Genomic DNA, 246,242 nt, shown 5'->3' on the forward strand with positions numbered 1-246,242 from the left:
AACCTGTCAGAACCTGCTGGATTTCACCCCTGGTAGGTAGGTAGGTAGGTAGGTAGGAAGGAAGGAAGGAAGGAAGGAAGGAAAGGTGGAAGAGAAGCAAGGAAGGAGGGAAAGAAGGATATACTAAGGATATTTTTGAACAATTGATTCAGAAGTTAATTTTAATACGTCAATAGTGTCAGCAGAGACATCTGCCTGTATGGAGAGATTGTGTCTAAGACATGTCATGGAAGAGGAACAAGTTCTACCTGACAAAACTGAGACTGAGTTGAAAGTAGATTTACAACTGACTAAAAGAAGGCTACAAGAATGACATGGAAAAAAATGTTACACTGGACATGCAAAAGAAATCAAATTTGATAATTAAAAGAGCTATACAAACAATGAGCTAAAATAATAATCTGGACAATTTTCCTATACTGGATTTACCAAAAAAGCTTATTATAGCTTGAAGAATGTTGTGAGAAGGAACAATGAAAAAATGAAAAGAAATCAAGTTCTATGACATTAGTTGATTGTTAGGAGTAAGGAGGTGATAAGTTACTACATTTTTTATACTTGTGATGAAGATGGGAAGTCACCTCTTTACATATTTATTTTAAAATTCTTTCTTTTCTCTTTTTTTCTTTTCTGCACTTTTATTCTTCAATCTTGTTCAATGTACATTAGTTTTATTGCTATAATTATCTTTATTAAAGTTACTAGTAAAAGAAAAAGAAAAAATTGCAACCACTTACCCAAGAGCTGTTGGAAGCAAGCCAATACAAGCAAAATAATTGCATGTTTACTTTGAATTCTTGATAACACACTTAAAGTATTATCTTCGAAGTAATTCCCTGTTCCTTGGAAACTTGTTTTCAAGTAAAGGCACTTTTGACTGTATCCATTTAATGGACTGAACCTGAAATTTCTAAGAAGGAAGGTGGTTTAATAACAGATTTCCATCCCCTCTCCTTCTTCTTAGCTGCCCATCTTTCCTTCAAAAAGCCTCCTTGAGGGAGGAGCTTCCTTAGACATGTATTGGTAGATAAATTTAGAGGGTTGACAGAATTGTCTATAAGTGGGGAATCTTCTGAATTTGAACTCCTCTCTGGCTACTGCTGAGCAGAAAAAGAAAAATTTGTGCATCCTAATCTGAAATCAGAATCGATCTGGAAAGGACCTTGGAAGTCTTCCAGCCCAACCCTTGCTCAAGTAGGAAACCCAATACCATTTCAGACAAGTGGCTGTCCAGTTTTTTCTTAAAAGCCTCCTGTGAAGAAGCCCCTACAACAGGAGTGTCCAAACTACGGCCCGCGGGCCAACTGTGGCCTGTGGGTCAGTTTTTATTGGCCCGCAGCAAATTCTGAAAGTATAATTGAATATGGCCCTTTTCGGCCGCCTCCCGGCGCTTGCCCGGTGGTTCGCTGCGAGGCTCGCGGCTCCTCCCCATGGGCGGGGAATGATGAAGGGAGGGGGCGGAGGAGGCGGCGAGCGGGAAAGAGGCTGCTGGCCATGCCTGACCCCAACAGTTCTACCCTCGTCTTCCTCGGGCCGCCTGGCGAGGCTCCTCACGCCTCCCCATGTCGGACACGCGTAGCAGCAGTGACAGCCATCGAGAAACAGGTGAGGAGACGGCGAGCGGGAAAGAGGCTGCTGGCCGTGCCCGACCCCAGCAGTTCTACCCTCGCCTTCCTCTGGCCGCCTGGCGAGGCTCCTCGCGCCTCCACCCCTTGGGCAGGGAATAACGAAGGGAGGGGGCGGAGGAGGCAGCGGCGAGCGGGAAAGAGGCTGCTGGCCATGCCCGATCCCAGCAGTTCTACCCTCGCCTTCCTCGGGCCACCTGGCGAGGCTCCTCGCGCCTCCACCCCTTGGGCAGGGAATAATGAAGGGAGTTTCAAGTTCATACCAAAAACAAAACAAAAGCCAAGATCAGGGGTGTCCAAACTTGGTCTCTTTAAGACTTGTGGACTTCAATTCCCGAGTTCCTCAGCCAGCTTTGCTGGCTGAGGGACTCTGGGAGTTGAAGTCCACAAGTCTTAAAGGGACCAAGTTTGACACCCTGGCCAAGATGAATGAATATGAAACATTTTCCCCTTAAATGAAGATGATATCCACATATTGTTGCTTTTAGTAGACTGACTGTATCCATCTGTATTGTAATGTCCCAGGTTTTCAGGCCTCTGATATAGTCCTAAATATTTACCACGAGTCACCAGAAATGGCAGCAATCAAGAAACGCAAGATAGCAAGTGAGTGTAGAAGATTTCAAACACGGTGGGAAAATGAATATTTCTTTAAAGAAATCAACGGAAAGTGTGTCTGTTTGATTTGCAATGAAGATGTTGCCGTGATGAAAGAGTATAATGTCCGTCGGCACTATGAGACCAAGCATCAGAGCTACGCATCGTACACAGGTGCCAAACGAGCACAGAAATTCAAGCAAATGGCAGCTAGCCTGCAAGCTCAACAACAGTTTTTATTTCGTGCTAACAAAATACAGGAAAACGCTACAGCAGCAAGCTATGAAGTCGCAAAACTTATTGCCCAGCATGGCAAACCGTTCTCAGACGGTGATTTCATAAAGCAGTGCCTCATCAAAGTCACAGAAGTAATGTGCCCGGAAAAAGTGCAGGATTTCAACAACGTGACCTTATCCAGAAATACAGTGGTGCGGAGAATCGAGGACTTGTCAGCTAACCTGAAACTTCAGCTGAGAGAGAAAGCTTGTGCTTTTGATTTTTACTCGATAGCATGCGATGAGAGCACAGACGCCACAGACACCGCACAGCTTTTAATTTTTTTGCAGGGAGTCGATGATAATTTTTGCTGTACGGAGGAGCTGCTTGATATGATGAGCCTAAAAGGCACAACGACGGGTGGAAATATTTTTGACGCTGTGTCAGAGGCAGTTGAAAAGATGGGGCTTAAATGGGACAAGCTCTGTGGAGTAACAACGGATGGAGCTCCGGCCATGACGGAATGGCATTCCTCCGGCAAAGGAATGGCATCCATGGTGTGCGTCAAGGTAAAAGAGAGCGGAGGTGAGGCTGTTAGGATGCACTGTATAATCCACCAAGAAGCACTGTGTGCCAAGACTGTGCAGCTGGGCGATGTGATGAACACTGTTGTAAAAACTGTCAACATAATTCGAGCTAGAGGACTGTACCACAGGGAATTTCAAGCTTTCTTATCTGACGTGGATGCTGAATACGGGGATGTATTCTACCACTCTGATGTGCGCTGGCTCAGCCGCGGCTCTGTGCTGCAGCGGTTTTATTCGCTGAGATCAGAAATCGACAATTTTTTGAAAGAGAAGGACCGACCTCTTCATGAACTGAGTGACCCTCTGTGGCTGGCAGACCTGGCATTTTAGTTGATCTTACTCATCATCTGAATACACTGAACAAGAACCTACAAGGCAAAGAACAGCTGGTGTCACACCTGTATGCGCACATGAAAGCCTTCTGTGTAAAGCTCCGCCTGTTTGAGACACAACTATGAAGCTTTAATGCTGCACACTTCCCTGCGCTGTCTGAAATCAAGTCTGCTTTTCCAAAGGCAGACCTTTCTGCTAAAAAGGAGAAATATGTTTCTGTAATTACATCTCTCGTGACAGAATTCAACCAGCGTTTTCAAGATTTTTCTGTCATTGAAAAACAAATCAAGCTGTTCTCGACCCCCTTCCTGGTGGATGCAGAAGAAGTGGAGGAGAGTCTGCAGTTAGAACTGATTGAAATGCAATGTGATGATTCTCTGAAGAGTCAACATCAGCTTCTCTCCTCCTGACTTCTATCAGAGTTTGGATCATGCCAAGTTTCCTCTGATGAGACGCCACACAAAAAGAATGATGAGCCTGTTCGGCTCAACATACATATGTGAACAAACATTTTCTCTGTTAAATCAGAACAAAAGCAGACTGAGATCCAGAATGACTGATAGCCATCTCTGTGAAGTCCTTCGTGTCTCAACCACCAAACTTTCTCCTGACATCCCAGCCATCCTTCAATCCAAAGGACAGCATCACTGCTCCCACTGAGAGCAATGTTCTTCACATTATAGGCGAGTTAGAAATACACACAGTAATCATGTGTCAATATGTCACCTCTTGTGTGTGGCCCGGGCCACACATGAATTTACTAGGCTTATATACTGTTTGTTGTCCAGCCGCATGCCTTTCTGAATAATTATATTTAAAAATATTACATTAAAATCAACATAACACAAACACACACGTAAACAAACATAGAGATACACATGCACATATATATAACTCACACACATATAGTATACTTAAGCCTAAACTGTGCATAGGGACTACCCAGGCGGCTGAAAAAGTGATTTCTGACAGGTTCTCACACTTTTGCCCAGTCCTCACACTTATGACCGGTCATCATTTATGCCTGTTGCAGCATTTTGTGCATAAGGACTACTCAGAGGGCTGAAAAAGTTATTTTTGACCTGTCCTCACACTTTTGACTGGTCCTCACACCTACAACTATCTTTACATTTTGCACCCTATCTTGTAACCGTGGTGAAGAGAAGCAGTTGTGAAATGAGTGATATGGTTGTTAAAAATGCTGCAATGGGCATAAATGTGAGGATGGTCATAAGTGTGAGGACTGGTCAAAAATTACTTTTTTTAGCCCTCTGAGTAGTTTCTATGCCCATAGCCACATCCACTCAGTCACATGAGCAGTTAGCCACGCCCACCAGTCACATGACCACCAAGCCACACCCCAAAATAAGCCACGCCCACATAACTGGTACGAAAAAAATCCCCCCCCGCCCCCCGTTCAATGGTGTGGCCCGGGCCTTTGCTTATTTTTCTGTATTTGGCCCTCACCAAAAAAAACTTTGGACACCCCTGCCCTACAACTTCTGAAGGCAAGCTGTTCCACTGGTTAATTGTTCTCACTGTTCAGAAGTTCCTCCTTAATTATAGGTTGCTTCTCTCCTTGATTAGTTTCCGTTCATTGTTTCTTGTCTTGCCTTCTGGTGGTTTGGAAAATAAGTTGATCTCCTCTTCTTCGTGGCAGCCCCTCTTGTTTAAAAAAGCATGAATAATTTGTTGTAGAAATCCAATGTTACCTAGAAAGGAATGAAAGAATTCTAGAGCAGCACACATAATTTGGCCAAGGTTGGTTTAAAAAATACCCATTTAAAATTAGAGTTCAAATAATTGTTAGTATTTTAATTGTTATACAACCTGAATGTTTATAAAGATATGTGTGCCAATCAAACTAAATGCTATATAGTAAATGGAAAATATTTCCATTATCACTGAATTTGAATGGAACTCAGTGGCAGCTTCCACTAGATGGCAGCCTAACCTTAATATTAAAGCTCTGTTCTTACAGTGTTAACCATTTTATTAACCATGGCTTACACAAAATATTCAATCATAAACTATTCTACCATCTTTTAGCATAGCAACTCCAAGCAGGGCCTCCCCTGCAATTTGATATGGGAGATCTTCAAAATACTTGCTTTTTCTTCCGAGGTTGACTCAGCCTTCCATCCTTCTGAGGTCGGTAAAATGAGGATGATTGTTGGGGGCAATATGCTGACTCTGTAAGCTGCTTAGAGAGGGCTGTAAAGCACTATGAAGCGGTATGTAAGTGTTATTGCTATTTTACTAGGATGTGAGAGGTGTTTGGTAGTGATCCCAATACTGGTGGGAGCAGGGGAGAAGCAGTGCGATATACATCACGCATTCCAGATTAAAGATTAAAGTCCGGAATTAAATAACAAGTGGGGAAAGGAAGGATTTATATTCTTTGCAATCCTCTGGGCCCTTAAGCACTCAAATGCTTCTATTCCTCACCCGTCAATTTAAAACCAAAGAAGTTTCTTGGATGAGAAGCGAATCGTTTTCAAAGAAAAAAACCAAGAAAGTCCAGCTGCCTTTTGGAAAAAGGACCTTTGGGACAATTGTGACCTGGATGATTGAGAATCTCCATAGACAGGAAAACTGACTTTTCAGTAAAGACTTTTCTGCTGATTTTTCTCAGTTGCACATTTTTTTTCCCGGTCATTAATTCAAACTTCCACTGGGTGGCTGTTTTGGCAGGTCCAGTTAGGCTTTGTGTTTACACAGAATGTTTTATCCTATCTGGCACTGCCTTTGTGCCAGAACATAAACTCTCTGGCACCAAATAAACTAAAATTACAGCTGCAGTAGTTAAGGGTGGCTCTTTTTGAAATAAACTTCTGCATTAGGCCAGAAGGTTAAGGAAGAAACTAACTTCATTTCTCTCATCTGCTAGTTCCTTTTTTCACATCCAGGAGAACATACCAAGTAATTTGGACAGTCCTCTTTGGACATGACCTGGGAAGTTAGGCATGACCATATCTGGATATTATATTGATTGGAGACCATCAGGGGACTTCAGGACTATGAAGCTGAAAAACACAATAGAAGAAAATAGCAAATCCATATGTTGCTAGAAATTGGAACAGAGTTACACTGGAAATAGATCCCCCCTCCCTATTTTATGTGCATTAGGCCAGGAGAGAAAACTCATCTAATGGTGACCCTTTGAATCCAGATGCTACAGAAATCCAGGTTAAACAAGACATCCATATAACTAACATGGATAACGTGAGCTCCCTGTTCATTTTAAAATGCCTGAATTCCTTCGCTGGGACAGGATGTTGGTCTACCTTTAACACAGTTAAATGCAGTGGTGGGATTCAGCCAGTTCGCACCACTTCGGAGAACCGGTTGTTAACTTTCTGAGCAGTTTGGCAAACTGGTTGTTGGAATAAATCATTAGAGCAGAGAACCGGTTGTTAAATTACTTGAATCCCACCACTAGTTAAATGTGATATAGATGTAAACAATTCAGGAGGTTAATATCCTCGTGTAGTTCATGATGCAAAGCATTAGCCCTTACAGGTAATAGATATGAGGGGAAAGTTTGACAGGACTTCACTACATGTAAAAAACAAACAAACCTATACAGACACCCAAAATTTTGCAGCAACAAACTAATTTACAGTAAACGGCGAACGAAAAATTGCAACTGTAAACCGTCAACGAGAGAAACGTCCAGCTAAGGCAATATTCCCGACTCTGTACTTAAAAAGATAAACCCTCCACGTTGGTAAAATTGCGACTCAAATATTCTTATAACCCGGGGGATCAGCTGAGTAAATTTCACCATCGTTTATTTGAATCCAGATCTCTGGATTTATACGAACGCTGAACTAACTCACGCGACGGGCTTTGTACGCTCGAACCACAATTAGCCTGTGATGCGAACTCGGTCTCTAAGTAACGCCGAGCAGGCAACGCCTGTGCGCATATCTTGGTTTACAGTGCCAGAAACCTCGCCGTGTTCATCGGGGCGTACTTATCGGTGGGGTTCAAACTGCAGCCTGAAACGCCCGCAATTGCGTAGAGTGCGCAGCCTACTGGCGCGCCGTCAATCCTCCGGTTTGTACTATCCCCCTTGCCCATCGCGACCCCATCGGCCTTTCCAAACGCTCTCCCTTTCCTTTCCTTCCCTTCTCTCCTCCCCGCGCGCTTGCCAAGTGGTACAATCCGCCGGAGAGCGCCTGCGCCGCGGCCTGGAAGGCGGAGCCTATCCGTGTGACTCAGGCGAGAAGGAAAGGTGGCGGCTGCCATTTTGAGAGGGGTTTTTCGCTCCGACTGACGCTTCCTCGTCGCCTCCCGCTTCCTCCGGACCGAGGGGACCTCCTGCGCGCGCTATTCCTTCGCCTGAGAGGGGACAGGAGGGGGGGCTTCGCTCGCTCTCTTGCCTCCTGCCCGTTCCGCTATTGGAGCCTCGTAGCGTAGGGTCTGCCCGGCCCAGCCTGCCTTCGCCTTCTCTACCTCCTCCTCCCTCTCCTCCTCCTCCTCCTCCTTCCTTCGCCGCCGCCACCATTTGCCCTCCCCCGGCGGCTCCGGGGCGCCGAGCTTAGGCTATGGGGACCAGGCTGCTGGGGCTGAGCAGCGGCAGTGCGGGCGGCCCGGTCGTCGTGAACAGCGCAGAGGGGATGGGGGAGCTCGGCGGCTTCTTGGTGGCTTTATCTTGACATGGCTCCTACCCGTGCTGCTAGCAGCGCCGACGCCGCCACCACAGCCTCCACTGCTCCGCCCGCGCCTGCCGGCTGCGGATAGCGAGCCCCGGGCCAGGCCGCCCTCTCCGCTCCGCGCTCTCTCGCCGCCTGCGCCTCCCGCCGAGGTGAACAAAAAAAAAAAAGGAGAGAGAAATTAACTTTTTTCTTTTAAATATATGAGGGAAAGTTGAAAGAGGTGGGGGAGGGTGCTTGGTTTTTTTAGTTTATTTTTTCTAATTTTTTTTTTAAAAAAGGCGAACTCCTGTCAGAACAACTACGAAAGGGACGGGCGGGGTAATCTCCCCCTATCCTCCCTCCCCCTTTTTTTAATGATTTGATTCGATTTAGCCCTCCTCGCCGCAAAAGCCCCAACGGCTATTTTTGCTTCTCTACTACTTTTTTTTTTCTTCCCTTCCCCTTTTGAGAACTTCTGGCCTCCCTCCTCCGTACGTTTCCCTTCTCAAAAAGGAGGAAAATTGGAGCCAACTGAATGAGTCCCGGGACGGTGGGCTGAGTCCCCTGCCCTCCCCCTGCGCTGAGCACAGGCCCTTCTCTTCCTCTTCAGGTCGGTTAAAAGGAAGAGAGAAAGCAACGCCGAGGAGGCGACGTCGCACCAGCCATGCCCAGCCCTAACTAAACAGCGGCCGTTGCGGCGGTGGCGGAGAAAGGAGGATAGTTGATGGGGATAATAGACAGCAATTGGAGTATGTAGGTCTCTTCCCCTGCTTAGGGGACTGCTAGATAGCCTGGAGATCTTTAGGCCGGCTACGTACTCCCTTTTTGGCTTCCCTTTAAGCTTTGATGGCCACCATGATCCCCGTTTTCTCTAAAAGACGCGGCCTCGGGGCGACCGTGTGCCCGATTGTGAGCGTGATGAAGTTAGAAATGACTCTGCTGTTTTCCAAACTTCTTGCTCTTCTGCAAACCAGCACTGTGTTGTCTGCGGTTGATGATTTTGTTAGTAGGGAAACGTCTTGCCTCCCAGAACATCCGCTCTTCTTCTGCACTCTTTCCTTTGCTTTCTCCCAAGTCTAATCATCATTGAAAATTAAGCAGGCAGTATAGCAATAGCAGCAATCTTGGTATTAATAATAATCAGCAGAGTCATGAACCTGGGTGTGATAGAGTACTGTCTTTAATTTCAGGTTTTTGTTTGGGTTTTTTTGGGGGGGGGCCTTGGGGCAAAGAAACAACACCCAAATGGATTGGGTCCATCCCCTTTATTCCTTTTTTTATGCATATAAATTGTGATAAGATTTTTCTCCTATTCTTGCCCCTTTATTCCTGTGGTTTAAACTGTGTATATCAGTGTATTTTCTTCCAAAAAAAATCTTTTTTGGTAATATGTGCAAACCCTTTGTCCAGTAATGGTTGGACAACTACTTACTTTGTTTTATGACCCCTCTAGTAAGACAGTCTTGTAAAACAATTGCCTGAGGTGCACTTTTGGGGTTTGCCTCTGTTTTATTGATTCAGTGGTATAAGCAGGAATAAAATGACTTGTTTCTGTTGCACTTGAGTCTTATGAAAAAAGGGCCCACAGTTTAGTGACAGTTTCCAAAGGCTTTTGTACCATCTGTATTATAAAATGGGGGACCCAAACTCCCGGAAGAAACAAGCTCTGAACAGACTTCGTGCTCAGCTTAAAAAGAAAAAAGAATCTCTAGCTGACCAGTTTGATTTCAAGATGTATATTGCCTTTGTATTCAAAGACAAGGTAACTTATTTCTGTTTGATATTTCAGCATATAAGATGCATATTTAATGATCTTGAAAGTCTTTTAGAATCAAAAGATGGAAAATATATTAAAGGCATAAGCTTTTCTTGGCATAAAAATAAACTGATTATTTGTTTATTCAATAAATTTCTTAATGCACATAACCACCAAGTACCATAACTTAGTGGTGCTATTGTAAAGTTCCATTGTGTTTGTTAGTAAAAATTACAGATGTTCACGTGTGGAAGGATAATACTTAATACTTTATGTTGTGTGTGGTTTGTATGTATGGTATATGAGGAATATAGGTACCCAAAACAATTTAAACCGCCCCCCAGCAAATTTTGTCTTTCAGCCAAAGTCCTCGCATTTAAAGATCCTGATTTTAATAGTAGTATCTTTCATTGAATTAAGGGATGAATTTTGGCTTCGCATACACCCTTTTAAAACTAAGGTTTGAACTTCCTGATAGTTAACTTTCCTAAATTTTATATTTGAACTTCAACATTTATTTCTTAGTAACAAATGTTTCTTAATTTTCTTTAGAGAAAAAAGTCAGCACTCTTTGAAGTGTCTGAAGTGATACCAGTTATGACCAATAATTATGAAGAAAATATCCTGAAAGGTGTCCGAGATTCCAGTTATTCCTTGGAAAGTTCCATTGAGCTTCTTCAAAAGGATATTGTACAGTTACATGCACCCCGCTATCAGTCTATGCGCAGGGTAAAATTATTTTTTTCTTCTATTTTCGACAGTCAAATGTTTTTCTTATAGTCTTTGCTGCAGCTGTGCCTTTGGGTCAAAGATTTACGGTCAAGTACAATTATAAAAGCAGATGGTACTGCTTTTACTAAGAGAAATACTTCTACAAGGAGTTTCCTTTTCTAATACACCTTTAATATTAATATTCAGTATGTCTTTACTGATATGGAATTTATTATGTTATCTAATAGAACTTACTGTATTTCTTTTAAAATCTTTGGGTATATAAAAAGACATGCAGCTTTTTGAGATTATGCTCATGAATAATATTTTATAGTAGAATATATCTATGGTTTGTCCCTAGTGTTAAGTTTCCAAGCCTTAGCTCACCTACCGTACTTGGTTTTCTTATCAGATATAATTTTAATAATGTAAAATCAGTTCATTAAAATATATTATTAAATATTAAATATTAATATTACATATTAAATATTAATAATTCAAGAGTATATCTTAATAAGCTGCTTTCTCTTTAATTTCTCCAAAATTATCTTGTACAATATTCTGAGTTCTTATGTGTGAATAGATTGTGATCAAATGCAGGACTCTGCCATGATGTGACAGCAGTATCATGTAAAAATTGTGATTTGCCTATTTGTGTCAGCATCAGGTCAAAAGTATGTAATTGCAGTTGGGTGATAATGTCACTGTGCACTGTGCATGTATTTCCATTTTGGCATCATCATTTGTTGCCCCTGGATTCTCCTAATGTGAGGGAGATTATTCTCATAGGGTGTCCTTGAGCTATAACCATTATGGAGCATGCCTATCATGGTTGTAACTTGTGATGGTCATAAAATGGATTGGTCATGTGACCAGTCCAATTTTATGACACTTTTTGCAGCAGTTAAGTGAACATCATGGCCGTAAAGCAAATGCCACACTCATAAAGCAAACCTATGGTTTGCTATGGGCACAGTTTTGTTGAAACTGGAAGTAAATGCTGGTGTTCAGCAAAACTGTGGTCACATGACTACAGGATACTGCAAACATATGCAACTGTTACCAAGTGCCTAAAGCATGGTCACATGACGAGATGGGGGAACCTTTGGAACTTTGAATCCAGGTCATAGATGCTTCCAAGTAGACCCTTTGGAACTTCAAACGGTCACTAGACAATTAGTGATAAGTTGAGGGCTACCTATACTATGTCCTTTTTCTTCAGCTTTTCTGAACTCCTTTGGATAATTTTTCAGTCAAAAATTTCTTTAAACAACTTCACAGAGGAGGAGAATCTATAGAAATTATCTTCATTAGCAGGAGATACCTGTAAAAACATTACTCACAAGATGGTCTCCAAAGTAGGAGGTTACTGCTTATTCAAGGTCTAAGCCAAACAGATTAGTCCTGACAGAAAAAAGCCATGACTTAAATTCTGTGAATTATGTATACTGGGTTTTATTAAAGCAGCAAATATTAATACTAAAATTGTTTGTACAAGAGAATTCTGTGGTTCAGAACTGAATTATATGTGATGACTAAGTCTGATGCTTTAATTTGGGTAATTTTGTGCAGAAATTCTTTTAAAATTTCCATGCTTCGATTTAACAATTGGATGGGGTACAGGTAGTCCTCGACTTACAACCACAATTGAGCCCAAAATTTCTGTTAAGTGAGACATTTAAGTGAGTTTTACCTCATTTTACAACTTTTCTTGCCATAGTTGTTAAGTGAGTCACTGCAATTGGTAAGTTAGTAACCCGGTTATTAAGTGAATGTGGCTTCCCCATTGACTTTGCTTGTCAAAAGGTTGCAAAAGGTGATCACATGTCCTTGGGACACAGCAACGATCATAGTCAGTTGCCAGGCTTCTGAATTTTGATCACATGATCATGGGGTTGCTACAAAGGTCATAACTGAAAAATTGACATAAGTCACTTTTATCAGTGCTTTTGTAACTTTGAATGATCATTAAATGAACTGTTGTAAGTCAAGGACTACCTGTATATGTGGGCTATATTTTAAATTTGAAAGGTTTGAGTCAGCTTAAATTTGGAAAAAAATGTACTACTAAGAATTAAAAAATCTTAACTGTGTATAAATTATTACATGTACAATTTTAATGAAGTTACTGATTAATATATATTTACATGCTATGATATTGGATACTATTAAATGATTTTTATCTCTTCAGGATGTGATTGGCTGTACACAGGAGATGGACTTCATACTTTGGCCTCGGAATGATATTGAGAAGATAGTCTGTCTTCTGTTTTCTAGATGGAAGGGATCAGATGATGAGCCCTTTAGGCCTGTTCAGGTATGGCATATGCAGATAAAACTCAAGTAAGCAGATGTTATTTCAGATGAAAACCACTGCCTTTTAATGCTGATCAGATAGGACTTTTGGATTTTTGAAGCTGCAATTAGCAATCTGGTACCTTAATATTACTTTGAATACTACTTCCATGTACTCAAATCAGCCTGGACAATAATTGGCTATTATGAGGTTTGTAATGCAAAGTGGATAGAAACCAGGAGTTGTCTACCTTGACTTAGTGTTGATTGCAGTACAAGATGTGTAATTGTGAGGATGCATGCAAATGGATCTGGATGACCTTGGTATTTGTGATATATTGTAGGTTTAATTCGTAAGGCATTCTGTCATTTTTAAAATATTGCTTTATTTTTTGAACCAATCTCCTAGTTCAATAAGCTAATTTTATTATATAACAAATAATGCAGAAATTGGTTGTGAGGGCCCCAGTAGTTATTGGCATACTGGGTGCCATACAAAAAAAAAATTTGAACAGCACTTGGAAATTTTGTCAATATGCATATTTTCTATCTGTGGATTACAAAAGGCTACAGTGCTTGGATCTGCACATATGCTATGCCAATACATTATGACATCCTAGGTACTTGGGAAAAACCTGATGCATTTGAAGGCCAGTACGAGCTAAAGAACTGGCAGCTGTAATTTCATACCTAAAAGTTCTAATATAATGATTTAACAATAGAAAAAAAACAGTTTTCCCAATTGCTAAATTTGTTAAACTTATATAGAATAATAGCTTGTATATTGGAATTCTTCTTGTGCCATATCTGTCATCAGACGTTGGCAATCATGTTGGCAATCCTATTTTTGTCAACAGCTGCATGAAAAAGTGCTGCTCAGTTTTGTCCAAACCATATTGGAATAGGGGAGGCAAAAGAATTGAATACTTTTCTTCAGACTCGAGGGTGCTCATTTGCTCATAATTCAGTTGGTGGATCTTAGAAGGCAACCCATGTTCCTTTCTTCTTTTTTGTTCCCCTCTGGGTTTAGTTTCTTTGTAATTCTTTTGTCTTGCACTGAGTTTATTTGTTTTTAAGTGGCTTTTTTTGACAATTGTAGGCCACCCAGAGTTACTGAGCATCGGAGAGCATGTAATAGTTCAAAAAATAACTACACTTTTTAAATTTTAAATTAAAATATTTTTTGTTGTTGAATATTTTGAATAGGCCAGGTTTGAATTTCATCATGGTGACTATGAAAAACAGTTTCTGCATGTACTGAGCCGAAAGGACAAGACTGGAATTGTTATCAACAACCCTAACCAGTCAGTGTTTCTTTTCATTGACAGACAGCACTTGCAGGTAAACTTCTTCCAGTATATAATAGTTGCTTCATTTATTATTTAGCATTATTATTTGTCATGACAGAACATTGAAGATAGATAGATAATACGGTGTATACACAGGCATTAAGCATTATATTGTGAGGTATAACAGATTGGTCATTTTTTTGTGTTTTGGTAGTGTAACGAACAATAGGCAGCATCCTTTTAAATTGTAGAATTGAAAAATAGAGATTTGATGCACACAAGCAAATATAAACCTGTGCATCAGTAGTATTCGTTGTTTACCGTAGTACTGAGTCTCTGCTGAACTCCTTTTAAAGTGTAACTTAATCTAGCCTTGGGAAAAACATTTTTCTCTGTGAGAAAAAGTAAAATATAGAAATCTGATAGTTGCATATCTAGTAAAAAATATTATAAAGTGACAGATTTTTAGTTTTTATTTCCCTATGCTTCCTTTCAAGTTCCTAAATTATTTCTGAAAAGTCAAACTGGGAGAAATGTAAAGCTTTTTTTCCATGCACAAAAAGCCCCTATCCTTGGTTCTGAAATTATCTATTTTTTACAGACTCCAAAAAACAAAGCTACAATCTTCAAGTTATGCAGCATCTGCCTGTATCTGCCACAGGAGCAACTCACCCACTGGGCGGTTGGTACTGTAGAGGATCACCTCCGCCCATACATGCCAGAATAGGGTTCTGGCCAGCAAAATGGGGAAAATCACAGATTGCAGGAGTGTAGTTTCCACTTTCCTCGCCATTTATTCTTTCGGAATAGAAGAAAATGGACACATGCTCAGAACACTATCCATCGTGAACCTTGATCATCCTGGATTATTTTCTGTTATCATTTATATCTCAGAACTTTTTTTTAAGATGTTTTCCGCATGGACTTTATGAAAGAGAATGCTCTGCATATTTCTGCATTGCATGAGCATCTTTACCAAAATGTGAAATGAAGGGACTGTTACACACTGAAAGAAATGTTATCTGAGAGCACAAAGTGATCATTTATGGTGGTGTGTCCATTTGTGCTGGTCATGTCCCCTGTTTCAGTATTCATAGGGTGAAAAGTGAATGTAAGGGTGTAAAAGCCTTCTAAGCGTTGCTTTTAACATGATTGTATCAAAGCTGTGTCAGATTCATTCTGATGATGAGTTCTCTGGCTTGCTACAGTAGATGGCTTACTATGGGAAAGAAATCTTTTAAGGAAGAAAAGCATCTCATTCATTGTAGGCATTAATTGCCTCTCTTATTTTGCTTGGCCATGTTTGAGTTTACTAGCATTCTCATTTTTTGGATCTCTTTCCCCAGTTTGCTGTATAACTAAATGTAGAGTGTTCTGTTAAGTTGAATACATTTTACAGACCTGGGGTCTGAAGTAGCCTAAAGCAGCTAAATTTAAAATAGCAGCTGCAGAAACAATGTTGGCAGAGGATTGCTTTTTTTCCCGAGAGTTGACTTGTATAATGGCTGGTGAACTGAGTAGGAAATACTGGTTTCCAAAACATTTCTGACATGGAAAACCCTCTGAGGTTCTTTGGGGTGGGGGGGAGGAATAAGATCAAAAGCATTTGTGGATTTAATTGTAAAATATTGTTTGGAGTGTCAAAGTTGGTTTTGACAGAACATATTTTGTTTAAGATTGTGCAATGAACATAAGAAAGACTACTGTATAGTTTTGGCAAAGAACGCTTTGCTTCTGGGTTGAATAATTTTACTGAAGTAAATCTGTATAAGCCAACTCCCTTTGGGTAAATCTAGTGCTTATCTGTTTAAAATTTGTATTTAGCTTTTGTTTGGAATTGGAACAAATGAAAATAAACAAATTAGTTGAACATTTATCTGCTCTTTTATGTTATGAAGTCCATGCTATTTGTACAGTACATAGGCACTAAATTGATACAGCAACGCAATCCATGACAGTATCAACTGATAATGTAAAGTAATTCTAAAATGTTGAATTGGTATTGGACAGATACAGATTCAGTGAATCTCACTGGTTGATCAGGACAGTCACTTCGTAATTAGTTCAACCTAAGCACCTAGTGATAATTAATAATATACATTTGGAGAATATGCTATATATGCATATGTGTAAATGTGTGTGAAGAGGATGCTAAATCAGAAAACTGGCATTTCTTAGGAACAAATTCTATTTTTAATAAGCTTTTTTTCTATTCAACTCAGAGTTACTTGCTAATTAAAATAACAATTTATTTATTAAAGATTATGCAAAGGGAAAACATTTTTTTAATTTACTTCATTATAAAATACATGTAATGTTTTTTACAGGACTTTACTGAAAGGGGTTAGCAGAAATGACATTCTCCCTGCTAACTTGATGGAAAGAAATTTGTATCTTCAAAATCAGACAGATGAAATAGAATTAACTATTGATTTACAGAGACCACACATATAACAGAATTAATACGTGACATTGAATGTTTAAAAGGAATGGAAGTAGCTGTAAATGAACACTTGAAAAAAAAAACCTATTATCCTTTAACCCATTGAAATACATGTAAAGCATACAGGAAAATTAAGAACCTGTCCCAATAGCTCATTAAATTGAAATTTTCTACAGTTCCTACTCCTAGCAGCTATTAAATTTATTCTTAAAATTCAGTCCTATCAGAGTCTGGCCAAGACCAATTGCTATAAAATTACAGTTCGTGACTTCCTCTGTTTGGGTTTTTCATGCTCTGTAGCAATAAAGATTCTTTGTTGTAACCATATCTAGAAGCTAAAATGGTCTCAAAACCATCTCTGTAATCTAAGAATTCTAGTTGGTATTATGGCACTCTGCATTCATTAATTTGCTTTGTTTTTCATTATGAAGGAAGAGAAATTTATGTGGAATTTAAGGGGTTTTTTAAGGATACAGAAACGTGAATTAAAAATTAGATAATATACCTGTGTTAGTTATATAATGTTCTCACATTACTTTTACTGTTACAAACTAGCTTGAACCAGTCAAGGCCATGCAATACTTGTATAAAAGGCCGTTGGTTTGATCTTATTCCTAAATACATAGACCTTAAGAGTACCTATACTTTGTGTAAACATGTGACATGTCTTGTATAAATATACACACTTTAAAGATCTTTAATCTTTAAAACCCTAACATACATGAAAAATTCAATGTAATTATTTACTTGATCTGTATAAGTGGTCCTTGCTTTATGACTGGTTGCTTACCAATCATTTTAAATTACGGCAGACCCCAAAAAAGGGACTTACAACTTGGCTCTGAAGTTATGACAGTTGCCTCACCTGCAGCCACGTGACTGTACTTTGGGCAATTGGCAACATGGCTGCATTTGTGGCCATTTGCAATTCCCTGTAGTCACATTAACATGTTTTATGATGATTTTGCAAAGCCAATTGTAGAGAACGATGGATTTGCTTAATAACCATGACATTCATTTAACGACTGAAGTTTACTATCAAAGCATTTGCTTAATGACCACTGGAAAAATAGGTCATAAAATTGGGTCAGTTATACAAGTGACACATTTTACGACCATTACTACTGACAACCATAATGTGTAGGTTCTATTATGGACATCACTCTACTATTTGTACAGCTACTTATCTGACTGGTGTGACTAGGTGGCCAAAAACATATAACATGACAGCTTATTAAACCTAGAAAAACATAATAGCACTTTGCAATAGCACTTAGACTTATATACCGCTTCACAGTGCTCTATAGTCCTCTAAGCGGTTTATAGAATCTGCATATTGCACCCAACAATCTGGGTTCCCATTTTATCAACCTAATTCAGGAAAAGGTGTAACTGGCACATGTAACAAAGGTGTGTAAAATCACTTCCTTCCATAGTTGTTACTGGCTCTTTGAATAGGAGCCCATAAATTAAACCCCAAAATTGCACAGTGGTTCTGTTTTAGGCAGTGCTACTCTATCTAGATCTGAAGATGGAAAATGACCTGATGCAGGAAACCCTAAAATCCAAAACTACTCAGTCTTGCTAGGATTAAGTGAAGCCTGTTCTTGTCCATTCAGACTTTCACTGCTTCCAGATACTGAGACAGCACTCAGCTGTTCCAGCTGGGATGGAGATGTAAAGCTGGATATCATATACAGGTAGTCCTCGACTTACGACCACAATTGAGTCCAAAATTTCTGTTGAGATGTTTGTTAAGTGAGTTTTGCCCCATTTTATGACCCTTTCTTGCAACAGTTGTTAAGTGAATCATTGCTTCTGCTAAATTAGTAACCCGGTAACCTGGCTTCCCCATTGAGGTTGCACAAGGTGATCTCATGACCTTGAGACACAGCAACGGTGGTTGTAAGTATGAACCAGCTGCCAAGCATCTGAATTTTGATCGCATGATCATGCGGAGGCTACAAAGGTTGTAACTGTGAAAAATGGTTACAAGTCACTTTTTCAGTGCCATTGTAACTGAACGGTCATTAAATGCACTGTTGCAAGTTGAGGGCTATCTGTACCTCACCTTCTGCTGTTGAATGGTCGACAGCATCATGTGTAGGTTAAACAGGAGAAAAGTGTCCAGCTACGACTTAATTACAATTTCATTAGCTAATGGAATTCTGGCACAGAAACATTTTTTAAAAATACATTATTTTAATCACTGGTCTTTACAAGAGAAAAAAATTAGTTTAGGTTCCCCTTTCTCCAAGAGCAAAGGAGCCAATGTTCTGACAGCTGAATACTGAGTATGAACATTAAATTTCCTTTCTCCTGTAACTTCAAATCTACTTTTCTATCTCCGTAGAAAAGATTTGAAGTGGGTTATCCAGTGCCTATTCTGACACAATGCATTCGTTTCAACTTTGGGGTTTTTACATATTCCATCTTTGTAATGCTGCTTCCCAAATCAGTTATTTTCTATCTTTGTGCAATTCCGTTCCATTTGTTGTTTGACATTTTAACAACTTGATTGGCTTCCCCATAGGATCTCATGTATTGTTTCCCCTCCCGCTCAGAATGAGGACAGGGAATAACCACAGAAGTCGAAACTGGAAGCAATCGAGTAGTTGTTTAAATTGAAAACAGCCCACTCAGGCAATTCCAGTTCTAGAAGATGTTTAACAAGCATGATGGCTTCACTGTAGGGAGCACTAAGGAGCTATTTCATCCCCTGCTATTTTACTGTATGGCTTTATAAGCACTTTGCACCAACTAGGTCAAAAAGTTGCAGCGTAAGGACAGATGATTGCTTGTAGAATATCATAGAAGAGTTCTGTTAGTCAATGGCAATAAAAAAAATCAGGAAAGTGGGGGTTCTTTTTCAGGCCAGTGTGACCTATAGCTCACAAAAGCTAATGCCTTTTAATCAAGTTTGATAGTCTAAAAATGTTTTGGGTTGTAGAATAGTATTCTTTCATTCCCTCCAGATCTACTATGGTCACCGCTTATCCAATCCTGGTAGACTTCACTAAGGCAGGCATCAAATCTGAATAAGCTGTAATGATGCCGCTGCTGTTGCAAAATGGAGTGGGACAGTCTAAAAGGGCAAAAGGCCAACACTGCAATTTGCTGAAAACCACAAGAGGCATATTTACCTTCAAATCAAGCATAATCACAACTAATGAAGTCTTGGGATGCGTCAGAATGCATGTAAGACGACAATTGGGCATTCAAATGATCTGAGATGACCCAATAAGAGAGTACCCCATTGGAGGTGGCTACTGGTCTAATTAGCTGACCACTCCCCCCCAACCCATTGCTTCCTGCTTCCTACCATCTATCTTTTTAAATTCATAATTTTTTATTTTATTTTTTGTTTACATTTATACCCCGCCCTTCTCCGAAGACTCAGGGCGGCTTACAGTGTATAAGGCAATAATTGTATTTTCCTTGTTTCTTTTTCTTCTTTCATTGTTATGTTTACATTTTTAATTACTTTTCCCATTTTACTGTTGCAAGCTGTCCTGAGTAGTCCCGTCGTGAGACGGGCAAGAAATAAATTTAACAAATAAATATAATTATAGCATTGATGTAATCTATAGCAGTGATGGCGAACCTTTTAGAAACCGACTGCCCAAACTGTGCGCACATGTCCAAACTGAAAGGTGTGTGCGCATGCGCAAACGTGTGCAGCGCAGATATGCGGTGGATGTGTGCACAGACATGTGCGCATGTGCAGCGGAGGCTCGAAGACCAGCTGGCTGGCAGGAGGCAGGGCATCCCAACGCACCGGCAGCGCAGCAAGGGGTAAGATCTTTTTCTTTCGTGAGCTTCTGATTCGTCGTTTGCAGGCAAAAAAAAGCTCATGAAAGAAACACCATGGAGATCTGACCTGGGGTGACGGTGTGCGTGCCAGCAGAGAGGGCTCTGCATGCCACCTCTGCCACACGTGCCATAGGTTTGCCATAACAGGCCTTGCGGTTTCCCAGTGTTCTACCATCCAGTTAATAAGTTGACCCTATTTAGCTTTTTTTCCAAGATAAGCCAAAGGTTGTTAAGTTGTGCCACCTGCAGTGAATAACCACCCTTGGCTGCAATAAAACAGTGAACCCAAGCAAAATCACTAGGGAGAAGCCGAGCAATGTAGGGGGTTTCCTCCTTTTAAAAATCTTTCCAAAGATCAACACAGGTGTGGGATCATGAGCAATGGAAAGAACAATTCAACCTCTGAAATATAATTAGCCAAGCATCACAAAATGCTCCATGGCATAGGGCCGGGCTATTTACGGGACCGCCTTCTGCTACCGAATACCTCTCACCGACCCGTGCGCTCTCACAGAGAGGGACTCCTCAGGGTGCCGTCAGCTAGGCAGTGTCGTCTGGCGACGCCCAGGGGAAGGGCCTTCTCTGCGGGGGCTCCCGCCCTCTGGAACGAGCTCCCCCCAGGACTTCGCCAACTCTCGGACCTTAGAACCTTCCGTCGTGAACTTAAAACACACCTATTCAGGTGCGCAGGGCTGGATTAGATTTTTTAGCTTCTAAATTTTAAATTTTAAATTTTATACTGATTTTAATTGGTTTTGTTATTTTTAGTTCAATTGGCCGGTTAAATATTTCATTTTAAAATTATTTTAAATTCATTGTCTATCTATGTATTTTAATATGGCTGTACACCGCCCTGAGTCCTTCGGGAGAAGGGTGGTCTAGAAATTTGATTAATAAATAAATAAATAAAATAAAAAAAAGAACAGACCACTCAGAAGTCCCACAGGCACAAAATCACAAGGGCCAAGCCATTATTATTTACTTTATTTATTAAATAGGAAAACTCAGTCAACTGAGATTATTATTATTAATTAATTAATTAATATTAGCCTCTGCTTTCTCCTTCCACCACTTACGCTGTTTCTGCACTCATCTACATTCGGTGCAGCTGATTCTGGGATAGTTTTTAAATTAAAAAGTGTAAGAAAGTAAGGGATAAAATCTTCTTACTGGTGTTGTGGTACGCATAGCAGAAATGAATTTACACTGAAATTAAAATTTTCTAAATCAAAATGTTACTGAATAGCAGCAGCCACTCAGGACTTTTTAACAAGACAAATTCCTTTGGAAAGAATACTGCCATTTAAAAGATTTTGGACTTTCACCTTGTTTTATTAGGTGGGCACTCATTCAACACTGGATTTAAAAAAAAATACATTCAGGTGAACCCCGTGGCTTAAAGGCACCAATACAAAAGGCACCTGGAGCCCCTGCAAACATAATGGGTTGAATCCCACGTTACTTTTTTGAAAACCTTGTAACTCCTAGCATCGCCTTTTATGCTCTTCCCAAAGATGGAAAACTGCTTCCCTGAGTGTTTTGTTCCTCCCAGAGCTGCAGGGAAAGAATTACATCTGGGAAAAACGGCTTCTCTTCTTGATTCAATCCAGTGCTTAGAACAATGTTTTCCAACCTCAGCAACCTGCAGCTGTGGACTTCAACTCCTACAATTCCCCAGCCAGCCAGGCTTAAAAGTTGCTGAGGTTGACAAAGAGAAAATGTCATCATCTGTCCCTCCCACAACTGAAACTCAAAAGGAACTTTAAGTTTCAGGAGGAAAAGCTTTCTGTTTTCTCTTATCTTTTCTTCAGTGCTTCAAAGTTCACACTTATATTAATTCCACCATACTAATTTTTCCTAGCAGGAGAAACTATTTCTTACATGTATGTTCCATTAACAAATAAAAGTCACACCTTATCCATCCACCCTAGGCATGTTTGTACATAAATATGAATACAAGTACAACCACGTGTGTACACTTATACACCAACAAATCTGACCTTGGGCCGACAATGTAATTTAAACAACAGATTTCAACATTGCAATATCATTTCATTACCCAATGGCTACACTTCAGCTTTTGAAACTTTCTGTGTTACACTCCTCCATCCTGCATTCTTCTCAGGATTTTATTTTATTTTTTATGACTGGTATCCCAAGTGCTTGGTGTGCCTCCCTTGAGCTATCAGTCTTCCTGTTATCTTATCTGTTAAATTCACGTTGGCAAAACCCAGAGTTTTTCCTTGCTTCAGAACCTCAGCAGTGATCAGGATTTCTTCCCCAATCTTAGCTGATGACATGTACCTAGTATACAGAAGAAAGAGAAAAATATTTGTTATATATACTCTGTTTCCCCAAAAATAAGACCCAATCAGAAAATAAGTCCTAGCATGATTTTTCAGGATGTTCGTAATACCCCAAAATAAGCCTCAGTTAAGATTGTCAGCCAGATGGATGCATTTAGTACTGTATTCCCCCCAAAACAAGACCTAACCAGAAAATAAGCCCTAATGCATCTTTTGGAGCAAAAATAAGTCCTGGTCTTATTTTTGGGGAAACATGGTACAATGAAAGGCAATGTGTACTGTTGTCTTCCTTCACTCCATCCTTACAATTGTCCTTTAAGAGTTCTGAGGCATAGAAGAAAGAGACTGAATCAAAGAAAGCCACTGAATTTCCTGCCTAAGCAACTTTTTGACTGATTAATAAAAGCCAAAAAGGAGTTCTGAATAAATTGTTGGATATCTTTTGTTATCTGCTTAGCCGAGATATTTGCAGAGGGACTCAGTCCATCACTTTTAGTAATGCTTATCCAACAGAGTTTTGGGGAGAGCAGAATGATAGATACCACCCTAAATTTTTTAATTCCATTTTGTTTATATAAAAATATTCCTGTATGACATGTACATTAAAACAGAATGCAGTGAAAAGGATATTGCTGAGTGACAGGTTGAGGACTCTGAATTGTAGGCTGTTAATATATAATAGGCAGCTTGGAGAAGCCTGCAGACTTAAGAATAAAGTGTATATGTTGCATTCAGAGAGTCCTGTCCAATCGCCATTCTTTTTTCTTTAACAACCCTAAAATCCCTTGCATCAGGGTGGAGTTGGGGTGACTGAACGGAGCTCAGCGTTTACTGGCTGGATGCCTTCCTGATGCCTACGTGGAGCTCACAGCAGACAATTTTCCCTTTGCGCCCAGAGGGAGAAATCTCTGCTCTTCCTAGAATTGAACTCATAGCCTCCTGGTTGTGAGGCAAGAGGTCCACCTCTAGGCCATCCCACTGCTCAGCTCATCCAATCTCCAATATGATCAGGAAAAGGTTCTACCTGAAGTTGGAGTGCTACTATATGTAAATATGGAATACTGATTTAGACAGTACAATAATCTTTGATTGATATAAGGCAGATGTATCTGCTATCGGTACGTGTTTCACTTCTTACACAGTAATAGTACAATACAAAATAAAGCTAAAATAATGGCTCGGATACTTCAAAATACAAGCATGACTAATGAATGTTTCACTACCTTTTAGAACTTCTGAAGAATCTGGATACAGAAGTCTGGGTTTCCAAAAAGTATTTAAGCAGTTATATTTTAAAAATTTATACAGCTTGTAGTATCTCAGCATTGGACTGGCCTGATGCTTTCTTGGAAAAAACACATGTTGGATTTGCCCTGTTCAGTGCAGAATGAAGGCTCAGGTAAAAGCAAACAAGCATGGGAATAAACTTCATCAAGTTTGATACCCACGTAATATTCATGTCCACACTAACACCCGGTGCTCCTCTTTCAGTATACATTAATGCAGCTGTTGACACAATGTCTACTAAAGTTGCTGTCAGGCCCCCATGCAGAGTTCCTCCTCTGTTTGTGTGCTGTTCTTCAACTTTCATTTCACAGACAATTTTTCCAGGGTTTGCAGAGACAACCTTCATCTGGGTTGAGAAGAGAAACAGAAATCTAGTTCCATATTGTCAACGTGAATTTTATCTGCACCCTATATGCACATTCTTCTGAGCAGAATAATAAAGATGCTGTTCTGCTTTACTTCCACTTTCAATCAGCACTCACACATCCTGAATAATTTTATGTTACTTTATTAGCAAATTTACTTCAATATTGGGCAGGGAATAAATGCCCAATAAATGCAGGGGATAAGTTTGTACTTCTTGGAAGTTTTTTCCATGCTAACTCTCTTTTTCATGGATGATGGTGGCACACAACGCTCCAGTTGCAGGAAATTAATGAAAAGCTGCATTTCTATGACAAATGTCTATATTTTGACTGCTTTACAGTGGGAGGCAGAGAGAGAGAATCTGTACAGGCACTAAAACAAAAACAACCCGCCTAATATATTATTCCCTCACTTTCCCCATGGTTCTTAAAATAAAAGGATCAGGATAGAAAGTGGGGTGGGATGGGGGGAATCAATGTAATATTTATAAGACAAACAGGGCATGTAAAAATGAACAAAAAATTGAATTTGAGAAGATGGACTAATTTTAAAAATGGACTGTAAGAAGAAGTAATATGTGAAGGGAAGATAGTATTGGTATTGTTTCTTTTCTTCTTTCTTTTTTATTATTCTTATCTCTTTATTTTTATTGTGAGGGGATTTAAAGTTTTAAAGTTTTGAGGTGTGGGAGTTTATGTATATTTTGTATACTTTAGCTTGTGATTGTTGATCATAATACCCGGTATTTGCTCTGGGAAGTCCGGGAGGGGAGGAGAAGGGGAGGGGGGGAAAGGGGGGGGGAAATGATACATGGATTGGTTATTAATGTACAGTAATGATTGAAGATATGAAATTAAAATTTAAAATGATATTGGGGCTGCCCGACTGCCATTTCAGAAAGAAAGGGAGAGAGGAGTAGAAGGAGGGAAGAAAGTAGGTAGGAAAGAGTTGAGAAGGAGGAGGGGAATAAGAAAGTTAGAAAGGGTGGAAGAAGGGAGGAGTGGAAAAGGAGGAGAGGAAGTAGTAAAGTGAAGGAGATGAAGGAGGGGAAAGTAGTAGAGGAAGGTTGTGAAGAAAGGAAGTGGCAGCCGGGCAGACCCGAATCAGCAATAAATAAAAATTAATGATTAATGATGGATAATAGTTTGTACATAAATATGATGTTGGAAAATGGAAATAATTTTTTTTTTAAAAAATGAACAAAATGAACTTTGCCTCCCCATCTTAGAAATATGTTGTAAGATAGAGAAATAAGAACTCTTTAATAAAGGCAAGGAACCTTTGATGCATTGTATCCATATCACAGAAAAGGCAGGTAGTTGTAAGTCAAGGACTACTTGTAATAGCAGATAATAGCAACTAGGCCCAGAATTTAGTTTAAGTTTGGCCTCTTATAGCTGGAATCAATAAATCTTGTCTTATAATTATAAAACAAATCTTGTTTTATAATTCCAACTAAGCTTTGGGAAGGAAGTTTGCATTCCCTATATGTACAATAAGAATCAATACTTCACTGAACTCATCTGAATGCTGATTTGTCTCTCATGGACTACTATAATGTGATTCTAATTTAGAGCACCTGGCAGGATGTGTTTTGTACAATGTACTGGAGAAAATCTGAAAGGTCCAGTGATATTTTTCCCAAAATAAATAAACAGTATTGTAAACTCAGTTAAAAAACAATCAGGCACTTGGAATTTTCCACCACGCCAAAAATAACAAGGAAAAGTGAGAAGTGAAAAAATGAAATGAATGAAAACCTACCTGCAAAAGATTAACCACGAGCACTAGGAACCCAGAGGTTCTTGAATAGCAGCTGAAGTAACAACTTTAAATTCCAAGCCTTAACCCTCTTTGTTTAATCTAAAGGATTCACTGTATAGGAGTTGTAAGACCTCATCCTTTCATTATAAATTCCAATTTGACAACCCCGTGACCCACTGGGTCATCCTTTGAGAGAAAGGCCGTGAAGTTTAATGCCAACCAGAATGAACATTAAATTTTAGGCTGACGTATTTTTTAGCCCAATGCTGGATAGTCCCTTGATCATCTAAGAATATACATCATAAATAGAAAAATACCGGTAATTGTAGTGACAAACTTCAGTGACAAGTCACAGGCAGACAAAAAAAACAACAACAAAACAACAACAAGTGGGAATAGGAGTGACTACCAACTTGTTTAGAGAAAACTGACTGGGAGCTTTGGAAATCACAATCATGTGACCCAGAGGTTCCCAATCTTTTTCGCTCGCGGCTCCCCCGGAAATCCGACCTGCAACTGCGCATGCACACCAGACGCGCCCGCGGCTCCCCCGGAAATCCGACCTGCAACTGCGCATGCGCACCAGACGCCCCAGAAATGGCGCATCAGCGCCGGACCCAGCGGGCGCAGATATTCCGCGGCGATGTTAGCCACTGGCGGCTTTTGGACAGGAATCACTGATGTGACCAAAGGGAGGCCGTAAATTTGCAAATAAGACACATTACAGACATTTCAATTCTTGGATTTTTAACGTATTTTTAAAGTTAATACACTTTATGTACCTTGATTCAAATTTTGTACAATGCATCCTTTCTGCTAATTGGAAGGTACAAATAGGGACGTAAACACAAAAGGAGTTTTAGTAGTACATTGATACACATAGGAATTAACCCACTCAATAAAGTTAACTTCTCGGTTGACAATGTAGTTCTCCTACTTCAGATCTTGACTGATAAAACTGAACTTCCCTGAACATTATTTGTACTTGTTGCGATGAAGGAGAAAGCCACTTCTTTATATATTTCTTTTGTCTCTATTTTTTTCTTTTCTTTTTTCTATTTTTTTCTTTTTTCACCGTCTATATTTTCCGTTTGTATTGGTTTATCTTTTTAATTGTAACCTTTAATAAAATTATCATTTTAAATGTTTCCCTGCTATCTCAGAAGGTCTCAGCGGACACAGTGGCTTTTAACAAATTGTAATTGTTATTGCACTTGTCAGCTGTGTCACAGGTCATCTGGATGACCATTCTGATTTCTCCTCACTCTCCTATCTGAATTTAAATTCTGTATCAGTCCAGCCAATCCAACGTATCTGAAGATGTGAGTTCTACTTTACGTTTTAATAAAAAGTGTTAGTCTGAAAAGGGTTTTACTAATTTTTAGCTAGCACAGATTATTTATTTATTATTTATTAATTTATTTTGTCAATCATATATAAGAGAACAGGTAAAAGTATAAACATAATTTGAATACATGAAAAGAGTAAGTAAAAAGGAATATTAGGACAGGGACGGTAAGCACGCTGGTGCACTTATGCATGCCCCTTACAGAACTCTTAGGAATGGGGTGAGGTCAACAATAGACAGTTTAAGCTTACAATTTTAGGGGTTTGGGGAAGAAACTACAGAGTCAGGTAGTGCATTCCAGGCATGACTACTCTGTTGCTTAAGTCATATTTTCTGCAATCAAGTTTGGAGTGGTTTACCTTGAGTTTGTATCTACTATTTGCTCATGTATTGTTGTGGTTGAAGCTGAAGCAGTCATTGACAGGTAGGACATTGTGGTAGATAATTTTATGTACTATGCTTAGGTCAGATTGAAATCGGCGTAGTTCTAAATTGTCTAAGCCCAAAATTTGGAGTCCGGCGGCATAAGGTATTTTATTGCAGGCAGAAGAGTGGAGGACTCTTCTCGTAAAATATCTCTGGACTCTCTGGATTGTATTTAGATTAATGCGGCTCTACTCCAACGACCTTGAAAACATGCAGTGGAGTACGCCGTGATTTTACAGTAGTTGCTGCAACCTTTCGCCCGACCTGTTCAAGGTCAAATCGGGAAAATCAGCAATACGAAACTACGGCAACACCTCATTACCTTATTCGCCACCCGATCGAAGCAGGGCGACTCCAACATGGCTTTCATCACCTCGCGAACGCTTTGAATGGTGAGATGAGTCATGGTATCAAATGTGGGATCCTTTCAGGGCAAGAATGCTAGCCGGGTCGCTGATCCCCGGAGAGGCAGTTCCGACTAGCTGCAAATTGCTGCGGTAGCAGGAAGCTAAGCAGCGTCACCTGAGAAAACCTACGTTCCGTTTCCCAAAAAGAACAGACAATTAGCAATCCGCAGAAACGCAAACCCCGCCCCTTCCCTCCGCGCCTTCGATCCGCGGTAGGTCCCGGTGCCAAAGCAGCTCGCGGGGAACGTTCCATCCATCGAACGCTCGAGCCCCTTTTTCGAATCACCTGCCCGCCTCTTTGCGCCTCCGCGTTCCGTCTGCCTCGCCCCACGCTCGGAAAACACAGGAAATTCCGAGGCGCAGATCCTCGGCGGCGCATGCGCAGCCTTTTTCGCTCCAACGGGAAGCGCCCGGGGAAACGCTGGTCGGTTTCGCGTCGTTTTAAAGGGCTGCGGGTTGGTGTTTTTTTTTTTGCGAAACAACTATTCCAAGAGATGGAGGGCAGCTGTTCGGATAGGGAGGCGGAGCAGGCGGCCTCCGAGGCGAAGGAGCGGCCACGCGTGGACTCGGCGGAGGAAGGAGGGCCGCGGGAAGACCTGGAGGAGCAGCGGAAGCGCCTGTGCATGGACTTTGCCTCCATCAGTAATAGTGGTGTAGCCGTGGCTGAGCGCTACCTGGCCGAGAACGGCTGGGATATGCAGGTAGGTGCCGTTCTGAGCCTTTCTCCCTGCCTCCACCACGGTACAGGTGGTCCTCGATTTGCAGCCGTTCGTTTAGTGACCGTTCAAAGTTAACGGTACTGAAAAATACGACTTGGGGACCGTTCTTTCATAGTTACGACCTTTGCCCATGGTCCTCATGAGCCATGATCATGCTGACAAAATTTGGATACTTGGCAACTGGTTCGTATTTATGACCGCTCCCATGTCCCAGGATCATGGGGTCACCTTTTGCAACCTTTTGATAAGGAAGCCACCATTCACTTAGCAACCGGGCTACTAACTTACTAACTGCAGTGATTTGTTTAAGAACTGTGGCAAAAAGAAAGAAAGTTGTAAAATGAGCCAAAACTCCCTTAACAAATGTCTCGCTTAGCCACAGAAATGTGGGGCTCGGTTGTGGTTGTAAGTCAAGGATCACCTATAAAGAGAACCAGTTGGGTGTAGCGACTAAGGTGCTGGCCAGAAACCAGGGTACTGTGAGCTCTAGGCCTGAGCAACAGAAATATTGGGCTCAATTGTGATCATAAGTGGAGGACTAGCTGTACCAGGTTTTGACTTTTTTTTTGTAGAAGGCGCTGAATTCATACTTTGACCCGTCTCCTGAGGAAGATGTCGACGGGATGTCCCATCCAGTTCCCGCCATGGGGGCTCCGTAAGTTATTTATGCGAAGGTTCTCTGTGGAGAATAGGAGGGAAAATCTTTCATTCCCCTCCATTATGTGGCCGTGTTAATCCCTTTTATTTCCATTATTTTATTTTTTTGTATCCCACCTTTATTATTTTTACAAATAACTCGAGGCGACAAATGTATCCAACACACCTTCCTCTTCCTATTTTCCTAACCACAACTTTGTGAGGTGATTTGGGATGAGAGAGAGAATGACGTTTCACTCTCTCCTCATTTTCAAATTTGTTAAGGATCTTTTTTTACAGCCACTGTTTATAGTTATGAGGTTGAAAGTCAACAGAGAAATGAAACTTGGTGCTGTGTGGAACAGAACACCGTTCCCCATGCAAAATGACATACCTACAACCCTGTTTGCTGACTTGGAAGATCCTACCTAATCATTTTCTTCGTGCCTGAATTTGGTATTTATGCATAAATTGTGCATAGGTTCTAATATGGTGAATTTCAAAAATAAATTATGGTATGTTACTGCATGGAGTTAGTTCAGTATGATTCAAAGCAGTGATCAACTTTTTGCTCTTAAGTCTAATGGGGCTCTGACTATTCTCTATTTGTAGTGAATCCCCTACAGATCTTAAATAGGAATACTATAATTAAAATTATGTACTTGAAATGTTTGAAATTTCACAGCTATTTGACCAGATGTCATAGCCATTGGCAAGAGATTGTAGGAATAATCTAAAATACAGGCATCCAACTTTTGACTTGCATGAGCTGCATGGAGTGAAGAGGAATTGTCTTGGGCTGCATATAAAATATATAATGTAGTTAATGTATACAGATAGTCCTCCACTTACAACAGTTCAGTTAGTGACTGTTCAGAGTTACAACAGCATTGAAAAAAAGTGACTTTGTGACCGTTTTTCACACAAACGTTGCAGCATTCCCATGCACATGTGATCAAAGTTTAGACGCTTGGCAACTGACTTCACATACTTGATAGTTTCACATGCCAACTAAAACCTTAGGGCACCAGAGGGAAATTGATGGCCACGTAGCTTCAAGGCTGATTTCTGATGTGAAAAATTGTAAATGTTTCTGTGACAACCACTGCATGCTATGTAGTAAACTGGACCTACTGTAATTTTAGAAAATTACTTTTTAAAGCCTGTAGATAAGTAAATGTTCTTGAGAAAATTACTTTAGGTAATATTCTTAATTTGTGTATGTGCATTCCAGTGTTGAGCTAACTGATCATTCAACTACCAATACTGTAGCTGCTGCAGTAGTGGAAGCTGCAGGCATCTGCCCACAAGATGACAGCACTTTTTCTTTAATCACTTGGAATATTGATGGCCTGGATTCAAATAATCTGCAAGAAAGGGCACGAGGAGTCTGTTCCTATCTAGCTTTGTAAGTATTTATCACAGTAATCCTGTGGGCATCTATGGAAATAAGCCCCAATGATTTAACGAGATTAATTATAGAGCAAGCATGCTCTGGACCAGGGGTCTCCAACCTTGACAACTTTAAGAGTTGTGGACTTCAACTCCCAGAATTCCTCAGCCAGCTTTGCTTTGCTGGCTGAGGAATTCTGGGAGTTGAAGTCCACAACTCTTAAAATTGCCAAGGTTGGAGATCCCTGCTCTGAACAACATTATGCATTTGCTTTGTACTAGCTACTTTTTAATAAGAGTTGAATACTTTTGTAATACAGTGCTAAAATATGTGTGCCTGTAAGTCTATAAGTAACAAAAAGTTATAACAACAAAAAGGTTGTTTAAGACTTTGCTGCAAAAATGTTTTACTTTGTCTGGTGCCCAAATGCTTTCTTTGTATCCGTAAAATACAACTATTCGTTTAGACAATGTTAGAAATAATTATAGTTAATTTGCATGAATTGGAGATAAATTACTGTGCTTCTAAAACAGGAACATTAATCTTAAACTTGTGCTAATTCTCTGTTTTATTCAGTCATTTTCATATTTATGATCTTAGTAATTCTAGAATGCTCACTAAAGCATGTTTTGGAGAAAGCCACAAGCAAATTAAAAGGACATAAATCAAAATTACTATTGCAAATTTTCTGCCAAAGACCATCTTCATTTAATGACCCCATAATCCCTTGCAGGTGGAGTCTGGGCAACTGAATGGAACTAGCAGAGTGTTTAATGGCCGGCTGCCCTTCCTGTTGCCAATATGGCATTTTGTTCAGCAGATATATTCAGAGAGAGAGAAACATCTGCCTCTACCTAGGATCGAACTCATAGTCTCCTGGCGAGAGCTCCACCTCTAGGCCACCACACCACTCCAAAGATAGCCCTCAGATGGCTCCCATTATTTCTTATAGCCAGTTTCTGTATTTGATGATGGTATTGCATGATGATTTAGGGATCCAGGTTGATAAATATTGAAATTATTTTGGCTATTCAAGTTAGCATCTGAAGTATTAAGGTTAGCACGTGAAGTATTAGTACCGCTTTATAAAACCCTAGTAAGACCACACCTGGAATATTGCTACCAATTTTGGTCACCATACTACAAAAAAGATGTTTAGACCTTGGAAAAAGTTCAGAGAAGAGCAACTAAGGTGATCAAAGGCCTAGAGACTAAAACATATGAAGAACAGCTGCAGGATTTGGGTTTGGCTAGTGTAAAGAAAAGAAGAATGGGGGAGACATGATAGCAGTATTCCAGTATTTGAGGGACTGCCACAAAGAAGAGAGGGTCAAATTATTCTCAAAAAAACACCAGAGGGCAGGACAAGAAACAATGGTTGAAAATTAACCAATCAACCTGGAATTAAGGAGAAACTTCCTAACAGTGAGACAATTAACCTGTGGAAGAGCTGACCTTCAGAAATCATGGGCACTCCATCACTGGAGGTTTTTAAGAAGAGACTAGATAGCCACATATCTGAAATAGAATAGGTTCTCCTACTTGAGCTGGGGGCTGGACTAGAAGATCTCCAAGGTTCCTTTCAGAATTCTATTCTATTCTACTCTACTCTACTCTACTCTATTCTACTCTATCTCATCTATAATACACTGCAGAAATACATTGAGAAGATTATTAAAGAATTGCAGTGCTTCCTCTGAGTAGATGCAGTTGTAGTTAGCAAGTTACTTTAAACTGATCAAAGGCATCTTATGCAATCCAACATATATACAGTATACACACACACATACATACACATAGATATATAGTTAGAAGTAAGCATTATCAAATGCCCACAGATATGCCCACAGAGTTTAAGATTAAAGCAGTTTATCAAAGTTGCCATCTTAACTTTATTAATTGTTTAATTGCATGTATCTGTAAGCATCTGAATATCTGGTAGAAATCTGAGAGTAAGATCAGATTGCAATATTGTAATGTAATAAGCTATTTTCAAAGCATGAGTTTATTGATTGATTGATTGATTTAATTTATATTACCACCTATTCACCCATGGCGATTCAAGGCAGCTTACAGAATACAAGACCATGTTTAAAAGAGTAAAAACTAACAAAAAGAATGAAATAAATTAATATAGTACAATATAACAAAATCAACTCCCACCCCCCGCCCCAGCAACAGCAGATCACACAAGCCATTTAATGGACTCCATCCCGCTCTGGGTTCCCTAGGCCCACTGGCAGAACCAGGTCTTTAGCGCCTTCTGGAAGAGTATTACAGTGGAGGCCTTCTAATCTCTTGGGGAATGTTGTTCCAGAGTGAGGGAGCCACCATGGAGAAGGCCCTTCTTCTGGGTCCCACCAAATGTATCTCCCTCGGGGATGGGACCCTCAACATTCCCTGCCTCCTCGCTCTGATGGGTTGGGTAGATGTGACTTGCAAGAGATGGTCCCTCAGATAAGAAAAATTAAAATGGTTTAAGATTTATAGTTAAACCTAGTTCATGATTAATGAAATAAAAATGTCTACTCATAGTTGCATTGCAGGGGTGCGGAATTCTGTGAGACACAGGTTTGCTTACATTATATAGTAATGATACGTAAGCAACATTCAGAAATAACTTTTGTGTGAGAATCATCACAAGGTTTTCACATCACATCTCAAGCAACCCAGAATTTTTAGTACCCTAAATAAAAATCTGGGAAGTGTGAATTGGTGCACTGGTTATTTTAAAAGGGGTTAGAAGAAATTGACTGGAAAATTGCAAAGTATTCTCCATTCAGTTCCTAACATCATGATTTTGTATGTTTTCTTGAAGTGACCACCTTTCTTCCTACGGTTACAATAGGTATCATTACAAATGCCTCTTTTTAATTTAGATATAGCCCAGATGTGGTATTTTTACAAGAGGTTATTCCTGTATATTTAAGTTACCTCCAGAAGAGAGCAGTCAGTTACACAATTATTCCAGGTAAATGAAGTTATCAACTTAATGTATAAAGTTATAGTAGTCACTCTCAGCTTAATGCAGCAACTGCAAATAATGATATTTTTATGATACTGTATAATGTCACTATATAGAGCTGCAGAAAGTTGATTATACTAGCTTCCTAGGAAGAGATAAACTGTGGTTAGAGTACACAAATGTGAGTTAGTGAATTTCAGCCTCATGTATCTGGTGTGGCTATGTGGACTTCAGAAGTTCTTGTTTTTACCTAATTACAATTTATCCGACACTGGAAAACATGTTAATCTTAAACTTGACATATATAATCCCTTAAAACCTTTGTGGGAAGTTTCCAGAATACTCCAAAAGTTGTGTACCATTTCAGTGTATAACTAAAACTGGAAATTATTAAATGCATGGGAAATCACTGGATTAATTGTGCTTAAAAATTTATTTATTTATTTACATTTATATCCCTCCCTTCTCCGAAGACTCAGGGCGGCTTACAGTGTGTAAGGCAATAATATAAATTAAATCCAATTTACTTCCTTTTCCATGCACAGCTTCGGGATTGCAGGTTTCAGCTTCCCATGCAAAGTCCAAGCGTAGTCCAAAAAAATGTGAAACTTTGTTTAATGGGGTTAATTCAAAATGAGAAATGAAAATAATGGGTGCATACCAGAGCTGGTATTCGGCAGATTCTGACTAGTTCTAGAGAACTGGTAGCGAAAATTTTGAGTAGTTCAGAGAACTGGTAAATACCACCTCTGACTGGCCTCGCCCCCATCTATTCTCTGCCTCCCAAGTCCCAGCTGATCGGGAGGGAATGGGGATTTTGCAGTAACCTTCCCCTTGATTGGGGAATGAAGATTTTACAGTATCGTTCCCCTGCCACACTCACCAAGCCATGCCACGACCACAGAACCAGTAGTAAAAAAATTTAAAACCCACCACTGGTGCATACATGTCTGAAATTCTTCCAGATTCAAGATTAGTGTCTACTATTGTATGGAAATTCTGACTGAAATGCCATGGTATTGACCTTTCCTTTCCTTTTTTTTTTTTTTTTTGTATGTTTGACCATCTGTCTCTCCAGGTAACATGGATGGTTATTTTACCGCTATCATGCTAAAAAAATCAAGAGTAAAAGTTTTAAAACATGAAATAACAGCTTTTCCTACAACCTCTATGATGAGAAATTTATTAGCAGTATATGTAAGTGAGTTTTTATCTCAGCTTTATGGAGAAAATTGTTTGGCAGCCTAAAGTTAAGGCTTTTTAAAAGCAAGTTAATGGGACATTATTAGGGAAGGAAGTGGGTGTTCTCACTATTAACTTTAAACTGTTTCTATTTTCACAAGTTAGCTTTGTATATTAGCTTTTTGTATATAGAATATACATATATTTGGAGAAAATTCAGAAAATATGAGAACTTTTCTGTAATATTACAAGGGGATTTAAAAGCTAAGTTTTCACTTATTATAATATTCAGTCTTGGTTCACAGTGACATTTAAAACAGATTAGCCGTGTTATAGTTTAGGATTATATGTGAAGCAGTCAACTATACTTGTGTTTTGAATTTTTTTTGTACTTGAAAATAATTTACAAATAAGTATTACATTACTGTCCTGCATACTTTGAAAAAAAACACCAATGGACTGTGGATTAAAATGTCACTAAAATATATCAACTGGGGTGACCTTTAATATATTAATCAACCAATTCAGCGGTTCTAAAATGTGAGCAGGGCAGGGCTCCCCAACCCCTAGGCCGTGACATGCCAGAAACGGGGCCACAAAAAAACAAGCAAAGCCCCATTTGCGGGATGCAGGCAGCATGTGAAACTACGTCCCCTCCAGTCTGTGGAAAAAACTCTCACCACAGAACCGGTCCCTGGTGCCTAAAAGGCTAGGGGCTGCTTTCCTTGGCAGTCACAAGGAAATTTGAGAGGGTTGTGCTCATTACTCTTGGGCCTATGCATGGTTAATGAGCTGTTAGCACTGAACGGGCAGTGTATGGGATCCAGGCAGAGGGATTTGTCTTTGCCACCCTTCTGCCACAGCCTAATTCCAAGTATTTCCCATGGTGACCCACTAAAATCAAAGCAATTGTTTCTACTTTCATATTCCACTTCTATGCAAAAAAGTGAAGTCCCTCTGAAAAGCTAAGCAGAGTTGGGAAGCGGTTTGGAACACCATCAATCAACACCATTGATTAATATTCTAAAGGTCACCCCTGTTAATATATTTTAGTGACATTTTAATCCACGGTCCAGTTGTTTTTTCCAAAGTATGCAGGATAGTAATAGGATACTTATTTTTAAGCTATTTTCAAGTATAAGAGAAAATGCAAAACACAAGCATAGTTGATTTTTTTGCATATAATGTTAAACTAGGGAGTCCCAGTGGGGCTGGGAAGTAGAAGGACCTAGAGCAGGGATCTCCAACCTTGGCAATTTTAAGCCTGGAGGACTTCAACCCCAGAATTCAAAGCTGGCTGGGGAATTTTGGGAGTTGAAGTCCTCCAGGCTTAAAGTTGCCAAGGTTGGAGACACATGACCTAGACGGTCCACTGGACCGATGGATCTCTGGGCATGATAGATATTCCCTGCCTACAGGGGGGAAAAAACAATTGGGAAGTATCTCCCCTTTGTATCAGTGCTGCCTCATTGGGGGTTGTATTTGGAATAGACAGATATCTTGTTTACTTACGAGGATGTCTGAGTAGGGGATATGCGAGGAAAAGGAAAAGCTGTTTCCTCAATTATTGGCAAGCATTCTCAGAAGGAATATAGTCCCTAAAAATTCAAGTCAAAGGCTAAGGAAAAAAAAAAAAAACCTATACTGCTCCAGCTCATGAGTGGGCATATTATACAAGAAGATGGAGTTTGTGGGCAGAGTTTACTTCTAATCAAGCAGATAAACCAAGGATTCCAAGACCGAGCCTCCTTGGAAGCAGATGCCCATGAGACAGTGTGATTGGGGTGCTGGGCGGAGAAAGAGAGCAAACAGGAGCTTTAGAGAACTCATCTTGAACAGCACTCAAACAGCACTCAAGTCCCAGTTCAGGGCAGCTTCTGCAGGTGGCTTGTCCAGATAAAATGGGAGTCTTGATAGAACTTGGTCTGTGTGTGTTATTTAGGAGGGGTGGGGAGTGGTTTACAACAAATTAGTTTATTATTTTAGGAGATCACTGATAACCTAAAATAATTATAGCTTGCATTCCTATTTAGTTTCCATTTATATTAAGGGTAGGTGGATTTACAAGCTTTAAAAGGCTTCATTTTTGTGATGATCAAAAACAAAAGGTGGAATGGGAGAGCTGAGTAATGTAAACAAAGTTTATTTTTTCATGCTTTGCATATTGTTTTTTTTTTTTTAAATATCAGGTAAACATTTCTGGCAATGACCTCTGCCTTATGACTTCCCACTTGGAGAGTACTAAGGATCACAGTGAAGAGCGTTTAAAACAATTGAAACTGGTGCTTGCCAAAATAGCAGAGGTACCCGAGTCAAGTTCTGTGATTTTTGGAGGTGATACAAACTTAAGAGACAAAGAGGTAAGCTAGGACAAATGTCCGTCCCCCACCAATCCTTTTTTGCATCTTCTTTCCTGGTATCTACAGGTAATCCTTAATTTAAGATACCAGTTGCGACAGAACATCCGTCACTAAGCAGTTTGGTTATAAACTCCAGTGTCACATGACTGCTTTGCTTAGCAATGGCAAGCAAATGGCAATGGCTCCCTGTTGCTGTTAACCAAATTCCATGAGTTAGTTGTGGGTCCGTTCCAATCTAAGCCATTCTTGGCTACGTGCTCCCAGTCTCGAGCCTCTATTCAGGGTAAGGGACTGTCTCCTCTTCACAACTACCCATCCCTTCCCATCTCTGCCCTTTTGACTGCCTTGTACAACAGCGCCCCAGAACTACATCATTCCGGGGCTGTAAGAAACTCCTAAGGGCAATACAGCAGAAAAGCCCAAAGGCCCATTAGTGTGGTCCTGAGAACCATCCTGGGAAACACCAGCCAATCCAGGAAGCATCAGCAGCGTGGTGCAAAACTGCAGCCCAGCAGCATGGCTCAAATCTCAGCTGTCTCAAGAGCCCCAGCCAACCCAGCAGTGTGGTGTGAAGCTGCAGCCCAGCAGTGCAGCATGAAGCTGCATCTGCCCAAGGGAGCCTCAACAGTGCAGCAAAAAAAACCCGCCACCCCAGGGAGTCCTTGCAGCCCCAACCGGCTGCCCTCGTCCTAGTCCAGCAACTCAGCCCCTGGATGACCTGCAACCCCAGCTGACCTGTACCATATTTTTGTTCTTGCTTCTGATTGGTCATACTTGCTGTGGCCACATAAGGCCATCTTCCCCAAGTCTTGTGAAGAAACCACTGTGCGCAACTTTAGGAAGACAGCCTTGTGCAGCGTACCAGAGGAAAACATAATTCAAATTTGAAAGCAATATAATTATTATGTTTCCTGTTCTCTTATCACTTTCTGCTCTTATCTTTATCAGGTTGCTAAAATAGGTGGCTTACCTAACAATGTTTTGGATATTTGGGAGTTCTTGGGCAAGCCTGAACATTGCCAGTACACATGGGATACAAGCCAAAACAGTAACTTGAATGTAAGATACAAGTGCAAAAGTCGATTCGATCGTCTGTTTTTCCGAGGTGCAACAGATGGTGGACAGATTATTCCTCAGAGTTTGGATCTGATTGGTGTGGAAAAACTAGATTGTGGCAGATTTCCTAGTGATCATTGGGGACTGTTTTGCAATTTCGATGTGATATTGTAAGAAGAAAACATTTCACTGTTGTGATTTTTATGTTCTTCAAAATTTTAAACCAGTTCTAATGTTAATTTTTATTCACAATCATGTAAACTAAGCAGTTCATTTTACTTGTTTGGGGAATTCTTGCTTAGCAAAGGTGAAACATTCCATTTAAAATATGAAGGTCTCATGCAATGCAGAAGACATTTTAGTTAATTTGTGTGTGTGTGTGTGAGAGAGAAATTATTTTATGTTGTATATATTATTCAAAAGTTAGAATAGTTTACTAAACACATAATCTGTTTTTAATAAAGAATCCTTGTGAATTCACTATAATGAGACTGTTTTAGTAGCTGAAATTCAGGAAGAAAAAGACTATAATTTCAGAACTATTGCTGCATTGCTGGAATATCCTCTAATTCCTAGTTCTTTCCGAGAATCAAGATTTGCTATTAGTGAACACTCAGACCTGATCTTCACTACCCTTTTCTTTGAGTGTCCAGACCCTAACTTTTCATCGTCCTACTGCTACTTATTTGTTCCCTGAGCTTTCTAATGGAGGAAAATCAAAAGTCAATGAAACATCTTCTGCATGACATAATTCTTCCAGGAGGTGATAAGGAATGGGGCCAAAAGAAGAGACAATAGTTTTGTTCATGGCAAAAAAGTAGGAGGGATATTGGAGAAGAGAGACCTAATATGAGCAAGGGCTGTGTTGCAAAAGAATAAGCTCTTCTACTTGTATTCCTTTTTTCAAGTTGAGGCTTTGATTAGTAGAACTTAGGGATCCACTGTTAACTGTATTATCAACATTTTCAGCTCTGATTAGCCAATATTCCCTTTAACCGCTGCTGCTAATGTAAGATGTCCTTCTATGCAGAAGCTTAGTACCTTATTTCTTAGCCTAACCATTAGATGGATATGAAAGAAATGCATATTACAATGGAATGGAATGCTTTATTTGGCCAAGTGGGGTTAGACACACAAGGAAGTACAGAAGCAGAGTAGTTGTGAAACAACAAAGAGTATAACAACAACAAAAATAATAATGCAAATAAAAGGGGGAATTAAAGAAGATAATAAAAAGATAAATAATACTACAGCCACACTGTATGGGTTAATATAGAGGTTCCCAACTCTGGTCCATGGTCCACTACGAAACCCTGTTTCAAACTGGGCTGTGCGAGCAATGGGCAAGCATGCGCTTGCATATGCGAAGCTCCATTCATAGCAGTGGGCCTTGTGCTCACACAAAGCTCCACTCGTGTGAGTGGAGGGCACTTGAGCAGAGGGCATTTGTGCTGGTGTGTGAAGCTCCACTCACATGAGTGGAGCTTTGCGCATAAGGTGAGTGCCCTCTGCTCATGCATGAGCTCCATTTGTCAGCAAAGGGCGCACACGCATCACCCCTGTGCCAGGCTGGGTTGGGCTAGGCTGCCATGGTGGAAAAGTTGGAGACCACTGGATTAATATACATACAAATTAGAACTGTGCAAATTAGCTGTTCAGCAGAGTGATGTAATAAGGAGAAGAAACTGTCCCTTTGTCTGTCGTGTCCCACTCCTCCGCTGACAGCCGGGTCAGGGAAATCCAAATCAGGCATGCCTCTGCAGCTCTGCCAAAGTCCTAGCAAAGTCCTCAAGGCAGGCAGGAGACCAGAAAGTGACTTCAGCAAGATATGTTCGACTTTGCCTGACTCAGAGACTGCCAGAAAGCAGATCCTTTATATAGGCCATGGGGTGTGGCTCCATGACTCAGCACTTATCCAGGCCTGCCCCTCCCTTCCTTCTGACTTTGCCGCCTATCAATTCTTCTGAAGTGAGGGTCACTCCAGTTGGCAGCTGTTGGTAATTGACCTCCCTCAGGCTTACATGCTGTGGGGGAGGGGGAGGGGTCTAGTTGCTCCGTTTGCCTGGGCATGGAGCCAGGGCTGGGGCCGGGAGGTGCCCCCTCCTCAGCCTGTCTGGGCATGGAGCCAGGGCTGGGGCCGGGAGGCATACTAGGACATTCCTCAGCGTTCGGAAGCAGATAAGAAGACCCCGGCTGCGGTGAGAGCGGGCAAGACACAACAGTCTTGGCATTCAAGCCTGTAACACCAACCTGAGGGAAGGAGCTGAAACAATTTATGTCCAGGAAAGGTCTGCAGATACCTTCTCAGCCCTCCTCCTGACCCACGCAATATACAAGTCTTCGGTGGAAGGCAGGCTGATTGCAGTTGTAACCATCCGTTGGAATCTGTACCTGAAACCAGACAGTTATAGAAATACAAACGACAGACTAAATAATTCCTCTGTAAAACTATCAACAGCTCCTGGGGCGGTCTGAATTTCCTGGAGTTGACATAGGAAGAACATTCTTTGTTGTGCCTTTTTAATGATGGATCTAATGTGAAGTGTCCATTTCAAGTCCTGGGAGATTATAGAACTCAAAAACATGAAGGATGCTACTGCTGATACCATGCTGTCAATTATTATAATAATATAGTAATAATGTAATAATATAGTAATATAAGTAAACTACTCTATATTAAAACCACTCCAAATTCCTGGCTTCCTATTCTGAGTGATATAGCACCACCAGCTTTACAAAGGCAAGATGCACTAGTGAGGATGTACAGAAAAATTATGAATGACTGATTCCTACCGGAGCATGTATTTATCTGTCAGAAGACTGAAATCCAGGAAGTCCCCACTAGCACTTGCACAACATCTGCCCAAACATTTTACTTCTATGGCTAATGGAAAGCCAAATGAGTCACTGAACGTCCAGACATAGGGAGACATATAAATGAGCCCATAAAAAAAGGTGGGTGTCAGACTTTGAACTCCCACGTCAGTAATGGGCAACCCTGAATAAGATTTGCACCTCATATGGCGTCTGTCAGGATTCTGTATAAATGAGGCCTACTATCCTTCCCTCTGTGAGGTCCTATGTCAAACTCTGAGTTGTGGGCATACACCAGTCCAATGTCTGATTTTTTAAAAATATAAATGATACTTCAGTGGTTAGATGGCCTTGAGATTGATATTTGAACATAGATTTTTTAAACATTTATATTTTATTGTATTTTACTAATCTAGATGAAATGTTAATATATATTGCTAGTCCATGGTATGCCATATGCTAAATAAGTAAATAGTAAATATAGTAAACAATTGGAAACAATGAGGTTGCTTAAATATAAAGTTGGTAGGTACATGGTTTCTGTTGTGAAAGAGTCTTCTCCTGCAGAGTGATTTCTCAGCAGCCTTTCCTTTACATTGTGAAAAAATTGATCAGGATACATAACAAAGAGTGTGGCAGTTCTTTTATTCTATTATTCCACTGCTGGCTGAGGAACTCTGGGAGTTGAAGTCCACACAACTTAAAGTTGCTGAGGCTGAGAAACAATGGTCTGTTAGAGAGTGACGAATGCCAGCATAGCCAAACCAGTATAGTTAATATTTTTGGATGTCCATATTGTTTTGAACTATACTTAATCTGTGGGAATTGATAGCTGGGCAATACGGACAATATAGTTTCCTTGGCCTTTCTTTTTTAAAAAAAACTTATTTATTTATTATCACCAAAGTTAAAATATAAAAGAAAGAAAAAGAAAGGAAAAAAAATCCTAACAAACATCCAAAGCTAAGAACAAAAAGAAAAAAATCATGTGTACGAAAAAAGGAAAAAAATATCAAATACATCTAAACATTAAACATAAAAAGTCCACCCCAGTTCAATGCTGAAACATGCATCAAAAACTTAATATGTTCTTCTCCCCTTACATAACAGGTGTAAAAATAGTTATAAACTTTCTTACATCCATTTGACAAAAATGCTATATTCCCTTGGCCTTTCTGATTTCCTTCAACACTGGTAAAACTTATGGCTTCAATTAGTAAATTGATTGAAAACTGATGTCACTTGCAATTTACGAATGTGTTGCTCACAGATGTTCCCTATGGATGGATAATTATAAGTTATGGCTATCTTGTATTGACCCTGCTGTGTAAAACTGTCATTATATATGAATAGAATGGAAGGGAAGAGGAGGGGAGAGGAGAGGAGAGGATTTCTTGGCCAAGTGTGATTGGACAAACACAAAATTTGTCTATATTAGACAAATTTGTCTACATGTGTATGTGTGTGTGTATTTCCGCAGGTGTGTATATCTATATACCTATAATCTATGTATCTAATCTATGTATCATATCCATATCTAATCTAAATCCATCCATCCATCTTTCTATAAATTTCTGACATGGAACTGCTTTTTTTCTGTTTCCCCCCCTGTATTAAATAAAGCAGCATCAACGGTGACCACAGAGCGTTGCTGTTCTTTTCCGTGCAAGTATCAAATCGCCAAAGTCTCCGGTATAAAAACCACCCGACTGTTGCCTAGGTTGGTCCTTTCGGTCTCCCACGTCTGGTCTACAGACGTCCCCCCTCCCGATTCTCCTTAGCTTCCGCGGGTGGTGGTGGTGGGGATCCATCCGCAATCCCAGAAGAGAACCGAGGGGAGGGCAAACGTGGGCCTTCGGTGGCGGGGTTGGGATTGGTGGTGGTCGGCGGGACTGGCGGACATGGGTCGAAAAGCGAAGCGAGAAGGGCGCCGTCTCCCCCCCCACCCCGGTCCCCCGCGCACGCCCAGAGCCTCCTCCCTCCCATCTTCCCGGCAAACCTCAGGATCTCCCGGCCCAGAGCATCCTTCGCTACTTGGTCCCCGAGTGTCCACACCCACTCCCCCCCCCACTCCGGACCGCGCACTGAACGGCCACCCAAGTCCTGGGGCAGAGAAGCGGATGGAAGCGGCTTCGTCCCGCGGATTTCCATCGCCAGGTAAGACGGAGCAGAACTGCCCACTGCCTGCCTGCCTGTCTCCGGGACGCTACCGGGGTGCCCGGCTTTGATGAGCGCAGCAGGCGTGAACCCGGAGAAGGCAGCGGCGTCTGGGTTTGCCCCGGCCGCTTCTGCTGCAGGGTCTTGACGCGGGGCGCTTCTGGGGGGAAGATCCGAAACTGCTTTATCCCCAGTTTCCCCAATAGACACCGGTATCTGGTTTGCCGGGAGGAAATGCGACAAGTCTCGCCGATTCCAGGTAACGCCTCCCTTCCATCGGGCCAAAAAGGCTCGATTCACCTCATCTCAGGAGCTGGCGATGCTGCCTTAAGGCTTCCCCCCCTTTTTTCTCCCAGATCGATATTCCTTAAAAACATGGCAGATCTCATTTCTTTCGTAGGGGCGACAAGGCGGGGGAAAAAAAATCATACAGACCCGCCCAGGCGGCTGTCAGAAGGCCCCCCCCCACCCGCACCCTCCCACCTGACTGAAGTTGAAGAAAAACAAATATATAATTAGGTTGATTAGAAGGATGGGGGACGTTTAATTGATTTGGCGAAATGATAGACGTGGCTCTTGGTAACAGCAGGCTGGCCAATAAAAGCTGAAGGCAAAGGATAGGATGGCTTGCTTGTAGGAGCTGATTTATCATTGCATATATTGAATAGTTCACAATGTTTATGGGATGCATGGATGCAATAAGTATTCGGGACTGGTGTTCTACTTTTAAAATTAACACAAGGAGTGTTAGATTGAAATACACCCAAACGTAGCATACATATATATTTTGGACAGTTGCATAGTGTGTCAAAAACTGGCAACTCTTAAACTGATTGTCAAGATCTAAGGGTGCAATCTTCTGTGGGATGGGGGGGGGAAAGTAAATAGCTTTGAGTTAAATGGAGTTTACTCCTTGGGAACTGGAATAGAATAGCGCACACTCATTTTCGCATAGTGTTTAGCAATGTTTTTCCTCTTTTTGCACCCAGGTTTTGAGATTAGAGTAGTAAAATTCACGTGAGTAACATGTATTTCCATTTCAAAGTGCTTCTGATATGTGACAAAGGCTGCCGAGAGAGACCTCAGTCCATTTTTGTATAACCGTTTCTTGAAAACATTTAGTACCGCAGTTTATATAACTGTTGTGCAACGAGGAGGGAAAAAAGTACATTACACCAGTATAACTTGCTTAAGAAGAGATAGTTGCAGTCTGCATATTCTAGATAGAATATTTTTGATTTCAGTTCTCTTCCTTACCTCAAAGCATGTTTCATCCAAACTAATGCTATATCTCTAGGCAAAGAATGTACAGTATTAAAACCTAATCAGGACTGTAACCCTGTTATGGAGAGGTGCCAGGGTAAGCTGGAGTTTCTCTACTGGGAAGGCCATCCAGCAGGTTTTCCATTCCTGCAATAATAAAAAGTTCACTTGGCAAGAGTTCCATTTTTATTGTTTAGAGTTACGGATCAGATGTTTCTACTATTTTTAAGTCTGCTAAATTACCTTTGGTATATACTGTGCATTTATGTTTAATCATGACAGTACATGACAGTAGTTTGGGTTGTATACTTTGCTTGGGAAATATGAGGACTAAGCTGCTTCATACAAAAAGTGTTAAGTCTAAAAATCCTTGTTAGTTGTCTTTGTCAACAGAGAACTGACGAATATATCACTACAGCACTACAGTTGCCCAGTAAAGAGTTCTGTACACTATAAATTTTAAACAGTATGGTATCCATACTGTATGGTGTCCTAGAGCAGGGGTCTGCAAACTTGGCTCTTTTAAGACTTGTGGACTTCAACTCCCAGAGCTTTGCTGGCTGAGGAAGTCTGGGAGTTGAAGTCCACAAGTCTTAAAAGAGCCAAGTTTGCAGACCCCTGCTCTAGACAAAGGAAGAACAACTCTCTATTTCCAGTGCCAATTTGCCCACAGTGTCCTCTGAGGTTACTTCAAGGGATCCCCAAAAGAATATAGTCATTAAAAACCCCTTTTAAATAGCGGTAACCTTGTGTTGCAGTTGTCTCAGAAATTTCTCACAGGTAAAGTCTCTATAATCCCCTGAGTGCCGGTGACCCAATGAGACTTTTCAGATGATTTTTTTTTTATCTGCACCATCATGCAATGATAATTGTTCTCTGCTAGGATTGCTAATCTTTTTTCAAAGTAATTATATTAATTGTATTCTGTCCCTTGGTCTGCTAAAGCCATACTTCCCACTTGCGGTCTTATTTCCTTCAGCTTTTAACCAGAGGCATATATTATACACTCATGTTTTGCCTTTGTTTTAGAGCTAACCATCTGGAGCTTTGTCTGGGTGATGATTATCTCAGACCTAGTTCTTACAGCAGTTATTTTGTTGACAGAATTAGTATAAATAAGAAGCAGTGCAGAACTTACCCTTCCTAAGGACTTACCCTTCCCCCCCCCTCTCATATCAGTGTTGACTCCTTCCTACTGCCTAGATTAGTTCCTTTCTTTGCAGGGTTTTTTGGAAGTGGTTTGCATTCCTTCTTTACTCAGGCTGAAAGAAAGTGACTGGCCCAAGGTCACTCAGCTGGCTTTGTGCCTAAGGCAGGACTAGAGCTCCCACTCTCCCACTTTCTATCCTAATTCCTTAATCATTACACCTGACTGACACTGTCTTCCTAACTCTGTCTCTCTGTTTCTGTCTCTGTCTCTGTCTCTGCCTGCCTGCCTGCCTGCCCATCTATCTATCTATCTATCTATCTATCTATCTATCTATCTATCTATCTATCTATCTATCTATCTATCTATCTATCTAATCTATCTATCATCTATCCAAAAATTTCATCTTTTATAACAAATAGTTTTTACAGCTCTAATGTTTGTTTCTCATTGTACACATTTTTTCCAGAATTAATCTTTTAATTGGTTAAATTCTATTTTAGACTAGAAGTAGGGATATTGCGGGAGATTTAATTTTTTTAACCTGTTTCAAATGCTGTTGCCAATCTTGACTGTTCTTTTAAGATAAGGCATTGCTTATTAAGAAAATTAGTCTTTCCAAGTACAGAAGTTGAATGGGTTAGCAAAGAAGGAGAACTGTTTCTCTTTCATTAATGTGCTCTGCTCCTTGGGTAAAACATTTAGTCTGCTTTTTATTCATATAGCAGGTGAATAAAAATGTCATAGTTTAATAACTATTTAAATAACAATAGACCAACAACCAAGAGATAAACAATACCCCAATCAAGGAACTACCAACTCAAACAAGAAAGCTAACAGCAAACAACAGCCTAATCAAGGAATCACAAAGAACATCTTACCAATACTGACAGAGCAAGCCAAGTATATAATATGAAAATAAAGCCCACTCCCTTCTAGCACTGATGATGTTACCTGGTCTGGTAATGGAACATCAGCAAGAAAACAACCAAACATAGAAAGCATCAAGGACCCTACAGTTCAACCCTGAGCTACAAATATTCTCTATCGGTTTGATAACATTTGGGACAGGAGTAGCATTGATTTTATCTGAGCCAGTTTGTAGCTTTTACTGTAAGCTGCTATAAAAATATTACTGCATGGTAAATCCCAGAGCAAAAATTAAAGATATTAAGCTCTAAATTACATTCAAAACATTTAAAAATGGAAAAATGGTGATTGAGGAAGCTTTAATATAATGATTGTTGTGATCCCAGTTTGCCAGTCCTAATTTATAGAAAAATGGTTAATCATGGGCAGGTAACCTAGTTTTGTATTTAGATCTGTGTCTCCAAAAATATGATGCACAGAACCAATTGGGACTCTCACTCAAATGTCTCACCTGCTATCACTGCGTGGATTTCAGGAGAAGCAAGTCATCTAGAATAAGCTGCTGAAAGGGAAGGGACAAGGGAGAGAAGGGCTAAAGGCTAGCTGCAAAGTTTTAAAAGTTGCCTTTTTTTGAAAAAAATCATTGCTTTTCTGCTTGGGCATCAGAGGAAGTTTCTTTTGCAACTGTTAAAAGAATAGAATAGAATTAGAGAGCATTTCACCGAGGCAGCCTTCGTCGGCGCCATCTTAAAAAGAGGAAGTTGGGGGGGGGGGAAAGGAGGAAGTTAGAAGCACTAAAAACTCATTTAATGTAGGTATCATGGTCTTTGGAGAATGCCCTTTTGGATAATTTACCTGATTAAAATTATTTTGAGCAGATGATGGATAAACCGCAACATATTATATTCAGTGCAGATACTTGTGAAAGAGTTACAGTCAAGAGATATTCATACTTTTTAAATTAGTATTTATAGTATATTATTACTTGTGAAAGGTTGTTGTCACCTATAGAACTCTTCTATGGTTTTATAGAAAGACAGGCTCAAATTATTGTCCTTTCCTCATTTTTTTTTACTTTCTGCAACTACAATTGTCCCTACTTCTGTAACCAGAGGGTAATAAATATACTTCTGTCTTCTTCTTGTTTAACTTTTCAACTAATGTCCATGGCTTTCTTTTAACTCCTTTTTTATTTTTTTGCTAGCACTGCAGATTCCCCCTCTTGAAATCAGGCTGTGTAAGATAAGATTGTAGAATTTCCATTCTGCAATCTGACCAGGATTTGGTACTTCCACCTTATGAAAGGATGTTTCTTCTGTCAGGTCTGAGAATCTTCTGTTTACTCTTGGTGGTTTTAATAGGTAAGCCTTCACTCCTACTATTCCTGTTGTTAAGGTAACGAAGGTTAATTCCTTCTGAAATCGTATGAGAAAAGTAAGGATGTACTTAGCTAAAATTACCCACTGTGCATAGAAGCTGGCAAAGCTGTTAGCAGAGGTAGTGCTGTATCAAACCTTTCCATCTTTCCATTCTGACTTCCCACTTTCTGCTTCCATGTAGCCTAGACATCTGTAAATAACAGTGGATGTTCAAAATAATAAGAACAGAGATACTGCAGGTCCTTGAGTAGGTATTTGTCACAGAAGCAGCCCTGAATAGAACACTCCTTTCTCAGAAGTAGCAGGCAGGTTTCGCATGGAGAAAATTGCTGCTGCTCAACAAACAAGAGAATCTTTTTTTGATGACTCAGCAAGTGGCTTTGTTATTCAGTTTAGCTAAAGGTCCTACTCTAGATTTCTGCGGCAACTTAAAAATATATGAAATTTGATTAAAAAAAATAATCCTAGAGGGAGTTGAATTTCTGTTCTTTGGGTTTTAATTAGAGATAAGTGTAATTTGCTAAGCCAGAGCTGAATGTTCTGCTAGTTTTATTTTATAGCTCTCTTGAATTGGTTTTGGTCTCTCTCTACATTTCCTAATTCTTGTATTTCCAAAGGTAAAAGAGAAAGGGAAGGAAATAATGACAGAACCATTGAAAAAGATGCTATCGGAGGCTGTGATAGACCTTGTCAGCTTCAAATAGTTAATCATGTAAATATTTCAAATAGCAATAATTGTAAAAAGAGCCATGAAGAAGTTAAAGGGACATTCACTGAGTTACATTATAGTTCCATGTTTCCCCCAAAATAAGACCCAACTGGAAAATAAGACCTAATGTGTCTTTTGGAGTAAAAATTAATATAAGACCTGGTCTTATTTTTGGAGAAACACAGTATATAAAATGTAAATCAGAAATGATAAATGCCCCCCACAAAAAAATTTAGGCTTTACTTATACCAAAATCTATTTTTCAGGGTGTTCCTGCCAGCAGTGCACAGAAGGCATCAAGTACACAGACGCAATACTTCCCAATTTAGAAAAAACTAAAATTATGCGGGTCCCACGAGCTGCATCCATGTCAGATTGCCTCGCAGCCTGTTGTGATCTTTCGGATTGCGACTTGGCCTGGATGTTTGAGCGGCATTGCTACGTGGTCAGTTGCCAACCTAAAGGAAATTGTGAGCCCAAGAAAATGGAGAAGGTGAAGTCTTATCTGACCTTCGTGGTCAGAGCTCCCCAGAGACCAGCCACCTTGCTAGGATATGGGCAGGTGCCATCCAATGTGATCCGCTCCATGGCATTGGCAAGTGACCCCTCTGAGGAAATTGGTAGCCTAAAGGAACTCTCCTTCCTCAGCAAAGAGCACGGTCTTGAGGACTATGCCAATGAATATGGTGAGATGGATCAGAATCCTTTTCAACTTGGCCTCAAGCCTGAGGAGAAGGAGGCCATTAACTATGCAGATTGGGGATCCGTGGTGACCACTGAAAATGGCTTCAATTCTTCAGGGCTCAGTAATGGAGATAAACAGGAAGAGGTGCCTCAAAATGAAGAGGTTCATTTGGAAAGCCATTCAAATGTAAATACATCTGAAAGTATTCCTACCACTGAACAGCCTGAAAAGTTGACAGATGTTTTCGGCTTGCTGGATAAATCTGCAAATGATTTTGATGTTCATCCAATTAAAAATGAAGTAAACAGAAGCTGGGAAGAGGAGGTATGTGTTTACACACATACACAATTATTTGCCATTGTCATTGGTGCATCTTAAGTCTTATATACTTTGATGGAAGGTATTCACAATTAGTGTGAATATGTACATATTCCCATTGGTTTGCATCACAAAGGTATCTAAATCAGTAATTTTGACAGTGACCAACAAGATGCTGTTATAAGGTGAACAAGCACACAAAAGACTGAACTTGGAACTGTAACAGTCTTCCCTGCCATCTCTCTCTAACTTAGGCCAAGAGAACGATAGTAGTTGGTATATAAAATATACTACAAAATAATTAATGCTGGATCCCCTAGCCAGTTTGGAAGGCTGTCATACATCGTGACAAATAGCCCTTGGCAGACATAACCTTTATTAATTCAATTGTCACATTAACTATATCTTGTGGCAGAAAATTCCATAAACTTCTTGTTCCATAAAATTCCATACTTTCATACAGCATGGCATGAGAAGAAGTATTTCCTTTTGTCTGTCTTCACACTTTATCTTTTGGGATGTCGCATGTGTCCCAATGACCAGGGCTGAGTGAGTATTGCAAGTTCTTTGCAATATTATTTGATGCTAGTCGGCAGCCAGAGGACCACAAATTCCCCACCCAAATGGATAATTTTAAATAGCAGCAAATTCATTCTTTCATTCTTGACAAAATTCTGAGCAGGCAAAAAAAAAAAAAGGCAAAGCAGATTTCTTTAAACATCCTTTTATGAGTGAAGCAGTAAGTGTGCACATGTGATAGGAAAAAGATCCAGTCGCTTCCTGGCTGTATACTGAAGCTCCCTGCCACGTAGATACATTAAGCTAAATGAAGCCAATGTAATTTGATTGCTCTGTTAAGAGGCTGCATTAAAACAAAAAGAAATTTTGTTAGAGAGCTATGGTGGCACAGTGGTTAGAATGCAGTATTGCAGGCTAATTCTGCTGACTGCCAGCAGTTTGATCCTGACCAGCTCAAGGTTGACTCAGCTTTCCATCTTTCTGAGGTCGGTAAAATGAGGACCCAGATTATTGGGGGCAATATGCTGACTCTGTAAACCGCTTAGAGAGGGCTGCAAAGCACTGTGAAGCAGTACTTAAATGTTATTGCTATTGATAAATCACTGGAACTGCTGCTTGGATCTTCAGTTTTTGCTAATTACTAAAACAAGAATGAAAAGAGAAGGGATAAATCTGTGTATATAAGAGTGTTATCCAAATTAAAAACAATGGAAATGGGTTAGAAAGTATTGCCTCTTCAAAGGAAATATGCAAACCTTAATTCATTTATTTTATCACATTCTCTTGGGACCATTTAAAATATGGGGATTATTATTTTGACTAATACAAATGACTTAAAGAACCTCTGTATTTATAAGTGAAGCATAACTCTTGATAAGCAAAGCATAATTCTTTGAAAATAGATTAGCAGTTCTTATATATAAGAGGATTCAGAGAAGATAAAATTTAATTTTTGCTTCCAAATCTAAGTTCATTTCAGAGGAATAAACAAGTGAATTCTAGCTTGGCCACAGCAGTCAACTAAAGTTTAAAGATATTTGATGCTTCATTGTGGCTATTTTTTCTGATGGAAAGAGTCCAGTCGGAGCCATCCAGATGTGCCATAAATAGGAACAACCAGAAATCTCTTGAGTCCAGGCATATGATGATGATGATGCAGTGATATTACAGAAGAAATGAGAGTGTTTCCACTCAGGTTTTAATTCTCTGATATTATATGCCAATTCCGTGCATGGATTTGCTCCCAGATTTGGGAGCGAAAAGTCTTTGGAAGCTCCAGTAGCGTGAAAAAGAAACTTGCAATATTATTTAAGTTGAATTGCATAATTATAATAAGGACAAAAAAAATAGCATTAGAAAATAAATATGTTCTGCTAAGATCTGCAGTAAATGCGGCTTTAATAGCTGCCATATCTTCTCTTTTGTGGAATATAGCAGATGAAAGAAAATTTTAAAAGGGTGTTCTTAACAAACTTAACCAAGTAAAAAAAAGTAATTCTGTGGTGTTTTCTTTTTTGGAAGGATGTCATTAACACTACACTGGGATAAAATTGCTTATTGTATGTAAATCTAAGCCTTTTTCAGTAATGGGGTTTTAGCCTAATGTAATAAGGCAATCGGTTTTTGCAGTCTTTGATGGTTTAATTCAGGGGTAGTCAACCTTTTTATACCTACCACCCACTTTTGTATCTCTGTTAGTAGTAAAATTTTCTAACTGCCCACCGGTTCCACAGTAATGTGCCGTGTATCGTCATCTGCGCATGCCTATCGCACATTGTGGATTGGGTTTGGGGGGGATGCCGGCTACCAGCTCTGCTTGTCTGTTACAGCTGGGTGGTGTGGGGGGAGATGCGCGAGCTATTCTGGGACGAGGCTTTTTTGTTTGCAGTCACACTATAGCGCCATTTAGTTTCACTTATGTAACATGAACTAAACTTATGCGCAGGTGCTACAAATAGTATATTTTCAGAAATTTAAATTGTCACGAGGAATTTTATGAAAACCTAATGAAAATGTTTTTAAATAATGCTATGAGAATTTTTTAAAAAGTCAATTAAATTAAAAAAAAGGAAAGCGCTTCAGTATCGGACAAAACCCTTACCACCCGCCATGAAAGCTGGAACGCCCACTAGTGGGCGGTAGGGACCAGGTTGACTACCACTGGTTTAATTGTTGTGATGTAACTGTTAACTTTTTAGGTTTGAGTTAACCACACTAAGGGTACTTTATCATAGTTGAACAATTCATATAATGGTGCTTTGTTTACACATTCTATTTGCATGTAGTTTTTTTTTGAGAGCAGCTCATATGAAGAAGATATAGTAGTACTATGTCCATCTCATATGTAAGCATGTTATCAGATCAAAGGCATTTTTAATATTCTGTATTATTCATATAATTGACAAAACAAGACCCATATATATTTTCCTGTGGCTCTTTTTTTCTTTGTTTTTTCTTACTCAGATGGAGTTTTTTTCTTTAGAGTTTGCAGGCATATTGCACATTGCCAGGGATGTCACTCTGTTTCAGTCCAAGTTTCGAAGCATCCTAGAAAACTGCTTGGACAAATGCATAATTTGTGCAATTCTTGGGAATTTGGGAACATATAGTATTTTTCCAGACTTTGCTGATAATGTTGCTGATTCTAGCTAGACTAAAATTTTGAATCTAGATCTTCCAATACATTCTTATTTTTCAACGTTGTATAACAGAATGTGAAAAAAAATTACAATAATGATATATTCCTGCAATTTGTCTTGTAGGTTGTAACACCTCCCCATAATCCTCCGTCTTCAGGAATTCTGGAATTTCTCTCCACTATCCCAGCACAAACTGAAGTGTCAAACCCAGATAATTTCATACAAACTAAACCCACAACATTTCCCACTAGTGCTCATAGCACTGCATGTTGTGCTACAGGTGAAGTTACATTTTCCACAACGATCCCCAAAACAGGTAACATGGTTTCCTTATGACTGAGATTTTGATCATATTCATAATCCAGATCTCTTCATTTGTTGAGATAGTCTTCAAATTATGGTTGAAGCCTTTCCTGATTTAAGACAGTGATGTTAGAAAAATGTATCTTGCTTGAGTTGCCAAAAACTAAGATTTTCCCAGAGGTTTTTCTCCAGATATCGCTGCTGTTGAAGCAGATGGTTACCATGGAGAAGCCAGCATTGTGTAAGTCTTTTCTCTGAGAAGCTTTTGCTATTGAGACACCTGAGATGACTTTAATAGGCCAAAATCTAGTTTTACTATGGATAGCCATTCCATTTTTCTTGTTGGCTCTTGTTATATTTTAATGGAAATTATTTCTAAATAATTAAAAAAGATAAAAGGATTGGCTTCAAGCAAGCAGACAGAAATCTTGGTTTAAACATTCAGCCAAATGAGATAGTCTGTGTTCTTTTGTTTGTTTGTTTGTCTGACTCTGAATTTGTACTGTTTATTTATTTAATGTCTCCCCATATTTTTGTTTTTTTAAAATTAAAATTAGTCCATAAAGAAGGGATGTAATCTATTCTGCTTTTATTGGTTTGCTTTATTCTGTTTCCAGGAGATGTGTGTTTTCTTGCTGCTGTTGCTGGGGTGGATGGGAATATTTTAAAAACACTTTTTCAGAGGGCTGGAGGCTAAAACATATGAAGCGGGGTTGCAGGAATTGGATATGTCTAGTCTAGTGAAAAGAAGGATTTGGAGTGATGTGATAGTAGGGGTTCCAATATTTGAATGGCTGTCACAAAGAACAGTGGGGTCAACCTGTTTTCCAAAGCACCAGAAGGTGAGACAAGAAGCAATGGTTGGAAACTACTCAAGGAGAGAAGCAACCTAGAACTAAGGAGAAATTTCCTAACAGTGAGAACAATTAGCTAGTGGAACAGCTTACCTTCAGAAGGTGGGGTGCTTCGTCATTGGAGGCTTTTAAGAAGAGACTGGACAGCCACTTGACTGGAATGATATAGAGTCTCCCTGATATACAATCCCCTTGAGCAGGGGATTGTACTAGAAGACCTCCAAGGTTCATTCTCATTCTGTTATTCTGTTAAATTTATTACCTGCTTGTATTCTGAAATGATACCTCCACAGTTTTCCACAGAGTTCCTACTCAGTTCTGCCCCATAAGGTAATAAGTCTACAGAAATTGAGAGAAATTGGAATTATCATCATGAGCCACAGTGACGCAGTAGTTAGAGTGCAGTACTGCAGACTACTTCTGCTGACTGCCGGCTACCTGCAATTTGGCAGTTCAAATCTCACCAGGCTCAAGGTTGACTCAGCCTTCCATCCTTCTGAGGTGGGTAAAATGAGGACCCAAATTGTTGGGGACAATTTGCTGACTCTGTAAATCACTTAGAGAGGGCTGTAAAGCACTGTAAAGCGGTATATAAGTCTAAGTGCGATTGCTAGCCATAAACAGCCTAAACCAGACATCAGGCATAGAAAATTGCTCTCCAAAACAGAGCCTTCAGCCCCTCCTTTAAATTATCTCCTTTAAGAGTTTTAAAATTTCATTATCTTATGTGTACAAGTTGTTGGGAAGTATACTGGCCATTAAATAAAATGGTACAGGACTTTACCTAAATCCTAACATAGAGCTCGTAGAATTGTTTCGTGGCTAATAACTTTTGATGACATTATGCAAGCCTGATTTAAACAGAAGAGAAACATTAACAGTTAAATTCAAAGCATGAATGGCAGTGACCAGCCATTCTTCCTGTCTTGAAAGAAAATGACAGTATGTCAGAATAACCTAGACATCTAGGTGACTCAAAATCAAATCGTATCACTTACATAGAATACCAAATCAAATCAAATATCTTTATTAGGGTCTGTGACCAGCCTTTGCATTAAAAGAGTAGAAACAAAAACATTCTTTTAGGGAATGGAAAAAAATAATAATGAGACCATAAAACAGCATATCTAATTAAAAATTTTATGCAGTTGTGTAACTTGGTGAAAATATATATGCCCACCTAGGGTTAGCATCCCTTAAAAAATAATAAATATAAAATGTATCTGCATTGCTGTCATATTTGGAAATGATTGTGGCAATGAGAGCACATCTTAAGGCAGAGGTCCCCAACTCCCAGTCCATGGACCGGCACCGGGCTGCGGCATGCTAGCAACCGGGCTGTGCAAACAAGCAAAGCCTCATCTGCGGGATGCAGGCAGCATGCAAAACCATGCCCCCTCTGGTCCATGAAAAAACTTTTCTCCATGGTACTGGTCCTTGGTGTCCAAAATGTTGGGGGTCACTATCTTATGGCATCATAGAAAGAGTACCATAGAAATGGACGTGGGCAAGAGTTTCTTCTTCCCTCGAACCACAAGGGCAAAGTCTCTGTGAATAACAGAGTCTCTGTGATTACCCTGTTTCCCTGAAAATAAGATATCCTCTGCTAATAAGCCCAATCAGGCTTTTGAGTGCATGCACTAAAATAAGCCCCCTCCAAAAATAAGCCCTCCCCGAAAATATTTAAATGCATGCGCAGCCGGTCCCTAACATTTCTTTTGGTTATGGTTAGGGAGACAGAGCTGGAAATCAGGTAAGATGGAAAGAGGAGCCCCGTCTTGCTCAACATGCCCCAGAATAATAAGACCTCCCTGAAAATAAGGCCAAGTGCTTATTTCGGGGTTCAAAAAAAATATAAGACACGGTCTTATTTTTGGGGAAACATGGTATATCCAGACGATGTCTCTTGGTGTAGAAGTTCTGCTTGTGCAACCCAGAGTTGCGTGAGATATACAACTGCTGGAATGGATATCCCTAAAATTACTTAGCTTGCAGTTTTTATTATTATTTTATTCTCAAGGTGGTGTCTTTATATGATCTGGGTCTATAGTTCCTAGAATTCCAAGACAGCAGTCAGGAGATACCATGTGGCATCCTTGGAGCTCTCTGGTTTGGTGGTTTTCTTGCAGATGTTTCATTACTAAACTAGGTCTGGCAAGAATGTCTTGCATGGTATAAGTTGTAGGACAAGGGGAGAGTTACAATTCCTCTACCCTATGACTGGAGCTTGCATAATAGCAGGCATAATTATTTGTGCTACATTTTCCTTTCTTGTTTAGAATCAGACTATATTTACGAATGGAGCTTGATCAGTTACCCTGACAGCTACGATGGTGAAATGAAGGATAAGCACACACCAACTCTAAAACTTTCTCAAGTGAGTAGGCCCTTGCCCACTCAAACTTGTATAAAATACTGGAAGTGTTTACATTTTCTGATACGTGTAATCCACCCCGAATGGTTTTTAAGGGTTCCCCCCCTCTAAAAACAATCATATTTGCCACTTGAAAAAGAATCTCAGTTGATAAAATAGCTACTCATATAGGATTCCTGATTGATGGTTGGGAGTGCCAACACAACCAACCTGGGCTTCCAATCATATGGAACCATGATGTATGAGATGTACAACTAGCTGGAAATCATTTCTCTCACTTTAGAGAAGAAATTAATGTGTGGTGATGAGCATCCATCCTGATATTTTTCGGATTCTAAATGTACAAAACAATAACATAAGAAGAGTCCTGCTGAATCAGGCCATTAAGTTCAGCATTCATTGCCCCGGATCTACTAAAATATAGTAATTGTTAAGTTGGGAAAAACCAAGAGTTTTCTTAATTAGTTGTATGCTTTTTTAATGGAAGTTTTATTAAGTTTTATTATGGCATAAAATACAATGAAAACAAAGATTAAAAAACAGGGGAAGTGTAGTATTAAAAAAAAGAAGAGAAAAAGTGTTGATTCTGATTCTTTTCAACACAATAAAATAAAATGTGTCATAAATAACACATTTATGACCTCAGCTTTTTATATTACCTATCATTATTATAAGCCAGCTCCATAAGTACACAATTATTATATATTCAAATTAAATTCTAAATTTCTTTTCTTTTGTAATTCAAGCATGGAAAACCAGAAAGCAATATCCCAAAAGAAACAAGGTCAAATAAAATCTCTTTGTAAAAACAGTTTACATTGACATCTTAAACAAATCCATTTCCCCTCCTGTTGTGGTTAAATCATACCTAGTTCTATTTACACTTATTAATCTTTCTAAACTATCATCATCTGTATTAACAAAAATCTACTGCTGTATGGAGGACCTTATGGGATGATTCTTGGACTCACCCTAACCCAGGAAAACCATGCAAATGTAGGGAATTCATTTCCCTGTTTGTAAATTGAAAAAGTTTTGTTTTAGAAAGAGCTTCTCAGACTGCTCAATCAGCCATATTTACCGGGAAGCCAACTTCAGTTAGCTTTCTATTTATGATTATGACAAGCCAATTGTCTTAGTGGACCTTACATTAAGAAGGTGAAAATCTGTCATATCAAAAATACTTCTAGATCGTGGCATGGTTTTGGTAGGTTTGTAAACAGATTACATTTTTCTTCTAAATATGGCTTTGGTAAGACAGTGCCTATACTTTCTTAAACTGTTTTCTTCCTAAATAATTTGCTGACCAGTCTGGGTAATATTCCTGGTCTAAAGCAGTCTTCTCCATCAATACTGATTGGGGATTGTGACATCCTCCACACTTCTGAAACAATTGGGCAAGCAAGGTTGTGCTAGGCCAGGGGTTGGCAACCTTAAACACTCAGAGAGCCATTTGGATCTCTTTCCCCACAGAAAAGAAAACACCAGGAGCCACAAACCCTTTCTGTGCCTGACTATTTTTTGAGCAGCAACAAAACTAGCATATCTAGTTGAATTAAACATACTGTTTTCTTCTGAAACTTTTCTTTTCTTGGATTTATCCCTGGTTGGCCTGCCAGGGGTTGAAAAGCTCAATAAATCATGTGCCAGCAGGTGTCACACATTGGTGGTTGTGATACATTATTTTGAGCGACAGGGAGCTGCAGCAGAGGGATGAAAGAGCCACATGCGGCTCCAGAGCCACAGTTGCTGATCCCTGTGCTAGGCATATTTGTATTCTGGATTTGATATGAGTAGACTCACCCTTCTTGGAGTGATTTGAACTATGTCTTTAAGATTCCCTACATCTATTTCAAATTAATGCACCCATACCAATACACTGTTTCTCTACCAGCTGCCAGAAGGTGCCTATGTCTTCAGACTGACTGTTTCTGCTGAAAATGCATTTGGAGAAGGATTTGTAAATGTTTCTGTCCAGCCAGGTAAACCTGCTTTCCAGACTGTTCAATTACTTTCTACTTTGGTGGCTCTGAATTAAGTTCACTGTTGATACTTTATTATTCCCAAATGTTATTTGGGAATAACAGTGACAAGTTCCCATCCCATCCCGTCCCTTTCCTTGTTTCTTTTTAAGGTAGAAGTAGGTTTTCTTGTGAATTCTTTCTTATAATTTATTATTATAAAATAGAAGGCAATTCTCTGGTGATCACCTAAAGCAGGGGTGTCCAACCATGGCAACTTTAAGATTTGTGGACTTCAACTCCCAGAATTCCTCAGCCAGCAAAGCTGGCTGAGAAATTCTGGGAATTGAAGTCCACAAGTCTTAAAGTTGCCAAGGTTGGAGACCCCTGACTTAAAGAAATTTTGCCTGCTTTAAACTTTCTTCTTTTCCTCTATAGTTCTTCCTAATTTTGAACCTAAAGGAGGAAAAGAAAATCAAGTTGGCAAGCATACCATTTATTTCTTACTGAATTTAAATACAGCTAGTCCTCAACTTATGACCACAACTGAGCCAAACATTTCCATTGCTAAGCAAGACTATAATTAAGTGCCCCATTTTATTACCTTTCTTGCTACAGTTGTTAAGTGAATGTTAAGTTAGTAATGTGATTCCTGGGAATCTGGCTTCCCCATTGGATTTGTTTGTCATAAAATAAAATTTGTTTGTCATAAAATTCACAAAAGATGATCACATGTCCTTGGGAGTCTGCAATGGTCATAAATACATGTCTGTTGCCAGGCGTCCAAATTTTGATCGTGTGATCATGGGGATGCTGCAACGCTCGAAATCGTGTAAAATGATCATAGATCACTTTTTCCAGTACTGTTTTAACTTTGATCACTAAATGAATGGTTGAAAGTTGCGGTCTACCTGTACTTGCAGCCTAAATGAAACACCATGCATGGCCAATTTGTTCAAATTGGTAATAATATCTATTTTTTCTCTGCATGTATTCCTTTGCCTCATCATTTTTCGGCTATTTCTAACAATCCTAGTCAGGACATATCAATTAACCTTGGTTAACCCCCTCCCCCCATATTGGATGTAACCTCCTTGGTCCCTTCTAAAGGTTGCTGCTGAATTGTGATTTTTAATTCAGAAGAGAAGGGAAATTATAAAATAAGTGGGGAGTAGCTGTATTAAATAGAACGTTTTCCAAATAGAAAGGCAGGATAAAATAATTTCAATAATAATAATAATACAAGTGTGTTTAAATTGATTTAATTAAATAAATAAATTAACATTTTAATGATATATGATGAAGTCCTGCTTTCTTTTTTGAAAGGCAATTTCTAGCATACGTACTAGTAGAAAGTTATGGAGAGTTCTAGCCCACAAAAGATGGCCAGGTTTATTGTTCACATAAGGAGCAAAGCAGGATACTGAAGCAGAATTATTGATTGAACTGCTGTTTACTATTAAGATCATCGAACATCACAAATTCCCAACATGATACGATTTTCTTCATCTGGACACAATATGTAGTGTGTTTTTTTCAAACAGTAACTTGCAGTACTCTTTTTAAAAATGTGATATTGGTAAAAATCTATATTTCTCATGTTAAGAATTTCATATTTTCAGTGGTTAGAAGGAGGTTTCTGGTTGTTTAATAAACATGGGTTTGGAATGTGTGTAGTGGATTTATTTAATTATACGAGGTATTCTGGTTCTTATCTTTATCCAGCAATCCGAATAAATCAACCCCCTGTTGCTATTGTCTCTCCCAAAGTACAGGAGATTTCTTATCCTATTACTTCTACCTTCATTGATGGAAATCGTAAGTACCAAGTTGCAATCGTTGTTTTGCATTCTAATTTAGGGATGTGGAAATCAGTCCAAATCTGAGCCATAATGGCATGGGGTATTCCATTCCTTTCCATCATTAGCCAATTATAAACAATTTTTTCCACACTTAGATAAATAAATGGATTGATAGATAAAGAATGCAGTTTACCCTAATTCCCATATTGCATGTTATTTCTTCACAAACACACTCTTCTTCTAATACAACTTTTTCCAATTTACTTTTAAATGTACGGTAATTTTCTTAACTCTATCCTGTTTATATAAAGAGTCTGTGATGAGATAAATATTGGCAAGTTGGCATCTCAATGATGTGGAAAACTTAGTTCTGGTAGAGAACCAATATAATTAATCATAAGGGGTGAGGGAAACTAATAAATCATGGGACTACAAAAACCATGATTAAAAAGTTCACTCTGGATGGCTTTGGACCAGGCGCTATTTCTCAACTCAAAGTACTTCACAAGGTTGCTGTTGTTATGAAGAAAAATTTGGAAAAATATGCTTTTTAATGAATCTAGCATGTGAATAGATAAAGAAAATCACACACATTTTCTTGATAAGAACTATCCTTACTATAATAATAAGTACTTACAGAGATACTTGCTTATTGATCTATGACTGTCATATTTCCCTCAAATACAGAAAGCGTAGATGATACTAAAATTGTGAGTTACCACTGGGAAGAAATTGAGGGTCCCTTGCGGGAAAAGAAGGCATCAGCTGATACACCCGTTTTATACCTCTCTAATCTTATTCCTGGCAATTACACTTTCAGGTGGGTGATTCTAATTATTGCTTTCTCAACAAAATACAGACTAAGCCAAGGAATTAATACTTCTGCATTTAGAGAAACTTCTCGATTCTTTATATTTAGGGCTAGATTCAGATTGGTCTTTACATAAATGAAAAAGTTCCTTCTATTCATGAAAAGCAAAAGGATTGAATAGAAGATCATTGGTGGAGAAATGTTTGATTTTTTGTTCTCCTGTCAGACTGCTCTAGAAGAAATTCTTGAGATTGAGTAAGATAGGAGATCACCTGCTTAACCTTATTCAATTTTTGTATAGTTTGAATCTCAGACTTTATAGCTTCAGAAACAGGTTGAGAGAACTAGCATTTGTGAGATGACCCGGGGTGTGACACAAAGGCAACACAGCCAGAGAACCGATGTGAGTCCCTTTATTATCACCAACTGTGCCCCCAATGTCCCTTTCAACTCTCCAGCCTGGAGAGAGCTCTTCCACCAACCTGTAATAGTCTTTGGGCTGGCGATACTTCAGTCCCAAACGTTGTAAGCAGAAAACTTCTAACAAAAAACTCCAAAGGCAAGACAAGGTAATTAATCCGGCAGGGCAAGCAAAATAAGGAATTCCACAAGTAAAGTATTACGGCAGTAAATCAAACCTGTTGGGAGGATGCCAGGATTCAAAGAAACACCAGATAAACTCAGTGTTTCTTCCCAGCATACACACCTCCCATTTGCCTTTCCTTTTAAACTTCATTAGCTGTGCCTTGTAAAGAGGATCGGGTCCCTTTCCTCCCTCGTAAGCCACACAACCCACGTTGCTCGCTTCTCCGTTCCTCCCTGCGCTGCCTAGGATGAGATGGGGTGGGCCTTGGTCTTCATCTGAACCTCCTCTCCTACCTCTCCCCTGCTGTGCCCAGCCTGACTTTGCTCTTCCCCAGTTTTTTCCACAGCCAATGGATCCACTCTCTCACTCTCTGTCAGCTGTTCCTCTTCCCCTTCGGATTCAGACTCCGACAGGGGCATGACAATTTGTCTTTTCTCAAATGTGTCTGAGATCTTACCATAAAGTAAACACAAAAGCATAGTTTCTTATTCTTATTGTGGTTATGAACATAATACGATCTAATACATTTGAATCAAGATATACATTTATATTGTATCAATATACATCTTGATTCAAATGTATTAGATCAGGAGGAGATGTAGGGCCAGCTGAAATTGATCAAAGGGCCAGATCATGTCCAGTAATGCACAGCTATCAAAACTATGAATATGTGTTCAGATGCAGTATTATAAATTTGATTGCATTTTCTCCCAATTAAATATGCATGGAATTATAGCTTGCATACATAGCTAGGAGATGGGATTAGGATAAGGGAACACTTTTCGGTATCTGAATTTTCCACATATTATTTTTGTTGTTTTTGTTGTTCAGGCTAATTGTCACCGATTCTGATGGAGCAGTTAACTCCACAATAGCTTCCTTGAGAGTCAACAAACTATTGGATTCTCCTCCTGTTGCCAATGCTGGACCAGATCAGGAAATTAGTTTGCCTCAAAATTCAGTCACATTAAATGGAAACCAGAGTAAAGATGATCATGATATTGTCAGCTACGAGTGGTCCCTGAGTCCCAAAAGTAAAAGCACAATGGTAGCCATGCAGGTAACTGAAGGGCATCTTGCTTTATGCCATGCCACTTGTGTTATATCTGAAACTAGTTTTGAAAAGGAATTTTTTTTTGACTTAGAATAACTTTATTGGCACTTCAATAAATATTCAAAGTGACAATAAAGTTACTCTAAGTCTAAGAAAAGGAATTTGTGGTGCTTCTGAAAACAGGCCACAAACATTGAACTTAGTTCAGATGTTTATGCTGGTGCCTTGTCCTTTGTTGACTATCTAAATATGTTTTAACTTTTAAGTTCCACAAAGGAGATTCCTTCTGATTTTTAGAACTTGATTTGAAGCATTTAGAAAACAACTTGCAGGCCACTTGCTATGGTTGGAAAATAAGGAAATCGATATGACCAAGAACAAACATGTACAATAAGAGCGCATTTGAAGGGCCCCACCTTGTTATGTGAGAATGTGAATTAAAAACAGGGCATCACCTGAAAGCATAGAACAATTAGTCTTGTTGAAGCTGATTTGGGTTTGAATAATATTTGCATAAGAGCTTCCCTGGGAAATCCACACATATTGCCTTGAGATCCACTACAGAAGAAATATAGAATATTCTACATTCTATAGAATAACAGATTAAAAAACAAGATGAAAAATATTTACAATATAATAAACTGGGGAAACTTTATTCAACATTAGCAGAAGAAGAAAAAAGGAGGGTTGGTGGTATACATCAAAGAGGGGATAATAGCTAAACAAATATATATACAGACACAAGAGGAAGAATGTTAATAATTGAAATATTAATGGGTCAAAAAATACTTTGCTAGTGCGCCCAATATATGTGCCCAATAAGAACCAAAGGGACTTTTATAAAAATGTGTATGATAATAGAAATAGGGAATGACAATGTTTGTTTCATTGTTGACTACAATGCAATAGTGGACATTAAAAAGCACTATACAAATAACCAAAAAACAAAAATAAAAAGGAATACCTTACCAAGAGTTTTTTTTTGAATGGCACAAGAATTAAACCTATTAAACATATGGAGAATTCAAAACCCGGAAGAAACAAAATTCACCTTCTACTCTAATCCCCACAGATCCTGGTCAAGAATTGATATGGCCTGTTTAAATGGAGACTTAGTTAAAGATGTTGAAACAGTAAAGATTATGTCAAATACCTGGGCCGACCACAATCCTCTCAAAATAATATGGAAAGGACAAAAAAGGAAGAAAGGTAGATGGATACTGAATCCACAAATTTTAAAAGAAAAAGAATGTATGGAAAAGATTTTAAAAGAATTGGAATTATTTTTTAAAGACAACAAGAAACACCACACTTCATTACAAAACCTCTGGGATACCACAAAAGTATATTTAAGGGGGATTACAATAGCATATATTTCAAAAAGAAATAAAGACAAGTGGAGAGATTATAACATACTGTCCAAGGAAATTAAAAAGTTAGAAAATCAACTACAAAGAGATCCTGGGGATGAACAAACTAAAAGTAAAACGGCCCTCGTTAAACATAAATTGAATATTTTGGACCCAAAAAAATTGGCAAGAAATTTAAAATTTGCAAAACAAAATTACTTTGTGGCTGGCCTATCAATTAAAAAAGGAAAGAGAAAAAAGAATAATACATCAGCTACAGGATGAAAATGCAACTGTGGAAAGTAATATGGAGAAGAAAAAGAAAATTACACAATAATTTTTTGAAAGGCTTTATAGACAGGAAGAAATAGTACAGGGAAAAATAAGTGATTATTTGAAGGAAGAAACTGTGATTTCATTGATAGAAGAAGAAAGGGAAGTACTAAATAAGGAAATAACATTATCCGAACTTAAAGAAGCAATTAGGAAACAAAAAGGTAATAAGAGCCTGGGACCAGATGGGTTGCCAGGAGAAATTTATAAACACTTAGGAGATTCGATAGAATTATTACTATTGGAAATATGTAACGAAGTCTTGAGGGATGCAAAGCTACCAGAATCATGGAAAGAGGCATATATTACCCTGATCACTAAAGAAGGCACTGACAACAAACAAATTAAGAATTATAGACCAATCTCACTGGTAAATTCGGATTATAAAATATTTATGAATATTTCGGTGGAACGGATTAAAAAAATACTTAATGAGAAGATACATACAGACCAAAATGGATTTCTTTCCATGAGACAAATTAAAAATAATACTAGAATAGTAATTAATGTAATGCAATACTATGAGGCGCACCCAGAAAGACAACTGGACACTCCTAAAGCGTTTGATAATGTGAATTGGGAATTTATGGTCCAACAAATTAAGGCCATGAAATTCAGGGATAAATTTGAAAAGATGATTGAGTCGATTTACTCTATGCAAAAAGCAAGGGTAATAATAAATGGGGAGACTACAAACCTATATAAGATAAAGAAAGGAGTTAGGCAGGGCTGTCTACTGTCACCTCTGTTCTTTATCCTGATCCTAGAGACAAAGAATTAGACTAAATGTGGAAATAAAAGGAACTAAAATTAAACAGGAAGAATTCAAAGTACAGGCATTGTCAGATGATACAATATTTGTCATAGAGAACCCATTGAAATCCGGACTGATATTATTGCAAGAGATAGAGAAATAGGGGGAGGTCGCAGGCTTTAAAATTAACAAAGAAAAAACTAAAATGTTAGTCAAGAATTTAACCGAGAAACAAAAGGGAGAACTCGAGGAAAGAATGGAGCTTCACACTGTAAAAAAAGTGAACTATCTAGGTGTTTGGCTAAGAGCAAGTAATCAGCATTAAAAAAGGTTAACTACACGAAATTAATACAACAAACAGGGAAAGATTTGGAAAGATGGGGAAAGTTACAGCTGTCATTATTAGGGAAAATCGCAACAATTAAAATGAATATTTTGCCAAAATTGGTCCATCTATTCCAAACGATTCCCATAAAACTAGACAAGAATTTCTTTAAAGTTTTAAATAAGATGATTATGAAATTTGTATGGGCAGGAAAAAAGGCTAGGATAAAATTAATTTCATTTCAGGATAGTAGAAGTAGAGGGGGCTTTGGACTCCTTGCATGGGAGGCTTATAAAGGAGCAAGTTTGGTTTGGGTCAGGGAAGGGATAAATTTAAAGAACAGGAGATTTTTATCATTTGAAGGACACGCTCTTCAGATGGGGTGCAGGGGTGGGTTCTACTTACCTTTACTTGCTTCGCTCGCGCACGCGCCAAGCTTCTGCACATGTGCAGATCACCTATGACGATATCCGGGTCAGTCATATTAAGCAGGAAATTGCATAGAGCACTCTAAAATTTATTTGACTATTATATGTGAAACATGTTGTGCTTTTAGTTTTGATGCCCATTTTAATTTATTTGAAAGGTAACTGTGTTAAAAGCTATTAGAGTTTGTTCGGTTTCATGCATACTGAGCCATAATTTCCTGTGTTCACACAACCGTCCAGATCATAAATCCTGGTTTACAAAACACAATGACTGTATCTTTAACAGTATTCTAAGCCAGAATTAAATAAGCCACATGATGGTTAATGCAATGTGTACACTCTGTATCAGTACTTACAAGGAGATCAACAACAAATTGTGCTCTTCACATGGAAGAGCACACAGCATTATATTGTACTTTTTTTATCATCATCTCTGATTTATGTTCTCTTTGTGATTTTCTAGGGCGTAAGGAGTCCATATCTTCAACTGTCTGCAATGCAAGAGGGAGAATATATTTTCCAGCTGACAGTAATGGATTCTGCAGATCAGAAGTCAGCAGCTGAAGTCACAGTAACAGTCTGGCCCGGTAGGGCATCATATCGCTGCCTGACATAGTAGAACAACTGGGGTCATGAGCTGATACATCTGACTTTGATGTTAAAAATAGGAGAGAACAGTGGCCTGCTTTGCAGTGTCCATTATAGGTACCTGTAGTAAATAGAAATTGGACTGTGGGAATTGAATGCATATAGCAGGTCTCCTATATGGGAGCAATACATCTGCCTTGTGGGAGAAACCCTGAAAAATATGACTTGGACGGATGAAATCATGCACATTGAATTGGAAGGGCTGACCCCTCCATTGGAATTTTTGTAGAAGAAGTAAATGAATTCTAGAAAAATTAGAATAGAATAGAATAGAATAGAATAGAATAGAATAGAATAGAATAGAATAGCTTTATTGGCCAAGTGTGATTGGACACACAAGGAATTTGTCTTGGTGCATATGCTCTCCGTGTACATAAAAGAAAAGATACCTTCATCAAGAAACTTAAGGTACAGCACTTATTGTTAGTCGTAGGGTACAAATAAGCAATCAGGAAACTATCAATATAAATCGTAAAGATACAAGCAACAAAGTTATAGTCATACAGTCATAAGTGGAAGGAGATGGGTGTTGGGAACAATGAGAAGATTAATAGTGATGCAGACTTAGTAACTAGTTTGACAGTGTTGAGGGAATTATTTGTTTAGCAGAGTGATGGCGTTCAGGAAGAAACTGTTCTTGTGTCTAGTAGTTCTGGTGTGCAGTGCTCTATAGCGTCGTTTGAGGGTAGGAGTTGAAACAGTTTTGTCCAGGATGTTTTCACAGCCCTCTTTTTGACTCATGTAGTATACAGGTCCTCAATGGAAGGCAGGTTGATAGCAATTGAAGAAGACAATAAGGAAAGAAAATAAAAGAACCTCACTATTTTCCCTAGCCCTAATTCCAGTCCCAATCCTAGACTTGACCCTAACCCTAACCCTAATCCCAACCCTAAACCCCAACTTTAAGCCTAACCCCAGCTCTAACCCTTTCTGGTCTCTTTACTGATCTTAAGGTTCTGGTAATTCCTTAAAGAGGAGGAAATAAATCTCACTGATACACATGTAGAAAGAACAATTGGATTGGATTGTTTTTGACTTTGTTACAGGGCAAAACAAGCCTCCATCAGCCATGACTGGCCCCGATAAAGTGTTGACCTTTCCTATCCGGAGCACGAATCTCGATGGGAGCCTGAGCACCGATGACTTAGGGATTGTCTACTATCACTGGGAGAATATCAGGTATTTTGTATGGAGGGAAGATGCACACCAAGGCACGGGTGACATTAGGATTGGTGATACTAAGGACTGAAAAAGTTTTAAGGAAGGCAAACTGATATTTCATGTGGGGGTGACACAGATGGTGGGGGAAGGTTTCAAAAAAGCTCAGGATGGGAACTTTGCCTGCGTAGGTATAACTACCACCTTATCTTTACCTTTTTTGACACACTATTATAGATGCCTGTATTTAAATCCGGCTGATTGTATGATTTCAATTGGAAATCTTAGTCGTTCTTAATCACCTATTTCTAGTTTGAAATATTATCCATGCTGTTTCCTACAGAATTGTGATCTCTTGGAAAAAATAATGTTTCCAGAGCAGTTCATGGTGAAGTAGGTGCCAAACGTGCTACACGTTATATTAATACTTGTCCATTAACTTCGTTATGTTGACAAAGTCAGGGAAGGGGATGTAACAGATGTACAGGTGGTCCTCGACTTACAACCATTTGTGTAGTGACTTGTGACCATTTTTCACATGACCGTTGCAGCATCCCCATGATTATGTGGACACTAAAATTTGGACACTTGCCAAGTGACATGTATTTATGATGGTTGCATCGTCCTAGGCTCATCCGATCACCTTTTGCAACCTTCTGACAAGCAAAGTCAATGGGGAAACAAGATTCACTTAACAATCATGTTACTAACTTACCAACTGCAACGATCCACTTAACAACTGTGGCAAGAAAGGTTGTAAATGGGGCAAAACTCACTGAACAACGATCTTGCTTAGCAACAGAAATTTTGGGCTCAGTTGTGGTTGTAAGTCAAGGATCATCAAAATGAGAACAAGTTTGGTGTTGTGATTAAGGTGCTGGTCTAGAAATCAAGAGTCTGTGAGTTCTAGTCCTGCCTTGGGCAAAAAAGCCACCTGGGTGATCTTGGTCCAATCATTCTTTCTCAGTCCAACTAGCTTCACAAGGTTATTGTTATGGGGAAAATAGGAAGAGGAAGGCATATTTCTCTTTGCCTACTTATCACCTTATTTATATTACTTATAAAGTAATATGGGCAGGATAAAAATACCTTTAAAAATTGAACAGTGGTATTTTTCATAATTCAGTTGGGATGAATTTGCTTTCTCCTGGGATTACCATTTCTGACTAATCTCTTAGACAATTAGTTCACCAAGTGTTTGTTTAAAATAGTGTTCACAGTACCATTTTAATTTCTAGAATTCTGTGCTTCTGAACAAAGTTTAGCAAGAGAAGATATGTCCATCAGCTTTGCTGAACCTATAACTGAACTAATGACATATACAGTAACTACCATATTTTTCGGAGCATAAGATGCACCTTTTTTCCCCAAAAAAGAGGGTGAAAATCTGGGTGCATTTTATACTCCAAATGTAGCCCCTCCCAGCTTCTCAAACGGATGTTTCAGAGGCTGAAAAAAGCATCAGAAACGAAGCTTCAGAAAAGAAGCCCCCAGAGTTTCAGAAACTAAGCTTCAGAAAAGAAGCCCCCAAACAGAGCTTCAGAGGCTTTTTTTCTGAAGCTGTTTCGGAGGCTTTCAGAGGCAGAAAAAGTTTTTTCTCAGAGTTTCAGAAATTTCAGAGGCAGGAAAAAAAAAGCAAAAAAAAAAAAACAAGGCACAGAGCTTACAACCAAGGAACATGTTGCTAAAATTCATCTCTGGGAACAGCTGATTGGGGGTATTCTTGGAGGCTGATCCACCTGCCAATCAGCTTTTTTGTTATTTTCCTCTCCAAAAACTAAGGTGCGTCTTAAACTCTGAAAAATACGGTAATTCTAGTAACGTAACTAGAATATTTGCAACCTTTGCAAAATTTGGGATTGCTTGCCGAGAAACACCTTGAGGCTTACTCCCTTATAATTTATGCTTGGATTATTGACTCAAACTCAACTTTTCCTGTTTGCCCATTTTGAGAATAACTGATGAATTGATGTTTGCACTTTTTACTCAGCCTCTTGAAGATTCGGAACCCTGGATGTCTTTGTTCTTGAGATTTGCTCCATGTAGTTATTTATTTAAAAGATTTGCATGGACACCCACCTTAAAACAAACCTCTGGGCAGCTCACAGCAATAATAAAACTACAAACCATAAAAATAAAAATAAAACCAAGGACTAAAATACTTGATACTTCAGTCCAGGGGTGAAGTATCGCCCGATCTGGTAGCAATGGTGGCGGGTGGTTCGGAGTACCGGTAGCAAACTCCCTGCGCCCCCATGCCCAGCTGAGCCACGCGATCATCAGAGTTGTTGTTTTTTTACTTTTAAAAGCATTTTTTCTACAACCTCTTTGGCCAAAAAATACTTTTAAAAGGCTCTGATGATCCCAGCTGAGTTGCCTGATCGTCAGAGGCTTTTTTTCCTTTTAAAGGCAAAAAAAAAAGGCTTTTGTTTTCTTTTTAAAAGAAAACAAAAGCCTCTGACGATCAGGCAACTCAGCTGGGATCGTCAGAGCCTTTTAAAAGCATTTTTTACAACCTCTTCTGCCTAAGAGGTTATAGAAAAAATGCTTTTAAAAGTAAAACTAAAACCAAGGACTAAAATACTTGATACTTCAGTCCAGGGGTGAAGTATCGCCCGATCCAGTAGCAATGGTGGCGGGTGGTTCAGAGTACCGGTAGCAAACTCCCTGCGCCCCCATGCCCAGCTGAGCCGCGCGATCATCAGAGTTGTTGTTTTTTTACTTTTAAAAGCATTTTTTCTACAACCTCTTTGGCCAAAAAATACTTTTAAAAGGCTCTGACGATCCCAGCTGAGTTGCCTGATCGTCAGAGGCTTTTTTTCCTTTTAAAGGCAAAAAAAAAAGGCTTTTGTTTTCTTTTTAAAAGAAAACAAAAGCCTCTGACGATCAGGCAACTCAGCTGGGATCGTCAGAGCCTTTTAAAAGCATTTTTTACAACCTCTTCTGCCTAAGAGGTTATAGAAAAAATGCTTTTAAAAGTAAAACAAAAAAGTTGGACATGCCCACCCAGTCACAGTACCCCCCTCCCATCAAGCCACACCCACAGAACCGGTAGTAACACATTTTACATTTCACCACTGCTTCAGTCCTCTCCTGGGATGCCCCAACAGCTTGCAATAATTTTTTTTGTAGTTGTTGTTCATTTGCTAAATCACGTCCGACTTTTCATGACCCCCATGGACCATAGCATGCTAGAATCCCCTGTTCTCCACCGTTTCCCAGAGTTTGCTCAAATTCAGGTTTATTGTGTCAATGACACCATCTAACCATCTCATCTTCTGCCGTCCTCTTCTCCTTTTGCCTTCAATCTTTCCCAACATCAAGGGTCTTTTCCAATGAGTATTGGAACTTCAGCTTCTGTATTTGCCTTTCCAAAGATCAGTCAGGGTTGATTTCCTTGCTTGCAAATAATACTTTTACATTTTGAGCTGAAATTGAGCTGAAAAAAATTGTTTTGCTGCAGTGGGCCAAGTTCTCTGCATATGGAGAATGCTGATAGCGCCGTGGCAACCGTCTCAGATCTACAGATTGGAACCTATCGTTTCAGACTGACTGTAGAAGATGATCAAGGGCTGAGCAGCACTGCCACACTTACTGTGATTGTTCAGGAGGGTAAGGTTTTCTGTCCCTCGTTTTTGAAGACATTTCATGAATAAATGGCCCGTGTTTCTAGTCCCTTCCTGTGTTTTAGATATTTGTGGCTTCTATTTTAATCTTTCCAGTCTTGATCCAATTATCTCTCCAGGGCTAGGCAATTTGGGGTTTCCTAAATGGTTGGGGCTGTTTTGATTCATCATTAAAAGGTAAAGGTTCTCCTCGCACATACTTGCTAGTCGTTCCTGACTCTAGGGGGCGGTGCTCATCTCCGTTTCAAAGCCAGCGCTGTCCGAAGATGTCTCCGTGGTCATGTGGCGGGCATGACTCAACACTAAAGGCGCATGGAACGCTGTTACCTTCCCACCAAAGATGATCCCTATTTTTTCTACTTGCATTTTTACGTGCTTTCGAAACTGCTAGGTTGGCAGAAGCTGGGACAAGTAACGGGAGCTCACCCCGTTACACGGCAGCACTAAGGATTCAAACCGCTGAGTTGCTGACCTTTCGATCGACAAGCTCAACGTCCTAGCCCCTGAGCCACCGCGTCCCTTTCATTACAGCATTCAAATTTAATTATCTCGCATTCTGAGAACCGTCTTACTTTATATTCGGGCTACGTCTGCATTATCATCCTCTTGTTTGAACAAATCTCTTCCTTTATTGTATTTAGGCAGCAACTTTGCACCAAAGGCCCTTGCAGGGGGCAAACATATCCTTGTTCTCCCCAATAACTCCATTGCTTTGGATGGATCTCATTCTGTTGATGACCAAAGAATTGTTTCTTATCTTTGGATCCGGGATGGCCAGAGTCCAGCAGCTGGAGTAAGTGTTTAAAGTATCTAATTGGGCCAAATGGAAAATTTTTCTGAGTTTATTTTTTATCAGGCTGTCTGTTTCCTGCTTATGGAAGCTAACATGATCCATCAAATTGAGAGTTTAACTAGATTTGGATGGAACAGCTTCAGGCAAATCAGCTGGAGACGCTTCTGTTCTGAAAATAGGAGTAAAGAAAAGATTCATGCTTTTGATGGTACATACCGTATTTCATGGTATGTACCAGTGGTGGGATTCAAATAATTTAACAATAGGTTGTCTGCCCTAATGACCGGCTGGGTAGGCGTGGCCATAGTGGGTGTGGCCATGGTGTGACAGGCAGCATTCGGCCTTCTGCATCCCCTTGGGAGCAAAAGCAGGCCCTGGAGGGGGGGCACGTCGCCCCTGTTTTGGGCCTAGTAGGCCTCCCTGCAGCCTCCTGGGAGCAAAAATGGAGCATGTGGGGACTCCTGGAAGGGGCGGGGCCAGCCAGAAATTTAACAACCGGTTCGTCCGAACCAGCCCGAACCAGCAGAATCCCACCACTGGTGTGTCCCTGTTAGTCGGTACAGATAGTCTTTGACTTACAACCACAGTTGAGACCAAAATTTCTGCTGCTAAGGAAGACAGTTGTCAAGTGAGTTTTACCCAATTTTATGATCTATCTTGCCATAGTTGTTAATGACCTCAGGACACTGCAGCTGCCATACTGTATATATGAGTCAGTTGTCAAGCGTCTGAATTTAGACCACGTTACCATGGGGATGCTGCAATGGTCATAAAAATGATCCCAAGTTACTATTTCAGTGTCACTGTAATTTCAAATGGTCATTAAATGAACTGTTGTAAGTCGAGGACTACCTCTATGTCCTAGACCAGGGGTCTCCAACCTTGTCAACTTTAAGACTTGTGGACTTCAACTCCCAGAGTACCTCAGCCAGCAAAGCTGGCTGAGGAACTCTGGGAGTTGAAGTCCACAAGTCTTAAAGTTGACAAGGTTGGAGACCCGTCCTAGACCATGGGTGTCAAACTTAATCACGTCATGTGACATCACGTAACATATCGTGACTTTTTTTACCTTTGTGGACCCAGGATGGGCGTGGCCTGCATGTGACGCATCCGGCCTGCGGGCCGCCAGTTTGACACTCCTGTCCTAGACCAATTTTATGGGATTCAGGCTAGGTGTCACTGCCAGCTGCAAAGAGAGAGATACTTGTGGGACTTTATACCTCACATGTCCTAGTAACTCAGTTTACTGGTGACCCGGTGAATCTTGGTTGGAGTGAGTCTGAATGTAGGTGAAGGCAACTGCATTTTGAGAGATTGCTCTGGTAACAGAGACATCAAATAATTGGCTTCAGAGAAGACTACATTTGGAAGTCATCTTCTGAGTGCCAATTTCTTTGCTTTTGCAGGATGTGATTCTTGGCTCCAACCGTGAGGCTGTCTTACAGCTAACCAATCTTGTAGAGGGGAACTACATGTTTCATTTGAAAGTCACTGATGCTAAAGGAAATTCAGACATCGACACAGCTGTTGTGGAAGTATGGCCCGGTAAGCTGTTTTCTAAAACATTTATATAGCCTAAACCAGGGTTGTCAAACTTGTGATGATATGTTGCTGTCATGTGACGTATCACAACTTCCTCCCCCTTCACTAAACCGGGAGTGAGCGTGGTCAGTGTGTGACAGATTTGGCCTGCGGGCCGCAAGTTTAACACTCCTGTCTTAAGCTATTTTCTTGCATTGTTCCCAAATCCCAGTCCTTTGGCAAAATGGTTGAAGATCTTCCCAATCCAGATGATCAAGTCTTGGGTCAGATGCAGAGGTTTTAGGGTACCTTTCTAAACTTCCCACTGCAGTTCATAACACGTGCTTAAACCAGATCAGAAGCAACATTCACTCAGATGCTTTGAACTTTTGTTAACTTATGGGCATTTCCGTGTGCTTTTCTTTGCAACAGTATAGAAGTGCTTGCTGTCTTTCAAGATGTATGTGTTTTTTTAAAATTTCTTAGCTTGACATCTTGGAATTTCCTGGCATTTTCTCATTTAAGTACCCAACTAAGGTTAGCTAAGTGTTACCTCCAAATAGGACTGGCATGTAGTTAGGCAGTATAATAGGGTCTCAAGAAAGGCATTATTATTATTATTATTATTATTATTATTATTATTATTATTATTATTATTATTATTATTATTATTATTATTATTATTATTATTTTCATTTACAGACCCAAAGAAAAATGGGCTTGTGGAATTGATCTTGCAAGTTGAAGTTGGTCAACTGACTGAACAACAGAAAGATACCCTCATACAACAGCTAGCAGCACTCCTGGATGTCTTACATTCAGACATTAATATCCAGAAGATACATGCTTATTCTGATATCAGGTACAAGGAGATGGGGAAAATATGGGTTTTTACACACACACACACACACACACACACACACACACACACACACACACACACACACAGAGTAATTACTGTTATTTTGTACATATCTACTTGGATGTTAGTCCCATTGAACTTATTCAGAGTAGACGTGTAAGATTGGGCATTAAACCTTAACAAAGCACCCTCATATATGTATAATTTTATATATGAATAAAATCCTATGGTTCTGAAACGTTATGCTTTGCAATGTCTAGTTTTCCATATTTTATTTCATGGGACAGAAACTTAGCAACTTTACATCTAGGAGATGACCAGGTTGAGCCTGAGGGAGAGGTCAAACGTGTCATCAGTCTTGAGTCCCTTCGTGCCCACAAGTGATCTGAGTCCAGCCAATCTTAAACTCTTATCTACCGCCAGTTTCATTTGGCCATTAATAGTTGATTCTTGTAGAGAGCTTAAGCTTGCAATAAGTCTTTATACCTATTTGAACTGCCTAGATCTCCTGATTTCTCTGGCATTTGACAGCCAATATATATTTACAGCAGGGGTGAAATCCTGCAGGTTCTGACAGGTTCTGGAGAACCGGTAGTGGAAATTTTGAGTAGTTTGGAGAACCGGCAAATATCACCTCTGGCTGGCCCCAGAGTGGGGTGGGAATGGAGATTTTGCAGTATCCTTCCCCTGCCACACCCACCAAGCCACACTCACCAAGCCACGCTCACAGAACTAGTAGTAAAAAAAATTGGATTTCACCACTGATTTACAGAGTTAATATAAACTATATATTTACAGGGTTATTCTAGGAAAAATAGACTCATAATTGGGGTAAATGGAGTTCATCCCAAATAAAGATTTCTGATTGCAGTAATAAATCTATTGATATTTAATCTATGCAACTTTCCTTCAGCACCGCTGTTGTGTTCTATGTTCAGAATGGGCACCCTTACAAATTCATAAAGGCTTCAGATGTTGCCCAAGTACTGCGTCTGCAACTCTTGAAGGAAAAGCCAGATTTTCTACTTTTTAAAGTGCTTCGTGTTGACACAGCTGGTAAGTATTTGAATGCCCTCGTCCATGGCAGGAAATATATATATATATATATATAAAGGGGTAGTTTTTGCTCTTAAAAGTAGCCCAGAGTTAATTTTAAGTACATAAATAATTTCAGTTGCCTTGTGATTTCCAGCTTGCCTCTTAAAATGTTCTGGACACGGAAGCTGTGACCCCATCACAAAGCATTGTATTTGCTATCAAATGTGGATGGAAAATTTGATACAGCGGTACCTAAGCGGTGGGGAGAGCAATTGTGGTGAGTTGGGAAGAACTCAATGATGTTTCCCAGGAATAACCTATGTCTGTTAAGATGTTATTTTAATATTGATAGTGCACTGTCGAAGGAAGTAGATGTGCTGTGGTAATGAAGTCTATTAAACCAAGAATTTGTCAAGGGAGATATGAGGATTCCTGTCCTTGAACTAAATGACTTCAACCCTCCCAACCCTATTTTTCATATTTACAACCCTATATTTAGACTTGAACATTGGGTGCTATCTAACAAAATGAAATTCAACAGTGAAAAAAGTAAGGTTCTACATTTAGGCAAAAAACAACAACAAAATGCACAGGTACTGTATATGTGGTACCTTGCTCAATAGTAGTACCTGTGAGAGGGATCTTGGAGTCCTAGTGGACAACCATTTAGATATGAGCCAGCAGTGTGCAGCAGCTGCTAAAAAAGCCAACACAGTTCTGGGCTGCATAAACAGAGGGATAGAATCAAGATCACGTGAAGTGTTAGTACCACTTTATAATGCCTTGGTAAGGCCACACTTGGAATATTGCATCCAGTTTTGGTCGCCACGATGTAAAAAAGATGTTGAGACTCTATAGAGTGCAGAGAAGCGCAACAAAGATGATTAGGGGACTGGAGGCTAAAACATATGAAGAACAGTTGCAGGAACTGGGTATGACTAGTTTAATAAAAAGAAGGACTAGGGGAGACATGATAACAGTGTTCCAATATCTCAGGGGTTGCCACAAAGAAGAGGGACTTGGGCTGTTCTCCAAAGCACAAGAAGCAATGGGTAAAAACTAATCAAGGAAAGAAGCAACTTAGAACTAAGGAGAAATTTCCTGACAGTTAGAACAATTAATAAGTGGAACGACTTGCCTTCAGAAGTTATGAATGCTCCAACACTGGAAATTTTTAAGAAAATGTTGGATAACCATCTGACTGAGATGGTGTATGTTAAGTTCGGGCAATGAAGAGGCAGGAGACGATACAAGTGACAACAGCTCTTTGGTTTATTGTGATCCCAGCAAAAGCCAACAGGCAAAAACCCCTCTTTAAATAGTATTTTGGCTGAGGCATCAGCCAATCAGCAATGAGCATTTTCCCGCCCAATTTTCCCTCCTAAAATTCAAATACATTACAGTGTAGGGTTTCCTGCCTGGGCAGGGGGTTGGACTAGAAGGCCTCCAAGGTCCCTTCCAACTCTGTTGTTATATATTATAACCCAACATTAGACGGAAATAAGTCATGGGGTTTGCAAAACGTGGAGTTTTTTGGCGGATGGGCAGCTATAATTTGTTTAATAAATGAAATGTGTTTTGTTCATGCCCTGTCTCTCCTTGTAGATACCAAAATGGGTCCTTTGATTCTAAGTTCAAATGTTCCAATTTTGTCTTCTAGAATGGAGTATACTCTACGTATCAGCATCTGCTTTCATTGGAATTGCATTGGTGGTAGGGTTAATTTGGCTTTGCATCTGCTGTTGCAAAAGGTAATAGTCCTCTATTCAGTTTAAACCAGGGATGAGGAAAGTCAAAGCATTTAAAAAAAATTAAATAAACGTTATTATGTAGTTGGCAGTGTGATAAAATCATGTCATGCAAATGGTGGTCCTGAGGGGGTCCTTTTCTCAAGGTTTTTTTTTTATTAGGTCAAGTAGCACTAAACCTGTCCAAGGGCTTATTCAATTTGGGCTTATCCAATTTGAAATTAACAGTGAAATTAACAGTGCTTATGTTTGATAATTTGCTACTGGTTTGTAGTAATGTAACTAGGGCAGGCTTTGGGGCCACTCTCCCCCCCCCCCCGCAAAAAAAATAAATTAAAATTTGGGCTGTAGGGTGCCCCTCTTTGGTTTCTGATGCTCACTAACACATTAGACAAAACATATTTAGTCAAGAAGGTGTTTTAAAAGGACAGGACTATCTGCTCTTTAAAAATTCCATGAATTTGGAAAATTATTGAAGTTATTATAAATTAGGCATCCTGGCCAGCTAGTTACATCTTAAAGAATCTGATGTGAGAAGATAATTTAAAAATTATCTCTCCCCTACTTATATTTGTATGGACAAAGCGTGCAATAACCTACCTACCTAGATCACATACCACATGAACCTATGGTATGATTTGCCTTGGCTTTTAAATGCAAAACTCCATTATCAAGCATATAAAACACACTGATTGCTTCCACAGAGCCACAGCCAATTAAACTAGTTTTATGTCTGTGAACAGAGTGAACCCAATCCTTTTGGACTGTGACTATCCAGAGGCTTTAACCATAGTCAAGTCACCCATATAGACTTGGTTATTTATAAATGGGCACAGGATTATGCTGAGTGTGGTCACATCTGTAGGGCAGCTGCACTTGCCAAAGGACATGAACAGCAGCTTATGAATGAGGCTCATGAGCAAAGGTTTGCGTCATTAGGAAGTTGGTTTCCCAGAACCTAATTAATTCTCTTTAATTCCTAGCCAAAAGAGAACCAAAATAAGAAAGAAAATGAAATATACAATTCTGGACAACATAGATGATCAGGAAAGAATGGAGCTCAGGCCCAAATATGGTATGATGTTTCTTTTTTTCTTGTTTGTTTTATTCTAAAATAAAGAAGGATTATGATTTTACCATTGAGGGGAGAATTGCATTTGATAGAGCAAGCTGGTAATAAAAGCTTATGCCATAACAATTTAGTACTTTTATAAAACCATAAAGATATTGTGCATTTTTCACAGATAACTCCTGTGAAAAAAACACTGATTTTATAAATTTATTTCTGTCACTTTGAATCTGTCTGCACTAAAGTAAGTTGTTCTGATTTAACTGTTCCTAGGGGTGATCCTTTTGACTGTAGTTAATTAATGTTGCCATTAATTTATATATCACTTTGGACTTAAATTATTATTTCAATGGAGAGAGTGGCTTGCTTTACAGATTGCATTCAGTCATAATGCAATGGTTTTATTTTGGGTCAGTCTACGAATTCAGCCAACCAGTTATGATTTGTTTTAATCATACATGATTAAAACATGACTTAGAGACTAGTTGAACATCATATAGTTAGAAGGATGTCCTAACAGGACTGCAAGGCAACTGCAATCCTAAACCTCATGCCTTCTTTCCATACAGGTATAAAACACAGAAGTACTGAACACAATTCCAGTTTGATGGTTTCAGAATCTGAGTTTGAGAGTGACCAGGATACCATATTTAGCAGAGAGAAGGTTGAAAGAGAAAATTCCAGAAACCTCATGAATAGTGACATGAAAAATGGAGTCTCCTTCAGCTACAGCTCAAAGGATAGATAAATGGATGCACTGCTTTGTTAGGAAAATGGTACTTTAGTGCACTGAAGACTGGACAAGTCTGAAATGGGAAGACAGACTCATAAATTTCCAGCATGGCAGAGGGAGCAATACCATGGATATTTTGCTCTGCTCTTCAAGCAGTAGCTTTTAACTTGCCAGCGTTTTTCAAGCCTGTTTACTAGAGATGGCATTTCCATATGTCTCATGGACATCTAAAAGTTTACAATTAAAATCTTAGCCAAGGCTATTATGTTACAAGATCATAGAGGAAAACTTCCTTCTATTAGTCTTCTTAGAACAGAGTGACTTTGTCTGCATAGGAAGCCACTTCTGTCAATAATGGAAATTTATCACAGTTATTAAAACTGACATGTAGACAAAACATTTCTCTTAACTTTTCTTTGCTAAATAAATGAGAGGGTATGAGTGCGGGGATGAATAGGTATCAAGTTATATATCTGCTAAACTCTGCTTTGAGAATATCATGCTGTTAAACATAAATCATTTTTAGATTTATGACAGGATGAGAACTGGCCCTGCCTTGCCTGAGTTTAAGAAAGTAAAATAGTTGCTAAATAAAACATACAAATACTGATTAGTAGTAATAGTGCAAAATAAGATGAATATATGAAATATCAGATATGAATATGTTTTGGAGGGAATAAACTTCCTTCTTGTCAACCTGTGTGGGGGTGAGCACAAGGCTTGTTTTATTCCCCGTTGGATGCAACAATTGGAAAACTCCAGTGTCAAACTATCATTCTGTGGCATAATCTTCTTGGATCACTGTTGGCATTTTCTTCTAGTCTAATCCTCTTCTACAAAACTAGATCTAGGATTAAAGATTGTTCTGGCTGTTCAGAAAAACAGCCAGAGCAATGCAAATACAAAGATGTTTCCTGGATAATTTGGATGAGAGCTGTTACTCACACTTCTAACTATGTACACTTTATTCTATCTAGAGGCTCAGTAAAATATAATCTAAGATAATAATCTAATATAGTGATGGCGAACCTATGGCACGCGTGCCACAAGTGGCACTCAGAGCCCTCTGTGGGCACATGCACCATTGCCAGCTGCTCTTCTTGTTTCCAGTGTGCACATGTGTACTGGCCAGTTGGTCTTTGTGGGTCCTAGAGCACGGGAAAACAGCCCAGAAAATGGCCAAAAAACCCAGGCCGTTTTGGGGGCCATTTTTTAAGGCCATTTTGGGGTGTTTTTCAAGCCAAAAGCAGCCTGAAAACAACCCAAAAAGCAGCCAAACCCAGCCAAAAAACAGGCATGTGTACTGGCCAGCTGGTTTTCGGGTTTCCAGCGCTTCGGCGTGCGCGCATGCACATACGTACATATACATTTATATGAGTTTGGGCACGCAGTGCCGAAATGGTTCGCCATCATTGATCTAGTATTTTCCTTAAGTGGTTACCATAAAAATGCTCTAACTTTTTAAGGTTTGAATTACCTGTTGAATAATTTCTTAGACATCATATCATGTAATTAAATTTGTATGAAATTACTTACATAAATAGGATGATTATACATGAAGCCAATAGTGGACATGTGTGCGTGTACATAAACAAGATTCCATGCCAGGTATTTTATTGGATATGAATGGATATGAACGGAAAAGTATCTTAAATGCATCTGTTGGCCAATAAAAGCACACATCTCAAGCAAAAGGAAAAAAAAGATCAAGCTATTCTTCACATTAAGTGATCACAGATGTTATATGTGACCTCAATTTCCTCAAAATCGAAATGAGCTATAGGAACTTCCATACTGGATCAACTAAACTTTGTAACTGGAAGGCTTACAGAAACAATTTTACCATCAACATCTGTTCTAATAAAAGTATGTAGTTCCCCCCTCCCATTTTTCTCTCTGTGGTTTATGAGAGCATAACAAAGAAGAAATAGTATTGCAAATCAAATTTGACAATAAATGTAAATGTCCAACTTTTTATTACATTAGCAATTCTTTGCTAACCTCCATATCTGGCAATCAAAATGTAGGAAAAAAAGTTGATTAGGTAATAAAAAACTTAACTCAAGTGTTCCCTTATAGGAATGTAAACATATATAGCATTTTTAATGATAAATTTAAAAGCAAAAATTAGATACATTATCAAACTGAGCCAACATTTGAGACATTTCCCTGAAATTAAAATATATAACAAATCATTATAGTATTCATTCGCGCTATAATCAAACAGTTTGAAACATCTTCCATACCCTTAAATGGCACAATATTTTATTTGTGAAGTATTCTATTTGCTAAGGTATGCATCAAACATACTTGGCTTCTACTCTTTTTTAAGGACAAAGTAAGAGTAAGAGTAAATGGTACTTTTGGGGACTGCCACAATCTGAATTTTTCTAGTTCTAGTGTTAAGAAAAAATAACACACAGTAGTGAAAGTTGATTTAAAACAAGCACCGTGTATAATCAAAGTTTGTGCTGTTCAGAGACTATGCAGACCATTTCTGAAACCTAGTGTTGACTCTCAGAAGCAGATGTTATATAGCAGAGGGGTTTAAGGTCCAAGGAGAAACACTTTTAACTGTGTCCCCCAAAAGCATGGAACAAAAAAGGAATACAACATTTCAATGCAATCTGGACATATAAAGTGCATGTTCAGTTTAATGCAGCACTGAGTCAGTTCCATCCTAATTTTCCCATCTCATTTAAAAAACAATGAATTTATGTATTATAAAAGAGAATAATAAACCACTCAAGTGAATTCTGCAGGAACCAAATGACTCATCCATAGGGCGCTGACACATTTCCTATAGCAGTCCCATGGATCATTTAAAAAAAGAGAGAGCTCATGAATATGTATCAATGAAATCTAACTACCTATGTAGTTATTGGTCCCCAGCAGGTCTGAATGAATTTATTATGTATATTAATATTTATTGTTATAATTTGTCTCTGTTACACTGTCTCATAAAATCTATAGTTTTTCTGCCAAATCAAGAGTCTCTGAAGACTATGTACATTATAGTTTGGCAGGAATTATTACTGCCCATTAATCTGTCCTACTGCAAAGCTTAACTACCGGCTACAAATCGCAAATCTCTTCTTAAATAAGTCTACCCCTAATGACCAATAGGATATTAGAAATGAATATATACATATCCTAAGGTTGCCTATATTTCTGAAGAAGAACAATTAAAATTGGATTTCTACCCAATTGATTAAAAAACAAAGTATTACAAAAACAGTAAAATTCAAAATTTGGCACAAACATTTAAGATTCCATCATTTTTATAGCCCTACACATGTAAGAAAAAGTGAGTAGAGATGCTGCCCTATACATTCCAAAAATATGAATAATGTTTTCCAAATTCTTCCAAATGTCAATAGCAAATAGGATTTGTTTGCACATTAGGACCAAGATAGATAATATTAACATTTGCAATCACAATGTAATTATGAAGAACTGTTTTATATCTATTGACATGATTTCAAGTACAGACATCTCTATATGTAAACCTGACCACAGTTATTTTATGAAAAAAAAAAATCCAAGTTAACTTGCTAAACAAAGACTACGAAAGGCCAAACCTATAGTTCTATTTTGGCTACTGTTGTTAACAATGGCTATTGTAAACCTCCCAAACAAACATATTTTATTTCTAAGTATTCATCAATACCGTATTTAGAACCTTCTCTTCCTAGCCCCGATTGTTTGACCCCACCAAAGGGACACTCCACGGAAGATAAAATCCCTTCATTAACACCAACCATTCCAACTTCCAGCTTTTCAGCGACCCTCCAAATCTGGGCTGGGTCTTGAGAATAGAAATAACCTGCAAGTGGGATTAAGGAAGAGTAAGTACAGGTAGTCCTCAATTTACAATCACAATTGAGCCCAAAATTTATGTTGCTACATGATAAATTTGTTAAGGGTGTTTTTGCCCATTTTATGACTTTTTTTTGGCCGCATTTGTTAAGTGAATCATTGCAGTTGTTAAATTAGTCACCCAGTTGTTAAGTGATTCTGGCTTCCCCATTGATTTTGCTTGTCAGAAGGTCACAAAAGGGGATCACATGACCCCGGGAGACTGCAACCGTCATAAATGTGAGTCCGCTGTCAAGCATCCCAATGTAAATCACGTGACCATGGGGATGCTGCAATGGTCATAAGTGTGAAAAATGGTCTGCTTTTTCAGTGCCGTTGTAACTTTGAATGATCGCTAACTGTTGTAAGTGGAGGAACTGTGAAGCTGTATTTAAAAAAACACACAAAAAGCCCAAATAATCCTAGTGACAACCAGGAAGACTCGTATATGTTCCAAACTCCTGCTGAAGAATAGAAAGGCTAGAGTATTCGAAAACGGAGCATGCGCAAGATGGCGGTATAGTGGAACGGAGCGGAGCGGAGGCTGGTGGTCCTATGGATATGCTGGGCTAAGGAAGGGGCTTTCTGTCAGCATGGCCCCTGCACCTGACAGCAGACCATCTTGTCGTCCCGATGAGGGTTTTCTTACCCTCAGAATGGTCAGGGCGACGGAAACGGAGGCGTTGGTGTAGGCAGTTTGAAGACGGCGGTTCCTGGGCGTGGCTTCCAGGCGCGGCGGGCCTGAGCGGGGCGGTGGCTAGCCGCCTCCGGCCTCCCCGGCACTCTCCCGTCGCCCCCGGGCGTCTTTTCGGCTTGTGGCTGGCGGTTTCAAGTGGAGACGGTCGGGAGCGGCGAGGACGAACGGGGGTGACGGCGACGAGGCGGTCTGGGAGAACGGAGGTGGCAGAAAGGCCGAGGACGTGCCGAGGGTGAGCTGCGGCACGTCGTGATGGCGAAGATCGGCGGATCGGGCCTTGAGGGTGGCTGTGGCCCTGCTGACTTGTCGGGGGAGATAGTCGCCGATGTTTCCTTTCGCCGGCGATTTAATCCCTGGGGAGCCAGTGGTGCTCTCAGCTATGTTTTGGTCGCACTTGGGCCCTGGCCCTTAAACATCTTAACCATCCTGGAAGACTGGTGGAGCCCTTCTGGGTACCTGACGGGGTCCTTGGGCCTTGGGGCCCCTGCTGTTGGGGGGGGGTTGTGTCGGGGCGACGGGGTTACCTTTACCATCTGTGGCGCCGGCAGTGGGTTTCTGATGGCGTGGACAACGGTGACTGACTCGCCCTTTCCCCTCCTTCCCCTTCGGGGGGGGCTCTGTGGCCTCTGGGGGACTCCGCTGGGGGGCCCTAGAGGGCTCCGTGAGCGGCTGCTGGATGCCGGGACGGTGACGATGGCGATGGCAAGGGGCTATCGCGGAAGACGTCCCGCGGTGGCGACGGTCGCTGCTCTTCTTTCCATTCTGGAATCTTCGTGAGAACCTGGGTGATGGACCATCTTAGTTCCACCTAGGACTATGCTGTCTACACCATGCACTTTTTTGATCTCTTCGTTTCATTGCTAAGGACTTTACCCAATGACTGTCGTTTAAGATCTCGACTGACCAGGATACCACCACTTCTTCAGACTCTGATGACTTTTACACATAACCAGCTTCTTGCACTACGAGATGCCCCCCTCTCGCGGGTGTGGCCCTCCTCTTTATCGAGGGCCTACCTTGATGACGGATTTTGGAATCCCGAGAGGTGGCATGCTTCTAAGAGAGGGTTAAGGAGGTTTTTAAATTCAGCTTTTTGTAAATTTTTATCTAATTCAACAAAAGGGTTAGGGGGTGGGGTGGGTGAGGGGGCACACCCACAGGGGATTAGGCTAGTCCCTTCTATAGTTCACGATCTGGAGGTTCATAAAATGGAGGTCTTAGAGGAGGTTAAGGCTCAACCACATGTGGGCATTTCCATCTGCACTGTAAGTGGGAGGGGCAGGTATGGCGGAAGCAGGGGCTCATATTATGTCCGGGGAGTGCGTTCTCGCTGTCTGAAAGCGATACCGCACTCCGGGCCCCTTGGCTTTACTCAGGCCCCGAGTGGCTATATCCCTCGGAACCTGGACCTTCGGTTGATGTTATGTAATGCTAGGTCCGTCATGAATAAGGCCCCCCTCATTTTCGATCTTATTCAAGAGGGGGGAGCGGACCTAATGGGCATCACGGAGACCTGGTTGGGCACGGAGGGGGGGGTCCCCCTCCCTGAGATGTGCCCACCGGGTTCCCGTGCGTTTCATCAGCCGAGGGCCCAGGGTAGGGGTGGGGGGGTAGCGGTTGTCATTAACGAGAGTCTCGATCCGAGGGAGGTTGCTGTCCGCAGATAGCCGGTTGTGAAACCCTCTTCGTGAGGTGGGGCCGGGGTGCAGGTGGGCTTGCTGATCACGTACTTGGCTCCTTGCTACGTGGCGGCAGCCCTGCCCGAGCTGCTGGAGATGATAGCCGGACGGCGGTTGAGACCCCAGACTTATGGTCATGGGGATTTCAACCTGCCATCAGCGGGCGATTCGTCAATGGTGGCTCGGGAGTTCATGGCTTCCATGACGGCCTTGGACCTGACCCAGGTAGTTGCGGTCCCCACCCACGTCGGGGGTAACACACTGGACCTGATTTTCGTCTCGGGACAGTGGCTAAATGATCTGGAGTTAGGGGAATTAATATCTCAACCCTTGTCATGGTCAGATCATTTACTCCTTCAGCTTGACTTTCGGACCGCTACACCTCACCGCAGGGAGACGGAACCGGTTCGATGGTTCCGTCCCAGGCGCCTGATGGACCCTGAGAGGTTTCTGACAGAGCTTAGGCCATTTCCGAGGGAGTTAGCCCACGGCTCGGCTGAGGAACTGGCGGCCACCTGGGATGAGGCGGCCGCTGGCGCCTTAGACCGCGTCGTGCCTTTGCGGCTTCTGACCCGGCGACGAACTCGACCAGCTCCTTGGTACAACGAGGAGCTGAGAGAGATGAAGCGCCGGAAAAGAAGCCTAGAGAGCGCCTGGAGGTCCAGCCGCTCCGAACCTGACCGAACACTAGTAAGGTCATATATTCAGACCTACCTAGTGGCGATCAGGGTGGCGAAACATAACTATTTCTCCACACTCATCGCATCGGCAGATAATCGCCCAGCCACCCTGTTTAGGGTGACCCGCTCCCTGCTCACACAGGGGGCTCGGGAGGACCCCTTACAGGGGCGCGCTGAGGATTTTGTTCAATATCTGTCTGATAAAATCACTCAGATTCGGGACGGCTTGGACATTGGTTGGATAGATTCAGGTGGGATGACGGGGACAGGTCTTGAGAATGTTATCTGGGCTGAGTTCGATCCTGTGACTCCTGAGGACATGGACAGGTTGTTGGGCAGGTTGAACTCCACCATGTTTATTGGACCCGTGTCCCTCCTGGATGGTGCTGGCCACCCGGGAGGTTACATGAGGCTGGCTCCAGGAAGTTACCAACGCTTCTTTGTTGGAGGGTGTCTTCCCCGCTGCTTTGAAAGAGGCGGTGGTGAGGCCCCTCCTCAAGAAGCCCTCCCTGGACCCGGCTGTTTTAGCGAACTATCGTCCAGTCTCCAACCTTCGCTTTTTAGCGAAGGTTGTTGAGAGTGTGGTGGCAAATCAGCTTCCTCAACACCTGGAGGAAACTGTCTATCTGGACCCGTTCCAGTCCGGCTTCAGACCCGGTTACAGCACCGAGACGGCTTTGGTCGCGTTGGTGGATGACCTCTGGAGAGCCCGGGACAGGGGTTGTTCCTCTGTCCTGGTTCTATTAGATCTCTCGGCGGCTTTTGATACCATCGACCATGGTATCCTGCTGCGACGGTTGGGGGGATTGGGAGTGGGAGGCACCGTGTATCGGTGGTTCTCCTCCTATCTCTCTGACCGTTCGCAGACGGTGTTGGCAGGGGGGCAGAGGTCGACCCCAAGGCGCCTCACTTGTGGGGTGCCTCAGGGGTCTGTCCTCTCGCCTCTCCTGTTCAACATCTATATGAAGCCGCTGGGTGAGGTTATCCGTGGTTTCGGGGTGGATTATCATCTGTACGCTGATGACACCCAGCTGTACATTTCCACCCCGAACCACCCCAATGAAGCCGTTGAGGTGATGGGCGGTGTCTTGAGGCCGTCGGGTCTGGATGGGGAGGAACAGGCTTCGACTCAACCCATCCAAGACAGAGTGGCTGTGGGTGCCGGCTTCCGGTACAGTCAGCTTACACCATCGCTGACTGTGGGGAGGAAGTACTGACCCCAGGAGGAGTGCGCAACTTAGGCGTTCTCCTGGACGACCGGCTGTCCTTAGAGGATCATTTGACAGCCGTCGCCAGGGAGCTTTATCAGGTCCATCTGATTCGCCAGTTGCGCCTTCCTTGACCGGGACGCCTTACGCACGGTCACTCACGCCCTCGTCACTTCCGCCTGGACTATTGCAATGCTCTCTACATGGGGCTCCCTTGAAGAGCACCCGGAGGCTCAGTTAGTCAGAATGCGGCCGCGGGTGATAGAGGAGCACCGCGTTGCTCCCATATAACACCTATCCTGCGCGGCCTGCACTGGCTACCGGTAGTCTTCGGGTGCAATTCAAGGTTTTGGTTACCATCTTTAAAGCGCTCCATGGCTTAGGACCGGGATACCTTGAGACCGCCTTCTGCCACCGATTGCCTCCCAGCGACCTGTGCGCTCCCACAGAGTAGGCCTCCTCAGGGTGCCGTCGAGCAAACACTGCAGGTTGGCGACCCCCAGGGGGGGGGCCTTCTCTGTGGCGGCACCAACCCTGTGGAATGGGCTTCCTCCTGGATTACGACAACTCCCCGACCTCCCGACCTTCAGACGTGAACTGAAGACTCTATTATTTCAGCGTGGACTAGCCTAAGAACAAAAATGTTTTAAACAAATTTTAATGGGGGTTTTATTGGTTCTTATTGTTTTAGTGATCAGGCCTTGATAATATTTAGTTTTAATCTGGGTTTTAAAAGTCTATTTATTATATTGTTTTATATTGTTTTAATATGCCTGTGAACCGCCCTGAGTCCTATGGGAGATGGTGCGGTATATAAGTTTAATAAATAAATAAATAAAATAAATAAATATCACTGCTGCCCTTCCTCTTCTTTTTCATAAGAAAAAGAAAAGTCCAATTATTTGCAATGCAGCAGAATTATAGGTTAGGATCATTCACTTGGTGACCATTAAAAGCTACAGTGGGCCCCCCAAAAGGTTCTTACGACTCAGCCCTCTCTCGGATTTTGGGTGCTTGGCAACCGACCTGCATTTATGGCTGTTTGAAGTGTTCCATTGTCACATGACTGCAATTTATGGTTTTTTTGCCAGAACCACCCCCCTCCCCGTTTGACAGTGGAAGTTGCTTAATGACTGTTGCATTCACTTTATGACCACTGCAGAAAAGTTTGGAAACTCAGGTGCAGCCATGTGATGATCTGCTTAACAATTGGCATTACTTATGACTGTAATTCCAGGCTCAGTTATGGTAGTAAATCAAAGGAAAAGGTAAACAAATCTCTGTGGATTTTACCCCTCTGGTCGTCAACTGGAAGGGGCGATGTTCATCACCATTTTAAGGACATTGAGCCAGCACTGTCTGAAGACATTTCCATGGTCATGTGGCCACTATAAAATCACGGAGTGCTGTTACCTTCCCACCAAAGCGATAGCTACGGTATTTATCTATTTGCATTTGCATGCTTTCAAACTGCTAGTTTGGCAGGAGCTACGGTGAGGATGGGAGCTCACCCTGTCATGTGGTGCCCAGGTCTTGAACTTAAGCTGCTGGCTTTCCAGCTGACAAGCCCAGCGTCTTAACCACTGAGCCCTGCGCTGCCAGTAAGTCAAGGACTATCTTTATTCCACACAGGCTCTATCAGTATTCTGTATTTTCTCATGTTTGGGAATTCAGTTAGCTACAACTTCTGAGATGCTAGTCAAAGTGTGCATGAGTATGTATCATTTTTTCTACCCTGCTAACTATTTAAAAGCACATACCTGCTAAGCCCACATTGGCTGAATTTGCAATGGCGAGTGCTTCTTCCTCTGTATCAAATCTGCAAAAGTGGAAATATTACATCATTGGGGTAATGATTTAGGACAATATATTGTCCTAAAAGTAAAGAAGCACATTGTGATATTCTTATATCCTTGCATAATAGAAACTTCCACAATTCTGCATAGGATGATTTGGAAAAGCACACATTTAGATGAACTTGTTTATTTTGGAAAAGATCTGAAAAAAATAGTGTGCCAACAAGTGATTGAAAGAATATCTATCACAGAAACACACATCCACATCCACACACAAAATGGGCCAATAGCAACCCAGTTTCCCTTCTAGTATGTTTTGTGGCAAAATAATACGTGTAAATGCTTCATTGATTTTATTACAAAATCTTTCATTCTTGTTAGCTTGTTAGTCTTTGAGAGTCAGGCAGAATACAAATCTAATAACAAACTGTTATTCATAGAGGAAGATTTCCAATAGCAGTTTAATGATCTGAGATGATTACATAGTCATCTGTTTGAAATGCTTAATGACTTACTTGATAACTGGAGCCAAAGGCCCAAAAGTCTCCTCTTGGGTACATAACATATTTGTTGTTACATTGCAAAGCAGAGTTGGCTCAAAGAAGTTTTTTCCAAAGCTGTGCCTTTTTCCTCCAATAACTATGGCTGCTCCTTGGGACACAGCATCATCAATGTGACTTTCAACCTAAGAACACATCAAACATACGACAAACTCCTAAAAGCCAAAGTAAAATGTTGCAGTAAATATTACTGTACAACAGGAAAAAATAAACATGACTTGGGGATGCATTTTGACCATAGTTTCTTTTATAAATCATTCTTACTTTTTCCACAGCTCTTTCATTAATTAATGGCCCTTGGGTAGTTCCTACATCAAATCCATGGCCAATACGTAGTTCCCTCTGAATGGCTTGGGCAAACTTCTTGACAAATTCATCATGGATCCCATTCTGAACCAAGAAGCGGTTTGTGCATACACAGGTCTAGAAGGTAAACAAGATTGAGTCTCTGTGAACAACAGCTGAAATATCTAGAAATTATAATTATACATCTCTCCCCCATTCAGCCTTAGTGCATCTGTTATATTGTTCATCTTCTGTCCGAAATACTGCCATTACTGATCCTGTTTTCCTCAAATATAAGATGCAATCAAAACTTAACAATTTTTAATGCAACTGCATGCCCATTTAACCCATTTAATTATTATTTATTTTTATTTTATTTATTTATTTTGTCACAACAGTATATATAAGCATAAACATGAAAATAACTATATAATATATAAGCATATATATAAGCATAAGTATGTAATAACTATATTAATTGGATATAATGAAAGGAAACAATAGGACAGGAACGGTAGGCACGTTTGTGCTCTTATGCACATCCCTTATTATTATTATTATTATTATTATTATTTTTATTATTATTTTATATATATATATATATATATATATATATATATATATATATATATATATATATATATATATATATATATTTTCTGAGGTTTTCACGGGTGTTTGTATATAGGTCTTTGGTTGTTCGGGTTTTCTCCCGTGTAAAATTAGAAGTGTCTTGGCGACGTTTCGATGAAGTCTCATTCGTAATCTTCAGGCTTCAGCTTCGTGCTTGTGGGAGCAATATATATATATAATATTATTATTAATATAAAATTAATATTATTATGGGTTGTAAGCATAAACAACTTGGGAAGGAGAAGCCTGCAGATAATAATGTATACGTTTTGATGAAGTTTCTATGTAATTCTTTCGTCTGCTTATACAAAAAGTGCTATTTCAGTATATCATTCTTATATTTTAGCTTCAATAGCACTACAGATCAGCTTTATTTTACATTTTATTTATTTATTTCATTTACATTTTCATTTTATTTATATTCGCCAGAGATGACTCTGGGTGCTTATAAATATTAAAACTAGCACATATTAAAATAATAAAACAAATGAAAACAATAATACAATTAAAAGATGGGGAGAGGTGAACACAAAACACCCGGGGAAAGGTGGTGTCTAATCCAACAGCCACCTCCACTGTGATACTCTCCCATTGAAGCCCCAAGCTAACTGGCAGACCCAGGACTTTAGGCTCTTACGGAAAGTCAAGAGGGTTGGAGTTGACATCAGTCCGGGGGGCGCCAAGATATTCCAAAGGACAGGAGTGATGGTAGAGAAGGCTATTCTTCTGGACCTTGCCAGCTGGAATGCTCTGACCGACAGGGTCCGCAGCATGCCTCCTCTGCCGGCACGGGTGGAGCAGGCCAATCCCAGTGGGATGAGACGGTCCCTCAAGTAGCCTGGATCCATGCTAGGAAGGGCTTTAAAAATGATTACCAATACCTTGAATTGCACTTGGAAGCAGTCAATGCAGTTTGTGGAACAGCAGAGCAATTTAGACCACCCTAGGGCCTTCAGGGATTGCCCACGTCATCACATTCTGCATTAATTATAGCTTCTGAATACTCTTCAAGAGTATAGATATCTACTATACCTGTGCCATTGAGATCCTAGTGAAATTTTTTTACTTATTGCCATTACTGATCCTGTTTTCCTCAAATATAAGATGCAATCAAAACTTAACAATTTTTAATGTAACTGCATGCATACGGGGAAGAGTAAACAAGCTCACCTGCCCTGAATTTCTGTATTTAGATATTAAAGCTCCAGCAACTGCCTTATCTACATCAGCACTGTCAAAGACTATGAACGGAGCATGTCCTCCGAGCTCCATGGAAACCCGCTTCACTGTGCCAGCAGCATGGCGTAGCAATATCTGTAACAGCAGACACGGAAAGCTAATGACTCTAAGGAGAATATTTTCCTAAAGCCAATGTTAAACCATACAGAAAAAAATTACTACTTTCTTAAATAAACATCCATTTAAACCTTGGATACGCCAGTGTTAATTTTAAGTTTATAGTTCATATACTATGCTTGTTTGTCCTTGGATTCCTTAACTGTTCCAATCCTATTTGATTAGAAAGGCTTGATTCGTTGCTCTCAAATAAGATTTACTCATCCAGAACCTAAAACCCTCCAGGTGTGCTCCCAAGATCCTGAACTACTGAAAATTCTAGATTGTGTAGTTTGAGGACTATTCAGGATGGGGAAAGTGGTCTAGATCAAAGTTTTGCAAACTGTTACATGGAATTCTAGAGTTCTGCAAAAGCTTGTTGGAGTATTATGAGAGACTATAAAAAAATTCATTTGTACCAGTGGTGGAATTCAATTTTTTTTTACTACCGGTTCTGTGGGCGTGGCTTGGTGGGCATGGCAGGGGAAAGATACTTCAAAATCTCCATTCCCACCCCACTCTGGAGCCAGCCAAAGGTGGTATTTGCCGGTTCTCCGAACTATTCAAAATTTCCAATACTGGTTCTCCAGAACCTGTCAGAACCTGTTGAATAGCACCCGATTTGAACACAGCCAATGTTCTGTCACTAAAGCGTTGCCTCTTGGACAGGGAAATCCTAGTTGTTTTTTAATAACAAGTTGCAGATTAATTTTTTTTTTAAACTTCCGTTTCAGTCAATCAACAATGATTATGTTTTTTAAAGGCTGAATTTCAAGAATTGAGTCTGAAAAATGCATGGATTCTGAAAATGTTTTAAGGCAAATACTCAAAGCCACAAATTAGGTGCTCCAAAGGGTATCCAGTTAAACCAATCTTGAATTTTCTCTACCCTCTTCTCTAGCAGTGGCTTTAGGAGGCATTTATACTTTTTTCTTCTCTGTGCATGTGTGTATTTCTCCTTTCCACTCATGCTGTGTCAGTGCATGCATGTGCGTGCTGGGAAACAAAGGGCAGGGGGCATGTGCTATACACATGCACATGGATTATACATAATCCAGTGTTTCTCAACCTCAGTAATTTTTAAGCTATCTAAACTTCAACTCCCAGAATTCTCTATCCAGAATTCGGGGATTTGAAGTCCACACACTTAAAGTTGCTGTAATTGAAAAACACTGATCTAGATTATGTGTCCTAAAAGGAGGGGCTCAGAATTCCAAGCTGCTGCCCAACTGCATTGTGGGAAACTTTTCTGACAAGATTACCCAGCAGCCCCCAGTTGGATCTGAGTAATTTTTGAACTTAATATTATTTTTTCATGGGTTTCTCCACTCTCTCCTCCAATCAAATTTGATCTCAGTATTTCAGTTTTGGGAGAGTTACCTCGTTAATGGGCAACGTCCTGTGACATTAAAGTATAGGTAAAGGTAAAGATTCCCCTGCACATGCGTGCTAGTCATTTCCAGCTCTTGGGGGCGGTGCTCATCTCTGTTTCTAAGCAGAAGAGCCAGCGCTGTCCAAAGACATCTCCATAGTCATGTGATCTGTATGACTAAACACCAAAGGTGTACGGAACGCTATTACCTTCCCACCAAAGTCCCTATTTTTCTACTTGCATTTTTTACATGCTTTCAAACTGCTAGACTGGCAGAAGCTGGAACAAGTAACGGGAGCTCACTCCGTCATGCGGTGCTAGGGATTCGAACTGCTGAACTGCCAACCTTCTGATCAACAAGCTCAGCGTCTTAGCCACTGAGCCATCATGTCCCTTACATTCAAGTATACATTTAGTCTATTTCAATATACATACTTTCATTTACATATTTTTCCAATTTTCTGTTGGGTTGAAAGGAAGAAAAACAAGACAAGAATAAATTTCCTACTTCAGTAGGAAATCTTAATTAGAATCAATATGACTAAATAACATTTGCATAAATTAGACTTTCCCTGAAACAAGACTTAAAAAGGCATAGAAGACTTGTTATTAATATCCCCAAATTTAAAATTATTCCCTTAACACTTTCCCTCCCATATGAGTATTTTTTTCATATGAAAAAACTTGATGGCCTAGAGCAGATTTCCATGGCTTGATGTTTTTCATATCTGCGGAACTCCAAATCTCTAGGCAACAATACCCATGGCTTTGAAGTCTGCAAAAGGGGGCACATGAAGGAAATAGGCATTGTGACTTTGCAATAAAATATCTATTTTTTATTTTTTTGTGGACAGACTTGAGATTCAACTATGAATAGCATATGCTCTGATGTCGCAGTGTATGCTTGATCATCTGGGCATCATCATGGCTACCTGTGAATATCTATACTGCACTAGTTAAAGATGCGGCAAGACCAGGGGTGAAATGCTCCTGGTTCGAACCGGATCGCACGATCCGGTAGTGAAGGGGGCGCGTAGTTCGGAGAATCGGTAGCAAAAATCCCTGCCCCCCACCCACACCTCGCTGTTCCTCTTCTCTGTCTCTGAAGCTCTCGGTGGTGATATAGCTGCAAACGGCCTTAAATGACTTCCGCAGTGCTTCAAAGGGCCGCACTACAGTTGATCAGTGTTGTAGGCGGCTAGTAGACTGGTGCCTCTATTTTTAAAGAACGTAGATTTGTGCGCTTCCAAAAAAAGGTAATTAGTAGACCAGTGCCTATGTTTTTAAAGAAGGTAGACCCGTGTGCTCCCAAGTTTTGTATACTTTGTTTATTATTTTTATTTTTTATCATTATTGGCCATGCCCATTCAGTCACCTGACCACCAAGCCATGCCCACCAGGTCACCTGACCACCAAGCCATGCCCACCAATTAAGCCACCCCACAGAACCGGTAGGGAAAATTTTTAGATTTCACCCCTGGGCAAGACATCCATTGCATCTGGAGATCAGCAACCTGGAAACAACAGGTGGGCCAGTAGAAAGGATAGCAATCCTTGAAGAAGGAACAGATTCTACAAATTTTCCCAAGACAGCTGAACTATGGAAATTGTTAAAATTTATTTAAACAAATATCAACATTATTCCAAAAATGCTTTAGTCACAACTTGGTGAAGATTTAAAAAACCTAGAGTATAAAACTTTAAATGCATGAATATGCATACCTTTCCTGTAGCTGTTGAGCCAGTAAATGAGATTTTGGCTACCAAGGGATGAGTACAGAGCACCTCTCCAACTGCTGCTGCCTGTTTTCTGGAACATGGAACAACATTATATACTCCCGCAGGAATTCCAGCCTGATTTGCAAGCTGTGGTAAGAAATAATTGGTGGGAAGAGTCATTAATCTGGATACTTGCATAAAATAATGTATCCTGTATTAAAATATTGCCACAACCGCATCCAACAATTCATATTCAATAATTTTATGCTAAAAAAATATCTGGCATATCATATTATTGCTTTTTTATTGTATTTGTATTAGGCTTTTATCCTTATAAGAAGCCTAGAGTCACTGAGAGCAAGTTGAGCAGTCATATAAATTTAAACATACATACATACATACATACATACATACATACATACATGTACAAAAAATCTTACCTCGGCTAGTGCTAAGGCAGATAAAGGTGTGTCTTCAGCTGGCTTCACTACTACTGTACAGCCAGCTGCCAAAGCAGCACCTACTTTTCGGGTAATCATAGCACTTGGAAAATTCCACTATAGTAAAAAGATACAAACAAGTTTAATATCAACAGAATTATGGGGCACACTGAACTAACTGGCAAGTCCTGAAATTTCTAGCCAAAAATAATATCTAAAACAAGATAATAAATTTACTCCTCTTACTAATGGAAGCAATAATATTCTGGAAATCATTGGCTATCTTGTCCTGCATAGTAGCTCCCACTTTTTACTCTTATTGACACATAAAAGCAGATTCCAAAATATCTCCAAATGGACCTGTTTGAAAAAGTCAGAGATTTCTGGGTGTGGCATGTTATGTATGTTTAAAGGAGGCCAAACAGAATCTGATTCTAAACTCTCTTTTAACTTTACAGATAGTTCTTGACTTACAACCACATCTGAGCTGAACATTTCTGTTGTTAAGCAAGGCAGTTAAGTGAGTTTTGCCCCATTTTACTTTTTTGCCACAGTTGCTTAGTGAATCACAGTTGTTAAATGAATCATGTGGTCATTTAGTGAATCTAACTTCCCCCATTGATTTACTTGTCAGAAGCTGGCTGGGAAAGTTACAATCGCATGTCCCCGGGACAATGCAACCGTCATAAATACATGCCAGTTGCAAAGTGGCCAAATGTTGATCAAGTGACCATGGGGATGCTGCAAAGTATAAAAACTGAGAAGTCCCTTTTTTTCAGTGCTGTCACAACTTTGCACATTCACTAAGGGAATTTTTGTAAGTCAAGGACTACTTACATTTACATTTATATGGGAAATACAAAGTTCTGAATTGAACAGAAATTAGTGCAAGCTGAATCAAGCTTTACTTGAATTCACTGATTTGTATCTTCTGATTATTGCACACCCTGTTATTTCAATCCTGAACAGCTGGAATGAGATTAACTTGAGAGTTGCCAGAAGTTTTAAGAGTCAGTCTACATTCTCTCTGCTACTAAACGTTTGTTTTTAAAGTACAAAAACTAGAGCCTTTTCTGTGACAGCACCATGTTTCTGGAACCCCTTCTCTCTTAAGTGGATCCCCAATTTGATTTCTATAAAGCAGCCAACTCACAGGTGTAATGATGGCAGCAACTCCCACAGGCTGCTTCAACACAAAGACTCTCCTGTTTTTTGCTGAAGGTGGAATAATATCACCATAAATACGCCGGGCTTCTTCAGCAAACCATTCCAAGAAAGAAGCTGAATACAAGATTTCCCCTTCTGCTTCCTTCAGCGGTTTTCCCTGTGAACAAATAAATGAACACAGTAAAACATCTCTTCTTTAAAAAAATAATTATTAATACTTTTCATTCCTTTGTGCCTTCATTTAAAAATTTTATTGTTGTCCTCTATATCAATATGGTACATACTTTAAATAGAGGGTTCTCTCCCTCCCTCCCCCCCCCAATATTGGAGTAGTTGCTTGTCCATTATAAATAACAAGATATTGATGCCAATATCTGGAACAAGTATGCAGGCTTGTATGAAATAACCTTTTAATTTATTTATTTATAAATAAATAAATAATAGTGAATGCAAAATGGGCATTCTTTTGCTTTACTATTATCTTATTAATTTGTTTAACCCCAAAACTAATGAACAAGGAATCTGTACCCTTATATAAGGAAACTTTATCTCAAAACCTGTGATTCTACACTTTTGCCAAGATTTATTTTAATTTCCTCATTTAATCTTTAATTTGTAAAAATGCAAAATATAAGCAAAATGCCAATATAAATTTAAAAAGTTGAACAAAAAAGGCTTTAAATCTAAAATAAATGATAGAAATGAGAAAAAGAAGTGAGAAAAAAAACTCCAAAGGGCAAAAAAAATATACCTTTTGCCAAGATACACAAATCAGAAACATTGATCTTTGTACCATGGGTTCCAAAGACAAGTTCACAAATTGTGCAAGCAACAATTTGCTTAGTGAAAATTCAGTCAATGAACTTCAAATGGCTGCATTGATAAAATACACTAATCTGAAAACTATGATTTGTAATTTGGAATGACTGGATTTATACATCACACAAGGCCCAAAGCAACCAAATCACATTATAGCTACATAGTATGCAATGAAAGATCCTAGCCCATAAAGTCCTTTGCAAACTCTGAACTTGGTTGTTTTTGCTTGTAGATGCTTCATTACCTGACTAGCCAGGTAATAAAATGTCTACAAGCAAACCATCAAGCTCAAGGACCACAAAGGTCTCCATTGTTGAGAAAGAGAGAGAGAGAGAGAGAGAGAGAGAGAGAGAGAGAGAGAGAGAGAGAGAGAGAGAGGGATATTTTTTATCTTTTATTAGAACCTAGCCCAATTCTTCTCTGTAAGCATCTTGTTTCTTAGGCAGTTTTCCTAAGGCTGAGATAACCGTTTACTGACCACATTTTTTAAACCAAATCTTTAATTTTGTTTCCTGAATTCTTGTATAAAAGCAGGAAACTCACTTGTTAAACCCACAATGCAATAATGTTCAGTGCAGAAGGCATTAACATTTCACCAAGAGTATACAGATAATCTATCACAGCTATTAGTTTGGAAACATTATTCAAAGGTGACACAAAGTGATTATTGGAAGGATATATAGAAATGCATTTTTCCATTCCTTTGTTTTAGTAGGAGTCACTTCTTTTTCTTACATTGTTTATTTATTTATTTATTTATTTAATCATATTTATATACCGCCCTATCTCCCGAAGGACTCAGGGCGGTTTACAGGCACTTAAAAACACATAAACACATAAATACAATATAAAAACAATTAAAAAACTTATTCTATAAGCCCGTTATTAAAATATAAAAATAAAACCCAATTAAAACCCATAAATTTAAAATCTAGCTCAGTCCTGCACAATTAAATAGGTATGTTTTAAGCCCGCGGAAGGTCCGAAGGTCCAAGGTCCAGCTGGCGAAGTCCGGGGTAGTTCGTTCCAAAGGGTGGGAGCCCCACAGAAGGCCCTTCCCTGGGCGCCGCCAGACGACATTGCCTCGCTGACGGCACCCTGAGGAGACCTCTCTATGAGAGCGCACGGGTCGGTGAGAGGTATTCGGTAGCAGTAGGCGGTCCCGTAAATAACCCGGCCCAATGCCATGGAGCGCTTTAAAGGTGGTCACCAAAACCTTGAAGCGCACCCGGAAGGCCACAGGTAGCCAGTGCAGTCTGCGCAGGATGGGTGTCACGCGGGAGCCACGAGGGGCTCCATCTATCACCCGCGCAGCCGCATTCTGGACTAACTGTAGCCTCCGGATGCCCTTCAAGGGGAGCCCCATGTAGAGAGCATTGCAGTAATCCAGGCGAGACGTCACGAGTGCGTGGGTGACCGTGCACAGGGCATCCCGGTCCAGAAAGGGGCGCAACTGGCGTACCAGGCGAACCTGGTAGAACGCTCTCCTGGAGACGGCCGTCAAATGATCTGGAAAAATCTAAGGGCTTACTTGCAAATTCTGATGGCTCCTTTTTGTCTATTCTGTTATTTTATTTGCTACTTTTTAAAAAGGCTTAGATCATCTGATTGCCAATAGTTAGAGCTCTCCTTTTACCAGATTGTTGGGGGAAAAAAATCATATCTGGAAAACTCTGGTTGGAGACAAAAGAGCGTGATTATTTGTACCTTTGCTAAGGATCATTATTTTATCTTTTGCAAGGATCGTGCCAGGCCCCAGACCACACTTTAGGAAGTGCTGACACAGAGAACTGTTTCAGCCCTGTTGGCTCCCAACATGCCATTGTCAGCTCACTCAGCAAACAGATAATATAAGTAACAGCTGTTTCTATCACCTTCCAGTTGCCCCATTTGGGGTTTCCTAGCTGCAGGGCCCAGGATGTTTCTTGCATGTTATTCAGACTACACTTCTGTACCTATTTTTTCCTCTACCTATTCAAGCAATATATACTGGATGTGATTGCTGGATTGATGGCAGACTCCACCTCCTCCATTCTGCTCTCCATTCATCCATTTTTTCAGTTATTATATTGATGTATTTCTTGTATTCCTTTTTCATTGTTTATTTTATGTTCCGTTTTACTTCTGTTTACACTCCTTTCATTTTCTTCTTGTTTATCATTGTAAACTGCCTAGAAAGGCAGCAAATTAATTTCACAAATAAATATAAAAGAAATATTAACCTGCCCCCATACTACTTTTGTAGCATCTATTTATTTCTTAAGCCCTTGGTACTGAATCACTCAGCTAATGAAGTTTTACGCAAAACCATTGTATTCAAAATATTAGAAGATTAGCTGCTTAGAAGCAATAGGGTCTTCAGTTTAGCATTGCCCTTAATTCAATTTTGGCGGCACAGAACAGTAACATGGGCTGGAGTCACATAAGTCTAAATCAGGATTCAGTGTGTTTGGCAAGCACTGCCATTGCCTTAACATGCTGTCTGAACTAAGTCATCATACTATGCTATGATGTTGTTGTTGTTTGGCTTAATGTATTGTGTGAATACAGCAGCTATATTTTATAAACCAGCCTATATAATTTAGAATATAGTGGAAGGAAGGACATTTGAATTCCATCTGTTGGTTGCTTGAACTTTCTTCTAAGCAAAGCTGTATTCAGCAAGCTAAATTTCAGGTCCGTAGCCTCAGTGGAAGATTTCCTTTTTCTTTATACTTACATTTTCTGCTGTAATGATCCTTGCAAGTTCATCTTTATTCTCTATCATCAAATCATACCATTTACGAAGCAAAACCGCTCTATCCTGAATAAAAAATAAAATAGTACTATAGAAGGATCTTGGTAAAAATAAATTTGAAAACAAAAGCAAATTTGTCTAAATATAATTATAACTTATAACTTATAAAGAGCTTATTCAATTTAAATTATTCCAACAAATCCATCAAGTAGATCAAAGTTTAGTCTAATATTATTCCTAAAACTAAAAGCAGATTTTAATACATCAGCCCCATAGTCAAGCATTCAGTAGCTATGTTTTGCAATATCCCACCTGTAGTTACTAATTTAAGCATAGTTTACTCAGTTGATCTACTGACTGAATATTCATTATTCACTGTATGGGCTGAGTTTGTATCATAAGCAATTTGTGATTGAAAAGTCATTGATTAGTTTTAGTACAGTGGATTTACTGTACTTAGAAACACAGGCCAAGTGGGGCCTGAAACAATATAAAGGGGGGAAAGATACTTCCTGTAAAAAAACAATAGGCAAAATATTTAACATTTAAAAAGCAACCAAGAGAATTCCAAGACACTCAGAAGAAAACACTATACGTATCTATGCAGAAGTAAGTCTGACTTAATTCTTGTTGGAAGAGTTCAAAGTGCTAACTTCCTACATTCTAAAGAATCTACTTTTGTTTTAGGCTCCAGAATATGTGTGTACAAGAAGTTCAAATCATGAAAGGGGTCATGCTGTAAACTCCGTCTCTTCTGTATTGGGGCGGTGATGCGTATAAGAAAGGAGAAAGTTTGTGGAACATCGTGGCCCAACATTGCTGATGCAAGTCTTTGATCCTACTATTACTTCTGGAGAGTACATGGCTTTTTATTTAGAAACTGGATAAAAATTGAAACTATATAAATAAATTAATACATGCTTTAGAAATAAGAATTCATTAAAGCTGAAAACTAGGAAAATATTTTGTATTCTTCTAATGGGCCTCTGCAGGCTATCCTCACACTATTTACATACTGGAAATATATAAATACATACAGTCTTTTTATCTTGTACAAAGTACATGTGTCAATTTAGTTAACAAGTAAGCCAAGAAACTGCCATTACAGCAATTTCTTTCACTGAATCTGCAAGGTGGATTTTAATCTACTGGTGAGTATCGCATATCTGATTTTTAAAAAATCCATAATCCAACCACAGGACCATATTGATTTATTTGAAGTTATAGGTGCTTTATTTAATTTATTTATTTAACAGTGATTTATTTAAAATCACTGGAGATTTTAAAAAAGAGATTGAACAACTTCTTGTCTGAAATGGAATAAGGGTCTCCTGCTTGAAAAAGGAGGTCACTAGAAGACCTCCAAGGTCTCTTCCAACTCTTGTTATTCTGTTATTTCTTGAATACAACTACGGTAGCACAATTTTAAAAAAAATTAGCTCTAGATACCAGATACTATTAAGATTGAATACACAGGTATTTGCAGGGCTGATCAGGAGAAATGACAGCACGACATCAGCACTTTCTCAACAACTGTGTGAAGAGCCAAAACTTACAGTCAAATTTAATATGAAGCCTGATACCAATGGTATCTTTTATGTCTTTATCTTTTATGTATGTACATTTATATACTTCCATCAGATGTTCTGACATAAAGCATAACAGCAATGATGCCTGTGCCAGTACTTTGGGGACCCTGTAGTTTGCTACAGAGAGGCTGCAGATAAAACACATTAGGAAGCGTTGAATTTGAATCAACCTGCCAAGAGCTCTTCGGGAAGAGCAGCCAGTATGGGTCTCATTAGAAGCAAGCACTCTGCACATGTGCAGAAACCCAACCCTTTGAAACAATCGGATCACGTGCTCCCTGGGAAGCATTTATTCCCGTATCCTCCCCCTCCCCAATTTGCTTCTTGGGACCTCCCGATCTCTGCGCTCCCTCTTGCAAAAACCTGATCTTGTCCCCCCCCTCCGCAGCCTCTCGCTAGCCTGGACGCCGCCAGCCGCCTTCCCTTCGCTCACCTTGGCAGAAGCTGCGCTCCATGCAGCGCCGGCTTCGTAGGCGGCCTTCACGGCGGCCTCCGCTTCAGCTACGCCGCAATCCGCTACCTGGAGGAGCTCGGTGCCGTTGGCCGGGTCCCGCACGGGGAAAGTGGCTGCCGCCTGGAGCCAGCGGCCTCCCACGAAGCCACCAGAGCGTGCCAGGGAAGCGGCGGCAGTGGCGAGGCTTGGGCCGGTACTGCTTAGCCGGCTGGGGCACGGGTTCGCCATAGTCGGCCTGGCCTGGAGCAGGAGCCGGGGACTGCGGTAGGAGCGGTGGGCCACCAGCAGCTCCCGGAAATGCGGCCACGCAATCCTCGCCGCCATCGTCCTCCCCCCCCCCCACGGGACGGAGGGTGGAGCGCGGGGCGGGCGAGCGCAAAAGGCTGGTGAGCGTCTCCGAGGAGCGCGGCGACCCTTTGAGCTCCTCCGCAGTTTAGCAATTGAAGACTGGAGGCTAAAACATAAGAAGAACAATGGGAGAATCTCCACATACGTAAGAAGAACGGCTGCAAAAAAACAAAACAACCCTGGGCATGGCTAGTCTAGTGAAGAGAAGGACCAGGGATGACATGACAGTAATGTTCCAATATTTGAAGGGCTCTCAGAGACAGAGGGGGTGTCAATCTATTTTCCAAAGCACCCGAAGACCACACACAAGGAACAATGGATGGAAACTGATCAAGGAGAGATTAAAGGTAGAAATAAGGAGAAATTTGCTGACAGTGAGAACACTGGACCAATGGCACACAGCTTGCCTTTAGAAGTTGTGGAAGCTTCATCACTGGAAGCTTTCAAGAAGAGACTTGACAGCCGTCTGTCAGAAATGGTATAGGGCAGGGCTCAGCAACCTGGGGCTCTGGAGCTGCATGTAGCTCTTTCACCCCTCTGCTGCCGCGCCCTGTCATTCAAAATAATGTATCACAACTGCCAATGTGTGACACCTGCTGGCACACGATTTATTGAGCTTTTCAACCCCTCGGTAGGCCAACCAGGTAGGCCAACCAATCAGAAGAAAACAGAATGTTTAATTCAACTACATATGCTAGTTTTATGGCTGCTCAAGAAATAGTCAGGCACGGGAAGGGTTTTGTGGCTCCTGGTATTTTCTTTTCTGTGGGAAACGGGGCCAAATGGCTCTTTGAGTGCTTGAGGTTGCAGACCCCTGGTATAAGGTCTCTTGCTTGAGCAGGGGGTTCGACTAGATGACCTGCAAAGTCCCTTCCAACTCTGTTATTCAATAATAATAATAACAACAGAGTTGGAAGGGACCTTGGAGGCCTTCTAGTCCAACCCCCTGCCCAGGCAGGAAACCCTACACCATCTCAGACAGATGGTTATCCAACATTTTCTTAAAAACTTCCAGTGTTGGAGCATTTACAACTTCTGCAGGCAAGTTGTTCCACTTACTAATTGTTCTAACTGTCAGGAAATTTCTCCTTAGTTCTAAGTTGCTTCTTTCCTTGATTAGTTTTTACCCATTGCTTCTTGTTCTACCCTTAGGTGCTTTGGAGAACAGCCCGACTCTCTCTTCTTTGTGGCAACCCCTGAGATATTGGAACACTGCTATCATGTCTCCCCTAGTCCTTTTCATTAAACTAGACATATCGAGTTCCTGCAACCATTCTTCATATGTTTTAGCCTCCAGTCCCCTAATCATCTTTGTTGCTCTTCTCTGCCCTCGTTCTAGAGTCTCAGCATCTTTTTTACATTGTGGCGACCAAAACTGAATGCAGTATTCCAAGTGTGGCCTTACCAAGGTATTATAAAGTGGCATTAACACTTCACGTGATCAATTCTATTCTAAGCAATGGGCTCAGAGGTGTCAGCGAGGCTAAAGGAGCCACGAAAGTCCATGAGTGTTTGCTATGCTCACCCGGGAATAAGAGGCATTGAACTCAATGGGGTATACCAGTGGTGGGATTCAGCCAGTTCGCACCACTTTGGAAAAACCGATTGTTAACTTTCTGAGCAGTTTAGTGAACTGGTTGTTGGAAGAAATCATTAAGGCATAGAACCGGTTGTTAAATTATTTGAATCCCACCACTGGGGTATACACACTTTGATAGAGGTAATGCCATTTACATCGTGGCTCTCAGGATGGTTTAAATTTTAATGTCACCCATTTTCGTACAATCTCCCTCTGGAGCTGGCAGTTACAGTCATCCAATTGCTTATATGGGATTTAATTATGCTAAGTGGCCTTGCTGTTGTAATTTAATCAACACCAATCTGTATGGGCAATTTAGGAGGAACCACTTCTGACTGTCATCGGGGATTTGTTTGGTGGAAGTGCGTCTCCAAAATCTCTGCTGATTTTAAGAAAAGGCAAATACCCACTTCAGGAGAGTAATACTAATCTGGTGACTTTGGACCTGTCATTGGTTCTCAGTGCAAAGCTGCTAATATTAAGGGAAATCTCTGGAAGATGTGCAATTAAGAAATATGAAATACAAACAGGCATACAAAAAAACCCTCCCATATGCTGTTTTCTGCTGCCAGAAAAAGAATGCAAAAGGACAGGGCACAAATGCAAACATCTTTAAAACATACTTTTATGGCACGTGCTTTCAGAGAATGAAGCCACCTTGATCGGGTGAATGGCTAGTGGAGTCCTAGTAGACCAGTGGTTCTCAACCTGTGGGTCGGGACCCCATTGGGGGTCGAATGACGATTTGCCAGGGGTCGCCTAAGACAATCGGAAATATGGGAAGTATACTTGTGAGTCGAAGAATCGCGCTCCAATGGTTGACTCCACAAGCCAGCTGCAGGCTCTTCAAATTGCTAGCCGAATTCGGCTTCAGGTGCAATGAATTAAAAAAGAGAGAAATCTTTGCTCTGATGTCTCTCTCTCAAACTAGCTGCAATCACTCCCAATCGCTAGCCTAATCTGGCTTCAGGCGTGATAAACTTAATAGGGGAGGAGTCTTCACTTTAATGCCTCCGTCCTCAAGGCAATCGCAAGCAGTTCAGATCGCTAGCCAATACGGCTTCAGGCGCGATAAATTCAAAATGAAAAGAATTTTACGGTTGAGGTCGCCACATCGTGGAGAATTGTATTAAAGGGGTCGCAGCACTATAAAGGTTGAGAACCACTGTAGTAGACAATCACTTAAATGTGAACCAGCAGAGTGTGGCAGCAGCCAAAAAACCCAATGCAATCCTAGGTTGCATTAACAGAGGAATAGTATCAAGATGATTTAAAGTATTAGTACCACTTTATAAAGCCTTAGTAAGACCACATTTAGAATACTGCATCCAGTTTTGGTACCATATTATTAAAACGATGTTGAGACTCTGGAAAAAGTTCAGAAAAGACAAAAATGATTAGGGGACATGAAGAATGTTGCAGGAATTGGGTATGTCTAATGTAGTGAAAAGGAGGACTAGGGGTGACATGACAGCAGTATTCCAATATTTGTGGGCATGCCACAAAGAAGAGGAGGTCAATCTATTTTCGAATATAGCTGGCCTTATCCATCAGTAAACTGATTAGTATATGCGATGTGATTTTAAAAAATAACATCTTATTTTTATGTTACAGGATAATTAAACCTCTTAATAAATTTGTACTTTGAAAACTGTTTCATTTGATTAAGAATGCTCTCTTGAATTCCAGAGATTAAGTGTCCCAGAATGTTTAAATGATTCATTTTTATAAATTGTCATTTTCTGTTGCCATTGGAGAATTGAATCCAACATTTCTTTCTGACCACTCATTTGTCACATTGGATCATGGAGTTGAATCATGACTGTACAATGAGGAAGGGACTGGACTTAACTTCTCTCTGCCGAGTCCTCCCCATCCAAAAGACACTGATGTGCAAATCCAGTTTATGATTAAATGTATTGGGCAAAAGATGGCTTGACCTTGGGTACCTTGGTATATGAATCTACAAAGAGGAGTGATGAATGGGTGAAGCAGTTGTACTTCCATTCTCCACATTATCTTAAGTGGTAAGGGAGGAAGAAACAATATGACAGGGTCCATTATATCTTATGCTCTTTAACATTTATATAAAGCTTCTGAATGAGGACATTTCAAGAATTTGGAATTATTGTTCCAATCATTTGGTCTCGTATGTAACACTATTTCTCTGGGTCAGCACAGACTACCTGCGGATACTGAAGTAGTATCTAGATTTGGTAATGATCTGGATAAGGGCCAATAAAACAAAGCTTCAAATGGTCTTAGTGGCATGGATAATATTAGTCATGGTTATTTCACAACAAAAATGATCTGGCTATGGTCATCCATGCTCTCATCATTGCCACAAAGATGACTTAGAAATTCTGTGCAGGATGTTGACCCTACGGTACAGTACAGTACAGTATAGTACAGTACAATTCATTCAAACATTAAAAGAATTCCAATGAGAAGAATTGCACTGTTGCCTTATTTTTCACTCAGTTTAAGGTTCTATTTCTTTCATTGCTAGCTCTTGAGAACAACTTTGGAACCAACTTGTCATGCCAAGCCATGATTTAAGAACTTCCAAAATGGCATTGTTCCAAATCCCTCCCATGCAGGAAGTGCTATTTTAAAGAAAAGAACTTCGCTCTGGGAGAACCTCAGTTTGGGAACATTTTCTTCCTCAAAAGATTCAGCAAGTAATGCTTACTTTATAATCTTTTCAGCCTCCAGTTAAAATGAATCTGTATCCAGGCATTTCCATTTATATAATCTCTCACTCTGGCTTTAGCATTGTCACTGAAAAGTTTATTGCTGCTTTTAATCATGCCTATTGAATACTTCTTGTACCGTTATTTGTTTTTTAAATAAATTATTATGCTTATGCACTATGTTACCGACAGTTCTGGTATTACATGATGAAAGTTGTAGACATATTTTAAATAGGCAAAATAAAGGAGCAGAGGCAGCTGCTGATAAAAATTATATAATATTGTGGGTCCAAATTCCATCCCACACGTAGCAGAGAAAAGCCAAGGAGTAGGGATGGAGGTGGGGCTGAGTAAGGAACTTCTTGGCTGGGATTCTCTCCAGTATTTTCCAGACTTTTCTAGCACTTTGAAAGGATTGCTGTTTAATATGAATTACTGCATTTATTTCAGAATTTGATTAGCAGCTCTTAATTGTTACTCCTTTATAAACCCATGAATCAAGATATATATAAATTGCTATCTTGCTGACCTCTTGTTCATAGGCAGTATAGTTCAAAATAAGCACTGCATCATTAGTGGAAAATGGGAGGCAAATACACTCATTTCAATTTGCTTTTTAAAAAATGGATATTGTTTGCTGATTTTTTTTGTACAGCTACCATATTTGGCAAGGGAGGCTGCCAGATGAACATTTTATTATGTTCTAATTTTAAGGCAGATAAGATCTTGTATTTGCAATCTGTTATATTTGTATCTGGCTTCTTTATTTTATTTGACAGAAACTCCATTAAGCAATGACTTTTAGTTGAAGCAGAGGAGCTATCCATCTGGAGATAACGCTTGATTGGCTAAATAATCAAGAATTAGAAGAGGGATTTTTCTAAGTGTTTTCTTTAATAACAGTTCACCTTCTCAATTTTAGGCATGATTTGACTCATTACCAATGAGTAAGGGATTTTAGGTTTCTTTTGGTCTAATTCTTCTCTGTAAAATAAAATTAGCTAGCTAGTTGACTGAAATGGGGAATTGAATTTCAAGCATGAGGCTTTTGCATAGTGCCATTGTTCTATTTGATTCCGAAATGTACTCTAATTTCATATTTCAGAGGTTGCAATCCTATTGAGAGCATCTTCAAAATTGTGGCATATACAAGAGATTATCAGTGGCATGGAAGCTTTCAGAATTTGGTTGACTCTGGCTGTACTTTGCAATTTTTGTGAAAGAATTATGCCATGTGGTCTGTCAACACATATTGAAATAGGTAAGCTGTTAGCAGAAGTAGATAAGTAGTTATAGTAATAATATTAGAATAGAAGACGAAGAATTGGAGAAAATCACGTTCTGAAAATTAAACCATGTACTGTTTTGACTATATATTTAGAGTCCTTTGGAAAAGCATTGGAGAAGCAGAAGCAGTTCTGTTTTCCTAGGCTGCCATTATGACCAACTGCTTGATTGGCTATTTTTGACACAATTCTTTGGATATTCATCGTCAAAACAAGGCCATTGGTCAGCTAATATGTCTGTGAGTGGTGGGGGTTTTCCTTACACAGATATTTTGATCAGATGCTGGGAAGTGTTATTTGGACACTAAGTTTAGAACTAAACTCGCTGTCAAAACAGGCCCACTTGAAAGCCGTCATTCCATGATTTGAGTGGGGCCTGTTCTGCCTTAGCCTAAACACAGTATCAAAACAAGCCTATCCAGCGGGATGATCATCTGGGTTGCCTAGTAAAACAAGAGAGCCTTTCCTATTTTAGCGACCACTGCTTTGGATTATCCACCACGAGAATTTTTGACAGCTGACTGTATTCATGATTGGCTGATAGAATCCTGCTGGTTGATGTAATTCAGGAAAAAGCAGCAAACTCAGAGACAATTGTAAATGTTTTGATTAACCTGCCCGGCACACATGAAAGCAAGATACAACCATTTGATAACAAGCCAGAACAGAGGACCAGGAAGCCACTTGGGGATTTGTAATGGGAACAGAACATTTTATGCTGGTATAATTTTTGTTGGCTGAGAGTGGTGTGATGGCCTGGGGGGAGGGAGGGAACTCTTGCTTGACAAGCAGGAGGCTGTGAGTTCGATCGTAGATAGAGGCCGATATTTCTCTCTGGGTGCAATGAATAATTGCTGCGAACTTCACATAGGCATCTGGAAAGGCACTCAGCCAGTAAACACTTGTGCTGTGTTCAGTCACACCAACTCCAACCTGGTGCAAGGGATTACAGGGTTGTTAAAAGAAGAAAATAATTTGTATTAGCTGAAGGACAGAGAGATAACATTTTAAGTGAACTGTGAGGAAGGGCCGAGCATTTTGGAAAGCATGTGTGAGTACCTATATAAACTGGATATTTATTGGTTGAAAAGCTGTACCTGATTCTTCCCTACAGTGTCTCGATCCCATTACAAATGTACATCGCTAAATGTATTGTGATCTTATTTTTTTTCAGCTCATAGAGGGCTGGAATTTTTCAGCCAGCAAGATGGACAAGTTGACTATCGTAAGGTAGAGGGTTTATTATTGTAACATGAATCGGTACCTATAGATAGGGCTACAAATTAAATTAAATTAAATTAAATTAAATTAAATTAAATTAAATTAAATTAAATTAAATTAAATAAATTAAATAAATTAAATTAAATTAAATTAAATTAAATAATTAAATTAAATTTCCGCTTGACTTCAAATGACTACCAGTGGTGCACAATACAGGTAGTCCTCGAGTTATGGCCACAATTGAGCTCAAAATTTCTATTGCTAAGTGAGACAGTTGTTAAGTAAATTTTGCTCCATCTTTCTTGCCATAGTTGTTAAGTGAATCACTGCAGTCGTTAAGGTGATAATGCAGTTGTTAAGTGATTCTGGCTTTCCCATTGACTTTGTTTGTCTGAAGGTGATCCTATGATCCCAGAACTCTGCAACCATCACAAATGTGAATCAGTTGCCAAGCGTATGAATTTTCATCACATGACCATCTGGATGCCAAAACAGTCATAAGTGTGAAAAATGGTCGTAACTCACTTTTTTCAGTACCGTTGTAGCTTTGAACGGTCAGTAAATGAATGGCTGTAAGTCGAGGACTACCCATATAACAAACAAAATAGAATACAATTCAAAAACAATTAGGAAAAACCAATAAGAAAAGCAGATAAAGAACAAGATGCTGAAGGTAGCCAAGATGGGACTCAAAAGGGACTCTAGCCACCCTAATCCAAGGCCTGGAAGAAGAGCCAGGTTTTCAAGACTGTCTAAAATGTTATCAGAGTTAGAGCCACTCAGATTTCAGGGTGAACTTTATTTCAGAGGACAGACACTGTGATGGAGAAGGTCTGGGTCCCAAAGATTGACGCTATTCGATTGAAAGAACTGAAGCGCGCCAACCCTGTTGGCTTGGATTAGCCAAAAAAATACCATATATAAATATGGGATAGATTTTAATTGTGTTTTTAACTGTTGTCACTTTGTTGGGTGGGAGGAAAAATAAATAATAATTTAAATAATGATCTGTACAGTGTTTTACTTTTTCAGCTACTTAGCTAGATATGTAGGCTATTAACTATTGGTAGATATGTAGGAAGCTCTTTCACTGACCAGCATAATAGTTTCCTAAAAGTTGATAGATTCCAATAAGCTGCTGATTTCATGCTTGGAAATGTAGGATAAATATCTATAGACTATATTGTTGTTGAATGCTATGAGGAGGGATAGTTAGGGAACTGACTTCTCAGTCTGGATGGTATTTTGAGAACAGCTCTCAGAATTTTCTATAAGTGTGTTGAAAAGCATTATACTGAAAAAAGGTTTACATCTGGATTTAAGATGAATTACTGGTAGTTAGTACCTAAGACGCTGAGCTTGTCGATCAGAAAGATCAGCAGTTTGGTGGTTCGAATCCCTAGTGCCGCATAACGGAGTGAGCTTCCGTTACTTGTCCCAGCTTCTGCCAACCTAGCAGTTTGAAAGCCTATAAAAATGCAAGTAGAAAAATAGGGACCATCTTTGGTGGGAAGGTAACAATGTTCCGTGCGCCTTTGGCATTTAGTTATGCCGGCCACATGACCACGGAATTGTCATCAGCCAGCACTGGCTCTTCAACTTAGAAACAGAGATGAGCACCACCCCCTAGAGTCGGGAAAGACTAGCACATATGTGTGAGGGGAACCTTTACCTTTACCTTACTGCAGAAATTACTGTCAATGAGTATTAGCCAAGGCAGATGCCTATTTAGAACAACTTTCTAATAATCTGATACTAAAGACAAATCATGTGGATTTGTCTCCCCTGCCTTTTCTAATCTTTCAGGGGAATGATTTTGATTTTGTTAAAATAAACATAAAATTTTAAGCATTATAATAATATCCTTTTAATGTTTGTATATTTGTTTTTTTGTTCTATTGTGCAGTTAATACTAGCTCACCAAGATGCATATCAAGCAGGAAGTCTATATCCTGATGCTTTTTATTCTGGCATCTGCCAAAACGGTAGGAGATCCTAGGTCAAATATTATTTTTTAATATGATCACATTATTGCAAAAGTAGGCCAGTGCATTTATTAATGAAGTTGTCTGGAATACATCAATAAGTGTGAATAAGTTCTTGATGCATTACAATCATGTAGGAGAACCTGTCTTCTTTAGATTCTAATGAGGCATGCCTCTTCTTGACTAACTGTGGTTTTACTTGGCTTATAGTATGTGGATAAATCATTCTAAATAGTCCATCTTCTTATCTAACAACAAACTGCAATTATTTGAAACTTTTATTAGCGTATATCGTATTAAAATCAGGGCACACGCAGTGAACCGATAAAAGTCTATTTTAAATCAAGGTTGACATCTGGTGCTTTTATGGATATACCAATGCAGTGCAGAACTTGCTTCTCACTGCATTCTTCTCGGAATGTTTTTGATCTTGGCATAGGATGTTGGATGTTTTTATTATTCACATTATTGGGATTTTATTAGATGTTTTGCTGTATACATTAAAATACTTTCATGTAATACTTTGCCATTAAAATGTTACTGAATGTTACATTCTGTATGACTGAAATGCAACATGTAGAATAAATATGAGAGGTTTTTGTTTTTTTAAATGTCAGGGTTGTACCATTATGTTTCGGAAGACACTCACTGGTCACCTTTTCTCAAAACAAGTATCCATTACATCAGAAAGAACTATCCGCAGCCATGGGATGAGGTAATAACATTTTTGTTGCTGTTGGTCTGCAACACTTATTTGTAGTCCAAGGTTCCCTGTTGATGTTGTCCTGGGTTCCCGCAGGAACGGGTCTCAGCCCTCGCTGAGACAATTTAGTGGGTCCTCGCAAGGACGAAAGAAGCCAAATAAAAGACACCACACCAGGAGTTCTTCAAGAGAGAGAGCACGAAGAAAGGGGTTGTAGAAAAAGTTTTCCCTTTAGATCGCAACAGTCTCTTTTATTATGCAGTTTTAGCAGGGAGGGGTAACTACAGCAAGGAGGGAATTAGCATATAGAAACTTAACATCACCAATCAGCAAGCGTTTAGAGTATACGTATTAGCAAAATACCACGTGTTTTTCAGGAAATCATGCATTTTACCTGAATAGAAACCCAACTCAGGAATGTAAAACTAACTCAGGGAAAGGTAGGGGCCCAAATCAGGGAGAGCAAAACTATGCATCTAACTCAGGGAAGGTTCAGCGGAATAGAAACCTAATTCAGGGAAATCAGAACTATGGGTACTATTAATCATGTCTGTCATGTAGCACTGAAAAAAGTCAAGTCAAGTTCTCCCGGCTGTGAGGCCTAAGAAAACCTGAACCAATGATATATCCATATGTCCTCTGTTTTTATTTTTTAAGATGGGTAAATGATATATCCATATGTCCTCTGTTTTTATTTTTTAAGATGGGTAATATTCTTCTAAAGCTATGACATCCCCAGTGGATCCCCCCTCCGGGAGAGCCCGCAGGGAGTCAGTACACTTTTCCAAAGGAATGGTTCCCGATTCAGAGTCTTCATCAGCCTCAGAGGCTAATTCTAAAAGAGGTTGTTTATATTCATTTTCAACAGTGTTCCTTAGCAAGAGGACATCATCTCCAATACTGTTTAGTCGTTGTTTCAAGAATGCTAGAACTCTCCCCATGACACATGGGCCAATTGTACATGCAAGGAGCAACAAAATCAGAGGACCAGCTAGGGCAGAGAGGAGGGTGGTCAACCAGGGAGAGAGATTGAACATTCCCTGATACCACGTGTGGGATTGAGAACGCTCTTTTTCTCTATCTTTCAATCTGCAGTTGATAGAGTAGTGTATATTATAGTCCACCCTCCAGTGTCAAGTCCTAGCCTTTCTTTGGACAAGTATATTGTGCAGGAAGTATAGGCATCCGAGGAGGCATTGATACAATAGTGAGAAAAGTTAGAGGGTACATACCCAAGGCAACAACCTTGACCTTCAATTGAGGATACCGTTATAGAAGAGTTAGACCACCTGCAACCAGTATCTGAGGTGCTATTGGTAAAAGGTAGGCGGAACCTATGGCCTCATAAAAGGGGTTGAGAAGACAGACACAGCCAACATCTACTATCATTGTTAGGAAAAGTACGGGCTGCCACAAGGGCATCATGCAGAGGAGACCAAGGACACCAATGGATTGTTGCTTTTAATCAAGGGCTGTAAAAAGGGCGAATTGACTTGTTTGTTTGGGCCCACAGGTGGGGATGTTTCTAAGGACATGGTAAGACGAATTATGAATATATTTCCTGGATGTCTGTATTCGGAATTATCGTTCGACCTTCCCCCCCATCTTTTCCCTTTAAGCCATTCAGTAATCGGAAGACTCCTTCCATGAGATGTAAAAGTAACAGTCATAGGATTGAGGCGAACGCCGCAGCAGGCCCAATTGGAGCAGGAATTCCAAGGCAAATTGTTATCAGGGCCTAGTACAGCTTTGATATAGTCAGTAGTATAGGGAGCAGTCCACCAAATCTTTCCGGTTGACACACATTGCCAGGACTTGCAGTACCAATCAGAGATGGTCCCACATTCATCTAGGTGGGAGAGATCAGAAAGATGTCCTGGGCAGATATACAGGCCTGGACCAATTGCCCAGACGTCCCGAGGGGAAGGATCACATTTTGTTTTATGTTTAAATCCATGGGCGCCGACCAGCATTTCAGCAAAGTCAAAGTAGAGTGCAGGAAACCAAGGCCACAAAGTTCGATTAGAGATGGAATGAAGGACGCTTCCTTGGAAGTCCAAAATAGTCCAAGTATAATTTGCGGGACGATGCAGGTTCTGCTGTGCTCCGGATAAGGAGCGCTGCGAACGGAGAGCTGCAGGGGTAGAAACGTGGGAAGAGGGCAAGAAGCGAAATATGCCAGAGGAGAAATGGGTAGCAGAGAGAAGGGAAATTTTCATGTACATTTAGGAAGAGAGGAAGAGGCATTAGAGACAGAAGAGACAAGAGAGATCAGTGATAGGATCAGAAGGATCTTCATCTTTCGTTTTTGATTGATTGAGATGACAGGGGCGGACACAGCGAGCCGGAACCCACAGGACTCGATCAGGCAATTGAACTGCAGCGTAGCCTTTTCCCCAGGTAATCAATTGAGCTGGACCTTTCCAAGCTGGATCCGGAAGATGCCTATAATATACCAGAGGACGAGAAGAGGGGAGGGGAGGAGTGGAAAACTGTCTCGAGGCGGCAGTGGAGGCAGGAGATCCAGTTAGATTAAGAAAATTCAATGAATACAAACAAACATTTAATACATTTTGCAACGCCGGGAGTGTCGGGGGGCTGATGCCTTTTGACCCCAAGTGTCTGTCCAAGGCCTTTAAGAGTAATGGCCTGGCCCTGGCTATTGAAAGGAATGCCGAATTTATGGATTATTGACCAGCAATGGCAAAATTGTGCAAAGGCAGAGCTCGTATAGGCTGGTCCATTGTCAGTTTTTAGAGTTTTTGGACATCCCAACGTTACGAAAGTCCGAATACAATGATTAATTACTTGTTTTGCGGTTTCACCCCTTTGCAAGGTAGCCATGATGAAACCTGAATATGTATCAATGGATTTCCAAGGGGTAAAGGATGGATATTGAGTTACATCCATTTGCCATAGTTGACAGGCCACTGTTCCTCTGGGGTTGACCCCCATCGGAAGAGAGTTACCTTGGCGGCTGCAAGTAGGGCATTGATGTATGATCAGATGCCTCAGCAGCCGTGAAGCCAAATTGTTTCATGAGCGCCTTTTTGTTTTGATGAAAATAGGAGTGACTGTCCCAAGGAGAGACAGGAGAAAGTGTCAAAAGAGAGGAGGCAGAGGCCGCAGCGTCTGCTACATAACAAAATAGGGATGTGTACGTTTGTAAATGAGAGACTGTAAAGTTGTGTAACAAAATAGGGATGTGTACGTTTGTCAAGAGAAGGGGACAAGTAAGATTGAAAAATAGTTTGTACTATTTGAGTAACATACTATGTGGAAGACAGAGAAAAAGACAAACAATCAATAAAAACCCAACTCCCACCCTTTTTATTCATGTGTGGAAGTTGGTCACTAACAAATCCATGCTATCAAAAACTTCCAAAAACAAACCACATTCTTTACTCATAACCTTCTAACTTATCACATCCTATAACTTTCTAACTCATCTCTGAAATAGTTCCTAAAACAGGGCACACACATATTGTGCTGCTAAAAAAGAAAAAGAAACAATACAAACAGCAAATAAGGGGCACACTGAGTCAGATTCAAAAAAGAAAAACATGGCGGAAGCTTTAGGGTGAGTCTGTTTATGTGGAAAACCTAAATGCATTTTCCAAAAAACAGATTTACGCTTAAAAAAAAATGCATCCATACATAAGAAGATAGCCATGTGTCTGAAATGCTGTAGGGTTTCCTGCCTGGGCAGGGGGTTGGACTAGAAGACCTCCAAGGGTCCCTTCCAACTCTAATGATGTATGTGAACAGCTGCAAAAATACAAAGCTAAATGAAACATTTTTAGTCAACTCAGTGCTTTGAAAACATTTATAAAGGTATAGGTTTAATCAGGCAGGTTAAACCTCAAAAAGTTCCAGAAAAGATAAAAATTAAAAATTAAAATCAAAATCAAAATTGTATGCATGATTAAAATTTAAAATCAAAATTGTTTTCATGGTTAAAAGGTAAAATCAAAAGTGTTTTCAGGGTTGAAAATTAAAATCAAAATTGTTTTCATGGTTAAAAAGAAAATACATCTGCATAGTTTTTTACATAGCTTTTTACAAAAGCAATGCTTCCAGAGAGCCTAATTGTCCCTCCCTTCTCAGACAAGAAAGAAGAGAGAAAAAAAAAATGGAGTGGGGGTGAATGGTTTTCCCCCATAGCCCACCCTTTTCCCTGGCACAGCAAGGAACAAAAGGGGGGAGTAGTTAAGATAAGCCAGAGGGCAGAGAAAAAAAAAAGTTAAAAGTAACTCACTGGAAAGACATTCTCATGCATATAAAGAGGAAAAAAATGTCCAAAAGTAACTCACTTGCTTGCAAAAGGAAAAAAAAATGTTTTTTTTTTTTTTTTTCCAAAAGTACCTGGCTGCTTGCATACGGAATTTATGCAGACAGATACACACACACACACACACATACACACATGCAGAGACAATTTCTCACACATGTACACATTTCTTGCAAATCCAAAAGACAACACAGAAATTTCACACCTTCTCAATGAGTTTTGCACATACACACATTCCATGCAAATCAAGCATCACAATTATCTCTACAATTCTTATGCAGGTCTGAAAATGATCACATACATACATACACAAGCACACACATCATCAAACAACATTTAAAGACCTGGGGAACTTGTCTGAGAAAACTCAGCAGTTTAAATCATGACTGTGATTGTGGATCCTTTTAAGTCATTTTTGATCTAAGTGACGTCTGCAAGTAAAATGAGGCATTCAAGGATCATGTGCCAGATGTACAGAATTTTTACAGGGGCTCTTGGACTTTCATGGAAAAAAGTTCCTTTTATATGATCAGCCAAGACTGCTTGAGGCAAGCCTCGCATGATCTCAGCATCTACCAATTTATTATACTCAGAAGACCAGATAACAAATTGAGCAGGTGTTAATAACATGGAAAATAAGGACTTCCAATCATATAGTAACATAACAATATTGGTATCTATTAAGGAATCAAGCAATCCCATTACATACGGAGAGTGAATGCCGTAGGAAGTAACAGCTTCTTTTAAATTTTTAAGCACCCGTACATTGATGTTCTCATGTATCGGCTGTCCCCCTCCCGCTGGATTGAGGTTTAAAGGGTAAGCCGATATCGGGGGTTCAGTTCTTAGAGAAAGAGAAGAAAGGGCAACCAAGGCAGAAAGAGTGCCTGCAGCTATGTCTGTATCCTCCGGCGGAGGGGGAGACTCTGCAGGAGAAAGAGCTGTGTCTGCAGGGGGAGCAGAGGCAGCTACAGAGACAGAAGAAGATTCATACGGAGGTGGAGAGACCGTTGGTAGGGATTCGTCCGTAGTAGAAGAGAGCAGAGCAGCCGAATCAGTAGAAGGAGAATTAGGATAGAGGGTGCCAAGAGCAGCCGTAATGGCCCGCCAAGTCACTAGAATATCAGGCGGAGCTCGAGGGTGGTCATGGAGGAATTTTCCCAAGCGCGTCCAGGTAGCCTTCTTAAGAGTACCTTCCTCCGGGTAGGCAGGGCACTTTTCATGAACATAGGATAGAAAAGAGGTAAGAGATTTCTTAGAAAGAGGATAGACAGTGGTGCCATTAACTTTTTGCAAACAATTAGCCTTCTTCACCAGAGAGTAAAGCTCATTCCTATGCCATGATGAGACTTTCGAGTTCGAGGAGCCCATTACTTACGTGTGCACGTGTCGCGTCCCCGACGGGTAAGCAATGAGGGTGAAGGTGACGCACCGCTAGACAACGATCGCGCCTCTGGACAACACAACAGGTCCGGACGAGCCCCCAGATGTTGCTGTTGGTCTGCAACACTTATTTGTAGTCCAAGGTTCCCTGTTGATGTTGTCCTGGGTTCCGCAGAGGAACGGGTCTCAGCCTCGCTGAGACAATTTAGTGGGTCCTCGCAAGGACGAAAGAAGCCAAATAAAAGACACCACACCAGGAGTTCTTCAGATGAGAGAGCACGAAGAAAGGGTTGTAGAAAGAGTCCCCCTTAGATCGCAACAGTCTCTTTTATTATGCAGTTTTAGCAGGGAGGGGTAACTACAGCAAGGAGGGAATTAGCATATAGAAACTTAACATCACCAATCAGCAAGCGTTTAGAGTATACGTATTAGCAAAATACCACGTGTTTTTCAGGAAATCATGCATTTTACCTGAATAGAAACCCAACTCAGGAATGTAAAACTAACTCAGGGAAAGGTAGGGGCCCAAATCAGGGAGAGCAAAACTATGCATCTAACTCAGGGAAGGTTCAGCGGAATAGAAACCTAATTCAGGGAAATCAGAACTATGGGTACTATTAATCATGTCTGTCATGTAGCACTGAAAAAAGTCAAGTCAAGTTCTCCCGGCTGTGAGGCCTAAGAAAACCTGAACCAATGATATATCCATATGTCCTCTGTTTTTATTTTTTAAGATGGGTAAATGATATATCCATACATTTTCCATCTGTTATTCTGTTTGAAGCCCTGAATACTCTTTTCAAAAACTATTTCTTATTCACCTTTACACCTAGAAATAGAAAGTAAGAAAAAAAAAGCCAGTTCTTTTGGTGATCAATTAGACAGTTGTTTCGATTAGCTAAAAAGAGAGTTTTAGGTTCTGCTCTCATTCCATCTGACTTGTGGTGGAAATACTACTTTACTGAAAAAAAATACGGTTGAAAATCTAGCAGTCAACAAAAGCTACTCAAGAATCAATCAAATAAGGTAAACAAATAGTCTTTTGAAATTATCCTTTCTTCTTCTTCTGCTGATTCTCAGCTAGTCAGATATAATTACAGTGATCATATTTTTTGGAAAAAATAAAAGACAAACCTGAAACGGGGGAGAAATCTAAAAGAGGTCCATAAGAATAAAACATTTTAATTGTTTATATGTATAACTTTGTCTTACAAATGCAAATTCAAGAGCAAAACTTAAGAAAAGTCTTACAAAAATATCTAGATAATAAAAAATATGACATGTAAATTTGTTTTAAAAAGACAATTCCCTTTCCATATTTTTCACAATGGGAAAGGCTGTGTGCTAAGTGGTAGCATTTGTAAAGTAAAAGTTAAAAGGACGAAATAAAGGCTAAAAGTGACTTTTTGAAAAATACGTCTGAAGGACAACTTTCTGAAATAAAGGGCATATGATTACTGTTCGTACACTCCACAGTGATTGATTCATCTCTAATTTGATGTCGGAAACCTTCTAAATCAAATAGGTCTATAGACTCATATTTGTCACCTTTTCCCTTCTCTCATTCATGTTTGTCTTTAGAACCTATCTTTTATATGCAGTCTGACCATTTCAACTATTAAAACTAAAGCTACCTAATTCATATTTGTATCTGTGAATTTGCAATCAATTTTCATCACCAAATAGTTTGGCTCACAGGTGTCACATATTGTCTGTCTTTTGTCCACTTGGCTTTAATGATGTTACTATGGAGTTACCTTTTTTTTTTTTAAAAAAATGGTAAATAGGCTACAGAGAAGCTGGTGGCTTTTCTCTTTGGGATTGCCTCGCACATGGTGGCAGATGTAAGCTGGCACAGCCTGGGGATTGAACAAGGATTTCTACGGGCCATGGCAGCTGTAAGTAGTGTTCTGTTTCTAGGCATAGTGTTTTTCCACATGCTTATTTTACAATTGCGTTTATTATTTTGCTTCATCCTTGCAAATGCCAATAGAATATTAAAAAATAAACCAGATGCACACAGTCCACAGTGCTTTTATAACCCACAACAAAAAAACTATATATATTTTAATGACTAATGTTTCAACCACATCTCTGAATATCCAGATGTTGCTCTTTTAAAACATTTATATAGTTTATAGCAAAAATATTTGCCTATTGGGTTTCTTTTTTAGTTTTTTATGGATGAAAGCCGCTAATTGCAAAGCTGTTTATATGTTGAAACGGAATTAAAGCACCTGGGCAGTTCTGAAAATAGGTAGAAGAGAAACAAGAAACAATCAATTGACAACAAACTAGTACTGGTAGTGAATTCCTATATACACAGAGAGGAAAAAAGCCACAAGGGACTGTTTTATATCTACAAATTGGATTAGTTTTAAAAAAGAATTTTTTAAAAAGCACTTAACATTTCTTTAGTTGCTAAAGAGAGAATGAATTATAAATAATATTGTTCCTTTTTTATTTAGATTGATTTTCATGGCTCGTATTCACAAGCTCATTCTACTGGTGATTTTGGTAATTTTTAACTTATAAATTTTATAAAACTTTCCCCAAATTTCCTTTGAATATCTCAAGGTTATTAAACAGTGGAGATGGCATTCTATAATTTTATTTGAAAAGTACATGTGTATATGAGTGTTGTTGTTATGGTAATTATCAGTAGTAGGTTTCACTTACTTTCGCTACCGGTTTGGAACTGTGAGTGCGTGGGCGCAACGCTTCTGCACATGCACAGAACCTTCTGTGCATGCGCAGAGCATCTGTGATGATGTATGGGTGGGTGGGCAGAGCCTCCCACCACTGCTACTGGTTCCCCGAACTGGGGCGAACCGGTAGAAACCCACCACTTGGTTACATATATACCATAGGCATTCTCCATTTTGGTTTCCCCTGTCTCTAGAACAACTTGATATTCAATATATATCAGCTGCTGTTTCCCATTTATGATATATTCCTATTAGATATATTTAACTATAATTTATATAAACTATAAATTATAGATTCCACTTTACATTAAGATGGAACTTTACATTATTCACAGGTCTGTATATAACCAGTGAGATTTTCTAAAATTGTAGATTCCCATGAAATGTCACAAGGTTTTTCAGAAATTAATTTTGAGTTTCACAAGCCATTTGATCCTTGTTGCACAAGGGTTGACATTTCAAAGACTATCATTGGCATTCCAATGATATTCTAATGATATAATTTGATACTGTCCCATTATGGCTATAAAACATGTGTCGCTATCTATAAGAGAGAAAGAGAAAAATGCAATCCATATAGAAGGGCTGCCAATCTTATAAAAAAAGCCCATGTGACTTATCCAATATTACTGCAATGCTCACAATATATCATACCTGTTTGGGCTCTATTCAGACATGAATGGCTGTCCTGTGAAGATTGTGTTAGGTTAAATCCGGGGTGAAATCGAGCAGGTTCTGACAGGTTCTGGAGAACTGGAGTAGTTCAGAGAACTGGCAAATACCACTTCTGGCTGGCCTCAGAGTAGGGTGGGAATGGAGATTTTGCAATATCCTTCCCCCAGGAGTGGGGAGTGAATAGGGATTTTGCAGTATCCTTCCCCTGGAGTGGGGTGGGAATGGAGATTTTGCAGTATCCTTCCCCTGCCACGCCCACCAAGTCACACCCACAGAACCAGTAGTAAAAAAAATTGGATTTCATCAATGGTTAAATCATATGATATATAAGGGATTATATTCATAAAGCTTCAAAATGATGATATATCTTTTGTTGTTCTTTAATAAATCAATGACATGCACTCCTTTCATTCTAATTTTAGGGGGAGACGTGTTAAGCCAATATGATCTTGATTTTGATTATTTGAAAGCAAGCTGGTAAGATTCCACAAATGCAATCGTTGATGTTTGATGCATAGGGACATTGATACATGCATTCATATAGTGTTGCAAATTGCTGAGGAAGAAAGAGAGAGAAACAGTTACTGAGATCTATTATTTTTTTCTTCTCAGCCAGTCAGGTGCTCAAGAACCATTGTGAATTAGAGTTTAATGTTGTACTGAATGAAGAAGCTCAAGGGTAACTTGTTCAGTTTAGTAGAACATAGTCCACAGCTTTACATAATGCTAGATGGATCATATTAGCATTTAGTATTCATGGTTCATTTAATACAACCATCATTTCTGGTAATGATATCCATACCTTGATTACCTTCTGCTCTGATTACTTTAATGCACTGTGTCAGGTTCACAGAATACATGAAACCTATATTTCTGAGAAATCTTACACTATTTGCCAACTGCTTATTTCGATTCAGTTTTGCTTTTATTAATCTTTAAAGCTGTAATCATAGGTTGCTGAATGTTTCTATTTTTTTAAAAAATGGCAAGCAGGGGAAGAATTTGGATGGTCTAAGATCAGACCGTACTATATTTACACCCAAGAAAATAAAGTTAATAAATTGGGCATTGTGATGTGCAGTTTAAGTTCCTGGTTTACTGTAACTCTGAATATTGTATTATAGAGCAGAGTACTGCCTATAGTAGTTCTTCTTCATTTATGTTTGTTTGTTAGATTTCTATTCAGTCTTTCCTCCAGGAGCTTAAATTCCTAGTCCTAGAAAAGTAAAAAAAATAATTTAAGATTTTTGGAATAGAAACCTGTGCTCTACAGCACGGCTGTCAAACTCATGCTGTCATGTTGCTGTCATGTGACATTCCATGACGTTTTTTCCCTTTGGGGAACTGGGGTGCATGTGGTCTGCAGGTGACGCATCTGGTTGTTTGATTAGTATTCAAGCCGCGGTGTGGCTCAGGCTGTAAGAAGCCTGTTATTAAACACAGCTGCTTGCAATTACTGCAGGTTCTAGTCCCACCAGGCCCAAGGTTGACTCAGCCTTCCATCCTTTATAAGGTAGGTAAAATGAGGACCCAGATTGTTGAGGGGGCAATAAGCTGACTTTGTATATAAATATACAAATAGAATGAGACTATTGCTTTACACAATGTAAGCCGCCCTGAGTCTTCGGAGAAGGGCGGGATATAAATGTAAATTAAAAAAAAAATCTATAATATTTCCAATATTTATCTAGAAGAGGAGAGAAAGAATTGGTTTAGATAATTTATTATGCTGGTGCATTTTGTCGGCTTCAGTCAAAATTCTGATATTAATGCTTTTAGGTATGTACCTGTTAAAGATTTACTGTCAATCTATGAGGATTATTATGGAAAGGAGGTGATAACTGAAAATACTATCGTTGACTGCACATATCTGCAACTCCTTGATCTGTAAGTCAAAGTCAAAATTAACATGTTTTAAAACAAATGAGGGGAGTTTGTTAATTAGTGATGGGTTGTCAAGCAAAGGTTGAAGAAATACTGGTATATGGTGAAAGTTGGACAAGATCAGGGGTAAAAAAGGGAAGTCTTATTGAGATATTTTTACATTTTGGGAGTAGGTCTCCAATAAGATGGACTAGTAGGATGATAAATAGTTTGATAATTTTATCTGATAAAATACATCTAAGAAGTTAAATAAGGTTATAAAGGATGTACAGGAGTCTTCAATTTAATAACCACAACTGGGACTGGAATTTTGGTTGCTAAACTATGTGGTCATTAAATGAGTCATCCCATGACCAGACTCTATTTTATGACCATTTTTCCTGCAGTTGTTAAGTGAATCATGCAGTTATTAAAGCAATCAGGCAATCAGTCGAATCCAACACCCTCCATTGTCTTTGCTTGTTGGAAGCCAGCTGGTTGCAAATCACAACCATATGAATCCACAACACTGCAACCATTATAAATGTGAGCTGGTTATTGGCAAGTGCCCAAATTGTGATCACCTGACCATGAGCGTGGACCAACAGTCATAACTTTGAGGACTTTTCAGCGTCATTATATTTTCATTAAACGAATGGTTGAAAGTTGGGGATTACTGGCAGTGAAATAAAAAATATACTTATGAAGTAAAGTGGCTAGAAGCAAAGGAGGAATGTCTTTTCTAGTGAAATACTATCTCAATAGGCATGTCAATTCTAATCTTTTCAATTTATAGTTTGATTTTTTGTTTCATTTTAAGAACATACATACATTATCTTAGGATAATGTCTAGTGTATCTTTTCATTATTTCTTTCCTGGCTACTTATTAAGGTGTTTTATTGCTTTTATTTTTTCAATATTTTTGCTGGTTATTTAATCTTTATAATAATGTCAAAACCAGACAACTGTGATTATTGGCCGGAGTCAAAAGCAAACAATACATATACAATATGTATATGTATATGACAGCCACTATACAGTATATTGCTTTAAACTTGCCATCTGTATTGATCCTGTTAAATAGGACAGATTATGTTTATATAAATACCTTCATTTTAAGAGAAGTTCACAGTGTAACTTTGAAATCAATGTCAGGATGATGAAGTATTTCAACATTTGCTAGGTCTGTCAGCAATCATTGCTTCCGTAGTAAACATTTATAATGCACTAGCTTCAATAAACTATAATTAATGTTTACTATGTTTTTTCAGTGTATAGGCATAATACTGTACTAAATTGTGGCTAATCGGAACGAGGGAAGGAAAAGAGAGAAAAGAAAGGGGGCAGGAATAATAAGAGTATGGCACTCATAATTTATCTCTGTACTTCATTCAGAACACTTTAATTGCAGTTGGCTCATTATGTTCCTAATAAACAAAAACATTACTAGCAGTCATGTCAATGATATATGAATTCTATGAGTTTCAAAATATCCATTGTGTCTTCTTGGTATTGTTAAAGGCAATATACAAAGCTTGGTCTTCAAGAAGCATTTTTTTTCTGCATTGAAAAGTTCTATAATGATAGTAAAGTATAAATACTTGCTTCCCTAGCTATGCTGAGATCATCGCTGCTGCCAAGGTAAGTATGTTTTTCTAAAAAAAGAAATTCGTTGGGTGTGAATGTTGAAATAGCCAATTTACTAATTAAATTGCATCTTAATCTTCACAGCTTTACCCCATCTATGCCAATAAGTCCCCATTTTTAGTGGACAAGTTCTATGACTATTTCCTTGGCGGAGTGGATGATATGGCATTCTCATCTAATAATATTTTTCAGTTAACCAGTTGGATGTTAAACTATGGGACTAGGTGAGGTATTTGTTAATAATTCCAAATGATCGTTCCTGGGGGGGAAAAAACTACATGGAAAAATGCATTTTTCCTCAAAAGCCTGATTCAACCAAATTGTGATTCAAAATATGGACAGTATAGAATGTGTATTTCATTGGTGCTTGTTAGGGTTTATCGTTAATGTTAACTTGTATTAAGTATTATTAAGAAGCTAAAAATATTTTAGCTTTCCCTTGCTTTACAGATCTGTGAAGATCATAAATGTATGAATTGGTTGTAAAGTTATTTCATCATCACTGTTGTAACTGAATGGTCACTAAATGAAGCAGTCACTAAATGATGATCATGTAGGGGGAATTGTGGGCATGCTAAAAATTGAAACATATTAAATACAATTAATCTATTAATGTTTTCTTTAGTGGCTGCTTTATTCCCGAGAATCCTTTGTTTATACGGTGTGAAGATGAACAGAGAAACTTTTCGATGTACGTATATTAATTAGCCTAATTTAAGTAGATGTTTTATTTCAAATTGTTGAATTTTTCTGTCTTTAAACAAGATGTATTAAAGGCAATCTTAGAAGTACATGGCAGAAAATAGAGATTGCTGAGATATTATTTTATTTATGCAATTTGTCCACCACCTCAGTCCAAAATGGTCTCCAGGTAGGTTACAAATATTCGTAATATTAGTAATACACAAAATGTCAGTAATATGTTAATAAACATAATATAGATACATCATTTCATTAAAATTTGTATTAAACTGATATTGATGCCAATGATTCCACAGTCAGCAATTTTGACTACAGAAGACAACAATTATATCAGCTTCAATTTCTTTTTATTTTACTAAGAAAATTTATACGGCTGCCCAATTCACTCATGGTGACTCCAAGTGCTTTAAATAAAGGGCTGATATAAACTTTATAATGAAGAACTGTCATTTTTAAAAAAACATTAAAATACTAAAGTCTCCAGTGTGAAGAACTGCAGAGAGAAGAAGGGAATGAGTATTTAAATTAAACACAAACTTGGTTCAGAATTATTTATTATTCAATATTATTATTCAGAAAATATTTACAGACCCCTTGCATCCTGGACATAAACTGTTTCAACTCCTACCCTCAAAACGACACTATAGAGCACTGCACACCAGAACAACTAGACACAAGAACAGTTTTTTCCCGAAGGCCATCACTCTGCTAAACAAATAATCCCATCAACACTGTCAGACTATTTACTGAATCTGCACTATTATTAATCTTCTCATAGTTCCCATCACCAATCTCTTTCCACTTATGACTGTATGACTATAACTTGTTGCTGGCAATCCTTATGATTTATATTGATACATTGACCATCAATTGTGTTGTAAATGTTGTACCTTGATGAATGTATCTTTTCTTTTATGTACACTGAGAGCATATGCACCAAGACAAATTCCTTGTGTGTCCAATCACACTTGGCCAATAAATTCTATTCTATTCTATAAATTCTATTCTTTAAGAGCAATCAGTCTCAATTTAGAAAAATGGGAAAACCTTTTGTTATTTTGTAACTAAAATATTTGATTTTTTTAATTCATTCATTTATTTTTGCTGTCTGCAATGTGAATTTAGCCAGCCCCATACTTATCCCATTTTTGTCTTCCTATACAGAAACTTTCTACTTATTGTATCTTATTTCAATAGGTTTAAAGAATCCAGAACTCAACACCACAGGAAGATAACTTCTGAAGTGGCCAAATCAGTTGAAAATAATATCAGTTACACGGAAAGAGGAGTTTATTTAAAATTTCCCCATTGGACAATGGTAATTTCAACATGAATGACAAGAACCAAATACGTGATTGCAGTTTAGACATTAATTGCTGGAGATTCTCAGGATTGGACATCTTTTGTTTCTTTAATTCTTTTAAATGTTGTTTTTTCAGTAATATCCCAGCTCAGTGGTATGTGCAAGGGAGGTCAAAATAGGCACAGTGGTAGTTGCAGCAAGTTGTTCAAACCCCTTCCACATTTGCATGTACATGTGGCATTGACATGCATGCAGAACGGCCTAATCTTGTTGTAAGTTTTATTACTTTGTAAATGTAGAATTTGTTCTGACTCTAAAACTGCAGCTTTGAGTATAGTTGGGCAACATTTGCTGGATGGATTCAGAAGAGGGAGAGAAATGAAAGTTGTTGATGGGGAAAAGAGAAAGGAGTCATGCAGAAAGCGAAACAGTTTGTCCAGTAGTGGATTCTACTTACCTTCGCTACCGGTTTGGAATCGGGAGTTCATGTGTGCGTGTGGTGCTTCTGCCCATGTACAGAACCTTCTGTGCACATGCAGAACCTTCTGTGGATGCGCAGAGTGTCTATGATGACATCCCGCCGGAGCCTCCTGCTGCCGCCACTACCGGTTCACTTGAACAGGGGCGAACCGGTAGAAACCCACCACTGAGTTTGTCTTGCTGAGAGAATTGGTAATTTTGTGTAATCCTTGCCAGTTTTTGAGTTGTTTTCCCAGCAATTCTATTGGCTACAAAATGAAACTGAGAATCTGAGGAGGTCTAATAATCATAGATTAGAGCCACCTTGTCATCCATTAGTAGGAGTATACACGCTGAGCAGTGTTTTACTCAAGGATGGCCTACTTGGTGTTTCTTGAGGCCAGGAATGGACGTGTTCCTCAGTCTGCCCTGACCCACTGTGAAGGCAGACTCTGGCCTGTGATTTATTGCTCTAGTACAAAAGTGGTGTTTTCTATTGTTGTCGAGACAAGCTAAGTTTAGTGAAAAGTCAGTGAATAGTTTAGCTGTGGGAGGGGGGGGGAGGAGGACCAAGTGTTTCTGGTGCTGAAAAAATTGGCAGCAAAAAGATCCACTTCTCTTTCTTCTCTTTTTTTCATTTTTCTTACCCTCATTGTATATCAGCCTAAGAATTGTAGCAATATCTACAATATGAATGAGCACTGTGCTAATATTTAATTTACAAAATGGACAGCAGATTTTTTTTTAAAAAAAAATCTTCCCGGAAAACGTCTCTAGTTAGCAAACAATTCAAGAAACCAGTGCCATGTGTTGCATTGATATCTTCTATATTGTGACACCAACTCTCTAATACAGCAATAGCTGTGCCGATGTCATGCCAGGCTTCTTCGTTGCAATGATGTCTCTGCAAAATGAGAAATGGACATTTACATCTAATATAAATTGTTACTCCAGCATCCAGTAAAAACTTACAATGTTTTTGATCACATATTATTTCCCAAAATTATCTTCAGTTCCAAAATAGTGACACAGCAGAGCGTTTGATGAACGTGCTGGGAGTCACACAGCGACACTCACTGAAATATATCACCAAGCCCAGTGCTTCATATTTTCTGAAAACTCCATATGCAAAACTCGGATCGTGAGTGCTGATTTATTCATTTGTTTCTGCTTCTCTTTCTCTCTGTATATATATATATGTCTTTGGTTATTCGGGTTTTCTCCCACGTAAAATTGGAAGTGTCTTGGCGACGTTTCGACGAAGTCTCATTCGTCATCTTCAGGCTTCAGCCGTGCTTCTGGGAAGCACGAAGCTGAAGCCTGAAGATGGCAAATGAGACTTCGTCGAAACATCGCCAAGACACTTCCAATTTTACGTAGGAGAAAACCCGAATAACCAAAGACCTACATACAAACACCCGTGAAAATCTCAGAAAACATATATATATGTGTGTGTGTGTGTGTGTGTATGTGTATGTATATTTATTGTTTAAATGAACTTGCATTATTTGAATACCTTTACTATCTTTATAATATATAATTGCTTTACTGGTTTAGAAATAAACTTGCCAGAATGTCAGTGAATGAATATCTATGGAGACCTTTTTTTTTTTTTTCCTCTCAAAAGGCAACTAGACTTTCCTGGCTTTTTTCTTTGAAAATGTTTAGCTTCTCATTGAAGAAGCTTCTAGCTAACTGGGTGGGGAATGGAAGGATTTATATTCTTTGCAGTCAGCTGGTTGTTACCATGCTGAGAGTAGTTGAGGCCACTTGAGGGTTTATCTGTACCCTCAGAGTGACCTGAATCAAAATGCAAACGAGTATGTAACTTTCTTGGGATTGCTGAAAGGATTGTGTTGGAAACAGGAGATAAGTGGTGCCATATCCCTCCCCCTCTGTTGAGGGAGGACTATTCAATTTTAATATAGATAGCATCTTTGACTCCTCTTTCAACCCACTGGTCTTCTCTGTCCAGAATGTGAACTTTGCTTTCTTCAGAAGAGTGGCCCTTGTCTTTCAATGCAGATGGACTGCTGAATTCTGTCCTAATGAGTTGGTTCTCTTGTATTATGCCATGCATTTTTGAAGTGGTTGTTTAGTTTCCCCAGTGTATAGGCCTACATATTTCTCACTGCATTGCACTGCATATACAACATTGCTCTGTTTATGTCTGAGTGTTTTGTCCTTAGGGTGGACAAGTTTTTGTGATAATGTATTTCTGGGTTTAAACACTTATGTTTACACACACTTATGTATGAAAATCCCCTGAGCTTTTCCAATATTCTTTCAACACATGGAATGACAATGTTGCTCCGTTTTTTGTTATTTTCTTTTCTATCTCTTGTGAGAGTGCTGCTGCTGTATCTTTTTGTGGATTTGATGAAGCCTCAGTTAGGGTAATTACAAGTTCTGAGGGCTTCTTTGGTGTGTTTTCGTTCCATTTTTTTCCTCTAAAAGTAACATATTAAAAAAAAAAGGAAATAGAAAATCAGATAGAGGAGGGATCTGGCAATATGCTGTGAGGCAGCCTACGAAAAAAGATGTCTGAAGTATGTTGGCATTTCTGGATTTTAAGTTGGGCCCCCTGATTTTTCTTCATGACTTCTATCTGTAAATAGAAACTATCCAATTATTTTTGAAATCTGTGCAGGAAATGTCATACAAATGGACATTGGCACCATCTTCTTTCATATGCAGGGCTATGACTTCAGCTGACCTAAATCAGGATGGATACGATGACCTGGTGGTTGGAGCACCAGGTTACAGCCAGCTTGGACACATTCAGTTGGGACGTGTCTATATTGTTTATGGTAATGAATCAGGTTTGCCTCATTCCAACCTGGACCTTGATCAAGAAGCAGATGAAATACTAGAAGGCACTAAGGTAGCAAAACAAGTCAAATACGGATAAGTAAATATATTTTGTTTTTATTTTGGATTATTATTATTTTCTTTAGTAATTGCATTAATGTGGCTTCTCTTGTAATTAACTGAAATTAGACTATTGTCTAAGCCTTTCCTTCTAGATGTGTAGAAGCTACAACAACCAGAATTTCCAGCTGCTGTGACCTCTCTATGCTCCAAGACATCTATGGGTCATAAGGTTGAGGAAGGCTGTATATTAATTGCTACCAAAATCAAATAATTGGGAGACCTACATCAGGCTTACAAATGATACTACATTTGGTCATTGTTTTTGTCTTTTACATGGCTGATTCAAGCAGTATTTTTTAATTTATAAACCATTTCATAGAATTGAAATGAACAGAATAACTAAATGAATAAAAGTGCTAGGAACATACACATAAAGAGTGAGAGTTTAAATATATTCTGTACAGATGGCAAACAATTGAGACGTTGTTCTCTTGTTAATTGTGAATAGAGTTCACTGGTGATTTAAATTAAATTTGTAGTAAGGAATAAAAGGACCTATAGTTAAAATTTAACAGATGACACTGAGTTTAATATAGCATTAATCAAATCCATTTTAGCTCTTAATATATAGTGACCAGACGTCCCGCTTTTGGCGGGACAGTCTCGCTTTTTAATAATTTGTCCCGCATCCCGCGGCATTTCAAAAAAGTCCCGATTTTTCCCCCACTCCCATTCTGAAAATGGGAGGCGCAATGCAAGAGGAGGAGGAGGAGGCGGAGAAGGGGGAGTGGCAGAGAAGGGGGCGCAAGATCGCCCACTGCCTGGAAGAGCTGAGAGGAGAGCCGAGGAGAGCCGAGCCTGCCTGGAAGAGCCGAGAAGCAGCAGCCGCTCCTCCTCCTTCAGCCAGGTGGCGAGACTCAGTGCGCATGCGCAGCCCCCCCCCCCCCGGTCAATGGTGTCCCGCTTTGCCATTGCTGAAATCTGGTCACTTTATCTTAATGCTCCCTACTTAATGAGTTAAAGAATAACTTGTCATAACTTACTACTGAACTTGCATTAAAAAAATAAGTGCTCAATGTGTGTATTATCTGAATATGTCTTCTTTTTAAAATAACTTTGTGCTCATGAAATGTGTGTGTTTGTGTGGGCGCCAGGGGTGGGTTCTACTTACCTTTACTACTGGTTCGCAACGGGAGTGTGCGCACGCAGAAGCTTCTGCTCATGCGCAGATCATCCATAATGACGTCCAGGCAGGTGGGCGGAGCTTTTACTTCACAAGTAAACTGGACCGAACCGGGAGTAACCCACCACTGGTATGCACACGCATGCATATAAATGCCTTTGTGTCTGTGTGATGAATATGTCTGTCTTCTATCTAGCCTTCAGGAAGATTTGGTTCTGCCATAGCAATTTTGGACTTCAATGTGGATGGAATATTGGATCTTGCAGTAGGAGCCCCATCAGTAGGAGCCCAGGAGCTTAGTTACAGGGTAGGAAAATGTAAAATGCTAACATAAAATATAGTTAGTTTGGTGTAGTTGGCCTAGAAAGCAGGAGACTGTGAATTCCAGGCTTCCCTTAGGCATGAAAGCCAGCTGGGTAATCTCAAGCCAGTCGCTTTCTTTCAGTCCCATCCACCTCTCAGAGTTTTATTGTGAGGAAATAGGAGGAGGGAGCATTATGCAGGCTGCTTTTGGTTGTATAAATAAAGGTGGGTTATAAAAAATAATAGTAAGTTTGTTAATTAGGATGCATTTAATGATGCATTACTATTTCGATTGTCTGAAATAAAAAAAAAATGATGGAACAATGTATTGACCATCTTAGAATTCATCTACATTTAATTCTCACTTAGCAGCTGCCTTGTTTAGTTACCCTTCACATATACAAAGGTGAAGAAAAAGAAAACTCTGTGACCAGTCCTTGCATTTGCACAGCATAGCTGCCTAGAGTCTCCTTTTGATGGACAAGCAAGCAAGCAAGCAAACAAACATATAAATAAATAAACAATAAATAAATAAATCAGTCAGTCAGTAAATAAGTAATTTTTGCAGGTCTGTAAGCAAAGGAAAGCTGAAATAAGATAGAAAGTACGGGTAATTGTAGTTTCTCTCAGGAACTGCTTTACTTAAAAATCAAATTGCTGGTCCCAGTTGTGATTACTAAATGAGAACTATCTGTATTTTATATTGACCCTATCTTATTGATTAGGTTTTTATAGTCCAATCCTGTGATTTGGTGCATTATGACTTTGTATTATATTTTAATTCACCTATTATTAGAAATGCATTTCAATGAGAAAATGAAAAGAATAAAAAAACCTGCCATTGTAATACTTTAAAACCTAAAGCTTTAATTTGGGTCTGTAACCTATTAAAACATTATATTTTCTTATTTAGGGTTCTGTATATATATTTCTTGGCAACAGAGGAGGAGCTTTCCACAGTCTTCCAAATATTACCATAATTTGTCAAGTAAGTTTGATGAAAAGGCAACGCATGGAATCCAGATTTAATCCGCTCTTTTTGTCACAAGCATCATATACCTATCATATATTGGGTGCTTCATCACTGGAGGTTTTTAAGAAGAGAATGGGCAACCAGTTGTCCAGAATGGTATAGGTTCTTCTGCTTGAGGAGGGGGTTGGACTAGAAGACCTCCAAGGGAACCTTCCAATTCTGTTGTTCTGTTACTTTTGCAGGACAGATATTGTAATCTAGGCTGGTCCCTGATGACAGCTGATGTTGACAGGAATGGAGATAATGACCTTGTGCTTGGTTCCCCATATGCACCTGCTGGTGGGATACAAAGAGGATTTGTGGCTTCTTTTTATTCTTCCTCTCACAGAAACGGGCAAAGTAAGCTTGTTTGGAAATGTTTTTGTTTCAATAAGTATCGTTATTGGTACTTCCAAATTTGTGCTGAAACATATGTCGGAATAATACTTTCTTCAGATTTTTAAGTAGCACACATAGGAATGATTCCTAGGCATTTAATGTTCACTCATGTATCATATGTGTAACCTGGTTAATTAATTTTGCATTAATTTAGGTTCAATCCAGGTTGCATTAATGCAAGAGATTAATATGCCCTCTCATAGATTTTCATACAGAGTCTACTGGATTTCTTTCTGGAGCAGTTGTCATTATGGCTTAAAGTAGTGTTTCACGGTCATGGCAACTTTAAGATGTGTGGACTTCCAACTCCCAGAAATTCTGGAACTCCACACATCTTAAAACTGAAACGTTGAGAAACACTGGCTTAGAAAAAGATACTGAGATTCTTTAAAATCTTAAATTCCTCCCCAAACTGAGTATTATTTACATCCAAATCTTAGCCACCATACCCAGTCCAGTATAGGACTACTTCAAAATAAAGTAAAGGTAAAGGTTCCCCTCGCACATATGTGCTAGTTGTTCCTGACCAGTGGTGGGATTCAAGTAATTTAACAACCGGTTCTCTGTCCTAATGATTTCTTCTAACAACCAGTTTGCCAAACTGTTCAGAAAGTTAACAACTGGTTCTCCCGAAGTGGTGTGAACTGGCTGAATCCCACCACTATTCCTGACTCTTGGGGGCGTTGCTCATCTCTGTTTCAAAGCCGAAGAGCCAGCGCTGTCCGAAGACGTCTCTGTGGTCATATGCCCGGCATGACTCAATGCCAAAGGCGCATGGAACGCTGTTACCTTCCCACCAAAGGTGGTCCCTATTTTTCTACTTGCATTTTTTACATGCTTTCGAACTGCTAGGTTGGCAGAACCTGGGACAAGTAATGGGAGCTCACCCCGTTATGCGGCACTAAGGATTCGAGCCTCAGTGTCTTAGCCACTGAGCCACCACGTCCCTTTTTTACTTCAAAATAGTAATTACATATACATGCATACACACAGAGAAAGTAATATGACGTTTGTTTATATAAGCAACACATAGAGATGTGCTGGGTTGAGCCCTCGTAGATCCTCCATCTGTAACCACCACCTCCTATCTCAAATTTCAGGATACAGGTAGTCCTCAACCTATAGCCATTTGTTTAGTAACCGTTAGAGTGGCACTGAAAAAAGTGACACATCACTATTTTTCATATGACCTTTGTATTATCCTCATGTTCACATTATCAAAATTTAGATGCTTGGAAATTGGTTCATATTTATGACAGTTACAGAGTCCCGGGGTCATGTGATTACCTTTTGTGACCTTCTGACAAGCAAAGTCAACGGGGGGGAAACCAGATTCACTTAACAACACTGTCACTAACTGCAGCAATCCACTTAACAATTGTGACAAGAAAGGTAATAAAATGGGGCAAAACTCACTTAACAACTGTCTCGCTCAGGAACAGAAATTTTGGGGTCAGTTGTGATCATAAGTCGAGCACTGCCTGTATTCATTCTGATGCAGGGGTCTCCAGCCTTGGTCCCTTTTAAGACTTGTGGACTTCAACTCCCAGAGTCCCTCAGCCAGCAAAGCTGGCTGAGGAACTCTGGGAGTTGAAGTCCACAAGTCTTAAAGGGACCAAGGCTGGAGACCCCTGTTCTGGTGGGAAATCCTCCTATCTGTATTTATCTACACGTATATAAAGTAATGGTTCATGATACACAGTAAGATTGAACAAAGCAATTCTTCTTGTATGTAATCTGTTTCAAAAACAAAACTTTCTGATCAAAAACAAAACTTTCTGATAAACTTTCTCCTTATTTGTCAGGCCTGCTCTTTGTATCAGATGCTGACTGGATGGTAAAAGGAAAAACAGATTATGGTTGGTTTGGCTCATCACTCAGCAGTGTCCAGTTCCTAAATAAAACCTTGCTGCTTATTGGAAGTCCTTTCGGGAAAAATTGTAGAAGGTGTATGGATTTATTTTTAAATACCTATGTATGTGATTGTCTTCTAGGCCCTCTTCACAACCTATCTTCTGTACTTTCTCACTACAAATGTATGCAGCAGATCAACAGTTTTTGCTAAAAGTTGATCTGTTGCATATAAAAACTCTGATGTTCTAATAATAGTCATTTTTCAAGTATGATCTTGTTTTGTGCAGCTGAATCAGACATAATTCAAGGCCCCAGGGTTAATTTATAAGCCTTAGCTACAGTTTCTAGAAATTTCAAAAGATGACCTCAAATTATAAGTTAATATGTCAGAAGCGGAACATTATTAAATGCATGATTGAAATAATCATATTTCCATTAAATATAAACATATATAAAACAAAACAGTTTCAATTTTACCCTGGCTCTGCCCATGAATTTTTGGAATATTTCCCTGGTGTACCATTCAAAGGCTAAGTAAAGCCCTTATAAGAGACAAATGGTTCACCTTTGATTTAAAGGAAGACTAACCACATAAAGCCTGAAGCTGTGTCTGTCCGATTGTATTGTAGAGCACATATAGTCCTGTATTAACTGGTATATATTAACAGCCATGGTGGCACAGTGGTTAGAATGCAGTATTGCATGCTGATTCTTCTCACTGCCAGCATGTGGATCCTGATTGGCTCAAGGTTGACTCAGCTTCCCATCTTTCCGGAGTCGGTAAAATGAGAATGCAGATTGTTGGGGTAAATATGCTGATCCTGTAAACTGCTTAGAGCAGAGGCCTTCAAACTTGCAGCTTTAAGACTTGTGGACTTCAACTCTCAGAATTCAGCTATGCTGGCTGGAGAATTCTGGGAGTTGAAGTCCACAAGTCTTAAAGCTGCCAAGTTTGAAGACCTCTGGCTTAGAGAGTGCTATAAAGCACTATGAAGTGGTATATAAGTCTAGTGCTATTGCTATACAATCAGCTGCCTGCAGTTCTCAATGCTGGATAAATAATCCATTCATCTGATTCAAAATACTTTTTCTCTTAAAGTTGTTCAGTAACTATTTTTCTTCTAAAATCTAATGTTTATCATTTTAAAAGTATATGCATGAGTCATTTCCTTGTTACAAGTAGAGACCAAGCCTAAATATTGTATTTATTTGAAAGTGAGTTTGCTTTATTTGTCTGTCAAATTTATAACCTGTCTTGCTTTTAACAACTTTGGGAGGAGTACTGTAGAAGTACAAGTTTAAAATCATGCAATAAAACAGATAAAAGAAAGCAGTCACCTGGGGGCAAACGTAACCAACACATTAATACAACCCTCTCACAAGGTACTAACTCTCTTAACAGACACCAATGTTTCTCAACCTTGGCAACTTTCAGACGTATGTATTTCAACATACTGGGGAGTTGGCTGGAGAATTCTGGAGTTGAAGTCCACACATCTGAAAGATGCTAAGGCTGAGAAACATTTAAAGATTGAAAACACTTGAAACAAATCAGATCTTTAAAGCTTGTTTAAAGGACAGGAGGATTGGGGTTCTTCAAATCTCCAGGGAAGGGAAAATATTATTACAGAGGCAGGCACTGGAACAGACAAGGAATGTGTTTCACGTTGATGATACTGTTTTAAAGATTGAAACTACAGCATACCCACTCTGTCAATGGGAGAGGGATAGTTCTTGATGGTTAGACTTCATGCCATGAAAGATTTTATAAGTCATAGTCAACACCTTCAATCGCACCTGGAAGCTTACTGATAAACACTATACAAGTAGTTTAAGCAATGGAGGTGTTATGTGGGAATAGTGAGATACATCCATAACTGCCTTCACTGCTGCGTTTTGGAACAGCTTTTGAAGTGAACTTCAAAGACAGACCATATAGATCATGTTCCAGCAGTCCATGTGTGAGATACTAAGGCATGAGTAACTATAATGAAGTCCCAGAAAAGGGTGCAGTTGGTGTTCTGGGCACAACTTCCCCAGGGAGTTATAAATCCATTTATAAATCTATCTGCCTTTGGAAGAAGCAGACAATTAAAAATGGCACCTCAAGTACAAGAAAATGAGCATTAATCTGGAAGATAATGGGAGTCATAGTAGTAGTATCAGTAGCAATTAGACTTATATACCGCTTCACAGTGCTTTACAGCCCTCTCTAAGTGTTTTACAGCATATTGCTTCCAACAGTTTAGGTCCTCATTTTACCCAACTCGGAAGGATGGAAGGCTGAGTCAACCTTGAGCCTGGTGAGATTTGAACTGCCAAATTGCTGGCAGCCAGCAGTCAGGAGAAGTAGCTTGCAATATGCATTCTAACCACTGCACCACTGCGGCTCTACATAGTCTATGTGTATAGAATAGAATAGAATAGAATTTCTTATTGGCCAAGTGTGATTGGACACACAAGGAATTTGTCTTGGTGCATATGCCCTCAGTGTACATAAAAGAAAAGATTAAAAAAGATAAAAGAAAAGTATCCGGGGATCACTGGTCATATTAACCTGACAAGTTGAGATGAATAGCAGAATGGTAAAAAATTCTGAAATGAAACTGATATTGATGATGATGATTCTACAGTATGTCTTGCAATTACTATTTTTTTCAGTATTGTTCAGTGTTCATCCTAATTGCTTTTTTTTTTTACTATAACCATTTTGTATTCTAGCTTAGGGTGCTATTTCTCTGAAAGGCAAGCTGTTGGAACGGTATATGGTTATATCCCACCAAACACAAAAAGCTGGTTCACTTTAAGTGGGGATGATGTAAGTCTTTGTAGTGATTTTTGAAATAATAGAAAAAACAAGAGAATTTTTGATTTCATGAGATTAACTATATATATGTATATATATTCATATTATAAACATGCAGGAAAATGGGAAATTTGGTTCAGCTTTGGCAACCGGTTTCCTTTCCATAGAAGGTATCGCCCAGCAAGTACTGGTAGTTGGCGCACCAACGCAAGGTATGCAATTCTGAACTTGGAACAAGCCTTGGCAGCATTTTTATTTCAGTAATGCACAAGACAGATGAGAAATGAATTCCAGTAGGCAAAGAATCACAATATTGAATCTAAATTTAATTATATACAGAGAAAGTTCATTAAAATCCATTCAATTTAATATACATGCAGTGTTTATATACAATGATTCAGACTGGTTGTGATGTATGTTGCTTTTATGTTGAGAAATTGAGGCTGTAATATTTTATCATTGTTGGTTTGCAGACATGCTGGTTTATTTGAGTCCTTAACTTTACATAATATTGCACAAATAATTGAATTAGATTTCTTAGGGGACCTGTTTTGGATTGTTTAGGTCTTTTATATCAGGAAGTAGATTTCGATTTTCAGACATGTAATTTCAGGTACCTCCAGAAAATTAAAAAAAAATAAAAGTTGGGGAATATGGGCTGTCTAATTCTGAGGGAACATGAAGATGCCTTCTAGCTGAATCAACTCCTCGTGATTTATTATTAAGTATTATTAAGTAGTTCTTCTGGGATGTTTCTCAGTTCCTCAGTCTAGCAATTTTAAGTTTTGCTGTAAATAAAAATGTTGGCTGCAATGGCATTACTATTTGAAAAGGAAAATACTTCAGTTTTAATCTGTAAAGGATTCCAAATCAAAGATGAGGACACTCTGATATATTTTCCAGTGCTTATTACAGAAGATGAATGGGACCATATGGGACCATATGCAATAATATATTCAATATAGGGTTTCCCCACTGTGTTGGGAAAACCCTATTGCTGATTTCCTTCCTTCCTTCTCCTCTTGACTAGTGCTTTTACATTTTGCCATATCATCTCTGTTTTACTATAGGTAAAGGTCTAGACTGAGCTATGCTTAATAACATTAGAGCAATGGTCCCGCTAACTCATAACTTGCATCTCTCTTCTCCAATATTCTGTTCATTTCAGCTTTTTGAGTTTTGTGACTTGGAGATATGCAACCATTTAGTGCAACCTCTTAGTTGAAATAGTATCTCCTGGCAGAAATTAAAATATAGTTTCCATTAAGACTGGGAGCTCTGCTCACGATTATTCTAAAAGCAGGCCTTTGTTGATAAACTACTTGATCATTATTTCAAATAGATTCAATAGAGCCAATGTTTCCTGCATTTAAATGTGGATTCTTAACTCAACAATGCTTTCTTGACACTTATTTTTATAACAACCATAATTCTGTCACCTTGATTGGTTTCCCTTAGGCAGCGTCTCCAGGATTTCATTTATATCCTCAGCACTACACCAAGCAGGAAGTGTTTTGATATATGACTTGATGGGAAATGGCACACCTTCCTTACTCAGCACATTCAATGGAGACAGGAGATTTTCACGCTTTGGAGAAGAGGTGCACTTACGGGATCTGAACAACGATGGACTTGGTATAGTTACAATTTTTTATTGTGAAAAAGGTTGTGCAGTAAATTCTACTGAAGGTGAATCCAGCATTCCACCATCCCCTTTTTCTGCCACAGAAGTAAACTTTTCCTGCAGCAATTTGAGGCTTGTCATCCTGTCTCACTGCAGGAGAAATAATGTAGATGTGTCCAAGACAGGTCAAAAAAAGTAAAAGCTATGGTCATCATTCATACAGTAAATTCAAAGACAAATTCAAGTGAGTTGCCCAATGCACAGTCTTGTGAGGTTATCTGGACTGAATTCAACTCTGTAACACTCAAAGAAGTGAATAAAATCCTCCAATCTGCCAGCTTGGCCACCAGCTGGTTAAATTCTAGCTCCTTCTGGACTATCAAAGTCATCTATGTGGTGTATCACCCTCTTTGAGGGAATGAATGGTAACTCTGACAATGAAAAAGATGAGTTGTATGCCTCAAGAAACCACTTGACCCCTTGGTTGCTTCCAATCTTGTGAGCTGTAATAATTGCTAATTGGATTCTGGATGCAACTCAAGATTTTGGTTGTTACCTATACAACCTTTCATGGCACAGAGCCTGAGTTATCCAAGAAGCTTATTTCCAATTGCTTCTTCCTGCTCAGTACGTTCAGGCAGAGTGGGTTGCTCCAGGGCAAACCCACAAGAAGTCATGTTGGCATCTTGCTTAATGACCGTTTTGCTCAATGACCGAGGTTCTGGTCCCAATTCTGGTTGCGTGTTGAGGATTACCCGTATAATTTTGGTCATATTTATAGTGTGAATCTTTTGCCGTGCATGTTGACAGATGAAATGATTGTGTCATCGCCTCTTCGAAACCAAAAAATTATGGGTGGATTGTTTGGAGAACAAGTTGGATATATTTATATATACAGTGGAAACCAGACCACTTCAGGTCATGTGACAGACCACTGCAAATCATGGATTTCCCCTTGTCCTGAAGAATGGGTAAGTTGTTTGTTGATTACACTTAAAATAGTTTTAAGAAAACTAGTTTTAAATCATATTTTTATTTAAATGTCAAAATATTATAATTAATATTTCTTTTAAGTTAAATTTGATATTACATAAAACTAAGCAGCAATATCATAGTGTAACCATATTACTGCTTTATAATAAAATGATTATATTCAATCATTTCAAAAACATACCTAATTACATATAAGTTGTGAAGCTGAAGAAAAAAAGCTATATTATGTTATCTAAAAAGAACACAAAACAAAACCTAACAAAAATAAGGCTTCATAAAAGGTGGAAAAAATACCTCACTAAACTAAAGCAAAAAACCTAAATATTTAACTTTTCTACATACAAGGGCACAAATTGATTAAAACATATGCATGTGCACCCAAAATTGTATGATTGTTTATTGCTCCTGCTCAGCAGATAGTACCATTATATAGAGTAATTTTCTATATTTCTATATTTCTGCACTGAAATGAGTTTCCATAGTAGATATCATCAACTCAGAAACCCTTTAGAAATACTTGTAATTGATTATTGTACCATTAAAAATAATGGTAGCCTTTCATTCTTTTCTCTTTTTTTCTCTTCCAGGCACAGTATGTTATAATTTCTCCAGAGGTATGGTAATAAAATGTTTTGACGTGATTATTGCTTTAATTTGACATGAACACTAAGGAATCTTTAACTATTAAACTGTCAATTAATTTCAATTAATGAAATTATCACAAGAAGAGAAAGGTTTTCAAACAGTATGGATATGTAACATTGGGGCCATATTTAACATAGATTTACTAATTAATGGTATTTAATCAGTCATAATTAGCATAAGATATAGTAATTAAAGTTGGATACTTTTGACAGCTGCAGTTTTTAGTAAGTTTAGAGCTTGTTCCTGTTATTGAATCATTGATTTCAGTCAGATGTTTGGCTAAGCTAGAATCACATTTGGCTAAGCTTAGAATCACATTTCCAATTACTTATGGCTCATCATTTTCATCTTATTTTGATTGAGTACAGTCGCTTTTGGAGAATTGAAGATAGGCACAGCCAACAGCCCAATAAATCATGTCTTTCAATCTGCCTAGTAGGTTGTCAAGAGAAAGATCCTTGCCAGAGAACAGATTACTTTCTGGTGGTTTTAAAAATTAGTGTAACATTTGCATTGTTATGTGATGCTAACCTAAGTGCTATTACATGTATCTTCATCCATTTGGTCATCTGAAGCTGTTTGCTCAATAGATATTGTATTCCAGTACAGCAACTTGGCCGGAGCAGCAGTGAACTTAATTACAGAGTATGTCATTGATGGCTATCTATTCTCATTGCAGGAAAAATCAAGATTTGGGAGTGCTCTTCTTACAATAAAAACTGGAGAAAAGGTAATTAAAACAGGTAGTACTGGTTTTTCCTCACAATGGAAAACAAGCCCAGATTGTAAATCATTTGCTGTTTATTACTACTATTACGAAGAAAATGTACTGAATTGACTTTTAACCCACAGAAAACCAAAATCATTTGTGGAAAACTCCATGCTTGCTACATCTTTCCCCCCTGATCATTTAGCATTTAATGGTAGCTTTCCAATCTGACTTTTTGTTTTCCGTTCAATGGTGTCTGATACTTGGATGACTGCCTAGACAAATCCATGCAGTTTTCTTGTCAAGGTTTTTCAGAAATGGTTTGCCATTGCCCATTTTCCTAACCCTGAGATAGATTGACTGGCCCAAAATCACTCAGCTGGCTGAGGAATTCTGGGAGTTGAAGTCCACAAGCCAAGATTGGAGACCCCTGCTCTAGTCCACTGCCTTAAAGCTTAATCACTAAACCAAACTGTCTCTTCAACTAATTTAGTGCCCTCCAGATGTGTGGAAAGTATAATTTCCCCAATTCCTAGATGAAGGCCATGTCAGCTGAAAATTCTGGCTGTCATTTTCCAGTCGACAAAATGACCCCGTCACAAAAATTTCAGGATACACTTTTCCCCCTAGGATGCAGTATTAACAGCTGTTTTCTGCCTTGACAGAGTGAAATTGTCGTAGCTGCTGAAAGAAGTTCAACTAAAGCTCGACTTAGTGGAAGGCTTTTTCTTTACACCTTCTAATTATCATTCTGTGTTTCGAAGAATCTCTTCGATGAAGTAATCCCGAGTTTTGTGCACCAGTAATTTCTGAAAGCAGAACAGCATAACAAACCTGCTCCTGACTTAGTATATGAACAATACTAAACTTTTTAAGAAGTTAATCATGCCTTTTAAAATTAGTGTAATTTTTAAGATGTTCATGTTAAATGGAATAATGAGGAAAATTTTTTCTAAATCTTCTGCAGCTTTTGGCCATTAGCTATTTAACAGTTGCATGACAGCAGATATAGTCTTATTTTTTTAAAAAAAATATTCCAACAGACTCGGATTTAATATATTGGAGAACAAAGCCAAGAAGAATCGTAAATGTGAATTATACAAAACCAGCATCAATAAAATAGATTTTATCTTTATCTCTATTATTATAACTTTATACATTATTAAGTAGCATAATAATATTTCTATAAAGAACATGAATTGAGGTTCCAGAACTTTGCAACCTTTAAGAGAAACTATCCCAAGGTAACAGCTATTTAAAGAAATCAATATTTTTACTACCGATAATTCATTTGAATTTCATTGCATCATACTTAAGTTTGCTATCTTGCTCAGTTTTTTTTTTTTTTTTTTTTTTATTCAAAAAGTTTTTATTGGTCAATAAAGGTTTATACAAATACATATCAGGTATGGTAAATTTTCATTTTTCTTATCCAAAATAAGAATTTTACTCAAATTTTTTAACACCTACAACAGCCATATGGCAAGCAGGTGACACGAAGTAGCTACGTTTACAAATCTTAAATACGTAATAAAGAAGGGTCAAGAATAAACAGAATATCGTACAAAAGAGAATAAGGAAAACCAACACAATCCCAAATATCTTTATCACTTCCTAGTTTTGGATCTCAGAACTCTGGGTTCAGCCTGACCCAACTCCAGGGCCGCAACAGCGCCAGCCGCCTCCGCCCCATGGTCTATAACCTCCCCTTCTTCAATTCCTGGGTCATCTGATTCCAGGAGGGCTTTGTGTTCCTCCACGTAGGCCGTAGCCTCCGCAATTGTACTAATTTTTTTCGTAATGCCCTCCCGGAAAATCATCAATCCTATAACCAAAAACCCACCACCAAACCCCCATCACCCAAAACATCCAACCAGCCATCCCAATGTTCAATCAAGTACCCATCATCCAACCATCCATCCAAACAGCCATCCAATCAGCCATCCAACAATCCATTCAACCAGCTATCCAAACAGCCATCCAACAAACCAGCCAGCCAGCCATCCAAACATCCATCCAACCAACCTTCCAACCAACCATCCAACCAAGCATCTCAACAATCTGAATCTAAAAAACATTCAAGTTGCACACAAACTTTCTCTTCCTGAAACTATTGTATGCGACCTATCATCTAACACCACACTTTGATTCATACTATGCTACAGAGCCCCTGACTACGACATTACTCATGCACATATTTTAACCTCACTACTAACGTGGGCTACCTCTTGCCCATATCCCCTCATTTTCCTGGGTGACCTAAATCTACCTCTCATTAACTGGATAACAAATGAATGTACAACTGATCCAATCCATACTACACTATACAATGCTGTTATAAACCTAGGTCTTGAACAACTTGTAACTAACAGTACAAGACTCAACAACTGCCTTGACCTCATCTTCTGCAACAACACCAATATCATTTATGGACTATAAATAAAAGAACCCTTTTCCAACAGTGATCACTGCATGATTGACTTTCGTCTCAATACACGCCCTTACATAAATCGTCATATCAATAGTATTCCTATACCTTGATGAACGTATCTTTTCTTTTATGTACACTGAGAGCATATGCACCAAGACAAATTCCTTGTGTGTCCAATCACACTTGGCCAATAAAATTCTATTCTAACTACAACTTCAAAAAAGCCAACTATGACCTATAAACAACGATCTTTCATCTTTGGACTGGCAAAATCTGTTCTCAACCTGTATAACTGCTGAAGACCACTATAGAGTTTTCCTACTTGAAATCAATAGAGTCATTAAACTATATGTACCACAAACTACCACCAAGATCAGGAAAAGCAAACTACCCATATCAATAAAAAAGCTTCAATCTAAAAAAAAATCCCTCTGGAGAAGAAACAAAAAGGGCTATGTAGCAAATTTTAAAAATCGCTACAGAATTATATGCAACTAAATAAAAACTGAATACACAAATTACCACACCAAGCAAGAAGAGGATCTTCTGCGCACAAATTCCAATCGTGCCTTTTATAATTTTGTGAACAATAAGCTTAAAGACTCTAGATCCATCCCACCACTAAAAGATTCTAAATGACGAAACAACTAAAGCAAACCTCTGTAACACATTCTTTGGCTCAGTTTTTGTTAACAGTGATGACTCATATCCGACATTCCCAAATCGTACAAGCAATGAGTATGACGACTTCACACATATAGATTTCACAGAAGATAATGTTGGAAAAGCTCTTCGCAACTTGAAACCATCTCTATCCATTGGACCTGATAGACTATGTGCTTACTTCTTAAAAAAACTTTCTACTAATTTAGCAGAACCCCTAAGTATAATCTTTGATAAAGCTTTCACAACCAGTTCCCTTCCCAATCTTTGGTCTCTAGCCACAGTCATTCCAATCTTCAAAAAAGGCGACCCCAGCTTAGTTGAAAATTACAGACCAATCTCCCTATGCTGCGTCGCCTGTAAAGTAATGGAATCCATCATCAACCAATACATTACCTTCCACTTAGAAATACACAACCTACTCTCAAATAAACAATTTGGTTTCAGAAAAAAAATATCATGCAACTTACAACTTCTCCACTATAAAAACCTATGGACTACAAATCTTGATCTAGGCAAAAAAATTGATACAATCTACATAGACTTCTGCAAAGCTTTTGACTCAGTAGTACATGATAAACTTCTCCTAAAATTAAAATCCTATGGCATTTCAGTACCCCTACACAATTGGATGTCTGTTTTTCTGTCTAACAGACAACAAGTGGTTAAAATTGGTAATGCTCTATCAAATCCTGTTCCTGACAAAAGTGGCGTTCCTCAAGGTAGCGGTCTTGGACCAACTCTTTTTATACTATACATAAATGATCTTTGTGACCATATCTCAAGTAACTGTGTTCTCTTTGCTGATGATGTCAAATTGTTTAACACCACTGACAATACATCTACCATTCAAAAAGACTTTGATCATCTAACTGCTTGGTCTAAAATTTGGCAACTCCAAATCTCAACCAGCATATGCTCAGCCTTACATATTGGAAAAAAGAACCCAAACACTAAGTACATGCTTGATGGACATTACCTTACAGATGACCCCCACCCTGTCAAAGACCTTGGAGTTTTCATATCTAATGATCTAAGTGCCAAAGCCCACTGCAACTACATAGCAAAAAAGGCTCTAAGAGTTGTTAACCTAATCCTACGTAGCTTCTTTTCCAAAAACACCACACTACTGACCAGAGCATATAAAACATTTGCTAGGCCAATTCTTGATTACAGCTCGCCTGTCTGGAACCCATACCATATTTCTGACATCAATACAGTTGAGCGTGTCCAGAGGTATTTTACGAGAAGAGTTCTCCACTCCTCCGTAACCAACAAAATACCTTATTCCACCAGACTTGAAATCCTGGGTTTAGAAAACTTGGAACTCCATCGCCTTCGACAGGACCTGGGTTTAGCTCATAGAATCATCCGTTGTAATGTCCTTCCTGCAAATGACTACTTCAGTTTCAACTACAATAACACAAGAGCTACCAATAGATTTAAACTTAATGTCAACCGCTCCAGTTTGGATTGCAGAAAATATGATTTCTGTAACAGAATTATCTGTGCTTGGAATGCATTACCTGACTCTGTGGTCTCTTCTCATAACCCCAAAAGCTTTAACCAAAATCTATCCACTGTTGACCTCACCCCATTCCTAAGAGGACTTTAAGGGGCGTGCATAAGAGCACAAACGTGCCTACCGTTCCTGTCCTATTGTTTCTTTCCATATATATATATAGTTCCATATATATATATATATGCTTATACTTCCTTGTTTCTCCTCATATATATGTTTATATACTATATAATCTTTTTGTGTTATGCTTGTGTATATTGTTATGACAAAAATAAATAAATAAAAATAAATAAAATAAAAGTGTGGTAGTGGTGTTTGGACAATGGCAGCGATGTGATTGTGATGGTTACAGCAACATCCCTCCACAAGAGTCCGTTTCTCATGTTCTTTGGGAAAATTAAATGCCCACTCTTGCTTTAGGCCGAGGCCTACTTCCCATCCAGCCACCCAAGGGCCTGCCCCATGGAATTTCTCCAGGCATCGGCCTGCTTCCAAGTGACTATTCAGCTATGCAAAGGAGCCTAAAGATGGTCTGTAGAGGTGATAGGGCAATTGCAGCCTGTAAACCAAGGCCTACTTCTCATCTGGCTGCCCAAGGAACTTGCAGGACTTGGCCTGCTCCTCTCCCAGCTCCAGGGCTCAGCAAGCACCCAAATTACCTTTCTGTTTTTGCCAAAGAGCCCAGCTGATGTGATGCAATGTGAATCTCAGCTTTCTGACAAGGCTGCCTGCCTCATGGCAACCTTCTGCAAGCAAGTATTACTTCTCTCATGAGCTCCTTTTTAAAGAGGCACCACAAGCTTCACAAACAAATGAAGTTGCCTTAAAATGGGGGAGCTTTCTCCTAAAACAGTACTAGTAACTCTATTTTTGGTAATTATGACAGGAATATAAAATTGAGTGAAATAAGCTTTTTACCTTTCGGAATCCATTAACTGAAGAAAGAACAATAAAACAGTATCTTTACAAAATACTAAATCTAAACAATACAACGTGAAATTAACATTATGGTATATTATTTTCAAAAAAGAATTTATCAGAGATAATACTATTTTTATATAAATATATCTCACTCTTTAGAAATAATTTAGACAACACTTTTTTCCTTTTATGAACTATACCTACGAAGGAATATGTGTGAAACTATTATTAGGGTAGACATGGTTTTCTTATATTGGCAAAAGGTTAAATTTTGTCCGAATTCCCACAGAAGGCGTTAGAGGAAAAAAGGGGATACTTTTAACATTTACATGATTTACGTTTTACTGGGGTATTCAAAACTCTGAAGTCTTCTCTCCATAACAGAAGATTTTTAACTTCGTATTTTTGGGATATAACACAGTCAAAAGGTAAAGGCTGCTACATTTTTTTTGGAAAAGTAAATCCAGGATGATAGTCTCAAGTTCAAGTTACCCTGGAGTATTCATGTCATTGGCTGGTCATTGTACTTCTGCTTGACTCAAAGGATTCTGTTTTGAAAACATTCTTAAACTCTACTTTTCCATTGGCTGACTGTGTTTTTTTCAATAAAGCCGGCATCTAAAAAAAGGAAAAGATAACAGAATGAGGACTGTGAAAACTGGTGGGGAAATTAATGTTGTGCTTAAGTAAGCAAAAGGAAGGTTGCTTGCATAGTTAACTTGCACAGCCATATTTACCTCTTTCAATCTCATATGTAGAATGGGCTGATTCATTACGTATACCAGGGGTGTCCAACCTTGGCAATTTTAAGACTTATGGACTTCAACTCCCAGAATTTTCCATTTGAAGTCCAGAGATCTTAAAGTTGCCAAGATGGACACTCCTGATCTATACTGTACTTCTGCTTATGAACATTGGCAGCATATCACTATTTATTTGCTTAAAATATGTCAAACACTAAATGTAATATAGTATCCTTGGAAAGAGTGAAGTCATATCCAATTAAGGTGCAAAGGGAAAATCTGGCTTGTTCTTTAGTCAACAACTATGTATACCTAAAATATGCTCTCAGAATCAAATGGAGGTTTATCAATTGTGTGTATCTCTGCTAAGCCGTGTACAACCACTGTTAAGCAGATTAAGCTCTTAAAGGAATACATCTGACTTTTTAAATTGGAGCCTCCCTTCAAAAGCCTGTCAGAAAGCAGAAGTTCATTCTGGCTGTTATTAAGAATTCTGCCTGAAATTATGATGTGTTGTCTTGGAGGGTAAATGGTGCTGTGATCACAGCAGGAAAACACAATTTAACCAGACAAAGTAGCAAAGCCATACTATAAAGAATACTCATATATAAAGTACATTTTATATATGCTTGCAAGCATTATGCTTGCAAGCATTATCAAGAACAAAAAGCTAAGCAATAGAAATAAGGATCTGAATAAAGCTTGTAGATTAACATCACCTGCACTAAATACAGAGGAGAAAACTAGAAAGACACAATAATTCATTGTCCTGTTTGTTTTATTGATATCCCACCTTTTATTCAGGAACTCAAGGTAGTGTATTCCCTCCTTTCATTCCTCCCCCCCCCCCCCGCCCCCAGTAACAACCCTGTGAGAAGCTGTGACAGACAGTGATCAGGCCAAAATTGGTTAAGGGTGGATTTGAATGTGGGTCTCCTTGGTGCTAGTCCAATATCTTAGGTACTACAAAATACTGCATTCCATGTACTGGAAATTAAAAACTCCAGTCAGATACATGGCAAACTAAACCTCTTCCATACAATAGATCCAGAAGAATGGTTCTCTTCCCACGTCAAGACAAAAAAAATCAGATCACAGCTGTCCTCTATAATCCCAGAACAAGGAATAACACCCTGAATTTATAGGAATACAAGAATCTGATCAAATATTAGAAAAATATATGACACTCATGATTCAAACTGAGATTTGTTGATGGTTTTATTCCCTGCATATGAGAATTTAGCTAAAATGTTGGGGAGGGAATGAGGTAGCTTAATGTAGTAAAAGTGAAAGCATACTTACTGGTGGGAACATTGATGGTTCTAGATGCCGCCCAAGAAATGTAAGCAGGCGCCGCCAAATTAAGCCACTGCCTAGGAACATAATTCCTGTCACCAGCCAAAACATTCCATGGTTCTAATATGGAAAGAAATCACAATGAGTGATTCCCAACTCGGACCCTTCATTAGTTTTTAAATCTTACCGCATTTTTAAAAATGACTCTTAACTGAGGATATCAGGTTTATTTACTCAGAAGTAGCATTTAATACATCACTCTGTAGGAATGACATGGAAAGTAAACAGATCCCTGGCATAAACAATGGATCCTTTTCTTCCCATTGGGGTTCATTAAACAAAGACAACGGCTTTAAGCTTCCTCTTTTTGCCTAATTTACTCCATTGGACCTTGTAGAAACTTTTTCTGCCCTTTAAAGAGGATTGGCTAAAGAAGACGGCTTTTGTTCAGATATGGTTATGATCACTAGTGCAGCTTGCACCAAGTTGAATTGCTAGCCTTTTGATGTAACCTGACATAAAACAAGTACGACAGCGATTCATCCCATAAAGAAAAATGTAAACCATAAATAGCTTGAGCATAAATAGTCTCAAGCAATGCTCTTATGCTATTTATTAAACAGTGAATATTCTATTGTCAAGTTCTAAAAGCCAGTTAATGCAACAATGCAATTAAAAGCAGCCTTTGTGGCTTTACTGGAATATTTTACTAAAATATCTAGAAATGTTGTTTTCAGTATTGTTTCTCACCTCTTCAAATGATGATTCCAAATTCATACCAAATGCTACTCCCATCAATCCAAAAAGCGAGATTGAAAAAGTACCCATGGTCAGCTGCAAGTTTAACCTCATCATAACATTACGGTGGCTAAAAGGATAAAATATAACTCTGATAAATTGACGGATTAAATGTGACTGTTAACATTTGCTTCAGAGATGTAAACAACTTTAAAAAAGATGCTCTTTCATACTTGCTCCAAGGAGTAGAAACCCAGTTTACAACCAATTTTTTAAAAACATACCACTAGCCACTACCATTTAAATTTTAAACAGTTTACCCAACCTACAATACCATCCATTTAATGCTACTGTTGCTCTAGAGTAGCAGAGTTTTTCAAGCTTGGAACCTTTAAGGATGCATGGACTTCAACTCCCAGATGTCCTCAGTCCACACAGTCCATCTTTAGAACCAGTAGTTTAATTCAAAAAAATTAATTCATCAAAACCAAAACAGGCTTTGTCAAGTTAGCACTGATAATGGAATGTGCATATCAATATAATTTATTAAAATAACCAAATAAGTTATATGAATACAAAATAACTTTATTCATTTCATCTGAGAAAAAGCCTTATAAGCAATGCTGTTTTTAAATCTAAATATCAAGGAGTTTTAAACAGTGTATGTTAAATTTTAACAATATGTTCCACACAGCTAACCTGTCTAAGTTGATAAAGATGATACTTTCAGAATCATCAATCAGTATTTTAAGTTCCCGGGTTTCATTCATAAGATCTTCTGCCTGCCTGTAGTAATTTTCCAATAGCAGTTCCATCTCCTCCACGTGGTCAATTCCAGAGAGACTCGCCTCACTGTGAACAATAACCATAAGACCCATTGCAAACAGAAGCCAAAGTGATAGTATATGGCAGGGGTCTCCAACCTTGTCAACTTTAAGCCTGGCGGACTTCAGCTCCCAGAATCCCACAGCCAGCTTTGCTGGCTGGGCAATTCTGGGAGTTGAAGTCCGCCAGGCTTAAAGTTGACAAGGTTGGAGAGCCCTGGTATATGGCAATAAAATAGTAAATGAAAATTCAGTTTTTATCCAGTTCTTTCTAGTTTAAAAACTGAGGATCATTATCACTTGAATGACATCTACTATGAATGTAGTACTAAGAATATTTCACAATTAGGAAAAATCTTTAGTTTTGCACTGGATCAGCAATATTGAATGACATCCCATGTCATGCATATTCAAATTGGGGCTTTCACTTTTATGGCAGAAAAAAATGTTTTTCTATCCTGGCAATGAAACATGATGTATTTATTGTAGAGAAATTTAACAAACTCCTGATTAACATGTTTACCCAACAGATCATATTCTGTTCTTATTCTGTGGGTTTTATATTTCAAAATATTTTTAAAGTGGGATTTTCAAACTAGAATGGCCTTATTAATAATCTATGTGGAATACAAGCTTGTAACCAAACTTATCTTGGGCCCTTTTTAATGTTTATAAATTATCTTTACCCAGAAAACAAATGGATAAACATATCTTTAATAAGAAGCATAGAAATGGTACAATAATGTGATAAATGTTGTGGATATACAGTACTATATTGGAATAAATCTAAAATTGTGTAGTGGTGATAATGTAGTTACAGTTAGGCAAGACAGTAATTGTAAGGTAATGATCAATTGGTTTCTGATTAACTAGCATTTGATATGCAGTTGTTTGTGCAGTAGAAAATTAAGACAATTGGGAACTTGACCAGTTTAAAAAAAATAAGGAACTTATGCTTCCTCTATCTCAAAATCTTTGAAGTGAAATTTGGACCATCAAAAACACTCTTTTACAACTTATACTTACAATACTTCTGGATCTGTCCATTTAGTCAGACACAGTTCTTCCATGACTTCTTTGTCATCTAGGATTTCCAATATCGTCTCCTTGAAAACTTTAAGGTCAGTTTCTAATTCGGACAAACTGAAAGATAAAAGCATAAGAAACATATCATAAAACATCCCATGAGCTTGCTGTTAAGACTTCTTTCTGGGTCAAGTCAAAATCCAAAGTGCAAGTCATTCTTGAAATCTCTTCACAGCTGAGCAATAATGTGGATCATTTATGCTTAAAGGAATGCTCACCATCCATAAACATTTACAGCAGCTTCGTGTTATATGAAGCCACTGAAATAAGAATATGTCATCTGGTTTAACAGATACAAAAATATCTTTCATTTAATATGTAATGAAGTTGCTACCCAAAAGAACGTCTTTGCCTTTATAGGTCAGTCGGGATTTGTAAGAATCTGGTCACCTCTCTAATGTAGCAGAAAAGGTTAAGTGACAATAGCTATACAACTATTAGATTAATATTTTTAATGTTACATTAATGCAGCACTTTCAAATTGCTCTATTTAAGACTTTTACAAGTGACTATTATCTGATTTTCTTCTATTGTTAATTTTTAGTTTTCAAAGGCACCAAAACATTTCTCTTTGTCATGCTAATAGATTGGTAATATAAAAATTAAAACAGGAATTTAGATAGTTTATTTTTATATCAGGCTCAAACAATTCATCTGTTTCAGTAATAATTTATATTGTCTTATTTCCACAATCATATGATGTTAAACTGTTAAATCAAAAAGGATATTAACATCAAGTAGAACTGAACAAATCAATTCAGCATTCAAGACAACAATCTACAGTACTTTTACCCCTGCCTAATATTTGATTTAAGCAATTTGTTGTAATAAGTAGTGTAGTTGTTATATAATTCAAGAAACTGGCTTACTGCAACTTACATGAACAAGGTAATTGAAGAGAGTGAAGGTAGATTTGCTTACCTCTTTCCATTTTGCAGTAAGATATGGACTTTACTCCTATCCAGGGACAAAAGCTTAGGATCCACTAAAGCATTCAGAGTTTCAAGAATTTGAGGCTGCAGATGGCTAAGTTTGCCATTCAGGTAGCTGATCTAGATAACAACATGATCCTTCATAAGAATTAAAACAATTCTTTTAGAATGCCTTCTAAAAAGTCCTTTTGTCCAGCAAACCAGACATATAATCTTGAATTTATAGCAAAGTTGGTATTGCAGGCTGAAATATATGCAGAATACCCTTCCACTGGAAATATACCTAGACCAACCTTATCATTATATGGTGATGCAGGATGGGGTCTTTTATTATTTCTAATTGCTACTGATTTAAACAGTGAATTTAATGCTATTATGATATTATATTGGATATGCAATAACTGTGGTGTGTGTATGTATGTATGTATGTATGTATGTATGTATGTATGTATGTGTATGTGTGTATGTGTATATGTGTGTGTGTATGTGTGTGTGTGTGTGTGTGTGTGTGTGTGTGTATGTATATATATATATATATATATATATATATATATATATATATATATATATATATATATATATATATATATATATATATATTTGCACTCAAAACTGCTTCTGATACATGCCAGTTATTACACTGCATTTTTTTTTGGTTTACACTAATTACAGAAGTTGTCAGGAAACACAATTTTTAAGTAGCAACAACAATAGCAATTAGACTTATATACCGCTTTACAGTGCTTTGTCACAGCCCTCTCTAAGCAGTTTACAGAGTCAGCCTCTTGCCCCCAACAATCTGGGTCCTCATTTTACCCACCTCAGAAGGATGGAAGTCTGAGTCAATCTTGAGCTTGGTGAGATTTGAACTGCCAAATTGCAGGCAGCCAGCAGTCAGCAGAAGCAGCCTGCAGTACTGCACTCTAAAAACTGCACCATCATGGCTCATACAAAATAAATTAATAAGGATGGCCATCTGAAGTAACCTACAGAAAAGGACTGCCTTTTAGCCATCTCATACAAGTAGTTCTCAACTTATAACTATTCATTTAGTGACCATTTGAAGTTATGACAGTATTGAAAAAAGTGACTTAGGACTGTTTTTCACACTTACGACCATTGCAGCATCCCTGTGGTCACGAAACCAAAATTTGGATGCTTGGCAACTGACTCATATTTACGATGGTTGCTGTGTCAGGGGTTATGTGATCACCTTTTATAACTTTCTGACAAGCAAAATCAATGGGGGAGCCAGATTCACTTTACAACCGTGTTCTTAAATTAAGCAACTGCAGTGATTTACTTAACGACTATGGCAAATGGGGCAAAACTCACTTAACAACTGTCTTGCTTAGCAACGGAAACTTTGGGTTCAATCGTGGTTGTAAGTCGAGGACTATCTATATTTATCTGCCTCCTTCAACAAATGATTATAATGTTCTCGACCCAATGTACTCATATATGTTGGACTTAAAAGTCTCAGATCTCTTGGGAATTTGGAGTTCACCATGTCCAGAGGGCTCCAGTTGGGAAAGGTCACAACAATCGCTCTCCGTACAGCATAAGCATGCTCACCCAATACTGCAGCAGTGCTTCTATAGCTCTGAATTCAAATGGCAAAGAATATGTAACTAGTTGACCTTCTCCAGCTAGCTGAGATGCCAGTTCTTGGAACAGCCATTTTTCCAGATTTGTATTGCGATAGTCTAGGATTAGAAGATACTCTGGTGTTATCACAGCCTTCAAAAACTAAAAGAAGCAGAGAAGAAAATTAGCCAACACTCAATACTTGTTATGTTTTTTTCAGTTGCTCCACAAATACTGTCTAACTACATCCCCAAACAGACTTGTTTAACATATCCTTTGGGTTATAAGATGAAAAAACATTTTAAAAAAACAATCAGGATTTCTTATTACTCAGACTCGCAGATTTCAAGAGGATTTCCTCCAATGCAAATAGGTGTAAAATTCTGGGCTGTTTCAGTGGTGGTGCTTTATATGTCTTGTGTTTTGTTTTCTTTATTGCCACGGTCCTGAACTTCAAACTGTCTCCTATTTTTATTTTTTTGCTTCTACTTTTTGTGAGTTTTGCTCATTCAACCATAGTTGCTCGTTTTTATTGTACTGATTCCATCTTTCCCCCAAGTTCTCCTATCACATACCCTCTGAAGTTGATTAGGTAAAAAAAGACTGTCTCAAGATCTTCTACTAGGTTCCTTGATAAAATAAAAATATGAGCCTAGATCCTTTTGACACAATATAGGGCTTTTTTTTTTGGGCATTTATATCCCGCCCTTCTCCGAAGACTCAGGGCGGCTTACACTATGTTAAGCAATAGTCTTCATCCATTTGTATATTATATACAAAGTCAACTTATTGCCCCCAACAATCTGGGTCCTCATTTTACCTACCTTATAAAGGATGGAAGGCTGAGTCAACCTTGGGCCTGGTGGGACTTGAACCTGCAGTAATTGCAAGCAGCTGTGTTAATAACAGACTGTCTTAGCAGTCTGAGCCACCAGAGGCCCATTTTGTATCAGCTCCTCTATACTGTGCTCTTTCTCTCCCATTTCCATCATGTTTTGCCATTTTAAGTGGTGCAATTCAACTTTAAGAATTGGCTCCTGAGTTTGCTTCACCTCACCACATCTCCCATTCCAATCTTTTCTGAAATACTGGTTCTGCACAAACCACAAGGCAGAAACTCCTTTTACTGATTATAGGCAAGGTGTTTTGGAAGACTTTGGGGAGAAGGAAGAGGTAAACAATATTTTACTTATTTCTTTTCTACCGTGCCTGCAACCCAACATTGTAAATGAACCCTGCATTTCATCTGTCACTTTCCATCTCTATTCCTGCAGCGTTTTCCCCTCTGTATAGCATGAGTCAAACTTCATCTATGCTTTCTACATCAGGGGTCTCCAGCCTTGGCAACTTTAAGCCTGGCGGACTTCAACTCCCATAATCCATAGCCAGCAGAGATTATCTAGAATCTCCGACTAGGAAAGAAAGTGCGTTTAGATCTGTCTCTCAATTCATTTATGGACTATTGAAACTTTCTCCTATCTGGCCCAATGCCAGATGAATTATTTTAGCCCTTCCAATTTTTACAATATTTTACTTATCAGTAGATAAAGGTAAAGAAATATGTTACTTCAATTTACCATGTGTAAAAATTTCAGAAGTTTTCCAAATAACTAAAAGCTGTTTTCATATATTTTTCTCACCTCCATTCTCATAATAATTTTGTTGTTCCTGGGTGTTATATTTACTTGATGTTGAAACCGTAGATCTCGGGCTTGAAGACTTAGTTCCTGATATAATTCTGTTTTCTTTCTTTCTGCCCCAAAAAGAAAGTATAGAAATATGAAATGAAAATGTTGACCACTTGAGACAAGCAGTTTATTTCTCAAAGTTATCACTTCAACAAATACAATAATTATCTGAAGTTTAACAGAAAGTATTAACCATTGATGATAAACTGCCCAAAACTATTAATGTTGCAATTATCTATTTAAAAATTCTAACATGGCTGTAAAATATTATTCTTGAATTCGTAAGTAAAAAAGAATTCTACATACCATAGGAGATAACATTGCCTTCTTTATCAAATTTCATCTAAAGGGAAGGAAATGGAAAATTTTAAACAAGACAACAGCACTTCCTAAAATTAAATAAAATTTGTCCTATTTAATATGGGTAGTATTTCCACTATTCATAAGTATCACATATAATTAAGAAATTTCTATTGAATTGTATATATTCAGAAATAGGGCAATAATTGTAAAGTGAATAAATAAAATGAATTTTATAATTCACGTAATGAAAAGTGCTTTGAAAAATACACTGTTTTCTGCTATGGGTTAGAATGGTAGATGTGGACATTATTTTATAAACTAAGATGTCCAAACCGAAACTAGCATAATGGTTAACAGTATGAGAATAAGTCAACTGTCTGAAAGTTTTATCGCAGTTTAATTCTAAAATGATAGACTTCGAGATGTCTCTGGAGGGATTGGACTTCAGCTCCCATAATCCATAGCCAGCAGAGATTATCTAGAATCTCCCGACTAGGAAAGAAAGTGCGTTTAGATCTGTCTCTCAATTCATTTATGGACTATTGATACATACAAACTTTCTCCTATCTGGCCCAATGCCAGATGAATTATTTTTAGCCCTTCCAATTTTTACAATATTTTATTTCTTATTTCTTTTCTACCGTGCCTGCAACCCAACATTGTAAATGAACCCTGCATTTCATCTGTCACTTTCCATCTCTATTCCTGCAGCGTTTTTCCCCCTCTGTATAGCATGAGTCATACTTCATCTATGCTTTCTACATCAGGGGTCTCCAGCCTTGGCAACTTTAAGCCTGGCGGACTTCAACTCCTATAATCCATAGCCAGCAGAGATTATCTAGAATCTCCCGACTAGGAAAGAAAGTGCGTTTAGATCTGTCTCTCAATTCATTTATGGACTATTGATACATACAAACTTTCTCCTATCTGGCCCAATGCCAGATGAATTATTTTTAGCCCTTCCAATTTTTACAATATTTTATTTCTTATTTCTTTTCTACCGTGCCTGCAACCCAACATTGTAAATGAACCCTGCATTTCATCTGTCACTTTCCATCTCTATTCCTGCAGCGTTTTTCCCCCTCTGTATAGCATGAGTCATACTTCATCTATGCTTTCTACATCAGGGGTCTCCAGCCTTGGCAACTTTAAGCCTGGCGGACTTCAACTCCTATAATCCATAGCCAGCAGAGATTATCTAGAATCTCCGACTAGGAAAGAAAGTGCGTTTAGATCTGTCTCTCAATTCATTTATGGACTATTGAAACTTTCTCCTATCTGGCCCAATGCCAGATGAATTATTTTAGCCCTTCCAATTTTTACAATATTTTATTCTTATTTCTTTTCTACCGTGCCTGCAACCCAACATTGTAAATGAACCCTGCATTTCATCTGTCACTTTCCATCTCTATTCCTGCAGCGTTTTCCCCTCTGTATAGCATGAGTCAAACTTCATCTATGCTTTCTACATCAGGGGTCTCCAGCCTTGGCAACTTTAAGCCTGGCGGACTTCAACTCCTATAATCCATAGCCAGCAGAGATTATCTAGAATCTCCGACTAGGAAAGAAAGTGCGTTTAGATCTGTCTCTCAATTCATTTATGGACTATTGAAACTTTCTCCTATCTGGCCCAATGCCAGATGAATTATTTTAGCCCTTCCAATTTTTACAATATTTTATTCTTATTTCTTTTCTACCGTGCCTGCAACCCAACATTGTAAATGAACCCTGCATTTCATCTGTCACTTTCCATCTCTATTCCTGCAGCGTTTTCCCCTCTGTATAGCATGAGTCAAACTTCATCTATGCTTTCTACATCAGGGGTCTCCAGCCTTGGCAACTTTAAGCCTGGCGGACTTCAACTCCTATAATCCATAGCCAGCAGAGATTATCTAGAATCTCCGACTAGGAAAGAAAGTGCGTTTAGATCTGTCTCTCAATTCATTTATGGACTATTGAAACTTTCTCCTATCTGGCCCAATGCCAGATGAATTATTTTAGCCCTTCCAATTTTTACAATATTTTATTCTTATTTCTTTTCTACCGTGCCTGCAACCCAACATTGTAAATGAACCCTGCATTTCATCTGTCACTTTCCATCTCTATTCCTGCAGCGTTTTCCCCTCTGTATAGCATGAGTCATACTTCATCTATGCTTTCTACATCAGGGGTCTCCAGCCTTGGCAACTTTAAGCCTGGCGGACTTCAACTCCTATAATCCATAGCCAGCAGAGATTATCTAGAATCTCCGACTAGGAAAGAAAGTGCGTTTAGATCTGTCTCTCAATTCATTTATGGACTATTGATACATACAAACTTTCTCCTATCTGGCCCAATGCCAGATGAATTATTTTTAGCCCTTCCAATTTTTACAATATTTTATTTCTTATTTCTTTTCTACCGTGCCTGCAACCCAACATTGTAAATGAACCCTGCATTTCATCTGTCACTTTCCATCTCTATTCCTGCAGCGTTTTCCCCTCTGTATAGCATGAGTCATACTTCATCTATGCTTTCTACATCAGGGGTCTCCAGCCTTGGCAACTTTAAGCCTGGCGGACTTCAACTCCTATAATCCATAGCCAGCAGAGATTATCTAGAATCTCCCGACTAGGAAAGAAAGTGCGTTTAGATCTGTCTCTCAATTCATTTATGGACTATTGAAACTTTCTCCTATCTGGCCCAATGCCAGATGAATTATTTTTAGCCCTTCCAATTTTTACAATATTTTATTCCTTATTTCTTTTCTACCGTGCCTGCAACCCAACATTTTAAATGAACCCTGCATTTCATCTGTCACTTTCCATCTCTATTCCTGCAGCGTTTTTTCCCCTCTGTATAGCATGAGTCAAACTTCATCTATGCTTTCTACATCAGGGGTCTCCAGCCTTGGCAACTTTAAGCCTGGCGGACTTCAACTCCCAGAATTACCCAGCCAGCAAAGCTGGCTGGGCAATTCTGGGACTTGAAGTCCGCCAGGCTTAAAGTTGTCAAGGTTGGAGACCCGTGTTCTATATCATGGCCTTGCAGAGGAATACTTACCACTGAAAACACTGGTGCCACACTGGCTAAAGTAGCCTGAGTCACCTCTGTACTGCACTGCTGAGAAAGAGCATCTAAAGTGAATAGAGAGAAAAACAAAGAGAAACGCTATTAATAAAGAGTAGCTATGTGAAGAATCAGCAGGAAAGTTGTTCAGTAATAAATACCACCCACCTTGAGAAAAGATGTTATAGATAAAATATAATTTCCCCCCAGCTCAATTCCTGGTTATATTACAGACACAAAGAACAGTTTTATTGGCAACAAGTTAGAAGAGATGGATTTGGTCTGAGATGTTTTTCAAATTCTAACTTTAGCCTACATCCCTGATAATCCCTGAATATCTCCCATCCAAGCACTAATCAGGCCCACCTACTTAGCTCCTAAACCCAGGCAAGATTGGCCAGGCTTTGTCACAGAATACAGATAATCTATTTTTGGCATGATCAGCAATTGTATAATATTAGCACCCTTAGCTTACAAATCTATTACTGATCAAAACTTTCACAGGTCTTGATGACAAATTAGATTAGCTTGCTCTCAAAAAGTAAAACAGTTTGGTGATTTCTAATGAATTCCTCAAGGAGACAGCAGAGGACAAGAAATATTTGTGCGTGCAAAAGTCTCCTTCTCTTCAAGGTACCGTATTTTTCGGAGTATAAGATGCACCTTTCCCCCCCAAAAAAGAGGGTGAAAATCTGGGGGTGTCTTATACTCCAAATGTAGCCCCACCCAGCTTCTCAAACGGAGGTTTCAGAGGCTGAAAGAAGCTTCAGAAAAAAAGCCCCCAAATAGAGCTTCAGAGGCTTTTTTCTAAAGTTATGTTTTGGAGACTTTCAAAGGCAGAAAAAAGTTTTTTCAGAAGCAGAAGCAGGAGTTTCAGAAGCAGAAAAAAAAAGCAAAAAAAAAAAAAAAAAAGCAAGGCACAGAACTAACAACCAAGGAACCTGTTGCTAAAATTCACCTCTGGGAACAGCTGATTGGGGGACCAATCCACCTACCAATCAGCTTTTTTCTTATTTTCCTCCCCAAAAACTAAGGTGCGTCTTATACTCTGAAAAATACGGTATGTATCTTCAAAATTGCCTTCAAACTGTCCAGTGATTGAGACAAAGTTAAGAAAACGAGCTCCTTATATTACAGCGAATTTGTAATGCTTTGTTTAAGCCAAAGGATTTGATTTGATAAGATTTGAGAAATAATAATAATTTATACACATACTTTCTACTGATGATAGGCCTTTCTGCATTAAAAGTTGAAGAGCTCACTAATCTTTAAATCAGCATTAAAATGAACTGGAATGAGGTCTGTGGTCAATCTGAATCTTGACTATACTATCCTGTTCTAATCACTATAAACCCTTACTTCCCTCCAGGGTAATGTCTGATAAACTCTAGATTTTACATATCTTAGTTTTTCCTAAGACAATGCCAAAACAAGATGTGTATTTGGGATGGGGGACACTATTTTAAGTCCATGACTCAAGTCTGTTTTGTTCTTTGGTTAGCAATGAGATGATGGAGACAGAGCCCCTTCCGTTCCCAAAAGACATGCTAGTGCTGGGACTAGCTACAAGTGGGGCAAAGCCCTTTTTTATTTGCATTTTCTGTACACCATGTGTCATTTTGATGATAAAGCATACTGAAAAAGGTGGGATAATGCAGCATTCCGTCTGTGATGGCAATTTTAATTCAAAGTTTCATCTCAGAAGGGGGGAAAAAAGAGAAATGTTATTTTGCCTGCCACCCTTTATCCTGATCTTGATATTCATTTTAAGGTCAAAATAGAGCCTCCACTTGGTTGCATGTAAACCTCTGAACTTAATTGGAATTCTTGAAAGTTAAGAAGTAAAGAAAAAGTGGGAGTTATATACCGTATATACTCGAATATAAGCCGATCCGAGTATAAGCTGAGGTCCCCAATTTTACCCCAAAAAACTGGGGTAAACTGGGGACTCGAGTATAAGCCGAGGGAGGGAAATGAGGCAGCTACCGGTCAGGAAAGCCTCCTCCTCAGCCGAGAAGGCTGGCGGCTCCCCGCCCGCCTCTCACTGCACCGGCAGGGCTCCCCCGCGCTAATGCAAAAGCCCGCCAAGTTTGCACCATCCGGTATAATGTGAAAAAAAGAAAAAAAAAACAAACTCGAGTATAAGCCGTATATACTCGAGTATAAGCCGAGGGGACGTTTTTCAGCACAAAAAACGTGCTGAAAAACTCGGCTTATACTCGAGTATATACGGTAATATCCCACTGTTTTTGTACAGCTAGCTTAATCTGGTAGGATTGGGGCACTCCACATTCCATTGATTAAACAATGCCATCTGTCTAGACTCTGGAAACATTTCTGTAGTAGCACTTGCCCTCTAGAATGAAGTCCCACTCCAAATGGCTCTCTACTGATATTTCAAAGACCACCAAAGACCTGGCTCTTTGCCCAGGTCTTTGGCTAGGCTAACTAATGACTCTGTCATCTTTTGTGTGTGTGCCTCTCTTGATTTGTTTTCTTTGTCATTGTTTTTTTGCTTTGTGTTGTTTTTGTATGTTGCTTTTTGTTCTTAAAATGTTTTTAACTGTAAACTAGAGTTGATGGGAAGCAGGTGGCATATAAATTTAGTATTATTATTACAGCAATATTTATACGCTAAAGGTTTCAACCTGACTTTTAAATTAACATTAGAACAGTATATGGCTCTCTGAGCTTAACTGTTTGCAAATGATTCATTACCCAACTAGATACAATCATCAGTACATTACCAAGCTCAGAGAGCACCAAGGAGACCACAGTTCAAGCCTGAGTAACATCCAAAAGGTGCTTTTTCAGGAGGCGACTGAGGTCTGAAGAGCAAAAACACCTTTGGGAGAACCACATCTGTATGACTGAGAATCTTCATAGACCCTGAGTAACATCTATTCTCTTCTATTGGAACATTTAACTATTTACTTTGAATGTTGTTGGTAACCATCCATTCTTGTTTAATTTATTCGGTTTTGTAAAGCAAATGGGTCATATTTTTATTTCAGGAGTATCATAAATTCCTAAAATTTACATCATTTGTGTTGTAAATGTTGTACCTTGATGAAGGTATCTTTTCTTTTATGTACACTGAGAGCATATGCACCAAGACAAATTCCTTGTGTGTCCAATCACACTTGGCCAATAAAAAATTCTATTCTATTCTATTCTATTCTATTCTATTCTATTCTATTCTATTCTATTCTATTCTATTCTATTCCATTCCATTCCATTCCATTCCATTCCATTCCATTCCATTCCATTCCATTCCATTCTGAATGCTCAAAATATGACTGCTACTAAAAGTAGAATACGATTACAATATATCCCTTGGAAAATATTTAGGCAGGATAAGAAAGGCATTCCAAAGAAGTACTTTTAAGCAATATATACAAGACACAAATAATCTGAAATTTCTCAGTTTGAAACAGTTGGACACACATACAACATGCATTTTCTAGTTAGATTCTGAGTACAACAGCAGCATTAGGTAGAAATTATCTTGTTGGCTCTTTTGTATCCAGGCTGTTATAAACTCTGCAATGGAAAACACACGTTTCTCTATCTTCCATGCTTCCTGCAGGGCCAATAACAACTTTGGGGAAAAAACCACTGGACATATCTTGAAAATGATGCACACTCAATGGAATTTCCTTAGGTAGTTAAAAAAAATGGAAGAGCCTGCACTATGAGACTTGATGGCACTTTATGTGTCAAGGTAAAACAAGTTGTTTGGGTGCTTTCTGCTCTGTTCGTTAATGAAGATCATCCAGATACTAGTTGCAAACATACTTGGGATTAGCTCCACCCTATCAACCAACATTTTGCAACCAGCAGAATGTTTATCATTACATTATAAATTAAGCCAAATACAGACTTATGACTACAATTGAGACCAACATTTCTGTTTTTAAATGAATTTTGTCCCATTAAACAGTTCACTAAAGGAACTGTTGTACACTTTCAACATACTTAGTTTAACAATAACAATGGCTGAAAACCCCATCACGAAAGTTTCATTCATCATATTATGCCGCACACCATCACTCAAAAACTGTAAGGACTGGATTCAAAGCCCACATTGATCCAAACTCCAAACAAATCTGAAAGGACTGAAAATCCATTCAGCTGCTCAAAATACAGGCAGTGCTTGACTTACAGTAGGTCATTTAGTGACCATTCAAAGTTATAACGGAACCGAAAAAAGTGACTTAGGACCATTTTTCATAGTTACAGTCTTTGTAGCAGCCCCATGATCACGTGATCAAAATTCAGATGCTTGGCAATTGGTTCAAACTTATGACCACTGCTATGATTCAAGGCCACGTGGTCACTTTTTTCAACCTTTCGACAAGCAAAGTCAACGCGAAAGCCAGATTCACTTAACAACCAGGTTACTAACTTATCAATGTCAGTGATTCACTTTAAGAACTGAGGCAAGAAAGGTTGTAAAATGGGGCAAAACTCTCTTAACACGTCTCACTTAACAACAGAACTTTGAGGTTCAATTGTGGTTGGAAATTGAAGACTACCTGTACAATACTCAGTAAGCCTTTTTTTCCCCCACTGAGTACAAGGAAGTTCAGGCTCGTTAAGTCTGTGCGGAAAAGTCTAACGCCTCAAGATGCAAAGTTGTAGACTTTTTTTTTAAATCCTCACTGGGGAACTTCGTAGCACTTTAGAGCAGGGGTCTCCAACCTTGGCAACTTTAAGACTTGTGGACTTCAACTCCCAGAATTCTAGGAGTTGAAGTCCACAAGTCTTAAAGTTGCCAAGGTTGGAGACCCCTGCTTTAAAGGATATCCACCCTGGACGCCCAATGGCTCAATCCTTATTCATACCCGGGTGCAGAGATTTCTGCTGGAGTTCATAGGACTCAGGCAGCAACCCGCTGTGCCTCTTCTCTAAGAGAATAAACCCGTGTGATGTATTTCCCACAAAGGCAGCGCAGACGGCCACAACGACGCCTGCGGGCACCACTTACATGCGCAAAGTAAGGTCTGTCCGCCACTTCTGCGCCACCGGCACTTTTCGGATCCGCACCCCAGCGGAGCCCCGCTTGGAAAGCGCCACGAGCTTCCACCCAGGAGCGGACCACAGCGGCTGCTGCAAGTGCAGCAATGCCGCCTGCCAAAGAAACAGTGCACGCCAGGCCGTAGCCGCTGCCTCAAAAGCCGGATACACTCCATGTCTGCCACCGCTCCGAAGGCTTTGCGCCTCCAATACGCGCAGCTTCCGCTACCGACGGACGTCGAAGAGGTGGAGTTGCGGCCAAATTCGCTCCGGAGGAGGAGCTCGTCCGCTTCGGCCTGCGGCGGCAGCGGCTGACGGGAAGGGCTGCGGGTGTGAGAGTTAGGAGCGGGACGTAGCGGGAATACCGCAAACGCAAGATAAACGCAGTGCTTTGTGCATGTAATACAAGTTGAGGCAGGGCCCGAAGATGTTGGATGTTCAATAAATTGCGGCCTTAAGGCTAAGTGGAATTTTGAACACCACCCCCCTCCGGAGTTAAAAATAAACGAACCAAAGAAAAACAAAATATATATTTTTTTCATGTGGACTTGGCGATTGCTGATTACTAACCTACCGTAATAGGGTATCTTTCAAATTTTCTATTTGCGCTGGCAATAAGAGACCTGAGAATTCATAATGAAATCTTAACAAAGTTTCGAAGATGCTCATAGTATCATAGAATAGAATCATAGAATCATCTATTACAATGTCCTTCCTGTCGAAGACTACTTCAGCTTCAATTGCAACAATTTTTTTTTATTTATTTATTCATTTTGTCACAACAATATATATAAGTATCATACAAAAAGATTATATAGTGTATAAACATATATGTGAGTAAATATTATTATTATTATTATTTATTAGATTTTTATACTGCCCTTCTCCCGAAGGACTCAGGGCGGTGTACTGCCAGAAATAAAAACAGTAACAAATACAATTTAAAATAAACAGTTAAAAAACTTATAAAATTGGCCAAAAATTTAAAACATATTAAAAATTTTAAACCCATTAAAATACATCCAAAAAATTAAAATTTAGAATTTAAAATTTAAGCCAACCCCGCGCGAATAAATAAATACGTCTTCAGCTCGCGGCGGAAGGTCCGAAGGTCAGGCAATTGGCGCAAGCCAGGGGGAAGTTCGTTCCAGAGAGTAGGAGCCCCCACAGCCCCCACATATTAGGAGGAATAAGCATATATATAATATATATATTATATTATATATATTATATTATTTATAATATTATATATATATAATATAATATATATATATATATAATACACGAGCGTACAATAAATTTAAGCTTAATGTTAACCGCTCCAGTCTTGATTGCAGAAAATATGACTTCAGTAACAAGAGTTGTTAATGCTTGGAATACACTACCTGACTCTGGTCTCTTCCCAAAATCCCAACTATCTACCATTGACCTCACCCCATACCTAAGAGGTCTGTAAGGTGCGTGCATAAGAGCACAAACATGCCTACCGTTCCTGTCCTATTGTTTCCTTTCGTTATATCCAATTAATATAGTTATTACATACTCATATATATGCTTATAAATTGTATAATTATTTCATGCTTATGCTTATATATACTGTGTGACAAAATAAATAAATAAATGCTCGTTTGCGAATCGTAAAACAGTCACACAACACTTAAATTGAAAAAAAAATCAAGTCTGCTGTGTCGTTTGCATGCCACGTATATCTTACTTTTTTGTAATATTTGGAAAACGAAGCCGATATCAACTTGGAGACGAAGAAATTTATAATGTTCTATGATAATACTCCGTGTAGAACTTTTGCACACATATTTAGTATAGAAAGCTTTTGTAACACTGGTTCAGTGAAGTTTCAGCTTTAGAGGTTCCTGTTCTCTTGAGCAATGTGTTACCATTAGGCTCAAAAAAGCCAACATAGTACCTACATTTGGGAAAGCCAATTAATGATAACTCAGTACAGATCCTGATGGCATAAGTATTTGAATTATTTTGTGACTGTGGAATGGGGTGCATGTTTCTAGGACCACGAGGTCAAGTTGTTGGTATAGTAATAATAAATTAATTCATGAACAATGCAATGCCCTCTTCATTTTTTCCATTTTTTTTCCTTAATCTCTCTTGGTGTGAATAGACATAAGATGAAAACACAAGTCTGTTACAGGTGAAGAAAAATCTGCTTGGATCTCTAAAACCTTGTAAATTATTTTTGTGTAAAAGAACTGTCATTTTGTGTGCCTGCGGCAGGTGGCAGTATGTTAAATATTTTGGTGTTAGTAGATGTCAGGACATGGTTCTCAAAAAAACAAAACAAAACGGATGTTAATAGTGTCTGGACATTTATATGGGCAGCATATAAATTTAATAAATACATAAAAAGAACTATTTTAAAAGAACTAAGGGGCATGCATAAGAGCACCAGTGTGCCTACCATCCTTGTCCTAATGTTCCCTTTAATTGTATTCATTTTATGTATTCAATTCATGCTTATACTTATATATATATATATTAATATGTATTCGACAAAATAAACAAATAAACAAACAAACTTGTATGGAAAAGAAAGCAGCAATTCTGTATTATCCTGAGTGTGTAAATCGTTCTGGCCTATTACTCATGAGCACATTCTCAATTACTGTTGAGGACTCAGTAGAATTCACAAATTAAATATTTTCACCATCCATTTTTTTCTTGCCAGAACATATCTAGAAAAAGAATTAGATTAATACCAGACCATTAAAAGAGCATAGTTTCTTTCATTTAATTTCTTTGTACTCAGAAATCATTTAAAACAATTGTGATGTGAATAGCACTTTCCTGTGATGATTTGATGTAGGTTTGTTGGACATGTTTTACTGGTCATCCTCTATATCACTTTTAGGAAGTAGCCAAATTACTTTTTAACACACATACACAATTTAGTTTCAACAACAACCGTACATTTCTCTCATAAACAATATTGTGCATTGGTACACTGTATTTTTGGTGTTCTTGTTTCATCCACTGTCCTACAGATGAATAAAAAAGGAGTAGGAAACTCCATTTTAGAGCTACTCCTGCCTCTCATTTCTTTGTCTAGTGGCTGGAACTTAAACCTATGTAAGATTATAATAATTCTGTATTATTAGAGGAATAATATTTTTTTTTCTTTTTGTAGTCTAAGATTGTATTGGTTTTGTGATCTGGGCTATTTTCATTATATTGATTTTAAAAATACCCATAGAAAAGTGTATATATTTAGAAATAAAACAGCACAATTATTTTGCTAAAGTTTACTTTCATTTAGGTATATTGAAGCTCTTTCTTAGGGGGCACTGGGGCAACTTCTTGCAAAATCCACAACAAACATATTCGGAACAAGTTAGCAGCACAGCAGTTAAAACATTACTTCTCAACATACAAGTCACTGAAAAGCTACTGCTAGTGGCATTACATTCTGAAGCAGTAATATTCAAATGAAACATGGCTGCACATAGGCATAGTAGATATACCTGTCAATGCAATATATTCATGGCAGTGATGTGTGGTGTATGTGTAAAATCTCAAAATGGTTGCATTTATCAGACAAAACTGATTTTACTTTAGGTAGCTTAAAATTGATTTGACTTTAATAGATTAACTACCTGTCAGTGCAAATAGCTGTCAAATATTCTTAGACATTTAAATACTATTTCTTGCCTTCCAAGTTTTACAGTATAAATTATTTTCAAACTTGAGATAAAGAGCATGAACAAGGACTATAATTGACATCCCCCCCCCTCTCTCTATATATGTAGGTCTTTGGTTATTCGGGTTTTCTCCTCCGTAAAATTAGTAGTGTCTTGGTGACGTTTCGACAAAGTCTCATACGTCATCTTCAGGCTGGTGTTTACAGCTTCGTGCTTCTAGGAGCAAATACCTCTTGAAGCTGTAAACACCAGCCTGAAGATGACGAATGAGACTTCATCGAAACGTCGATGTACATACATACACACACATATACTCTCTCTATGTATACTCTATATATATACTCTCTCAAACCTATACATGGAATGCTTTGAAAACAGTGCTTTAGATAAATCTGAACTCAAACCCAAACTCTGGCTTAGATACGTAGATGACACTTTCGTAATTTGGCCACATGGAAAGGAGAAACTGGACAACTTCCTCACACATCTCAACAGCCTACACCCCAAAATACAATTCACTATGGAAATAGAAGCTAACAATCAACTCCCCTTTCTGGATGTCCTAATCTACAAAAAACCTAACGGCTCCCTAGGACACACCATCTACCAGAAAAAAACACACACCAACCGCTACTTAAATGCACAATCACATCACCACCCTGCACAGATCAACTCTGTAGCCAAGACTCTCATCTCCAGAACCAAACACCTAGCCGACAAAGACCACCTGAAAACTGAATTACACACTCTCACTAACATATTAATCTCCAACGGATTCCAAAGAAAAACAATTACCAACCTAATCCAAAGGGAGATTGCCCAAGAACCAAGGCACAGAACAAGACAATGGCATCGCCCTCCTCCCGTACATCAAAGGCACCACAGATAAAATCAGCAAAATTTTCCACAAACACAACATCAAGACAGCTTCTGCACAGACCAAAAAATAGCCAACATCTTAAGAAACCCCAAAGACAAGATCCAGCTAGAAAACCAAGGAGTCTATGAAATACCATGCAAAATCTGCCCAGCCACACATTGGACAAACTAATAGGAGAATAAATGCACGCATCGCAGAGCACAAGAACACATTCAGAAAAGAAGAAAAAACCTCCTCCCTTTTCTAACACCGTAAAGCCACAGGACATGAAATTGATTTTGAAAACTTAACACTACAACAAGAGAATAATTATGGAAGCCATCGAAATAGAGAAACACCCCCACAACATGAACAAACATGACGACACCTCCCGCCTACCAGACATCTGGAAATTATCCTTAGTCAAAAAACGAATCCCAGCCACAAAAATTAATACCAGACCCAGGATAACACACGACACCACCACCAATCATCCTCACCAGATTCAAACCCAAACCCATCCCACAGACGAAACAAAACCACCATCCAGAAGCCAGACCATGCTGGCACCACCGGCTGCTGCGCCCCCCTCCGATCCCCACACAAAGCAAGCTGACACACACCAGGAACACATGACAAGACCTCGGACTCGGAGCCAAACCAAAACCTGGGATGCTGCATCACAGCCATATGTTCAGGACATCACATCACAGAACTCCAGACGCCACAACACCAAAGCTCAGGACGTTACAACACAACCTACCACCCAGGATGTTACAGCACAAGACTCAGGAAGTCACATTCCCAGAACTCAGGACATTTCCAGGAAGACCATTACCACTACAGGAGGTCATATTCCCAGAACTCAGGATGTTTCCACACAGCCCATTAACCAAGTCGTTACAACACAAAAGATTAATAGGCACACAACTAGGACCACACCCACACAGGATGCTACGAAACAGATGACTAATCTGCAAACACCCACTCTATCTACCAATCAAGATGCAACCACACAGCCAACCAACCCGCTTACAGCAGCACTCTCCACCTCCCCACCAGTATTTATAGAGAGATGGCAGCTCTGACCACGCTTTGCTCGCACAAGCATGAAGCTGAAAGTACCAGCCTGAAGATGATGAGTGAGACCTTGTCGAAATGTCACCAAGATACTCTCAACCTTACACGGGAAAAGACCCGAATATATCTATCTATCTTTTATGTACACTGAGAGCATATGCACCAAGACAAACCTTGTGTGTCCAATCACACTTGGCCAATAAAAAATTCTATTCTATTCTATTCTATTCTATTCTATTCTATTCTATTCTATTCTATTCTATTCTATTCTATTCTATTCTTTAAGAAATGTATATACATATTATAACATTTATATAAGTGGAAAGTGGCTTTATTTATAAACAACTATAAGGAATAGCAATTCCTAGTTTTCAACTGTATTACATACTACTGGTATTCTATATATCACCGTACACACAATTCCAAAGCTAAAGCTGAGCACTGTAGTGATTAGCACTATCAAAACCAAATAACTTTCTCTATGTGGCATTACTTTTCCTCCCCACAGCCTATAGGTTGATTGGAAATGAAGCATGGATCAAACTGGGCCATGTTCCTTAGTTTATGGTCATTAATTATGGAATAATGTGAACAAATGGTATGTTTGTCTAAAAACTTCTCAGAGCTAGCTCGGAGCCATTGAGTCTAGCAGCACAACATTGCTATTTAAACATTGCTATTTGTCCCACTGACTAAAAAACAATAAATCATATAAAATTAAAAAGCACGTAAGGAATTTGTAGATGAAATGATAATGCTCCACTTTCATATGTATTAATTAAGGACTAAATTGAAAAACACAACTAGTGTTAACCAGTAACTGCAGTACATCAAAAGCTCCTTTACACCAAATTACTTTTTTGGTAATGGTTAACTATCTTCTTTGTAGCTCACAGCAGGGGAGAGTTTATTTTCTTTCCTGAATGCTGAGATAAAAAGAAAGGGAAAATTCCTGAGTGCTTTTATCATTACCTGCTTTGAAATCAGGACTGTATTTTTTTTTTAAAAAAAGATAGATATGCAACCAAAGTTTTCAGACTTTATAAAAACCTATTGGGCAGCAACCTTCTCCTGAGTTGAGCTCGTATCTTGTGGTTTAATCAACATCCAAATTGGGGAATTTCTTTGGGCAACAAAATGGAATTGGCTTGCCATGAGTTTTCTTGGGGATGTGTTCTAAACTTCCCAATCTAACCTAGAACCCTGGTGGGCAATGGTGGTCTTCCTTCAGCATAGTACCCAGGCCTGATGTTTCTTAGCTTTAGAACCCAGATCATCTCAGCTGATTTGATATTAATTTTGAAACTTGGTTAATGACGTATTTCTTGAAAATCACTTATCCAACTTAGAGTACGAGAAAGGTCCATTGAAGTCAAAATCTTAAGTTGATTTTGAACTGTGCATTATATTGCAATCTTTATACAGAGAGGAGGAAGAACGTTCATTTATAATATTGAGTGAATGCATAAGCTGTAATTTTTTAAAAGCATGAATAATCTTTTTGATTCAGAATAATTTTTCTTTTAATTTTAGTAGCATAGTGTTATAATCAGTGTTGCTAAGTGTGGAGTTATAATATGAGGACTTTTGAAATATACGTAAGAAAGCTGCAAAAAAGGTTAAAAGTAAAATTCATCATCCATTTAAAAAAAAATCCTCTGAGTGAATTGCCAATAGATGTAGATTTTATATGGACAAGTATAATAAAATATAGGATTTATTAATACAAAATACAATAGGTTTTGATAGTTATATAAATATTTAAAATATATACGTACTTGAATTATATATGTGTATATATATCGAACTATCCTAAAAATATGAGTTCCAGGTGTAGCTATAAGAGACAGACATCACGATCTCTGAAACTTAAAATATATTATCCACTTAGCTTTTGTTAGCCTCTGCTAATATCGTCAGAGTGTAAAAACTACCAATGAAGAGATATTCGCCTTTATACATCTTTGATCAATTTGGCCATTGTCTGTGTGATAAACCAATCCACCCCCCTCCCTCCTGTATTAACTCTGTTTCTTCAGACATGTTAATTGATGGAGGCGTAGCTCCTGTTGCTTCCTCCCCTATCGTGCACCGCTTGGGCTGCCCATCTCCAGGGAATGATGCTGAGCTGTCAGATATTGCTTTAACAGGCCAGAGAGAATGCAAGTGGGAGGCAGGTGGATGGGCCTATCATGCGCACAATGGCCAAATTGATCAATGTATAAAGGTGAATATCTCTTCAATGGTAGTTTTTACACTCTGACGATGTTAGCAGAGGCTAACGAAAGATATATACATACACACACACACACACACACACACACACGTAATTTTCAGTTTTTTTAAAAGCATGTTCTGTGCATTTTCTTTTTTTTGACAATGCATGTACTCTTATCATAATTATCTTTGTATTTTTTCCTTTTAAAAAGCAATAAAAATACATTAACAATCTATTAATTTGCCAGATCACCCAATTACTCTGACAATCTGACATTCAGACCAATAAATTCCTTTGTCAACTTATTGCTGAAAAAAGGAAAACTCAACTTTATTTATCTTAAGATCGGAAGCCACTTTTTTGTAACTTTTTCCTTTTTTTCCCTTCACCATATCGAATTTTTTTTTCTATTTTTCTTTTTATTTCTTTTTTGCTTTCTTTTGTCTTTAGTCTTCTTTAACTTAACATTTGTACTGGTCACTTTGATTGAAAACCTCTTTAAAAAAAAGGAGCGGAGCTCACCACCACCACCAGCAAAGTTAGCAACAAAGAGTCTGCCCCAATTCCCACTAGCCCCATGGATGATCCATATTTTAATAGGCAGAAAAGTACTATGCTTGCCTTTCTTCCTGAAACACCTTAATGAGTTAGAACTGCTAATTTCTTAGGTTCTACTGGGTCTCTGGAAATTCTCAATCGTCCAGATCATCCCAAAGGTGCTTTTTCAACAGGCAACTAGACCTTGTTTTATCTTGAAGATGTTTCATTTCTTATGCAAGGATATTCTTCAGTTCTGTGTTTCATTGAGTCATGTTTTACATATGATGTTTTTACATACGATGATTTTATACACACATGCCATTCTGACCTGTTTTAACCAGAAATTCATATATTTCCTATGTGTTCCCATCTACAGTATCTGTTAGCCACTGCCATTGTACAGTGCTTCTCTCAGTCTTGCCAAGTGCAATTATTTGTTCCTAATCTGTGTTCTGCTGATATAATTCCCAAAGTACAATATGTGAGATTCTTTTTGTTGATAGCTATTACAAAGGAGCAATGATCCAGAGTTGATTGATTGGTTGTTTTGTAGTCCATGGACTACCCCCAAATCCTTAATTTAAAAAATGTCTACTTTTTTTTTACTCTCTTTCTCAGAGTCCACTTCCACAACTGGACATGCTATCGCTTTAGCAGTGAGAATGTTATGAAAGGTTGCCTACAGTAACTATATTTGACCTCTCCTCAGCTAAAATTTAACTATGAAATCACATTCGGTTCACCAATAACTTCTCATAGATAACATTCCACAACCATGTCTCACACTTATTTGGATCATCTTGTTTGTGTATCACGTCTTTTGTGTGTCAGCTATGTTGCATATCAGCAAAATGACTTTAACTCCTTCTCTTCTACTTCCTCATTCTGCAATCCAGCCATAAAATGAAAGGAAAACACATTATTGACCCACAAGAAAACTACGTCTGGACCAAGATACTATTTTTATTAAAAAGAACAAAAACATTGGAAAATTGCCACTAACCTTTTGATTTCTTAATAAAATTGAATAAAATTTCTATTAGCAAAGACTGAAGACTGAGCATGGGAAAAAAACCCTCTGATCTTGCAGGATGAAAGTTCCTACCATAGCTATTTGAAGGTACGATGTACCATATATTTTTTTCCTGTCATGCATAGAATTGTTATGCAGAATTCATCTAACTGACTCTGATTTTCTGAGTGGGTGATTCCACTCAAACAAATGGAGAGATCCTAGATAATGACAGAGCTTGAAGTTCTCTACAAAAAGCTGAGCTACTAATGGTTAAAGCAAATAGGCAGTAGATAAGAGTCAACGGAATTCAAGGTGGGCTGGACTTACGATAGATCTCTTGTGGGCATGAAGGGGCTCAAGACTGATGACGCACAGGCACAGCCTAGTAATTTCCTACAAAGTCCTTGATAAAAGCCCTCAGTGAAAGTACTCCTAGATAAGAGGGTATAGGCTGGCATTCCATTTTATACTACTTTTTATTCTCCCCCAAAGTATCCCAAACCGGTTAAAAATGAAAAACAGGCCCTTCCATTAGGCTAAACAATCAAAAGTAAAAGGATAATGGAGACGGTGGTTCTTCACATTGGCATTCTTATCAAATAGTTTTAGCTTGCTATGCTTGACTGAAAAGGAAGAGGTTGTTCTTGGACCTGTTGCCAATGAAAGGAGCAATCGCCTAGCAGCTGATCTATCAGTGGCTGATGTAAGAGTCTTCTTTGTTTTGCTCCTTTCTGTAATGTTCTTCCTGAGAAGAACACAGAGTCCATAGCTCAGAGAGCAGAGCAGAGTGTGCCTCTCTACAGTTCTCTGCTCCTAGAGCAACTTTGAAGAATGCAAACTGATTGATTAGTAAGTGTCAAAGCCATGTCTTGGAAGAAACCAAGAGCATCCAAGAATACATGGCATCCAAAGATGAACTACTGAAAGAATGCCTGAGGCAGTGACAGACATGGGATCAAGCAAAGAAAGCTCCGTGGCAAGACATGACTTTGCATGGGACAGGCACCACTGACAGGCAGCTGGTTGGCAGACATTGGGAAATCCTGGCAGTAGTTCGAAAGGGCTGGACTAAAAGACAGCACTGAAGCGCTGATCATTGCAGCACAAAACAGTCACTAAACACCAGATCCATAGAAACAGGAGTCTACCACACTAGACAGGACCTGAGGTACCGACTATGCAGAGAGGCCTCAGAGACAGATACAATAATGAAGTGTAAGATGTAGATAGGACCAGCATATACTAAATGGCACAAGCAAGTAGCTGGCATTGTGTAAAGAAACATCTGTACAGTGTACATGCTAGATTCTCCCAAGGCCAGATGGGAGATCCAAGAGAAGGTTGTGGAGACTAAGAGAGCACACAATAGATTTAAACTTAATGTTAACTGCTCCAATCTTGATTGCAGAAAATATGACTTCAGTAACAGAGTTGTTAATACTTGCAACACACTACCTGACTCTGTGGTCTCTTCTCAAAATCCCCAAAGCTTTAACCAAAAACTGTCTACTATTGACCTCACCCCATTCCTAAGAGGTCTGTAAGGGTCGTGCATAAGAGCACAAGCGTACCTACCATTCCTGTCCTATTGTTTCCTTTCACTATATCCAATTAATATAGTTATTACATACTTATGCTTATATATATGCTTATATATTGTATAGTTATTTCATGCTTATGCTTATATATACTGTTGTGACAAAATAAATAAATAAATAAATAAAATTCTGTTGAACTTTCAGATTCAGACAGCCAATCAACCAGACTTCATGGTAATAGACAAGGACCACTCAGAGAACATAAAAAAAGGTGCCAAATATATCTTTCATCCAATCTCAAGATGTTTTTTTAATGACTTTGGCTTTGCTGTCTTATAAAAGTGTTTTTTTTTATAATGGCACAGCTAATTGACTATGAATAAATGATGTTAAAGCTTGTATTATAAATATACAACCATCATAAAGATTTTAAGTCTTCTGTAATAAGAAATCATTTATCATTCTTAAAATAAATAAACTGGAATAAAAACTTATTTTTTTTCCTTTTAAAAAAGGGCTATTTTGGTGCTCATCTAGAAGTTGAGCTGACAATGACTTGACTCAAATCACTCCTCAGGGTGGACTTGAACCCACTGTAATCACTAAATCGCCCCATCTCTGGGTCTGCAGAACACTGTTGCATGAAAGCATGCCAAACTACAATTTCCTTTAATTCCTATTCTAGGGCGGTGGGGGGGGGGCGGGAAGAGAAAGTATGCCAAATGCCTCTCCACTGAAGACACTTAGAACAGGGGTCTCCAACCTTGGCAACTTTAAGACTTGTGGACTTCAACTCCCAAATTGGGAGTTGAAGTCCACAAGTCTTAAAGTTGCCAAGGTTGGAGATCCCTGACCTAGAGAGAGGTGAAGATTGTCAGGAAAAGCTTAGTATCCATTTTTAAAAAGTTCTGTGGAAATGAAGTTAACCCCCCCCCAATGCTATTATTAATCTGCTTTGCCATAAGATAGGCAATTAAAATGAGTTTTTTTCTTGTTTCATGGTCGGGCTGTTTATACCCAGACACAAGGAAAGGAATATCAGCAAATATCTGACTTAGAACATCCTGAGGTGTGGGGCGGGTAGGTGTCGGTTTTCAAAGACAATAAGTGTTTCAAGGACATAATGCCAAAATGAAGAACGGCTGACACAAGCAGTTTGGAACCCCATCCACTAGGGAGCAATCAGGGAGTCCCAACTGCCATTTTTTGCTTACAAGAGTCTCCCCCCACTGAATCTCCCAGGCGCAGACGACTCCCACAGGTACTTGGGAGCTCACCCCGCTTAAGCCAGGGTATCAATAGTGCCGTTTGGCCCTCTTGAACACCCCCCCCCACCCCTGCAGGTGCCATCATTCTCCTTTCTCTCCCTTGGCTGGGGGAATCAGGCTAGGGAAGCCACGACCCCGCGCAATCTTCTCTCCCTGGCGGTCCCTGGCAGGGCCTCCAGGTTGCAACCCCACCACCACCACACACACACCTTGCTCCCGAGCTAGGTGTGTTGCCTTGGCAACGGCGGACAGGGGGAAAAAAAAAAGTCCAACATTCCGGGATCAGAAACCCGCAGCCGGGAACCGCCACGCCTTCCCTGCTGCCTTCTCTTCAACTCTGGGAACCATGAGGGCGCTTGGCTGTGGCAGCCACGGCTCCGGCACCACCCCGAAACCTCGGTCGCCCCTGGGGAGGAGAGCTCATGGTGCCCAAAGCTGAACCCGTGGTAGGCGGAGAGGAAGAGAGAAGGGCGGCTGAGCTCTCCCCGGGTGAAAAGAGGCTTCGGGAGGGACTTCGCTGCGCTCAGGTGCCTCCCTCCCTAGCTTTCTCCTCTCCGCTCTTTGCTCGACGCCTGGACTACGGTCCTGGCTTGGCGCGGTTCTCTTCGCTCTTTCCCCCCAGGATTTGTGGCTTTCGAGGCATTCTTCTCGGCGTGGTCTAAGCTGGATGGAAAGCCGCCTCTTTTCACCTCCTTTGGCAGTTACGGTAGCTCGTGGGCGGAAACGGCAGAGTTGCTTTCGGTCCCCTGGCAAAAAGTTCTCTCCTTTGGGATCAAGTTCCAAGTGACCACGATTGGTGGTGGTGAAGTGCAAAAAGCCTCTTGGCAGATATAAGTGTGTGTGTGTGTGTTTTTGTGTGTGCATGTGATGTTTATTTATTTTTATTTATTTGTCAATCATATATAAGATAACAGGTAAAAGTATAAACATAATTTGGATACATGAGAAGAGTAAGGAAAAAAGGAATATTAGGACAGGGACGGTAGGCACGTGGGTGCACTTATGCACACCCCTTAATGTGTGCGTGTGTGTGTGTGAGAGTGTGTGTGAGAGAGAGAGAGGGAGAGGGAGGGAAGGAAGGAAGGAAGGAAGGAAGGAAGGAAGGAGCGAGCTCAATTTCTTGGTGGTTTGCAACAAGTAGACAGAAGTTTGGATTAGCAGGTTAGCGTCCTCTGTTTTCCTTTTTTACCTTACTCAGGTGGCAGAGGACAAAATCTGAATGAATGAAATGGGCCAAAATGGAGTGAGACTATAGCCACATACCTTGAAACCAAATGACAAGAGGAATGAAATGTAGTGATCTTGAGGTGATTCAGTGTATGATAAATTTGATGGGTTATATGTAAGGGACTCACAATTTTTAATGCTTCTCTTTGTAAAAAAACAAAAACAAAAACAAAAACCAAAACACACCCCTTTCTGCTAATATAATTTGATAAAAAAAACCTTTTCTTCTCAGTATAAAAATAATAATACATTTTGGGAGTTGCATTTTAACATGCTGGGAATCACAGTGGCCTTTAATTTCAGTATAGGTGAATTGTATAATTGAAATCACTTTTAAGATTTTCCCTCTCTGCTTATTGTTTATTCTCTTCAGTAGAAGAGCTGTAAAGAATGCTATTGTCTCATTCAACTTTTCATTCCATTGAAAAATTTCCATTTTAATATGAACATTTTCTAAATAAATTTTGCAACCTCCCAACTATATTTTTTCTATATTCTGCCATTTCTTTTTGTGCTTATGTCAGTTGCTATTAAAATTACTGTAAATTACGCATGCCTTTTAATATTTGATAATAAACACTTCCTTTATCCTCTGAATTTCATGGTAGGCTCATTTAGACAGCCACTTCATGGCTATTTATTTTTTAAGAAGATAAGGAAAACAGAACAGAATGAACAAAAAGAGGAGTGAACATGAACATGTGATTCTTAATTGAAATATTTTTAAAAGTGGGTTTTCTGGGGTTTCCATAACAGCAGAGTTGGGGAGGATTGTGGTTTCTTCACTGTATGCAATAAGCATTTCTGCTTTGCATCTTTAGTTTGTATGAATATGTAGGAGAAGGCAGTTGTGATGACTTTACTATTCTTAAGAGACTGGCTTTACTATTCTTAAGAGATTGGTTGCCTAGCAGAAGGACTCTTTGAACTGTTATGGAACTAAAACCTTTGGGAGACTTTAAGAGCCTCCCTGTTTTTTAGCAGTAGAAATACTATTGGCAGTTGCTCTGGTGTGCCAGTTATGCTGTAGATGTGTATGCAGTGCCTATATTCGAAACTGGAATTCAAAGATAATTGCCAAAAAAAAACAGTGAAAGAAAATAAATTATATTCTTCTTAAAACCTACAGGTTTGCAAACCACTGTGTTCATTACCAACAGGACCCAGGACAGGAGACTGCAAAGACGGCTATGAGTAGTCCCAGTGCCAAGCCAACATGTCTATCACAGCCTGTGGTGAAGAGTGTGATGGTGTATCGCAATGGAGACCCTTTCTTCCCTGGCCGGCGTGTTGTTATCCATGAGAAGAAGGTGTCCAGTTTTGATGTCTTTCTAAAGGAAGTGACAGGTGGTGTGAATGCTCCTTTTGGAGCTGTGAGGAATATTTATACACCCCGTGGTGGACATCGCATTCGTCAGCTAGATGAGATTCAAAGTGGAGAGCATTATGTTGCTGGTGGCAGGGAAGCTTTCAAAAAACTAAAGTAAGTAGTCATATGTTTATTCCAACCAACATGATATAGAAACTGAAATGTGCGATCTTTTATATAGAAGTCCTCCAAGGAGAGGGTAAAAGCATTATTTTTTTCTTAGAGTTAACTAAAAATCTATGAGCCATTGTTTTAACTAAACAATGGTTCATAGGCCCAGTTTCCCAGGCTTTCTCTGTATGTATCTTTACCTCCCTATATATATTTTTTTCTTTTAAGAAATGATGGAACATTAACCATTTTGATTAATTGAGTTTTGATTTAAAGCTACCATTCATAAGCAAGCCATTTAGAATTCTTTATATATCTTTAATGTCAGTGATCCTCGCTTGCAGTTACTATGACCAATTAAAAAAAAAAGTTTGTAGATTTAGTCCTGAATATCCGAAAGGTGTCACATTACTTACCTCAATATATATACCAGAGTGACTAAAAGACAAAAGCGGACTGGTAACAGTAGTCTGGAACACACTGGTATGACAGACTCAGCTTGTCATGAAAGCTACCCCTGATGAAAGTTCATGGATCATTAATAGAACATTTACACTATAGCATTGAAGCCAAACTGTAATTCCCATAATTCGTTAGGGGAAGTAGAAATGAGGCTTACTGTAAAATAATGTAAACCAATATGAGTTTAGAAAACAAGTATGCTTTAGTATAAGTTTATTTTTTGTAGCCTGCTTTTAGAAGTAAAGTTTGCTGATGTTCTTGTGTTCTAATATGTGTTAATAAAGTAATGTCAGAGGTAATATATATGTACTATACACACACACACTCCTTTTGTTAGTTCCATCCCTGTGCTTTGCATTGTCTTTGGTTTAAACACTGTTGCCTATAATCTTCTCCCATGGCTAATCAATTATTAACAAAACAAAACAAAAATCCAAATTCTGCAGAAAATTGTACTTTTTAAATTAAGCAAATATAATACATCACACCAATTCAGAAGTATATATATATAATCATTGCTTATATGATTGTGTTTTTACTTTTGATAGATTTTATTGTTTTAGAGTTTACTGAAACGAATGTTTAAAATTTTCATCTCATAAACTTAGAAAAGAATCAGAGTTGTATAAAAACTTAAAAATGTAGAATATAGACTTTCATATTTATAGAACTTGTATAATATGTAATGTTTATTAAAATAACAGGAAAATATCCTAAAATGTAGCATAATCCTGTCATCATACAATACAATATTAATTCCTTGTCATTGTTATTTGCTGGAATCATAAATCATATTGAACTTATAATCAATATAATGTGGCTTATTGGTTAAGCACTTGTCTGGTGAATACACTGCACAGCCACCCAAAGTTGTCAAAATTTTGTAGTAATTAAAAAACACAAGGAAATATTCCTAACAGCCTACTAAGAATTGGGTTTGTCGCAGGGTTGTTAGGAAAAATAATGAAAATAAGGACGTATAAGGCAAGAAAAAGTATATTCTTGTTAATATAGTTTTTTGCATTTTGTATTAGTAAATAACCTATTTTGTTTTCTTGTTTTTCAGTTATTTGGATATTGGAGAGCCAAAGAAAAGACCTGTGGAAATTAATAATGAGGTAATGTATATTACATATTAATATGAATCTGTATTACACTTGAAGTACAAACAAAAGAAACTTTTATTGATTTAGATTTCAGTCTGTTCTGATTTATTTGGAAATCAAAGGGACATTTCCGAGTAAATGTCTATAGCTTTGCTTTATAAAACAGCATTTACAGATTAGATTAAACTAAAAGATGGTTTGTTTGTTTGGTCTAATTTAATGAGATTTGTGGACACAGATATTTTTGTTTGCTCATGCAGCAATAGTTAAGTAATGTGCTGTCTGAGCCCAGCAATATGCTCTAATTTTTAAAGAGAGATTTAAAAAACTCAAATCTAGAAATCTGCATTGTCAAAACAGTCTGATTAATAGATGCTATTTTTAGCTGTTGCATCCTGTGCTCCTGCTATCTGCTCTGTATCAAGCTAGGTTTCCCATCTCTGAGATGCAAACTTCCAGATGACCACTAGAGGGAAGCAAAGATACGGTTTTCTGTTAATCTTTGCTGTCTCTAATGAGCTTGTGAACTGCTATAGCCTGGATACTGGAGGGACTTGGCAGTTTACAAATAAGACAGACAGACAAACCAACATGGTAACCTCGGCTCAATTTCTCATGCAGGTGGAACATCAGAATTGTTATGTGAGACTTCTACTGCTTTATATTGCTGAAGTAGCCTCCTGGAAATTGGGACTTTATGGTTTAGAGGTCATGGATATTCCTCCAAAGCCAGAACTTGATTTAGGCTAACACTAGGATTTGCACCAAATTGTAGATTTATTGAGCTCCTGAAACCCAGACTATGATATGCTACATTAATCTGCATTAAGAAATAAAACAGCTTTGCAAAGTGGTTTGTGTTGACAGAGTGTTGACAGACCATGATAGTGGCTGTTGAAGGCTCTTATCATCTAAGAATGAACTGTAAAATGACAGAAGTTGAAACAGGCAATTTCTGAGGATCCTATACAATTATATTTTATGTATTGTGAAGCATTGACTTAACTGTTGATGTTTGGCTGCACAATCAGGGGAAACAGAGGTTTAAACCATAATTTGTCCGCCACTGATTTATGGCAGAATTATTTTAATATTCAAATATATTCTGCTATAGTTTTATACTTACTCTGTTCAAGGTCTTTTTTTCCCTAGAGAAAAGATTTTAAAGAATAAAATATTGAGAACACAAATATAATGTCTACTCTATTTGGTACAATGTGTGACAGAATGAAATGTGTCTTAAAAATAAAGAGAAGTATTGTAATTTGAATGACTATTTTGTGTGAATCAAAATGTATAATGTACTCATTTACATAATATGGAAGATAGATGGAAAGGTAACCTGAAGCTATCGAAGTGCTGTCCTGTTGTTTGGAGGCCGTACGGGTCTGGATGGGGAGAAACAGACTCAGACTCAATCCATCCAAGACGGAGTGGCTGTGGATGCCGGCATCCCGGTACAGTCAGCTGCAACCGCGGCTGACTGTTGGGGGCGAGTCACTGGCCCCAACGGAAGGGGTGCGCAACTTGGGCGTTCTCCTGGATGGACGGCTGTCGTTTGAAGATCACTTGACAGCCGTCTCCAGGAGAGCTTTTTACCAGGTTCGCCTGGTCCGCCAGTTGCGCCCCTTTCTTGACCGGGATGCCTTATGCACGGTCACTCATGCTCTCGTCACTTCTCGCCTGGATTATTGCAATGCTCTCTACATGGGGCTACCCCTGAAGTGCACTCGGAGACTTCAGCTAGTCCAGAATGCAGCTGCGCGGGTGATTGAGGAGCACCACGTTGCTCCCAGGTAACACCACTCCCCGCAGTCTGCACTGGCTACCTGTGGTCTTCCGGTGCGCTTCAAGGTTTTGGTTACCACCTTCAAAGCGCCCATGGCTTAGGGCCCGGTACTTACGGGACCGCCTGCTGTTCCACATGCCTCCCACCGACCCGTGCGCTCTCACAGAGGTCTTCTCAAGTGCCGTCTGCCAAACAGTGTTGGCTGACCCCCAGGGAAGGTCCTTCTCTGTGGGAGCACCTACTCTGGAACGAACTTCCCCGGTTTCGCCAATTGCCTGACCTTCGGACCTTTGCTGGGAACTGAAAACTTATTTATTTATCCAAGCAGGACTGGCCTGATTTTTAAACTCTAAATTTTAATTTTAATTTTAATTGTAATTTTATTGGGTATTTTATATGGTCAATTGCACGGTTTTAATTTCGGCCTTTATTGAATAAGTTTTTTAATTGTTATTTTAGTGTGTATATTAATTGTTTTAAATGAAGGCTGTACACCGCCCTGAGTCCTTCGGGAGAAGGGCGGTATAAAAGTTTAATTAAATAAATAAATAATAATAATAACTTTAGATGAAATTAAGAAGTAATACAATGCTGTTGGATTACTTAGATATCTTTTTCTTAGAATTCTTTCCATGGTTAGTGCCTCAATTGTAGCATTGATAAATTTTGAAGATGAGCACTTAAATATTTATTACTTATATTTATTCCTACCATTAGTTATCATACTTGGTATTAAAAAGTCATTGTGATTGAATCTAACTGATTTGTGATCATTGAGAATTGTTTTTAATTTTTAAATGGAAATTTTAAATAGGATTTAAAGTGGTTTACCTATAAAATTGTATTCATCACTGGCTCAGCTAAATTCCATCAGTATTTAGAAGTATATGCTTTGCAAGCTTTTAAAGGAATGGTACCGGGGTGAAATGCTACTAGTTCGGACTGATTCGACCAAACCGGTAATGATAGATGCAACCAGTTTGGGTGAATCGTTAGTAAAAAAAATGCTACCGGTTTGGGCGAACAGGTATGTCCAACGATCAGCTGTGCCGTGTGATTTATATTCACTAGAATATAACCATTTAGCATTTCACCCCTGAATGGTATGATTACTGATATGCATTAACTCAATTAGAAGATAATTTATCCTCTTTGTAATAGATCTACATATACAGTTTAGCACCAAATTAGATAATTTGTAAAACTAAGAAATAAAAGCTTCTGTCCTTGATAAAACAACTTGGCATTGTTGGATCTTGTTCATTACCTGGATTAAAAATTTAAATAGGATTCCCTGAAAGGTCTTGAGGTATATTGTGGGGATACCATCAACTCCTGGAGATTAATTCAGTTTCAATTTCTGTACTGCTTCTCTGGTTTAATCTTCTGTTATTAATTAAATAAGGTTTTCCTTTTGCTGCTTTGTGAATTTTATGTTTAGCATTGAATCTAAATACTCATCAGTAATTAGATGTCTATTTACTATATAATCTAAGGCAATAATTAACAAATTGCCCCAGCATTTCTTTCAGCTTGTCTTAAAATTGTGTCTTTTTCACATTTCACTTCTTAAATGGATACCAAGTTCTGAAACTATTTACCACATTAATCAATAGCCAACAATCTTATGTTTTGGATTGTCCGTAAGCAGTACTTTCATTAACTTGAAAAATGGAAGTTCTATATAGCCTTCATGATTACTAATGTCTAATTAGTTGTCTAATTTGTGACAAGTGTTAAAAAGTTGTTTTCTTTTATTTTGAATATTGGTAGGTTTTGGATAATGTGCTACATAATTAAGTATTTCCAAAGCTATATCATATTAGCTGCCTTTTTCTCAGCTAAGATGTCCAAAAGGATGTATCTTTCCTAGAGATAGGAATAGATACAGTGCCTACTCCATGTTTATCTTAGTTGCTATTTTTATGTGCCTTTCCTCTACTGGATCCTGCGAGTCCCTTGGACTGCAAGGCGATCAAACCGGTCAGCCCTAGAAGAGATCAACCCTGACTGCTCTTTAGAAGGTCAGATCCTGAAGATGAAACTTAAATACTTTGACCACCTAAGTCGCGCTTTAAAGGTGGTTACCAACACCTTGAATTGCATCCGGAAGACTACCGGCAACCAGTGCAGCCTGCGCAGGAGAGGTGTTATATGGGAGCCACGAGTAGCTCCCTCTATCACCCACGCAGCCGCATTCTGGACCAGTTGGAGCCTCTGGGTGCCCTTCAAGGGGAGCCCCATGTAGAGAGCGTTACAGTGGTCCAAGCGGGAACTGACGAGGGCAAGAGTGACTGTGCACAAGGAGTCCCGGTCTATGAAGGGGCGCAACTGGCATATCAGGCGAACCTGATAAAAAGCTCCCCTGTATTTGTATTTCTATCTTCCAGTATGTTAGCTATCTCAGCCAATAATATATTAGCTGCAAATAACTGAAAAGCAAACCCTCTTTCTCCTCTCCTAATCACAGGGCAAAGCTTGAGACACTCTAATCATTATGTCATTCCAGTTTGATGAGGAATCAAGGATTAATATTCTTTGAGTGTAATTTTTGAGCAATTTATGTATATATTTATCATGCCATCCAACCTGGACATAATCAAAAAGGCTTAAAAAGTTGTAAACTTAATCTTGCGTAGCTTCTTCTCCAGAAAGATTACACTACTAACCAGAGCATACAAAACATTTGCTAGACCAATTCTCGAATACAGCTCGCTTGCCTGGAACCCACACCTCATTTTGGACATTAATACAATTGAGCGTGTCCAGAAATATTTTACAAGAAGAGTTCTCCACTCCTCTGATCACAACAAAATACCTTATGCCACTAGACTTGAAATCCTGGGTTTAGAAAATTTAGAACTCGGTCGCCTTTGGCATGACCTGAGTATAAAATCATCTGCTACAATGTCCTTCCTGTTGAAGACTACTTCAGCTTCAATCGCAACAATACACGAGCACACAATAGATTTAAACTTAGTATGAACCGCTCCAATCTTGATTGTAGAAAAGTAACAGAGTTGTTAATAGTTGTCAGTAACAGAGTTGTTAATGCCTGGAATGCACTACCTGACTCTGTGGTCTCTTCCCAAAATCCCCAAAGTTTTAACCAAAGACTATCTACTTTTGACCTCACCCCATTCCTAAGAGGTCTGTAAGGGGCCTGCATAAGAGCACCAGCGTGCCTACCGTTCCTGTCCTAATGTTCCCTTTGATTGTATCCAATTTGTATGGTTATTTCATGCTTATATATACTGTTGTGTTTGACAAATAAATAAATAAATAAAATAAATAAAATCAGACTAAATGTCAGGGGCACTAAATGCTTTTCTGAAATTTATTTATTTTTATTTATTTAATCATATTTATATACCGCCCTATCTCCCGAGGGACTCAGGGCGGTTTACAGGCACTAAAAACAGATAAATACAATATAAATACAATATAAAAACAATTAAAAAACTTATTCTAAAGCCCATTAATTAAAAAGTATAAAAATAAAACCCAATTTAAAACCCATAAATTTAAAATCTAACTCAGTCCTGCACAATTAAATAAGTATGTTTTAAGCCCGCGGCGGAAGGTCCGAAGGTCCGAAAGCTGACGAAGTCCGGGGGGTAGATCGTTCCAGAGGGTGGGAGCCCCCACAGAGAAGGCCCTTCCCCTGGGCGTCGCCAGACGACATTGCCTCGCTGACGGCACCCTGAGGAGACCCTCTCTGTGAGAGCGCACGGGTCGGTGAGAGGTATTCGGTAGCAGTAGGCGGTCCCGTAAATAACCCGGCCCAATGCCATGGAGCGCTTTAAAGGTGGTCACCAAAACCTTGAAGCGCACCCGGAAGGCCACAGGTAGCCAGTGCAGTCTGCGCAGGATGGGTGTTATACGGGAGCCACGAGGGGCTCCATCTATCACCCGCGCAGCCGCATTCTGGACTAACTGCAGCCTCCGGATGCCCTTCAAGGGGAGCCCCATGTAGAGAGCATTGCAGTAATCCAGGCGGGACGTCACGAGTGCGTGAGTGACCGTGCATAGGGCATCCCGGTCCAGAAAGGGGCGCAACTGGCGTACCAGGCGAACCTGGTAGAACGCTCTCCTGGAGACGGCCGTCAAATGCTCTTCTAGAGACAGCCGTTCATCCAGGAGGACGCCTAAGTTGCGGACCCTCTCCATCGGGGCCAATGACTCGCCACCGATGGTCAGCCGCGGATTTAGCTGACTGTACCGGGATGCCGGCATCCACAGCCACTCTGTCTTGGCGGGATTGAGCTTGAGCCTGTTTCTCCCCATCCAGACCCGTCGGCCTCCAGACACCGGGACAGCACTTGATAACCGTTGGGGTGGTCCGGTGTAGAAAAGTACAGCTGGGTGTCATCCGCATACAGCTGGTACTTCACACGAAACCACTGATGATCTCACCCAGCGGCTTCATGTAGATGTTAAACAGAAGGCGAGAGGATCGACCCCGCGGCACCCCACAAGTGAGGCGCCCGGGCCGACCTCTGCCCCTGTCAACACCGACTGCGACGTCGGAGAGATAGGAGGAGAACCACCGATAAACGGTGCCTCCCACTCCCAATCCCTCCAACCGGCGCAGCAGGATACCATGGTCGATGGTATCGAAAGCCGCTGAGAGGTCTAATAGGACCAGGGCAGAGGAACAACCCCTATCCCTGGCCCTCCAGAGATCATCCACCAACGCGACCAAAGCCGTCTCCGTGCTGTAACCGGGTCGGAAACCGGACTGGAACGGGTCTAGATAGACAGTTTCATCCAGGTGCAAGGGAAACTGATATGCCACCATACTCTCTACAACCTTCGCGCGCGGGTTGGAGACCGACGATAATTACCTAAAACAGCCGGGTCCAGGGAAGGCTTCTTAAGGAGGGGCCTCACCACCGCCTCTTTCAAGGCGGCCGGGAAGACACCCTCCACCAAAGAAGCGATCGTAATCGCCTGGAGCCAGCCTCGTGTCACCTCCTGAGTGGCCAGCACCAGCCAGGAGGGGCACGGGTCCAGCAAACACGTGGTGGCATTCAACCTACCCAACAACCTGTCCATGTCCTCGGGAGCCACAGGGTCAAACTCATCCCAAACAATGTCGCCAAGACCACCCTCGAGCATCTCACCCGCATCACCGCAATCTTGGTCCAAACCATCCCGAAGCTGAACGATTTTATCGTATAGATAACCGTTAAACTCCTCAGCACGTCCCTGCAATGGGTCATCCCGCTCCCCCTGATGTAGGAGGGAGCGAGTCACCCGAAACAGGGCGGCTGGGCGGTTATCTGCCGATGCAATGAGGGAGGAGGCGTAGCTACGCCTCGCTTCCCTCAATGCCACTAGGTAAGTCCTAGTATAGGACTTCACTAGTGTCTGATCAGCTTCCGAACGGCTAGACCTCTAGGAACTCTCTAGGCGTCTTCTCCGGCGCTTCATCCCCCTCAGCTCCTCGGAGAACCAAGGAGCCGGTTGGGCCCTGCGCCGGGTCAAAGGCCGCAGAGGCACGACACGGTCTAAGGCCCCGCCGCGGCCCGTTCCCAGGCCGCAACAAGTTCCTCAGCCGAGCCGTGAGCCAGACCCTCAGGGAATGGCCCAAGCTCCGTCCGGAACCCATCCGGGTCCATCAGGCGCCTGGGACGAAACCAACGTATCGGCTCCGTCTCCCTGCGGTGGTGAATGGCGGTCAGAAAGTCCAGGCGAAGAAGAGAGTGATCTGACCATGACAAAGGTTCAGTGACTATTTCCTTTAAGTCCAGATCTCTCAACCACTGACCAGAGAGAAAAATCAGGTCCAGAGTGCCTCCCCCAATGTGAGTAGGGCCATCAACTACTTGGGTCAGGTCCAAGGCCGTCATGGAAGCCATGAACTCCCGAGCTGCTGTCGATGACGAGCCGGAAGATGGCAAGTTAAAATCCCCCATGACTAAAAGTCTGGGGGTCACACCTGCCACCCCGGCAAGCACCTCCAGGAGCCCGGGCAGGGCAGCTGTCACGCAGCAAGGAGCCAGGTACGCGACCAGCAAGCCCATCTGACATCTATGGCCCCACTTCACAAAGAGGGATTCACACCCGGCAATCTGAGGTACAGTGGTCTCCCTCGGCTCCAGACTCTCTCTAATCACAACCGCCACCCCCCCACCCCTACCCTGGGCTCTCGGCTGATGGAATGCACGGAAACCTGGCGGGGACATCTGTACCAGGGGCACGCCCCCTTCTGCGCGCAACCAGGTCTCCGTAATGCCTATAAAGTCCACCCCCTGAATAAGATCGTGAATTAGGGGCCTTTACACGGACCGTGCATTACACAACATCAGCCGAGGCCCGGGCTCTGAGGGTCTTGGCCATCCGGGGAATGGGAAAAGTCTGGGGACTCGAGGCGCGCGATCGCCTGTAAGCATCGGCGCACTTAATATGATTCGAGCCCCACTTCGCCCCTCCTCCCATACCATGCAAATAGCACCACCCTCCACCAGTGGAACACGAACTGCCCCCATAACCTTCGGACCTATTAACTCACCGCCACGAGCATGCACAGGAACTGATACCCCTAAAAATGCCCTCCCTGACGGGTTCTTCCCCCCACCCGACACTACCCTCCCCCCCTTTAAAAAACCCTTATTAAAAAACCTATCTACAAAACCCCACAAATTCTTTCAAATTATATTATAAAATCAAATTATATTATAACTACAGGTACCGTAGTTTTCAATTTACGACTTAATGATCAAAGTTACAGCAGACCTTCCAGTGCTACTAATGACCCAGATGTCCCCATCTCCCCCCATGGCCACGTGATCATATTTTGGGTGTTCAGCATTTACTTCCAGTTTCTGGCAAAAAATGCCCATGGATGGATTCACATAATGACCACTGCAGAAAAGGTTGTAAAATCAGATGCAGTTATGTGGTAACTTACTTAACGACTGGCACAATTTACAATTGTAATTTCAAGTTCAACTACTGTTGTAAGTCAAGGACTACCTGTACAGCATTCTCTATAATCTTTCAGGGAAGTAACCCAATGAAAATATAATTTATTCTTATTTGCAGTAAATAGGTATTCTTTGACTGGGTTTCTATCAATCTCATCTTTCTTCTGCCTCTTCTTCCTTTTCCTCACAATTGCCTCATGCCCTCTTTTTAGAGAAGACTGAATCAAAATAAAAGTTGAATAGTTCCTTCTTTTTTATCTTTTAGCAGTTTTTCATTTTTCCTGAGCAGCTATGTACTGATTTTTTTTAAATCTTTCTTTTGTTCTGAAGATATTTAAAGAAATCCTTTTGGGATTTTTTTTTATTATTCTTTGTGAATCTCAGCTCATTTGACGCTGTAACTGTTCTGATACCTTTCTATCATTCTTAACGATCAGTACATAATCTTCCTCTTTTCATCTCATATAGGCACCTTTAAAAAAAAAATTCAGGGCTCCAGTAAATCTTTTGTGCAGTTACTTTGGCTGCTTCTACTGCCCTACATTCTTTTGCTCATTATGATATTTCCAGCTGTGTTTTTAATATCTCCTTAGAAACTCTCACCAATCTTTAGCTCCTTTTCCAATTAGCAGCTCTTGTCATGGAATCCTTTATCATTGCTTGAATTTGTTGAAATATGGTTTCTTAAAACTGAAGTATGCGTTCAATTACATTCAGCTTTCGTTTCCTTAAAATCAGGAATTCCAGCATTATAAGACTGCTTTTCTCTGAGCCTTCTGGTATTCCTGCTTTCTTCTTTAACAATGTAAGTATTCCCTGTTGGTTATCATCATGTCAGGAACATTTCTTCTTCATCCTCTGAAAGAAAAGTCATCCATAAGAAAAGTAGGGAATTCTGCAGAATGACCATATTTAGCAGAGCTTAGCTTCTAGTCATTATCTTGAAGCTTCCCATTGCCACTACTTCATGTCTCTTGGAAACTTCTGCAATAATTGCTGTTGTACCAATTGTTCTGTTTTATTTTGGATTATAATCTTCCCAGAGGATAATTGTTAACAGCCTGACTATAAAGACTGTAAATATATGTCATTTCGCATATACAAAAAAGGTTGCTGCCCGGAATCTTACAGGAACCTCTTGTTTTGTAAGATGCCAGAGCAACAACCTTTTTTTTGTAGAAGACAAATGTTTATTTTAAAATGACATTCAAAATAAATACTTGTTTCATGAACCTTTTGCACTGTTTAAAAAAATAACATCTTTTGAGCAGCTCTGTAAAGCTGTAGAATAAACAAGAAAATATTGTAATCTGTACTGGAGAGGGAGAACAAACACTTAATTTTTATATGGTTTGAAATAATCCAGCTCTTAACTACAGCATGTTTTTAAAGATGTAGCTCTGTAAGTTGTTTGGTAGTTAGTATCTTGGTAACCTAATGAGCACTGCAAGGCATACACTGTTATTCTTTTGAAGTGAATACCTTGAGGATTCAATGTACTGTAGTATTGACCAGAAAGCCTGTGGAAACAAAAATGTTATTTCTACTTTACATGTGTAGTGATAATTGTAGTTGTGTCTGAAGAGATGATTCCAACTTTCAGCAAAATTGCATATGCTGATTTATTAATATACAGTACATTTAGAAGGCCATATTAATTGCAACATGTAAAGTACATCTCATTACAGTGGATAAGTCTGTATAGTTATTTATTTAGAAAAATTATATGGCTGCCCAATTCACTCATGGTGACTTCAGGTAGTTTGCAGAAATAAAACCCCAATACAAAACTCAATAAACCTCTATCCCTTTGGTGACAACCACTTGATGAGCTCCAACCAACCAACCACTTGTGCTCCATATCATTATGGAATCTCCAGGCCCATTGGCAAAACCAGATCTTCAGGTTACCTTTCAACAGAGTGTCCGAGGGGGGGGGGGGCAACCTTATTTATACAGTGATGATGTTCCACAGGGAGGAAACCACATGGAGAAGGCCTTTCTTCTTGGTCCCATCAGATGACCCTCTTTGAAGAGAAGGGACCCAATATATATATCCCTACATCTTTGTTCTAATGGATTGAATCATTATAACTAATGATAACTTCAAATAACTGGGCTGCAGATCAGGGCTTTAAAGATGACAACCAACACCTTGAATTGAACCTGGAAGCAAACTGACAGCTACCTCCGACAAAAGAGGTGACTTTTAGCCTTGCAGAAAACCATGTGAGCCACCACATTTTGAACCAGATACTTTTCATCTTAATACAAACATGCCCACTCAACTCAGTCTTAATAGTGATGTGTAAATGGAATGGTCTTCTGTTCTCCTAGTGTGTGTTTTCTTGTCGGTGTTGAAAAATGAATGGATGATAGAGAAGCAGAGGGAATTTATAGAGAGGTTGCATGGTAAGTATAAAGGTTATGAGGGAGCAAAGCAATAGCAATAGCACTTGGATTTATATACTGCTTCATAGTGCTTTGTAGCACTCTCTACACAGTTTACAGAGTCAACAATCTGAGTCCTCATTTTACTGGCCTCAGAAGGATGGAAGGCTGAATCAGCCTTGAACTGGTCAAGATTGAACTCCTGGCAGTGATCTGAATTAGCCTGCAATACTGCATTCTAATCTCTGTGCCACCACAGCTGTATGTTGCATAGGTGTGTTATTTAGGATTCTGTATGTATAAGGCTGCTACTGTGGGAACACACAAATCTTTCACGGATTTGTAAGAGATAGGAGAAGAGAAAGGGTACTCTTTAATATTGAGTTTTTCAGCTTTTAATAAAAGACTCACCAGGATAGCTGCATGTGAGAATAGATTAATGAGAATTCTGAAGCAGAAAAATAAATATTTAATATGAAGATAATGTTATATGAGTTTGAGAAGTAATCTAGGCTTTTTTTCAGTATAGTAATTGTTTCATAATTTCAGTTTAAACTGAAAAATATGCAATATATACATTGTGTGACATTATGCACAAAATGCTATAAAAGTTTTTCGGCCTTTTACATGTTTATGGAAATTAATATTTTATACATATGGTCTTAAACTAAGTACTTAGCATTTAAGAACCATGCAGTTCATATCATCTCTGATTGAGGGGTCTACTTAGAGTCATTTTAATTAAATGGATGTAATTGACCTACTATGACTAGTAATAGTCAGTAAACTGCAATATTAAAAAAAGATTATATGCCCCTTTCTCTCCCTTTCCTTCTCCCTCTCCCCTTTTCTCTTTCTCTTTCTCTCTCCCCTCACAGTAATTACAAGTCAAGAACAAAACATTCATATAAAATAGCTTAAAAAACTCTAAAAAAATCAAAATCTTTATGTGCACTATTTTATCATTTTACTTTATTTAAAAGATGCCAGAATTTGAAAACTGATCAGTGTTGTTGTAAGCTTAATGCCATTGCACATTTGTCAGGCTTCAGCAGGTTTTTATCTTAGGACCCAAAACGCTAATAATGGGGAAAAAAAATATTTTCTTGCATCAGCCAAACTGAAAATTGCTTTTGTTAGAGTGGTAGAATTAAAATAACAAGTCTGTATGACTGCATGTAAATAAAGAAATATCCAACTTGAGGCAGGTCAAATATTATACTGCTTTCAGAATAGGTATATGCTATATATGTTATATGTGGTGAATTGCAAAGTTATGACCAAGGTGCTAAATATATCATTTTGTTTTTTACCTTGAAAAACACACACCATGATTTACAATCTCCATTAATTAATATCACATTATGATACCATAATCAAGAGAGCTGAAAGATGTTATACTATTAATATTGTTAATTTAACATTTAAAATTTAACATTTTCAGACCATATGTATGAGTTTACTTTACACTTGTGTTTGCACCCTATTGATTGGATAGTTATGGAAGGTATTTATTATACATAGCAAAATCATTGAAGAAGTTATACTTTTTGCATCTTATTAATTGACTCAGAGCCTTAATGAAAGCCCTCAAATGGTAAACAGGCCTGAGAATGTGAAAGTAATAATTAATAAAATAATAATTAATAATTATTAAAGCTTTAATTAATAATTTTTTTAAAAAATCATTTCTGAGCAATGTATATCTTGTTCATTAATATTGAAACAGTGGTATCAAGAAAAGATTGCTAATAAACATGATAGTGGGTGAACAGCATAACACTTTATATAGTATATGTGGTATATTGCAAAGTTATGACCTCGATGCTAAACATGTCATTTTTTTTTTTGCCAACAGTTATCACTGGAAGATGTAAGTGTTTATACTGTTTATTATTAGTGTTTATTACCAAACTTTTGCCCCAATATTTGACAGTCTATATGGCTGCATGTAAAGTATCTAACTCTTGAAGCAGAAAGTAGAATGTAAATATCTATAAAAAAATCAGAATGAATGTCATCAAAATATCGCTGTGAATAATGTCTTACTATATGTGCATAGGTTGAGAAGTGTTAAGTTGTACAGGTAGTCCCTGACTTACAACAGTTCATCTAGTGACCGTTTGATGTTACATCACTGAAAAAAATGACCTATGACCGTTTTTCACACTTACGACCATTGTAGCATCCTCATGGTCATGTGATTTACATTCGGATGCTTGACAACTGAGTCACATTTATGACGGTTGCAGTGTCCCAGGGTCATGTGATCGCCTTTTGTGACCTTCTGACAAGCAAAGTCAGTATGGAAACCAGATTCACTTAACAACCGTGTTACTAATTTAACAGCTGCAGTGATTCACTTAACAAATGTGGCAAGCAAAGTCGTAAAATGGGGTAAAACTCACTTAACAAATTTTGGGTTCAATTGTGATTGCAAGTTGAGAACTAGCTGTATAAGGTCTTTCCTACCTCCAATCAATGATGTAGGCTTGTATGCATAGACCCTAGTGACTGCTTTTTCTTTGGGAGACTGATTTTAGACCTTTCTTTTCCCCTGCCATCCTCTGAAGAGATTCACATTGCGGTTGTGGACAATTAATCATAGCTAGAATTTCACAGTTCCAGCATGCCAAGGATGCATGCATATCACTCAAGGTGATATAGATGTATGCAATACAGTATATTGCTACATCTTTTTATTTGAAGTCTTTTCTTTTCATTGGTATTTATTTTGTGTTTGCTGGGCTCATACTGGAAGCTATGTCCCTTTTTGGTTTTATTGTAGCTTTTCAAACTGAAGTCTGGTGAAAAATAATACTTTTTTCCCGAATGTATTATGCAAAATATTTAATATTCTTGCACTATTTTTTTTAATTCAATCACCACTGCTTATAGGAAATCTTTTATGTACGCTGAGAGCGTATGCACCAAGACAAATTCCTTGTGTGTCCAGTCACACTTGGCCAATAAAAAATTCTATTCTATCCTATCCTATCCTATCCTATTCTATTCTATTCTATTCTATTCTATTCTATTCTATTCTATTCTATTCTGTTCTATTCTATTCTAGTGGAAGAGCCTGGTATGAATTGATAGTTTAAACTGTACGGGTAATCTGTGTTTAGTGATCATTGTTGGAACTGGTAACGTAATCATTAAGCGAAGTGCTCGCTAAATGAAACCATGACTGTGTTTAAGAGCATATTTCAGCTTTCCTTTGGTTTACAGACCAGTGAAGGTTGTAAATGTGAGAATTGGTCACAAAATTTCTCTTCCGTCACAATCATAATGGCAAATGGTTGCAATATGAGGCAGGTACTAATTGAGGATTACCTGTAACTTTATTTACCTTTGCTGGCAAGGAAGTTAATGCCAAAATTTAAAATAAAATATTGAACCAAGCAAACTCTTTTTTAAATGAATATGTCATTTTTGAAATGGCAGATTGTTTGAAAGGTCATTTACATTGTTAAACCAAGTTGGTTAGTGCCTGGGTGGAAATCTACAAGGAAACACCAGAGTTATAGGCTACATTTGGAACTAAAATAAACAGAATCCATTAGCAAAGTATTTCCACATTGTGGTCAAGTAAACTACTTGCATGTGTCGGTTAAGTCACCAGAAATTGGACTACACTAGAAAGAGAACTTACTTTTCTATTGTATCACAGATATATACCACAATTGAATATACTTGGAAAAACACTGCCTGTTAGTTTTGGGGCTAAAGTACTAACTAATTTACCTACTGGTAGCCTACCACTTATAACCATTTGTTCAGCGACTATTCAAAGTTATGATGGCACTGAACAAAGGGACTTACGACTTGTGTCTAAGGTTATAGCCATTGCAGTGTCCCTGTGCTCATGTGATCAAAATTTGGGCATTTGGCATCATCCACACTTGCAACTATGTTGTTGTTGTTGTTAGTTGCGAAGTCGTGTCCGACCCATTGCGACCTCATGGACAACATTCCTCCAGGCCTTCCTGTCCTCTACCATCCTCTGGAGTCCATTTAAACTCATGCCTATTGCTTCAGTGACTCCATCCAGCCACCTCGTTCTCTGTCGTCCCCTTCTTCTTTTGCCCTCAATCTTTCCGAGCATTAGGCTCTTCTCCAGTGAGTCCTTCTTTCTCATTAGGTGGCCAAAGTATTTCAGTTTCATCTTCAGGATCTGGCCTTCTAAAGAACAGTCAGGGTTGATCTCCTCTAGGACTGACTTGTTTGTTCGCCTTGCAGTCCAAGGGACTCGCAGGAGTCTTCTCCAGCACCAGAGTTCAAAGGCCTCAATTCTTTGGCGCTCAGCCTTTTTTATGGTCCAACCTTCACAGCCATACATTGCAACTGGGAAAACCATAGCTTTGTCTATACGCACTTTTGTTGGCAGGGTGATGTCTCTGCTTTTTAGTACACTGTCTAGATTTGCCATAGCTTTCCTCCCCAGGAGCAAGCGTCTTTTAATTTCTTGGCTGCAATCCCCATCTACGGTGATCTTGGAGCCCAGGAAAATAAAATCTGTCACTACCTCCATTTCTTCACCATCTATCTGCCAGGAATTGAAAGGGACGGATGCCATGATTTTAGTTTTCTTAATGTTGAGTTTCAAGCCAACTTTTGCACTCTCCTCCTTCACCTGCATCAAGAGACTCTTTAGTTCTTCTTCGCTTTCTGCCATTAGTGTGGTATCATCTGCATATCTGAGGTTGTTGATATTTCTTCCGGCAATCTTAATTCCAATTTTTGATTCATCTAGCCCCGCCTTTCTCATGATGTGTTCTGCATATAAATTAAATAGGCAGGGTGATAGTATACAGCCTTGCCGGACTCCTTTCCCAAATTTGAACCAATCAGTGGTTCCGTGTCCAGTTCTCACTGTGGCTTCTTGACCCGCATACAGGTTTCTCAAGAGACAAATAAGATGGTCTGGTACTCCCATCTCTTTAAGAACTTGCCACAATTTGTTGTGATCCACACAATCAAAGGCTTTAGCATAGTCAATGAAGCAGAAGTATGTCGTGTCCCACTCCTCCGCTGACGGCCGGGTCAGGGAAATCCGAATCAGGCGTGCCTCTGCAGCTCTGCCAAAGTCCTAGCAAAGTCCTCAGGGCAGGCAGGAGACCAGAAAGTGACTTCAGCAAGATATGTTTAGACTTTGCCTGACTCAGAGAATGCCAGAAAGCAGGTCCTTTATATAGGCCATGGGGTGTGGCTCCATGACTCAGCACTTATCCAGGCCTGCCCCTCCCTTCCTTCTGTTGCCTCCGTCTATCAAGTCTTCTGACGCGAGGGTCACTCCAGTCTGCAGCTGTTGGCAATTGACCTCCCTCAGGCTCACATGCTGTGGAGGAGGGGGAGGGGTCTAGTTGCTCCGTTTGCCTGGGCATGGAGCCAGAGCTGGGGGCTGGAGATACTTCCTCCTCTTCAGCCTGTCTGGACATGGAGCCAGGGCTGGGGCCGGGAGGCATACTAGGACATTCCTCTGTGTTCGGAAGCAGATAAGAAGGCCCCGGCTGTGGTGAGATCGGACGAGACACAACAAAGTAGATGTTTTTCTGGAACTCCCTAGCTTTCTCTATGATCCATCGTATGTTGGCAATTTGATCTCAAGTTCCTCTGCCTGTACAAAATCCTGCCTGTACTTCTGGTAGTTCTCGATCCACATATTGCTGGAGCCTAGCTTGTAGGATTTTAAGCATAACCTTACTAGCATGTGAAATGAGTGCAATGGTGCGATAGTTTGAACATTCTTTGGCATTGCCTTTCTTTGGAATTGGAATGTAAACTGACCTTTTCCAATCCTGTAGCCATTGTTGAGTTTTCCAAATTTGCTGGCAAATTGGGTGTAGCATTTTTACTGTGTCGTCTTTTAAGATTTTGAATAGCTCATCTGGAATACTGTCTCCTCCACTAGCTTTGTTGTTGCTCTGATTTCCTAAGGCCCGTTTGACTTCACATTCTAGGATGTCTGGCTCAAGGTTAGTGACCACCCCATCGTGGTTATCAGGGATGTTAAGCTCATTCTTGTATAGTTCTTCTGTGTAATTTTGCCACCTCTTCTTAATCTCTTCTGCCTCTGTTAGGTCCCTGCCATTTTGGTCCTTTATCATGCCCATCTTTGCATGAAACATTCCCTTCATATCTCCAATTTTCTTGAAGAGATCTCTGGTCCTCCCTATTCTATTGGCTTCTTCTATTTCTTTGCACTGTTCATTTAAGAATGTATTCTTATCTCTTCTAGCTATTCTCTGGAATTCTGCATTCAATTGCGTGTATCTTTCTCTTTCTCCCTTGCCTTTCGCTTCCCTTCTTTCCTCAGCTATTTGCAGAGCTTCCTCAGACAGCCATTTTGCTTTTTTTGCATTTCTTTTTCTTTGGAATGGTTTTAGTTGCTACCTCTTGTACAATGTTGCGAACCTCCGTCCATAGTTCATCAGGCACTCTGTCTATCAGATCTAATTCTTTAAATCTATTTGTCACCTCTATTTTATATTCATCAGGGATATGATTTAGGTCATACCTGAGTGGCCTGGTGCTTTTCCGTGCTTTCTTTAGTTTAAGCCTAAATTTTGCAAGAAGAAGCTCATGATCTGAGCCACAGTCAGCTCCTGGTCTTGTTTTTACTGACTGTATAGAGCTTCTCCATCTTTGGCTGCAGAGCACATAGTCAATCTGATTTCTGTGTTGACCATCTGGTGATGTCCATGTGTAGAGTCGTCTCTTAGGTGGTTGGAAAAGAGTGTTTGCTATGACCATCGTATTGTCTTGACAGAATTCTATCAGCCTGTGCCCTGCTTTATTTTGTACTCCAAGGCCATGCTTACCTGTTATTCCGGTTATTTTTTGGCTTCCTACTTTAGCATTCCAATCTCCCATGATGATAAGGACATCATTTTTTGGTGTTAATTCTATCAGGTGCTGTAGGGCTTCATAGAACTGGTCAATTTCATCTTCTTCAGCACCAGTGGTTGGGGCATAGACTTGAACTACTGTGATATTGAATGGTTTGCCTTGGATTTGGACTGAGATCATTCTGTCATTTTGGGGATTGTATCCCAGTATTGCTTTTCCTACTTTTTTATTGATTATGAAGGCCACTCCATTTCTTCTGAGAGATTCTTGCCCACAGTAGTATACCTGATAGTCATCTGAATTAAATTCGCCCATTCCTGTCCACTTTAGTTCGCTGATTCCTAAAATGTCGATATTCAGTCTTGTCATCTCTTGTTTGACCACATACAGCTTGCCTTGATTCATGGATCTTACATTCCAGGTTCCTTTGGAGAAAAAATCTTTATAGCATCGGACTTTCCTTTCACCACCAGATACATCCACAGCTGAGCGTCCTTTCAGCTTTGGCCCAGTCGCTTCATTCTTTCTGGCGCTACTAGTACTAGCCCTCCACTCTTCCCCAGTAGCATATTGGACACCTTCCGACCTGAGGGGCTCATCTTCCGGCGTCATATCTTTTTTCCTTTTTGTACTGTCCATGGGGTTTTCATGGCAAAGATACTGGAGTGGGTTGCCATTTCCTTCTCCAGTGGATCACGTTTTGGCAGAACTCTCTGCTATGACCTGTCCGTCTTGGGTGTCCCTGCATGGCATAGCTCATAGCTTCATTGAGCTATGCAAGCCTCTTCGCCACAACAAGGCAGTAATCCATGAAAGGATTACAAGGGTTTGCAACTAGGGTACAAAGGATTGCAACTATAGGGGTGCTGCAACTCCAGCCCCCCTATCTACCCTTCTTCTATATCCTTTGTGGGACCTACTGCCCTGTGCTCTGCTGCCCCAGATCACCTTTAGTGTTTTCTTGTTCCTACTGCTGATAAGACATCCCTGGCCTGTCTACTAGGCCAGGCCAGGACTGGATTTGCATTGTAAAAAAAGAAAAAAAAAGCTGCTTTTGCCTTTCCCCCCTCTTTTTCATAATGCAAAGTCAGCCCTCGACCCACCCAGCAGCTCTTTGCAAAGGGGTATGTTGGCATGCTGCAGTCAGGGGTTTCTTTTGTGTTTTTACCTCCTTTTTCACAGTGTGAAGCCAGGCCCAGTTTGGCTTAGCAGCCAGGCCAAGCATACTTCATCAGCTGTGGTAGCAAGAAGGCAGTGAATCAGAGCTGGGTTTCAGCAGCTTCTGATCAGTTCTGGAGAAATTTTGAGTAGTTCGGAGAACTGGTAGTAAAAATTCTGACTGGCCACCTCCCCATCTATTCTCTGCCTCCTGAGTCCCAGATGATCGGGAGGAAATGGGGATTTTGCAGTATCTTTCCCCTGGATTGAGGAGGGAATGGAGATTTTACAGTATCTTTCCCCCGGATTGAGGAGGGAATGGAGATTTTACAGTATCTTTCCCCTGGATTGAGGTGGGAATGGAAATTTTACAGTATCCTTCCAATGCCACGCCCACCAAGCCACATCCACAGAACTGGAAGAAATTTTTTTTGAAACCCACCACTGCAGTTATTTTATTTTTATTATTATTGTTGTTGTTGTTGTTGTTGTTGTCTTAATCTGTTATTTATATCTATATATGTAAATAAATTAATATTAGACTTGTATGTATAAAGAATACATTGAAATAAGGGAGAAAAAATGGACAAATAAGAAATGTTTAATTGTTGCAAAATTGTTGGAAAGAAACTATTGTTTAAAGATTCTTTTTTGTTTTTTGAAAAATGTTTAATAAAAATTATTAAAAAAAAAGAAGGCAGTGAATGTCAGCTGATGTAGCATAGAACAGGGCAGCAGAGGTCTCAAAGTGCCGAGTGATATAATGAAGTATGAGAATGACTTTGCGGGATGAGGGGAAAGATATTGCCTAGGAAACAATCTCAGAGAGGCAGGATCTCAATACTGTGTTTCCCCGAAAATAAGAACAGGTCTTATATTAATTTTTGCTCCAAAAGCCCCAGCTTTGGGCCTTATTTTCTGGTTAGGTCTTATTTTTGGGGAAATACGATATTAAAATGCTTCTGTCTGGCTGACAATCTTAACTTTCTTAACTGGGGCTTATTTTGGAGATGGGCTTATATTACGAGCATCCTGAAAAATCTTCCTAGGTCAATTTTCCGATTAGGTCTTATTTTCAGAGAAACACAGCAGATTAACAGCGAGAGGGGGAAATTTAGGAAGGACCTGCCCTAATTGTTTAGGCAATTAAAATGGTGTTGAGAGGTTTGTACTTTCAGACTCGCAAGATTTAGGACAAAGTAGAATTATTCTTGTTTCCTTCTGGTTTACCTGGGCAAGATGACAGGTAGTAAGTGTGACTTGGATTAAGTTGGAGTGACTGAGGTTTCCCAGGCTATGGCAGGCAGCCCCAGAGCTATGTGGTTGTGGGGCTGTTTGTCATCCTGCAATCCAGAGGGCAAAGATGAGGAAAAAGTAGGAATGGCTTAGGTTGAGTCAAGTAATTTGCCAAACAATGGCAACGGGGCCTGCTGGCATAGCAGTTGCTAAGCAATGTCGTCTCCATGAAGAAATCCACACCCTTCCCAAAATGGCAGGGCATGTTACTCTATACAAATTGGAAGCAAACCCCATACTCATAATGGTGATGTTATCTACTTGTGTAATGGAAGCAAACAGCCAATTCAGAGAGCATCAAGATTTCCACATAAAACAATTAAAACATAGCTAAATCTAATTAACAGCAACAGCGGTCTCCATTTCTATCCATACCTTATTCTTGGAATCCATCTTTACTTCCGTCATGTCCATATATGACTTTGTAAAAGCCTTTTTTAAAAGAATTTATATCTGTCTCTTTGAGAAGCTCATCAGCTCTATCCAATCAGAACTTTCTTCATTCCCCCCTTCCTTTCAACACATTCAGTCATTTTGTGTGTATAATATATAACATAATAATATGATATAAGTATTGAAATGCAATCCTGATTTATTCTCTCTGTAAAACCAAACTCAACTTATTTCTTTTGTAATGGGCATATACCCATTCAGTCAATATTCATCTAGTACACATTTATTCTGAACCCTATTGCTTCATTTTTTGACCCTATTCAATCTTTCATACTCCAAGAAATTGTAATTACATAATTCCCCCCACTCCTTATTTTTGATGGAGCCTACTTAGAAACGACTGACGTCTTGAACAGAAGACAGATGTGAGAGTTGTTTAATCTTCTCCCTATCATCCATTTGTCTACTTAGTATCTCATAGTTCCTACTTCAACCTCACTGAAGGAATGACTCTCAAATCTGTGGGATAGGAATGAAATTTAGATTAGGCAAATGATTAACAGGACAAAAAAATTCCTTTCTTTTCCCATGTTACAAGTTTCCCCCTTAATATTTCACTTTTGTGCACGCTTTTTATTAATGGAGAAAGAGATAATTGCACAGAAAATGCAACTATAGATAGGTATACTGTATCTATAGTGGTTCATAAATAACCAATGCTGACTGTAAATGATCTAACAATTTAGAAATTAAATTTTGCTAGAGATCAGCACCAGGGTGCCCTATTGGCTCTCTGAGAATTATCATTCTTGTGTTTAGGAATGCTGATTCTCAGGCAAGTTAGATATAGATAGATAGACAGACAGACAGACAAACTAGATATATGAGTAGTTACTCTGTCTAAATATTTGTACTTATGCATTCAGTGTAAGAATTCGTTACAGTTTTTTTTTGGACCTACTTGGTTGGTACCTGAGGATAAATCCATAATCCATTAATTTATATAAATTATTTTTTAGTACCGATAGATAACTCTTTCCAAATAATCTTTGAATGGAAGAAGTGAAGGATAACCTTATACCTGACTACTGTTTATTCCGTTGATTTTCTGAAATTGATCATGCATGTATAATTTGTAAACTCTATCCCTTTGAAGATGAGATTGGAAAATTAGCATGAATCTAATAGTCTGCTTAGCAGGCTCTTCAGTAATAGGAAAAGAGTTAATTTTTTAAGGTATATCTGTTTTAAAATAATTTATAGAAATGATTTCATAGGAATTAATCAATATAAATCAATATAAAAAGACACAAGTCCTGTGTTTTCTGGGATAATGTTCTGTATATGGAGTACCATCACAGAAAAGGATTTCTCCCTTTTGGAGATCCAGCTCTTCTCCTTTGGTGATGAAACCTGGAAGAGGGTTCTGTTTGTAAATTCATGGCAGCTGTGTTTTTATTCAGTGTCATTTAGATTGAAGAATAACAGGTTTCTGAAACATTTCGAGATATGTGGGGAGTGGCAAAGAAAGAAAGATAGCTGTAATCTGATAATTTGTTCATAGAATGGCATGTAAGAATGAAAGGAAGATAGGCAGAAAACTGAATTGCAAATAAATTCTGGGGAAAGATGTTAATAGAACACCAGAGTCAGTCTCGTGGCGTCATGTTGCCGTCACATGATGTTTCACAATGTTTTTTCCCTTTGCGGACCTGGGGTGGGCGAGACCTGCGTGTGATGCATCCAGCCCAAGGGCTGCCAGTTTCACATCCCTGCAATAGAGTATGAATTGTAAAGAGGTTTTGGGCCTATGTCCTTTCATGTCTGCTCCTTGGAAGAGACCTTGGAGGTCTTTTAGTCCAAACCCCTGCTCAAGCAGGAGACCCTGTAAAAATGGGTGTCTAGGCTCTAAAAAACCTTCAGTGATGGAGCACCCACAACTTCTGAAGGCAAACCATTCCACTTATTAGTTATTCTAACTGTCAGGAAATTTCTCCTTATTTCTATGTTGGATCTCTTCTTGATAAGTTTCCATCCATTGCTTCTTGCCCTGCGTTCAGGTACTTTGGAGAATAGATTGACTCCCTCTTCTTTGTGGCAGCCCTTTAGATATTGGAACACTGCTATAATGTCATCCCTAGTCCTTCTTTTCATTAAACTAGACATAGCCAGTTCCTGCAACTGTTCTTCATATGTTTTAGCCTCCAGTCCCCTAATCATCTTTGCTGCTCTTCTCTGCACTTTTTCTAGAGTCTCTTTTTATATCGTGGCAACAAAAGCTGAATGAAATATTCCAAGTATGAACTTACATCACACTACATGCTATATTTTGAATGAAATACTTGAATTATAAAACATGTTTTGAGTTTTAGTACATTTTAATGTATTTCATTTGTTATCTAAATGTTGAATAGATGGCCTATATCTCATTCCATTTGAAAATTTCAAATCAGCATAACTTTGCAAATCTCAAATGCCTCAGTCATACCATATACTCCCATAGGATTGCCTTATTTTAGAACTTGTTTTCTAGAAAAGCCAAGGCAGTCTGAAGTACTAATGATTTATTATTAGAGACTTGTCTAAAAACAAGTTTCTGCAATATTTACATTTGGAATACAGAATTTTCCAGAAGTATATAATGATACCACACCATTAATAATAAGTTCATTTATTTCCAGTGAAGAGCAAGAGTGTTAAACTTTTTATTTTATGGACTATACTTGGACTTTAACTAGCAAGCCAGGGATCATAGTCCAATATATTGATATGTGTGTGTGTGTGTATGCACACTCAAACACTTTTGAGTGTTGGCTGGACAAATTTCTGCAATTTCCTTGGCTAGGTTTTGGAAGTGCCTTGTCATTGCCTTCTTTCTAGGGCTGAGGGAAAGTGACTAGATCAGGAACAAAAATGTTGGACAGGGCAAAGGCTAAGCATGGTTTTATTCCAATTAATTTAAAAATGATTTACATTAATTAAATTCAGTTAATATGAGTATAGTATTTCTTGTATATTTCTTCTATTATCATAAATTTATTCTGTTATATTAAAATAATTGAGATCAATTTTTGAAAGGACTCTAGGGAGAATTTAACATTCAAGGCTCTTGTGGGCACTGTTTATGTATGTGTTGCTTAGACAACTGTCTTCTATAATATGTTGACTTGATGAGAGACTTTGTTAGGTTTCATCAGCATGCAGCAAATATAATTGTACACTCCTGGGAATATTTTAAATGGCTTGTTATACCGTATTTCCCCGAAAATAAGACCATGTCTTATATTTTTTTGAACCCTGAAATAAGCACTTGGCCTTATTGCCCTATACTCAAAAGCCCGATTGGGCCTATTATCAGGGGATGTCTTATTTTGGGAAAACAGGGTAGTATAGCTCTTCAATATATAGAAGAAAGATGTTTTAAAGAATCATAAAAAGAGTATATAAAAAAGTGTGCTGGAATCTCCAGCTAGACTGAAGGGAGGTGTTAAGAGGGGGCCGAGCTTAGAGTACTTCCATTGCAGGAAACAGCCCAGATCTGACCTTCCCCAGAATCCTTATCTGACGCCTTAACTGACGATTCTCTAGGGAATGCTGTAGATCCCATGAGATCCTTGTAACATAGTTGACTAACAAGCTTCTGCTTGAGAGTATTCATAAAAGGTTCTACCTAGTTGCTGACACAAAGTGTGATTTTAAAGTGTTGATGTGTCCCAACCTTGTTAACTAAGTTTTAAAATGGTTTTTAGAATAAATGGTCATTATAATTGTAATACTGGTTATTGAATGTCTCCCAAAGGCCTTGCAGCATAGCATTTTTGAAAGGATTGAGATTGGAAGCCTGTTTAATGAAAAACCTGTTTTTAGAATGCATATGTAAAAGTGCTCCTGTATGGATTTTACCTTTTGTTTCTAGTAATTAGTACCAAAAAAGATTTTAGCTGTTTATTGACATGTATGCACTAAAACATTTTCCCAATTCCACAGAATAAAAAATGTTTTATTATTTGATGACTGGAACATCAAAGTTTTAGGGAATTACCGGCCAGTCTCCAATCTTCGCTCCTCTCTGACCGGATGCAGACGGTGTTGACAGGGGGGCAGAGATCAACTCCGAGGTGCCTCATGTGTGGGGTGCCGCAGGGGTCGATTCTCTCACCCCTCCTGTTCAACATCTATATGAAGCCACTGGGTGAGATCATCAGTGGCTTTGGGGTGAGATACCAACTGTACGCTGATGATACTCAGCTGTACTTTTCCACCCCGGGCCACCCCAGTGAAGCTGTCGAAGTACTGTCCCGGTGTTTGGAAGCCGTACGGGTCTGGATGGGGAGGAACAGGCTCAAACTTAATCCCTCCAAGACGGAGTGGCTGTGGATGCCGGCACCTCGGTACAGTCAGCTGCAGATGCGGCTGTCTGTCGGGGGTGAGTCACTGGCCCCGATGGAGAAGGTACGCAACTTGGGCGTGCTCCTGGATGGTCGGTTGTCCTTTGAAGACCATTTGGCGACCGTCTCCAGGAGAGCTTTTTATCAGGTTCACCTGATCCGCCAGTTGTGTCCCTTCCTGGACCGGGATGCCTTATGCACGGTCACTCATGCTCTCGTAACTTCTCGCCTGGACTACTGCAATGCTCTCTACATGGGGCTCCCCTTGAAGAGCACCCGGAGACTTCAGCTAGTCCAGAATGCGGCTGCGCGGGTTATTGAGGGAGAGGGTCGGAGCTCCCACGTAACACCTATCCTGCGCAGACTGCACTGGCTACCTGTTGTCTTCCGGGTGCGCTTCAAGGTATTGGTTACCACCTTTAAAGCGCTCCATGGCTTAGGGCCGGGCTATTTACGGGACCGTCTACTGCCGGCCTCTATCTCCCATCGTCCGGTGCGTTCCCACAGAGAGGGACTCCTCAGGGTGCCGTCAGCCAAACAGTGTCGACTGTTTGGGGGAGGGCCTTCTCTGTGGGGGCTCCGACCCTGTGGAACGAACTTCCCCTCAGGCTTCGACAACTATCTGACCTTAGGACCTTTCGCCGCGAACTTAAAACCTATTTATTTCGTATGGCTGGACTAGCTTGATTTTATTCTTAATTTTAATTGAAGTTGATGGGTTTTTAAATTTTTGTAATTTTGTGGGTTGTATTGTTATTTTAAATTTTTGGGCAAATTTAAATCATTCTTTTAAGGGTTGTTTTTAGCTATTGTGTATGTTTGTATTTTATCTGCCTGTTCACCGCCCTGAGTCCTTCGGGAGAAGGGCGGTATACAAATTAAAATATTATTATTATTATTATTATTAACAACTGCTGTCAATCCACAGATAATGCTTCCTATGATGCATTACACATATTTTTCACTGGGATTGTGTACATGTTCATTTGTGAGACTCCAGATTATTAAGGAAGTTCCATTGATTAAAGGAGTGATTCATGTATATAAATAACATATTTGAATGCTTTTCTTGAATATTTAAAAATATTGCTTTTCAGAATATTTGGAGACAATGAGTTGAAATGTGGATAGCTATCAAATGGGAAAATATCTTCAAAGAAAGAAAACATGTTATCTAATTTCTTATATATTCCCAATTGCTTATTATATTAATTCATGTATGTGTTTAAAGAACATAATTTTATAAATTAATAAGTAATTAAGAAAAAGATGAAAACAATTTATATTTATATAGACATCTAAATATATAATCCTGAATAATATAGAATCATTTGTATGATTTTCAGGTTTATGTTCCGCACAAAATATTGGTTCCAGATAAGGGACCTATATCAAAAACCAATCAATTTCAACCAGTTAACCTCAGCTACAAATTGGGAATTACTATGCTTCAAAGCAGAAGCAGCATGGAAGAAAATTCTGATTTATTTCAACAATAACAAAGATAAAAAACTATTATGTTAATATACAATCATCAGAAAAAAAATTCAAAATCCATTGGATTTCAGAATTCTGGAGAACTTAAACATTATTTTGTGGCAGTTTGCTCCTAATTATTACTGTACAATCAAGGAAGGAACGCATACACAGGTAGTTCTTGGTTAATGATAGAAATTGGGACACAAATTCTGCCACTAAGTGATGTGGTCATAAAGTGTGATTTCACTTGAATATATCATTCAGTGATGATGATCATATGATGCAAGATGCAAATCCTTGTTGCTGTTGTTAACTGAATTAGGTAGGACCCATTCTTAGCCAAGCCATTGCTGGCCTGGTATCTCCCAGCCTGCTCTTGAATTCCCCTGCTTATCTCCCCCACCATCTGTCCGTTTGGCCTTCCATCTATCTGCTATTGCCAACCGTCCCCAACACCCAGTTCTGCCCCCCACACTTTGTGCCAGTACTGTGAACCAGCCAGGGACCCTGTTTACACATCATTCAGGCCCCCTGTTTGTGTCCCACCCAGGGTCTTCTTTCACTCAAAAAAAAAAAAAAGCCTGGTGCGTAAAAGAAGGATTTAGGGGTGCTGGCACAAAAAAAAGATCTGATGAGAACAGAGATAGTGAATACTGGAATACCAAAGGACATTCTGGGCAAAGCACAGAAGATGCCCTCGCTGCACCATCATGAAAGATATAATTGTGTGTTATGTGGTGGGTATAAGTGGAGATGGGCAAGGTGGTAAGGGAAGTAGACCACAGTGGGAGGTAGCCAGGCAAAGGGTGATCATAAATGCAGGTGGGCCTAGGAGTGGGTTTGAATTTTGTTCATGTGACCATAGACATGCTGCATCAGCCAGAACTTTGAATGGTTGATGAACAAATGGACGTTCAGGTGGACTACCTGTATTCTGCTTTTTGTCAATTTGAATGCAATATGAAAAGTCTGAGATTGCTACTTACCCTGTATAAGTTTAACACTATATTTAATTATATTATATAAATACAACATATTTAAAATTGGCCTGTGTGTGTATAATATATATATATAAAGTACACATGCATACACATACAGACAAACACAAATGTTCCTTTTCTCTTACTCCTTCTGGTTCTGTGTTCTGATTAAGTTCTAAAATAACATTCTCATGCAGTATCTTTTCCATTTCCTTATATTTTTGTCTGCTTGTCATGATTACAGTTTAAGAATGTTAGTTAAACATATTAACTAAAATGTAGTTTTAAAATGTAAAACTGGTTCTTGGTTTCAAAATAAAAAACAGTCTGAAAGAACAAATGGAAGGGTCCCCCCCACCCAAATTCTGGTGTGTTTCATATCTGGTAACTCCATTTTCCTGTTTTGGGCATAAAGAAAACTGTTACGAATTAATCTCAGGAATCATGAAAGAGCACATTAGTAATTTAATACATATTACATCCAAACCAAGCTTAAGCAGCATTTGCAACATATACCATATTTCAAAATTTTTGAATGTAAGAAACTTTAAAGATAAACATAACCTTTTCCAGCTAGTGGAACTAGGTCATAGTGGCAAATGAGAGAGATATCTTTCCAAGCCACTAGGCATGAACTATGAAAAACAGCTAAGAAATTAGCAGAACTGACAACAGTGGAAGGGCAACATTTCTGTGATTGCTAATTCCACAACATCCCCTGGCATATTAATAATGGCACTAATTTACTTCTGAAGCGCAGGTCATTTACATAGCAACAAGAAAAACCAAAGGCTGAATGAGAAAAGCAAAAGAGAAATCCTGCAAATGTATGTAAATCTAAACTGCAACTATAATTACACAGTGGCGTGCAGTGGTATCATTTATTGATAATGTACAAAATCTTTTAAAGTACTGATGGAAAAGATTTTTTAAAACAGTTTTAAAACAAATTAATGCAGTATAAATACATGACTTTTTTGGGGGTGGGGTGTCTTTCAGGTGAAGCCAGTTACCCACAGCAGAATTAATGTGTCTGCACGCTTTCGAAAACCACTTCAGGAGCCATGCACTATATTGTAAGTATTAATACTCTTATTTTAGTCAGCGAGTCTCTCAGTGTAATGTACAGATTAATGAAAAGAGTTCCTACCCTGCAGCTTACAGCCTAAAAAGACATAATAAAAAAGGAAAAGGTAGTAGAGTATAAAAAGAAAATAAAAATTATTCATATGACCCTTCTTAACATGTAAGTAGAATGCTTTTTTCTTTCCCTCACCTGGTGCAATGACCATTAGATGACCACTGGGGGCGTGACCAAGTCTGAAAAAATTGACGTATAAGACAGCCTTGCTTGTTTTCTAATAAGCATACTTATTGCTGAATATTCAGCTAATCGTTAATTTTCTATATAATTTTTTTAGCCTGGTTGCTAATGGTGATCTTGTAAGCCCTGCAGTACGTCTTTTCATCCCAAGGAAAGCATTAAATCAGTGGGATCGGGTTCTTGAAATGGTTACTGAGAAAATTACGCTCAGAAGTGGAGCTGTACACAGGTAAGATAAAATTGCCATCACAGATACTGATTTTTTTTGTATGTGTTTATTTGTAGTTTTCCTTTAACAACCAACATATTTTGTGGACAGTGTAATGACTGGGTCAATACATTTTTAACACAGTGCTAACAATAATAATACAATTACATATACATAGTTTTTATCTCCCAACTTCTAAACTTAACATGCTCATTATAATTATAATATATTCTTTTATGTGTCAATATGTAAATACTTTCCCCTCTAATTTGTACTTATTTCCTCCCCCCACTTGTTGGGGTTCTTCCATATACGCCCCTTTATCTTTAAACAATACTATTCTCTCTTTATAATTCTTTCTCGCTTTCTCCAAAAATATATTTCCAACATCCATTACATTTCTTCTTACACTGTATTTGTTGAGCCCTGTTAAGTCATTGAGTCCTTCGGGACAAGGGCGGTATAAAAATCTAAAAAATAAAATAAAATAATAAAATAAATAAAATAAATTAATATTTTAAGTACTACTCAAATTCCACCATATTGCCAATAAACACCAATAAAACCATTTATTAATAAAATGTAATCGGTCCCGGGATTATATCTGAGTCCCCTGAATTTGTAGTCTTTAAAAGCTATAAATTCCATTATATATTTTGCACACTGTTAATCATAATAATACATTTAAATATGCCTAATCACAGTCTTCCACCTCCTGACTTTAGTGTATTTATGGTTATAATAAATATTACTATATATCTATATCTATGTTACTATTTCCCTAGTTTAGACTCTCTATTTGTTTCTATAAGTTTTTAATACAATCACAGTATTACAAGATATTATGTCTCTATCCGTCATCTCTCAGCCTTTTTAGAATTTCATCATTTATTGTCTTTTTTATTTCTCTCATGGGCTCCTATATTTCTTTCTAATATTTTTACATAGACTGAATGCTCCCTCTGCCTTACGCCTTATCTCCTTCTACTGCATCATTTGGATGCCCATCCATAACCCTTTCATTATTTTTGGGAAGTCTTCATTTTTTTTCTCTGTGCTATTGTAAGCTCTTAAGGAATTATCTATTTGATTCTTAGGTTTTATTGTTATTGTCTTTTCATGGTTTTATTTTCTTGTAGCTTATTTTTATTTTGATTTGTCTCCTCCACCACTCCTGATTTCTCATCTATCTTCTGAATATTTTGTTCATCTTTTCCCACCATTTGTAGAGGATGTTCTACACTCACTTCTTTATCTTTGGACAATCCCATCATCTCCTTATGATTCTTTGTCACACTTTCATAAAAACTTTTAGCTATCATTAGCATATCTTCATAGAACTTTATTGTCTCCTGCTGAGTCATTTTGTACCAAATTAATATATTAAAAATTACTCAATGTATCTCTAATATTCCAGTGTCCCATTATCTAAAAAGCTCCCAAAAAGTCAATTATTATTAAATTTATCAATCCCAGAATTATTTCTCCAAATCCCCTAGCTTTCTAGTATTTAAAAGCTATAAATATATACTTTACAGTCTTTATAGTTTCCAACTTACACCTTCCTAATTGTCCAAATTTTAAAGCCTTATTTATCTTTTCTTCTTTTTCTCTCCCCCTCTTTTCTTCTTTTGCCTCATAGGATGATCTATCAAATGATGTTAGTGAATCAAATCTAGCCTAGCCCACCAGGTTTCCTCAAATCTTTCAAATCTACCTTTCAATAAACAGTTCAATAAAGTTTTGGTATTTATAATTCAGTTGCTTTAAAAATCTTCAAACAGCTCAGTAGATCTTTCCAAGCCTCTAGATTGCCTACTAAAATAAAATCAAGGTCAAATAGCCTTCCTAGTATTTGCTTTCTCTCCTTTCATCACTTTCAGTCAAATTTCCAACGTTGCAGTAATCTTCTTCCTCCAGTAGGTGGCTCCCCTACTTCCAATTCCAGCATTCAACAGTGTAAAAGTCAAAATAGCTGACTGTCAGCCATTCGGGGTGGGGGGTGGGGTTGAAAATAGAGTTTAGAAAAGCAATTTCTCCCAATAATCACTTTTCACAATGTTGTTTGACTTTTTCCAGGCTTTCTGTGTTTTAAAACATCCTTTAAATATTTCTTTTGCATTGAATCTTTAATTATTTTTTTTTGCATCTGAATCTGAGTCTTTCTTTTTAATTTTTAGGCTTTAATCCTTCTCTATAAATCCAATCACCGCTTTCTTACTATTTGGAGATTGTTTTTAAATTTTTTTAATTGGGTTAAATCTTTGGGGTAAAAGTTGGAAGTTATCTCACCCAGTTTCACTGCTCTGCCCATGCACCGCTCTAGCACAAGATCTTAATATCCTGGTTGTCCCAGCTTGTGACAGACCAAGATGGCTATCGTCCCTGCTGCCATTCGGGAGAGCTTTCTTCAGATCAACCAGGAAATTGCTGTTTCCTTGTGATCGACGAAGTGCCTCTCCTTTCTTCACCACCCCTCCAGGGTGGTGATCCCGTAGTGTCTCCCAGCAAACAGTTGCTGGCTGCATTTCATGGAGCCCGGCAGAGCTCCGCTATTTTCCAGCCATTCCTGCTGTGATATCAACTGGAAGTCTCCTATCACAGATACTATTGTGCTCTCAGATGATTTCCGCTGAACTCTAACTCAGCAGGAATAGCTTCTAATATGAACGTGCTGTAGAATTTTATATTTTGAACTGATTCTTTGTCACCTTTGTTACTTGATAGTAATAAGTACAGGAAGATTCTGTATATGCATTTTCAGTATTCATTTGTTTGACAGTTGTTGCCTGGATTTCTACTGGCAAGAAGAGTCCTGTAAGTGATTTTCTGTCTAGAGAAAATCCATAGGCTTTGGGGACATAAAGTATTTTCTGATTACAAAGAAGTGGTTGATGCTAAACATATAGCAGAAGTAAGTTTTGGCAGAGATAATATTATGAAGGCAAGTCTTTGCATTGGAATGCATCACTGTGCATTGGAATGCATCACTTTGCATTGGAATGCATCACTTTGCATTGGAATGCATCACTTTGCATTGGAATGCATCACTATGGCCGACTCACCCCGGCCCATTCACCGCAGCCTACTTGGCATCGGACAATTCAACACAGGATAATTCAAGTAGAATTTCAGCTCATCTCAACCTTGAGGGCTTCTAACTTGAGAAGGTTCAAATCTAAAGCAAGACAAGGCTTGCTGCAATTCACTTATCTCTCTCTTGAGTTATCCTCCATTGAATTGTCCTGAGGCGAGTTGGCTGTGGTGCATTGTCCCATAGTGAGTTGGCTGCAGCAAATTGGCCATGGTGAGATGGCTGCGGCAAGTTGTCCTATACCAGGGGTAGTCAACCTTTTTATACCTACTGCCCGCTTTGGTATCTCTGTTAGTAGTAAAATTTTCTAACCGCCCACCAGTTCCACAGTAATGCACCGTGTATTGTCGTCTGCGCATGCCTCTCGCGCATCATGGATTGGGTTGGGGGGTGGCTACCAGCTCTCTGGCTACCAGCTCTGCTTGTCTGTTACAGCTGGGTGGTGTGGGGGGAGATGCACGAGCTATTCTGGGATGAGGCTCTTTTTTTTATTTTTTATTTTTTATTTTTATTTACATTTATACCCCGCCCTTCTCCGAAGACTCAGGGCGGCTTACATTGTGAAAGGCAATAGTCTCATCCTATTTGTATATTTATATACAAAGTCAACTTATTGCCCCCCCCAACAATCTGGGTCCTCATTTTACCTACCTTATAAAGGATGGAAGGCTGAGTCAACCTTTTTGTTTGCAGTCGCACTATAGTGCCATTTAGTTTCACTTACGTAACATGAACTAAACTTATGCGCGGGCGATACAAATAGTATATTTTCAGGAATTTTATGAAAACCTAATGAAAATGTTTTTAAATAATGTTATGAATTTTTTTAAAAAAGTCAAATTAAAAAAAAGAAAAGTGCTTCAGTATCGGACAAAAACCCTACCGCCCACCATGAAAGCTGGACCGCCCACTAGTGGGCTGTAGGGACCAGGTTGACTACCACTGTCCTATACCAGGTTGACTACCACTGTCCTGCATTACCAACATTTATGGTGTTAGGCATAAATCCAGATAAAATGTGTTTCATTGAAATCTATATAAGAAAGACAGACCCAGAAAGTGAAAAGAAATGTTGTATTTAGACATATGTCAATAGTTTCTTTGCTTTAATTGTTTATTTGTCATTTTCTGAAATCTGTGTTGAGGTATTATCTAAATTAAGCAGTAACTGATTTTGACCATAATTTGACACGTCCTGAAAGGGACAGGGGTCAAAATCTTAGTTACAGTCAAAAGAGGTTTTCCTTATTCTCTGAGCTTCTACTTTAAAACTGAGTTCTTTTTAAAGCCAAGTAAATATTCATTGTTTTCATGGATATTGTGATCAGGTGTAGAATCAACTGATGCTGATCAGAATGCTATTTCATTGGTCTGGAGATAATATACAAGAACCTAATTTTTAGATCTTCAGTGCAAAATGTCCATTGCCTTGTATTTAAAACTCACTGCTTTTAGTAACAATAACCTTGCTAAACTTTTAAGATATCAGGGATTTCAAACCAGGACGACTCTCCATTCTATACACTTTATATCGCTCCCCCCAAACATTAGATTTGTGATGCTACTTTTATAGTTTCTGCTGTTGTCTTAGACTTTCCCTGCTCATATTTATAGCTATTGCTTATCTGAGTGGCCAGAAAAATCTGTCAATGTGAGTAATGTCATTTCACTATGAAGGGATTTAGCATGAAAATGCTTAAAAATAGATAAAAATATATGATTTCTGTTAGTCTATGAACTGCATTTCCACATTAGATACAAATAGCTTTTTCTTGTCTCATTCAGTACACAACACATTCCATTTCGAGACCACAAACCTGGCACTAGATGCAGCTTCAGAGGATACCTTGAAAGAGCACAGCAATTCAGGGCTAGAAGGGACCTGGAGGTCATCTAGTCGAATCCCCTGCTCCAACAGGACTTTGTTAAAGTGAATTTCTTTCTTTTGACACCCCCCCGTCACATGATCCCACCAAGTCACGTCCCACAGTACTGTTAGGAAAATTTTATAGATTTCACCACTAGATTATACCTCTGGATTTAGTATAGCCTTTAGTTTCAGAAAATGTTTATGAAATGGACACAAATTTTCTAAATTTATAGCAGTATAGTACCTCAGATACATTACCACATTTCTTTAGTATCGCATAGAATAGGCATCTTTAACATCCTGTTTATCTCATCGTCTTTTCATATCACATTTGGGACAGAAATTATTATTCAAATTATTTATTTGGGTTTATTTTACTATATTTCTGCTTTTCTGTTTGAAGTAGCTGAAATATTATTAAACATATGTCCTTTGGGAGTTTGAGCTAGCATTTTTATTTTATTTATTTTATTTATTTATTTATTTTGTCACAACATCATACAAAAAGATTATATAGTATATACACATATAAACATATATAGGAAGAAGAAAAGAAAAACAATAGAACAGGAACGGTAGGCACGTTTGTGCGCTTATGCACGCCCCTTATGGTCCTCTTAGGAATGGGGTGAGGTCAACAGTAGAAAGTTTTTGGTTAAAGCTTTTAGGATTATGGGAAGAGACCACAGAGTCAGGTAAAGTATTCCAAGCACTGATGATTCTGTTGCAGAAGTCATATTTTCTGCAATCTAGATTAAAGCGGTTTACATTAAGTTTAAATCTATTGGTTGCCCTTGTATTATTGCAATTAAAGCTGAAGTAGTCTTTGACAGGAAGGACATTACAATAGATGATTCTGTGAGTTAAACTTAGGTCTTGTCGAAGGCGACGGAGTTCCAAGTTTTCTAAGCCTAGGATTTCAAGTCTGATGGGATAAGGTATTTTGTTGTTTTCAGAGGAATGGAGAACTCTTCTTGTAAAATATTTCTGGACACGTTCAATTGTATTGATGTCAGAGATGTGGTGAGGGTTCCAAACAGGTGAGCTGTATTCTAGAATTGGTCTAGCAAATGTTTTATATGTTCTGGTTAGTAGTGTGGTGTTTTTGGAAAAGAAGCTACGCAAAATTAGGTTTACAACTCTTAGAGCTTTTTTTGCTATGTAGTTGCAGTGGGCTTTTCCTGATGAATAGAATAAACTGAGGGAACGCATTTATCCAAACATTTGTTAAGAACAGTGCAGTCCTCTGTTGTGATCCTCTTCTCCATTCTAGCCAAAAGAGTTACATTTGACAAAGCTGAAAGTGATGTCATTTAATTAATAATTGACAATACTGATGACTGTTTTTCCTTGTGAATGCTTTCCATTATAGTGCAGTTTTTCTGCCTTTTCCTTTATATTTTACAATTTTGAGAGCTAAATTACCTTATTTCTGCAAGATTTATGATCTGATTCTCAGTTACTTATCTTTAACCTTAGAAGCTGCTTTGGAGGGATATTAATTTTGGAAGTATAGGATTATTGCATTTTAAGCAATTCTTATGTAAGCTACTCTTAAGCAACTATTCAACACAAAGAATGAAAAACAAGTTTCAGATTGATAGTGCCTTCTATTGGTATTCTCTTTTAGTGATGCTAATTCTGAAGGACATTAATTTCCATATTACAATTGCTTTTTTTATTTTTTTTTAGAATTGCTAACTCAATCCAAACCAATCCCTTTGTTTGTGGGACAATTGTCACAAATGGCAGTCCCATGGCTCCGGGATGCTGTGATGTTATAATTGAAAGCTGGTTGTCAAGCGCCTGAACTCCAATCACATGAGTATAGGGATGCTGCAGCAGCCACAGCTATGAGGATCTGTCATTAGGAGCCCTCATTCAGTGGCTTGTGCCTTGTGAGAAGGTGTCGGGAAACATTGTAAATGAGGGTCACATGACTATGGCGGTGGTGAGGAACACAGTATGAAATGGCAAGAATTTTTCAAAATTTCATTCCCATGGGAGTAATGGGTCCCAGCATTCTGCAAGTTAGCCCATTTGAGGTACCTTGGTTGATAAAATTTTGCCCTATGCTGCACTGTTTTGCCCAGTTAAAGGTTTCAGACATAAGAGTTTTATTAGTGTGTAGATATTTCAACAGTGTATTATGCTTATTTATTTGGCTTTCCTAGTTTTCTGTAAATCAACTTTTTGTATTTGATACCTTAAGAGAGAGCAGACTAAAGCTACTAAAATGTATTACTGTTTAATAATTAACAGGTTACTGTGATTTATGGTAACAAGACTCCATTAGTCAAAATTCCAGTAAAGACTGTTAATTCTGATAAAGACAAAACTCTGTGTTAAATGAATGGGCAATTAATTTTTCAGTAGAGCACAGCAACAATACTGGTTCTTTTCCCCCTCTCAATTATGCCCATCATTTATAGGATTAGTGATATTATTCCTTGTATATAAAAACAAATCACCAATTCACCTCATTTTTAACAGCTCCTTAAACTAAAGATAGGAACAGAAAATTAATTGCTGTTAATCCCCGTTTCCAGTAGAACAAATAATTGAGCCTGTCTAATTGAAATATATTAGATTTGGAAATGAAGACGGAAATCCACTTATTTTATTGGTAAATAAAAACTACATGAGCTAAGGTGTCAAAGGAGGTGGTGTAGGAAAACAGGAGTGTGGTGCTATAAAAGGGATGGTCGATTTGCAGCCCTTAGTCTCTATGTTGCTTATCAAACCCTCCAGATTCAATTTGCTAAAATCCACTAGAATTGCCAATTTTTGGCATAGATTTTCAGTTTTAAAAGGTAAATGCATTTTTTTTCTTAAACCAAGCACTAAAATAATACAAAAGCAATAAAAAGGACAGACATTTCTATTCTGACCTCTTAGTCAACATAATTGTATCACTATCATTGTGACCATAGAAGACTAAAACAAAACAAAACAGAATTTTTAAAAAGTGATCCCTGACTACAAAACTGTTGTTTGCCTGTGATGCAGGAATGATGCTGGCATAGTGTCTATCAGAGACACATACAATAATGCCAAAATTCTTTGTTTTTTTCTAGATACAGAACCCTAGATCTATCTGTTACCTCTTCTGGCTTTCCTTAATGTTTTTTTCCCCTCATTAGAAAAAAGATGGAAACAATAGTAAGGAAATATACAACACAATTATACATTGTCTTTCCCTATCCAAATAATATTCTGTGAATAGCTTAGAGGAATTGGACAATAAAAGCCTTATGTGGAAACACATTAAGGCTGATATTATTACTTTTTTTTTCATGAATTTTGAGATCTAGTCGAAAAACCTATGATATCCCCATCATAAATACTATTTTGCTGCACAGCTTTAGTGTCAGGGTTCCAAGGAACACCTCCAACGAAATAAAGCTCCGAGGCTTGAGGTTCCTCAAAGTTCCAATTTATTAGAGATGTCATATTGGCACAACTGGGAAAACCAGAAACTGAAAGCTTCCAGGTTTTCCACACCCAGTTGACAGTTCACAGCCCTGCACCACACCCACAAGTTCATCACATTGTCCAATCAACTCTTCACACTCAATTGGATACAATCTTCAGGCAGTCTCCATCAAACTTAGGATGTCCTTGAAAATGGAATGTTGTTATGACTAACTTTCTATCGCTCCAACAACAACCCCCTCCCAACTTCCCCAGCTAAAATATGTGGCAGTTAAGAAGGAAGAAAGAAAATTGCCTTCCAAAACTGACATTTTAGTTCATGGAAGAGTAATTCTACATCATTGGTGAGTTAAAATCACAGCCTAGAAAATTAGCTAAATCTGTTTTTTTAAAAAAAGATAGGTACTGTATCAAGCCTGTTTGGTAAATTCTGTCCATGCTACATATTTTTTTTTATTTTTTTATTCAAAAAGTTTTACAGAAAATTTCCCCCCCCCCTTATGCTACATATTTTTATTTTAGAATATCATGGTGAATTTCAGTCAGCTAGCACTATTATACAGGAAGCATTTCTGAGACCCTCTACGATGAATATTTGTTTTGAATATCAAAATGTAGTTCTGCTAAGTATACGATAGCTGAATAAGGTTATGAAAATTATGGAAAGCTCAAATATTTAATATTTGTGTTCCATTTAACAAATCTGCTACTAGGTAATCCATATAAATCTAGAAAAGTATCTTGCTTTAGGGTTTTTGTTTTGTTTTGTGTTTTTGAAAAGCTGAAACATTTTTGAATCTGAGAAGCATGTGGGAAAATTTAAATATATCAAGGACCAGTATGGAGATCCTTGGAAGAACTCCAGTCTGTGTATTACCCTGAAATTGTGCTTGATCCTTAAATGCTACTTGCATTCGTAGAAAAATTTGAGGGTTTGATTTGTAGCTTTATAGCTCATTTTTGAACTACCATAACTATCAACATTTTGAATAATTCCGTAAATAAGCTGGCCTGATATCCCATCTAGTGGCTATTGTTAGCGGTGCAGATATGAAACAATTTCTCAAGAGATTGATGAGGCAGGAATAGCTTCTTTTTGTATAAGGCATTCTATTAAATCTGTATTTTTTGTTAACTATAATTTAGGTTGTTTCTATGTGTGTGTGTCGGGAGTGCCTTCAAGTCAATATTGACTCCTGGTGACAAATCCCCACTGTTTTCCTGGCAAGGTTCAGAAGTGGTTTTCCATTCTCTGCATTCTAGGGCTGAAAAAGAATGACTGGCTGAAGGCCACCCAGTTGGCTTCATGCCTAAAATGGGACTAGAACTCAGTCTCCCAGTTTTCTAGCCCAATGTCTTAACTACAGCACCAAACTTGCTCTCAATTTAAATAATAGTAAAGTGTTAAAATCAAGACATGATTTGCATGCAAGTATTTTAGTACAATAGGAAACCATGTTTTCTGGCGCTTCAACTTGAAAAAAACAATGTTTATTACTAACTTTAAGACCATTTCAAATCTATTATTCTGGCCAACAGAGCTGAGAGAGTGGCTAGGAACAGTTTTAAACACTTCTGCATTGAACAGATTATTAATGCCTAGCATCACAGTACAGATAGGACACTGGTCACTCCGATGGATGACCTGCTAAAGAAGCATGGTAAGAGTAACTTGTACCCTGTTGTGCTCCTAAAAATCAGTGGCCAAGGTGTCCTCTCTAGTGCCCTCATGTTGGAGATATGAATTCAGCAGAAATCTTTGTTAGAGGATATGTTCCTGTCATAACCAAATGCCGAATATATTAGTAAATGCCGAATATATATAGTAAAAGATTTATGAAGAAATACACAAAAATAGAAACTTGCTTTTATTTAACCTATATCCAGAAGAGAGAGTGGACAACAATTAAGTCTGAAGTGCAAGAGAACTCCCTTGCCTCTTAAACACAGAAAGCCATTTAATTAACAATAAGGGCAGATGGGAATAACTGGGACAGTTATGTGAAGATTTTTCCCCTCATCCCCATCTCCCTCCCAACTCCTACCCTTTGCAAACTGGATGAATTATGATAAAGGGGCACGATAATGGACTGAAACTATTTAGAGTAGTGTGATACTTGGGGTTGGGAGAGGTATCAGCCAAGTTGAAGGGACTTTTCCTGTCAAACAAGAGGCTGTTTTTCTGAAGGTCAGATCTGCAGTTTAAGGAAGCTCCTTGGACCTATTCTGATCCTGAATGTTTTGGTCAGCATGGTTGTCAGGAGTTCCTAATTCTATCTGCAGATAATTACTAGCTGAATCTCTGCTTTGTGAGATCTGACCTGATTCCTTGATTATTGCAAAGGGATCCAGGTGGAAATGGCCTTGAAAAAAGGTTTGCTAAACTTTTTATTTGGTAGATCCCTGCAGGAGCATATATTATTTGTTTTGGTTAAACTGCATGGGTTTCTTGTTTCTTCCCAAGGTAAATTCAATGTTTTTGTCACTATATTTAAACCTGAACATAAACTGTTTCAACTCCTACCCTCAAAACGACTCTATAGAGCACTGCACACCAGAACAACTAGACACAAGAACAGTTTTTTCCCGAAGGCCATCACTCTGCTAAACAAATAATTCCCTCAACACTGTCAAACTAGTTACTAAGTCTGCACTACTATTAATCTTCTCATCGTTCCCATCACCAATCTCTTTCCACTTATGACTGTAACTTTGTTGCTGGTAATTCTTATGATTTATATTGATATGGGGCCTCTGGTGGCTCAGCAGACTAAGTCTGTCTGTTATTAACACAGCTGCTTGCAATTACTGCAAGTTCAAGTCCCACCAGGCCCAAGGTTGACTCAGCCTTCCATCCTTTATAAGGTAGGTAAATGAGGACCCAGATTGTTGGGGGCAATTAAGTTGACTTTGTATATAATATACAAATGGATGAAGACTATTGCCTAACACAGTGTAAGCCACCCTGAGTCTTCAGAGAAGGGCGGGATATAAATTCAAATTAAAAAAAAAAGTTTCCTGATTGCTTATTTGTACCCTATGATTATCATTAAGTGTTGTATCATTAAGTGTTAAATTTGTACCCTAAGACCATCATTAAGTGTTGTAAGTGTTGTACCTTGATGAAGGTATCTTTTATGTACATTGAGAGCATATGCACCAAGACAAATTCCTTGTGTGTCCAATCACACTTGGCCAATAAAAATTCTATTCTATTCTAATCTAGTCTAGTCTAGTCTAGTCTAGTCTAGTCTAGTCTAGTCTAGTCTAGTCTAGTCTAGTCTAGTCTAGTCTAGTCTATATATGATTAGACCCCTTCAACTTAATGGAACATCTTCTGTATTCTGCTACCTGAACATCACATTCTGCTGTTATAAAATGTCTATTGAGATTCTTAGTCATCCAGTTCATGGTTGTGTCAAAGGTGCTTTTTCAAGAGGCAACTGGACTTTCTTGTTTTTCTTTGCAGATGTTTCACTTCTCATCCAAGAAGTTATAGTTTCTTGCATATGACACCCTGGGAAGAAGTCCTTGCTAGTGTCAACTCAGGCTAGGATTTTGTTGGTGGCAGCTTCTACTCTTTCCAATTCCCTCCCTCCTTTATTTGCTCATTCGTTACACTGACATGATTTAAGAAATTGTGAAAAAATATTTTTATTCTTTAATTTTTCCTCCATAGTATTTATATCTTAATTACAGCGATAACTGATGATTTTGTGCTTTTAATGTTCCTGGTCTACTGTTTTGTTGCAGCAATTTTATATTTGCTTGATTTTAAATTGTTTTATGCTGCTACATTATTCTGAGTTGTTTATTCTTGAGATTTTTATTTATTGGCTCTGTGAGGCAAGCGAACCTTTCATATTGGCTATGTGCTGAATACAAATTTACTTTTTGTTTTTGCTATGGAGCAATAGCAGACAATTTTGATGAGTATTGCTGATGATCACAGCTTTGTAAAGTACAGCAAATTCATGGGATCTTTTCTTGTACAAATTTCTTTAGGTATAGTTTATATTTTTTCCTGTGATTTGTTTTCTGAAATAAAAGTTCATAATCTATAGGTAATAAATAAATAAATAAATAAATAAATAAATAAATAAATAAATAAATAAATAAATAAATAAATAAATAAATAAATAAATAAATAAATAAATACATACATACAATTCAATGTTAGAGAACACATTTACTAAAAGGTTAATATGGTACTATTATGTTTCTTTTATAGGCTTTATACTTTAGATGGAAAATCTGTGGAAAGTGGGATGGATTTGGAAAATGGACAGTTTTATGTAGCAGTTGGCAGAGATAAGTTTAAGAAATTGCCATATAGTGAACTATTGTTCAGCAAGTCCACAGTGAAGAGATCTTATGGGTATGTAAATGTTTCTTGCCCTAGCTTTATTGATGAACAGAAATGCTGGTATTGGTACTTGATATTAACATGGTTAATTACTATAGTGTTAATAATTCTGAGTCTTTAACAATAAAGAGATATCACCAGAGTAGTCACAACTGAGATTCTGCTGACTATAGATTTCTATAGATATAAGAAGGAACAACTAGTATAATGGCTGATACTCTTTGTTCACTTGATTGCCTAATTCACGTCATATTTGTAGTAGGGAAGCATTTATACCTAGCAATGTTTGGGATTACATACAAGTACATATTTTAGGCTGAACCTAAAATACTATTGCCCTTTAAAGCCATGGTATAACACAAAAAAGCTTGTAATATTCCTTTGTAGATTAAGTAAGATTACACAGGATGAATAGTTATGTGTGAATGCTGTTTCCAGCCATTGTGTAGAGGTTGACTCAGGCTAACAGCATTTTACCTGGTTCCCTCCCTCCCTCCCCCCCCACGTGTGTGTGTGTGTGTGTGTGTGTGTGTGTGTGTGTGTGAGAGAGAGAGAGAGAGAGAAAACAGAGATAGATAGAGACATAGAAACAGGTAAAATGCTGTTTTTCATACTACTAGAGCAAAGTTACTATAATTAGTGAAATGGTTAAACTTTGTAATATTTAATAAGATGTATTTATTTATTAAAATAAATGTTGCCTCAACACGTTACAACTCTGGATAGCTTGTAAAATATATAGTAACAATAGATAAAAACATCAAAGGAAAAAAAAACCTTCAAAAGTCCAGAAAACAATAACAATAATTTAGAAAAAAACAGAAAATCATACAGGTGGTCTATTACCCAGTTTAACCCAGAGTCTGGGAACAGAGCCAGATTTTAAGGGCTCATTTAAATAGGACGGGGTAGAGGGAGCTGAACAAATCTCAGGGGGAATGGTGTTCCAGAGGACAAGCATAATGACAGAAAACTCTTCGCTTCCAAGTGAAGTTGTTTGCTCAATTAAACCCAACTAAGCTAAATCTGTCAGATTGTGTGAGACAGATAGAAACTACAAGAGACAGGGAGTCCTCAGATAAACAGGTCCTTTTCTAATAGGTTTTTTTTTTAAAAAAACCAGAATCTCAAATTATACATGGAAGCTTACTGGCAAACAATACAGTCAAGGAGCAGATGTCTCATATGGGCAGGCAGTGTTCAGTTCAATTCATAGTTCAGTCATGAAATGATCAGTTCTGAGGGTGTAGGTATGAGCCCATTTGGCACACAAATGGATTTGTCAAAAGACTTTTCAGCCATGGCAGTTGCATGCCAGTCTTGAGGAGGGAAATGCGGTCACATTCAGGAGTAAAGATGGAACTGTTCCAGGTTTAGGAAGTCCAAACATCCACAGCCACTGTATCTTATCAGAATTGAACCAAAGTCAGTTCCTCCCCATCCAGACCTATCCAACCTCCAAACATTGGGACAAAATTTTGACAAAATCAGCTGACTGACTCAGGACTGGAGCTTATTAACACACGGATGATATCAGACCCTAGGTCAACAAATGTGATATAGATGTTAAATAGGAAGGGCAAGAGCATCAGGCTCTGAGACACCATCCATAGGAGGACTTCTTGGCTTGATCTCTCTGCCCAGCCAACACCAAGTGGACCCCAACTCAGAGAAATTAGGAGAATCCTAGCAACTTTGTGCATCATTTTAGGATATGCTATAATTATTACAGAAACTACAGCAAAATAGATCACATCATAATCTTGTTTTTATACAAAATTTAGCAATAGTTGGGCTGTTTTAATGTACAAATAAATAAACATAGATTTGTTTTTGCAGCTCAAAGACATCCTCACTACCACCTATAGGTGGATCTGGAAAATCAAAGGGGAGTGTAAGTATCAAATATAATATGGGTTTCGTGGTTTACTGTGTTTAATTCCATCAGATAAAATTATATTTTCTTTACAGATTCCCTCATAGATACCTTGTGAGACATGGCAAGGAAGCACATAGATAGGGCTTTCCCTTGATCTTTTTGTCTGCTTGGAATTTCTGTAGCTGTTAATAAATTGCCTTTTTTTAAAAAAAATTGAATTTATATTCCGCCCTTCTCCGAAGACTCAGGGCAGCTTACAATGTGTTAAGCAATAGTCTTCATCCATTTGTATATTATATACAAAGTCAACTTTATTGCCCCCAACAATCTGGGTCCTCATTTTACCTACCTTATAAAGGATGGAAGGCTGAGTCAACCTTGGGCCTGGTGGGACTTGAACTTGCAGTAATTGCAAGCAGCTGTGTTAATAACAGACAGACTTAGTCTGTTGAGCCACCAGAGGCTCAACATTAAAGCTAAAATACAATGGTGTTAAAATTGCAATTTAGGAATATTTCTATTAAGGAAGACTTTATATGCATATATTTGAAGTTTATATTTAATAACACTTTTTTGGGTTTCTGCGAATACATTATCTGTTTTCCCTCTATCCTATTAGTCAAAATCTACTGACACAGGAGACACATTGTCTTCGCCTCAACCGCCGAAGAGAAAGGAAAAGATTGGACACAGTCAAGAGTCTAAAATACCTACAAAATCAAAAGAAGATGGAAAAATTGTAACCAAATCTTACGTTTTTCCTGTTAATGGTAAGTACATAAAATTAGGGTACCATTTATTTTGTATTTTGAGTGATTTGTTTTATATGTGATCTTTATTTTGTTCAATAAAGGCTCCTTTTTTCCAACATCAAGAACAACTCAGTAAAATGAATGGGATTGAGAGAAAGTAACTGGCCCCAAATCACCTAGCTGGTTTCAACACCTAAAGGAGGACTAGAACTCACAATCACCTTGTTTCTAGTCGAGCATCTTGTTGCCAGACACATTACAAATATAATTAAATAATTAAATATGTAATAATGAACATTAAAAGTAGCTGTCACAAAATATTCCAATTTTCTATTTCTGAATTTGCATGCTTTATTTATTCTAGTCTGTTAGGTTAATGAGATAAGAAATGCAAATAAAGAAGATTCATCAATATTAGAAAGACTGCTACTTATTAGTGAGTCATGCTACTCAATTACATTACTACTGTGGAAAGGGTTTTGACCATTGTATTAATCACAATATAGTGGATTATACTGGATTATATCAATAAAGTAAGAAAACAGAGTTCATATATTAACAATTATGCCAAAGGTTTGTATCATTTAGGTCAGGGGTCCCCAACCTTTCGGACCTCAGGGACCACTAAATTCATAATTTTAAATCCCAAGGACCGCTAATATGATTTGCCTAATGACCAGCTGGGTGGGTGTGGCTAGGTGGTCATGTGACTGGGTGAGCATGGCCAGCTCAATGTCACTCACATCGAGGGGCGCCACTACTCACCCCTCGCCTGCCAGCCACTTTTCGCCTGCCCACCCAGGCTCTTTAGGGCCCCAACAAGAAGCAGTTGTTGCAGCTAAGCAACAACTTAGCTGCAACAGAGTTGGCAAAACAGCTGGCTCAATTCAAATTGGATCTGACCAAGAAGGAGGCTCAGCAGAAGCACCTCACTGAGGACTACGAGCATAGGCTTTCCAAGCAGAGAAAAGATCTGCGGGAGTGCAAAGTAGGTGCTGAAGGTTCAGTGGGCTGACATGGTCAACCAGTTCCAGGCCATAAGGCAATCCCACTGGAACAAGGCCCTCCGGCTTTTTGCCACCAATGGCACTTCCCTCCAGCCTTCACCCAAAGCCCCACACCAGGAGGCTGAAGCAGACCCCGTTGGAATTCCTGCCCCCCTCTGACCCACACAAAAAGACCCCAAAGGGGGAGACTCTCTGCAGTAACACAAATGTTCATTGCTCGTATCCGGCCGTAGTTTGAGGACCCCAGATTTAGTGCAATATAAAAAAAATGCAAATAATTTTTCTGCGGACTACCAAAATTTTCTTGGGGATCACCCAGTTGGTGACCACTGATTTAGGTTCTATTTCCCCCATAATGTGTGAATGTACAAGTGCACAACCTGGTGATGAGAACTTTGTGATACATGGCTTAAAGCAAACAACTGAAATCAATAACAAACTAGGAAGACTAGATTGTTAATATATTTTTTCAGAACTATTGTAGGTATTCTACCTGTAGTCTCCAGAATCAAACACAAGGAACTTCCATTCTTTCCTACAATCAGGGATACAAGGACAAAATAAAAGGTAAGCAAGGGAGCATTGTAGTCTGGGGAATTTAGGCTTTAAATCAGGTCTTCTAAATCAGGGGTCTCTAACCTTGGCAACTTTAAGCCCGGAGGACTTCAACTCCCAGAATTCTTTGCTGGCTGGAGAATTCTGGGAGTTGAAGTTCTCTGGGCTTAAAGTTGCCAAGGTTGGAGACCCCTGTTCTAAATCATAGCCCCAAAATCATCTCTGAGTTTTTTAGAACAAGGCAACACACAAGATTACAGTCTATTTTTATCTTCTCCTTCAGGAATATGTGGATACTATGTAGTGCTAAACAATGTTGTCTCATTTTTTAGAGAGTAGAGTCTGGGAGACCTTGTTCTAACAAAAGCTCAGAGCTCTGCATGGGGTAGACAGTGGGGGACCCAGTTTCTTTTCTTATTGAAAAATGGATCTGGAGCCAAACACTGCTAACTCATTATTTCTTACAGAGGCAAAGCCAAGGCACATAGCTGCAGAACAAATTATAAACCACAAATCAAGTTTTGTTCGATTCCCTGTGGATGGGTGAGTATTACTTTATTACATTTATTATTTATTATTACATGACATGGGTTTATATCCCTGGGAAGGGTGAGAAAATTTGGTTGAGATGAAATAACGAAATGCTCAGATAAGTGTATCTTTTCAGTCACTTGTTCAATAATCACACATTTACAACCCTGTTATAACTACTATGCATTATGCAGCACTATTTCTCTTGTCTTTCCACAGACATCAATGCAGCCATCCAACACTCCCAGAAGCATAAGTATCTCCCATCAGGACTTCCACAGATTGCAAAAAAAGGGATAATAGCAGCTGTTCCATTCTGAAGTTGCTATCTTTGTCCTGAGACTCTTGGGCCTTTCACAGATGGAAATGTAACAGGTGCAGTTGTAGCCAGAAAAAAAAAGCGTGGTGGAAATATCTGCATCTGTTACTTGGCTATCTTTTCAGGGCCTTCAATGAAAGAATGCATTGTATGTCATTAACATTTTTCAATAAAAGTTGTGACTCTTTCAGTTATGGCTCTGTTCTTGCAATTGGTGGCAGATATGGGTCCCTCTCACTTGTTGCTCATTTCAGATATTTCCAAATAAATTCTTAGCATAAGAATTTACCTCTGTTTTGATCATCTTACTACTAAGAATGTCACAAGAGAAATGCTTTTACATTTGTGTGGGTGTTTCAGTGATACTGTTATGAAATTACACTTAGTGTATTAAGTTCTGCCAGTTGACAGAAAACTAGAATCTAGCTGTCATAAATTAATAGATTAATAAAAGTATTCTATTGACAACATTTCCTTTCTATCTGGTTCTGGCTGTTTGTGGTTATGATCCTACCACCCTCATAGAGCTTTTCATGAAGAGGATATTAAATTTGCTTTGTGCTATATATAAGAAACAGTGCATGTTAGATTCTGTGATGTCATTATTTTGTTCTTTCCACTAGTACTTTTAGCACTTTTCAAGCATGGGTAAAATGGCATCATTGCAAGCAAGATGATGATTGAATAATTGGCAATAATTTGTCAGGACAGGTAGCCCTTATTGAAGGACCACTTGTTCAGCCAATGTTTGAAGTTACAATGGTGCTGAACAATGGATCCTTGTAGTAACTGCTGTTGCAGCATCTCCACACCTGATTGCAGTCTGGGTGCTTGGCAACTAGCTTGCAATTACTATGTTGCAGCACCCCATAATAACATGATCGCCATGTGTGATACCTGCTGCCAGCTTTCAACAAGCAAAGTCAATTGGGAAGCTGGAAAGATGTTGCAAACAGCGATCACACGACCATGGGATGTTGCAACCGTGCAGTATTCACCTAATGACCGCAACTGGGATTGCTGCAACTGCTGTCAGATGGCATGGTCATGTGACATCACACTTTATGACTGTGTTGCTCAGCGATGGAGTTGCCGGTCCCAAAATCCTATTGTTAAACAAGGACTAACTGTATAGTTACATATGTTCTAATAGTATTCCCATATTTTTCTGTTATTACTACTAACAGAATGGGATGTGTTATACCTTCATTTTCATCTTGCATACGTTTTGTTGAATAAATGCCATCTTCTTTTGCAAGAAGTTTGTCCCCCCCCAAGATAATTTGGTTGGGGCTGCTTTTTGTTTAGAAAACTGTCCCATTTTCATGATAAATTTATAATTCTCATAGGATACTTTTTAAAAAAATATTTAGAGCAATGGCAATTTCTACCTCTCTTTGTATCTTTGTGTGCTATCTTAGAGAATAGGATAGAATCCCTTCTCTATTCTTTTTACATATCTGTTACAGCTAATGAAAAATATATTCTGTATTTTTTTAAAAAATAAGATACCATGTGGTAAATTACACTGATTTTTTTTCTTTTGAAGTTACATTAATTCTCTTGCTTACTTTCTGAACTTAAAGCTTTGTAAATGTCCCTGATTTACATAAAATATTCAGGGGAAACAAACTATTATTACGATGATTATTTTCTCTCTAATGCTGAACTTCAGATTTGAAATTCATTAAGTAGTTGTATATACTTTTATCATTTGTGTGCAATGCATTTTTTATTGTTAGTCCTGCTTAAGAAATAAGCTTATGCAAGGAACATTAATTTTCTGGATGTAATGAAAGAATATTGATTACTTATTAACTATTTGAAACTCTAATTAGTGTGTTCTTTGATATTCCTTTTTATCACAATATATCAGTTTCTTTCAAACTGAATGTAGGAATTGAGTGTCATAAAAGAAGAAATATTTTTCAGTAGATAGAAGAATTCACAGTGTTTTCAGAAATTATCAGACTTCTAGGGAAAAAATGGTAGACTGATTATTATGGTGGAATGAAGATCCTGGATGTTGGAATTCCTCTCCAGCAAGGAGAAACTTGAGGTTACCTATAAACACTCCCAACAGTTGTCCTTGGGGTGGTGGGGTTGAGAGCTCTGGGAGATGAGGGAATAACCCTCATGCTCAAACTGCAACCGGCTGCTCTGAAAGGACATCACATTTGCATATTTTCTTTTCTAAACATTTTTCATAAATTGCTTGTTGGTTTCTTTTCAACTGTTAGGAACCCAAACTTTCATGGGTTTGCCTTCTGTGTAGAACTATTTTGGCTCTGCAAGCAGAAACAGTGACCTTTAAAACACTGAAATTATTGGGAATGGTCAATTAGTGTAGACCAGAATTTCTCAACCTTGGCAACTTGAAAACATGAGGACTGTATAGCTAGTTGGGGAATTCTGGGAGCTGAAGCCCACACGTCAAGTTGCCATGGTTGAAAAACATTGCTGTAGACAGATACTTCATTTTCAACTGCCTTTTTCAGCAAACTCAATGACTATTAACACCTCAGATTTATTAATTAATATTATAAAAAGTAGTGGCAATTATACCTTTGTGTGTGGGATGTGTAATAATTTGGTTCATTGGCCCTCATATTTAAAATTTAATATCCATCAATGTCATTCATAAGATAAATGAACATAGCATATAGATTTAAAACTTTCAATCTTCCATAGCCAGGCTGGGAATTTTGGGAATGATAGTATCCATTAAGGTGGACCTTTCAATGGAAGCATCTTATATGATGAATTCATGATAGATGGCATGTATTACTTAATTGCTTTGCATTTAGTTTATGTTTACCTATACCTATTTTCATCAAAGTTTTTTAACGTTGCAATACTGTGACCTCCTAAAATGACAAAATGAATTTGTGCAACACCACCCTATGATTAAAAGTAATGATTTAACTGGGACAAGAATTGATCAAGAAATATACTGTTAATAATTGCATTTTAATCAATACATAAAACTAAACAGTGATTGGTCTTTAAAAACTATAAAGATAAAACTGCCATTGGAAATAAATAAAAAATGTTACAGGGGAAAAATGATATTAAATGTGGCGGCTTGCGAAATACTAGTAGACAGTAACTTGCTTTTTGTGCTTTTTTCTCCCAGTGCAGCCACAATGAGATGCCAGTTGCAGCCTGGTTTCTTTGTTTCCGAGCCTCATACTTTCTGCTTGTAATATTCTCTACCCATTCTTGCAATTTCCTCCTTGTTGCAATCTGTCACTTCTGCTTTGTTCCCCTCTGTTGTAATTTCCTCTGTAGAGTGAGCTTCAGGTCAGATGTTCAGAGCTTTAGACAGAAACCTCCATGTCTTACTCCTTTGAAAAATGGTATATGTTAAAAAACATAAATGATATTTAAGTTCCATGCAGGTCTTTGAAGCTGATAGGTCACTATGCATTCAACCTTGCTATTGTATGCAAAATGACATGCAAGTTCATGCTCACAAACAACATGTAAGAAAAAGGCTCTTTCGAGTGATCACCCATCTATTATCTGGACATTTTGAGAAATAATGGTTTAAATGTATACCTTGGTGCAAGGTAAAAATTATCAGACATATGATGTAATGCAACAACATAAAATAAAATAAATAAACAGAAATATCACAGCATGCTGCTTAAATTAAACCCATCGGCAACACCAAAGAAAAGTATTCAGCTGGATAGTCCAGAGGTCTAACTGAATAGATATTTTTCACCCAGTAGCCAAATATTTCCCTAAAGTCACTTTGTGCCACAATCTCTACAAGTAGTCCTCAATTTACCACTGTAATTGGGGCAGGATATGTTACAATTTCATTGTAAGTCATTATGGTCATAGGTTGAGGCACCATGTGACTGGAAGTAATATTTTGGCCTTCTTTTTGTGTGGTCATTAAACAGAACAGTTGTTAATCGAGCCCATTCATTTGAATGACCATTTTCTTGCCAGACACTGGCAAAAACCATGAATCACAGTCATGTGATTGCAGAACGCTGACTGGTCATAAAGCTGACCCCCCTGACTTGCAGCTCTATGACAGCATGGGGGCTGGTGTGACAATTTATGGAATACTTTAAGGGTTGTATAGCACCCCTTCTGTGGTGGTTGTAACTTTGAATGATCATAAGTAGAGAACTATCTATTTATGAACACAACTACTGAAAAAAGCCCTCTCCTGTGTCCGTGTTCAGTTTCAAAAGCAAGAGGTGGACTTTAACAGCTTTTAAGGAACTCAAAATATATTTGTCTTTGCTTCTACTTTCTAAATGTATATTAGATCAGTTAATCTTTTCTTCTCACTCGAGCATATCATTATTGAAATATTTTTCTAGCTTTTCTATTTTTCAGAGAAGATGTGGTATTGATAATCCAATTAATAAAAAACATAATGAAATACCATTTTTATTTATTTTAAATCCAAACATTGTTTCCAAGTAGTTCAACAGTAGATTTGCTGGCAATTGTAGCCGGATGGTTATAGTGGAGTACCTGTTGTTCATCCATTTAGTCATTCTGAATGGGCATCTTTTCACTAGGATTATAGTACCTTATAATAAGTGCTTCTTTGAGTTCCTCTAAATGTGTGTTTGTGGCATCAGTGATGTTATTCTATCCACCTTGCCTTCTTGAGGCTTTGTGGTTTGAATAAATAAAGCAAACCCTAAGGAAAACTTCAGGGGTCATTTTTAACATGTAGAAGTGACACAGATATGGAGTTTCACCACAGGTAAGTCTTTATATTGATAAAACCGTTAATCTGTGTGTTATTTCATGAGTTACCATGTTAATATACTGTATCTGTTTGGAAGTAAATTTCTGAAGAAGAAACAGCTTCAAGTTACCTTGTCATTATTAATGCTGGTATGATTATAATGCAAAAGATAACCAATGAGATTATTTAGATGCAGTGCAATCATTTCATCACACAGTGTCATAAAATTGACTCTGCTTCTTTCCACTTCAGATGATGGTGTTTACAAAGCTGGAAAAAAGCGATCTGAAATGCGAGGGGCAGCAGAAGTCCAGGAAGATGAAGACACTCAAACTGAGGTCCCAGTTGACCAGGTAATCTCAAAAGTTTCAATAAACACCCACATTTTAAACAACTTTGCACTTTCTCATTGATATTGCATGCTTTGGATGTGCACTAATGTGAAGGCTGCTGAGTTCTAGGAAAAAGATAGGGAACCTAGGCAGTAAGTCTTCTTTAATGCAGGGAATGCAGAAGAGAAAATATAACTTTTAAAAGAACCACTTTTTGATGCAGCATAGAAGAGAACTGTCTGATTTTTTCTTTTGGCAGATTTATGTAGCAGAAGAGCAAGCAGAGCTGAGGGGCAGAGTTAAGTGCCACATCAGTTTGAAGTTATTACATTCTCACAAGTGGTCCATTGAATTCTGTTGACTCTTATCTGGCTTCAACTTAATGGATAGTCCTGATCCTTTGCACTTAAATTAATGTTAAGTTGCAGCATAGAAGATTTATTTAAACTGATGATGTGCTTAACTCTGTCCTCCAGCTCTGCCGACTCTTCTCCTACAATTTATCAGCCCCTGTAGGTAATGTAGCCCTTCTTCTGGGTAGCTTTGGATAGATTAAATTTGATCACTTCGGGGTTGAGTAATTTTTTTTTAACAGAAAAGGTACAGCAAGTTTGCAGAATTGAAAACTGAACTTTCCCTCTTAAATCAGTAATAAGGCACTATACATATCCTTTCAGTGTAGGAATGCATTTACTCACTACTGGAAAAAGTCAGGATGTTTTGTTAACAGTGAAACTTTGAAAGATAGAGCACCAGATATCAATTTATTATAGTATCAGTGGGCAACTGGACATAAAATAGCAATAATGCCCACTGTTGTTTTGAAAGATGGTCATATTATTTGCCAAGAGTCATATTGGTGGGGTGGGTGTGTTGTTTTACCTAAATCAATCCCCTGCTAAACATATACATTTTATCTCCTATTTGTTTATAATGAGTTTTCCTATATCTTTACTTTTAGCTGAAAATGTAATGTTGCCTCCATTCCTCAAAATTTGTCCCTGCTTCCTGTTTTGATTCAACTAACATATCTTCCTGTTCTGCCATATCTGTAATACAATTGTTATATATTTTAAACAGATATGCCTATTTCATTATCTATCTCCCTTCCCTATTCTGAACCACACAGTATTCCCAAAATCCTTTCATACTGTACATATTATATCGTTCTTTGTAAAAGTTCTTCAAAAAAATAGTTATGTGTTCTAGCTGATGTATTATAGCCTATTCTGTATTCTAATACAATCAGAAAACTGGTGTAGCTGACAAAACAAAGATAACATATCTTTTTATTTTGTTTTCTTCATCACCCACCTTTGGTCTGAAACGTCACTGTTTGGTATTTCATTTTCTATTCTTTTTGTAAATTTTTAAGCAAATGTCTATGACATGAAGAATTAGTGCAGATTCAATAGTTTTCTTTTTTTTCTTACATTTTTAGGTTTTCCAATCTCTAGTCTGCAGAGTCTTGTTTCATATTTGTTGACATAGAATTGTTAACACTTAAACTGGCCTTTTGCCACTTTCTGCGGGTGTTTTCTTTTACTTGATAATTGATCTGACCTATTGTCTGACATTTCACAGTTTCTAATGGAATTGATTTATGAATATATTCTTTCTCTGCAAATATTTATGTTATTTAACACCCTGTTGGTAAAGGAACTGTAAGGTCCTTCAGACATTTCTTAAGTTGTTTTTGATTCTTCTGTGATTACTATTGAATATTTTTGTGCTAGTTGTAAATTTTCCTGTGATTGCTTTAATCTTCTTAAAAACCCTCTCATTTCTCTTTTCTTGTTACATTCCACTATTGGTTGACATTTTTGACTGAATTTTTTTGCTTGAGGTTTGAAGTCCAGATTCAATTTTGGCAATTTACTACTATATCCTGCAATGTTCATAGTATAATATGAACATTTATTTTCATAATTCTCCCTGGATTATTTCAATTAAAAGTTTTTTCCTGTATTCATCAGAGACCAGCAGAAACTGTGGATGAGGAAGAAAATGTATCACCAGAACATAAAGCTTTAAAAAAAAGAGAATATGCAACGATGAATGGAGAAAATGGAAATGCTATTAATGGAATGGAAGAAGGCAAAGAGAAACAGAATGACCATTATCAAGATGAATTACAAGGGCAGAACCTTGACCAAGCAGAACAAGAATCTAATGACCACATGCTTAGTAACACAAATGAAGAAAATGGTGAGGAAATGGAACCCAGTAGTCATCCAGAAGAAACAAAAGAAGGTATTGATGATCAAATCCAGGTAACATGTTTTTGTGTTTTGTGTACCTATGTGAAAATGCTTCCATTTGTCTGCTATAGCAATAGGTTAGTCTGCAATCAATTTACATCACCCTTGGTGTCGCAGTTTTAGGGAAACCATTCTCTTTGTGGATGATTCTACTGGAATTTTTATAGAGAATACTGAACCTTGTAATATAAGAATGTTGGATATTACCTTCAAACACCTCTATGCATTCTGATCACAATTCTACACTAGAATTGATAACATTATCTTTCAAATAATGTATTTGCTAAATTGAGTGTATTTGCTTTATATGAAACCAGCAGAAACATGCATCCACAAAAGTATTGAGGTCTGTGAAGCATCATATGTTTTATCCATCAGAACATCTGATACCAGTCAAAAGCAGATGCTGTTTAGTTGCCATGATGGATTTTCCCAGAATAATCTGTAGGAAGTTACATTAACTAAGTTATTAAGCAAGGATGAGGGTTTTTTTTATCATATCTATCTTAATCCTCAGTTGTCTCATTTCCTTTTATTTCTGCAAGATAACTAAAAACCTATTCATTTTTACTATTATTTTTTACTAGCAAAAAAAATATTTTTCTAATCACACACACACACACACACACAAAATACATATATGTATGTATGTATGTATGTATGTATGTATATAATGTGTTAGTAGCTTTATCACTAGAGATTGTGCTTGCTATAATCTAATGAAGCTAATCCATACGCATAGAAAAGGGTTAAAAGTTTGATGAGCAAAAGCAATTGGCATACTCAGTGATGACTTCCAACTTGTAGAATTCAGAGCTTCTTTATCATTATGAATACATACACACTAACAAACTAAATATGACTTTATGACACAAATATGTCAATTTCAAATGTGTTTTTTCTTTCTTCTAGGTTGATTCCAATGGGATTTACGAAAAAGTCCCAGCTCCAAGAGTCACCATCACCAGTCCACAAGAAAGTGAGAAGAATGAACAAACCAATGACTATGCCGCAGTAGCATAGGCATATTTTAGAAGATGTATGTTCTCAGAAAATGAAGAATTTTATGTTTGGAACAAAGGGTGTCATCTTCCACATTTGATTAATTTATGGTATAATAATATGATGGAACTTTTTTTACCCATTAAGCCTCGACATGAAAAGAGTATTCAGACATAACATCATTAAAGAGATGTTCATTAAAAGGAAGTTTAAATTGTAAATGCTGACACAAGATACAAAATTTTAAGGGAATATATTAATGAGTAGGGTCATTATGGAAGACGAAATATTGAAACATTAGCCCTAGGTAAATTCACAAGAAAGAGATTAAAAAAACAGGTGAATGAGCTAAATGATATTTTTGTGTTTTTTAAAAAAGACTTTAAACATTTTTAAGATGAATATTTATATAAGCTGCAGTGTATTTAAAGAATTTAGATTACTATTAGGGGTATAACTCTGTGATAAGGTGAACGTGGCTAGGACTACATTAGACTTGATTCTTACTTAACCAACCTCTACTAAATTTAAGGGCTTTTTCTATTAGACTTATTTTATATTTACATGTGGATCTGCTCTCCCCACTGAAAGGAATGGGAAACCACTGCATGTATAAGATAGTAGCATATACTGATTGGAACCCTCATGCCTGGAGTGAATTGCTGAATCAGTTGACAGAATGTGGTCACAAAACGAAGAAGGCTTATTAGATCAATTAACTATAGAAATTCTGCCACATGCACATTAATTGATATATACTATAAGGTATGCAGTTACATTATAGTGAATTTTGATGATTGGATGCTGATTGTTTGCAAATAAGTACATTCATAAATTCATCCAGCATTATTTTGTTCTGTGCAGTTTATGCTAGTTTAAGTCAAAGATTCTTCCAAGTCAAAAGATTCTTCTGATTGTTCCCATCAGGAACAATCTGAATAATCACGGCAAGTTGCTATATAAACTTATCGCTTATGTCCACTTTTTTAAACCCAGGACACATAACCAATCACAATATTATGGTTTGGTAATTTATTTTTTAAAAAACATTATTTTAAAAATTAACTCCAATTTACAAATCATGTTCTCTTTGTCTTAAAGTTCAGTTCATGAAAAACTTATATTTTCAAATACTGAAAAAATATTGATAGTTTGTATATAACTCCATTTATGCTGGACTCACAGACTCCAGAAAGAGGCTTAGTTTTAAACTGTTATGGGAATTAATGCTCACTAGGGTATATGTTTCTTTTATGTGAGATCTATAACTTACTACTTCTAAATTTTGCTAATAGTCCTTGTTCAAGCCATTTTTATTATATAGGTTGAATCTTTATTTTAAGTTGATATGTTTAGCTTGTTCTTTACAAATACTTCGACCACTTTAAAATATCTTTGTTGTTGTTATATATGAATACCTGAACATGCTTTAACATGTAATCCTGAGGCTGACCTACAGACAGCTAGCCTGAATTTTTGTCAACCCTATTCTAATAAGAGTATCCATATTTATGCTATAGTTAGCCACTGACATTTGCTAACTATGCAGATAGCATAGTTAGCTAATGTCATTTTAATCAGAAGGAATGTAACTCAATTCAAAATGTGACCCTTCCAGTTCAATTAGTATTCCTAGAAATTAGTTTATCTCTAAACGGATGTGACACTGAATAAATGCTGTCTGTAGATCCTCAACCCTCTGTTTTCAGTGATAGAAGTAATTGTGAGAGATTGTTATGTGGCTACCGAACACATTTACTCATTATATACTGATGTTTCAAATATGGTTAATTGACCTTTGAAAATAATTATTTTCCTATCAGATTCTGGATCCATTTCTGTGCTCATTTTAAAACTGCTTTGGCTGTTTGTATAAAAGATGGATAAATGGATGCAGTTTATTAAAACATCAATATTTTAAATATATATTTTAAAGAAAATATACTTTTGGAAGCAAATAAATATATATACATATATATAAACATTATATTGTAAGATTTGTCAAACATGTTTAATGAAAGCATTATAAATAAAATTATATGCCCTATTCTATTTGATGCCTTTTCCTAGTATCTCTGATAGTTTCCTTTTCCAAAGGAATTTCAGATGTGAAGATTAATTGAAAAGAAAGATTTAGTAAAAGTAATCAGTTAAATAATACAGTAAAAATATTTGCTACAAGAAACAAGATGTAACTTTCTCTAGATTAGCTTATTAAATATTACTTTTTTGTGGAATAACAACCATCTACTGTACCTACTTACTGCTGTATTCATTTTGGTTTGCTTGCATTATTTATTTATAAAACCTTTAAACCCTCTTAAAATTAAAATTGGGGATTTGCAAAGAACAATAGCAAGAAGCCAAAACAACAATAAATATAATATCACAATTACATTAATATAATTATAAATCAATTCATCTGTCACTAATTATTTCTGTCAGTCCCAAAGGTCTGCTGAAACAATCATGTTTTTGATAGTTTCTAAAAGGCAAGCTATTCCCCAGAAGGGGAGTTCCACTTGGAGTTCCTGTCTTTAGGTTCCCTTCTGGTATATTGCTCAGTAGGCGGGGATCTTCAGTGGGCATCTGTTCACTTCAGCTGGGCAGACAGAAGGTAGATTCATAGATACCTAGGCCCTGAGCCCTTTGGGGTTTTATATAACCAGTACATTAAACTACACTCAGAAACAAACTGTTAGCTTCTGCAGTTATCATAGCAATGGTGTTATCTGACAGTAAGGAATCAGGGCCATAAGTATGCAGATCACTGCATCTTGCATCATTTGAAGTTTCTGAATGCAGGTTAAAAATTGTAATACTAGCCCCTCATTTATCCCAATAAGCAAAGGGTGAAACAGAGCTGGACCTTGGCTCCAGTGATGGGATTCAAATAATTTAACAACCGGTTCTCTGCCTTAATGATTTCTTCCAACAACTAGTTCACCAAACTGCTCAGAAAGTTAACAACCGGTTCTCCCGAAGTGGTACGAACTGGCTGAACCCCACCACTGCTTGGCTCCCCTTTGTTTAATTGCAGTGTCTAAACTCTTATCATGCAGCCCTAACTAAAAGAGAATTTCATCCTCTCTCCCACCTCCTGCAAACTCAAAGACAGACATCTTGCTCTGCTGCTTTATGCAGACAATGCCGCCATCCTTTCACTTACCCCGGGTTACCCTTAGAAGTCTCTGGGGCTTGGTGGACTTTTGTAGGGAGGAAAAGCTCACAATTAACTACCCTAAAACCCAAAATCAAGATATTCTCAAGTAGACTTGTTCAAGGGAGGGTTCTACTTACCTTTACTACCGGTTTGCAACGGGATCGCACATGACAACATCCAGGTGGGTGGGTGGAGCCTCCCCCCAGTTTTACTACTGGTTCACAAGAACTGGACCGAACTAGGGGCAACCCACCACTGGACTTGTTGGAAGAAATGTCCATCTGGGTTCAGTTCCAAGTGGGGAAAAAGACACTGGAAACATGGAGACTGTTTGGAAAGATGGTTTAATGGTGGACAGGAATCACATGGCTTGAGTTCCTAAGTAGAAAAAAGAATGGGCGAGATGCTGGGAATGCCTTGGTTTTATGCCTTCTGGTTGTGCCCCACCGCAAGAGTTTCCTGTTCCTGTATAAGAAATGTATCCTGATTGGTTTCAGATTCCCAGGTGGCGGGGGTCTTAGCTAACTTTGTAAGTTGTCTCCCAAGCTTGCTTGAGCCTTGCCATGTGGTGAGTTTCTGTTGCTAGTGAGTTTCTGTAGCTAGATGGGTCCTATTGTGTTGCAGATGATGGTCCATTGACAAAGGGGGGGATGAGTTTTTGCCTCTGGCCTATTGACAAAGGTGGGGGGGAGGCAGGAAGCTGCAGGGAGCTGCTTTGTCTTTAAAACACGTTTCTCCATTTCTCATCCAGGGAAATTTAATATTCTGCCTTTTTAACATTTCCTAAAATATTTCATTCTTCTAGGAGAGAACTTCCTGCAGACTTAGATGTTAAAAAGATTGCTGGCACACGGATAATAATCAGATTGAGTAAATTCTTACCATTCAGTATCTTGCCGTTATATTCCAGGCCTCTGGACCCTGGTGGAAACAAAGATGTCTCTGACAAAGCTAATAACAGCACCAAGGCAATATTCGGTTGAGTTTTTTCCCTACTCTAGGGGCAACAAGAATACTGTTTAAAGCTAAGCCTGATTTGCAGATGCTTTACAAGTCTGCATCTATAATATCTTTAAATCCCTAGAGATTGTCCATTCTCAAGTTTTTGTGGACTACCTTCAGATCATGTTGTGCCTTAAATGTTCTGGATTGTGTGATATCAGGAATTTATTTATTTATTGAATTTATATTGCTGCCTATTCGCACATGGCGACTCAAGGCAACTTACAGAATATAAAACCTCATTTAAAGCAATAAAATTAAAAAAGACTCAAATAAATTAATATAATAAAATCACCCCCCACCAAGGAATGGTTCTCCTTGAGGAAAGAGTACTCGTTGGTCACCTATTTTACTTATTAAAAGTTTCCTTTACTAACTTGTTCACTGACCCCCCCTTTAATTCTGACAACTCTGCTCCATAATGGAAGACAAACCTTTTGAACAACTTGGGTTTCTGTGGTCTTTACCCTCCCAGCTTCTGTTGTCTTTAGCTTTAGCAAAACCCAGAACAGAAATTCTCCAGTAAGTTTATGATAACAGAGTGACAGATGGACTTAAGGGTTATGGATCATTCTCACAGGCAAGTGAGACTAGACCCCACTTTCCCCTGTTAAGCACTTCTTCATTCCTACATCTGTTTCAGAACACAGAACATCTTGTGTAGTCCATTTCAACATATTCCGTATAACGATATTGGAGAATAGATGCCAGAAAATCCTTGTAGAGAGACTCTGATCTTGTGATTTAACATAAACCTGAAAACCTTGCCCCTTTTCGTGTCTTTTATGACACCATCCACTCTACCTTCTTAACATCCCTCATTGATAAAACTCTATTTAATTGACCAGTAGAAATTTGCTACCTTTGATAGTATCAAAACTCAGAATGGTTAAGTTCTTATCTATTCTATTTCTCTTTTTAGGCTTTTCTTTTGTTTTAGTCTTTACTTGTATTATATTTTCATTGCATTTTATCATTTTTTATTTCCCTTTTTTAACCTGATAGTCACTGATCGTATTGTATTTTATTACTAACTAAATCCTAATCAGTCCAAGACATTATTCTGTTTCCAGTTCAGATTGGTGACTGAATGATACGTCAGCTCTGACAATAGTACAATATCTTCAGTGCACAGGAAGGCAAAACAAACACACGCAAAACCCTCATGTATGGGTGATGCACTTGAATAGTTCTGTTCTTGAACTGATGATGTTACCTAGTTTGGGTAATGAAAGATCTGCAAGAAAACAACCAATCTCAGAGAGCACCAAAGACTCCCTCATTTCAGCCCTGAGCTACAGGTAGTCTTCTTTTATTCTATTTATCTCTGTCCTTCATCACCCAACATAGGCTGTCTGAATTGTTTAACTTATTGTGGCTAATAGTAATATTAGTTGTGTTATTTACATTTACCTCTTAATTAATGTGAGTTTTTAAATTTTTGAACAATATACACAGATGGAAAACATACCTCTGAGTTCTGCCCATGCTAAGACCTCCTGCCTGGAGTCAGCCAATATTATATGACGCTGGGTGACTCTTTTCAGACTGTTAACCCGAGTGACAGGAAGGCCTGTTCTTGTCCCTTCTGTTTCCCCTCAACTAGAGTGCTCGTGTTAAGATACCCTCTGGCTAATGGGGTCACTATTCACGTTCACATCAGTCTCCCACTGATATGTAAGTCATGTGTATGTAGACAAGAAGAGCTAAGGTAGCCTTTCTGTCTCCCTCTCTTTTATCTCACTATGAGACATTACTGCAGGCTGTTTATTCTCAGTAGGGTGTTGATAATTCATGTAAGTCAAACAGGGAAGAAAACCACTGCAAAAGATGGACTAAGGGGGACTAAGAAGTCACGGGTGGAATTCTGTCACCTTCCTAGTAATTCTATCTAGTGTATCCCAACTTCTTGGAATGGTTCTATCATAGTTAGTGTGCCATGAAGGGGAAAAAACTTATTAAAAACTTAATTAAAATTGTATTATTACTACTATACCAGAATTGATAAATATCCTTTGGACAAGGGATTCACATGCTGCAATGAATTAGCTGGCCTTGATTACTATGTTCTTTAACTTGAAGGAAATACAACTTTAGGCAGCAAGATTTGTTGACAAACCCTAACCCTAACTCTAGCCTATTTCTGTTGTCTAAGAATGAATTTTCCTAAAAGCAGCTTGTCAGACAGTTGAAGTCCTTCTTCACCATCTGCCAATTGCTGAGTTTGTCTATGACTCATTTATGATATTATGGGCCCAACTTCTTTCTTTTATTTTGGCCATACATTTGAATCTAGTATTTACTGCATCTGGTTTGAATGAGGTTTTAATCTATTTACCTATTCTTATTTTGATGCGTTTCTCTCAATGCACAAATAAATTCTCTCAATGCAAATGTACCCAATGTCTTTTGGAAGACAGGATAGCAAATCTGTTCAATAACAAATGTAAATGGACAGATGGAACAATAAAACAATGCAACACTATCAATTTTGTTTAGTTCAGCCTAGTGACCAAAAACCAACCTTGCTCCTTAAGTAACTATAAAAGTGGTTTATGTTTGCTCCCACAACTGTGGACATTGAAGAAGGGCAAAGGTTGATTGCCAAGTTTTAGAATTTGTATTGACCAAATATGCTAAAACGTTGAAATCCTAGAGGGCTTTTCATTCTTGGCAACACTGCTGTTGAAAATGCATCTGCTCTTTTCTGAACAACACTGTTCTTGACAGCGTTAGGGTTTTTTTCTCAAAAAAAATCATGTAAATTATTTTTTCAATCTAACTTCAAGACATTATGCTATCAAAATGCAACTGAGAAATATCTATCTCAGACATCACTGTGAATGTCCTTCATGGAACTGTACCGAGAGACTCAAAATGTCACATTTCTGTTCTTCCCAGTCTTGAATTAAAGTTCCTCTGGAAAGGTCACAGAGCCCAATTTTGCTATTGCCCTTATCTTACCTTCTTGACAGAAGTGAGGAAAAACTACAGTGAACAAGACATCCGTGAAAAGAGCAAGATCGGTCTTACGGTTAAGATTTCCTATAATGGCTCTAAAGTACATCCTAAGAAAAGAGCGATAGAATCATTTATAGAATTACCTCTTGAGGAATTACTGAATTATTTCTTGAAGCATTTCAAGAATTTACCGAAATTCTTATCCTTTTATTTATTTATTTTTTGACACATTTCAAATACCTTGTTTTAATAATAGCTGCAATCTGTCCCATAAGATTGACTGCTGTGATTAACTTCTTAATGCAGAAAAGGATGCTGTGGAGGGAGTGAAATGCTTAACATTTTCCGTGACATTTGTAGCTGAGGGCATTTTTCCATGACACATTTCTATTTGCCTGTCCCTCTAGAATATTCTGAAGGCAGCTGTGTGATGGTCATCACTATTGCTGATGGAAACTAATCAAGGAGAGAACCAACTAGAACTAAGGAAAAATTTCCTGACAGGTAGAACAATTAATCAGTCAACCAGATATTGTGGGGGCTCCAATATTGGAGGTTTTTAAGAAGAGATTGGATGATGATTTGTCTGAAATGGTATAGAGTTCTTGCTTGAGCAGGGGGTAGAACTAGAAGACCTCTAAGGTCCCTTCCAACTCTGTTATTCTGCTATTCTGGTATGTGAGAATGACCTTGGCAGAGATAAGGAACAGCCACAGAGTGAACAACTGTCATGTAAAAGGAATCTCAGTCCACAGGGAGAAGGGGGTGGCATGGGAAGGATTTCAGAAGGAACCCTTCCTAGTTTTTCAGAGAGTAAAAAGAGGGAAAGGAAAAAATACAGTCTTGCAAGATTCTGTTCTTGTAACCCTACAATAAAGACAGCGTTAGTGGCCATAATTGTGCTTCTTGTCTGTCTACCTCAGACTAATGAAGCTCCATGAAATGCTCCTTTCAGCTAATTGGTGAGAGAATAAAAAACCTGTGGTTAGGGTTCCATATCTAAGCTATGGTAGTTCCTAAAATAACAAAATCCCTCAGCCCCTAATGGAAAGGGAAAAATAAATTGCTGGCTCTTCTCCCAGCTCTCTGTTTTCAGTATATGCTGTGTGCATTTATCTAGCTGTTTTGCGGACGACAACAACAGCAATAATAAACCTCCTTAAAGGTTTTTTAGGTAAAACTTTGGAGCCAGGTCACGGCTATCCCAAAAGTGCTTTTTCCAAAAGTCAACTGGATTTTCTTGGTTTTTTCTTTGAAAACTTCCCCCTTTTCATCCAAGAAGCTATTTCAATTCTATAGCAGGATTGAAGTCCAATTGCCTCCCTACCCCCAAAGGTGCTTCCAGAATATCACTGTAAAACTTTGTGTCTCCTTTCCCCAACTTCCATAATATAAAGTTGCCAAACTGGTCTAAATCATAGCATCATTTATTTAATGTATAGCTTAATGTGTTTTGTGAACCCAATCATCTGTAACTTGTTTAAGGCTAAACAATATATGAGCCCAATCAGTAAGTCCTAGGTGACACTGTGAACATTTAATATATATAGCTGTATAATATATATATTTATAACTAAATAAATAAATAAATAAATAAATCTCATCAAGAAAGTTAGTTCTCAATAGTTTTATTAGTCCATTGGAAAAAATATACGGAATTGTAGGGGAACACATGTCGTCAAATAATACAAAGTTCACATTTTTACATAGGTTATTTTTTTTAGTTCCATTGATAAAAGGGTTGACAGTAACTGTCTCTTGAGATGTGTATGATTTATATTTTTAGTGAAAAGTTAAAACAATAAGTAAGCATTTTCACAGCTGTTCTCTGCTTAAGGATAAGTTTGCTTTCTTAATCAGAAACGTAATATCTGATACTTCAACTCAAGATCGATTCAAGGAAAGATGGAAGAGTATCTCAGACATCAAAATAAATGGGACATTCCCTGACATTCTTCCTACAACAGTCCTGCTGAAATTAATAACAAATCACAGTCAGGGATGTGGATGGTGGTTTTCACAAATGGAATAGGCCAACCTTGCTGTGGCTTTTTCTCTCTATGTATGTATGTATGTATGTATGTATGTATGTATGTATGTATGTATGTATGTATGTGTGTAACTATTTACCCTGATTCCCCAGAAATAAGACCCACCTGGAAAATAAGTCCTAGCATGATTTTTCAGGATGCTCGTAATATAAGCCCTACCTCCAAAATAAGCCCCAGTTAAGATTGTCACCCAGATGGATGCATTTAGTACCATATTTCCCCAAAACTAAGCCCTAATGCATCTTTTGGAGCAAAAATTAATATAAGACCCAGTCTTACTTTCTGGGAAACACAGGTATTTATATATGTCTGTATGTCATGTGTATGTGTGTTTGTGTAGTGGGTCTAGTTGTTCCCATCATGACATTCTTCTTCTTCTTTACTCCCTCTTTACTACTGCTTTATGGATATCAAAGTAGACAAAAGTTCTGGCTCTTGGTCTTCTGGTTATTTGATGCTGTTGTATTATGTCTTTGATAGCCATGACATTAAAATGAAGAATTTCCATATGCCTATGTACACTATAAGAGCTCTATGTACACATCCAAATCCGATGATATTTTTATTGCCCTTTCTTTGTTCTAGTAAAACTCTGCACTCTGTCTAGCACAATCAGGCCGTGTTTTTTCCTTCGTAAAGGCTCAAGGCCAAACCTGCAAACGGAGTTAATTAATTCTGTATTTTTTTCCATGCTAAACACTGGGCACCTTTCATAATAGCCTTGGTGAATCTTAATAGAAATGGAGAGTTAAAAAAATAAAGATATATGTAGGCTGAGGGATTGAGAACGACGCTAGAAGAAACCGGTTTGGTGCAGCCTTTCTTTCAATGATTACAAATGTTGTAATTGCTTTAAAAAGATGAGCTTTTTGATAAATGTGATAAATTGACTGGCCTTGAATACTATATATTTTGACTTAAAAATGGCACTGTCATTTGCTACTGTGGTTATATATAATGGTTGGGAATGAATTTGCACAGTGAAGCAAAGCTGCCTTGTGCAAGAGGATGAGACTGTGGTTTTCTGGTTTGGGGAGTGAGGTTTTCTATGTTT

At 38.8% G+C, this 246,242-nt stretch overlaps 8 protein-coding genes across 13 annotated transcripts; 5 read left to right on the top strand and 3 right to left on the bottom strand.

Moving 5' to 3' along the window:
- The first annotated feature begins 7,569 nt into the window (after positions 1-7,569).
- On the top strand, positions 7,570-15,922 carry C3H6orf62 (chromosome 3 C6orf62 homolog). The gene is made up of 5 exons (XM_058175258.1): positions 7,570-9,763; positions 10,310-10,486; positions 12,660-12,785; positions 13,970-14,104; positions 14,654-15,922. Exons 1-5 carry the CDS (start codon positions 9,635-9,637, stop codon positions 14,777-14,779), a joined length of 693 nt encoding a protein of 230 aa, XP_058031241.1. The 5' UTR covers positions 7,570-9,634; the 3' UTR covers positions 14,780-15,922.
- Positions 15,923-21,277: 5,355 nt separating this feature from the next.
- On the bottom strand, positions 21,278-28,584 carry ACOT13 (acyl-CoA thioesterase 13). Its single transcript, XM_058175259.1, has 4 exons — positions 28,499-28,584; positions 28,128-28,337; positions 24,063-24,247; positions 21,278-22,612 (listed from the first exon to the last, which is right to left on the bottom strand). Exons 2-4 carry the CDS (start codon positions 28,209-28,211, stop codon positions 22,450-22,452), a joined length of 432 nt encoding a protein of 143 aa, XP_058031242.1. The 5' UTR covers positions 28,212-28,337; positions 28,499-28,584; the 3' UTR covers positions 21,278-22,449.
- Positions 28,537-39,006, top strand: TDP2 (tyrosyl-DNA phosphodiesterase 2). Its single transcript, XM_058175257.1, has 7 exons — positions 28,537-28,913; positions 29,504-29,586; positions 30,802-30,975; positions 33,840-33,931; positions 35,004-35,122; positions 37,297-37,467; positions 38,416-39,006. Exons 1-7 carry the CDS (start codon positions 28,590-28,592, stop codon positions 38,695-38,697), a joined length of 1,245 nt encoding a protein of 414 aa, XP_058031240.1. The 5' UTR covers positions 28,537-28,589; the 3' UTR covers positions 38,698-39,006.
- A 5,048-nt stretch (positions 39,007-44,054) lies between these two features.
- Positions 44,055-79,562, top strand: KIAA0319 (KIAA0319 ortholog). Its single transcript, XM_058176594.1, has 19 exons — positions 44,055-44,073; positions 49,129-49,871; positions 53,147-53,339; positions 56,460-56,557; positions 58,449-58,536; positions 60,241-60,333; positions 61,005-61,137; positions 62,546-62,774; positions 66,421-66,544; positions 67,652-67,784; positions 71,227-71,375; positions 72,031-72,182; positions 73,589-73,727; positions 74,406-74,565; positions 75,479-75,621; positions 75,758-75,880; positions 77,264-77,354; positions 78,335-78,426; positions 78,990-79,562. The coding sequence occupies exons 1-19, from the start codon at positions 44,055-44,057 to the stop codon at positions 79,166-79,168; spliced, it is 3,081 nt and encodes a 1,026-aa protein (XP_058032577.1). The 3' UTR covers positions 79,169-79,562.
- Positions 79,563-81,110: 1,548 nt separating this feature from the next.
- ALDH5A1 (aldehyde dehydrogenase 5 family member A1) lies at positions 81,111-102,541 on the bottom strand. Its single transcript, XM_058176863.1, has 10 exons — positions 102,161-102,541; positions 100,121-100,204; positions 96,569-96,739; positions 95,416-95,532; positions 94,979-95,122; positions 91,720-91,863; positions 89,896-90,054; positions 89,587-89,756; positions 89,036-89,094; positions 81,111-82,979 (listed from the first exon to the last, which is right to left on the bottom strand). The coding sequence occupies exons 1-10, from the start codon at positions 102,503-102,505 to the stop codon at positions 82,771-82,773; spliced, it is 1,602 nt and encodes a 533-aa protein (XP_058032846.1). The 5' UTR covers positions 102,506-102,541; the 3' UTR covers positions 81,111-82,770.
- On the top strand, positions 102,536-142,574 carry GPLD1 (glycosylphosphatidylinositol specific phospholipase D1). 6 transcript variants are annotated; one of them, XM_058176861.1, is made up of 27 exons: positions 102,568-102,674; positions 106,618-106,789; positions 107,907-108,062; positions 109,262-109,317; positions 111,215-111,293; positions 111,911-112,008; positions 119,458-119,568; positions 120,139-120,187; positions 121,476-121,530; positions 122,833-122,940; positions 124,531-124,558; positions 124,649-124,788; positions 125,190-125,255; positions 126,464-126,584; positions 128,042-128,169; positions 129,726-129,912; positions 131,282-131,392; positions 132,302-132,376; positions 132,604-132,760; positions 134,605-134,746; positions 137,375-137,471; positions 137,578-137,671; positions 138,918-139,094; positions 139,894-140,054; positions 140,664-140,690; positions 141,401-141,451; positions 142,096-142,574. In XM_058176861.1, the coding sequence occupies exons 3-27, from the start codon at positions 107,969-107,971 to the stop codon at positions 142,171-142,173; spliced, it is 2,490 nt and encodes an 829-aa protein (XP_058032844.1). In that variant the 5' UTR covers positions 102,568-102,674; positions 106,618-106,789; positions 107,907-107,968; the 3' UTR covers positions 142,174-142,574. The 6 variants fall into 6 exon arrangements, with proteins under 6 accessions (XP_058032842.1, XP_058032843.1, XP_058032840.1 ...); XM_058176859.1 differs by lacking the exon at positions 102,568-102,674 and adding an exon at positions 102,536-102,567 and having other exon boundaries at positions 141,401-142,574; XM_058176857.1 differs by having other exon boundaries at positions 102,567-102,674; positions 141,401-142,574.
- A 2,873-nt stretch (positions 142,575-145,447) lies between these two features.
- Positions 145,448-164,440, bottom strand: MRS2 (magnesium transporter MRS2). Its single transcript, XM_058178253.1, has 11 exons — positions 164,203-164,440; positions 159,207-159,280; positions 156,168-156,204; positions 155,814-155,926; positions 154,162-154,335; positions 152,576-152,706; positions 151,595-151,711; positions 150,444-150,596; positions 149,757-149,874; positions 149,013-149,126; positions 145,448-147,585 (listed from the first exon to the last, which is right to left on the bottom strand). Exons 1-11 carry the CDS (start codon positions 164,405-164,407, stop codon positions 147,475-147,477), a joined length of 1,347 nt encoding a protein of 448 aa, XP_058034236.1. The 5' UTR covers positions 164,408-164,440; the 3' UTR covers positions 145,448-147,474.
- A 12,658-nt stretch (positions 164,441-177,098) lies between these two features.
- DCDC2 (doublecortin domain containing 2) lies at positions 177,099-237,975 on the top strand. Its single transcript, XM_058178612.1, has 12 exons — positions 177,099-177,123; positions 177,616-177,724; positions 178,805-179,127; positions 180,653-180,704; positions 209,350-209,426; positions 209,772-209,903; positions 222,513-222,659; positions 224,487-224,541; positions 225,146-225,296; positions 232,669-232,769; positions 234,725-235,021; positions 235,922-237,975. The coding sequence occupies exons 2-12, from the start codon at positions 177,692-177,694 to the stop codon at positions 236,030-236,032; spliced, it is 1,479 nt and encodes a 492-aa protein (XP_058034595.1). The 5' UTR covers positions 177,099-177,123; positions 177,616-177,691; the 3' UTR covers positions 236,033-237,975.
- The last annotated feature ends 8,267 nt before the right edge of the window (positions 237,976-246,242 follow it).

Source organism: Ahaetulla prasina, chromosome 3, assembly GCF_028640845.1.
Source record: "Ahaetulla prasina isolate Xishuangbanna chromosome 3, ASM2864084v1, whole genome shotgun sequence".
NCBI lineage: Eukaryota > Metazoa > Chordata > Lepidosauria > Squamata > Colubridae > Ahaetulla > Ahaetulla prasina.

Coding starts and splice junctions, on each gene's coding strand:
- TDP2 (XM_058175257.1), top strand. CDS start 28,590: ATGCGCAGCCTTTTTCGCTCCAACGGGAAGCGCCCGGGGAAACGCTGG. Junction 28,914..29,503: donor AGAACGGCTGGGATATGCAG/GTAGGTGCCGTT, acceptor TTTTTTTTGTAG/AAGGCGCTGAATTCATACTT. Junction 33,932..35,003: donor CAGTTACACAATTATTCCAG/GTAAATGAAGTT, acceptor CTGTCTCTCCAG/GTAACATGGATGGTTATTTT.
- KIAA0319 (XM_058176594.1), top strand. Junction 49,872..53,146: donor ACAGAAGCTGGGAAGAGGAG/GTATGTGTTTAC, acceptor TTTGTCTTGTAG/GTTGTAACACCTCCCCATAA. Junction 66,545..67,651: donor CACAGTAACAGTCTGGCCCG/GTAGGGCATCAT, acceptor ACTTTGTTACAG/GGCAAAACAAGCCTCCATCA.
- DCDC2 (XM_058178612.1), top strand. CDS start 177,692: ATGACAAGAGGAATGAAATGTAGTGATCTTGAG. Junction 180,705..209,349: donor CTGTGGAAATTAATAATGAG/GTAATGTATATT, acceptor GGTGTCTTTCAG/GTGAAGCCAGTTACCCACAG. Junction 222,660..224,486: donor ACAGTGAAGAGATCTTATGG/GTATGTAAATGT, acceptor TTGTTTTTGCAG/CTCAAAGACATCCTCACTAC.
- MRS2 (XM_058178253.1), bottom strand. CDS start 164,407: ATGGAGTGTATCCGGCTTTTGAGGCAGCGGCTACGGCCTGGCGTGCAC. Junction 150,597..151,594: donor TGGACAGATCCAGAAGTATT/GTAAGTATAAGT, acceptor TATTGTTCACAG/TGAGGCGAGTCTCTCTGGAA. Junction 149,875..150,443: donor ATCTTTATCAACTTAGACAG/GTTAGCTGTGTG, acceptor TTATCCTTTTAG/CCACCGTAATGTTATGATGA.
- ACOT13 (XM_058175259.1), bottom strand. CDS start 28,211: ATGACTCATCTCACCATTCAAAGCGTTCGCGAGGTGATGAAAGCCATG. Junction 24,248..28,127: donor TCGATCGGGTGGCGAATAAG/GTAATGAGGTGT, acceptor TTCTCAACCCAG/ATGAAGGTTGTCTCTGCAAA. Junction 22,613..24,062: donor AGTGTGGACATGAATATTAC/GTGGGTATCAAA, acceptor TCTGTATACTAG/GTACATGTCATCAGCTAAGA.
- GPLD1 (XM_058176859.1), top strand. CDS start 107,969: ATGGAAGCTTTCAGAATTTGGTTGACTCTGGCTGTACTTTGCAATTTT. Junction 134,747..137,374: donor TTCGGGAAAAATTGTAGAAG/GTGTATGGATTT, acceptor TTTGTATTCTAG/CTTAGGGTGCTATTTCTCTG. Junction 137,472..137,577: donor TCACTTTAAGTGGGGATGAT/GTAAGTCTTTGT, acceptor ATAAACATGCAG/GAAAATGGGAAATTTGGTTC.
- C3H6orf62 (XM_058175258.1), top strand. CDS start 9,635: ATGGGGGACCCAAACTCCCGGAAGAAACAAGCTCTGAACAGACTTCGT. Junction 9,764..10,309: donor CCTTTGTATTCAAAGACAAG/GTAACTTATTTC, acceptor AATTTTCTTTAG/AGAAAAAAGTCAGCACTCTT. Junction 12,786..13,969: donor AGCCCTTTAGGCCTGTTCAG/GTATGGCATATG, acceptor TATTTTGAATAG/GCCAGGTTTGAATTTCATCA.
- ALDH5A1 (XM_058176863.1), bottom strand. CDS start 102,505: ATGGCGGCGAGGATTGCGTGGCCGCATTTCCGGGAGCTGCTGGTGGCC. Junction 90,055..91,719: donor AATACAGAAATTCAGGGCAG/GTGAGCTTGTTT, acceptor TTTACCTTCTAG/ACCTGTGTATGCACAAACCG. Junction 89,757..89,895: donor ATGAAAGAGCTGTGGAAAAA/GTAAGAATGATT, acceptor ATGTGTTCTTAG/GTTGAAAGTCACATTGATGA.